The sequence below is a fragment of the Acromyrmex echinatior genome, chromosome 14 (genome assembly GCF_024713525.1).
Source record: "Acromyrmex echinatior isolate Ae372 chromosome 14, ASM2471352v2, whole genome shotgun sequence".
Taxonomy (NCBI): domain Eukaryota; kingdom Metazoa; phylum Arthropoda; class Insecta; order Hymenoptera; family Formicidae; genus Acromyrmex; species Acromyrmex echinatior.
Window position 1 is genome coordinate 3,660,365 of NC_141865.1, and position 262,115 is coordinate 3,922,479.

A 262,115-nucleotide genomic window follows, 5' to 3' on the forward strand; every position below is an offset into this window, starting at 1 on the left:
GAAAAGATGAGCATGAAAAACCACAGCACAAGTTATAGTTTGTAATATTTAATTATCATTACATTAATGAAAACATTATTTTTTTTTGGACATCGCTGATGACTTGAATGGAGCCGAAATGTTCGATTTATATATAATTTATGTAAGATTTTGTTAATTATTACACACGAATTGCTGCGTTTGTTGTTTCTCTCAATCGCCCGTTAATTAATAAATTTTTGTTAATTGTATTATCTATTTAAAATAATTTTCTATTATTACATTTATCTTTACATCTCTCTCTCTATATATATATATTCTCTCTTTTTTTCGCTTAATAAAAAGTTATCTCGCTTTAGATTCGAAAATATGTGCAATTGTCACATTAAGTATAAATCACCCTCAATTTATTATTACATTTTCTTGAAAAAGAATATTAAATATGAAAGGAAATAACTAATCAAATATTAAGACTGTTACAAAAACAAATATTATTTTTCAATAAAACTCTTTTATTTTAGTTTTTATTAAATGTAGAACATTTCAATTTATAGGAGGTGTTTGTACTTATGGCCACAAAACTACATACATATAGATATGTATTCCTTAACAGAGAGAGAGAGAGAGAGAGAGAGAGAGAGAGAGAGAGAGAGAGAGAGAGAGAGAGAGAGAGAGAGAGAGATTACTGTTATACGTATTAAGTTATACGTATTAAAATATCCATGCGTCATTAAATATACATTACGAAATATGTTTATAAAGAAAATAAATACTATATGTCATAAAAATGTCAAGGATGCTTTATTCAAATCTCATTTCAAAACATTTGTCGACGTTGACGTGTCGTGGATCTTCGAAATTGACAATGACAGTTTTGCATTTTTCAACCAGTCGCAAGGAAGGAACACCTCGCTCTCTCTTCGTTGACATAAAACTGGAAATACGATGGACAAGGAAAAATGAATGGGCGAAGTCAGCGGGATGCTCCGAGTAACGGCGATCGGCGCATTAGGAGGTAAAACGGAAAGTAAAGATACCTACTGATATCCAACGGAAAAGTTGAAGAAGGAAAAACTTGACGTGTAGGAAGATCCATAGAAGGGGGGAAGGGTGGGAAAGGAGGAGATCGGAAATTCCTCGGGAACGCGACGATGAGATACGCCATCGTCGGGCAAACTCATAGGCGATGCGCGACGAGATGAGGCGAGGTGTAGCGAAGCGAACGGGGAAGGTAAGGTAACTCCGCGTAATCGAAGGTACGGCTACACGGCAAAACCCAGGGGAAAATGTAAAGGAGGATGACGGGGAAAGGGAGGGAGGAGACTGACTACATGGAGTCAACGTTCCGACCGGGTCAGCGACCACTCATTGCTCTCGCTCGCTCTCTCTCGATCGTCCCTTCTTTCTCGCCTCTTCGGCGCGAGAGCGGCTTCCTCGGCATCCGACGATCCGACGCCGCGCGCTTCCCGGGAAGAGGCCTTGCTTCCTCGTGGAATCTACGGCCTCCTTGCGAAAGCCCGCGATCCCTTCCTCTCTCTCTGTTTACGAGAACGTCCTTGCGGGAAGCCGGATCAAGTCGTCGCACTTGTCGTATAATACCTAAAATTGATTTGATTCGTTAACGCGTGTACGTACGCGTTATATTTTTACTTTCGTTTACTTTAATCGAGAACCTCACTTAAGGTACACATTTAATGGTAGTAGTAAACATGACAATAGGGAATCGATTCTGTATCTTGAGGTGAAAATTACAAAAGTGAGCGAATTGATAAGTAATTTAATAATTTTTGATGCTAATAAGCATCTTTATAAGAATATTAATAATCAAATGTTAACGAGAATCTTAAATTTGCAAATTTATTACGAAAAATAGAATTTGTTTGTCCTTACCGACTAAATAAATGATCGTACAAGAAAGATATCTGAGATCTATTAACAGAAGGAGGAGACAAATAAACATATATATCTAAATATTACATGAATTTGGAATATTTTTCTTGCTTTAATGCTTATTTCTTACTCTGAAAGTGAAAGTGCCTCACGAAAAGATCGGTTTTGCTGAATATCATAGAAAATTTATAGAGACAGATTTGAAAATAATTCTATATTGGATCGAGTATTAGACCATTAAAGTAATAGGACGTCCAAACAGCTAGTTGCTAGATTGTCAAACCTTCTTGCAGCATTATTATCATGCTGTATAATTATTTTCAGATCTGTATCTAGCTAAACAATAATATAAGTGAAAAAATAGACTGATAAATAAGTGACATAAATTATTTAAATATATTTTTCAATTTTATAAATTATATATATATATATATAATAGTTACATTTTTTACTTTAGCAAAACCGTTCTTCCGTGTGATAAAGGTATAACGCTGCGCATATTCTATAACGAGATATCGTCTCTACGCAACTTCCTCGTAATTTTAACGGGATGCGCGGATGTACTTTTACGGATTACATGCAAGAGTCCTCGAGATCGCGGCGCAAGGATCAATCCCATGTGCATCGTTGAAAGGAATGCACTGGCAATCTGCGAGAGACCTGTCCTGTCGTTTCGAAAGTTACGTGGCCAGACACAAGAGTCACGTATACGAGTGTTGGAGCGCCCGTCCGGGAGAAAGTTCTCCGCAACGATGAATCCATTCTCCGTCCTCTTATGTCGCATGTAAGAGGATCGCAAAGTGGATCGACCTCGTCGTCCCTTTAAAACCCGTATCAGACTATGTATTGGAGATTGAGAATTGTGAAATCTCAATCGGAACGAAACGGATTAAAAATTAAAATTATCTGATTATTCAAATTTTCATATTCAATTCGCAATCCTCAATCTCCTATGTTTCTAATCTGATAGAGACTTCACTTGCGACCCGTCCTTCTGTTTATCTTCTGTTTCTCTTCGTGCGAATCCTGGGAAGGCTAATGCCCGTTTCTATATTGTAATATAATGTAATTTAATTTTAATCTCGATTCAACTTACTCTTCATCTTTTCCTCTCTCTAGAATTTGAGAGAGAGAGAGAGAGAGAGAGAGAGAGAGAGAGAGAGAGAGAGAGAGAGAGCTGATATTACAGTTAATCTACATTGGTAGAAACGAGAAAAATAATTGAATCTCAGTTATTAATTGTAATCAGCACCAAATAAAAGAGAGGGAGAGAGAAAAAAAGAGAGAAATAACCGTTAAATTTTTATGAATTTTTATGCAGATGATATTGATATTCGCTTTTGCGATTGTGATAGATGGAACCGATATAACTGAGAAAATTACTTAACTTCACGATTATAGATTCTTGATAAAAAATATATTATAGCAATCGATCAACTGTATCTGAGCGCCTCGAGAGTCTAGATTTCTAGATCCTGAAATGTTATAAAAGTTGCACGATTTTTCAACGCAAGACATCACTTTCTCATTCACGTTCTTTCTCACTATGCGTGCGCTATTTGTGTGCTCCCAAGTTTTGCACACAATTTAAAGTTCACGACAAATGAGAATAAACAAAAAAACATCACATCGCTGTTAATAATTAAATACTCTACTGATTATTAAACAAAGATTCGAAAGTACGAGCGCCAATTATATGTATTATATTTTATATCCATTTCTACCAATATAGATTAATTAATTTAATCTCGATTTAATATATTCTTTATCTTTTTCTAATTTTTAGAAAATAAAAGAAAATAAAAAATTAAAGATTTAAAGAGATTAAAGCTAATCTACATTGATAAAAAAGAATAAACAATAATAAATTAATTATTTGAATCCCAAACAGTACAGAATATTTATGATAAATATTTATTACTATTTATTTTTTAAAATGTTATATAAATATTTTATACGTATTTTATAAAGCTTTATTTGAAATATTATTAAAATATAGAGTAAATATTTGATGTAATATTTATGATGAATATAAATAAATATGTCTAGTACGTACTTTTTACTTGGATTGTAATGTCTTATTAAATATTAATATATATCTCATACCATTTATAATAAATATTTTATAATATTTATAATGAATATTTATGATATGTGCAATCTAAGCCACAAAAATATATATTTACAATAAATATTTAAAATAAATATTTAAAATAAATCTTATAAGTACAAATATTTTATAAATATTTTATAAATATTTCTGTTTGAGAAGTTTTTTTATTAAAAATGAAATTTTGGCGAGTTTTGGCGAGAGTTTTGAAAGTTTTCGGAAACTACGTAACACTCAAAAACGAACGGGACTATCTCTGTCATTCCAATTATTTCGTTATATGTATATATTCCGCATCCGACTCACTATTAATTACCGGTGAAATCTCATTTTTTTGCCGTGTGAATCAAACTGTTATGTGCAGAAAACGGCGCCGATGATAAATGAATAATCCAACAATAAGAAATAGAAGTAATGGCTATAACGGTCAAAGCTAGATCTTTAATGCTTAAATAATTCAATCTGAATTACTATATACATACTGGATATATATATATATATATATATATATATACATATATATGTACATGCATATATACTATATTTATAGTCAATCAAACTGCGCGCCGAATTAGTTTTTCGGACTTATAAACGCAATTAAACTATTGTAATAATATTACGAATTAAATAGGCAAGCAATTTTAATAATTTGATGCTTAATCAGGCATCCTATTAGAAAGATATTAATATGCTGAAAAGCTGTAAATAAATTTATTACGAAAAATATTACCTCGGCCGAGAGTCGAACTCGGATCTTTTGTATTTCCATACGAGCATCCTAAGCCTTCAGACTACCGAGATTTTATAGTAATATCCTTCGCAATAATCAGTGTATGTATGAATAATGTATATATAAATGAATATGGATGAGAAAAAGAAGTGAGATCCACGGAAATACCTAATATATGTATATATATATATTTTTTTTTAAGTTGTATTAATAATTATAAAACAATATTATATTCATATTGATAATAATATATTCATATTGGTGACGAGTTTCGATAGAACAAAGTCCAAGAGTGTAAACCGGATCTCTTTGAGTCGGAATCCAGACAGACTTTGCTCGCTGGGACTTCAACATCGCTTTAATTATCATCTCTCAGGAACGCATTATCCGGGATTAAGATACGATTGCGTCTGCGGTCCCTAAATTAAAGCCCGGCTTTAGCTTCTCAGATTACAATCCCGAACGAAGCTAATCCACCGAGATTAACAATAAGCGGTTCTTACTACTGTTCTTAAACAATTGCGAGGAACTTAAACATACATTTTTTTGCTCATAACGCACGAATAAAGCTTTTTCTCTATCAAATAATGAGTTAAAGAGATGTCTTTTTTCAAAAATAGATTAGAATTTGCATTTGCACGTAAAATCAGTAGGTATACAGTAAAAAATACATTTTGTATTTGTGTTAAAATTGATCTTTAAAATTTTGGTGTTGAATTTTTAATATATCCAAGTCTTAATTTAACACATGTGATTATATTATTATCACAATGTGTTATATTATTTGAATATTTCATACTAAATTGATTTTCAACATTTCTTAATGTTAAAATAACATAATTTATAAATAAATGAACGAATAACATAAAAATTATGTATTTTAGATCGTAAATTCTAAAATAAATGAATAAAATGTATTAATTTAACATATTAACATTAATTAAATGTTAGTTATACATGTTAATTGTACTGAAGAAAAATGCTTTCATAATTTGCTTATATATTTATCTTGTGAATTAACATAAAAATTTGAATAGTTGACTATTTCAGTGGATATAAAATGTATTTTTAATATAAATTTTCGAACTGTGTGTATTTTTCATTCGAGCAAATCGAGTGAATTATGAATTCGTAAATTTTTGGTTTTCGGTATACAAGATAAGAAACGACAAAGTAATGCACGAAACGATTCCTTCTGTCGATTCCTTTATTATTGTCTAAAAAGAGAATACTTTTGACAGCGATTTGAAGAAACAACCTCGCTCGCGAACGCGATCTCAAATCGAACTGTTTCCCTTTCCAAATTGATTTGACGACGAGCGATCTCCGATGAGAACCCGATTCTTCGCTACGGCCGAGATGTGTGTGAAAAACATTTCTCGTTCACCTTTCATGTACAAACTGGGCGATTGTGGTCAGGGCCGGCAAAGTAAATTTTTCACATGTGTGGAGTGGTCAACAGGCAGAAGGATCTGGTTAAAATTAAATTTCAATAATAATAAATTTATATATTTTATACAGAGTGTCTGATAAGTTTTAACAAAGCGCTCGTGTGTAGATAGTGCAGATTAAATTGTCGAAAAGTCCTCTACCATTTTGCAATTTTCGCAGTAGAGATGAGATATATATTTCTAAACATTGTCAAATAAGCAAATAAAATCGACGCTTAAAACAATTTTAAGATTTCTTTCAGAGTTCTTTATGAAATATCTTTATTTCTAAAAGGGCTCTAAAAGGTATTTTAGTTGTTTTATACGTCAATTTTAGACATTCTGCTCATTCTGGGTAACTAAAAAAAGTTGCGAAAATTGCAAAATGATAGAGAACTTTTCAACTTTAAATTTAGCTCTATCTATATATACAAGCGCTTTGTCAAAACTTATTGGACACCCTGTATATGTAATATTATATGCGCGCACGCGCGCGTGTTATATACGTGTAATATATTATATATTATACACGTCATAATAAATAAATAAATAAAAAAGAATTATGATAACCAGAAAAGAAAAGATTTCGTTAAGAACCAATCAGAGCGTGTAGCATTGTTTCATTGAGATATCGCCAATAAAAAATCTAATAACTCGTTAAAAATTTAGGTTATGTAGTTCGACGTGTATAGAAATTCCACATATGCCAAATTCACATGTGTGAAATACTCCATCACTCCACATATACAGGGTGTCCCAAAATAATCACCAAATATATATCATGAGCAAGTAGAACGGACTAAACTGTGTTAAAAAGTTTTCTACCATTTTGCAATTTTCGCAACAGTTAACAAGATATTAATTATTAAAAATTGTCAAAACTTAGTCTTCAATAATTTTTTACTCGAATACTATCAACTTTACAGAAAAACTACAAGAAACAGAAATTGTTTATTTTCTTCTCATAGAACTCCAAGAATTTTTTCAGAATTTTTTCAGAATTTTTTCAGAATTTTTAATTCCGTATATTTTCATGTGATAAAAATAGGAAAATGCAGTATTAAAAAGTTGATAAAAAATTTTGAAAAAATTCTTAGAGCTCTATGAAAAGAAAATAAACAATTTTTATTTGCTGTAGTTTTTCTGTAAAGTTGATAGTATTTAAGTAAAAAATTATTGAAGACCAATGTTCGACAATTTTTAATACTTAATATCTTATTAACTGTTGTAAAAATTGCAAAATGGTAGATGACTTTATGACTCAGTTTAGTCCGCTCTACCTGTCCATCAAATATTTGGCAATTATTTTGGAACATTCTGTCGATCGCTGGCTGTGATTGTGTCGACTGGTGCATCTGTTCTTTCCTTAGTGGTTACTTAGTACTCTTGGTACGAGCCAATCGTGGTCAGCGGGCAACAGGTGGCCGACCAATCAGGACTGATTGGCAACAGGTGACCAACCAATCTTGCGCTGCAGACATGACATTCGTTCTCTTTCGTCAAGAAATTGACCGGTCCGAGCATTTTACTCCTTCATATTCCTAAATCACTAAATCCACCGATAGCTATAACATTTCTCTTTTTTTCTTTCTTTCTCAATCTCTTATGTTCATATAATTTATTCTTATTATTTTTCTTTTCGTATAATGAAAAGGTAAAAAAAGGTTTATAAATGAGAGAGAGATAGAGAGAGAGAGAGAGAAAGAGAGAGGTGTCAAATTCTGATTTTAATGAAACTTTGTGTACTTATATAGCTTACATAAAGAGATGAATTTAAAAAATATCAGTTGCGGCCAAAAATGGTTTGAAAAATCATCTTTTATGTGTAAAGTAGTTTTCCGTTATATCAAAAACTATTAGAGATATCAAAAAATATTTTACAACAAAATTAGCTGTATTCATTCACGTTAGTAATACTAAAAAAATTAATTTTTCTAAATTTTCAAAAAAAAATTTTTAATATTTGAAAAAAATATTACTGCCGTGAATAAATAGAGATAATTTTATTGTAAAACTTTTGTATGAAACATTTTTTTATATTTTGAATAGTTTTTAAGATATATTTTATCATTTTTTTGTGATAAAAATCCACTTACAAATAGTTTTATAATAAAATTATCAATCATCTATCATCAACAATATTTAAAAAAACAATAATTTTTTGTAAAAGTTCTAAAAGTTGTTATCAATAAACGGTTTAAAGAGTGAAATCAGCCCTCGTGTGTAAAGCGATGTTTAGCTTTCTCTGCTATATCTCAAAAACTATTTATGATATAAAAAAATATTTTATATAATAGTTTTACAATAAAATTGCCTCTATTTATTCACGTTAGTGATATTTTTTAAGAATATTTATTTAAAAATTTTTTTGGAAAATTTTGAAAAGTAATTATTTTTAAAAAATATTATTAACGCGAATGAGTACAGCTAATTTCGTTGTAAAACTTTGGTTTAAAATATATTTTTATATCTTGAACAGTTTTCGAGATATAATTAAAAAAACTGAAAACCGCTTTACACATAAGGGGTGGTTTCACCCCTTTAAACTGTTTTTTAATCGCAACTAATATTTTCTAAATTCATCTCTTTATGTAAGCTATAAATACACAAAGTTTCATTAAAATCAGAATTTGGTTAAGAGGTATCTCTTTTAGCCACCTTCAACCATCATAAAGAATTAATTCATAAAAATGCAAATCTCAAATAACCTTAAATGATATTAAACATAAATCACATGAGGTACATTGCAATTTTATAAACAATAATTTTCTCCTTATGTTTGTTACAACGATCTGAGTATACAGTCAACAATTAAAAGGTAAGTCACCGTATTTTCTTCAATGAGTGTCGGAATGCAACCTATTCACTGAGATTAGTTATTACTTATGGATCCATAAGTAAGAACCAATCGCTTGATAAATAAATTGCATTCCGAAATTCATTTAAAAAAATGTGTTGCAACCTTTAGTTGCTGACTATATATGTGAGTCCATGATTCGTTGCCATGTTTTACATATTAAATATGGGCTAAATCGAATATTAAAATACAGAGTAGATCGCAAAGCCAAGAGAGTAATTGCGTATGGATATCCAATATTATAATAAATTATATCATTATGAGAAAGAAGTTAATTACAGTTGTTAATTTTGAGAAAATTAAAGTTAAGAAAGTAGGTTTTTAGTATGGTTTTAAATATTTGATTCTCTCATGAATATCCCTCATATTTGCATTTTTAGATGTACCATAAGAATATTTCAGGTGATATGGTTGCATCTACGATAAACATTAAGGAAGAATACCATGGGTTATAGAAGCCTTGATAAATTAAATATGTACATAAAGATACAAAAAGACTACCTGCATAGCATTTTAGATTTCAGATACATAGCAGATACATAAAATTAAAAATGTTATTATATAGCAGATACATAGCAATACGTATGAATCATATGCCAAATATATGTTTAATACCGATTAATGTCCGTTCTATTAGAGATATAAAAAAAGCGGTATTTTTTATTTTAAAGAAAAAGATCAAGTAAAAAACTAGTTTTTTATTGTAAATAATGGTATTTTTGACTAAATTATATAAAATTCATGAAAAAATATATAGTTATTTCAATATATAATAATTATTTGAACGATAGATATTTTATATTTAAAAGGTAAATAAGTGATGTTATTAATATAGATAATATTTTATTAAGCATAATAGACACTGTTTTGTTGCATATTGCTTATACTTGCATTCTATATTTTAATTATTCCGCCTTCTATATTTTAATTATTTTAAGATAATATCCCAATATAATATTGATTCAAGAGTAATTAAAGATTTGAAGAATTTGAAGTTCTCACTAAATTAAATTTAGAATATATATAATTACAATTGTATACGACAAAAACAGTGTCAATTAGTCTAGTAAAATATTAATAATAGTATGGAATATTTACTTAACTTTTAAAATTAAAATATAATATAAAATATCATTCAAATAATATATTGAAAGGTAAGGTATATTTATAACTACCGGTATTATACTATATTAATTATTATACTATATTTTACTTTTGTAACTTTTTTTTACAGAGAAATCTTACGGATAAGTGCAACAACTAAATTCTGGAACAATAGTACAGCGTCGAAATCGTGAAATATTAAAAAAAATGGGTGTAGTTCCGAATGATCCCCGCTCGCGATTGATTTGAAATTTTACATATAAGTTGTTTTGATGTAAGAAAAAAAAATCTATAGTCTCAATTTCGGAAATAAAAAAAATTTTTTTAATATGGTAATATTTATCAATTAAAATCCAGATTGAGAAAATACGACTTTTTACGCGAAGCGATTCTCACCCCACCTCCTCTCATGCTTAGGGACACATAACTCCCACGCGGAAGCGACTCTTACCCCTCCTGCTTAGGGGCGCACGACTTCTACGAGAAGTGACTGTCACCTCAGCAAACGAGTATAGATTGAAATGGATTAAAATAGATTCAGATTTTTAGAAATACGGATTCATAAATGTTAAAATGAATCCTTTTCAATCCTGAATGCATTTTTATTCATTTATAGAAATTGCATAGAGCATATCTCTATGCCTTTCAATTAAAAATACATAGACATTGGCCAAACGAGATTAGATTATTCGACACTTACCCAATGTTGTCTCATAGTAATGTAAATTATGTATTTATATTTTATTATATCTGTTAAATTATGATATTTTTATTATATCTATATAATTTTGTACACTGATTTATCTGATTGTAATTGAAGTAGAGAATAAATAACACATTAAATAACCAATTGAAGAAGTAGTGTAGCAGATAACGTAGAAGACTCACACAATCCAGAGGTCACAGGTTCGAATCCTATTAAAGTGCATTTTTTAATACCAATTTGAAATAGTTAATTTCAGATATAATTATTATAAATGTCTTAGGAATAAAATTTGTAATTAAATATGAATATTTTTTTTTTCGAATATTAAACTAGTGTTAGCTCGGATGCAATCCATTTCAATCCAATAAATCCATTTTCATGGATTTAAAGTACGCATTAAAAAAATTTTAATCTATTCTCGTTTGCTGGGATTCCAACTCCTCTCCCCCCCCCCCTCCCTCTATCCTAATCTACTCAAATAAAAAGTCGTAAAATAAACAATTTTTTTTATTTCCCGAAGTTAAGACTGTGTTTTTTATTTCTCACATTGTAGAATTTATGTGCAAAATTTCAAGTTAATCGCGAGCGGGGATCATTTGGAACTATATCTAAAAAAATATATAATAAGTAGACTAAAAAATTGTCAAAGCCGAAGGAAAAAATTATTATTTCCTGAGTTTTTTATTCTAAAAGTCTAGATTTTTTTCCGTCGTTTACATCTTTACTATTATTTATTATATTATTACTATTAGAGATACATAATTTACATTATATACCAATTACATTATATACCATTATATACCAATTATATATGATACATATGACATTATATATTCGATATATATTAAATATGTAAATTATGTATTTGATATGTATCTCTAATAATGCAAATACGCTTTCAAAATGTATTAAGTACGTTATATAACTTATAAAAAAAAATTATATAACTTATAAAAAAAATCAGATATTCATTAATTGTACAGCAATTATATTTAATTGTACAGATATTCAAATATTTTCAAAATAAAAACTTATCTTTGACTTACTATTTAATTTAAATTAATTTTTTACTATTTAACTTAAATTTGTTTCACACGCGATTATTTCAATTAGCACTAAACATTCAAGCTTAACCGAAATAAGCTTTTATTTCTTGATTTGTTCACATCGTGGTTTAATAGTAGTATTTATTTGCCTTCACACAAAGTATTTACAAAGACTTCCAAAATTGCATCACACTTTAATTTTACTTCTTAATTTCTATTACATTCCTTTCCCTATCCCATTCCTCTCTCTCGTTTTACATTTTACTTCACATTTTGCATTTCCTCCGCTTTCTCTCTTACTTGACGTTTTCTTTTCATTCATACTCTCTTACACCTTCTCTCTCTCTCTCTCTCTCTCTCTCTCTCTCTCTCTTTTCATACACATCCGTATTCTCCCCCCCGCACTCACCCACTCACACACCCACCTCCTTCCATCTCCTATTCATTCATAAATTTCATACACTCATACCCTCGACACACTCAATATGTCCACAACATTTTCCATTTTCTCTTTTCTATCTGTCTTTCTATTTTTCTCTTCTCTTAATCGTTCTATTCTCATCATCCATTCATACCCCCTTCCATCCTCATTTAAAACCCTCAGATTGCTTCCCCCTTTTTCCTTTACGTATTCACAGTTTTTCTTCAGATGCTCTACATTTTCTCTTTCTTTTCCACACAGTCTGCATTTTCTATCCTCTTCTTTCATCCAGTACTTGTTTCCTCTCTCTTCATTCCCACACCTCCATCTTGCTATTTTTACCATCTTTTTCCCCTCTTTCCTCCCGCACTTTCGAATATACTCAGGTATACCATGGACTCTTTCATAGTTCTTACACGATCTTGATCTCCTTATCTTTTCCCTTCTCTCTTGCTCATCCACCTCAATATCTCTCTCTCTCACTCTCTCCCATTTATTCTCCCTCCATCCATTTAAACTTTTCTCACTGACACCTCCTCTCCATAGATAGTCTCTTCTCTCTAGACTCTCTCTCGTCCATACATCGTGGTCTAATATGATACTTTAATATTGTTAAATTTGTTTATTCTTATATAAATTCAGATAATAAACCGCGCATACAGTAACTTGCTCAAAACTGTCCATTACTGATTTTTTAAATGTTAGGTAATGCTATAACTACACTATAAGTACGCCATCATCTTGTGACGTATTATTATATTCTGTTAAATACGTATCAACTACATGTTATATATCCATGCATTTAAATATGCACAATATACCTGCTATATATTACACACATATTTCGATTTGGATATGCACAATATATCTGATACATATCACATACGTATTTCGACTTGGATATTTCATATCCATTGCTTTTATTACATATTTAATACATTATATTTGATATGAAATGAAATGCAATGTAAATACAACATAGATACGTTTTTAATGTATATTTTTAATGAAAAGTGCTGTGTGGATGTTTTATCGATAAACAAAAACAATGTTATATGTATAAATTGTATTGTGGTGACTATAATGCTTTCTACATGGAATAAACAAAGAGAAAATTAAGAACGTGATTAAATGAGATAAAAATGGACTCGTCCAAACATTCTTCCTGATGAAAATGTAAAATTTGTTGAAGCGTCAAAGAAGTGTGAACAAAGAATTTTAATGCTTCTTAAACACTTCATTGATTTTCCATTGACTCTTAGTGGTTTTGAATATTCATACACGCTCCACGAACTCTTTCCAAACGCTCCGTAAAATGTGCTTAAAACACATCTGTCACATTTCTCACACGTTTTAAATTTTTTTTTATTAACGTTTCTCATACGCTCCTCAACATTACGCAAAGAATGCATGAAGCGTACTGATACACTTCCTAAATACTTCGTTAGTACTTCGTTTACACTTCCTAAATGTTCGGCAAAAAGTACGGAGCATTCAAATTCGCTTTGTGTACGCTTCCAGGATATAGAGATAAAAACATTTATTTTAAAACGAAGCGTCATTAAGCTGTACAGCGAATGTAAACGAAGCGTCGTTGAGTAATACGTGGCACCGCCACCAGAGGGAATTAGCGAGAAACTAACTTCTCGAATTTCAAAAACCGCACAGACTAGGATAAAAGACGTAAGCATTGAAAGATTTGTTTAGTTGTGTTCTAATGAAATAATTTTTTGAAGTGAGCTCCTAGGATTCCAAGAAGAAAGCGTAGCACTTTTTTTAGATATTTACCGAATAAATGAAATATATTTTAAAATATCATTCGCTTACCAAGGACCTCGATTACATTTCATTCACGTTCGTCTAAGAACTCGACGATGCTCTGTTTACGTTCTCTAGACTGCCTAATCACGCTCCGTTTACATTCAATGAACATTCTGCTCGTGCTTGCCGAAGAACTTATCTATACTTTTATTTATCTTTACTTTTCTTTAACGTTTAATTGACGCTTCTTTTATATTCCATGTTTCAATTTTTGCTTCTTATGAATTTATATTTCATTTATATTTCTGTTACTACCTCCTTATACTTCCTTTACATTCCAATTAACGTTTTATTGACACTCACTTTACATTTTATTTTCATTAAGGCTGTCATCTTTGAGGACATTTTGGAATTTAACTATAGATTGGGATAACATTAAAAATTTGGATTTTGAACCAAAATATTACAAAAGATTAATCGGAAGTATTATACATTAAAGAACAAACAAACGGACTTAATTTAAGAAAAGATACGGAGTTGTGAACTTGGATGAATCCTTTTTTTTAATATTATTGATATATTAAGAAAAAAGATCACATAATCATCTTCGCCGGTTCGTTATGTTATAATAAATTATTTTTCATGTATACTTACTACTGTATTATATGTATTATATGTACTACTGTATTATTTTTCATGTATATTTTTCATATCGATCATATTTCATTTTCATATCTGAAGCATAAATATGACAGATGTTTACAAGAGAATCGGATACTTATAATTAAATATAATTACATAAGTTCATTTTCTTAATTTTCTCAAAATTGACAGTGTACAACAATTGTAATTAACTTGTTTCTCATAATAATCATCTCATTTAATGTTGAGTATCCATACGTAATTGATTTCTTGGCTTTTTGCGACCTAGGTACTCTGTATTTTAACATTCGACTCAATCCATGTTTACATGTTAATAATGAATCATAGACTCATATATATGTACATTCAGGCCGTTGTAACAAACGTTGTGATGTGTCTCGTATGATTCAATATCATTTAATATTGTTTGGGATTTGCGATGATTTTTTATGGATTATAATTCTTTATAATGACTAAAAATGGCTAAGTAAGCCAAAACAAGTCCATTTATTTATAACGTTAAAGGTTATTATTAAATATATATCTTATATGTATCTCGTTTATAGATCTTTTCATATCTTTTTATTGTTGAATACATATTAGCGCTCCATTTCTTGTTTGCGTATTTTTGTTTTATTTTGTATTATCTATTACTGTTGTTATTTTTTTGTTTTTTTCCTATTTTATTCGTTATTTTTTTATATTCTTAGAAAACTTGGCTGCGTTTAGCAAAAAAGCAGCTTTGCAACTGTTGTAAAATTCATGAATATGATTGGTTTATACATTTAGATTCAGTGAGAAACCAAGAGCAAGATCCATCATATTAAAGAATTTTACAACAGTTGTAAAGCTGTTTTTTCTGCTGAACGCAGCCCTTGTCCTAGAATATTAATTATCTTATACACTAATAAGCGCTTTTATCTCTTTCCCTCTTGCTCTTTAACAAGTGAAAAAGTCTGGCTTTTTCTAATAATAGTGGTAATAAAGAGAAACGTTATACCAACCTGTTGATCGTGTCTCTCTCTCTCTCTCTCTCTCTCTCTCTCTCTCTCTCTCTCTCTCTCTCTCTCTCTCTCCTATACAAAATGCGACGCGTGCGCAACCGTTTTACATGCTACCTCGGCGTTCTATTTAGATTTGTACTTGCGAATCCAGATAAGGATGAACGAGGAATAAGTGTCTCGAGAATGTTTTGCAATTTAATACCTATTATACTTTTGCATCAATCCTTTTAATCAAACTTGACCGCACACGCATATATGTACGCATTCGAACCAGCGATCGTTGCAATGCAAGAAGGGGACGAATATTTTTATGCAAGCGCGCTTAAATATGCATGAATACGTATCTACAATCTGACTGGGTCATCGTCGACTATGCGTGTCGATATGTATAAAAAGTGCAAATTTATTGCAACCACATAATGACATTCTCGCTTTAAGCGCCTTGCGAAAAAGGTTGAGAAACGCAGGAAACGACGAGTGTTGTGGCGTTATGACTCGGCGGAATCGGACGTTGTGGTATTTCCGATGAAGCGTTACATTTATGATCTTTCGATCATTGTTCATCGAAGACGGTAACGACCGTTGTCAACGCAAAGAGTCGATGATCAATAATTGAGGACGAGCAGGCAAACAATCCAACAAGCGCCGAAAATTAAAAAAAAAACGAAACAATTGACGAGGAAAAGATGAACGTATGCAGATTTATATGCGAATTCGGTTATTTGCATTATATTAGATGAGAGTTTTTCAATCAGTATGTCATAGCACATTAGCATATTGTAAAAGGTACCCAAATAGTCATGACCATTTCAGAGGAGATAAAAATAAGAAGCCAAAATATTTAGAAATAAATGAAAGAGAAACCAATCAGATCACAGAACATCGACTTTGTTGTAACCATGATTTCGATTGGGAGAATGTCCAGATTCTTGACAAAGATTTCTCAATAAACGATTAAATTCTGAAATGTCTCACATTTATATGCAGAAGAATTAATTAAAAAACGGACACAGTGTTTGCACCTCTCTTATACCTTCTTATTGGACACGTTTAAACAAAAATGATAATCATACTTTGTTATATTGACTGACACTCTTAATTGTATTTATTTTCATTGCTTGTTATCCCCTTTGTCACTCTGTAACGTTTCAATTTTAAATGACACATCATGTCGTACATACACAAATTCTTAGTCAGAAGAACGATAAATCTATTATATAGTGTAACTTTTTTATTCAATGTTATAAATGTGAATCGTTATTTCTGAACTTCGTTTTTTTATCGTTTCCCATTGAGGTGAATCATTTTAATATTTTTGATAGTTTTCCTTACTTTGGAATAATAATTTGATTTAGTGTAATATATGTTGCATTTCTGCAAGTGACTTACTCTCAATGGACTTGTTGATTTTATATTTGCTGAGGATGATTCCAAAAGGGGCAGAAACGTTCGAAATAAATTGAAGATAACCAGCAATACCTGAGGATTATCTGCTTCTCTTATCTCTCCACTCTTACAATAGCGCATGACTCTCATTAGTCCTATCTGAACTCTTATTTATATTTTATTAAATAAAAAAGAGTAAGGTGCAAAGTAATAAATGTTTTAAAAATTGTGAAAATTACATATCTAAATTGTGTTTCTCATTTTAATCAAAGTGATATCATCATTACAATAAAATCATTTTTAAAATGATAAAATAAACATTTTAGGATTTAGCTTCTTATTTCTGAATGCTGTATTAGCAGTATCTGATAAAAGATCTGTTGAATGTTATGCATCTGCACTTAGTAATGTATCTCAAGAAATTTGACTCGTCATTTACTAATGTGTTATGAAAAAGGTTGCTAAATGTTAAGATATTGCACTAGATTAATACATATTAAAAACTGCTATATATGAAATTAGCAAAATTAATTGTAAAAATATATAAATATTTTAATAATAAATGATTTATTAAGGCCGTACATATATGTGGATTAGGCACTAGTTCCGGATCACTTTTTATATTTAAATAATTATAGCATTTTTCCATTAAATGATATATATCACAAGATTCTTTAGCATTCGATTTATCTCTTTCAACTTTCAAGTGTCAATTGATTTTAATTTATTAGGAATCAGCACTGTGCATTTTATTAACTAATTAAATGTGCAAGGTTAACTAACGTGTGTATCTTTAAAAATTCATTCAAAATGTAATACCATAAGAATATACCTTATGGCTTTTATACTAGGTACGTACTAAATAGTATTAAATTTTATGGAAAAAATCATATGTTCAGTTAAGAAAAATCATATGTTGAGTTAAATGTGTCCGCAGATGTTTGTTTAATCATTACATTATAATGATACTTTTATTGTAAAAAATTTATTATAAAAATGTTTAAAAACTTGTCAAAATTTTACAAACAATGCTATCCTGAAAAGATTTTAGAATATAAAATAGTATACGTGTCTATACGCAAAAAGTGTTACTATTCATAATTTAATATTTTTTATTGCTAAACATTTAATTTTCATTAATTTTTATTGTAATTTTAATTATCATTGATTTTTAATTGTCACTAATTTTAAATAAATTTGAATGTGTTAAAATTGCATTATGATCCACAATTAGATTCTAGAACTAAATATGGATCAATCACAATTTCGTTATATACAAGGTGTCCCAAAACTACCGCATTTCCTCTTAAGGACGTATTCTTGAGGTAATTTTGAGACGAAAATCCTAATACGAAAATGTCGAAACTACAATAATTTTTTGAATTATAAACTGACTTTAAATGCTTATAAAAAACCATTTTACTTTTGTAGTCTCTATTATTATTTCTGGATATTTTGAATATTCTAAGACGAAAATCCTAATACGAAAATATCGAGGCTATAACAGTTTTTGAATTACAAACTGTCTTTAATCAATTATAATTCAAAAACTATTGTAGCCTTGTCATTTTTATATTAGAATTTTCGTCTCAAAATTATCTCAAGAATATATTCTTAATATGAAATGCGGTGGTTTTGAGACACTTTTATTACGATATGCATGTGTGAATTATTTTTATTTTCTGTGATAACATCTCTAGAAAAAATAAAGCATTTGGTGAATTGATTTGCAATTAATACATAAGATCTAATTGTGGATAATTGTCATTACTTTATTTAATTTAAATTAAAATATATAAAATGGTAATGAAATGAAATAAAATCATCCATATGTAATTTTTACAATTAATCATAACTATCAAATATTTTATTAATTATTCAATATTGTTCTGGATAAAAATATGAATTTTTTTTATGATTTACAATTAGTGGTTTTACCCTACTAAATATGTAGGCTTTAACTTTTACTTGTTGTGTATTTACATATACGATCTTAATAAATCGTTTATTATTGTTTACACATTGCCTGAAAAATGCGTTATTATTCCTACATTGATTGTTGCGAAGAATATTACTAAGGCCTCGATAGTCTAAAGGTAGTCTAAAAGATAATCTTAGGATGCTCAGGAATGTCAGAGATCCAGGTTTGACTCCCAGCCGAGGTTATATTTTTCGCAATGAATTTATTTTCAATTTTTCAGTACATTAACATCATTCAGTACATTAACTTTTTGATAGGATGTCTGATTGAGCATTAAAATTATTAAATTGCTTTGTGATATTATTGTAATAGTTTAAGAAGATTGCATTTGATGAAATATAAAATAAGTCTATGTAATAATACCAATAATATCTAGAAAAAATTTCATTGACTTCTTCCATACCATTTTGAAGATATTTAATTTTAAATTTATGGAATTTTATATTACAAGTTGAAGGTATAATCTTATTCTGTAGTATTCTCTTTATTCTGTATTTATTCTCTTTTAAATTGAGACATATATAAGACAGCAATTGAAAAATTGTTAAATTAAATAATAAAGTATACACTGAAGTTTGTTCTCGTAAAGTTTCATTAAAATTGATAGTTTACAAAACTACAATTTACAAAAAATTTATATTCTTTAATGAAAAAAGCTAAAATATTGTATATGTCAAATGTAAAATGGACAATACATCAAATGAGGATCTTCTTACAACTTTTATTTTGTCATTTTGAAAATATTTAGTAACATATAAAATTAACAATAATTATGTATAATGGCATAAGATATTGTTAATAATCTTTTTATTCCATTATTTTAATTGTTTTACGTATTATTATGAATAAAGTGTCTATTGACTAGAAAGTAGCGCGAGAACCTCCTTAATTGCGTTTATAAATCCGAAAGATTAATTCGGCGCGCAGTTCAAATGATTACATAGTATATAAAGTCACATAGAAATTATTTAAGTTGATTCTTTAGCAAATCGAGTTACCATAGAAATATCTAATTTTTTTATATAATGAAGTTGAAGTACCGAAATTGACGTGTGCAAAATTCTGCGGTAGGTTATAATAAATGATGAAATAAAAAAGAAAAAAATGTAACTTTTTACATATACCTTATACTTTTTACGTTTACCAGTGCGCACTGAGTATTTTGGTTGAAATAGACATTTCGAAAGACGATTCGATTTTTTATTTTCACACCTTTAGTTAAAAAGTTATTAACAAATGAGTGTTGGGGGGGGGGGGAAGGGGTCAATTTCACACCACATAAATTACGTTTTCAGCTCAAATTCAACAGAAACGGGTTTGAAATATTAGATGCGCAACTAAGTTCCCGCTGTTTGTCAACAGATGGCTTAGACATATGGTAAACAAACCGCTTTGAAACATTAGTGATTTTGTTTTTACGTCATATTCTTTTGGTTGTGTGAAAATGTCTGATTTTGTGTCAAATAATCGTCATATGCGGGAAGTATTGATTTTCTTCTTTTCCTTCGAAGAAAACGGCGGCTGAAGCGCATAGAGAGCTCCAAAAAGTTTACGGAGATGCTCTAAGTGAAACAATCTGCCGAGATTGGTTCCGTCGCTTCAAACGGTGATTTCGATGTTGACGACCGTCCGCGTGAAGGAAGGCCAAAAACCTTCGAAGACGCTGAATTGGAGGCATTGCTCGATGAGGAAGTTGCATTTTTATCAAAATAACAGCGAGAACTTAGTTGCGCACCTAATAGTACCAATCGATACTTCCTAGATTGTTTAAAATATAAACAGTTTTGATATATAGAAAAAATGCAATATCTCTTCAATTAATTAACTCTATTTTTTTAATATACATAATGTCTGCGCACAGACAGTTTTTTAACATAATGTTTGAGCTTAAAAACATTACGTCGCTTGTTTCGAAAACTTTAATTGTTAATGACTTTTTAATTAAAAGTGTGCAAACAAAAAATCGAATTGCTTCGAAATGTACAAAAATGAAAACCTATCGATTAAGACCTTTTGATTCAATTTTTTCGAAGTTGGAGGGCTAGTGTGAAGCCTCCAAAATAGATTTTTTTAATATTATAACTTTCTTCCTAGAAATGAAAATTCAAAATATATAAATGTGCAAATGAACAATGAAAATCGAATGAGTTATATAAAATTAATTTTCTCAAAAGTTGAGAGACCAACTTCACACAGATATCACGCAGTTCTTGTGTACAGGTAGAGCGGCCTAAACTAAATCGAAAAGTCCTTAATAATTATGAATACTTAAATTTGCTAAACATTGAAAATGTATAACCTAATAAAGGGAAAACGTTTATTATTATATTTAGACAAGTTTTATCAGTTTAATAATTTAATACTACAAAACATCTAAGTTCTGACTCATAACTCCTTATTTTAATAATTTGTAATTGTTATTTTAATTATTAAACCTTGTACTGTAACTTTAATTTTAAATACATTTTTCCTGTGCTATTAGAAGATTTTGTTTAGTTAAGAAAGACGAAGGACAATCATGTATAGTTCAGAACGGCAATTCAGCATCACGCGCCGCTCGCGTTGGTGCGTAGCCATTGCTGCTTGTAGTAAACAACTCGCGCTTAGCAACCATGATTGGATAGCTGGGTGGCCATTTCTCGCCATGCGCTTAGATTTGGCAGTAGGCCGGACTTATTTAGCAATTTTTAGTAATTAATTTCTCGTTAACTATTGCGAAAATTACAAAATGGTACATGAAAATTATTATTGAATAATGAAAATACAATTTTTTATTATTTAACTATGTATAAAATTTTTTTATGTGCAAGTTATGTTGATGTAACACTATATATAATATTATTTCAAGATTTATATTTTGAAAAAAAAAAAAAAAGATAATCTCAAAATAAGAATTTTTGTTTTCTGTATACTAATCTAGTGTAGTACGAGTGTACCAACTCACTATTAATCTATATAATGTTAACGCGATACTCACTATTAATCTATATAGCGTTGACCGATCCTGTGTCGCTTTCCTTGACTATTTTCCGTACTTTCACTCATAATTGCAGCGATGCTTAATAACAAATTAGCTTCCTCATGTTTTCTTCCGAGTGTGTGGCTATGATTCGACCGCGAAGGAAAGCGGGCGCACGATCGGAAACTTCGGATTTCCGACAACGATTCTACCATATTTTGCAACGTGATTGCAACGTTAATGGTGATATTCATCATTGAAATTAAGGTCGGGGGTCTCTCTCTCCGGGACACTCTGTATTACGCAGCAGGAAGCCGCATAAATAAATATATCATCGTAGCTGCATAATCGCAGCTTATTACGAAATGGTATCAAGTTCTGTCGAGTGTCGAAGGAATATGAAATAGCTGTGTTGACTATACTTAAGCAGTAAATAAGAAACATTATCAACATTTCGAAGTGTTTATTTTATATGAATTTTATCAATATTTTAATGTAATATTTTATAAATGTTTTAATAATATTATCTAATATTCTCTCTCTCTCTCTCTCTCTCTCTCTTACTTTTATTCTTATATTTCTTTTAGCGTTACATCTTTACTCGAATGACGAAAAGGGTGTCACTACGTTGTATGTCATCACCTAATGCACACTAATGCTCAGTCTATTCATGTAAAGATGCGTTCAGGAAGACGCTATTAACGCTACTTCTGTCATTCTATCTTCGTTGTTTATTAGGATAGAGCAACAAGGATAGAATGACACAAATGTAACTTTGAATGTAAGATCAATGGACACAGAAAAATATATGAATTTTCTATTTGCTGTTATAAGTTATAAGACGCCGATATATCGCTATACGTTCCTGCGATCACTAATTAGAATAATCGCGCGCGTACGCACTCGCGCCATTTTCCTTTGATAACTCACGCGTGCTCTTTTGACCAGTACACTGGTCACATTTAACGTCACGTAAAATGGAATTGCGGAATATCGGAGTACTTAATGAGTATTGGTGGATAACGCGGACAACAGCGCGAGAGAACGTCGCGCGAGTGAAAAAGAAAACACAGCCCGTCTCGTTCCACGTGCGCGCCACATGGATCCGCCATGAGTGGTAACTGCGAGGTAGCACAGCGAGGGAAGGCGAGGTGAAACGTTTCGGATGGATGTGGCCGAAGAGAACGAGGTGACACTCGGCGAGTGGAGCGTCTGCGCACCTGGTGGCCCTGGCGCGGCCGCTTCGAGATTTTGTGCCTTTCCTTTCCTTCGCCGCGCGTCGTCGATTTTCCTCGGCGCGGCGGCTACGTTTTGTCGTCGATGGGAGAGCGAAGCGGCAATCGATGAAAATTCGCGTGCTAAAAATCTCTCTCACTTTGCCGCGCTTTCCCATCCTTAAGTAACTTTCAACTTCCATGTTTTTCTTCTCGTTCCCGAACGTAGACTTGTTCTTTAGTTGAACTTTTTGCATCTTTTCTCCTTTCATATTGGAGAGAAAAAGAGAAAAGATGAATTGTACGTATGCCAGAAGTGCAGCTAAAAAAGAGACAGATTTTCATTAGATATTTTCCATTTCTCCCTTTCGCCATCTCTCTTTTTTGCGCTTAATTTCCTTATCTCTCTCTCTCTCTCTCTCTTTCTCTCTCTCTCTCCCTCTCCCCTTCTTTTTCTATATCTTCCATAACAAGCAGATACTCGACATTGCCTCTTTTTTCCCCTTATTGCCGCTTTCTTCAGGTGGCTCAGTTTCAAATGCAGCAATATTTTTTCGAGCGATATCTATAGCGTAGTATTTCGGAAGTTCATGCTAGCTGGAAAGAATAAATAATCTACTAGCAACAAACGATGCTCAGGTTATACGGTACGTAGTGATACGGGTACCTCTCTCTCTCTCTCTCTCTCTCTCTCTCTCTCTCTCTCTCTCTGTTCCTTATTCGCGGTAAATCCGATTTTCGAATACTCATTATTTTCACTTGTGCATCCGTTCTAATTCGGCGTATTACTTAGCGCAAAAAAATTCTGCTGAACGTTGATGTGTTAATTTTCACTGTTCTTGTCAGTGAATATTCTTTCGCGGTGCGCAACAGGTTCCTCTCTTTCTCCGTTTTCCCTGCTGTTCTCGTTTGATTCCCGTACACGACTCGACATCAGCGTACCCGTACACCTGTTCAACTTGTTATTAACCCACACAGATCTCGAAATTCTGCTAGATATTTGTTTCATTATTTGCTTTACGAAGGAGCGAGAGGAAAAGAGAAATTGTTTCAGGGCATACAAGTGTTTGTCTCTTTTCCTTCTCCCTTCTCTCTCTCTCTCTCTCTCTCTCTCTCTCTTTCTTTTTTTCTCTTAATGTCTGAATACTCGATATCTTCTCGCACACCGACGTAACTCGTCATTAACGTCGGTTGAAATTCCGCGTGATATTAATTCGTTTTTGCTGTTTGCTCGACAAGAACGCCTTCCGTACGGCGTGCAATATCTAAACATTTCCTTCTCTTTCTCTCTCTCTCTCTCTCTCTCTCTCTCTCTCTCTCTCTCTTTCCCCTCTTCTTTCACTGTAAACTGTAAGACACCTGAGCGAGCCAGGCGCTCCAGCCAACGAGAGAGAGGGGCCGCGTCGACGCGCAGTCGCCAGGTGAGGCAACTACGACGACGTGTTCGCCTCGTTACGCTCGGTCGGGGAACGCACGGTCAGTGCTGCACAGAACCTTGCGACTTTCGACGGCGCTCCGTCCGCGAGCGACCGAGGGGAAAGAACGAGAAAAAGAGAGACGGGGAGCATCGAAGTAGCGTCCGCTGCCGCCGTCGAGATCGATTCTGCTCCGCGCGCTCCGTGAGCTCCGGTTTGCTTCTTTTTTTTTTTTTTATTCTTTTTGGTTACTCCAGGTGTGCCGCCGTCAGATCCATAACCTCAAATCGTCGCGAGAAAGAGAGAGAGAAAGAGAGAGAGAGAGAGAGAAAGAGAGAGAGAGAGAAAGAGAGAGAGAGAGAGAGAAAGAGAGAGAGAGAGAGAAAGAAAGAGGGAGAGTATGTCGTGCGTGGCGAATAATCAGTGAGCGATCAGTGATAGGGACGCTCCGGCGTCGGGACGTCGCGCGAGTGCGTCAAAGAGCAGCGACAACGGAAGAGGGAGGAAGAGAGAGAAATCAGACTTGGAATAGGAATCCATTTTGGAGCCGCCAGGTGCGCTCCTACGGGAATGATGACGGGAACGAGGATGGGAGGAACTGGGGGAGGAGGAGGAAATAATTCGCAAAATATCCTGGTCACCCTGTACGTGGCAACCGCCGGCCTCCAAGGAAACGCGCTCGGCTCCGACGAAGAGGAGATCACGCTGCTCGTTTACGTGCTCATCGATGAACTGCAGAATAAGGTAAGGTAATGGCGAAGAAAGATAGACGGTGAAAAAGAGGAGAGAGGGGGGGGAGAGAGAGAGAGAGAGAGAGAGAGAGATCGCGTTCGAGGCGGAAGTGGTTCGCCACGGACGAGTTGATTCTGGGCTCGAGATTCACATCCCTGGAATTATCGTCGGCTGAGAATCATCAGGCTAATGTCCGTTTCTACTGATGTAGATTAACTTTATTCTCGATTTAACTTATTTCTTTACCTTCTTCCAGCTCTAAGAATTAGAGAAAAAGATAAAGAGTAAATTAAATTGAAATTATAAAGTTAATTCAGTTTAAATTATGAACACTATAATTAATTTATATTGTTGTTTCAGTTCTATCAATATGTTTATTAGCTTTAATCTCAGTAACTTTTTTCTCTAAATTTCTTGGAGTGAAATCTCACTCCAAAAGAATGGAAGTGCTGCCATTATTGAAAAAAGTGAAAATATTTGCTTGAATAAGAATGGTAAATTTTCACTCTTTTTTTCTGGAGTGGGATTTTTACTCTTTTGATATGCGATTTACTCCAAAGCGCAAAGGAAAGAAATCTCACTCTTCTTTTAGAAAGAAATGTTACTCCAAAAGAGTGAAAATTCAAGAGAGAAAATGTTTTCACTCTTTTTCAATAATGACAGCAGTTTAATTCTTTTAGAGTGAGATTTCACTTCAAATTTAGAGAAATTTAAAGAGTTCTTCTTATCTTCTTCTAATTCTAAAGAAATTAGAAAAAGATAAAAAAATAAAACGAAATTAAAGTTAATATTTGTAAAAATGAACTTGAATCGCAGAAGGAATTAAATCATCCGAGCCTCGATCGGACTCTGATTACTTTAATCAATGTGCGTTAACACGGACAGAATCGTTCGTTGTTCGACGGGAAACGGAGAGATTTAATCAGGGACAATGAGATTGTATTAAGTCGGGTATACACACCAACGAATGAACGTTGAATGAAGACCGAAAATTTGTTGTTATTTGTTGTATAAATATCGCACAAGTTTCATTGCTATACGTAAGACGTAACAACACCGAAACTGATCGAATGCTAATATTCGATGCAATTAAGAAAAGGAATAAACTGTTTATAAATACAAATATGAATTCGAATATTCGCGTTTGTTGTTCGTTCAGTGTTCGTTTGCCAAGTGTATACCGAGCTTTAGTTCCGCGAGCAGCTCCATCCGTCGGTTGATTGTCATCAAAATAGCTCCAAAAATAATAAAATATAAGCTCCAAAATGAGTATTAAAAGTTACTTTTCGCGCGATTAGTCATTATTCATTTTAATGTCATTTTTGACGTTAGCATAACCTGTTGTTCTGCTTACAACGTTTTCTCTTTTTATTTTAATCTTGCAACACAAAATCCAGACAGCACACAATATTTACAAAATATTTAGAAAATATTTATAAATATTAATAAGACTTATTTTAAATATTTTTTGTGGTCTTAGATAGATAGATCATAAATATTTATTATAAATATTATGAAATATTTATTGTAAATCTTGTAGTAAATGTTATTATATGTAGGAAATACTTAATAAGATAATTATAATTCAAATAAGAAATACTTAACAGAAATATTTATTTATTACCATAAATACAATATTATATTAAATACAATATTTAATCTATCTTTTAATAACATTTCAAATAAAGCTTTATATAAAATATGTATAAAATATTTTTAAAAAATGAATAATAATAAATATTTATCATAAAAAAATTCTGTGCTGTTGGGAAAGACATACTGAGAAAAAGTTGTTGATTTTAAAAAGCATTAATTGATTCAACTATAAATGCGGCGGTCAGAGACTGTGAAGAAAATATTTATTAATTCAAACAAATAATGTGTTTTAAATATAATAATTACAAGATTTTTTTATATTACTTGACTTACGTATATTTAATCTTAAAATTTAACCTTTAAATTTAATTTTTAAATACATAAATACTTAAATCAAAAAATCACTACGAACTAAAGGCATTTAGTCAAGTTAGTTTTTTTTTCAGTGCGCCGCCAATCATCGGCATAAATCGCTAAATCATTCTGGAAATTGACATAAAACATAATAACTTTCGTCGATACAAAAAACGCATTCGTTTGGACGTGCCTTCTTGCATTTTCTCCGCTAGGAGGTACAGATCGTGACATGTCCTGCGCGCTAAGTATCATCACATTTTGAACGGTGAGGCAAATCATCTTCAAAACGAAAGAGAATAACACCCATGTTTATATTATAATTTCGTTTCTGCTAAGAGATTCCTTTGAAACTGATCTCGAAATAATTCGATAGATGTATCTTGAATCAACATTCGTAACATTATGTTTGCGATTCAAGTGAGAAACTCAGATAAAGTTTATCCTGAGACACTTGAATCCACTTCCCGCGATTCCCCAAAAAGTGATGAGAAATGAATAGAAGGTATCATTAAGACGGACAGAAATCATAACGCGTCACATAATTTGAGTAAAAAAAAACAATTTTTGTTTATTTTCAGAGAAACGTTCTTCTTGTTAAAATAGGTATATATAATATATGTATGTGAGTGTATATATATTAATGTATATATATATATATATATATTAGTATATATGTATATATGTACATTAGGGTGGTCATTTTTTCGACATTCGAATTTTTTCAATGGCACCCCTCAAAATGGTTCCACACAATTCACAAAAAAATAATTCCTGTAAAATTTCAGTTCGATCGGATAACAGAAACCCTTGTCGACAGTTCATTAAACATTGAACATTTGAGTTCCTTTATATTACATTCTCAACATTCGTTTTTAAGTATTTTCTACAAAAATCATTCTAGTCTTATATTGTTAAGAATTTAAAAATTATTAATGACACAGGAAAATGGGGAATAAAGCTAATTACCGATTATAACAATATTATAACAAAGAATGAGGAACAAATACAATTTTTATTAAAAGTTGTTGCAACTATCGCAAACAGTTTCCAGAAGCTAAGAAAGAAACTCTTTTGAAACTATTGCAGTTGTTAGAAAATTAATTTTACAGCTAAATTAACGTAATTTTTTATATTATCGTTGTATTTTATAAATTATAAAAAATCAATAAAGGAATTTTAAAAAAGTACATTTTTCAGACAGACTTTCATTTGTTAATCAGCACAATTTCTATTCTTGAAATCTAAAATTTTACATGTATTATTTATTTCGTATATTTGGCTCGTAACCCCTTCATTTATAATTCGTTTATTCACATTTATTGAGCCTCTTCTTTATATTATTTTATTATTTATTTATATATGTACATTGGAACACAATTTTAGGTGATGCCCTAAGAAAAATAATCAAATATCAAAAAAGAAAGACCCATTGGCGTATATATCGGAGTTATACTAATTATTTATTTTTATTTTTTAATAATTAACAATACACGTAATTGTTTAAATGAGACATATAATCTCAAACGATGTAGAAAAGCAAAACACTTATATATTAAAAAAAAAAAAGGAAAGTCCTTTAGGCTAATTTTTGTGGAAAATACGCTTGAAACCCAATGTTGAGAGTGTAATATGAGGGAACTCTCTCTCAAATGTTCAACGAGTTGTCGATACGGATTCCCGTTGTTCGATCAAACCGAAATTTGACAGGAATTATTTTTTTGTGAATTGGAACCATTATGACGGGTGCCACGGAAAGAATTAAAAAAAAAATTTTTTCTTCAAGAGTAAAGATAGATCACCCTAATATGTATATGTATGTGTATAGATATATGTATAAGGTAAATTTGAGTAAGATGGCCATCTTTAAAATGCAAAAAAAGCACACTTTAATCTTTGTTATCTTTAATAGTGTTATATTGGTATATCTTTTTCGCCATATCTTTTACGGAAAAAGAGAATGACTATCTTATTCTCAAACCTTATTATATATATATATGTGTGTGTGTGTGTGTGTGTGTGTGTGTGTGTGTGTATTACATATATATATGTATATGTATATATGAATACACATATATACAGGGTCTTCAAAAAGTCTGGAAACGCTAAAATATTTTGAAAACGATCAACTTTAGCGAAAAATATATAAGAGCAAAGTTGTAGGACTTAAAAAAATTTATATAAATGATGATAAAACCTGACCTTGAATGGAGTTTGCAAGGTCATATGAAGGTCAAGTTGAATTTTTTAAATGGAACCCTCTATTTTTCATTGCATATTCTTGTAGCACACCTCGAGTGCTTTTCAAAACACTATAATAAAATAATTTTATAAATTTATTTTAAAATTTATAAAATAATTTTATAAATTTTATAAATTTTATAAAGTACTCTTCGAATTATAAGTCTTGAAAGTTACAGTAACGTCGGCATTAGCATTACGTAAGGTGTTCGACCGACGACTAAAACTTTTTGAATGTCATACAGGATCATATTCTGGATAACATTTGTCAAAATCAAGGTCAATGAAGTTATATCTCTTATTTTCATTTTTACATAAAAATCAACTTTTAATGCAAAAATGAAAATAAGAGGAATAATCTCCAATGGCCTTAATCTTAACAAATGTCATTCAGGACATGATTCTGAATAATATTCAAAAGCCGTCGGTCGGACACCTTGCGTAATGCTAATATCGGCGATACTGTAACTTTCAATTATAACTCGAAAAATACTTAATGAAAAAATATTTTATTGGTTTGGAAAGCTGTTGAAATAAGCTATAAGATTATGTAATAAAAAGAGAGGGATCCTGAAAAAATTCAACTTTTATATAACTTTATAGACTCCATCCAAAGTCAACCTTTTATCATCAGGTAGGTAGATTTTTTGAAGTTCTACAACTTTGCTTGTATATATTTTTCACTAAAGTCGTTTTCGAGATATTTTAGTGTTTCCAGACTTTTTGAAAACCTGTGTGTGTGTGTATGTGTGTGTGTGTGTGTGTGTGTGTGTGTGTGTGCACGCGCAGGCACGCGCGCGCGCGCGCACACACACACACACACACACACACACACATATACATAAAAAATATCGCATATGGAAATACTGTAGTACATATTACATATATTATAGATTTTTGTATGAGAGATATAAATTCAAGAATGAATCTCTTGATAGTTGACATTTTAGAGATGTATATATGATTTACAAATGTATGCATCGCAATTGTAATCTTTCTTAGGAATTACAGTGAATGTGACATATCGCATTATAATTTTTATTGTAATGCAATATATTTTTTAGTGTATCAAAATATATTATTTTAATACACAACGTGTGATTAACAAAATAACCATATTTAATCAACTCATTTCTGTGTTGAATTGCTTAGTTTCAAAATAAATAATGTTTTTATTAACGTATATACCTACTTTGTAAACTAAATTGAATCAAATTTAACATATTTCTTGAGTTAAATTGTTTTACTTCATTGTTTTTTATGATATTCAGCAGGAGCTGTAGCAACCTATAGGAATGATTCAAATTGGATATAATTTGACATAATTTACGAATTGTGTATAAATTGATATTTATGAATTAAAAATAACTTAAATTGTGGATATATATATATTGATGCGAGTGAAGATGCTTAACACGGAATATGAAAGACCCAATCCAAACAACTATTTGACATTTTTGAATGGATCCAAAATATATTTAGAAAAGTCTCGTTTCTATCGTTATATGTCTAAAATTTATCCCAAAGACGTTATTTGGCCTTTTTATACTACATCTAGATATTTTACATCTAGATATGTACATCTTCAATTTTCAAGCAGTTTCCAAGCACGACATCACCCCTGGAAGGAAACACAGTAAAATTTAATTACTCATATTTATGAACCATATCGAATAGGATAAAAGGCATAATATGATGAGATTTCTCAGTGAACAAATTTTTTCTCTTTTTTTTGATAAAATAATTATGAGATGATGCACAGTGGGATAGATTGTCGAAAAAGTGGCCAAAATTCATGAAGTTTGATTATATTTATCAAAAGCTATATTTATAAGTTTTTTATATCGTTGAATCCGAATCAGATTTATATAATAAATATTCATAATATGGCGGATTTCATATAACGGACAAAATTATATAAAAAAGTAATCATACTTTAATATTGGCTTGTATTTATATTAGATCGCTGAATATGAAGCCGAGATCAAAATAACAAAATTCAAAATGGCGGATGCATGGTGGAATACAATTTTCAAAATTGATCAAAATTGCGTACAATTTTATTTTTAACGGGATTTCAAATTAAATTGATCATTAGGCGAGTCAAGTTTACACGATTTTTTGCATTATTCATTTTTTTCTACATTTTTATTAGAATTCATGAGATTAAATTAATTAAAAAAAAAGTCAATTTTGAAAATCATTATTCAATTTAAATTAGAATATTGTAATTTTTTGAAATTAGTATTCTAACAAAATAGTTGTAATGTGGATATCATAAATTTTATATTTTATTTGTAGATTAAGTTTATATATAGAATAAAAAATATTTATATATAGAATAAAAAATATAAGTTTTCGCTGTTTTTTATTTTTTTATTTTATTTTATACATTGAACGTTATACACTTATAATGTGATATTAATTTTTGCATCGCTTTTGACATCGAAATTTGACGTTTTTTTATAAGACTAACATGGTTTTTTTCAATTATCGGACTATGAGGTGAATTTTTACCTGAGACACGTATTATGCTTATGCTAAATTAAAAAATTTAATGTGATAACTTATAATGTTTCTATATTTTTTTATGTTCTCTTTATAACGAGAAATTTTCGCAATCGGTCAATCAATCGCTTGACGAGCAATTTTCTCTGTTTTAACTTTCATCTAATTGTAACGAAACAGTCGCTTTTTCAATTTTTGAATAATGTGTTATACTGCGCCATGAAATAAAAAATTTTTTGGACATTTGAAGAGAGCCTAAATATAAGGTCGAAACATGTATGTAATTGTTATTGTATTCTAGCGTTTTAACTTTTGTATTTTCCATAGTTTGATTTATTATTTCTATCTTTAATTATACTTATGTTAAATAATGGAGTTTTATTATTATAAGTTTTTTTTGAAAGAGGCTCTTGTTAGCCTTTTATATCACGTTGTTGAATGAAAAAATATTGTTTTCATATAGACATCTATCTTTCTTTTTTACAATTTACATCTTATAATGTACTCTTATAAATACAAATCAATATTAAAATATGACTATTATTTGCATTTTTGTCATATTGGATGCGCCATTTTGAATTTTGCAATACTGACCTTGGATTTGGGATTTGCGACATAAAAAATTTATAAATATAGTTTTTAGTAAATGTAATCAAATTTTTTGAATTTCAGTCATTTTTTCGGCAATCTATCCCACTGTATATAGGGTACTTCCGGTTTGTACGCCGCGCCTATCAAAAACTTAATTTATTAAGTATTATTTATTATATTTAATATGAGCGAACTATATCAAAAAGTAGTCATAAAAAGTTTGTACCGTCTATTATTATGAAAAAAATATTAGAAATCTGAAATATTTATATTTCGCGTTTTAAAAAATGAACTTTTTTAAACCTTTGTATTTTTGCCATAAAGGTGGGATATATAGCTACTCATAGAGGGAGGGGGAGGGTATGTACGGCTCATGAAAAATTTACAAATAATGCATATAAATAAGACGTAAAATGACACAATAACTTATAAAATGCATTTAAAATTTTATTAAGGAATAAGAATGATAAGTATGTATATGAGGTAATAAATAATAATTATAATCTTCCCACATGTATTACAAGTGTCATGACATGGGTCATATTTCATGTAATGTTTATTGCATTTAGTGCACTGAATTCAATCTGTGCACTTTGTATGCTTTGGGCATAAATCCCGCTAAAAATGTCATATTTACCAAACAGATGGAACAAGACAACAAACTATACAAAAAATACATAAGAGCAAAGTATTTGTATTTTGTTATACAATATGCTTTACTATTCCTCTACACTCATGTATCACGAAATAACCACTAAGTCTTTTGCATGTCCTACAGTAATCATTTTATGTAGATTATAATTTATAATAGTGCTACTTAACACAGTGACAAATCGATTCAATTCACAATAATTTCATTAATATTAATAGTAAAAAACTGAAATTGTAACACTATACTAACGTAACATAAAGGGATATAACAGAGTAGTTGCGGGAAAATTACTTCATTCCTTCTATTTTTTCTGACTTCTGCGACGTAAATCCCAACGCGGCGTATTTGTCGGAATTATCCTAATAGTTAACTTAATTTGTTTATTTCTTCAAACCAAAATCCTTAAAACCTTAAAACCAAAATCCTTAAAAACAAAAATCATCAAAAATTAAAAGTGACAAAAAGTGGCAAATAATCTTATTTTAGTTCACGTCAAAAGAACATAATGACAACTTATAACTTTAATTATGAGGTGGAACTTTGGGAAACTTTTGATTCAAAATGTGTTTATTGTCATAATTTTTTTAAACGCCCGTACAAGAAAAAAGTGATAGGTTTTAAAATCAGGCGAAATTTATACTTATTACATAATATCAATTTTATACTAATTTCCGATAAGAAAAAAGCACTATAACATTTAAATTATAACATTAGGACAAATTTCCTAAGATTCTTATTTAAAAAGATTCTTATTAAATAATAACATACTTTTTTTCATTTGAAATTGTCTAGAATTGAGGACAATCATTAAAACATTACACAATTTTGTGACTCACTTCTCCAAATAATCTTATTTCTGAAAAAAAAATGTAGTGTTTAAACTGTGCCGTTTATTTTTGGTCACTTTATCCATCTTTCAGCCCACTGTGCATCATATTAAATTTTCACCATTTTTAATTTTCAAATTCTGACCTTGGATTTGTATTCAGTGACTCAAAAAACTTAAATATAACTTTAGTTAATATAATTTGACTTTGAATTTTGGTCATTTCTTCGGCAATCTATCCCACTATCGAGCAGATGTACACAAAGCACGCTCTATTTTTTCTAAGAACAACGATTATATCGAAATTTTTCAAAAGGCGCAAAAAGGCACATATATAGATGATTGTACATATCGGCAACAATGCATTGACATTTCATTTTTATGATTTGGAGATGGGACGTAGGGGGATATTGAATTGAAAGTTGGCGTAACGTAATTTTATCGACATAATCTGCAAAATTATGTGTAAATATAGATTTTGAAATCAGATATTTCAATTTGTAATTACAATATCAACATAAATTGTTTTTAACTGGAGAATGTTTCTCTAAATATTAAAAAAAATAAAAAAATTTTCAAAAATTAGAAGTTGAAAATGAAATTAAAAAAAATTTTTTTTTAATTTAAAATCTATTTAAATAAAATTTAAAATCAAAAGATTTAGAGAGTGAGAGTGCGGCGCGCGGTAGTTGAAGCGCAAATAGTGTGTAAAACACATTTTGATTCAACATAATTAAATCCATTGGTTTAATTCTTCGAACCATTTTTAGCGTTAAAAAAAATAATAACTTTACGCTTTTTAAATAAGTTATGTAAACATACATACTTTATGGTTTCCCGCTGCAATGCATTTATGAGACTTTCGCCAACAATCGAAATCCACTTAATAGTACGGTATTTACACTATCTGCAATTAAATATAATGATGATTCTATTACTGGTAGAACTGCTATGTCACCTCTTTTGGACCTAAGCTTATGTAAATGTCCTCTCTATGTGTACCGTAAGAAAGATTGTAAATAGATAAAAAAAAGAGCAGCTAGTCAGCGAGATCCACTTGATTCAGATTGTCGCGTCGGTCTAAAAGTTCTCAAGTTCATTGCGTAAATAATTATAGATGCGAGACATTTTTCTCTACTAAATCATAATAGATCCTAAAAATACTTTTAATGACACGTGGCTTTTTATAACACAGAATCGTGAATTACGATTTGCCTAATTCAAATCCGATTCTCTGATAAGAAGTATTCTATTTCTAAAACTCTTCTAACAGATTATTTGATTAATTCTTTACGTGATGTTTTTTTATTAAACAACTTGTGTTTTTTTTTATTTCTAGCGAGTATGCAATTTATTTCTAACTAGTATGCAAGTTGTTTAATAAAAAAATGCAACTGCTAAAATATATTTCTATAAATTCTTTTTGAGAAAACTAGAGACAAAAAATATTAAAAATATTAAACACATTTTAATAAGTACAAGTTTAGTTGTGTTAGTTTTTTGGAGAGAATTTTCTCTTAGAATTTACCACGAAAAATCATAATTTTAAAAAATATAATAAAATTTCAGTAATTTTAAAATATGTTAAATAGCTTATAAATTTTTATTGTTTCAAATAGAATATATGCCAAGTAGTGCAATAAGCATAAAATATCTTTTATAAATTTTACAATATAGCATGATATTATTATTTTTCACTTGATGTTAATTACTTAAGATAATTTTATCATACAGTATGATAATTGATCGGCTATGTCCACGATACTTATCTTATTTTTACTGAATTTATGATATAATACTTTCTTATTTTTATTAAAATATTATAAAAGAGTTGTTTATTCGCGAACAGTACGTGCTGCTGACAGATGGACATGGTGGAGTTTAATTTTTCGTAAGTAAAAAATTACATAGAATAAGAAGCACAGCATTATAAGATTGTTCATTGAATTGGGTTTGAAAATAAAAGTATATATAAATAAAAGATGTATCTTTGATAGTTTTTAGTTTTATACAAAAATTAATTCAGCAATCCTGATAATTTCTGCAAATTATATACGTGCCAAAATAACAATTTTTATTATGTAATATAAATAGAAGGACTATGAGCCAGTTAAAAATAAATTAAGAACATTTAATATTCCGAAATAAATATAAAGAAATACAATAACGAAAGTTTCGACGCCGATTGGATCATTCTTAATGTTAAAACGAATTCAAAAAATTGTAATATTACATAAGTATTATTATTTCATAGCCCTTCTCTATTTAATTATATTGATTTATTCTAAGTGAGCTATATTATTAATTTATATTTTATTATGTAGTTTGATTTGTATCCTTTTTTCGTATATTTTAAAAATTCCTATGTGATTATAGAAAAAATATTAATTTAATAAGTTCCAAATTGATCTACATTTATCACTAAACATGGTAAAATTTGTAACAAATTTGATAATAAAATGTAACGAAAAATTTCTTTCGTGTAATTTGCTAGGTTAGAATTTAATTGTTATAGATATACATATAGTAAAACGCATTTGTAAATCAAATCTTGTGCTACAAATCGAATTATCTATTTCTCTATTTATTTCTATTCTACATCGAGAAGCGGTTCAAAATCGTGATAGAGATCGATCAACTTTACACTACAATGATTTTAAATCGCGGGAAGATCGAGACATTTTCGTTCAACGAGCTCATGTTAATTAAGTATCGTGATTAGCAAGTTTTTCGAAATGTAAAAATGTTGGCCTCGAGATGTAAACAAAAAAGCTGCGATCTCGGCGAACACATTTTGCATCGATCGCGACAATCATCACGTATTCACGTATTGAGTAAAATTACAACTTCTAAGAGCTGTTTTTTTTTATTTAAGAGTATAATTAATACTTTGACTGTCAAGTTGATTTCGGAATTGAATTTAATAAATTTAATATATGTGTGTATATTATTTTAATATTTTATTGTTTCTTAAAATATTATTTCTTTAATATTTTAAATATTTAGTAAAATTATTCACTTAAGAAACTATTCTCGAATAAAAAGAATCCCACAAATCAACAGGATACTTATTATGCATTATTTTATGAATTATTTTGCATTTCTTCAAATACAGGGGTATTCTGAAATTCGCGAATCAAAATACTACAGAAAAAAAACTTTTTAAAAAATTAAGTAAAAAGATTATTTGTAAATTCTTATTTTAAGCAATAGTTTGTCAAATAATAAGTTAAATAATAAGTGAAATAATAAATTTAAACAATAATTTAGGCTAAGTATGGATTACATTTAAATATTGACGTGTACGCTTACTAATACTATCATAAGCACGATTCATGGTTAGATTATTCAAACATAATCTAATCTGCTATATATTTAATCCCTTATATCTGAAAAACTATTGATTGAAATACAAACGTATACATAACATATCTTTATAAAATATCTTAAAGATGATTTCTTCTAGACATTCTGTTTATTAGAACTAAAAAAAAATTTGTGAAAATTTTATGAGAAAGATAAAGGATTATTTATATTGATTGAGAATGGTAAAAGACTAATTTTGTATGATTCCATAGACTTAGAAACTCTATTAAGAATAGAAAAGATATAAAAATCTAAGAGATCAGAGCTAAATCATGGTTTTAAATGATTTTTAGCAACACAATGATATTAAAAAAATATTTAATATTTGTCAAATATATGAGAAGTATTTAAATTGTCTACGTTCTAAGTCTATTGGAACAATTTGAAAGTCATCAATTATTTGATCTACTCGGAAATTTTATCTTTGACTTTTTTATCTTTTTATTTACTTATTTATAAATTTCAATATTGTCAATATTTTTAGTAATATTTTGTCGTTGTATCGGATTATCTACGCAAGCTGATTTTCTTCTTAGAATTTAACGTCATCGTAAAATGGAACACAGATAGCTTTTAATAAATCTTAACGTCAAATTTGAATATTCTTAAAATAAATTATGTAAAAAATTATATATCTTTCTTTTATCATAAATTTATCGTATTTTTTGTCATTGGTTTATTGAATTATGTTGTATTCGTCCTCTGAAAAGTGACGTAACACTACTGTATAGAAAATATTTAGAACAAATGAATATTAATATTTTGATCATATTTATCTATTAAAGAAATATTTATTCTTCAAGAACTGACTACAATAATTAATATATTTTTCCGCAGCTGTTTTATTTTAAATGCTATATGTCTTGCTAAATTGCTAAGATAATTTGAGACTGATTAAATTTTTATCGAAAAAATTGCATTTGTAGATAATAAAGATTCCATTGTATACGTTACATTATATTTTCCGGTATATTTTTAGCTTACTGAGCAATTTCTTTAAAACCAGATATACTGATATTCTAATGTCAGTTTTTATTTTTCTATGTTATTTCTTTCATTCATTTGCAGTTTTTTGCGCGATATACTATTGAGAGATTTTTTCGTCGATAAATTATTTGTATGCAATTCAATATGGTTTTATATAACTTTTCATTTTCGATTTATTTTTCAGAAAGATATATATTTCGATAATGTTTTATTGTGAAAGATTTTTGTAAAATCTAAAGTCATCTAAAATCATTTTTTTTATATTTATTCTCCTTATAAATTACATAGATTTATAAGAAGAGAAGAACATTTGAATCAGGAAATATTTTTCAATTAAGTTAAAATAAAATCAAGTGTGAAATTGTAGTACATCGAAACAAAGAGAAAGCTGCGATGAGGATTTCAATGATTTATGAAGCGTTTCTTAATTCTGAAAATTAGGAACTTGTTTCGTTTTGCGAAATAGACTTGTATGTGACTTCAAGCGTTTACGATTCCTCCCTGCATAGAAGAGTTCGAGATTATACATATGCAATAATTACAGGATTGATATACCGCCTTGTACTTAACTGTGTAATAAAATGTATTGCGTTGCGACGTACCGCATGCGATGCAATACATAGACACGATATGTTTTCTTGTACCACCCCGGGTCGATGCTAGAGAATTTGTAAGTCCCGCGTTACGCAAAACGGTGATTTCGTTTCCCGCGGAAGCCGGTCTCTTTCTCTCTCTCTCTCTCTTTCTTCCTCTTTCGGTGCGAGACGCTTGCGCGGTCATGCCGGTGCGTGTCGTCGGCTGCCATTGTTTTTCGAATTATCCGGTGGGGGCGGAGCATCGCGCCCTCGAAAGGTCGTCCATTACCTCCAGCCTTGTAACCATACCGGCATGATCACCCGGTTATGTGCTTGGCGCCGTTCGCGCACGCTCTGTCATTTTCTTCTCTCCCGACTATAAACTGCGATCTCCCTCTCTCACCCTCTCGATTAATCCTCCGATTCTGATTTCATTTAAACGGTACCTTCCTAACCTAATTGCTTACTTGATCGACTCTCTTTCAAATTTTAATATTATTCTGACTGTATCATTATTTTCCTCAGGTTGAGCGAATCTGTGATTCGATTTAAATGTTTGTACATCGATTTAATTTTCCTTCGCTCATGTCCATACAAAATTTGAAAGGTAGATGTTTTAGTTCGGTTTATTTGCGCAAGGACGTATGATTGCGATATTCTCCTCTTTCGCAATTGAAACATTTTTCATGCAATTTCGTCTCGATGCTGGAAAAAAGAACATTACAACAAAAGGCGAAGGAATTTATCACCGTGCCTTGCCCTTGTATTAATGTTTACATGCTGGATGAAGGATTTTACTTGTTTAAGCAAACGAATTAATTTTAACGAATTAAATTTACAGAGTTGCAGTCCTTCAACTTATGCAGATTTAATGGACTATAACAGAATACATGTCTTTAAATTTTTATTTTTTTGAATATAATAACAAAATTTGGTTGCACAAATTGAAAATCTAGTAAAATCAATCAAAAAGATACAAATTATGGATATACTTATACAATAGTTAAATCTATCAAACATTCTAATCGACATAACCAAAAATTCAATTACGATAATCAGAATGCATTTTGTTCGTATTTTCTTGTTTGGTATAAATAATTAAATTTTGTAGTGCAGCTACAGTGCAGAGTACAAAAAGTATTCGTACAGAGAAAATATTTTTTTAAAAAATTTTATTTAAAAAAATTAAATATTATCCAGCGAGAAATGAGTCATCGAATTGATGTCGAATCAATATCGATACGATGATTTTAACATCAATTTGACGTCGATTCGATGTTTAATTGATGATCATTTCTTGCTGGATATTAACAAAATTTATTCATAAAGTATAAAATTGATATTTCTTAAATCATATATATCAAAAAGATGTGTATTAATTATAGAAAATATATCATCTGAAAAATAAGCGAAAATTAAAAGTTCGACTGTTTGAATGCTCAAAAAGTATTCGTACAGTTGAGAGGTTTAGCTTATAATATCAGATACATGTGAAGTTTATTTGTATATGTTAGAACAGAATATAGTCATTGAACAATATAAAATTGCCAATTAATTTATTTTCTACAAATAAGACTTTTTTTTATAAAAAATTTCCTTGTACGAATACTTTTTGCTCTCACTGTATATATTTACATCGAATCTGATTGCATAAATTAGAAATCTGGTAGATTTTTTGTTACAAATTTTGTCATATTTAATGATAAAAGTGGAACAATTTGGCAATCTATTAAATATTATCGGTAATGATAGAAATTTTTGAAATATACAAAAGACATTTTATAAGCTATATCTATATAATAAAAATTATCAATAAAATTATAAATTGTTTTAAGGCAAAATATTTACAAAGTACTTTGTAAAATTTACACATTATATTTTAATACAGATTAATTGCCATTATCCTGAATTAATTTTTGTATGGAACTAAAGACTGTACTGTTAAAGTGCATCTTTCGCCTTTGTCTTTTCTCCTAATTTTGGGATCAGTGAACACTTTTATAATGCTGCACCTTTCAATCTATTTTATTTTTTAATTATGAAAAATTTTGAACTCTGTCGCATTCACCTGTTAGCGGTGCCGCATACTGTTCGCTAATGAACGACTTTAATTTGTTTTAGTAAAAATTAAAACGTTATTGGACATAGCCGATCATGATAATCATAAATTTTGTTTGGTCCTATCAAAATGCATTCTACCATATGTAGATATCTTATTGATATAAAACATCTTTCTTATTTAATTAAGAGGAGACCGGGGACAAAAGTAACATTTTGACTTTGAAGTGTTATAACAGTTAAAATAAAATATTTACATTAAAAAAATATATATCTTTAGATGTAGAATGTATTTAGCTACAAAATTTTCTTTGATTTAATTTTTTTATGTAACTAGAAAAAAGTTATGTTTGTTTAAAGACTATGAGGAATTTTGTTACAATCGTTCCAACCCCGTGAACGATTGTAATAGTAGAAAGAGGTAATTGTACCACATTTGTCAGAGGTACATAACACAATTACATAAATTATACTCTTTCTTGCAGCTGCACAAATGGAACTGATTCTTTATAATCTTTTTAAATGTCTGTATAAAGACATTTCTTTTATATAATTTTTATCTTATCTTGCGTTTTCTTGTTAGTAGCATTCTATGAAGAAAAATACAAATAACATTGTACAAAATAATACTAAAATAATATGAAGTAAGTTCGGGGACAATTGTAACTTACAACTGATCCCAAACATCGATGTTACTATTGTTCCCTAATGATATTTTATAATTTATAATACATTTTTTAAATAAAAACCTAAATAAAAATCAACTCAAATATGCAAACCGTCAACGCAGATAATCATTAAACATATTAAGGTAATACATCATACCTTCGTTATAAAGGAAAAAAATATTTTAGATTTTGTGCACGCAATAAAATTTACTTGATGTATAAAAAAAGTAATTTCTGTTCTGCCCTGATAGCAAGCTGACGTCAAAATGATGACGAAATGACGTAGCTTGCTATCTGAGTGCACTCGTGTACGTTCCGTGAGAACCAATATCTACGAACGATTCAAGATCTGTCAACAGAATTTTGTCATGCAGTCGCATATACATATCTATTATAGTTTAAGAAATATTAACGATGTTACTATTGTCCCCTCGTTACTTTTGTTTTCGGTCTCCTCTACGAGAATCACATAATAATTACGATACAAATCGATACAATTAAGATTCTAATGATGTTCGTTGATGTTTTCGTATTCTTCGCTATATTTTTGGATTAATCGCTGTACGACGCTGTTATTACGTGTCTGGTCTCCGTTTCTTCGAAATCTAGCGCGTGTGTCCGTGTTGCGGCAACAGGTGCTCCCGACTCCCGATTTCTTTTATTCTTCGTTGCGAATCGTGTCTTGCACGAGTGCGCCCGGGTCCCATCTGGTCGGCCCTTCTCCCCTCTCCCCCAAGTCGCATACCTGCCTGCTTATAATCTCGAATGCCCCGATCGGGGACAACGGCCGCAAGCAAGCAAGCGAGCGAGCGATGCTCCTTTCAGGTCCCTCAGTTGTGGAGAAGAAATCGAACGATAAGAGCTACGTCGCTGCTGCCGCCGGTTATGATGTCGCCTTAAATAGTAGTCTCTGATATATAATGCCTCACCTTGAAAATCGCCACCAGATTTTCTAGGGCAATGTCTGCCTATTCGTAGTAGCTTTTACAAATTCCGTAGAAACGTCAGGAGTGCGATTATTTTTAATTATAATCGAATAAAGATACAATTGGAGTATTTAAGGGGATCCTAAAGACGATTAGTCAAAGTAGGATTTACAAATAGACAATTTATTATATAATTTATGTGTATATGTGCATGAGATATTGCTGAGTAGTACACTGAGAGAAAGGATTTTGTTAATTTAACAAGCCAGCAGTACCTTTAATCGGCGATTGATAAATATGTGACAACAAATTTTGTTGGTGTGATTGACTGCTAGTCTGCTATATCAATTATTAGTAACACAAGCAAACTATTAGGTGCGCAACTAAGTTCTCGCTGTTATTTTGATGAAAATGCAACTTTATTGTGAAAAAATGGCTTGGAAATGGCTTGGCGGGTAACTCCTAATACTGAAGCAAGCTCTTCTTGCGTTTGGCACGGATCCTCATCGAGCAATGCCTCCAATTCAGCGTCTTCGAAGGTTTTTGGCCTTCCTTCACGCGGACGGTCGTCAACATCGAAATCACCGTTTGAAGCGACGGAACCAATCTCGACACGTTGTTTCACTTAGAGCAGCATCTCCGTAAACTTTTTGGAGCTCTCTATGCGCTTCAGCCGCCGTTTTCTTCGAATGAAAGAAGAAAATCAATACTTCCCGTATATGACGATTATTTGGCACAAAATCAGACATTTTCACACAATCAAAAGAATATGACGTAAAAACAAAATCACTAATGTTTCAAAGCGGTTTGTTTACCATATGTCTAAGCTTGGTTCATGACGTTTAGGTTATGTCAGAATCGACCAGCACTTACTGCTGGAGCCATCTGTTGACAAACAGCGAACTTAGTTGCGCACCTAATATATAGAATTTAACCTATCCTTTGGATAGACTTTAGGCTCGTAGATGATCGTAGAATCTTAAGTCATAGGAAACTGACCAAGCACAGTCAAATATAGGGAGAATACTTAACTAGAATTGGTCAATTTCTTACCATTTGAGATCCTGCAACCGATCTACGATTTTTATGTATATATGTGAGCCTTTTATTTGCTAGCAAAATTATTGATTGTTTGTTACATTAATGAATTAATTTGCAATCGTAACAAATCGATCATTTTTTAAACAAATATTACATTTGTTTTCCCTTGATTTCCTATAACAAAATCATTTCTCTCAGTGTAATGATGTTAATAATACTCGTCAATATTTCACGCACATATACATATAAATTTTTGTAAGAATTAATGATAAAAATCTCAATTTTTTAATTTATTGTTGTTGCCGGCATAAATTCTACTTCACAGACATGTATTAATATACTTTAATTCTGGAAAAGAATTTTCGAATCTGTAAAAAAAAAAAATAATTATTATTATACAAAAATTATATGGTTTAGTGTGTAAGATTTTCTTACGGGAATCCTAAAATTTATTTTATCAACTAAACACAATAATTTTTGTAAAGGATTTTCGCATGTATTACTTTTACAAATTTACTATACTGTTGTATATATGATTTGTTAGGATAAGTTTGATAAAATTGGAGTTTATGTCGAGAAAAAAATTTTTAAAATTGAGATTTTCCCATTAGGTTTCTAATCCAAAAGTCTAATTGTCAAATCATGACAATATTTGCTTGATATGAACTCTGTAATCTGTACTTAATGTAATCTATATCTAATCTAAAATTGGAGGTTCCAGTAGACTCCAGTAGATTACATGAAGAAACGTCGAATTCTCAGAATTAGACTTATCTAATTTGATACAAAAATCCTTTATGAAAATTTATGCATACGTACAATATTACACATGCGATATTAATTGAATACTGATGTGTCAATGACGTAAACTGTATGTATGTAAATCTCATTAAATCAGTAAAACAGTGATTTCATCGGAGTTCGGTTTATTTTAGGATTCTTTTAATATTCATTTTATAATGTTTTAGTGTTCGGCAAAAATTATTCTATGAGAATGAAATCATTTCCAAAAAAGATATTTGAATCTATCTTTCTGTTCGTATCTACATATTTATTTGCACGCTCTAAAAAATAGCGATGTCTATGTAACTCTTACTGTGTTGGTGTTAAATTAACACCAGAGGTTTTAAATTCGCATCATGTTGGTGTTAAATTAACATGGTGTTCAATCAACACCAATGTTGGTGTTAGTTTAACGCCAACATGGTGAGAATTATATAGACATCGCTATTTTTACCGTATGTGTGTTAAATCTACACTGACATTTTTTTAGATTTGTAATTCGTGATTCAAATTGACGCTTTTTATAGCTAGATTTAAGATTGCAATTTTTTTAGACCCGATTGCGTCAACGTTACTTTTATTTTAAGCGAGGCTTAAAACTTTCTCATTCGTTTTAAAACCGAGAGAGAGGGACAGAGAAGAAGAAAGTTTTAAACCTCATTTAAAGTTAAAGTAACGTTGATGCAATCGAGCCTAAAAAAATTGCAATCTTAAATCTAGCTATAAAAAGCGTCAATTTGAATTTTTGGCCTTATTACTAGAAGAATCTTTGATAATTATTGCAAAAAGGTTAAATTTCATCAGAAATGATTTTGATTTTTACATATAAAAGTCGATATCCTGAATTGCGCATACTTTGAATTACATGGATTCTTTAGATTCTATAGAAGAGTCCGTCGCTCAGGATAGTTAGAATTATATTTTTAATTATATGTAAGAATCAAAATCATTCGTGAGGTTTCACCTTTTCGCAATAATTACTGAATCTTCTAGCTAGAAGAATCTTTTATAGTGATGTATACATCACCCCGGTAAAATGTTTTTCATATATAATTATATATAAATGGTGAATCTAGTTTTAGTGTTAAAATAATAAAATATTATTAATTATTGACTCGTGTAGTCTAAAGGCTTAGGACACTCGCATGGAGTGCAAGAAATCCGGGTTCGATTCCTGGTTGAGGTAATATTTTTCGCAATAAGAATTAATTATTTACAGATTTTAATATGTTATTCAACATTATTAAGATCGTTTCGAAAATGCGAATAAGCATCAAATATTTAAATTGCTAGTCAATTTAACTCGTAATATTACTGCGATAATTTAGTAGAGTTTAACGTTTTCGAAAATCATTTCGACGCGCGTTTCTGGGGAGTACATTCGTAGTATATAAATTCACATAAGAATCATACAAGCATTTAAGATCCAGCTAAACCATTTCTAGGCTTCGATTTCTATAGTGTTATCATATGTATGGTCCTATAATATGTTATATTGATTGTTAATTAGCATCCCATTCCAAAATAAGCAAAATATTCGAAATGTACTCCGAAATAACTTTAGAATCTCTAGGAGATTCTCAAATTCAATTTGAATACGTCTTCTTATAGAATTTTTGAATGTTTTCTTCTTACGAGAAGCGCGTCCATCTCGTGGCGAGACCATGTACTTACCTCTTACAAATGAATAATGAGCATGTCGCGAGTAACTTGCATACTCTCTTATTTTAAAAAGCTATTCAAGAATTTGTGGTGGAATTTCTTATAAAGGAATTTACTCTTAATTAAGGAATTAATAGCCCATGTGTCCACTTTTTTAATAGATAAATACCTATTATTACAAAAATATATTTCATGTAAGATTTTTTGCTTAGAAGAAATGCTAACAGAAATTTTCCGCTTATAAGTAGAACATTTTTTTTTTGTGTATTTGAAATTACAAGTAGTTTATGTTCACAACTACATCAATAAATAACTATCAATTGAATACGCATACAAATTTTTTGGTTTTGAATCCTAATCTGTATTTATCTGATATATGTCTATGCAATCTATAGTTACCAAACAAAGATAGACTATCTTAACTTTTATCATACTCTTTAAATTTTTTGGAGTGAAATCTCATTCTGAAGAGTGAAAATTGAGCCAATCTTGAAAAAGAATGGCTCAGTTTTTAATGTTTAAGAGTAAGATTTCACTCTTCAGAGTGACAATTCATTCTAAATGTTTTAGAAGGTACATGAATTAACTAAATCAGAATATCGTAAAGTTATTATAGATGAAGCTACAACATTCCTAGATTTTTACATAATACATTCATCTTATGTATTTGTTACATCGCCTGTCTTTTCAAATCGAATTACAATTTCTTTCAATTAACAGAATTTTGGAGGATTGAAACGATGATACAGATAAATAAATAAGTGTCACAACGAAGAGTTTCAGCTCAATTTATAAAAAGAATTCAACGAGAACTTCATCGAGAATAATGTTTTAATTACACCAGCAAGAAGTACAAAACAAAATTCTCGTATCACTCAGAATCTGATTGTGATTGATTGGAATTTCTGATTATCTCGAATGTTTGATAGATAACTGTAAGTATATTTGATTTATACCTTTTTGAATTTATCAGATTTCTAATTTACGTAATTGTATGTTTTTTTCCGTGTTCCTTGTACGGTCGATTCTTTCTGTGAATGGAATTAATTATAAAAAGCAATCGCATATTTACAAATATATAAGTATCGTTATTCATAAAATACGATCGTCTCGCAACATGGTTCAATTACTCTTCAAGCGTCAGTAAACCACGGTTTACTCTAAGACCAATTTCATAACTCTTGCGGTAAGCCTGGTTGATGCTCGGCCAGGTATATTGCGTTGGTATATCTCGTCGTAGATTTGCTGGAGCATTCTCTCGTGAGAAGCGAGAGAGGCCATTGACTTATGCTGACAGCAAGGCTGCGGCTATCTTGAAACACGCGCCGCCGACATCAGGGACGCAAAACGAGGGATAGGTATACGTTCACTCGCAGACTGAAATCTCGCGAATTTCGAAGTGTGACCTAAGCCTTGTGATTTTATTCGAAAAAGATGCAATATACACACATACATACATACATACACACACCTATGAATTTTTGCTCAAGCGAGACTCGCAATTGTCTAATATTTGAGCGACCCAAAGATCCGCTGTTTACCGAACTCATGTTTTCCTCCGCTGAACAAGACGCGTTAGAAATCGCATTCGGTATTTATGTCATCTCCTGGGAAATTAACATTGGCTTAATTATACATGCGCGCACCTTTGCGTATGTACACGGTGAATAGTAGAGGAGAGAACTATGTTTTTTTTGAGGAACAGTACTGGCGAGTATGTGTGATTTTTAGATGATGATTATTCAACTATTAAGCAGAGAGATGTGCACATTTTTCATGAGCTATTTCCATACGAATCTCTGCATGTCGCAAATCTCCGTAGACTCGTCTCTAACTTTCTGTAACCAACATTCCGTTCGTGTAGATACGCGAACTGTACATTCTCGCGCGACCGATCGCTCCATTCCGGTCCACCATCTTAACTCTTTTCCTCTCTTCCCACCTTCCTTCGCTTACGATGGTCTCTCCCACCAGATCAAGCTTCCACTATGGTCGGTCGCTGCGAATCAGGATTGCGTCTCAACTCGGCAAGCACCGAGACACGCAATCACATCAAGAACGAGATATACCGAGTATACCGCGGAATAGATTAGGCCTTCCATTATGAAGTCTCGTTAATCCCACGTTAAAAAGAGAGAGAGAATTGCTATTTATTAGGCGTTCTGGGAGTTGTGGCATTCAGTCCTTTCAAGAGACAAGAGAATTCTCGCGAAACTTCTTTTTTAAGACTGGCTCAATGGATTGTACTGACGGTCTTCTCGATCGATTAATCTGGAGATGGACACGTGACAGCAATGACAACTTGTATTATGTCATTTTGCAGGACGCGCTCGTCAAGCATAACCCGGTCGACGGTACAGATTATGTAACGCGTCACATTTGCATTTCCACTTCTCTTTTTGTGCCCCGCCGCCTCTCGAAGAGACGTAAGCAGTTCTTGCCATCTTCTGAAGCGCGGGACTTTTGACCCTCCGGTGCCCCACCACAACCTCGCGGCGTCGCAGTTCGACCGACGCATTTATAATTTATAAGAACATCGCGTGTACGTTTGATTCGACCTTGTGCACAACCGCGCGATGGTTTTATACGGTTGCAACATCCCGTTCGACAAACGACGAAAAACAACGAAGGAGCATACTTATATCGCCTCCATTCTCCTTTGTCACGATTTCTCTTCTGCTCTCCTTTTCCTTTTTTTTTTATTTTCTACTTTGGTTTCTCCACACGGCGCGTGCCACGGATTCGAACGTTATTTCGAATGGCAAGTGGTGGTGCGGATAATAGTATCAGTGAAATATTCTTTCATTGAATCTTCGTTCTTCGGAAAACTTAATCTTTTTGTGCATCGAATTCGAAAGACGTCCGATGTCGAGTATGAAATTGAATTCGTTGTTGACATATTTATGTATTGTTACTTATATAATAAAAATTAACGTCGTTCTTCCATAGATTAATTTTTCATTTCAACAAGAGAGTTGTGAAACAAACAGTATTTCATGTTAAGAATTAAAAATTATCTTACAATTAGTTAGAGAGAAAAGGTATAGTTGTGACACAAGATTGACACTTTTTTGTTTTGATTTTTTAGAATTTTTTACCATTTTTATTTCAAATATTATTTAAATAATAGATATTTATATAATTTAAATAAAAATGTATAACTTTATACATTCTAAATACATTCTTTATACATTCTCCGTCGTATTTCTAACAATTGTTTTTCGTTCATAAACCGTCCCTACAAAAGATAGTTGTACCTCAGAATAGTTGGTGCGTCTATAAGGACACATAAAATAAAATGCAAATTTAAATAAAAGAACGACTTTAATAATAAATCTCAAATTGATGATTTATCTAAAAGATTCATATATTTTTCGACTCGCGCTGGACATGGGTTTCTACGAATTCCGAATTTCGATATTTCGAAGATCCTCTTTTTTCTGCTAGTTTGAAATAAATGCTTATGAACTTCCGAGAAAGCGATTAATTCTGTTTTCTGGTAAGTTATTTCTGTCGCGCATACAAAAAGGATCGCCTCTGCGACGAAGGCTGGTCGAAAGAGCGACTTATTTACGTAATGCCCGGTGGAGATCCTTCTCTTTCGTGCGTTGCGCCATGATTTTTCATCGACACGTAGCGGCATCATTCGAAGACGCTTGATCCGTGCTCATAATACGATGATGAATCGTGTCTCTGGCAGAAGCACCTTGATCTGTTAACCCCACTCGTCAAAGAACCTGCTTATTATATTTCTTACATAGACAGACGTCACCGTGGACGTAGCACAAATAGAGCTATAAATATTTTAATATTTGTATTTCTTTAAATAAAATTAGGATTAGATTAGATTACTCGATTTAAAGCGTTTGAATAGTCAAATTATACTCGGCTATTTGCCCATAGATTTTTATGCTATTAATATACAAGGAAACATAAAGAATAAATAGGAAGTTACATTAAATAGTTTAAATTAGTCCATAACTAAGCAGATAAAATAATTAGAATTTTTTTTAAATTACTTAAATTACTTAACGCTCTTTCTGAAATTTTCCGTGTCTTTTATTGTAATATATGGTATAAGTATATATAATTGATTGCTCAATTGATTGCTACACTTTTTCTCCTCTCTTCTTTTTGAAATATGTTTATATAACCTCGACTGTAAGTATAAAGCACTCCCACAAATGGATGTAAACGTTCTATATCTAACAAAAAATAAATAAAAAATTATTTTATTTGAAAAGTACCTAATTATTTTTATAATAATTTTAATATTTTGTTAGTTTTTCTTTGGTTTTTATTACTGCCTTTTCCAAGAAAATGCAATAAATTGAGGACGCTTTATATTTATAGTCAAGTCTATAATATGTATAATAGTATATGTATATGTATACATATATGTACATTAGACTGACAAGGAAAAAAAATTTTTTTTTTAATCGGCTTCTCTCTCAGTTCAAAAGTTTCCATTTTATGTCAAAAGAACACCTCTAAATTTTTATTAAAAAATATCTTAAGATTTAGAGGTCGCTAGTGAATGATTTTTAAATCAAAGTTTCGATTTTTCTTAATATATGTTTGATTTGATGCAAAAGTAACTTAATCCGGGTTTAAAATGTGGCACTGTATATTTTTTGATCACTAAACATGATGCAATAATTCATTTAACACTATATACGATATACGCCTAAGAAATATAGCCCAATTAATGTGAAAAAATGATTAAATTTTGAATTTAAGATCAACTTTAACAAGGTTCAAATGGGTCGCTACTTCCTTCACATTGTAGATTCATTCATATAGATTCATATAGAACAAGATCCAGTGAGAATTTTCCCAGGACTTCTTTTAAAAGTTCCATTTACTGGATTATAAAACGTTTTTAAGGATAGAAAAAATTTTTTTTTCTATCTTTTGAGAGACCGATTAAAAAAAGAATGTTCTTTTTTCCTTGTCAGTCTAATATACATATACATGTGTATACTTTCCAATATACTTTCTATTTAAATAGTAGAAATTAATCATAAAATCGCGAATTGCAAGGATATTCAAATATACAAACGTTCGTAGATATTTTCAATTCGAAAACATTTTTTCGCAATATGATATTCAAGAATATAATCGACACGAGGTTGAGGTACGATCGTGCGACGTAAAAGGCGAATGATATAAATAAATACATAAAAAGGAACTTAAACACGAAAGTCTGCGGTAAGATTGTGCGTTTCTATGAGTTGTTGTGAAAATAGATTTCGCGTTTTGAAAAATTTCTTCGTAATTGCTTTTGAGACATTAGCGTCATTATTATTTAGTATTAATGGCGATAATTCTAAGACATTCCGTATTGGCGCATTCAATTATCAAAGACGCAGTCGAAGACATACGTATTATCGTTCATGCTGATTTAGTATTTACGTGTATCTGCAGGGCATAGCAAGGTCGAGGGCAAAGGACTTTCATATTTTGCTCCATTAATTGCTTTTACATAAAGTCTATTTTAGACTGTGTTAAAATCAAAAGTGTAGTTATTAAACTAATTATAAAATATTAAATTATTCAATACTCTATATATATATATATTAGTTCTATAGTACTAATACTTACATAGTTGTCACCTATACATTTATTACAGTTGCTATGCCATATTTTTTCTGAGTATAATATTGCGAGATGAGTCGAAGGATTCAATGTAATAATGAGAAATTTCTCCTTCGAAAGTTAGAGAACATTTATATGTTAAACTGAAATTAGGAGAATTACATAAAATTTGTGAAAAGTAAAATCAGTTTGAGAGAAAGAAAATTGATGATGGATGCCCTAGACTATTACATTTGAGAATAATAAAATCGGATATAAATTTTCTTAAATTTATCTACAATATAATAATGTAGAATAGAATAGAATTTATTACACTTTAGCATTTACATAGCCAAGAAGGGAATTTGATTTACATAAATTTCTTATCCACTCATCCTTTCCACTGCTAGTACCTAATTCTAAAAACAAAAAAAAAATTTTCTTAATGTTCTCATTTCTTTGAATATTACAGTATATGTTCCTCTATCTTATAATATTTACTTATATATCACAGCTCGACCCCATTGCATATACTATACTACATAATACAATACAATACAATAGTACGATTTATAGCTACAACTATACATAGATATGTCGCAGTACAATACAATATAATAATGTAGAAGATATATATTGATCAATGTTTGAGAAAAGAAATTAATTTAAGAATGATTTATTGATAATCGTTGCGATGAAGCCTTCAATTTGTTTGAAAGTATCAAAATCAGATATAAATTTTTTTATTTTTATCATAGATTGCGAAATTTCGCAATGTAATTAGCAAACTTTGAGAATCGCTATAATCTTAAGCCTCGATGATCACACTTCGTGAAAATTACGTAACGATCACACGGGGTCAACATGACTCCAGTTACATTGAAATGCCACAGCTTTATTTTTATAGGCATAGAGTCAAAAAAAATTAGGGACATTCTTTGAACTTTAAAATATGTATTCGCATATGTTTTTGCTGAATTAATAATTTTAAAATAGTCAAAAAATTCATGAATGAAAAGTGACTTTTTTTATTTAAAAAATCAACCTTTTTATTTTTTAATTGCGTAAAATTTTAGGGATAAAATCTTTAGATGCTGCACTTCGATAAAAAAAAAATTATAGCGGACGCTTCAAAAAAGATATTTATTTTGAAGATTGATTGGGGTCACCCTAGCAATGTGATACGTCCACTTCATTCGATTGTCGAAAACACACTAACGCGTTTTACGCCATGCCAATCGCATGGTAATGTAATTAGAGACTCAAACTACTAGATGGAGCGTTAGGCGTTATTTCGAAATTTAAGTTGGTAAAAATTTAGTCCAAACTTTTGGTGGGGTCAATTAGGGTTAAGATATTGTTTCGCAATATTTCCTCGCTTGTGATCTCTCTCATTCAGCTTCGCGATTTTTTTTCTCATTATCAATTGGAGAAAAAGAAGTCTGAATAAGCTAAGCGATTTACGATTCTCTATCGTTTCGTTTTTTTTTCATGCGAGATTTTGATAGATCCCGAACTGACAGCCAGGTGTAGAACTCTGTCTACGATTATTATGGTATGCCAGGTTGTCGGATGCACTCCTAGCTGCCCCTTCCGATATGCAATCATTGCACAGCTGGCGGAAGCACACTGGTCTCGTCGCAGGCGCTCCTCGGCGTTAATGCCGCTAATCGCAATACATTATCGATGTAGGAGGAAACACATGGGTCAAGTTCGAGGTGCAAGGTGTTCGTGATCTTGACCGCGCGTTGTCGATCGCCCCGGTTTTGCATGTCTCGATCGAAAAGAATCGATTAAGCTCGTATCACACTATACACTAGTATACACATTGAAGATTGCGAATTGGAGATTAGATTCGACCAGTTATATAATTTTGTCTATAATACCGTTTCGTTCTGGTAAGCTGAATTAATTTTAATTTTAATTTATTTCATTCTCACTGACTGAATTTTAATCTCCAATTCGCAATCTTTAATCTCTAAATGCATAGTGTGACATGGGCTTTAGTCCGTCCCCCCGAATGTTTTAACAACAATGTATTTCAATAAACAGCGGAAAAGCGATGAACATGTGGCGATAATAAGACAAACGTGTCTCATTATGTAATCGCCAGGATTTTTATTTAAACCGAATCGTATATGTTTAACCTTCGATGATAATTGGATCAGACTGATGAATATCTGTCAGTTTTTGAATATTACTCGAGTATATCTGTTTTACGTTATAAAAATGTAAAAAATCAAATTTGAAAACTACTTTTTATTATTGTCTTATATACTAGATTTATTATTATTTAGGGAATGATTTTTTAATTAATTAATAGAGCACGAATCAAGAATGACCCAACTACAATCCTCTCCAAAAGGTTTATCATTCATTTTATTTTCTTTCAAAAATTTGTGTATTAGAGATTATAGTACTAAGAGTATATTGTATTTTAAGACACATTAATTATTTTTTTAATAATAACGAAATTTTTTATGTTGCTCAATTATTTCAATTGAAAAGTAATGTAATTGAGCAGCCATTAAGAATATCGTGAAAAAAATAAATGTGTTCCAAAGCGCAATATATATGTCTCTTATATAGTATTCCACAGTCTCCTCCACTAATATTTTTTATTTCTGAGTCTTAATTTTGTACTATATGTTTTAGTGCTTAAAAGAGATGCCAGAGTAATGAAATTATTAATACATTACAACTGTATAAAAATCTCCGAATTGACTGAAAGGAATAAAAAATCCTTTTGCAAGATTGAAATAGATGTAAAATTAAAAAGTGTGCAGCAATGGATTTTATACTAAAGTTCTCGTCTGACGTAGACGTTTCTTTAATACAAAAATTTCATGCTCGCATTGACAAAATGATACAATAGCACCACTCGTCAAATTACGTGAATTATGAACAATATTGAGTTTATAAAACTAAGGTTGAAAACTTAAAAAAAGATTTATATTGATTTGCAAATTACGTGTATACCGGTGTATATACGTATGCTTAACGGAGGCTCAAATTAATAAGCAGAATAGTAATTGTGTGTAGCAGTAAGTGCCGGATTTTGCAAGAGAGTGTTGCAATATGTTAGATAAGGACAAATATATGCATATATAATATATAAATGAGACAGAACAATAAAATGTAAGAAATGAATTAAATGAAAGATGTCTATTATCGACATTTTTAATATGGAATTAAAAAAGTCTGTACTATTGACATCGAGTTTGGCCATTGTTTTAGCATCCCCTTATAAGAGAATTGATCCCAGAACTGTCAAAGCGCTAATAAATGACGTTTTCTCTCTCTTTCTCCCTTTTCTCCCATTCTCTCAGCTTGATTAAAATCGGTGCAGAAAAGTAATAAACACGTGATGATAACAGGTACATGTCGTATGTGATCGTCAAGATTTTTATCGAATTATGCAGATGGAAGTAAAAACAGACAAGTCGGAGCTGCGCTTTGAAATAAGAACGCGAAGCAGGTACATGTACAAGATGCCATTTCATAAGATGTGGTGGTCTTCTTTGTTTTTATTACGGTTCTTATCTCGCTCACGAATGTTAGGACAGATGAGACTAAACCGCGTAAAGATTGTACGTGCAAGATTGTGTGTACAATTCACGCGTTTCGTTTGCTTTTTTTTTACAATATACATATTTTTCATAACATTTACTTTCGCAAGACGAATGTTTCGACTTTGAACGCGAATAAACATCCAGAAAAACGTGCCGTTTGTACCTGTATCCGTATTTTTTTTGTTCTGCTTCGTATTTTACAGTTCACTTTGAAGTACGGAAGCGAAACGCACTTTTCTCGCTTTTATTCGCGCTTGTTCCGATATTATAGATAAAATTAAGTTACATCTTCCTTCGCGTACAGCTAAAAATAAAAATGAATACAGACTTATGTATCGTGTTGTCATTATGTATCAATTTAATTTAATGATATAGTGCGTTTTTTTTTGTACACCTGAGCAGAATAATAGATTAAAGTACAAAAATTCAAGGAAGTAGGATTCAACGCGGTAATTAGTGCGCTAATATAATATTGAATTTTTGTATTTTAATTTGTTAAATTGTTGAGGAGTCTGATTCCAGAAAAATAGAGTCAGGATAACGTCACTTTGATGTTAAAATAAATTATGATATTCATGACGATCAGGACTGATCGAAAAATGACTTTGAATAATTATTTTGATGCCATTTTGTGGCACACCTTTTGACGTCGTCAAAATGGATGCCAAGTGTCTTTACGTTCCGACTGAGTATCGTTATGTCATAATTTTGATATGTAACGGTGTAACATTCTCTGCGTCTATACTGATACGCAACGATGATATGCGCGGATATACGCAATAAGTTTGTATTCGCCTTAATTGATATGTTGTTATGCCTTGCATAGCAACAGCTCGCCAAGTTTTTGCGGACTTCGCTCTTCACGGCTCGGGTACGCTTTTCTTACAGGTGCTGGGCAGGCAGCAATACATCGTGCGACCGATGGTAATGGAAGAGAATTGCACGCCCGGGACTGGCAGCGACAACCCAGCGATTGCCGGAAGTAGCGGGATCATTAGCGAGGCCGCGCTGGCACACGCACCAGCCTTGACCGAACGAAACCTCCGGGAGTACGGAATTCCTCTACAGCAAGCTATCGAAAAGGTGTGTCCCACATCGACCACACGATGTGGTGGAAGAAGGCTTTGGATTTCAAATACTTATTGAGATATTTTATTTAAAAATTATATTTGTAATATTGTCTATTAAAAATACTCCATAAATAGACATCGATCGATTTGTTAACATTGGGAGAAAGTCAATTTTCAGGAGACACATTTTTGGAATAAAAGCCTTTAAATCAAGTTGAATCTTAAGTACTTATGATTCGATGTATATTTATATACTATCTACACTGTAGTTATTTAATTTACGCGCCGAATTGATTTTTCATTCATGAAACGCCAACCTGACTAAACTACAGTAATATTACAAATTAAATTGACTATAGCAATTTAATAATTTGATATTTATCATAAGCATCTTGGAAAGATCTTAATGATGCCAAATAACATATAAAAATCTGTAAATAATTTTAATGCGAAATTGCGAAAAATATAATAACCCCGGCCGGGGAAAAAAAAATCGAACCTGGATCTCTTGCACTGTGTGCGAACATCCTCACCTCATTATTTACAGATTTTAATATGTTTTTCAACTTCATATATTATTAAGATCTTTCTAACAATAAAATGTGAGCATCATGAGCATCAAATTATTGAATTGCTAATCAATTTAATTTAATGATATTACTATTGCAGTTCAGTTAGGTTTACGTTTAAAAAACACAAAATCAATTCGGCGCGGAATTTAAATGACTACGTAGGTAGTATATAAATTCCCATCGAATCGTTTAAGGCAATTTAAGCATTTAAGATCCAGCTTTCCGTCCAGCAGACCGTTAAAGGCCTTACCCACATAACCTTAACCACACATTCTCTTTTCGAGAACATAATCGGGACATGAAATGGGCATAACATGGACTTTTTCGAATACCAATGTGTTGTGTGGGATATTCTTAAAATATTTACATTAACGATCCTAAGAAATGCTTTGTTTAATAGGAGAGAAATTTATCTTTTACTCTTTTATCTATTGAGAGATAAAGATATCCATGCATTTTTTTATTCTTCAGTTAAAAGATAGATAATCTCTTGAGAGTTAGGAATGTAGTATGTGTATATGTATAAGGTACCTGAGCCCCGAATGTGCAATAAAAAATAGGAGGTTCCATTTAAGAAATTGAAGGTAACCTTCATGTGACCTTCAAGCAACTATTCAAGGTCAAACTAAAGATATCATCTTATGTCCTCCCTCAAAGCCATAATATAAAAAAGTGATGAATTTGAGATGGGACATTAAAATGGGACACCCTTATAAATAATATATTTTATTTTTAGAAGTGAATGTGAAATGAAGATTTGATTCTTACTTAGTTTAATTATTAATACTCCCATAAATAGAATTTTTAAAAAGTAAAATAAATTAGGTGGGCCTTATTCGGTTTAGGTACCTTATAGTGCCTTATACGTACATACATCTGCATGCGTGCGTGCGTGCGTACATGTATTTATGTATGTATATGTAGACATATATACAATATTTGGTTAGTATTAAAACGTCACCTTTGTGAACCTGGTCCCACTTTTTCAATATTTGAAAAAGATAAGTAGAGTTCTGGTTTTCTATCAATCCTCGAAGAGTTCTAGAGTTCTCTATCAATTTTAGAAAAAATTCCGTTGATTAAAGCGGTGAAAACACCATTTAAAGTATCGAGAGGGAAGGAGAGGGGCAACTTCACGATTCTGAAACTTTAAACGGCTGTAACTTCTTTACGGTTCATTTTATCACCTTCATTCATATAGGACAATCGATAGAACTCTTTAGGGGAGGAAGGGGGAGGCACTAGAAATTCTTAAGAAAACATTGGATTTCTGAAAAAAATGTTTTCAAAAAAAAATTTCTAGAAAAAAATTTTTTTAAGATTTCCAGCATTTTGTCATGAGTTCTGATAGTCCCTCGAAGAATTCTGACGATTATCTTTAGTAATCAAATAGCTGAGACTGCAAACAAAAAAATTTTAGCGCCTCGAAGTAGAAAAATTCGAAAACTGAAACTTCAAAACTTCTAAACTTCTAAAACTTTTTAGACAGTGGTTTCAGCGATTATTAAGGATAAAGAATCGTTAGAACTCTCCAGGGGGCTACTGGAACTCTCAAGAATGTACTTGATTTCCGAAAAAAATTTTTCAAAAAAAATAAAAATTTTCTTTTAAATCCGTAATTCTGTTAAGAGTTATGTTAGCTCTCCGAAGAGTTCTGACTATTATCTTTAATAATCGATGTGCTAGAATTAATATCTAAAAAGATATATTGATTCTAGAAGTTTGAAGTTTCAGATTCCGAATTTCTCTATTTCAAGGTGGTAGAACTTTCTTGTTTGCAGTCTCAGCTATTTGATTATTAAAAGTAATCGTTAGAACTCTTTGGGAGGTTATTAAAACTCATGACAAAATGCTGGAAATCTAAAAAAAATGTTTTTTCCAGAAATTTAGTTTTGAAAAATTTTTTTCGGAAATCCGATGTTTTCTTGAGAGTTTTAGTGGCCTCTCAAAAAGTTCTATCGATTATTCTATATAGATCAAGCTAAAATGAATCGTAAAGAAGTTATAGTCGTTCAAAATTTCAGAATCGTGAAGTCGATCTCTTTAAATGGTGTTTTCACTGCTTTAATCAACGGAACTTTTTCTAAAATTGATAGAGAACTCTAGAACTCTTCGGGGGGGGGGGGGGGCAACTAGAACTTTATTTATTTTTTCTAAATGTTGAAAAAGTAGGGCCAGAGGTTGAAATGCTTTTCATGCAAGGCATCATCAAAAATATATAAAAAATCACTAAAAATCTAAAAAAATTGATTTGAAAGCTTCAGTACTTTTAAATTACAAATATTATCTTTCTTTTTTAAAGATATTTATTAGTATCGCACCTTAGCTCACAAGAAAAAAAGAGTACAAGTAAAAAACATAGTAAAATTGTTCAAAAGAGAGGAAAGAAAATTACGCATTTTAAAATTAATTATTTACAATTTTATTTTAGTATTAAACATAAGTCAACTTTGAATACTTACGAATTATTTGTTTCAAAATTCTGTGGAAATAATATTAATTTAATATGTTATATTTGTTAAACCCTTAAAAACTACCCTTATTTTATTTTGTTTTTCTCTGGTGTCATTTTTTTGGAAGTAAAGTATCTGAATTGAACTTGTGTCTTTTCTTGCGGGAATGCGATATATCAATAATACAGTTGCTAATTTTTCACATGTATCCTTTTCGATAATATCATCAAAAAGAATTAATATAATAATGATAGAGAAAATAATGTAACGCATGCATAAATGTCTTATTTTTGTTTCAAGTTTGAGACTTGGTGGAGCTCAATGGCTGGCGTAACTTCCGGTCTTAAGCCACGGTTTGTTGTGGACGGTCAGGCATCTATGAGACAATGCCTGCATCCGGAGGCTTGCAATAAGGATATCGAGCTACCGGAACATTACAACTATTTTCATGATCTTCGAAAGGACTTTGTAGAATGTTATTCGTCTCATGGGGAGCTGTCGACCCTCGGAGTACAAGAAATGTTGCAATGTATCCTTTCACGCTTAAAACTGTCGTAAAAACTGTCATCAGTCGCCAAGCTGACCTTGCGTACCTTTCTCTTATTTCGTATCTTTTTACCATAGACATAAGATAGACCCAGCATCTATACACTTTTCTATAGTATGCTGGGTTTGGCTAATGCTGAGACTATCTTATATGTTTATGCTTTTTACACGCACACACACATAAACATTTACAAAATATTTTTAGTCTCTCTTTCTTTCCGTCTTCGATGTGACGGTGTGTTATCTTTGACATTAGTGCCACTGCATACGACCAGTTAACTCAAATTTTCTCTTCGATCCCAAGTGTAGAAATTTTGGGATATAATTTATTGACAGTTTTAGTTGCTATAATTTTTTTTATAGAAATGTAATACTGGATAATAATTAACTACTTATTTTGAATGTCGAATGCTAGTGTTTTTAATATTCAAAATAAGTAATTAATTACTATCTTTTAATATTAATATGACTAATCTAAAAAAATATGGCTAATCTCAAATTGGCCAATATTGGATTTCTTTAAGGGTTCTTTAATTCTCGATTAAATTAATAGCTGTGTTCAGTGCGGACTCAACAGTTGAGTGAGCGCTCGTTGTTATTTGTGTATTCTTCTAGATCTAAAATTCTGATTGGATGAGCTAAAAGAATATAACAATAACAATAAGCGCTCACTCAACTGTTGAGTCCGTTAAATGCGGCCTATGTTTTCATTTCGGGCTATAAAATGGCCGAATAAAATCCTGGGAAGGATTTTAAGGACTATTTTTAAGTGTGCTACACTAGTTAAGGAATCTCGCACGGTATTGTATGCTAATGCCGGTGCACACACGTCCTCACCGATGGTGTATCGGTAACGGTGCTTGCCGCGGAATGGTATTGCAGTAATGCAGTTTCGTGTTCGAACTTCGAACTTGAGCCGCGCAACACCGACATGGTCACGTCCCGACGAAGAAATTCACCCACGTGTTTATGTCGCTTGCGGGTCTCCACGTTGAGGACCTACTCGACGCGTGGCCGTCAGACGGCGCGATGGAAGTCAATATATCGTTAGTCAACCCGAGACACTTGATGCGTTTGGCGCTCCCCGACGACGACCGGACGACTCACGACACCGGTCGTATCTCAACCTCAACCTCAACCGACGAACCGACGTCAGCAGACGTCAGTATGCGTCAGTAGCGACAGTAGCAAGTACTGCAAGCGGTAACGAGTAGCCTCTACGATCCGCTCACGTACCCAGTACGAGCGCATGTGTCGCGTCGTAGTCGCTGCCATTCGCGTGAATCTCGAGCGTGATTGTGACGAATTCTCTGGCTGGCTTCGTTCGATCTCCAACGAATTGTTTGAATTGTCATAAATTAGACTAAAAAATTAGAAAAAAATCAAGCGAAGGTAGAGAAAAAAATTGATCGCAGCATCGTCTTTCACAGTTACGAGACTCTTCTTGGGCTCAACCTATACGCATAAACTGCTCGGAATTAAAGTAGAGGACAGGTACGTTTTTGTTCTGTATTTGGACTGATGTGGAGGACGGTTGAGACATCTGGACGTTAATTGCAGTCGGAATCGTTTGAAAAATAAGATTCCATTATTTATTGACTGCACTTTAAATTTATTACGATGAACTTTCTTAATCCTATAAATATCTACGTAAAATGTAATTAAATTAATCCATCATTTTTATTTATTTTTAAAAGTAACGAGTGTGATAAGGTGTTGTTCCCTCGCATTTTATTAGTGGATTTGAAATTTATTTCAAAACTTGCAATCTAATAGAGTAATGCGATTTTCTTCTCCATTCATCTCGCTTTTAAGATAACTTTAATATTGCGTGGCTGAAGAATATTACGCAAGATTGAAATGTCTCGTGTGAAATTTTTATTAAATTTTTTTATACCTGTTGAGAATATATCACTCATTTATTATGACAAGGACGTAATTCAACATTTGTCATTTTTTAGTTGCTTGCAAGAAAAGAACGGAAATATAAAAAAAAATATATACTTTTTATTCCTCTACAATCAATTATTACACTAAAGTTACATTTCAAAAAATTAATATTACAAAATTTAACGATTCAAAACAATTAAATTCTGGAAAACTTTATTTTTTAAGTCATGTAGCAAATGAGCGATATTAGTAGACAGTAAATGTTATCATTGTTAATTTACTCATTTATTTAACTACTTTATATACGAATTCTTTGTTATATGATAACTTTAATGGAAATTCGAATCTCGAAGTTGATATTTCCTACATTAAGAAGTCAGAATTAACAGATTCGCGAAACAAATCAAAGTGTTCGTCTCAAATCCAATTTCGATTCGGATTCACATCAGCTATATATATAAATTCTCCTTTTATATCCAGCATGTCGCGCCATATCTACCTGGCACTAATAAAACAAGACCACCTGCGCCGTCTGAGACATATGTGTACGAATATGCACGTATGAATATCGATCGATTCACCGTTCACCTGTTCAATGCGAGCCGCGTTCGAGATTAGCCGGACTTTGGTTTTCTACATTCCGTTCACACACGCACTTCGAACGCATGCACGTATGTGCAGCTACATCGCAGATACAACGTTTCTACATTCAGGGAATTTTGTCTTGGAGTCTCTTTCGTCAATGTTATATCAATGTAAACATCAATATAAATATTATTTAAACATTAATTTAAAATTCTTCTAAAAATATCTCCTTGAGAATTATGAATTTGTAATATTATTTAATTATTAGCTTGATTATCAGGTACATTGATTTTGTTGTCTCTCTCTGTCAAACTGATGTTATAATTGATGTTTCATTTAACAAAATTGTTGATGTTCCTACTACTTCTATCTCTCAGTTAGAATTTCGAAAGTGTCACTTAGCATGTTTCCGAGTGACGCTAATAAGGAATTGTATCATTAAGTGGACATGTAATGTGCATTGATATTTTTCTTGTGTTCATAGTTAAGGCCCCTATTCACTCACCACTATTATCTCAGATTGTGACATCAGAAGACGTTCAAAGTCAGTAAACACAGTAAACATTCTTTGAATAGAAATATTTTTCGATAAATATTTACAATATTTACAATCAATAGAATAGATGAATGAAATACCGAAATACTATCTTTTTGTTTTGAGAAAAAATTTTATTTTCCTCTATATTATTAATTTTGTCATAATTGTAAACATTGCTTATTTAATTGTTTTTGGTTATTCATTTTCAATATATTTGGTTATTTATGAATTAATGAAACAAAACAAGAGTTAATACATTTTGCAAGAATATTTGTTGTATATTTTCTCGATTTTAACGTCATAATCTGAGATAATAATATGAGATGAGAGTCTTATTTTTAAAAGAGTCAGAAATATAAAAGATTACACAATTTTTGAGAGCTATTACGTCTCACTTGATCTTATTTTTCAATATGGAGTTAGAAGGCTAATCCAATATCTTATCGTCATTTCTAGGCAAAAGTGCGTAGCAGAATTAACATCTTCGAAATGGAAGAATCAACGATTCATTCAGAAATCTGCATACGCGAAATATCCTCTTTGCTAAAATTGTCAGAATGTGACCTTAATTCCTATGTTTCTTCTTTTGTTACTCATCTCGATGACAAGACACATTTTGGGATCGTTCATATCGCGGTCGAGGAAAAGATTGTGTGCGAGGAAAAAGGAACGTCGCACTTTACGATCAGTAACGACCAGATGACTTGAGAAAGCCTTCACGAGGCGATGTCGTCTTATCGGTACGCGGTTTAAAGGTCAGTCCTCCGATGAAGATATGGCTAACTGGCCAGTAACGAATGAACGTCACGTGTGTATATGTGTATACACACACACACATGTATATATATATATATACATAATGTGTGTGTGTATATATATATATATATATATATATATATATATATTTATACATATTATGTTTCTTTCCTCGACGATTTTAGTTTTCAAGTTTAGATACTCGACTGTATCTTTATATTAACCTCTGCGTGATCCGTATGTATGGATATCGCACTGAGAGAAAAGATATTTTTGATATTTGTGATTATATAATTGCACAGTAAAATAATTATAGTTACTTATGTTTCATTTTTATAACTGTTACTATTGTAATGTTAATAATCATATTTATACAAAAAAATATGTATAGTTGGCACCGAAAATGTAATTAACTATAATATTTCATATAATAACTAAAATATTTAACTATAAATTATAAGTAAATTTTAGTAACTGCAATCATTTTTTCTCTGAGTGCACCTAGTCATTATGAAAGTGTTCGTTTATTTGTAGTTTCTAATGTTCGTTTGTGCTCCATCGTTTATCAAACCATATTGTTTACCAATCCTGTTGTTCTTCTATTCATTCAAGCCTGACATGCTCAGAGTCTGTAATTCGAGTTGTATTCGTGAGAAAATGCATCCTAGTCGAATACGTAAATCTCTATTATATATATGTGTGTGTGTGTGTGTGTGTGTGTGTATTTATATTATTATTATGTACTTTTTCTCTTTCATTATCGTTATGTAAGGTCTGTATAATCGCTAAGGTCATATGCAAAGTGGCACCAATGTCATTTATAATCGAGGAGTTTGCATGAAAATGGAAACCGTATAAAAGATACGAATTATATTTATATTTAATGTAATTAAATATTGTTTCTTATATTCTCAAATAGTTTTAAAGCTCTTATCTTTCCAGATTGTGTCTTCGTTACGCTCTTTAATGTGTTCTTTAAAGGTGTTCGTGAGCTCGTTCAAAAACTATTCGATATTATTCTATTTTTTTCAACTGAACTTCTTGTAATGTTCATCTCTTTCCTCCTTTACTCTCCAACGTAGAGAGCACAATAGGAAAGATAACATTGCAAAAAGTTCAATTGAAAAAAAAACAGGCCAATACTTTCTTTTTTTCACCGTAAATTTTGCAATTATCAAAATAATGCTCATGTAGGTCGACGACCAAAAAAAAAAAAGACGCGTGAGATACGCCTAAAAGTAAAAGTTTCGTAGGATTATTGGTAAATTTGAGTCAACGTACTGCGCAAAGATCGCACCAGTTCTGATTTAAAGTCAATCTTTAGGCTTCGTTTTTCTTACGAGACTTGTCGAAAGCGCGGACGAGTCGTTTTACCTATCAGTTACGATACCAGAGTCGATTTTATCGAACAGATTTCTCCTTAACAGTTAATAATCAGATTTCGGAATGCCATCAGATACTGACAATGATTTTCACGTCAAAGAAATACAGGATATGGTCAACGTGATACAGAGGATGATCAAGGACGGTAAGCGAATAAATATCAAGAGTATGTCTACCGACGTCGCGTGTAAAAATGTACAAAAAAATTATATCTGCGTTTCGAAATTTTTTAGAAAAAAGAAAGATGATAACTTCAGTCGATATAATTCGATACGTGTAATTCTGAAGATTGCTCGTCAATGTAGCATTAACTTTAATCTCGATTTAATTTATTTTTTATCTTGTTCTAATTCTTAGAACCAGAACAAGATGAAGATAAGTTGAAACTAAGATTAAAGTTAATCTATTGATAAAAATGGGCATTAGAATCTTATCAATGTTCTGAAACGAATGAGGGGGAAAGGATCCTCATACTTGGTCCTTATAATGTTTGGACTCGGCAGTTTCGAATTATCTTTTCTTTTCATTTTCTCTCTCTCTCTCTCTCTCTCTCTCTCTCGTGAGAGATAAGAACTGTGCACGAGTTCTCCTACGTGCGTGTGTACATATACGCATGGTGTAACGTTTCTGTACGCTCATTTCTCCAAATAATATGCAGTGTGTTTATGCCCGACGTGCACGTGATGGCCTTGGAGGTCACGATTGCGACGCTGATTAAGTCACTCTCATCGAAGAGTTATTCTCCTTTCAAGAGTGGTACTTTGGAGATGTGTTCTGCGATTTCGCGGACGGTATCGCGCATTTTCTCGATATTTCACACTCTCAGCACATGGAATAGAGTTCCATCGTTTCGAATTTCGGGATTTCATCGTTTTTGATTGATCATTCATTCTTCTAGAGACATACCATACATACTCTCTTTCTCAGTCGCAAGACTGAGTGCAGATCAAGCCACGCAATGTTCTAAGCAGCGTGATGGCTCTTATCACAGTGACACTCAACTTGCAAAAAGCTACGTTGCTAACACATACGTTAATGCGTACTATCGCGATGATACGTACGTGAGAAAAAAGAAAAAGACAAGTTGCGCTTCTGACACTGTGCTCGATCTTTCAATCTGCCCTATTGGCGTTTAATAGTAAGTAAAATAATTGGAGCTACTTTGAATTCAATAGCTTCTACATAATCGAATTTTCAGTTTTTGTTATAATAAATTTATTTATAATAAATTCAAAACTTGCTTCAATTTTGTTAAATAATCATCGTGATTTCCCCCTGTAGAAATTTAATACTAATACTGGCCAATTAATCACTTATTTTCAGTAAAATATATAAAATATATAAAAAATACTTAATATACTTTTAATACTCAAAATAAATGATTAATTGTTCAGCACTAACATTAAATTTCTATAAAGGTATCAGATTAGAGATTAAGATTAAGATTGGATTGGAATTTAACCAATCAAAAAGCAAATTTCACTAAACTTGAGATTAAACTTCTTTCTTCTAATTGGTTAAATACCAATCTAATCTCAATTTCAATCTAGCCTTAAGGATTGTTGACAATTTAAAATAATAGCTGCAAAATGTGATTCTTAGTTCTGGGGAATTTACAAAAAGAAAAATATTCACTTAGAAATTTTTTTTGAATACGTACTTAGATAAATTTCATTTTAGAAGAATATCTTAGAAAGTTTTGGCAAGCGACATTCATGTCCATTTTTCTACTACCAATGTAAATTAACTTTAAATCTCCGTTTAATTTATCTTTATCTTTTTCTAATTCTTGGATAAAAGATAAAAAAAGATAAAAAAGTTAAACTGAGAGATTAAAGTTAATTTCTACTAGTACAAAAAGAATATTAGTCTTTCTCGCCGTAATCTTTCGCTATTCTCGTCCGACACTTCCGAAAATTTCAGAAAATACGAAGCCATTATCGAGGTAAACGAGGAAACGGCGATCGATTCCACATGCATTTCGCAAAGACGGATTTTTACTTGTCGACGGTGCACATTTCGCCGAGGCCACGAATCAAATGATCACTTCGTGCAGGTATGAGAAATCGGAGACTAACTAGCGGATATAAGATTACGAAAAGGAAATGCATAAGCGCAAGTTTAGAAGACATTACGCATTGTCGCCGGACTGAGACAGTCTTGATCATTTTTTTTCCTCGTCATAATGCCTCATATATAATTTTGATCTTTCTTAAGTGATGTTCTATTATGAGATTTTAAGGCGTAAAACTTAAGGCAAGATTCTAAAGACAAGAGAAGTCACGCATAGTAAATAGGATTTAAAGCTCTACATAAATGTCGTGGAATCGTAAGAAAATCGTAAGAAACTAACCAATTATAGTCAAACACAAGGAGAATATTCGATTGGGATTGGTCAATTTCCTACAATTTGAGATCGTACGACCGTTTATGATTTATACATATATAGACGAGTCTTACATGTATAGATTTAAGCTGGTTTTACATTAGTTGCAAGCTGATCGTAAGTTTGTTGATCGACAGCCAAGCTAAAGCTTGTTTTTTGAAATTAACGCTTCATATTGGCTGTTGCAACTAATGCAGAACAGGCTTTACATGTCATTGACACATCACTATATACTACTATATCAATATCTCACTCACGCATGCCACATATACACATACATTTTCGTGTAACAATAATGTTTCAATTAGATGGTCCAAATCCAATTCTAAGAACTCCACGTTGTTTCTTCGTGTAAATTATACTCTTTCTCCAGTCTGGACTACTATTTCGCAAGTATAGATTGCACAGCTTTTATCGGATTAAGAAATGGTAAAGATTTCAAATTTGAAATTTTTTGACATTCTTTAAACTCTATCTCACAGACGCATGTTAATGCGTATATTTTAACCTTTAGACTGTCAGCATTTTTTCATTAAAAGTGATTCTTTTCTCGCAAAAATTTTATCGAGGCATATATTTTAATCTTTAGACTGTCAGCATTTTGTCATTAAAAGTGATTCTTTTCTCGCAAAAATTTTTCTATATAAGTAACATGGCACAAAATTTCGAAATTTGTACAGAACCACAAAAAAATGGCTTTTCCGGCAAGGAACATATGAAAATATAAAAAATATTTATTTTCTCAAAAATAGTGTATTTTGGGTTATTTGGTGTTTTTGGTATCGCTGATTTTAATTCTGAGCATAGATTTATAAAATTTCGAGCTCTAAGAACAATATTGACAACATAAATGAATATAAATGTATAGCTTCGGAACTTTCCTTTAGCATTATCCAGAGCCAACGACGTGGACGGTAGAAAGTTTCTAACTCTTTTTCTTTTTTATTTGGTTTTTTAATTTTATTTTTTTTTATTTTTTTCTTGTTTTATAATTTTTTATTTTTTTATATTCTTTGATCTTTGTACATTTCTCAATATATATTTTTTATAAGTTTTATAATTTTTATTTAATACATATACATATGTGTTTAATACATTTAATATTTAAAATACCACTAAAAATAGTTTACCTACTCCATCAGCATCTCTCTCTGAATCTCCGTCGCAAATAATGTTTTAAGATGCTAATAGTTCTCGGATTGACTTATGATATCTTAAGACTACTTAAGTCTTAAATGCAAGAATCGACTATGAATACCGGCTTGTTTCATGTCGTAAAATTGAATCTTTCTTTGTTTAACATACTTTATGTTTCTTTTTCTGTAGAAAGAGAAACATAAAGTGTGTTTTCTTTCTATGAAAGATTTGCAAAGCAGTCGATTCTTACATTTAAAACTGTCTTAAGTACAGTCTTAAGATGTTAATCCGAGAACTGTATTAGCATTTTAAAACATTATTTAAGACGGTTTTAAAATAAAAACTATTAGCGTTTTCGGCCCGACCGGGTTTGTACTAACTTGGGTTAGAAAATGCTTTGCTATTGGTTGACGTTACATGCTCTACCAATAGGAGAGCACGAAACATCATTACTTCAACCCAGGTTAGTGCAAACTCGGTCAGGTCGAAAATGCTATATGAATATCGCTCCATGTTTAACGTTTCACAGTCGGCAGCCTTAGTCTCTTATCGACATTCATAGACAGAGATGACAGAGATTCAGAGAGAGATGCTTGCAAACTGCACACTCCATGTTATTCCTTCCACCATGATTGCGCCTGCACTGAATCCAGATTATCGGATCTCAGTAACAGTATAATATACTCCATCCATAGGGCAAATTGAACATTTTCGAAACGATAAGTTGAGCCGAAGCTACGAAGTTTAATAAGGTTATATTATTAAAAACATGAATGATATTATGTGTATATTAATTAAATTTTTATTAGTTTCGTTTTAACTGTAATAATTTATAATACATATATTTTTTTTAAATGTTTTAATTTATAAAATTAGAAAATTAAAAATTTTATTGTTTGTAATAATTAAACATAAAATATATGTTTCATCGTTAACATAGAATAAAAAATATTGACAAACATAGATTTCATTTAAGTTTGACAATTTATAAGGTTAATCGTGAGATATTTGGTCTAACAAGCTTCATATTATCGGTATTGACTGAAATAATCTTTTATAACTAAAAAATTATACATAAAATAGCAACTTGAACATTAAAATACTCTAATAACTATTTAAAAAACACTGGTTTTTATTAATCGCTTCAATTATCACTTGGATCAAAAAGAATACTAATCACCTAATAATTTTATTCTTGATGCACAAACGAAAATATGTGTTTGACAGTTGACAAACCGGACACAGATTGTTGCATTGAGCGCAGTATGTCTGTGTCTTTGTCCTTAAGCATGCATATAGACATATTCATATATACATTTTAGTAATTTAGATATTTGCATTTGCTCAACTTGTCCCGCTCTATACTTTATACGCGAAATTTCCTGACGAAAATAAGAAGTTTCATGAATATTTTTTTGAACGCTTAAATGAACCGAACGTTTGGAGAAGTTCGTTGAGAGTAGAAGTGTTCATAAAGTCGAAATCCAAAATTGCAATGTTTTAGCGTTTTTAGAAAACGGAGTTGAGAAAAGCGCTTTTTGGGCATCTCCAAGTTCGACAGTAAACTCTTTGCACGAAGCTGCATCAACGTTTACTGCCAATATAACATGGCTTCCTGGAAGCTTCCTGGAAGTAAAATTTATGTAACTTTATTTAAGCTTCAAAAAGAACTCCCCTTCGCTTTTGAGAATTCCTGGGAGCTTTATTTTGGTTCGCAGAGAACTCTTTTTAAATTCCTCGAGAACTCATCAAAATGAACTCTCTTTCAGTCGACACAAACTGAAAGTAACATAATCTAAATATTATCATTTCGTACTTTACAGTATAAATGTAATATAACACATGGTGACGTTATGTTACTTTCAATTGGTATCAACTGGGCTGAGAGCTTATTTAGTCGAATTTTGTAAGCTCCCCGGAAGTTCAATAATATGAACTCCCTGGGAACTTAATTGGAGCTTTGTATTGTGTAGGTGAGCATTACAGAACTTTCATGAAACGACATATACTATATTTTGTAAGCGTTCTAAAAGTGTTTAAAACCCATTGGTGTTGTGTAAGCGTTTTTATAAAGTTCAAAAGCCTATAAACTCTCGAAAAATCATCATTGAACGGTTGTCAACGCTTTATAAAGCTTTCTTATTTTCGTCAGAGTTGTGACCCACAAATTATTAACAATAAACTGTGTAATTATATTAACAATTGTGATTGACGATTACTTTTTAACCAGTTAAAGCAAAGCAATCGATTGATTTGCTGTGATTGGTCGAAAAGTAATCGCTAATCGCTAATCATAATCGCTAGTATACGATTACGACTTTACGGTGTGAGATACAGAGCGTAATATTTTGAAGCATTAAGAAAAATGGAACACTGTCTTCTTGTGATCAAGAGCTTTATTTAGGCATTACAGCAATGCGCTGAATCGAAGATTTATTCATTATGAGTCTGACAAGAACTGAGCTTGCACTGATTGAGAAAAGTGTTTGGTATTTGTAATTTCATAATTGCATAATGAAATAATTATAATTAGGGGGGAACGTTATGTTTTAATAGATAAACATTTTTAAAAATAATTGTTAACGAAACACATAAACAATATCATATATACATATATTATTATACACATATTGCATTAAAAAATTTGGAACGCGTTGTAAAGAGTTGTTAAAATATGGAGTCGTCCCTCACAATTTGGGTTGATCACTAATAATAAGTATGAGAATTTTTTTTATCAGGGAAGTTATTGCAGATTATCCAGGAAGTGTTACGAGAAATACACGAATCCTCGAGAACGTGTATAATCTGGAGATTTCATAACATTCCACGTCGATGAGGCGTGTTGTGTTAGTCATATTTTCTTTCCATATTTTTTGTGTATCACACTCGACAATTTTGTGGAAAACGCGGCGTAGCGTAGAACGAGAAGAGAAGGATGAAAAGAAAGGAAAAGAGAGTGCACAGAAAGTGCAGGTATAAGCTAGAGACCCTCTAATAGAGGCGAGCACGCGTGCTTACGATGTGAACAGCTGTGAGTGCTGTTGTTGAGTATAAGTGTAGCTGTAGCCGGTAGTTTAATCAATGATATACACACACTTACAAATATGGTATGCAGTATGGACGCCTTGTCGACTTCGTGATGTTTACACGTGACGTATTGTACATATCCTACATGCATTTCCATAGTAAATGTGCCTCGCTGTACACAAGTACGTTCCTAATTTTGACGATTCGACGAATATTCGTACTGTTCATCGAAGTACTGCCCGAAAGATCGCCTCTTCGCGAATGGGCGACTCGATTTTAAATCGATCGACGAGGAATGCTTTATCGATTTCCAAGGTTAATCATGGGACTTCTGTGCGCGCGTGTGTGCACTTCTTACGTCTGGTTTGTCGCGTTTGTTCTACTTTTTTCCTTTTCTCTTCCAGTTCTCGAGTTTACATTCAGGCACGTGGGTGAAAGAGATATTTCACTCATCTGCCACATTAATTTAGCGTGCCTAGTTAATGAATATTTCATTTTTAATTAATACTCTCTAAACACACATTGTTGAGTAGGAAATTATAACATTGATATATAATAGTATTACTATTTATATACTACTAGTAGTATTACTATTTGTGTTCACTGCAATATATATTAAATTATTGTAATATGACTAATGTGTAATTATACTTGTTGATTTTCAGGTCACATCTTCAAAAATCCAGAAGTAATTAACATTATTCTAGAACCTGGTATATGGTAAGTTTATAAGTTCTACATACAGTTTGTATGTTTATTTGTTCGAATAATGAGACAGAAACTTCTCTTCAGCTCCAAGGATGAGGAGGTGGACAATGATTGCGTAGTGAGAGCGCGCGGTCTCCCTTGGCAATCTTCAGATCAAGACATTGCCAAGTTTTTTCGTGGGCTAAATGTCGCAAAGTAAGTGATCTCTTTGAGATACATAAAGTAAGACCAATTATAGGACTAACAGGAGTTTTGAGTAAAATAAGTTAATTTGTCCTCTAACTATCTTTTGATATTTATGCACAAGCCACGTGGATCTGTGTGAAGCAGGTAACTGAAATAGCCGTATATTTCTATAATGCACTTAGATGCACAGGATCTGTCATTCTAGTTTCTCCTCTATGACATAACACATAAGTGCAAGATATATAATATATATATATATTTTTCTTCAATATATATATATGTGTGTATATCTCCGAGGAAACTTTTCTGCTCGCTTATTAGTTGTTGAATAGTGACGAAGCATTATATTTGGAATTGTGGATCTTGTACGCTATATGAATTTAATTCTGAACATTATATTTCTTGTAGAGTGTCCTTAACTTTCCATTGGCTAAGTTGAACTTTAAAGGCAGAGTCAATTTTTTGATTGTGAATGTTAATAAATTTATTATAAATCTGTAAAAAATAAGTAAAATGCAATCTGATGATAGTAAAAATTTGTTTAAACTTTTACAAGTATGCAACAATTTTTTCTGATTTTTATATAGTCCAAAATAGTATAAAAATCTGCAGCTTAAAAACACAAATTGCTGCAAGACTTGAAGAATGTGCAAAATTCCACACTGCCGATGAAGAGTTAATAATCATTATATCTGAATTCTTTAATTACAAATAGAAGAGCCGGTCACTGTTTGATGATATGCGCTAACAATGATGTAATAACTTTTTTAGGGGTGGTGTAGCTCTTTGTTTAAGTCCTATGGGAAGGCGTAACGGCGAGGCATTGGTACGGTTTATTAATAAAGAACACAGAGATATGGCGCTGAAGAGGCATAAACATCACATGGGTGCACGATACATAGAGGTTTACAAGGCCTCCGGAGAGGATTTTATTGGCGTTGCTGGTGGTACAAGCGGGGAGGCACACGCTTTTCTGTCACGCGGGGCTCAAGTCATCGTTAGAATGAGGGGCTTGCCCTACGATTGTGTTGCTAAACAAGTGGTACATAATCATTTAATGATCTAAAATCCTACTTGTGTATACGATAACCAGACAGCTTTTCGATTACATATCGTCCATCGTTTTATCCATTGTATACACTGTCAGTAATGTTCTCTTAGCTGGAATTTTTTCAATCTGGACAAAAACCATGCCAAGTATTGGATGGTGAGGATGGCGTGCTATTTGTAAAGAAGCCAGACGGTAGAGCCACAGGTGACGCCTTCGTATTATTTGCGAAGGAAGAGGATGCGGTGAAAGCCTTGAGCAAGCACAGAGACTGTATTGGCAGCCGTTACATAGAACTTTTTCGAAGTACAACCGCGGAAGTGCAACAGGTAAATTTGAGCGTGAAGCTTATGACAATGAAGAAACATACGTTTTTATTCAAATTTTGATGTTATTATATATAGGTCCTAAATAGGGCGACAGATCCGAAACAAGTAATACTACCACCACCGCCTATCGCGCAACTTCCACCCTTACTTCCTCAACATATCATAACGTCTGGTACGCGCAAAGATTGTGTGAGACTTCGTGGTTTGCCGTACGAAGCACTCGTCGAACACATTTTGGAATTTATGGGAGAACATTCTAAAAATATCGTCTATCAGGGTGTTCATATGGTATACAATGCTCAGGTAAATCCATCGGTTAAATATACAGGAAGCGCAAGAAATGTTATACCAATTAATTAATTATTTAATTTTTAGATGTTGATAGTCAATTCTAGGATCAATTCTGTTAAAAATAAATGTGTTATAAAACTAGATGGTATATCGTTTCGTGTACCATTTTATTTCTACGTAGATAATTATTTTTTTTTTTTCAAAATAAATAAAAAATGTAAATTGATACTGGATGATAGTGTATAAAATTTGTGTATTAAGAATAGTTTATGTTATAATATTAACAATAATTGTCAATTACAGACAATAGTTTCAATCACAATTTCGTCTTTTTTTTCTAATTTTTAATTGTGAAATCACTAGGGTCAACCGTCTGGCGAGGCATTTATTCAAATGGACAGCGAGGCATCGGCATACGCGTGCGCGACACAGCGACATCATCGGTACATGATCTATGGCAAGAAGCAGCGATACATCGAAGTGTTTCAGTGCAGCGGCGACGACATGAATCTGGTATTGACAGGTGCGGTAACACCGCCGTCGACCAAGGCACTACTATCACCCGGTACGTTGACCACACAGTCCCCCGCGACCTTGACACATCCGCCTGCGCCAACACCGGTGCCGGTACCGGTACCGGCCGCGCAGCCGCCGCCGCCTCCATCACCCTTGTGGGACATTCACGCTCTGGTACAGGCTCAAGCCGCTCAGGCCGTTCAGGCGCAGGCTCAGGTGGCACAAGCGCAGGCCGCCCAGGCGCAAGCTATCAGGAATCAAGATCTATGGTTGATGGCTCTGGCATCGAATCCGTCTCCTACCTCGACTACCCATTCACCCACTTCGGCAGTCGCCGCTGCCGCCGCTGCCGCCGCCGCCACGAGCAAATCCTTAGCTTTACCGGGCCCGAATTCAGTAGTTCAGACAGCTCAACTCCCCTATGCGGTAGCACCCCCGGCGGCCGCAGCAGCTGCTGTCGCGGCCGCTGCGGCTCTTCATGCACCACCGACAAGTCAGGCAGCAGCGGCGGCGGCCGCGGCGGCTGCGGCGGCTACGCCATTTTTGCTCTTTAACGTTCCCCATCATTCCCGTATTCCTATTCTGCGGGCACCAGCGCCGCATGGGCTGTTAACGCCTATCATGCCCACCGCGCCAACCTTGAATCCGGCCGCGATAATGGGTCTGAAGCGAACGTGGGACGCTGCTTTCCCCGCTGACGCGACAGCGGGTACCGTTGCTGCAAAACGTACTTGGCATACACCGGCAGCGGCGTTTCACGCGCCAGCTCCGACCGCGGCTCCGGGCTTGCCTTACCCAGCTCAGTTTTATCCCCAGATCTGATGCGTTGCTGCATCAATCTCTAGCTTCGTTTTATAGACTCTTCCTTGAGTTTCACGCGATAAAAACGAAAACATTTTCCTCGATTTCTTCACTAAAGTAAGAATTTGTTATTCGCGTGGAAATACGTATGCTATGCGGGAATCGCCGTGTTACCGACAATACGACTTACTTTTAACGGATTTATGTACATTCTTAGCGAGTAAGCGTTGTAATTATTCGCGATAGCTACGACATTCCGTTTCATATTCCAAGTCTGGCAGAACGTCATTTACAACGTTTGCCCAATTGATAAAATGTACCTAACGTTTAGGTATGCTTGGTACAAATTCGGGCGTTACTTACACGACGGTACTTAACTCACAAGACGGTTTATTTTTTTTATCATAATGCATTTAAGCAGCAAGTTTAATCTTGGTAAGCATGTTAATTGTACTGATAGTGGTATATAAAATTCCATTTAGCGTGCGTATATGTTCTTTTGTAATCGCGTGTTTATGAAGTACCTGTGGAAGATCGCGCAGAAAACAGAAAACGCTCTTCCACGTGAGCGTAACGAAGTGCCTTATTTAATGCAATGTGAACACGAAATACTTTATCTAGCTCTCGGAATTCTATGATTCACGCGTACGCGCTCCCTTTTATATATCCTTACAAACACACACACGCACATATGCGCGCGCGCGCGCGCGCGCACACGCACACACACACACACACACACACACACACACACACACACACACACACACACACACACAGAATCTGGTAAGTTTTGATAAAACGCTTATATGCAGATAAGCGGACTAAACTGAGTCGAAAAGTCCTCTATCATTTTGCAATTTTCGCAAAAATGAACGTGATATTAATTTCTAAAGATAGTTGAATAAGAGGATGAAATTGACGCAATAAAACAACTTTAAGATTTCTTTCAGAGTTCTTTATAAAATATCTTAAAGATGTTTTTTTAAAGAACTCAAAGGTAAAATTTTTAAAATTTTTTTGTTAATTTTAAACATTTTGCTCATTGGATAATTAAAAAAAAATTACGAAAATTGCAAACACATTGCAATTGGTACAGGACTTTTCGACAGTTTAGTCCGCTCTATCTATACATGAGCATTTTGTCAAAACTTACTGGACACCCTATATATGTACTATGCATACATATATATATTTATGGAGCGTTTCAGAATTATCATAGTGTATATGCAGATTAATTCTGGATTTTACCGAATGCTAGAAATTATTCGGGACATTAATATTCTTCATGCATTTTTTGCTGCAGGTATTTTCTTATCTTTGTATCACAAACATGTTAAAATCGGTTTTTATTTTTATGGAAATAATCATTGTAAAATTTTGTTAATGTAATATATGATTTCTTTCTAGTGACACATTTTTATTTTGTATTACAATGATGATGATATTCAAGCAATTTTGGATGATCATGTATTTTTTAATGTGATGTTTTATTAATACCTGTGAAAAAATGTCCGATGAAAAATTTCTGTTTCGAAAGAAGTCTACAAGTCGGTATTATCAGAAATATTCGTTTATATATATATATATATATATATATATATATATATATATAAATGGTTTATATATTTTGCTAGAAATATTTTATTAAGCTAAGTGTAAAATGGACATTCCATCCAATGTTATATATTCTAAAGTTCTAATAAGAACATATAGTAGATTCTTTTATACGTGGCATCTATTACACGCATGTATGTTACAATCTATGTGTAAATAAAATTTCGTCATTAATTATTTGTGAACAAATTTGTTCATTCTTAATTGGCTTTATCGCTGATCTATCTTTCTCTCTTTTCTGTCAATCTTTCTCAAGGATTGTAACATACAAGCTTTGATTTAAACTAGAATGTTAATATATGTGAATCACAAATTTCTATAACAAAGCACATACAAAATTCGTTTTGCTTTGTTACTCGGGGAAAATCGTACATACACACTTTTGTATCGCATAGCGTTCACTGCATTTAGTACAGTATCGTTAATAATCATGCCCACCTTACACGGATGTGATCCAACACTAATTCTATCGTGTGTGACGGATAATATCTTATACCGAATATGTGCATTAATAATTAGACTTTTGGTTTTGGAGAGTATTCGATAACGTGGGGAAACGAAGAGAAAAAGCGGAATTAAAAACGCTACCGTCTCTATATACGCTCTCGCGGCTTGTGATTTAACTGTGGTGTCGGCGTATTTACTCTTTCAAAGCTGGCTTACGGCCTAATATCTTTTGTGATAGTGTAGTTGGTGAAATCATACACTGAGACGAACACATAGATTGGATAGATAGATTAGTGTACCAGGGAATCGAGCATCGGCTTTATCGAAAGGATGCGGCTCGCCGATCTTATTCTTGTAAAGGCAGCCAAATATCTCATACACTGCCATGCCAATTAAACGGGCTTCCACTGTTTGCAATGAACCGCGAGGACAAGAGAGCCGGTCCTCTCTCTCACGAAGCCGATCTTGATTCTGACGCGCGGATCGCGAAGTGTTGTTTATGGTAATTTCATTTCTTCCTCTTGCCACAGTTTTTTTTAAATATACATATACACACACACACACGCGCGCGCGCGCGCGCGTGTGTGTGTGTTTTGTTAGAATACTGGAAAACATTTATAGTTAGACACGAGACTGTCATGATTAGTGCTTCGCGGTTCAACGGGTATGTGAAACGACTTTGGTTTGCATGTCGTGTGATTTCATGGAAGGATACGTAACTTTCCTCCGGTCGCCTATGTTCCGCGAACGATCGTATAACAGACCCGATCTTTTTTCTTTCTCTTTTTTTTCTTTTTAATCCCTCGTACATATATTATAGCCAATAGGTCAATTGTCTTTCCGGGCATTGTGTTTCATTCGATAAAAAAAAGAGATCTCTCATGCTCCTATTTCACCTTGCAATAAGTTTTCCGTTAATCTTCCTTTTTTCAACGCGTGATCCTATTATAATTATCTTATGCAGCGTAACTTTCTTTTATGCTATATAAGGACTACCGTAGACAAAATTCTGTAACAATAACCGTAAGACTTAAACCAATGAGCTAATCAGGATATTGTTTTAGATCTACGTAATCTGATGTCCAACATATTATATATATAGATATTACATATATAGATATATATATATATATATATATATATATATAAATTATCCGCATGTAACATTTCGTAGAAATTTCCACCAGTTAAAATTCGTCTTCTTATGGATAAGTTTATTATTTCTATTTTCGTTAGATTATGTAGATCTAAAGTAATATCCTTTATTAGTCAATTGGCCCATTGACTAATAATTTACGTCTTACGGATATTGTTACGGAATTTTATCTGTTGTAGCCCTAACAACAGCATTACCGTACAGAACCAATAGTGAATGTCTTAATATAATCTCACATGGAAATGCAATCACGTGTTCCTTTTTTTATTTTAATAAGTTTCGAATATATTAAATTATTAAAATATAGAAAAAATAAGAGACGTACTTTTTTTATAATCGTTTTTCTGTTAAGGGAATCCTGCTTTTAAAAAATAGGTTTTTTCTTTTTCAGTGAATATCGTTTAAACTAAAGGTCCTATATTAGAATTTGGTCACGGATGCTTTCATCAAAATTCTATGAGAGAGAAAAATACATGTATACATTTTTTTCCTGTATTATCTCACTTTAACATATATACTGTGTCACCCTATAACTTTAATTGTAGCTTATTGAAATTGGAGAAGAACACTTGATTATGCTCCCTTGTCAGCTGTCGTAGTAACTCTCTATCCATCCTGTCATAATAACTGCAAAGTACTTATTATTACATATTCTCTATCCGATTTTTATTATTTATAACATAACTGTTCGAGAAGATAATTTGTTTGAAGATAATTGAGAGCCGTTTGAAAAAAAAGGAAAAAGAAAGAAGGAACGAATATCGGGTACATTTACACGGTAAATGATCGTTTGTTTAATCTCGGGATGCTTGGTGAGACAATGGCGATATGCACGTTAACTATGATTTTGCTAAGAAATGAAAAACGTTATTAGTCATCAGAAAATATAAAAGTCTTTGACAATAAAAACGCAACGCGATTATCTGCCGATCCGAATCAACGTCCTGGGATTAAGGAACCTGGGGGACATGTATCTCTCTGACATCTTTAAACCATCGAGACTATATCTCCTGATTCGGTTGTAGCATTAATTGATATCATAGACATAATGAAACATGGCGAGACGACGTGAAATGGACAGACGTTGATCACCGTTTATCACGCGAATGTATCACGTGAAATGATATAAGAATACTAGGTATACATTTTCATGGATGACCAATTGGATGACTAAGGATATCAGAAATTTACTACCAATTAGAATTAGCTTCAAATTATATTGCGCATGTTACATCTGGCATTCTTATATTATGACGGGGATCATTATACGGTGGATGACGAGGAGTGCGATAAGGACATAGTGCGCCAACCGGTCGCCTTTTGCGTCGTTTCCATAGGGGTGCATCTCGGAATGTTCTAGCACAAATGTACTGCTGGTCATTAAAATTGCAATATCAAGAAAAATGTGAGAAATGATATATATTTATATGACAGATTATTTATGATACATGTTTGAGTTTCAAATTACAGCTTGGTATTTTTATTAGAAGTATAGCATATTTTCATACTCTACCATATGATCTGTCCATTCTGTAAATTTCAATATGATACATTTTTTTCTATTGTATTTCAATGACCAACAGTGTACGCCGAGAGCGTGAAGATGTCCTAGCGAGACGATACACGAGCTTAAAGAAAGCTCATCATCTCCATGTCTTCATCTCCGCCGACATTTTCCTCCTTAAGAGCTCTTTCTTTTTTCTCCCTCCATCCCATCCTCTTCTCCCAAGAAGCATAGGACACGCACGCGGTATATACGTTTATCCATGCATACGCACACTCTCATACATACACACGCGATATAATCTCTTTCTTTTTTTTTTTATCTCCTTATTATACACTCTCTGTATCGACGATTTTTATATCGACGAAAACGATCATGTTTAATAAATGTGCCTTGTGGATATATATATCTTTTTGCTTGCCGGGTTGGTGGACTCTTACCCTGATTATATTACGTTGCCCGGTGGTTGCACTCTTCGCGTCCGGTCCCGTTGCGCCATCTCGCTCTCCGCACCTCTCTGGAGCGAGACGAAGCTCTACTCGTAAGTGACAGAGTATTTGAGGAGGATATGTCTTCTCTTTAAAACGCGAAACTTCCGCAAGATCTTGTTGGAGGAGAAACTGAAGATTGCAACCACCGCGTATCTTGTTACGTTCTATACATTTTTTTTTCATTGGGCTCACAGGTATCTTTGGTATATCTACAGATCAAGTTGGAGATTTCTGTGTCGTAACTCTTAGCTCTCTTTCTCTCATTCGTTCTCCTTGTTTTTTGTTCTGTCTTTCTTCCTTTTGCGTAAAATTCTCTCTCTCTCTCTCTCTCTCTCTCTCTCTCTCTCTCTCTTTCCCCCCTTTCTATCCATTTTTTTTTATTGACATTTTATCCGTGAATTTTCTCTTCTTTCTATCTCCAATTGAAAGACTGATCTCTAAGGCCGGTTCATAATTGGTTCTTATATTTAAGACCGTCTTAAGATGTTATAAGTCAATCACAGAACCGTATTAGCATCTTATTTTTTATTACTTAAAACGACATTACTTAAGACGATTTTAAAATAAGATCATCCGATTATAAATATCGACCTATATGTGTCTCCTCTCTCATTTCGTGATTACTCACTCTTTCGAGATGTTGAGAGATTCGATTTATTCAAGTTGAATGCTATCAAAAAGTTATTCTTCAATGTGGCCAATACTTACAAGCCGTTGCTTTTGCTATGCCGATCATTCCAGCGGCCTATTAGAGACTAGTTTAGTAAATCTACTTATTCCTCCCATTGTGTTACACGTTTCCGCCTGCAAATGGCCTGATGCGATACGAATCCACATTTTTTTTTCTTCAAATTGTACGAAATGACAGCCTGCCATCCGTATTATGTTTTTGCTCAAACCATAAAATATGGAATAACTTTAAAATAATTGTTTGTGATTTATTTATTTTTCAAACTTTTAAATATCTAAGGCAGATAAATGATACGCATGTAGGCTGTACTTTTGTTACAAAAAGGCGCACGCAAAAAGGCTTTTTCGCTAGGCAAAAAAGAGAAGAGCACGAGAGAGAGAGAGAGAGAGAGAGAGAGAGAGAGAGAGAGACAGGGGAGTGAAAGAGAGAAAGGAAGGAAAGGTAGAAGGGGAGAGAAAAAGAGAGTGAGAATCTGCGTGTATCTGGTGATTTGGCAGAGGGGCGAAATCGCAAGTTGGTGCTGCATTACATATTATATATATATATATAAAAAGATATACATTATACATCGTGTTACAATGGTGCAGTGTCGATTGCTGTTATGGTAGCGGGACCTACAAATACTAACTTCTGTGCTTCCAGGTAGGCCAAGTCCAAATCATTATTCCTTTGGATAACTGCATTCTTTGTACGTTTTGGGCACGCACGAGCTTGTTTTTCGCAAAGTTTTATAATACTTTTAAAACAGTGAAAAGGATTATATTTGACTGTTATCAGGTATGTGTCTAGGATTGGACCGCCGCGTCGCAGCGCCGATCAAATACTTAATATATGTGCATAAAATACGTGTCTAACAGAATGTTTGCTCAAACCGTACCAAGATCAGTCTAATTGAAAGTGAAATCGTGCAGCGTACAAAGATCTTAGTGGTTGTTTAATTAAAAAAAAAGAAAAAAAACAGGTATCTCACTAATTCACTTTCATAGTGCGAAACACGCTGTTGAATATGGTCGATTGTATACTGGCGCATTACTAAATGAGAAACGCTTTGTGTGCTTCTAGAAACATCTCTGCGGATCTGCACGATGTCACTCGTCGTAATTGTGGAGTGGTTACATAGTGGGCGCTCTTCTTTACGTTTGTACATACATAACGGACGATCGTGGGTACTGCGAGTCCCTTTTTTTTTCTATCAACGATATGTTAAGCTCGAGTCCGCGATATTACAAATCATAAGAGATAACTGACTTCACAAATCGGGTGATTATAAAGGTCAAAAAAAGGAATCCGTGAATTGCAGTGGATTCTACAAGCACGATTGCTTCTTTTTTCATCTGCGTTGATCTAATTAAGCTGCCCGGATCATTTCGATCGAACGTTGATTGTCATTCTTTTTCTTTCTTTCTTAGGGGGCACGATGTTGCCACCACCACCCGTGGCGATATTTCCGCCTGCGGCCGCGATGCTGCCCCGTGGCCCGCCGCAATTTGCAACGCCATATCCGCCACCTATCTTTTACTGGCCTTACCCTTCACCGCCGGTTAGCCCGACTAATTATTACACCCCCGCAAACGTCGGTGGTATCGCGCCCATTCCTCAGCAAGCTGCTTTGGTGAGTAAAGCCTCGTGTCTTTTTGAAATCATTTCTTGCTCTCTCTTGTGCAGCCCTATCGTTTATCTGATTCTTTTTTTATAAATAATTCCAATGGAAATGTGTGAATTGTGTGTATGTTTAGAACCAGTGTTTAGAAACTAAAATTAAAAAATTTTTTTTATTATATTTATGTATATATTGTGTGATGGACCAATAAAGAATCGAATTTGTAACACTTTTATCATTTAATATAATTCTTTTGTAAGTTAGTGTTTATTATTTAACTAACTTAATAAGAATTTTTAGGCTCAGAATTCTTTAGTTCTATAATTGTTTGAATTTTAATTGATTCTATATGACTTTAATTAAAATTTAGATTTAAATTAAAATTAATTATTAAAAACTTCCAAAATGGAGATTCGAACAGTCAATGTTATGTTTTTCAGGATAAGACACGTCCAGCTCGTATTAACTTATTGTTAATTCTATATTATTCGCAGAGTATTTGAGATATTCTAAAATTATTTCAATTTTCATTATATTCTTTTTGATGTTTACAATTAAATAAATTTGATAATATTCTATATATATTCTTAACTATTTTGAGTATATATGCACGTTTCTCGCTCTTAGCGATTATACTAGATAAATTGTATAAATGCAGTTATTGCATATATTATATCACATATTGTGTGAATGCAGTTAGCGCCAGCAGAATGTCTGCAATTAGCACCCGGGACAACGACATTGCCGGCAACCACGACCACGGGACCTGACGCGCGTATCGAGGCGTATCTACCACGAGTGGAGTTGGATAAACGCATGGCGGCGTTGCCTCCACCGCAGACCGACTGCAATTCTTTCGTTGAGGTTTTCATGGTTTGACCACCTCAGCGGGATTCTCTTGCCTGGCCCAGTTCCTTGCCTCCTAGACGTGCGATCCCAAGTTGACGAGATGAGCGGTCGATACTTAAGACCAGCTAAAACGTGAAATTACGTGGAAAAAGGCGATTCAAGGGTAATCCTTGAAAGAATGATCCTCGTTGTTGTCTTTATCAACGTCAACGAGGCTTAACGATATTTTTATTCTTTGAACGCATCGTACGTAGATGTAGACGTACAAGGCAAAGTGCAAATGTAAAGGTGTAATTTTTCCTCTATGCGTTTTTCCAAAGGAAACCATTCTCTTTCGTAAATTTCCGACGCGCCGCCATAGCGGCGCGTTTCTTTCTAGTCTAGAGATAGATAGAAGCCGTTGTGTGTGACGCGATACACAGCGGTGTCGTTTCTTTCTCGTCGTTTGTTCCGAATTTTTCCTCTCCTGGAATGAGACGAACCGTGTATCACATTCTCCTCCTTTTTAGAGTCATGGCACAGAAAAACGTAAGGCAATATGACATAAGCAATAAGTAAATCAGCCAATCTGAATAGACATCTTACTCTTATGGCAATAAGCAATAATAAAGCCAAAATGTCGATTTGCTTGCTGTTTATGTCTAATTGCTTAAGTTTTTTGTTCGTCATAGTCTTAATTTTCTTTTTTTTTTGTGTATTTTATTCCTTTACTATGTTACATTCTCATCATTTCCCATTGCAATGACGGCAATTGAACTTCGCGTACTTTTGCCCGCGTCGAGTTGAAAGAGCTTGCGGGAATAGATATATACAAGCAATCGAGTCGTACACGTCTTGGATTATATACCAGATAAACAAATTACCCATAGATTACAAATAGATTGTAAATAATACTTATATTTACCGATCGTTGTAAGTGATTGTATCGGACAATGTTTAAAGATGTAGTCCGTGCCGCGCATTCACTTTTGCAATTAAACGCGTCTTGATTTGTATCAGATATGCCGTGGTTGATATTTAGAACAATATTACATCGCGGGCTATGTCTTGTTAGTTTTTTCTCTTTCAAATTTTACATACGATGTTTTATGAATATTACTTAATTTAATTTTTAACGTTTTAAAATGAAAATTAATATATACATATGTATGCATACACAAACATATATATGTATGTGTGTGTATGTATATGTGTGTGTGTATGTATATATATATATATATATATATATATATATATATATATATATATATATATATATATATATATTGTACGTAGACTATTGGACTATGTCCCAAAATTAATTGATTACCTATACTGAAAATCTATAGTGCACGTAACATAAATTGTAGCATTTTCAGCATTGGCAGTAAATTTGGAACACAGCCATAGATGTATGTATATTTGTCAGTCGTTTGTCATTCGGTCATAAATTGTTAGATCCGTGTCGCGCTTTCTTCTAGTTTTTTTTTTCTTTTCAAGTGCGCGTTCTCAATGTTTTTCAGTAGACGCACGCTATTAAATGATGACGGCGTTTATTTCCTACGTTAAAACAGCAAATATTACAAAAGTCTTCCGTTAGTCTCTCGCTTCCTCTCCCGAGAGCGAATTTCGCTATTCCATTCTGCCTGTTCATTAATCTGCGTTTATTCTATTCATCTAGAAATATATCGACACATATAAATCAATGATCAGCACATATTATGTTACGCTAGCGTTACAGTTTGATACTGTTTGATATGATATGTGTAGGAGTATGTAGATATAAGTAAATATCTTTCGAACTTATAACTCGTTAAGTTAAAGATCCAATCGCGACAGATTTAGTCGTCTGTATAGCTCAATTACATGATTTCGGATTTGCGGATACAAGTCCGATTAAATTGACACTTCGCCGGGGCCGGTGGAATTTTGTTGTTTTTCTTTCCTGCCTTTCGGAAAGTGACAATTGCAATATTAATTGTCAAGGTTCAATTAATACATCGACTTACTTGTTAAAGTTATTAGCAAAACAGTCCGCATCCAAATAGTCAGACTCATTGGATCGTACGAATAAAGACGAAGGTTCTTAGCAGACGGTAATAAAAAGAAAAATATTTATTTTTTTAGAAGGGCCAAAGAAAATGAATTCTCACTGTGTAAAGTATTATTTGCTTCAGTGAAGTCTGCAATACTTGCTGGGGAAGCATTTCAAGATGGATAAAATTGTAACATACAATTTATTTCATGATGAAAGTGATGATGAAGAAAAGAAATATCTTCTCATATCATTTTCTATAATCTATACTTATAGCTTTTTCAACTCTCTCCCATCTCTCCCTCCCCTCCTCCTTCCCCCCTCCTTCCTCTCCCCCTCCTCCGTCCCTCACATACACACACACACACGCGCGCGCGCGCGGGTGAATGCGCATAAATGATGAATGCTTTAATTAGAAACCAGAAAACTAGCAACTAAAAAATATATATAATTTTATAAACGATATTTCTTTAGCTTATGGCGCAGAGCGCAGCATGACTGCCCTCTATGTCAAAGATCCAGGATTTAAATCCATCCAAAACATCAAATTTTATTTGATTGCCACCTCTCGAAAGGCAATGGCAAACCTCCGAAAGTATTTTTTCGAGAGTATCTTGGCCATCGCCGTTCGGATTTGACATTAAAAACTGTAGATTTTATATGTACAGTGTATACTCGCCAATATGCATAGCAAATGATAAGTGTGACGTTTTGATGCCAAACTCCTTCCTTCCAAAGACCATAAATGCAAAAAGTTAGAAGAGGCCAATATCCAGCAGTGGATGAAATCAGGCTGATAGATAGATTTCTTCAACTGCTAGCTTTAAAAAAAAAGTTATAGAATTATTGTTATGTATTTTTTAGCTGCTATTTTTTTTAGTTTACTGGTTATTAGTAAAAAGCATTGTGCAATCAGACCTAATCGTTAATATATGCTTTATGTATGTGCCTTCGCTTCTGTTCTCTTGCCTTGGCGTTTTTATCCGTGCGGTCCATTCTGTTTCGCTCAAACGTAACGACAGTGAACGAGATTGCGCGCGATTGGTTCGTCTGGGGCGCGATTCCGTAATTGTCTTTACACGCCTATCGACAGTTGTCGGTGTCGTTGCGCAGATATTTTATATGATGAGAAAGCTGCGCAACGATACCAATGTCGGTAAACGTGTAAAACAGTTACGGAATTGCGCCCCTGGTGCGTGTGATTCCTCCTCGCTTCTTTTCCTTAGTCCATTACGACAATTTTGCGACTTTAGTGTGCGCTTCGACGATCCAATTCGAGCGTAACTTGTAGCATTTTTCATTGACAGAACTGTGCGCATTCAGTGCACTTTAAAGTCGCTATACACAAATCGACGTAAAGAATGGATATTTAATAAAAATATTAAAACAAATTAAATCGCAAAATCTTCAATACATTTTATTGTGTTATTTAATCAAATATACAGTACACATTTTATGAATTGAGATGTGTCACTGTTCCATTCAGATTAAATTAATATACAACGGCTTTAATGTACATTGAGTGCGCACCAGTTATATCAATGAAAAACACTATTAAGAATTAGGTACAACTGCCGCGACTCCGCAATTCGAATACAGCCTCCGCATCTCACTCGGAGAGCTCATTCGTCATACTGTCGTTACTGTACGTGTGATCATGCACGACTGGTGCAATAGTTGATAATTGTGGACTAATTCGTGCAATAGAGATCAAGCAGGTGCGCCTCCGGTGCTGAGGAACGCTAAAATGGCTCGAATCGACGTTTGGTTTGACTAATGTAGACTTTGCCAAGCGAATACTTATAATTTTCCTTTGTATAACGTTATATTATTATATATTTACTATACATAATTAATACGATATATATATATATATATATATATATATATACACATATATATACACACACACATATATATATATATATGTATATATATATACACACAGGGTATGTCTTAAAAACACCCACGAATCATATAGCGCTATTCCTGAGTAAAAACTTAATGTAAAAAATTGCAAAATGGCTCACTCAGTTTTTAATCAAGAATAGCGCTATATGGTGCTTTTTAAAATACATCTTGTATATGTATTAATGTATACAATAGATAAAAGAAAAAGATAGTTTGTAGATAGTTTGCGAATAATTTGTCTATCATTAATAAAATCAGGTGCAATACCTGATTTATTTGAGCTTGCACTGCGCGTCGATGCTGATAATTACGATCAAGTTATTTTTACTCGTTGCGTATATGCGTAGACTGCGATAACGCGTACCACTATCCAAATGCATCCATAAGCAACGGAGGTACCTGACTGTGCGATCTCGAGATGAGTCTTCTCTTATACATATAATATAGATATAGATATAATAGAAAAAAATTTATATATATATATATATATATATATATACACACACATATTATATATATACATATATATGTTCACAAATGCACAATTATAAATTACATATCTTTTAATGTTGTAAGATTATTATACATATCTACCAGAGCCGAAGAAATGTGCGCCCGCGTTCTCCAAAGGCGCAGAAGTCGGAGTAGAAGCCGTTTCGCTGATACGTAAACCGACGTAAACCGCGTTGCAGCCACATCGAGTGTGGCACCGTGGAACTTCTTCGTCCATTATTGTTAGACGTAGAAAGAATCTCCCTATGCCAATGTTTGTTTCAGCGGTCCAAGAAAAAAAACGGCTGCGACGAATAGTAACCTGATATTTAATTATGTTATCTTTTGACGATATTAATATTAATATATTCGATATTGTTTTGAAGTGTTCGTTGTTCTTTTTTATCCTACATATTCCTACATATTCTTGGAAAATTGATTAGGAGTCTTATTCTAAGTTTTGAGTTGTGATGTTATTGTAATATAAGTTCTAATTTTAACTAATACTTATTAGTTATTAAATCAATTCGTTTGAAGCTTAGAATTTCCGACTTGCCAGAAATTGCGATGTGAGAAACGTTTTTTTTCGGAAAAATCACAGTGTTTATCTTGATCGATAATAGATGTAATAAGTCTTTTGCTTTAAGGTCTGAGTTAATTTGTTCTAAGCTCTAAATTTTATTATAATTTATCTTAATTTACAATAAGTGTAGCAAGCTTTTTGTTCTGAGTTGTTAATTTGCTCCAAGTTCTAAATTTTAAAAATATGAAAAGAAAGAGCATAAAGAACCACAGCACAAGATGTAGTTAGTGATATTTAATTATTCTTGCATTACGAATTACAATAAAAACATTAAACGTTTCGGCCACAATCTGGCCATCTTCAGTAAAATTAATAATATTCTTAAGACGCAGAGTACATCAATTGGAATCAAATTCAACCCTCGTGTGTTATAATTGTAAAGATTGTGTTTGCATCAAAGCGACGCTGCTTCATATAATAATGTTAGAATGTTAGAAGTCATGTAGTAAAAAGTGTAGAACGAGAATTTCCAGATTCTAATTTACAATAATTTATTTTTTTATTAATATCTTTTAAAACGGAGTATAAAACAAAGGAAACGTTAGCTGTTTTACAGCAAAATAATTGATGAATTACAAGTATACTCATTTCACAGATAGAAATTTGTCGTGACACTATGTGTTGTTATTGGTCGTATCACATATTTTTCCGCTATTTATATCCATGAGTCAAATAGTTTAGAAAGTTCTAGAATTATTTATTAAGTGTTTGTGAATTATTTATTAAGCGAGAGAGATCTTTCTTTAGAAGAAGAAGATAAACATCAGGCAAACCTTCAGTATCACTTTGTTTATTGATCCCACTTATTTGGTTTTTAATGTGTATCATTTCTGAAATTCTTCGTTTCATCAATGATTGTTCTGTATCTAAAATTTTAATGTTATCCCAAAATCATGCATTTCATTCACACGGTGACGTGAAACAACTGATATCTCAGAAGTAGATTTCTTAATATCAGTCTTGTGTTCTTTAATACGAGTTTTTAATTTTCTCTTAGTTTGGCCAATATATGACAGTAGATATACTAGGCGGGTCCTAAGCCACGGGGCTAGAGGGGAATGCGGGGTGCGGGGAAGTACTTGTAGGCGCGGGGAATACCTAACGCGGGGGAAAGAGGGTGAAAGGTCTAATCTCCTACACAATAGGGCTCCTACACAATAGGGCTCCTTTTTTTGTTATTAAAATTAGACCATGTTTTTCTTTAAAAATGCATTGATAATAAAGGTTTGAATTTGACCATGACATATTTTTCTTTTCTTTAAAAATGTATCGATAATAAAGGCTTGCATGTTAGAGAAAGATAGAGCGCGCGTGCTACGAGTGAAGAAAGGATGGAAGAATTAATAGAGTACGAGTTTCTTTTGTATGATACAGTTTTTCAATTTTTATGGTTTTTCCTGGCGCGTCGAGGCAAAGGATGGGAAGTAAAAGACAATACACATGAAATAAGGTGAACAAAAAAATGTTTTATTTACATCTTATTACATCGGTTTTCGTACTTATTAAAAACTAAAGCTAACAGTTCCCAATCAATGAGCTGCTGTCCATTGAAAATGTCGCTATCACATATAATGTTCTCAGATGCGATGTTGGAGAATCGCGTATACTTGGTATCTACCGTATCGATGAGTCGAGCTAATCGTTCGAATGTTACATCGACACACCCGTTAAAGTCAAACATAGGCGTAGCGTCGTTTCGGTCATCACAATGCGTATCGTTGAAGAATCGAGACGTACGACCGTAGCATAGTTCAGCATGAAAACACTGATGATTAGCGGTCCAACGCTTATAAAATTATCCTTGTATTCATTTCGAAACAGCTTATAAATATTTCCTCGCTGCTCGTAGAGGCTCTTCCATGTTTCGAGAGATAGCGATAATTCGTGTCCGCGATAATCTCCAAGGACGATCTCCACGTAACTCGGTGGGCCAACGTTGATTCCAATTTCCAAAAATTTGTAGCCCGTGTTCGTCAGATCGTAACGTCTGCTCAGTAAACGCACTGCACGATGCTCCATACTGTGTACATACATAATGTTAAAAAACGTTTCTTTTATGTATAGAACGTTGGAACTTACATGTTATATTCCTTCTTCACATCACACGATGCACTGTTCTCTTTAGCGTACATTTTTTCAGTCGTTCGTACAAGCGGGTATCGTAAAACTGATTGCATCCGTGTAAATGGTAATACTTCTGGAATCGATGAGAGAAGACAGGTCCTCCCCCCTCTTTCCAAGAATTTCGAACATGTTGCGACACTTTTTATCAAGTCTTTCTACGTATTTTCTTTGTCACGAATTTATACATACGTTTATACATACGTTTATACACACGTACATACGTACATACGTTTATACATACGTTTATAAGTACGTACATATATTTATACATATGTTTATACACGCATACATACGTTTATAGATACGTTTATACATACATTTATACATACGTTTATACATACGTTTATACATACGTTTATACATACGTTTATACATACGTACATACGTTTATACATACGTACATACGTTTATACATACGTTTATACATACGTTTATACATACGTTTATACATACGTTTATACACACATACGTACGTTTATACATACGTTTATACATTACAAAGGAAGGGAAAAGAAATATATAATAAATACGTTAACGTATTTTTATTTAAAAAATTCTTTTGCAACCACCAGTTATATATTTTCAATACATTTTGTAACGCGCAATTCTTAACATGTTGTCCACATCGTATAATATTAGTAACATCTAGATTAGATAAAGATTCCATGTGTTCTGTCGTAAACTGCATCCAGGGTCTCAATGTACATGCGTTCTCGCTCATCATCCAGAAGCAAGTTCCGCAGCCACGTTCGTTTCTCGCGTCCCTTGACATACACGACAGCATCAATAAATTTTAATTTCATCAATTAAGTAAAAAAAATCCTATATTCGATCAAAGCTGATCTTATTCCCTAAATATTTCGGTTTGAATTTATATACGTACGTACATAGACAATTCTATAAGCCACGCAATAAAGTCCTTTTCAATCTTGAAACGCAATCATGGATGGAACTACAGTGGTATTATAAAATTATGTATTACAATTTTCTGTTCATACATGTTCCCTTAAAAACGATATTCATTAGTTGTTGATCACGATTCATTAGTTGTTGATCAAACGGATGTTCACTTATTTATAATCATTGGCGACAAGTATTGCTGAAGTCGGCACGCTTGATAACTGCAAAATTGTGTTTCTACGTATCCAACAGAGTAATCTTACCGCAAAACATGTTGAGATTCGTTGATTTTCCGTAGAAAACAATTTTTATATTACACTTATGCAAACTCGTATCTAACGTGGTCACAACTGCCGTACATCGACTTTTCACCGAGAAGAACTTATGCACTTTCATCTGTTAAATTAACTTAAATTATCAACCGAAAAATGCTTTACTATTATATCGTGTACCCACTAACACATGTTGATAGTATTAGTGAACTACAATCAAAACATTTATGACAATTATCAAACAAATATTAAACCATCGTCGAACGTCTATCGAATCACTGTCAGAAACATCTTTCGAATTAATGTCAAACATCTATCGAACTGTTATCGAATGTCTATCGCACCACTTTTAATCCTAACTATACACACTGAGTTCCCAAAAACCTCAACTTCAATTTCTAAATCGAGATCTTTTCGTATTTCTTTTCTTTTTCTTTGAACCAACAGTCGTCGAACGGTACCGCCATGTATCGTGTTCAACGAATAGAACCATATCAACGTCGACAAGATGTCCGAAATTGACCCGAGTATGATTAAACATCGCGTCACGCGTATGTAAAACGTATGCACGTACGTACATACTACACATAGCGTACATTCTTCATTTTAAGGACTTACAAAATTAGCAGAAATATGACAGTGGTCTGTCAGACTGACGAAAGTAAACAACAATCCACTGTTGGGGTATTTCAAAATGAATCGAAACCAACCAAAGTTGTTTGTTCACGCAGTGCTGCCAAGCAAATGGTTGCTTGTTTTTTCAGTTATACCGGACATGTGGCAATCGTGATTTTAGAGGATCGAAGGACTGTAAATACAGATTAGTATACAACAATTTGTTTGCCAGAAATCATAAATGAATTGCGTAGAACAAACCGAAATCATCACATCATCTTTCATCATGACAATGCCAGCTGTCACACAGCACGTCAAACTGTTGATTTTTTATCCAATAAAAATGTCGCATTGATGACTTATTGTCCGTATTCACCTTATTTATCACCTATGATTTCTTTTTGTTCCCAAACATTAAAAAGAAGATGCGTGGTGAGCGATTTGAGTCACCAGTGCCTGAAGCAGCTGTTGAAACTGTTTTGTACACTGATTTCTGAGGTTACAGTCTCAGAATGGAAAAAATGCTTTGAAAATTGGTTCGAGCGTATGCAAAAATGTCGATCTTAAAGGCGAATACTTCTAAAAACAATACTACTAAAAACCATTTATCGAATTTTACATGTTTTTTTTCATATTGTTTGCAGAAACTTTGCCAGCAGCCTACGTACTACAGCAAGAAAGTTCTCGAAAGATTAAGTGAAGAAGTTACTTGTAATTATTTATTTTTAACAGTAATTTTTGTAATAAAGGTTTAAATATGGTTAATTACAGACTATGCTTAGAGGGCTACCTGCCGATGAGTTGCATATACGGTAATATGTATTATAGAGTAAGTAAGCGTATATTTCAGCGCACTCACTAATTCAAGTGATCATCTAAATATAGGCTGTAACTCATTATATTTGAATCCTCATATTTCAAAAATTTCTACTTAAAATAAAAATTTACAAATAATTTTTTAACTTAATTTTTCGAGATCTTTCTTGCTATATAATACTTTGATTCGAATTTCAGAACACCCTATATATGTGTATATGTATGTATATGTACATATACAGGTTATAAAACTGAAATAACGCCCTATTAATCATATAGTGTTATTTCTATAAAAAACTGAGTCCTCTACCATTTTGCAATTTTTTTCAATATCTTTTTTAGTTACCCAATGAGCAAATGTCTAAAATCGTACAAAACAGTTAAAATATTAATAATATAAAATATACATAAAGCAGCATTTATATACAATAATAAATCTAATATGATACATCTAATATATTTTAAGATGACACTGTATGATTTAACAAAAATATTCAGAACTGCACAGATTTGGAAATAATAAACGTTATTAAAGCATAGCTTGTTAGAAGTGAGGATTTAATAATAATAATAAAAATACTAAAATATAGCTGAGAAAATATAAATACCTAATAATAAAGAAAATCTGTACAAGGCCCGCAGCGTGAAAATTAATTCACAAATCTTTGTGAAAGGAAATTTGTATTGAAAGTGACTCGATTAAAATCCAGACGTTTGTAATAAATTGCTCCATTGATATTAGTGTGTCAGTTATTTAACTTTGAACTGTAATGTTAAAAAATACATCAAAGGTTACGTCAGTCTGACAGACCACTGTCATATTTCTGCTAATTTTGTAAGTCCTTAAAATGAAGAATGTACGCTATGTGTAGTATGTACGTACGTGCATACGTTTTACATACGCGTGACGCGATGTTTAATCATACTCGGGTCAATTTCGGACATCTTGTCGACGTTGATATGGTTCTATTCGTTGAACACGATACATGGCGGTACCGTTCGACGACTGTTGGTTCAAAGAAAAAGAAAAGAAATACGAAAAGATCTCGATTTAGAAATTGAAGTTGAGGTTTTTGGGAACTCAGTGTGTATAGTTAGGATTAAAAGTGGTGCGATAGACATTCGATAACAGTTCGATAGATGTTTGACATTAATTCGAAAGATGTTTCTGACAGTGATTCGATAGACGTTCGACGATGGTTTAATATTTGTTTGATAATTGTCATAAATGTTTTGATTGTAGTTCACTAATACTATCAACATGTGTTAGTGGGTACACGATATAATAGTAAAGCATTTTTCGGTTGATAATTTAAGTTAATTTAACAGATGAAAGTGCATAAGTTCTTCTCGGTGAAAAGTCGATGTACGGCAGTTGTGACCACGTTAGATACGAGTTTGCATAAGTGTAATATAAAAATTGTTTTCTACGGAAAATCAACGAATCTCAACATGTTTTGCGGTAAGATTACTCTGTTGGATACGTAGAAACACAATTTTGCAGTTATCAAGCGTGCCGACTTCAGCAATACTTGTCGCCAATGATTATAAATAAGTGAACATCCGTTTGATCAACAACTAATGAATCGTGATCAACAACTAATGAATATCGTTTTTAAGGGAACATGTATGAACAGAAAATTGTAATACATAATTTTATAATACCACTGTAGTTCCATCCATGATTGCGTTTCAAGATTGAAAAGGACTTTATTGCGTGGCTTATAGAATTGTCTATGTACGTACGTATATAAATTCAAACCGAAATATTTAGGGAATAAGATCAGCTTTGATCGAATATAGGATTTTTTTTACTTAATTGATGAAATTAAAATTTATTGATGCTGTCGTGTATGTCAAGGGACGCGAGAAACGAACGTGGCTGCGGAACTTGCTTCTGGATGATGAGCGAGAACGCATGTACATTGAGACCCTGGATGCAGTTTACGACAGAACACATGGAATCTTTATCTAATCTAGATGTTACTAATATTATACGATGTGGACAACATGTTAAGAATTGCGCGTTACAAAATGTATTGAAAATATATAACTGGTGGTTGCAAAAGAATTTTTTAAATAAAAATACGTTAACGTATTTATTATATATTTCTTTTCCCTTCCTTTGTAATGTATAAACGTATGTATAAACGTACGTATGTGTGTATAAACGTATGTATAAACGTATGTATAAACGTATGTATAAACGTATGTATAAACGTATGTATAAACGTATGTATAAACGTATGTACGTATGTATAAACGTATGTACGTATGTATAAACGTATGTATAAACGTATGTATAAACGTATGTATAAACGTATGTATAAATGTATGTATAAACGTATCTATAAACGTATGTATGCGTGTATAAACATATGTATAAATATATGTACGTACTTATAAACGTATGTATAAACGTATGTACGTATGTACGTGTGTATAAACGTATGTATAAACGTATGTATAAATTCGTGACAAAGAAAATACGTAGAAAGACTTGATAAAAAGTGTCGCAACATGTTCGAAATTCTTGGAAAGAGGGGGGAGGACCTGTCTTCTCTCATCGATTCCAGAAGTATTACCATTTACACGGATGCAATCAGTTTTACGATACCCGCTTGTACGAACGACTGAAAAAATGTACGCTAAAGAGAACAGTGCATCGTGTGATGTGAAGAAGGAATATAACATGTAAGTTCCAACGTTCTATACATAAAAGAAACGTTTTTTAACATTATGTATGTACACAGTATGGAGCATCGTGCAGTGCGTTTACTGAGCAGACGTTACGATCTGACGAACACGGGCTACAAATTTTTGGAAATTGGAATCAACGTTGGCCCACCGAGTTACGTGGAGATCGTCCTTGGAGATTATTGCGGACACGAATTATCGCTATCTCTCGAAACATGGAAGAGCCTCTACGAGCAGCGAGGAAATATTTATAAGCTGTTTCGAAATGAATACAAGGATAATTTTATAAGCGTTGGACCGCTAATCATCAGTGTTTTCATGCTGAACTATGCTACGGTCGTACGTCTCGATTCTTCAACGATACGCATTGTGATGACCGAAACGACGCTACGCCTATGTTTGACTTTAACGGGTGTGTCGATGTAACATTCGAACGATTAGCTCGACTCATCGATACGGTAGATACCAAGTATACGCGATTCTCCAACATCGCATCTGAGAACATTATATGTGATAGCGACATTTTCAATGGACAGCAGCTCATTGATTGGGAACTGTTAGCTTTAGTTTTTAATAAGTACGAAAACCGATGTAATAAGATGTAAATAAAACATTTTTTTGTTCACCTTATTTCATGTGTATTGTCTTTTACTTCCCATCCTTTGCCTCGACGCGCCAGGAAAAACCATAAAAATTGAAAAACTGTATCATACAAAAGAAACTCGTACTCTATTAATTCTTCCATCCTTTCTTCACTCGTAGCACGCGCGCTCTATCTTTCTCTAACATGCAAGCCTTTATTATCGATACATTTTTAAAGAAAAGAAAAATATGTCATGGTCAAATTCAAACCTTTATTATCAATGCATTTTTAAAGAAAAACATGGTCTAATTTTAATAACAAAAAAAGGAGCCCTATTGTGTAGGAGCCCTATTGTGTAGGAGATTAGACCTTTCACCCTCTTTCCCCCGCGTTAGGTATTCCCCGCGCCTACAAGTACTTCCCCGCACCCCGCATTCCCCTCTAGCCCCGTGGCTTAGAACCCGCCTAGTATATCTACTGTCATATATTGGCCAAACTAAGAGAAAATTAAAAACTCGTATTAAAGAACACAAGACTGATATTAAGAAATCTACTTCTGAGATATCAGTTGTTTCACGTCACCGTGTGAATGAAATGCATGATTTTGGGATAACATTAAAATTTTAGATACAGAACAATCATTGATGAAACGAAGAATTTCAGAAATGATACACATTAAAAACCAAATAAGTGGGATCAATAAACAAAGTGATACTGAAGGTTTGCCTGATGTTTATCTTCTTCTTCTAAAGAAAGATCTCTCTCGCTTAATAAATAATTCACAAACACTTAATAAATAATTCTAGAACTTTCTAAACTATTTGACTCATGGATATAAATAGCGGAAAAATATGTGATACGACCAATAACAACACATAGTGTCACGACAAATTTCTATCTGTGAAATAAGTATACTTGTAATTCATCAATTATTTTGCTGTAAAACAGCTAACGTTTCCTTTGTTTTATACTCCGTTTTAAAAGATATTAATAAAAAAATAAATTATTGTAAATTAGAATCTGGAAATTCTCGTTCTACACTTTTTACTACATGACTTCTAACATTCTAACATTATTATATGAAGCAGCGTCGCTTTGATGCAAACACAATCTTTACAATTATAACACACGAGGGTTGAATTTGATTCCAATTGATGTACTCTGCGTCTTAAGAATATTATTAATTTTACTGAAGATGGCCAGATTGTGGCCGAAACGTTTAATGTTTTTATTGTAATTCGTAATGCAAGAATAATTAAATATCACTAATTACATCTTGTGCTGTGGTTCTTTATGTTCTTTCTTTTCATATTTTTGAAATTATAACCACATTCATTTTTTACATTTCTAAATTTTATTATAGTTGAGGTCTGGCCAGCTTGTTTTAAATTTGGGAGATTACATGTTTATATAAGATAGCATAGAAAACGTTTTTTGTCGAAAAGAATGTTATAGTTTAGAATTGGAACAAAAAATCACAATATTACATCTACGTTGAGAGAAAAGTGTTTAATATTTGTGATTATAATTTGTATGGTAAAATAATTATGGTCAAGAACTTCATTATTATAATTAATACTATTATAATGTTAATAATAATTATATTTATATTTTTATTCAGAAACACTACATAGTTTTCGAAAAGGATTAGAAATCATTAAAAATTATTCACCATAATTATTATACCATACGTTTTTCTTTCATAATCAATGTAGAACAGTTTTCTAAAAAACGAATAGCAATGGGAATGCAGTGAGATTATTGTTGTAATTTTTGATTATTTGAATTTGCTCAATTTATTTATCTCATTTCTGCAACATGTACAAGTAAGGCAGCCTTGTGACATCAAGTTCCATAGATACATTCGATAGATTGGCAGATACCTATGAGAGAACTCGTGGCACGACAATTAACTTCTGATTAAAATCTTAATAAAATGTTGCAAATATTTAGAAATATACATTGCGGACGTTGTGCAAATAGTGCCTTTGCGTTCTGCTAATAGATACATATCACATGCATACATATACATATATTCCTTTTCTTTCAAGAATCCTGCGGATTCGCTAGGTGATCTTTACATAGCGAAGTTTTGCTTAGGTACCTATTTATCGTTCACTTCGTAAAAAAGCGATTGATCACGATCACGCTAAATCTACGTGTATGGACGGATACTTTACTAAAGGCAGGTATATAAAAATGCTTTCGGTAAGAACAAGATCGGTGAGATCTCGCTTACTTAATGAAAACGGTATAAGTCTATCAAATAGTGCGTAAAGTTATCTCTGAGAAAGAATGTATGGTGAATACAAATGTTTTATTGCAAAAAAATTTGTATTCACCATACAAATTTTTTTAAACGCTCGAAAATTCCTATCTCTGCGCGAGTATTCGATAAATAGAATGTATTTACTTACAGCTAAGCTTTGTAACGTAGATACCCTTAAAGCAATTAATCTATAATATTATTCTATTAATACTCGTAAGAGTTACGTACGAACGTTGGATATGCTTGGCAGTGTAACACCGTGCATCCGCAACAGATTTGGTAACCCCTACTTCTTATTAACACAAGATGTCGGATTAAAAGAAAACTTATTTTTTTTCTCTGTATACTTTTAACATAAGGAGAAACTTTGATTGCTCTGATATACACCTCATTTGTCAAACAAAGAGCAATGAGATTGTACAATTACGAATATGAGGTCTGCTTTTATTTTCACAGCTTAGTTGCAACAAGGTCAACAATGAATTAATTTTCTTTACTTATATCTTTACGTTAAAATATTAATATGTATCTCTCCGCTCCGCTTCTGACAATATTTATTATCAGACAATACGCATAACGTTATATATGTTTATTGTATCGCAAAAGGTTCTTAACAATTGATTTTTCTTAAAAATTATCAACAAGCTTTGTCTCCTGACTGGAGATTCACTTGGGTCATTTAATGATTAACGATGATCTTGTTATTAACAGTATACTAAATTAGTGTTTTATTAGATATCGTTTGTGGATGTAATTGGGATTAAGTAACACGCGTCATTGTAATAAACAGTCATCCTCTTTAGAATACCTACATAAGACACGCAATAAGTGCGTGAATGAATCAACTTCCGAAAGTCATTAACGATTGACTGAATTGAATGTTGAGATCTTTACCACATTGTGTGAAGAAAGAATGCAGTCCATTTCAACTATACATATTTATAATTCTATTAATATAAAGATTTAAAGCAAAAATGTTAAATTTTTAATATATGTATATTGTACGTATATGAACACTATCTGTTAAGCCCAAGTCTTGATGGGTGATTTCCATGAAAATCTTACGCAGTATTGTATCTGTAAAACTCGAAGAGTGAAATATCATTCAAAGTGAGTAAAATGCAATGTGTAATGAAGTGAAAATTGAGCCCATGCACTTCGTTTGTTACTCTAATTAATAGATAAATTGCATTCTATAAATTGGAGTGAATTCCTATGTAAAAGAATGACGTATATAGATCAGTATGTATACATTTTTTGAAATGTTCAACAGATATTATTCTTACGTTTGTCATTTTTAGTTCGCCTACCTTCTTTATATTCTCACAAGGTAGATCGATTGATTTAGTAGTCGTCTGAAAAAAAATTATCGCCATAATGTGCAGAATTGCAAATGCACGGAATTGGTCTAATCATTTTCGCTTTCTATACGGATTGAATCTTTCTTAGGAGAAGACATCCACATCTGTTGAGAGCTTCGCGAAACGCTCTTTGCTCTAATTAAAGTGAAATAAATTATTGCATAGGCAGCGCCACGTATAGCCATTCTAAACATTTGAGCCATTCTAAAAATTTACTCCTAGCTTATGAATGCCTTTCTTATAGTAACTATTGCAATTACTTTAATATTAATGATATATAAGTCCACTCTGCGAGATTTAGAGAGTATGCATTCATCCCAAGCGCGAATTCGGTGGATTCATGTAAAACTCGCATACTTACTGATTATGTTTTCCAGCAAAAGATAGTGTAACACAGTGAATCATTTCATCTTTGTTTAATATTGGCAAAGATGCAACGATTCATTGTGTTATAATGTCAACTGTATCTCTTGCTAGAGAACGTTCTATGTCAATTCAGCATACGTGTTACAAATAATTATCGTAATGTTCTTTAACATATCAAATTATAATTTTAAAACCCGCAGGGTTTTTCATAATATAATAAAACTCTTAATCAGTTTCTACAGCTAATAATGAGTCCGCTAATAATGAGTCCGCTAATAATGAGTCAGTTTCTGTATCTAACAATGAATATCCGCTTCACTTCCCGGTCATTTCAACGGGGATTTACTGTGCGTGTATATTCCAATATTCAGTTCACGACCATTGGAAATGGCACGAGTTGGAAGTCGGCAGCGTATTGTTATAAACGGACTGAAAATCTCTTATTGTGCAATAGCTGGCAGTGCTTGTCGCTAGAAGACAAGATTTGGCATACACTTCGGATGTGCCCGAATTGTGGACTGCTGGTCTAAGAGTCGCCGACGTCCGGAAAGCTACATTGCCGTTTCTAATGGTTGACTCTTGCTTCGCGTGGCCGCCGATAGCTGCGTGAGTTCCGTGGGCTCATTGACTAGGAACGCGTCCAGATTAGTCTCGAGTAAGACTTCGCTCTTCGAGCGTAGCGGCTTCTCTTCACCCGTGTCGAAGTTGGTCTCCAACAGCGCCTCGCTCCTAGGTCTGCTCTCGGCTTCGTAATGATAGGGATGTGGTGGTACTGGTGGCTGAAAGTCCGACGCGTATTCCGGAACGGGCTCGGACGCCTGACTCGGAGTTAACATAGTCGAGTCGTAAGGAGGCTTTAAGTAATCCATAGGATCATAAACGCCTGATGATGCCTCGATATCGCGTTTCAATTCGATCATGGAATCGGTAAGCGCGATACTGGAATGCAACGGCAGCGTAGACGTATTGTTGAGATACGATGAGCTCTCATTGTTGGCATACACTGTAGGACTTTCATCAACTGATGTCGACTGTATGTTTGGCGATGACCAGTTAGAAGCGGCGGCGGCGACGGCGCCGTCGGCAGTACCGTTCCTTGCTGCAAAAGTAGAATGATTGCGGAAGCCCTCATTACGGTATGCCAGGTCAAACACCGGATTATCGACACTCTGCGCTGCACTGTACTTCTGCACCGTATTCTTGAAGTCGCTCGTGCTCGGCGAATATCGTGGATTATGAGCCTCATACACATCGTAACTCTGATTATCCTCTATTGAAGAGTTCAGTTGTGATTTGTCCATTGAGTCTAGACTGCCACCGTTCAACATGCGTTTATAATTTGAGTTCAGCGTATCTGTGGAATGTTTGGTCTGAAATATGTAAAAAAAGATTATTTAGATATTATTTAGAGATGTCCCGTTTAAAAAATTTTCCTAGAATTCTTCTATATAATTTTTCAGAACTTTTATGTGAATTTTAAAGAACTTTTATGTAATTTCAGAATTTCTGTACAATTGTTTTAAAAATTTTTTAGATTTCTTCATATGTATAAATTTTGAAATATTCTAAGATTTCTCACTTTATAATTTCTAAAGAAATCTTATAAATCTAAAAAAGTTTAAAGTATTTTTTTCAGAAAATGCATTAATTAAAATGTGACAAGCAAGTTCTTAAAAATATTATAAAATTTCTTTTAAACTAGGAGTACTAATTTTCTTAACTTCTTTAAAGTTAGATTAGACCATTTACACATTTAAAATCTTCAATTAACATAATTTATACAGTTTTAATCTCTATTATGCACGTTAATTCTAGAAACCATTTGCATTTATTTGTGCTCGGTTGTCACACTGATCACAATTCATATTTACCGCGATAGGCTTTCGGCGATAAGCGAGTTCCGTGAACCCGGATGTGGAGCCAACCGATCGCAGAGAATGTAGGGATTGCCTGATGGAGTTACGTCGCTCTAGTCTCTCAAGCTTACGCTTCTTCGACTTGGACGCCCACAATACGATCGCCGCAGTTAGCAATGCGAGTGCAACGCCAACAGCTCCCAAAACACCCACCGCAACGATATCTTTCCTCCAAGACAGAGGATCGATGTTGACTCTGGGATCTGTCAAGATGAAATGATTTTTTATGATTTTTTTGCTTATATATTTCTTTTTATTTTATTACCGCTCAGCTATGTAAACACTAAATATATTCATAAAATGTTCGACTTGTATTCCAAATGTTCTGTATATGCATATAAGGTTTTTGGAATAGTAGAAGAATGTTCACAGAATGCTCAAATGATAATGAATGTTCAGAATATTATAAGAACATTTTTTGCATGTACTATTAAACTCGCTCAAAATATTACGTCGTATATTTTAACCCAGATGGTTTTTTTTACTTACGTAAGGATACTCACTCGTGAGTAATACGTATCCCTGCCAACAGATGGGCACGATGAAGTTGTATTTCTTGTGAGTAAAAAAAAACCATCTACGATAAAATATACGACGTAAAAGTCTTAAAAATTGGATTCCTAAGTGAAAGTAAATGAAATGTTTTTTCAAAAGTATAATTCTATTTAAAAATCAATTCGGAAATCTAATATTCTTAGGAGAATTAATTTTTCGGAATATGCATGTATGTTGGTATATATGTATGTGTATATATATATATATATAATATATTGAGTCATCTAAAAAGTATCCGCGGTTTTTTGTCACTAGATGGTGTTGATGACCCAATATATATTATATATTAGGTGTACAACTTTGCTTCCGCCGTTTTCCTATAGATGGCTTTAGCGATAAGTGGTGGTCGAAATAAATAGATTATAGACGTCATACAATAAACTTGGGCATCTGTCAACATAACCCCATAGAAACATTAGTCGATTTGTGTCTGCATCATAAAGTTATTCTCGATTGAAAATGTCAGTTTACAAACTAAATCTCGCTAATTCTCGTCATTTGCAGGAGGAAGTGCTTCATAAGACTTCCGATACTTCATAAGACTTCCAGTCTTATGAAGAAGTAAAAAATTGGATCGATTCGTGGATCGCCTCAAAAGATGACCAGTTTTTTCGACGCGGGAGTCGTACGCTGCCCGAAAGATGGGAGAAAGTAGTGGCCAGCGATGGACAATACTTTGAATCATAAATGTATAACCAGTTTTTTACAATAAAGCCTCGAATTTCGGAAAAAAAACGGCGGAAGCAAAGTTGTACACCTAATATACATATATATATATATATATCATTATACGTTTTATTTATATGCATTATTTGTAAATTTTTCATGAGCTGTACATACCTCCCTCCCCTCCCTCTGTGAATAGCCATATATCCCATCCCTATGGGATATATGGCAAAAATGCAAGGGTTTAAAAAAGTTTATTTTTTAATACGCGCGCGGGAAATATAAATATTTCGAATTTGTAATATTTTTTTCATAGTAGACAGTACAAAGTTTTTACTGATATAGTTCGTTATACTATAAACATAGTAAACAATATTTAATAAATTAAATTTTAAATAGATGCAGCGTATATACCGGAGTTATCCTATAGATACTGAAATATTTTTTAAATGTTGCTTTGAGACTTTAGAAACATTTTATAAATATTTCAGAAATAATTATTAAAATATTAGTTGGATCGTTATGATATTCTGCATACCGATTTCACAAATAAACAAATTAGGTTGCGCGCAATGATCAATCTCAATGGTCTGATACGTAAACATCGTGCATTGATCCACGCGTTCCAATTGTTGCACCCATACACGTTCTGAATAATCGAATCTCTCCTGTTGCTTACGCGCGAACTTCCAGAGTTCCAGATAATCTCCCATGATGAATGGCATCGACGCATTTGCCGACTGCGTAAAAGAAAGACAATTTAACAATATGAAATAATATGAAATAAAGAAGCATGAGAGATTAAGTATATGATATTAAGAGACACAGATTAAATATCATACACTTAATTAAAATAACTCACCCTGCAAAAATCTCGCGCACTATAAAAGTCCATCGGTGCGCCGATCAATATGTAACACGTGTCACCAACAAGATCCCAGGCGGGTGGACACTTGCCATTTAATACCGATTTATTATTCATATGGAAAGGCTGATAATCCACCTGTAACAGCTCAAATGAATCTTCACGGTCTCTGATGCGTCCAGCCACCGCTAAGGTTTCATTGTAACCCCACCAATTGTGCCGCGCGTCTATGTGAGATCTCCAAATTTCCAGTTGTCTAAATAAGTGATTTGTTTAATGAATGTTAAAATTTTTAATTAATTATCTTGCGATTAAATTCGTTTTATCTTACTGAGATTTGTTCGTCGTTTGCATTTCATAATCATTGTCGGGATTAAAAAACACATTATCAACATATTGCTGACCGGGTGTACCAGCAATAATAGTGCTACGGCCTTCACGATCGACTGCGTAGTTTCTACAAAGTTATAAATATTCATTTCTTCCGATTGCACCTGAATAATTTTATAATATTCTATAACGTAAATAGCTTTCGCACGTGATGAAACATAAAGGAACATAAAGGAAGACATAAAAAAATTAATGAGTAGCTCACTTGTAGAAGCCGTTGTGAGATGTGCTTTGATAGAATTGTGAACGGACCTTCTCGAATCCCGAAATCTCCAATAAATGCATACCAAGGTTTCCATGCAAGTAATTGAATGTCATGTTGCTGACCACTTGCTTCAAAATGATGTTATTGTCATACGGAGCGTTATTCTTGGTGAAATAATTTCTGAATATAGTCATCTGTTGATAAGGACTGCTCTGACGACCCTCAACGAACCTGAAGATCCACAGTGTCACTACTGATTTTTATAAACATTATAACACTGTACTTACAATGCAGGCTTATTGAAGTTTTCTGTGAAGAGATTATTATGAATCCATCCCTTGAGAGACGTTGCCGTACCGCTCGAATCGGCACGAATTGTAAGACCGCCTTGATTTCGTTGTACTAAATTGTTCTAGAACACAGTTTTAAATGATTAGAAATCTCACCATGTTTTGAGAACGTTATAACTTAATCATACCTATTTTTACTCACATTATCTATACGCACATACACACACACACACACACACACACACACATACACTCGTCAACAAAATTATCGCAAGATTTTTCATAGAGTTATGCTTATTTGAAATTATGCAAAATTTTGGTATAAATTTATGTGTGATAATTTTGTTAATGAGTGTGTGTGTGTGTGTGTGTGTGTGTGTGTGTGTGTGTGTGTGTGAGTGAGTGAGTGAATGTGTATATATAATGTGTATATATAATATGTTTATCTATATACCAAGTGTCAGATGATTCATTTTAATCTTAACAGAGGCAAATATCTCGAAAAATATGGAAAAATATGGAAAAATATTTCAGACAAAAGCTATATGGTTCGGAGGGGGATATAAAATAGCATTAATTTGACCTTGGGTGTCGTTAAGATCAGGCCAAAGATCATTTAAAATTTTTTAAATATAACCTTCCATTTTCCATTACAAATTCTCGCGTATACCTCAAGAGTTTTTAAAACGCTTTGATAAAATTGTTTTTTATTAAAAACTTTTCGAGTTAAGACTTAAAAGTTACGGTATCACCGGCATTAGCATTACTCAAGGTGTCCAATCGATGGCTAAATCTCTTGAATGTTGTTCAGAATCATGATCTGGATAACATTTGTCAAGATCAAGGCTATTTGAGATTGTTCCTCTTATTTTCATTTTTGCACTAAAAATTCATTTTTATGTAAAAATGAAAACGGCCTTGATCTTGACAAATATTATCCAGGTCATCATTCTGAATAATGTTCAAAAGGTTTCAGACGTCATTCGGACACCTCGGGTAAAGGCAGTATTGTAACTTTCAATAATAAACACGAAATTTTTTACACCCATGCCATGTTAAATGTTGTCTGTAATATAATATTATATATTGGGTGTATGTTATTTTTTTGTAATGTGTTATAAAGAACATTTTACTAATAAATTATACCTAAGTTTTTTTAACACGAGCAATAATAAAATGTATTATTTAAAACGTAAATGCAATATATTTTCAATTTATAATCATTCATGCATATTAAAAAAATATTCATTTTTAGTTATTAAATAACTAAATTTTTTAGACAACTAACATTTGAATTTATTCCTTTCTTTTGTAGTTTGAAATGTCAATTTTTTTTAAGATATTGAAATATATTTTTCTTTTAAACACTTTTTCTTCAGAGTTTTATATTTTTGTATGAAAAAGTGCATTTTCCTCACTTTGTTAACTATATTAAGGATCGATTGTTCCATCTTCAGATAAACTATGTGGTAATTTACCTATTGGATAAACAAAAGAGTAAAAGAGTAAGAAATTGAGTGTAGCAAGGAAGTCTCACATTGCTTACACCTTCCTGCACTCGATTTCTTTGACATTATGAATATCGGATTGGTATTAAGTATTGCCAGGAAATGGAAGTAACTCGTTACTTATAATGAAGTTACAGTTATAAGTTACTTTTTTGGTAACTTTACTAGTAACTGCATACTTTTTTCTTTAATAACTATAACGGTAACGAAGTTACATTTTTTTGGTAACAGTAACGAATTTTACAGTTACTTTTATCGTTACTTTGCACATGATTGGACACAAGCCACTTAACTGTAAAAAAATTTCTTAAATTTATACATATAATAGATGAAAATTAATAGATTACATGATTAATCCTGTAAATATAAAAAATCCTGCAATTTTACAGAAATTATGTAATTCCACAAAAATTATGTAAATTTGCTTTTATTGTGTAAATATATCTTATTTTATATTAAAAATTATGTAAATAGTAGGATATTTTGAATATTTTCTGTAATTATCCAAATTTTAGTAATATTACGTAATATAACAAATATTTTGCGTATTGTTGTTAAATGTATAATAATATACATATAATGTGAAATGTATTGTCATATTGCATTGTCATATCGTTCCTGTAACTACATATACACATTGTAATTGTATTTCCACAATCTGCTTAGTTACAAATTAAGAAATAATTTTTATTTGCAATTTACAAACATGTGGACGTTTACAACTATTATAGTGGGTCTCAAAATTATCCAATATAACAGTTGTAATTTTACACAATTTTTTATAGTGCACAGCGCTTGAGACTAGAGAGGCCCTAGGCCTTCCCGTGATTGGCAGTCGTCGATTTAAAAAATAGTGACGGAAAAGTAACAAAAAGTTACTTTCTCAAGTAACGAGTTACTTTTAAAAATCGGCAACTAGTAACGGTAACTTGTTACTTTTCCAACTTGTTACTTGGCAACGAATAACTGCAATTTGTTACTTTTAAAAAGTAATTTTCCATTCCCTGAGTATTGCTATGATTGCTGAGGATGGTTTGAATATAGTCGAAACGTTTATTTTTGTATAATTATGTAATAGATCCCTGATGAAAATAAAAATCCGAGCGTAAATCGGATGTAATGGGAGAGTAACAGAAGCGTAAACGAAACTTCTAGAAGGCGAAAATTGGAACATCAAAATGTAAACAAAGCGTAAATGCTTCTTTTATTTCATTGTTCAATTTTCGCCTTCTAGAAGTTTCATTTACGCTTCTGTTATTCCCCAGCAAACGAGAATGGATTGAAATGAATTGAAATAGATTCAGATTTTCAGAAATATTGATTCACGAATGTTAAAATGAATGCATTTTTACTCATTTATAGGAATTGCATGGAACATATCTCTATGCCTTTCAATCTAAAAATAATTTTTTGTGCAATTGTGAATACTGTTCAATTCAAAATTTGGAATAAGAAATGTAGTTTTTCAATCCAATTACATCCAATTGAATCTAATTGAATCCAATTGAATTAAAATCCAATTCAATTAAAAAAAAGTATTCGCTATTTAAAATATGCATTTGAATAGAAAAAAATTTCAATCCATTTTAATCCATTCTCGTTTACTGGGTCTTCCATTACATCCGATTTACGCTCTGATTTTTATTTTCATAAGGGATACAATCAAAATGTGTATGATAATCACATCAATTATCGCGTGTTAAAGGTTTTTAATTGCCTGTTTTTACTCTATTTATTTACTTTTTTTAATATTTTAAGAGCTCAATTTGAAAATTATTTGCTTTTTTGACAATAAATTCCAATAGAATTGAGTGCTAAAACTAGAGCCTACTGTGTCCGCAATAGGACATGCAATGTAAACCATATCTGAAGAACATGTTCTGAAATCAAATTGAAGCCAATATCAGAGCAAATTTGGTAATAGTAATATCATCATAGATCTACATCAAATACAGACCAGATTTATAGTTAAATATGCTGACAGAATGGCACTAAATACAGCCGAGATCTGTAGCCAGATATCCCAACAGAATGATGCCAAATATAAACAATTCAGTTTTATTTTTGAAATATTGTCGTGTGTATTTTAGAATGTGATGTTAATAAATAATTATTGATTAACATCACATTCTAAAATAAATACGAAAAGTTATAAAATAATTAAATATAAAATAATTTAAAAAAAACATATAATAAAAAATAATAAAAAAAAACATTCGGATTCTCATTAGAGAGAGTTTAAGAATCTCCAGGGGATTCGCCAACTTGATTTGCATATGTTTTCTTAGGACTCTTAAGCGTTTTCTTTTTACGAGAAGCGAGTCCATCTGGTGGCGGGACCGCGTATGACAATGATAGATCTTAATCAATTTTCGTTGATAATTTGTTCTAAAGTTAGATCAGCAAGATTTGCTCAGCTTTTCTCATCAACTTGCTGTTAAATTATTTGTAAGTCTTGCTTGACTTTTGTCAACAATTTGATGTTCCTTATTTGTCATCAATTTGCTGACAGCTTTGAATACAACAAAATTTGCATCAAGTTTGGTGCCTTTTGTCTTCAAAATTTGTAGCAAGATTTTAGAAGATTTGTTTTCGATAGGAAATTGGCTGTCTGTGAGCGTATTTGAGGGAAGTTTGCTAACAATATTAGCAATAACAAAGTATGTTCCCTATTTGCAACAAATCGATAAACATAATCTGTTATCAACATTTGCGATTGCAGAAAAGGTTTTAGGGAAGATAACACTACTACCTAATGTGGCCCTTAAAACTGCAAGAAGAAGCAAAGTTGCAAAGAGCTACATAAAATATATTTAATGATGATAAGAGTTTGACTTTCGGTAGGTCTACAATGTTATTAAAGTCAAGAATTGAATTTTTTAACCTCCCAGTTCTATTATACACTACTCAACAAAAAATGGAACAAAAAAAGGAAACTTACAATTAGAATAGGAACTTTAGAACACGCTCAAAAGTGCACAATATTCAAAACACCGTAACTCGGTAAAAAATTATCGCAGGCAAAAATTCAAAAAAGCATTTGAAAACTTGAAATCTCTAATTCTTCTGTCGAAATCAGTAATTGATATTTCAATTTTCCTCACAGAATAGCAATAATAAAATAATTGTTGATCATTCATGCATATTAAGAAAATATCATTTTCAGGTTACTAAATAACTTTTTTGAACAATTGTTTTGGATAACGACACTTGAACTATTTTTTTCTTTTGTAGTTTGAAATATCAACTTTAGGATATTGAAATATATTAATATTTTTCCTTTAAACATTTGTGTTTCAGAGTTTTATATTTTTACATGAAAAAGTGCATTTTTCTCATTTTGTTGACTAGATATATTTAGTTATAACAATTTATATTTAATTTGTTATAAATATACGACTTTACCAATGCTTTTTAAAAATGTTAAAATATACGTAAAAATCGCTTAATAATTTTTATATATTTGTAAAAATGATGAAATTAAGCCAGGACACAATAAACTCATCATGTACTAAGGATGTCAAAAACCACGATGTATATTAATGATTATTTGTCTGGGGCAATTAAGATGGGGTATTCTGCGCGCGCACGCGCGCGTGTGTGAAAATTATGTTTGTAATATTCTATATATTTTTATTAAACTATACATTTTTACAATCTATTTATTTTATTTGCTATTATTTTTTGTAATAATATTAATACTGAAATTTAAAAAAATGATAAGAAATTTAATTTTTTTAAGTATTTTAACCATTCAAAATGATTTATGTAAAATTTCATTGCGATGCAGAGATTAGTTGTTCTGTAAATAAGTAAATTTTATTTATAGAAAAACGAATCTCTACAGTACAATAAAACTTAATACATTATTTTAAATACTTAAGTACTTATATAAAAAATATGAGTTTTTGTGTTATTTTCTAAATTTTATATTACTACAACAAAAAATAATAACAAATGATGTAAATAAATAAAAAAAGTTTTTTTCCAATACTTAAAGTACTTATATATACATATATAAAAAAAATTTAAATTTTTATGATTATTTTATAATACATTTCTATTATAGAATTGATTAGAGAGCACAGATAAAAAAAACTACTACTTCTTATTAAAATAATTTTTGATCCAAGTTGTACAAACCTATCACTAAATTACTAAATTTTTTTATATTATTTTTAAATGCGATCTAAAATGATCTATAATTTTTTTATTTTGAAAATATATAAGACACTCTTAAGCGTACATGGTACTTACTCTGAAATGCAGCAATTGCGTATTTTGGACGTCGAGCCACAGTGCGGATTTACACGTGGTGAAGTTACCGTATAGTTTCTCGCAATTATTCACAAACTGATTACGCTCGAGCGTTATTATGGCATTCACTTCGCCGGCGCTTGCATATTTTACGGCCCCTTCGCGACAGTTCGATATCAAAGAGTAAGAAACGTTGTGCTGTACATCGCGATCTGCCAATCACAAAAGTAAAAGAATTACAGAAGAGTAATCCGAAATAGGCATACAAGGAGTTTGTTATTCTTTGTTGCTAATAAAATGTTATACATTGAGATTACTTACTAAAACCAATAGCAGATATCGGAAGAGTTACAATTTCCGCGATAAATCCATGCGTATTACTAGCGCCGTTAGCAAATAATCTAATGCTAATACTAGGATTCTGTGTTCTGAACAATTTTTTCTCATCAGGAGTATTAACTTCCAAATGACCAATCACTTTGGTGCTGATATTGTAAATGTCTCCGTCGTATATTGTTATACTATCATGCCGGCCTGGCTTGCCAGTGGAGTTATAAAGATTAAATTGCAAAAGCCTGGAAATTAAAGATATTAGCTTCAAATCATTTTCGTGGACACGAAAAAGAATTCTGCATGTACCTGAATCCAAACGGTTTGACTCTGTAAGCACTGCGGAAGATCTTCACGCAATTTACAGGATAATTATCGTATTTGTAGTATACGATTACGCGCTCCTCGATTGTAATTTCTTTTGCAGTATCGCATATATCGACCATACTAAATAAATGATAAGGAACATTAAGATCCTTAATAGGCGTGAACGTGCTCTCATCTGACTCGCGGCCTTCTCCCGTCAAGGATAATATATTCACGCCGTTGCCGAGGACATTGTTAATTGTGTTGAATAATAACTCCACCTGTAATATACATAAATATATGTGATTTTATTTACACAAATATGAATTAGTATAAAACTCCGCTTTGCGTTTCTTTGCATACCATGTGCGTTGGAGATACGACATTTATGCCGTGATAAGCGCTGTGATCTATGTTTACGTGCACTATTGCCGGAGACTTCATAATCGACTGTATAGCGGCCGATTTCTCATAATGTAAAATCCCAGCACCGGTTATATTGATGAATTTGAGAACCGATTCGACGCGCCTAATTGTTTCATGAGTCACGATGTCGTGGATGTGATGTTCGTAGAGATGAGCTTCGAATTCACTGTTCGCGATGCGTATTCCGCCCCAGTAATCGTACGCATCGTCTAAATTTCGCTTTCCGCAATGCAGGAAAACGAAGTTTCCGTTCCACGGGCACTCATGACGATGACCGAACAACTGACCGTTCAATCTGATCTGACAGTCCTCGAGACTTTGCTCTTTCCCGGAACACTATAAAACGTTCAATGTTTAATGATCTCTTGAAATAAATAAGAAACAAAATCAATCATACCTGCAGTGGTTCAGGCCAAGACCAGACACGCGTCAACGATCCGGGATGAAGCTCATATCTACGATCGTACGATACGTAAACGTTGAGAGTGTCGTAACCGAGTTGTCGGCATGCTACTTGAGCGTTGCGTTCGGTAAACCGATCATCGCACAATGGGATCCACTGGAGAGTCGTTCTGTTGAAGTACTCTAGGAATCCTGTTACAAGAGAAAAAAATGCAGTTAAATATATGCAAATGATAATATACATATTTATAATATATACAATATATGTATATATATAATATAATATAAAAAATAAGAGAAACTGAGTGAAACGAGAAGGTAGAAAATATATTATATAAGAAAGGTAGAAAGTGTACTACCTAATAAAGCTAATAAAGCTGAATAACCTATTGGCAAAAGTAGACAGTCGTTATTTTCACTCGAATTTTTTTCTGGCAAGAGCAAAACTTGTATAATTTTTCGCATTCAATTTTATCATTAAGGTCTTTCTTTAAATTAAGAAAAATTTATTATTTTAATTAACAAAACTAAAAGCGTATAATATCCCAGCAAACGAGAATAGATTGAAATGAATTGAAATGGATTCAGATTTTCAATTCTGAATGCATTTTTATTCATTTATAAGAATTGCATGAAGCATATTTCTATGTCTTTCAATCTAAAAATAATATTAGCTTTTTCTATGCACACAAACACAATTGTGAATACTGTTCAATTCAAAATTTTGAATAGGAAATGCAGTTTTTCAATCCAATTGCATCCAACTGAATCTAATTGAATCCAATTGAATCCAATTAAATTAAAAAAAAAGTATTCGCTATTTAAAATTCGGATAGAAAAAAATTTCAATCCATTTTAATCCATTCTCGTTTGCTGGGATAATATGAGAAATAACAATACAATTTCCATTTATTAAAGTAGAATGACTGCTTTTGTACAGCAATTCTGATGGAAGAATTTTAATTGATTTTGGAACATAATGTCTATTGCAAGTGCAGTTACTTATTAGCAGTTATTTATTAGTCATTTTTATTAAATATGACTAATAAATAACTGCTAATAAGTAACTGCACTTGCAATAGAGTAGGGATTTAGGGATTTAACTTCTTTTGCGATTAGACTCGTTTTTGCTTCTTTAATTTTATAGAGTTTGTAATTGTTTCAACATTTTTAAAACGTTCAATTCGTAACCAAGGAGCTGAAAGATCCAGGATTCCAATATTAATTTAATTTTTTTATGTTGTTGGATAGTTATTTTTGCATACAGACTATTCAAATAATAAGACTATTTCAATAAATAAATTCTTTTATAATAGCTTTTAGTTTTTCTACCTTCATAGTGCAATACGGAACAATGTCCATCCTTGCATAAACGAATCATCTCGTCCGGCATTGACATGATATTAGTGGAACTTTTCATCGGCGTCAGTTTGGAAAACGTAGAATTTGCGCTCGCGTCAATTCGTTTTATCGGTCTCATTATGATCTCGTGACCGGGTACGCCAATGGCTTTCAGCGTTCCCAGGACTAGGATGCCAACGTTAGGAGCGAATTCCATTACGACGTCGGGGTAGATATGGAGAGTAGCTTCCGGCATAACCGTGATATCAGAATGTATGACGTAGGGCTCGGGTTTCGCATACAGCGACAGATTGTCCACTATGCGACCGCCCAAATTGTTCAGGTCAATCTCGCGATTTATATGCCGCCACGCGGAAGTAGACGCTTCAAACGAATCGCTCGTCAAGTACGGCCGATAGTTGGCCACAGCGTGATCGTTCCAATCGTCGAAGTCGAAAATCCTCTGTCTGCGGAAGAACATAAAAGTAAACTAATTAATGAGCTCTGAATCGAATGCAAATGTAAAAGATATAAATCGTATGTTTATAAGAAATTACCTGATAGAGGTGTCGTTAGCAGTACCCCACCAATTCTCCCTGACATCTACTTCGTTGTTGATCTTGGCTGTCCTGATACCTGCCAATAACTCATAATCCAGCGAATTCTCGCCGAAGAGATTTTTATGTACTTGTACTTTCTGTATGCCGTGGAAGCCGACGACATAGCTGGGATCGTCAAACGTTCGACGTGATCCCAAATTGCTGAGGTCGTACATATTTCGCTTAATCTCGTTGCGATAGAAACGAGCGTAAATGTCACCGAGGATTTCGGACTGGCTGTTCGCTCGGAATTCAACCATGTACATACCATTATTATCCTCGATATAATTATTATCGATTCTGATCTTCTTTTCCATTCCACGCATGGATATTAAACCGGTCTTACAGCGATTGCTGTCGAAACGATTATAGGATATATTAAGGTGTGCGAAATGTCCGTCCACTACAAAGCCAAATTGTTCGTTGTTACGCCAGGTGTTGTTCCCAAAGTATAGAGAGTGTGTGAAGTTCTCGTTGTACTGCCAGACATCTGGTAACAACACCTCGAATCCACCGCCATGATTTCTTTCAATTGTGCTATCCTGCATTATCCAGTGGAAGAGATTGTTGGAGTGTCTTGCATCGCGGCTGAACTGATGTATCCCTTTACCGTTGTCTGTGATCAAGCTGTTATTTATATGTATCGAAATCTCGGACAGGTTCGATTGGAAGATATTCCAATAAGGCGAATGCACGTAAACGGCTTCTTCATGATTGTGTGATATCTCGCATTCGACTAGTTGAATAGTCTCATTGGCTTTCCGTAGAAAATGATATCCGATCTCATTCAGGTATCGATTGTAGTAGGACGCGAGCACACCTTTCTTATTGTTCTTGATCTTTGTCTTTGTGACAGATAGCAAAGGAATAGGACCGTTGACTATTTTATTGTGAATATTCTGTAAATTACAATCCACAACATTAACATAAAATCAATGTTACATCGTTAAATTCATAATGTAAAATTATATCAATATATAACTTGAGTTATTTTTAATCATTCCTAAACGTCACAATATGTCATTAATTTACCTAAAAACAGTAAGTTCAGGTTCAGATTTTTTAAATGCTAGTAGCAGCATTATCAAATCAATTAATTGTGATATTATTATTTTAGCTTCAATTTATATGATCGTGTTTCAATTGTCCAACATTACGAATTCAGAATTTACATGAAAAAATATATATTATTAGGCATTATCTAGCCTCGACTGCATTGACTTTTTTCAAAGTACTTATTTGATTTATCCATGTAGCAGTTTATCTTATTATTTAGACAATTGATTCAAACATTTTGATTCAAATTTAATGTATTATATACTAAGTGCGTAAGTTAATATAAACGCTTTACTTTGAAACTAAGCAATTTAATCACAGAAATGGATTGATTAGTTGTGGTTGTTTTTTAATCACATGTTTTGTCAAAATAATACAATTCGGCATTGGAAGTTTAAAATAACAAGATGTTATTTAACTTAAGAAAAATTGGTTTAAATTATTAGGTGTTGGAATTAAGTCGTAGGTTTACAAGTGATGGGAAGTACTTTCATAATGTATTTTTAATGCTCATGTGAATAAATAACATTTTTCATTAAAAAACGCTACGAATTAATTCAAACACCCAATAATTTGATTGAGAACATTTAATTTAACAACATCTCTATTAATGTAATATTTATACTTAAAATATATACCTGTCTTGGAGCCGAGAGCGACGTGACAACTATGACAGTTCCACCGAGAGCATTCTCACCGCTATCATACTCCAAAAGTACTACAAAGGAACTAGACGAGACGGGGAAAACACTCAGATCCCGTTTTACGTGCCAAACAGTCTGATTTATGTCGAAATGCTGCGAGTCGTGCAGTATAATTTGTTCCGTACTTCGATTTTCAATCGGATTCAATAATTGGATACCGATGACATAGCTTGGTTTGCACTATAATTTGGATAAAATTTAGTTCAACTATGACAACAAGATACTTCTTGCGAGAAGAAAAAGAATTTATACTTCAATGTTGATGATACGACGGACAGAGTCACTGGTTACTTTAGTCGTGATAATGTATTTGGTCTCTCCATTAGCAAGTTCGATGTTCTCAGTCGTTTCAGGCAAGATTATCGGATTGTACGGTGAGTCGACTGTGGTGTCCGATTTCCGCAGGAACCATCCCGCGAATTCTCTTTGCTGAACAGCCGAGAGAGCGGGATTGTGTCTTATTCCCGCGATCTTGTTGTTTTCGATTCGTGAATTAACAATCCGCATACCTAATTGCTTGAAACTGATGCCGCTCCCGCCGTTTTGAGAGAAGTCGCTATTCGTCACAGTGTTTATCGCGTCCGCCGAATATATGTCTGAATACAGAACTCCTAAGCCGTCTTGCAGATTGTTCAAGACCTTGATACCGTTCAGTGAATGCCGAGCAAAATCAATTTGCAAAGCTATTATACAAATAAACAACGTAAAGTAATAATTCGCGCGACTGATTATTAAGAAAACCTTTAAAGAATCTAAAAAATTACCTGGTTTAAATGAATTAGTTTTGTAATCCAGCAAGCCTGCCTTTTCAATCGTCACGTACTGCAAGTCGCTTCTTTGAGCCAGTGGTCCTAATCTGAGACCAGCCCATGCCGCCTCCAGACACCTGACACCAACGTCATTCTCATGAGTACACGAGTTTTCAAAATCTTGTTCCCTTTCCGCTCGACATTTAGTTATATCATTGTCGTACTCGGTACAGCGCACATTGCTGAGGAGTATCTTCTCATTGATCCCTGCATTCGGAATTTGCGATCGTTCCATAAGCCAATTCTCGAAGTCGAGGATAAAGCCTAACTGATGGCAAACGAGTGCTGCATCCTGAATTGTCCATCCATAATTACACACAGTGCCCCATTCATTTCCAATTTTTACCTTTCAGAATAAAAGAACAATTAAAGATCATGTAGATTGTAATTTTTTTCTCTATTTCATCATTTGAACAGCACTATTCATTAATATTTATTGTAAAATTTATACAATTCGATAAATTAACTCCTTAAATACAAATTACGTTTAAAAAAATAAAGATAATACAGTGAATTACCTGCAATCTCCCTTCAAGATTCGTTTTTCCACCAAGAAGCCTCACTGGCATAGATTCTGTCTCATGGACTTGAATATTCTCATCTGTAAAAGTATCGTTATTTGATAACATAACGAGCTCCTCCTTGAGAGTGAATAAGATATCACTGGGTTTCTTGCCGCGCGCGTCAAATTTGCCGGCGATCATCATTCCTACGGCCGGTGGGAAGCGTAACGTAACGCCCGGTTGCAATATTAGTTTGCCGCCTGGTCTTACATTGATATCACGCTTGACAATGTACTCTCCGGCTTTTAATTCCTCCTGGCCATCAACCTCACCTCCGACTTCGTTCGAGTCAGACCTGATAAATTGCGGCACGAATGTCGGATTCGGAATGATGGTATTCGCACCGGGATTACTGTTGTGCAACAAGTAAGGCAAATACTCGATCTTGGCGAGATTATATCTGTCCTTCCTAAATAACATGATTATATTTTTATTATTATTTACTCTATTGCAAGAATTAAAAAATGTTAATCAGACATACCTATGAAATAATCGATCGAATATTATCTTTTCTTCCGCAGATCCTAGCCAGTTATACGTGCAATTGATAACTTTACTCTGATCTTCCAGATGAGAGCCAATCTCGTAACGCGAATCGAGATTGTTTAAGATGTTACGGAAAACGTGAACATTGCTCGAAGATACGACAACGACAGCAGCTACTCTGGAGCGCGGTATCAGTTTGACATTCCGCATATCGCCGTTGTCGAACAATTCCCGAACACGATTATGTTTCAGGAAGTTTCTTGTGAACAGTAACTTTTGCGCGTCGTTGTAAGGCGATAAGCCGATGCTGACTATAAAGGTACCTTGGTTGTTATAGAATTCATTATATCGGATCACGATCTCCGCGGGTAAAATGTTAAATTCTTCGTAGAGTGGATTTTTTATTAGAATTGCGCCGGTTGCTTGATCTACAAAATGATTGTACTCTATAATAGCGTCGAGATTGAGCGCTGGGCTCAGTTTGATTCCTAACTTCTCATTCCTTATGAATGAGTTGTGCCCGATCTGCACTCTCATTAATCCATTGTCTTTTCTCCAACTGGATTCCACTTGCAGCGCCGTTTCAAAGCTGGTGTTAAACCAATTGCCAGTTACATTTACGTACGAGTTGCCGGTTGAATTACCGATCTATTGACCGAAGGAATATCGAGATTAATTCATGTATATAGCAATATTGTAATAATAATCAGTTATTCAATTATAATTACAGGGCAATAATTAAAATCTATACACACCGTAAAACTTTGAATTTTAGTAAAACTTAGTATTCGTATGTAAAATCTTAAGACTCAAGTTCCTCTGGTAATTAAGAGTTAAAAAACCAGTTGTTATAGATATTTTATAATATTGATATATAAATATTAGAGCTTCCTAAAACTGTTTTGAAAACTTTAAGATGCATAGCTTTATTACACAAGAAATAAGAATAAAAAATAAAAAAGATGTGAAGCTAAATGCGCTTATATGTTTCTTATTATTTTAGACAAAATTAAATGAATTGAATGATACTGAAGAAAAAGCAGATATTAATTAAGTTATGAAAGCTTTTTGCATAGAAATAAAACGCATCTTCCACGACAAACTCATCCGTAAGACATTGGATTTTTACGCAGATATTTATTATTAAAAAAACAATTAATAATTAAGAATTAGATTGTTTACAATATCTATAATATATTTATACTGCAACGTATACAATATGCATTTTTTATATAAAATTTATATAAAATAATATGCATTACATGTGCAAGAAACATATTAAAATATGTTTCTTTATATTAATTATTTTATTTATATTATAATAATATTAATGTAATAACATTAATAATGTTATTATATTAATGTTATTCATCTCTGAAATTAAATAAATAATTTTCATATTTTTTATTTTTATTATTTTACTTATATATTGATACAATTAATATATTTAACAAAATTACTTTGAAAATTTATACTTTGTATTTATAATATTGCAAATTATAATACAAAATAAAGTTTAAAATTTAAATTATAATTTGTAAAATAAAATACAATATAATATTTTAAGAAGTATAATTAATAATTTAAATTATACAATAAACAATAATAAACAATTATAATAAACAAATGATGTAAATATGTATAAAATATGCAAATATGCACAAATAAATATGCATTTTTAGAACGTTTTTAATTTTCAATAAGATCTATTCTGACTGTTCAATCTGCTTTCTAAAAAAATTTCCGTTCAATTAATTTAACAAAAATATTAATATATTGATAAGTAAACATTGAATTCTTATGCAATCACAATGTTTAATTATTTTGATTCGAATATGTTTATATGGCTAATCTTCTAGCTATTTTGACTTTTCCTATATAACTTTAGTAAATCCTAACACATATCAATAGATGAAATTTTAATTATAACAATTTTTATATTTTTTTATTAAAAAAACATGATAAACTTTATTTACATACAAATTTTAAGTTTTACTAAAATTTGGGATTTAATTTATACAGTGATAGCATGAAGTAATAAGGGAGGAAACTCAACTCCGTGAAGAAAAATGAGACTGTTTCGTATTGGGAGAGAATCCACTGAAAAGAATAACTTACTAATTTAGACATTTGTAATATCAACCTTACTTCACTTTATTTTCCGGATTGATTGGTATTTCCTGATATTTTATATCCTTGTGCGAATATATACAATCTTTGAAATTGCAAAGGTCTCATGTTGGATTCGTGGATGTAAAGGGGAAAAAATACATCGGAAAAGAGAAGTAGAACCGAGGCCTCCTCATATTAGTAGATTTCCATCCTGCCACTGAACCACACAGCCCTGACGCTGATAATTTCTCTATTGTGCCTATTTCATCTAAATTTTTTACACTAGAGAAACGAGCGATAAGAGAAAGTCAATGAGCGCGTTCAAATCGATAAAGCGACTAGGTCTGCTCGCCGAGCAATTAAACATGATTGATTGGATCCATAGGTAAGAATTAGTCACGCTCATTCGCTCGGCAAGCGAATGCCTTTGCCGGTTTGAACTCGACCAAAATGACATCATACTCTTCCCTTTCTTCGTCGTCCCTAATCATAAACGTACATATCTTATTTGTTAAAAAGCTTCCGTAAAAAATTAGGTAATTTCAAAAATGTTTGCATATATACGTACAAAAATCTGCAGTGTAATGTCTGTCAATGTATCCCAAAATAAATGTTTCATATGGAATATTGTAAAATTGATGTTTCAGTATTATCGTAAATATAGCATTGCTGTAATGTCATCAAACGTTATAAGCCAAACATCCTAAATGAAACGTTTATGGAACATCTTAAAATACATGTTTTATAAATGTGACATTGTTGTAATGTCTTCCCAGCAAACGAGAATGAATTGAAATGGATTAAAATGGATTCAGATTTTCAGAAATACGGATTCATGAATGTTAAAATGAATGCATTTCAATCCTGAATGCATTTTTATTCATTTATAGGAATTGAATAAAGTAAATCTCTATGCCTTTTCAATTCTGAATGCATTTTTATTTATTTATAGAAATTGCATAGAGCATACCTCTATGTCTTTCAATTTAAAAATAATATTAGCATTTTTCTGTGCATCGTGAATACTACTCAATTCAGAATTGTGAATAGAAAGTACAGTTTTTTTAATTCAGTTAAATTCAAAAATAATATCAGCAATTTTTGTGCAACGTGAATACTACTCAATATTCTCAATATACAATTCAATATTTTGAATATGAAATGCTTTTCAAATAATAGTTTTTCAATCTAATAAAAAAAAACTTTTAAATTTTTGTTTAAAAATGAACTATAAATGCTACTTAAATTATTCAAAATTATAAGTTGAAAATTTTTCGTTTTAATCCAACTAACAATAAGTTCATAAAAGTTGTAATGTAAAAATAATTGAGCTATGTTCTTTTGTTCTCTTTGATTAGAAGTAAAATGAATGATCGATGTGAACACAAACATGTGATCGCAAACTAAGTCGGACACAGCCCGAATATTAGACTAATCATGGCGCGCGATATCGGTCAAGCGAGATTAAATTATCCGACACTTACCCAATGTTGTCTCATAGTGTAAATTATGTATATTTTATTATATCTGTTAAATTATGATATTTTTATTATAGCTGTTAAAATTATGATATTTTTATTATATTTATATAATTTTGTGCACTAGTTTAGCTGATTGTAATTGAAGTAGAGAATAAATAACATATTTACCAAGATGATTGAAAAAGTAATATAGTGGGTAACGTAGAAGACTCACACACACTTAATCCAGAGATCTCAGGTCTCTCGAATCCCACTAAGGTGCGTTTTTTTAATATCAATTTGAAGTAGTTAATTTCCAGTAATTATTTTAAATATCTTAGGAATAAAATTTGTAACTCTTAAATATTTTTTTTTTGAATATTAAACTAGTATCAGCTTGAATCCAATCCATTTCCATCCATTCAATCCATTTTCATGGATTTAAAGTACGAATTAAAAAAATTTTAATCCATTTTAATCCATTCTCATTTGCTGGGTTTGAACGTTATAAACAAAACCCAAATGAAACGTTCCTTGCTAAACATTTCTTTTTTAATATCTCAAATTATTGAAATACAGGGTGGGCCATCTATTGGTACGTTTTTAAAAATGCGATCAAATGAGCATACATTGATATTTTTTATTAATTTTTTTTTTGTTGTGAAGCTAAAAGTATCCGCGTCAAGAATGAAAAACGATTTCGTTCATGTGGCTCCCTCTACTGGCCTTACAGTATGCCATTCGGTCACCCCAATTATTAATGACATTTTGGACTACCTCGGCGCCAATTTCACTCAAAACAGTCGTAATATAATGTCATCCACTAACATCCCTTTCTCACGAACTTTCCTCACCAATTTGCGTATAGCTCCTTCGGTGGGTGCTCTATCACGACCCATATTTCTTTTCAAAATTCGTACAGTTTCGGCGACACAGCACTGACTTTGAAAATAAGTTTTTAAAATTTCAAAACGCTCTTCAAGAGAAAACATGTTGTTTCGTGCCGCGGACGGTATGACTAATAAACTGTCAAAATTTCGGGTCTGTAGCTCGTTCAGTGTTGCCATACGACGAAATTCAAAAACGTACCAATAGATGGCCCACCCTGTAATAGCCAAGATGTAACATTATTGGAACGCCACGTGAATGTTACAATTAAAATATTATTTTGAAACATTCATGTTATGAATCCTTTTCAATCTCGAATGCATTTTTATTCATTTATAAGAATGGCATGGAGTATATTTCTATGCTTTTCAATATAAAAATAATATTGGCCATTTCTGTGTGCATTATGAATATTGCTTAATTTAAAATTCTGAATAGAGGAAATGCAGTTTTTCAGTCTAGTTGAATCTAAAAATAATATTAGCCATTTCTATGCATTGTGAATACTGCTAAATTCAAAATTCTGAATAGGAAGTGCAGTTTAATTCAATTGAATAAAAAAGTTTTTTTTTAATGATCCATTTTCTTAAAATGGATTATGAATACTATTCAAAATTGTAAGTAGAAAATCCATTATTTCATTTAAAAATGTATCACGAGTGCTATTTTATTTAGAATTATGAATAAGAAATTTTTCGTTTTAATTCAACTGAGTTAAAAAAAAGTTGTACCGTAAAAATATATTAGGTGTACAAATAAGTTTCCGCCGTTTTTAATAAAAAATTAAGCATTTATTGTGAAAGAACGATACATAATGTTTTATTGTCCATCGCTAGCCACTACTTTTTGCGTTTGGCACGAATCTTCATTCAATAATGCTTCCAATTCCGCGTCTTCGTACACTTTCGGCCTTCCGCTACGTTCTTTGTCTTCGACGTCAAATTCACCGTTCTTAAATTTTTGAAACCATTCACGACAACTTCTCTCACTTAAGGCAGCCTCACCATATGCTTCTACAAGCAATCGATGAACCTCAGCTGCAGATTTCTTCAAATTAAAGAAGTAAATCAAAAGTGTCCGCAAATGACGTTTATTCGACTCAAAACTTGGCATTTTCGCACAAAAAAAATATATGATGCTGATACAAAATCGTTAGTATTTCAAGATTATGTTGTTGACAGATGTCCAATCTTATGATATAATGTTTTACATTAGACAATTTTAATCATAACTTGCTAGTGGCGCCGTCTTTTGTTAAACGGTGGAAACTTATTTATACACCTAATATCATGAATTTTACTTCATTTAATAGAAATTTAAAAGAAACATTTAAAAGAAATATAAAGAACGTAAATATGTACAATAAATGTTACATATGTAAATTCCTTATTTTTAATTACTAAATTAATTGCTTTTATGTATATTTTATATTAATACGTTTCCTTTATTATACAACTAGCATATATTTTTTATATAAAAGTTTTAAAATAATAACTATATAATTTCATGTAATTACTACTTTAATTTATTTAAACTTTTACATGTAAAAATTTTTTATATGGAATTCAATTCATTTTTGGATTTAAAATATGGATTCGCGGATGGCAAATTTCCAATCCATTTCAATTCATTCTCGTTTGCTGAGTCGACACAAGTCGACACAAGTGTCGTTCTATCCTTCTTGACATTCCGAGTTACGCATGAAGCGCATGATGTATCGTTTTTTTATCTTTCTTTATTATTTGGTGAACAACAAAGATAAATGATGTATCATGTGCTTCATGCGTAACTTGGAATGTCAAGAAGGATAGAACGCTTGTGTCGACTTGTGTTGACCCAGCAAACGAGAATGAATTAAACCCTCAGAGAACGTCCCAGCAAATGAGAATGGATTGTATTGGATAAACCTATATAAATCAAATTTTCGAATCTGCGTTATTCGCGAAAAAAGTATTGAATTTCGTAGAGACTGAATACACTGAATCCGTTTCTATACCTTTAGATAAGTATAATAATGTGAACTCTGTTCAATATAGATTCAGATATGAAATGGTAATCTGCGATCCCAGAAAGTATTTTATCATTAGAAAGTATGCACCAAAATAATCATACAAGGTGCGTCCCAAAATTTTCCGAACTTTTTCAATAGGGATAGGTCGGGTGGCGCCATCCGTGTGTTCGATTGCGTGTTTGAAAGGTACATCCCTAGCTGACTTCCAGTAAAAATTTCATGACATTTGGTTCAGTGGAAACGAAGTTATGGCGTCTTAAGTGTCAGTATGTTGTATACATCGGTACGAGAATGAACTTCGAACAAAGAGCCAATATTAAGTTTTGTTTTAAACTTGGTAAAACATTTACCGAAACCCATAATTTGATGAAACAAGTTTATGGTGATAATTGTGTAGCCCGTGCCAGTGTTTATGAGTGGTATACGCGATTCAAGAACGGTCGTGAGGACATAAATGACGACGCACATACAGGTCGCCCAAAATCGACAATTAACGAAAATTCCATCGAAGTTGTGCGTAATTTCATCAAGCATGAGCCAAAATCTTCAGTGAGATACATGGAAATGGAATTGAACATCCCCAAATCAACGATTTATCGCATTTTGACCGAACATTTGGGCCTACAAAAAGTCTGTGCACGATTTGTTCCACACAAGTTGACTGACGACCAAAAAATGCATCGAATTCAACATTCAAAGGACATTATTAAGGAAGCAAAAAAGGACCAAAACTTCCTTTATAGCATTGTTACTGGTGACGAGACGTGGTGTTTTCAATACGATCCAGAAACCAAGCGTCAAAGCGCGGAATGGAAGGCGCGAAACGACCCAAAACCCAAAAAATCGCGTTTAGAGAAGTCAAAAGTGAAGACAATGCTCATTTGTTTTTATGATTCCAAGGGTATTGTGCACAAAGAATTCGTTCCAGCAGGCCAAACAGTTAATGCTGTATTCTATGTAAGCGTTTTGAAGCGTTTGGTGCACCGCATTCGTCGTATTCGGCCAGAATATCGCGAAGGAGGAAGTTGGCGCTTGTTACACGATAATGCGCCATCTCACCGTTCGACACTTGTCACTGATTTTTGACTAAAAATCACATTTTAACAATCAACCATTCCCCGTATTCGCCTGATATGGCACCTTGTGACTTCTACCTATTCGGCAAAATGCATTTGTCCATGAAAGGAAAGCGGTATGTGGACGTAGAAGACATCCAAAGGGCTTGTACCACTATTCTGAAGGACGTGCCTTTGAACGACATAAAACACTCATTTGAAATGCTTTTAGATCGTGCCAAACGTTGTATTGAGTCCGACGGGGACTACTTTGAATAAACAATTTGAATTTGAAAAAAAAAGTAAACCGTTGTTGTTTTATTTCAAAAGTTCGGAAAATTTTGGGACGTACCTTGTAGATATATGAATTTCTTCCCGAATGAGTTTTACTTCCAGCAAACGAGAATGGATTAAAATGGATTGAAATTTTTTTCTATCCGAATGCGTATTTTATATAAATAGCGAATACTTTTTTTTGGATTTAATTGGATTCAATTGGATTCAATTATATTCAATTGGATGAAATTTTATTATGTCTTAGGAATAAAATTTGTAACCTTTAAAAATAAATGTTTTTTTTTTCGAATATTAAACTACTATTAGCTCGGATCCAATTCATTTCAATCCATTTAATCTATTTTCATGGATTTAAAGTACGCATTAAAAAAATTTTAATCTATTCTCGTTTGCTGGGTATACAACATTACGGATTCACGGCAACAGGGTGACTTCCAGATATAATCTGCACTGTCGTGGCCTTATGTCTAGAAATTATCTTGTCGCCGTAGATCCGCAATGTTACACACTCTGTATATCACGTCCGCAATGTTACACTCTTTGTATATCACGTCGGAATTTTTGTTTGGGAGAGGTAACGACTTATGTATATCATCTCGATGCATGCTTTTCAACGATATCACTTGCCGAGATCGGATCATTTTACGGATTAGCAGTTGGTATTTCCTATCCCAGCAAATGAAAATGGATTGAAATGGATTGGAAATTTTCAATCCACTCGAATTCATATTTTAAATCCACAAAAATGGATTGGATTTCATATAACAAATTTTTATATGTGTAAAAGTTTAAATAAATTAAAGTAATTACATCTATAATTCTATAATTATATATATATCTAACTTCTATAATTATTATTTTAAAACTTTTATACAAAAAATATACACTAGCTGTATATTGAAGGAAATGTATCAATATGAGATATACATAAAAACAATTAATTTATTAATTGAAATTAAGTAATTTATATATGTAACATTTATTGTACATATTTATGTAGTTTTTTTTATGTTTCTTTTAACTATTAAATGAAGTAGAATTCATGATATATTTTTATGGTACAACTTTTTTTTAGTTCAGTTGAATTAAAACGACAAATTTCTTATTCATAATTCTAAATAAAGTAATATTCGATCATGATGCATTTTTAAATAAAGCAATGGATTTTCCACTCACAATTTTGAATTGAATAGCATTCATGATCCATTTTAAAACAAAAATTTTTTTTCTTTTAAAATTTTTTAATTGAATTGAATTTAAAAACTGCATTTCTTATTCAAAATTTTGAATTGAATAATATTCATGATGCATACAAAATACTATAATATTATTTTTAGATAATTTTAAGATTTCGAAAAACATAGAAATATACTCCATGCCATTCCTATAAATAAATAAAAATGCATTCAAGATTGAAAAGGAATAGACATTTGTTTCATACAATTTCTGTAAATGAATGAAAATGCATTCAAGATTGAAAAGGATTTATCTTAACATTCATAAATCCGTATTTCTGAAAATCTGAATACATTTTAATTCATTTCAATCCATTCAACCGGATCGGTATGTTTCATTTCTATGCACATTGGATGAGATACAGAAAGTAAATAATCAATCCATAATTATTGATTCAAGCGAATTACCGGTTGAAAAGAATTTAAAAAATTCAAGAACTTGATTCGACATCACTTCAATGAATAATTTTCAACATTTTTAAATAATTTCTCAACGTGACAAAGATAGGGTGACACTTGTGTTGACTTGTGTCATCAAATGGAAAGCACTCAAATTGTGTCTAGGACTTGTTTTCGCATCGGATTCTCTTCCAATTTGGCGGACAAACTAGTCCCACTTTTTCTGCTCGCACGGTATCAAGTTGAGTCTTCTCCTCTCTTACTTCGTGGATAACAGATAAATTTGTACTTACCAGAACGCCGATGTCCTTATTGCTAAATATCTGCGAGTACTCGATCACGGTTGATTGATTAAAATGTACGTATTCGGTGGCGGAGCTATCGTTGAGCCACACCGCAAAACCATAACCGCTGTTGGATGATATACTGCTGCGCGATACGTTACGATTGCCGCCCGTAACAGTGATGTTAACACCGTCCCCTTGATTGTACGCGATACGACTATCGGTGATGTTAACGTCCATCGCGCCACCTAACACGTGTACGCCTGCCACATGATTGTTATCTGATACCGAGGTCTCGTGAATGTGCAAGGCGGATCTTAACTTTTCCACGATGATACCACGACCGTTATTACTCGTTATTGTACTACCGGTTACATTGAGATCATACGTTTTCTCTGTAGAAAAAGAAGAATGTTAAACATCTTTCATTAAAATAAAAATAAACAAATTAGGCTCACAGATAATAAATTAAATAACAATTAAATGCCTAAGGCATTTTATTTCTTATTTTTATCTTTTATAAACTTGTTAACTTAAAAATAGGAGATCAATATAATCCGGAATAATGTGTAAATTCTTGTTAAACTTACTGTAGCCTGATGACACTCGTACAAACACAAGTGCGTTAGTTCGAGGTTCAGCTATGAACTTTATAAAAAGATTATGACCGGTTGAGGTCACGCTCTGCGGTAAAGTCCCGTTTCTGACTTTGACAGTAGCTAGAAGCCTCACCGTTCCATCATACACCTCTATGATGGCGCTATCGTTCCTATCGGTTTTCATTTGCAAAAAATGCACTGTCAGGACATAGCCTAGCGTTGTGAAGATTTGCTGAATAATATTATTATTATTTGTTAATATAGTTATACAAAAATAGACTTTTTTTAAGGACCTAAATAAACGAAGCGTTTTCTAATGTATTTTTCTTCGCCGAAAACGAATCTGGCCGTGGAATTGGCCTAATTGTTAGGTTTTTGAAAAAATTGAAGTTAAATATGTCAAAATTGACGTTTTTGGCCATATTATCATTTTTGTAACTAAAAAAATAAATTTTTTTTTCATTTTCATTTATGCCACTTTCAAGTGCTATCTTTTACCTATAAAATAAATTTATATTTATTACGGAATGATTTTTTGTCATATATATAATAGAGAGTTTGCATAATTTTTGAAAAATATTACATTTTGTAATTTTTATATATATGTATATATATATATATATCTTTAACTACAATTTTTTAATAACAGTTTTTAACGCAAATTATTTAAGAAAATAAATAATAAAGTATTATATTATTTGAAATGCTGAAGACAGTCCGGACCGAGCCTTCCCGAACGTGCTGTGACGTCACACTTCACGACAAAACCACAATTATTCAGTAAGAAATTAATTTATTTTAAAAATGAGTAAAGGAAACACATACAAAATGTGTTTTGTATCTGTATATAAAAGCACAATAATTAAAACATCGGAAAAATTGTTCTTTTATGTGCCTCAAGCTGAAAATGTAAGAAAAAAGTAGTTTAAAAGTTTACATCGTGTTGATGAACTAGGGAAATGGAATCATTTTTGTTGTGAAGATCATTTCATATTAATAAAATATGTGTACATGTACGTATTATATAAAATATGTTTTTTAATTATAACAAATATGCTGTTTAATTATAACAATTATATTAATCATGTTCATGTAAAAATATCCAATATAACCTAAAACGTAAACTAAAACATTGAATATCAAATATAAAGATATTTTGGGAATTTGTAAAATTATTCTATATCTACAATTATTTTAAAATTAGAATTCATTAATATAAAAAAACATATTTTTAATGTGTGAATGCCATTTTTTAAATGTTTATAATCTTAAATTAATAAATTTATCAGAATAACTTGCTTTTTTAATTTTCAAACATTTCTTCTTTTGTCAGTTGATAATTATGAAATTATCAACTGATAATGAATTTTTTTAGTACAAAAGTAGTTAAACATTAGCTAATGAATTGATAATGTATAAATTGTTTTTTCCTATTGATAATATATAAATTGTTCTTTCCTCTTTAATAATATGTGTATATGTCTTAACAACTGATTATCAAATTTTTTTGCTTTATTCGATTACTTTAGCTTGTTCGATTACTTTATAAAATTAGAGTTGTCACCTAAATTTTCAGTCGTAGATTTAAAATTCATTGTCATCTCATTAGTTGTAATAAATTTTTTTTAAATTGCAATATTAGACAAGGCAAAAGCTGATTTTCTCCAATAATTTGTTATTCAATTTCAGTTGGAGATGCAGACTCGTATGGTCTATTAATCGCCATTAAGGAAGTTATACCATGCTTACATTCTTTCATAATTAAATTCAATATATTTATAGAAATTTATATAAAGTTTGAAAGTTACTGTACAGCCGACATTAGTACTACGCAAGGTGTCTGATCGATGGTTAAAATCTTTTAAATTCAGGATCATGATCTGGATAACATTTGTCAAGGTCATTAAAGTTGTTCCGCTTACTTTCATTTTTGTACTAAAAATTCGATTTCTACGTAAAAATGAAAATAAGAGAAACAGTCTCCAGTAACTTTGATCTTAATGAATGTTATTCAGGACATGATCCTGATCAACATTCAATGTAGGCGATATTGTAACTTTCAAGTCTTATAATTCGAAAAGTACTTCATGAAAAAATATTTTACTATAGTATTTTGGAAAGCTCTCGAAGTGTGCAACAAGAATATGCAATGAAAAATATGAGATTCCATTTAAAAAATTCAAAGTGATATTGCTCTGACCTTGATGACGCCAAAGGTCAAACTAATGATATCATCTTATGTCCTCCTCAAAGTCAAACAAAACTTTTGTTTGAAACATTTTTTTCTAAAATGCACTATTCAAAAGAAAAGAGGGTACAAATTTTCGAAAATTTTCTGATCACTCGGAGATTGTTTTTGTTATTTGTATGTTTTCTTATGTATTTTTCTTTGTAGAAAGCAAAAATATTCATTATAATAACGCCACTTAAGGAAAAATTGAAATAAAATGAATAAAATCCTTTGCATCGTTATGAAATCACTGTCAGTTATGCTTCAATGATTTAGAAATTAATTCCAAATTGGATCAAATGCGAGTAATATTGCACCACAAAACGTTAATTAGATTATATTTTTCATTATATTATTTGTCATCTCAATACCGTTTCCCCCATTCCAAGCATCTCGCCATAAGCTGTACGCGTTAGAGCTCGAATAGACGAATGACTTTGTGGCGCGAAAAACAAGCAACATATTCATAGACTTCATGCTTGTGTGTGAATAGATTTGATGTTTGTTTATGCGCTACAAAGTTGTTCGTCTGTCTCAGTCCATAGTCATTTGACAGCTTTTGAGTATCTCGGATATCTATTTTTAACTTTTCATCTTATTTGGCGATAAGATTATTAATTTTTTTATAATAAATGTCCTAATGAGAAATATAATCTAATTAACGTTTTGTGATGCAATATTACTCGCATTTGATCCAATTTGGAATTAATTTTTAAATCATTGAGGCATAATTGATAGTGATTTTATAATTACGAATAAGGATTTTATTCATTTTATTTCAATATATCAATTTTTCCTTAAATCTGAGGTTACTATAATGATTATTGTACTATAATTTATTATTATTATATAAGGATTATTTTCGGTTTCTACGAAGAAAAATACATAAGAAAACATACAAATAAAACGATCCCCAAGTGGTCGAGAAACCCTCGAAAATTTGTTTTAACTCTCTTTTAAGATCGTCATTTAAAATGGGATACTCTGTATATATATATATATAATATATATATATATGTGTATAAACTTTTATCTTGGATTTATTTTTACTTTGTATTTTTAAAGTTGCAAATGACTGTTCTATAAAGATATTTAAACGATTGTTTATTAAATTATTACTTTTATGAAATAAAGTTAAGTTGTTTTTAAACTACATATTGCTCTCAAGTACCTTCTGATGCTGCACATTCAAAGCATTGAATTAATTATTTCATTTTCTTCGTAGGTAATACAAACCCAGCAAACGAGAATGGATTGAAATGAATTGAAATGGATTCAGATTTTTAGAAATATTGATTCACAAATGTTAAAATAAATATTTTTTCAATCCTGAATGCATTTTTATTCACTTATTGGAATGGTATGGAGTATATTTCTACACTTTTTAAAAATAATATAGTATTTTGTGTGTGTGAATATTGCTTAATTTAAAATTCTGGAAATGCAGTTTTTCAATCCAATTAAATTAAAAAAAGTTTTTCTTTTAAAATGAGCCATGAATACTATGCAATTCAAAATTGTAAAAAATCCATTGTTAAAAAATGCATCATGAATGCTATTTTATTCAGAATTATGAATAAGAAATTTTTCGATAATATTCTTGAGACTTCCACGGGTGCTTTCTATATAAAAATTATGCGTTTCGCGGATTTCCTCCGTGTCCAGATGGAATGCCAACGTTCCGTGAACCTTGCAGTCCACTTCATCAGGGCGAGGAGCAGCCTAATACTGAGCTGTTCCTCCGAATCGTTCCTTTTTATATTACGCTACTTGTTGGAGTGGTAAGGGGAAAAGAAAAGAATTGTGGGGGAATCGGTCAGTCTTCAATAACCGGGAGAAGGATTTCCCATATTTTATTTATAATATGTTATGCCATTATCTGTATTTAGATTGTTAGATTGTTTTTGTATCTCTATCGCTTCTCTATACTTTTTTAGAAAGTATGATGTAATGCTGGCTATTGTGGTCATTTTGTCAAACAGTATTTGATGTCCTGTTTCGATATTGTGTTCTGATAATGCTGATTGCGTGACGTGTTTTAGCCTGACATCACGTTCGTGTTCCTTTATCCTTGACCATTCTCCCAGTTTCTTCAATGTATACTTGCCCACAGGAACGAGATATTTTGTATATTCCTACGGAGCTGAGTGGAAGTCTTTGATTTTTAGGATTTCTTAGGATTTGTCCTATCTTTTTGGGTTTGAAGATAGTTCGGATATTGTGTTTGTTTAATATCCTGCCAATCCGATCTGTTGTTCCTTTGACATATGGGAGAAATGAATAGGATCCTATTTCTCCTGTAATCGTGATATGGAGACACGGCAGAGTCGAACTTCGAATAAATTCCTTATTTTCCTCAACAATCAACATTCAAACATCCACTTCACTAGACATAGAGAAAAACGGAAAACTCTCCTTCCTAGATGTTCTTGTCTCTAAGAAACGTTATCTTAGGCTATCAAGTGTATAGAAAACCAACACACACAGATAGATACTTACATCGAGTCGCACCACCAGCCAGCACAAAAACAGTCTGCAATCAATTCACTTGTACATAGAGCTTTCACCATCTCTGACAAAGAACATCTACAGACAGAACTCAAATTAGTCTTACAGAAAAACGGACATGACGAAAAAGATATAATCAAAACAATAAACATACAAACAAGACAATGGTCTCTGACACACAATCAGACGAAAGGATCCTATCCATTCTCCCATATGTCAAAGGAACAATAGATCGGATTGGCAGGATATTAAACAAACATAATATCCGAACTATCTTCAAACCCAAAAAGATAGGACAAATCCTAAGAAATCCTAAAAATCAAAGACTTCCACTCAGCTCCGCAGGAATATACAAAATATCTCGTTCCTGTGGGCAAGTATACATTGGAGAAACTGGGAGAATGGTCAAGGATAAAGGAACACGAACGTGATGTCAGGCTAAAACACGTCACGCAATCAGCATTATCAGAACACAATATCGAAACAGGACATCAAATACTGTTTGACAAAACGACCACAATAGCCAGCATTACATCATACTTTCTAAGAAAGTATAGAGAAGCGATAGAGATACAAAAACAATCTAACAATCTAAATACAGATAATGGCATAACATATTATAAATAAAATATGGGAAACCCTTCTCCCGGTTATTGAAGACTGACCGATTCCCCCACAATTTTTTTCTTTTCCCCTTATCACTCCAACAAGTAGCGTAATATAAAAAGGAACGATTCGGAGGAACAGCTCAGTATTAGGCTGCTCCTCGCCCTGATGAAGTGGACTGCAAGGTTCATGGAATTGGCATTCTAAGAATGGATCTGGACACGGAGGAAACCCGCGAAACGCATAATCTTTATAAAGAAATTTTTCTTTTGATTGAGTTAAAAAGAAATTGTACCGTAAAAATATATTATGATTTCTACTTCATTTAATAGTTAAAAGAAACATAAAAAGAACTATGTAAATATGTATAATAAATATGTACAATAAATGTTACATACAGGGTGGGGCATTTTTAATCACCCCAGGCGAATATCTGAAACTAAGAAAAAGTTTTATATAAAAGTTATAGGTTTTTTTAGGGGAAAGAAAGTGGAAATAACGGATTTTAGATAGGGGCACTACTAAGGTCAGATTAATATGAATTTTTTAAATGAAATCTCCATTTTTTATTACATATTCTTGTAGCACACCTTGAGAACTTTTCAAAATACTAAAATATTTTCGAGTTATAGGGCTCGAAGGTCACAATATCTCCGATATTAGCATTACCCAAGATGTCCGACCGATGGCTAAAAACCTCTTGAATACTGTTTAGGATCATAACCTGGATAACATTTGTCAAGATCAAGGCTATTTGAGGTTGTTTCTCTCCATTTTTGCACTAAAAATTCATTTTTACGTAAAAATGATAATAACAAATGTAATCAGTGGTCTTGAAATGTTATCCAGTTCATGATCCTAAATAACATTCAAGAGGTTTTTAGCTGTGGTCGGACCTTGAGTAATATTATAATACCTAGGTACTGCAACTTTCGAGTCTTATAACTCGAAAAGCACTTAACAAAAAAATATTTTATTATAGTGCCTCCTATTCATTATTTTCACTCCTAAAATCCGTTATTTACCTTCTTTACCCAAAAAAAATTTACAACTTTTATATAAAATTTTTTCTTGTATCTCTCTTAGTTTCTGAAATATTCGCCTGGGACGATTAAAATGCCGTATCCTGTATATAAATTCCTTATTTTTAATTAATAAATTAATCGCTTTTATATATATTTTTTATTAATACGTTTCCTTTGAAGCTAGCGTATATATTTTTTGTATAAAAGTTTTAAAATAATAACTATAGAATTTCATGTAATTACTACTATTGTATAATTTATTTAAACTTTATATGTATACAAATTTGTTGTATGGAATCCAATCCATTTTTATGGATTTAAAATACGGATTCGGATGGATTGAAAATTTCCAATCCATTTCAATTTATTTTCGTTTGCTGGGTATAGCGGAGTCAGTATAATTTTTTCTTGATGATCTATGATATTGTAGATACATTAATTATAATATTTATTCGCGCTATTTAGAATAAAATCGAAAAAAACTGTATTATAATAATATAAATGTATTTACAAAGTTGCTTTTATTGCTCAAACTTTTGGAGCATTATATTATATCACTTATCACTAATAATATACTCCCAAACCATAAATATAATTATTTGTGATAAATTCATTGAATCGACTTTAATGATTCCTGGATCCAATTGATTTGACATTTTATTTTAATATTCTTAATTTATAAAGAGATTTTTAAAAAGAAAATTTTAAGATTTCGCTTTAATTTTTCAAGCTTTAGTTTAGTTGCAGACTTACTACAGTGTGACGTCATGCACTTGGTGGCCAATCAAAATTGTTTTCTTAAATTTCAAATATCATTAAACTTTGTTTTAGTTTGTTAATACCTATTTATTGCTAAAAATTACAAATTTTATTATACATAAATTTATAATAATGTATATTTCCTTAATAAACAAAAAAAATATATTATTTTTTTCATGCAAACTTCCTAATAAGATTACGGCATTGCACGTCATGCACGAAAGTTGCTTAAACCCCCTCCAATCTCCTACTACTCGTAATATTCATGCTTGTCTGAAAACTGCCCAGTATCCGGAAAAGAATTATTATAAAATATATTCATTTGGTCATTGTTGAATCCGAATTCTTGATTTTTTGAATTCATTTTAATCTAATTCAAATATAAACAATGTTTGAATCCATTTTAATCTATGACGTGGGATTGAAACTACGGGATTCCTATTCCTTTCAATCGAAAAAAAGTTTTATGGAAAAAATAAATCATGCCATTCATTTTAATCTATTACAATACATAGGATTGAAATGTAATTCTTATTCTTCAAATCTATGTAGATTTAAGAGTTTCAAATCCATTTTTGTCCATAATACGAAATTGAAAGAAAGTAAGTCTTATTCTTTTCAAACAAAATTTTTTAAATCATGAACCTATTTTAATTTATGACACAGGATTGAAACAAAATTTTTCTTATTTCTACAAAGATAATTTCATGTTTTTGAGCTGAAGATTTCAAACATTTGAACTGAAAACCTTGGTGATGGGTTCTCAGATCAAATATTGATAAAATTATGCTTATTAGATGCATTTAGGAAACGAAAGAATCTGGCAGAAAAAAAAGCGTCGCTTTATCGCGAAGCGAAATATATATTAATCTTGGATTGAAGTTTAGGTTAGAAAATCTGTCATGTCAGGGCATTCATAAAAAAAAACCGATTTAAGGAGTTATTCTAGTCTAGCGGGTAAAAAAATCGATTTTTTTTACATATTTTGCAAGTATTTGATATAGAAAATATGTCTGTAAAAGGAATTAGTTCGATTTGCAAAATTAACAAAGTTATTGCACTTGATAGGGAGCGATCTTCATATTTATTTTCGCAAAAAAACTGCGACGTTCGAAAGATATCGACTTTCTTATTTCAAAAGAATTGATGATAAGAAAAAGAAGAATGAAGAAGTTAGAAATGTTGCAACATCTAACGGTTTCCGGCGACAGAAAATGGAAAAAAGAGGATTCTAGTTGATTGATTGTAAGTAAAATTATCTCTATATAAACAATATAAAAAACTTTAAATACATTGTTCTAGAAACCATGTTTTTCAAAACTGGCTCCCATAATATCTTGAAAATCAGTTGACTAATCGAGTCGTGTATGTGTGCACATCTTCAGCTCATGTATAGCCCGTATTAGGATCAAGTCGAAATATATATTTTTATAATTTTTATAACCATTTTGGTGGAAAAAAAGCAAAACTTAAAATCGAACTTAATTTTCGACATTTTTTAAATTATCAGTATTTTTCTTCGTTCTAGTATCTGCTATAGTCAAATATCATAGTAATTGAAAATTTCTTTGGTTTTTTTGTTTCAGATGAGCAAAAGAGCTGGAATCGGGAGCTATAGGCTTAGTTTTATTTTTCGCGACGTTACTTAATATTTTATACAGTGCATATTAACAATTATTTTTTAATAAAAAAATTTTGAAACGTTCTTTAAATATGTACAAATATGTAAAAAACCCTGTTCCAAAAAACTTTTATTTTTTAAAAAAATTTACAAAAAGAGCATAAAAATTCGGCTTCTAGATTAGAATACCCCCTTAACTATACTTTTTAATAATATCTATTGAGCAGATATGTTACAATGGTACATCCGTTATTCAAGATTTATGAATCATCGAAATATATAACAGTTCCTGTGATTGTAGAGGTCAAGCAAGACGTGATGCAACTTCAAGATGACTGTTTGAGAGCATCATAAAAATTAATTCTCCTATTCTACGAGAGAACATTTTTAGGTGTAAATAATCGATCTTGATGAAACTTGTTAGGTGTGTAGAGTGGTTCAGTTTAAGTTCAACATATATTTTCTTTTATGCTTAAATTGTCTTTCTTGGCACTGAACTTTTAATAGTTATTAATCAATATTGCACAAAATGATTGCTAAGAAAAATTAAAAACCTTAAAATTAAAAAATTAAAAAATATACGTTGAACTTAGTATTGACTCATCTATACATTCACCCAGTTTTATCAAGATCGATTATTTTACTTAAGAACGTTCCTTTGTTAGATGAAAACATATTTTTTATTATAATTTTGTCGTATATGCATTTTAGAATATGATGTGCCAGTTTATAATGCTTATTTTAGCAATAAAACTGGATTAATTAATATTATAGCTGATTGACAATTTGAATCTATTAGAATCCATTTAAATCTATAAAAAATAAATATTTGAATTCATTTGAATCCATAAAAAAGAATTATGTTCTATTTCCATGTATGAATAGAAAATGATTCAATTTTACCACGTTCAATTTTTTTCTATCCATATACATGGATTAAGAATTCAGATTAAAATCAATTAAAATGTATTAAAAATTTTCAATTTATTTTAATACTTTTTCGGATACTGGATGGGACTCTTGTCAACGGCGTATTCAAGTATAATTATTATTTTTCATCTACTCATGAAAGTTTTAACCCTTTAGCAGTATAGCTAAAATGAGTTTTCTGACTTATTTTTATGTAAAATGAATTTCTTAGGTATCATAATTTTATTGTTAAGATGATTGCTGAAAAAAATTCAAATTATATTAAAATTTTAAAATTAAAAATAGCGGATCCGTTATGGCAAAAAATCGGAAAGTAGACAGAATTTTAAGAAAATGTGTATCTTAATGTTTAGACAATTTGTATGCGCGATGGCAATACCGCGATTCTTCATATGCTAGTTATGCATATGACAAAAAGTCATATCATAATAAATATAAATTTATTTTATAGATAAAAGATAGCCACTTTAAAGTGGCATAAATGAAATTGAAAAAAAATTTATTTTAACCACAAAAAATAATAAATATGGTCAAAAACGCAAATTTTGGCAAATTTAATTTCAATTTTTTTTCGAAAACCTGTGTTAAGCCAATTCTACGGTCAGATTCGTTTTCAGCAAACAAAAATACAGCGCTTTGTTTATTCAGGTACAATTTAACTTTTACTTTTTTGTGACTGCGTTTTTGTGGCGGCGTTCGGGGATCATTTTATTTGGACATTTTCTTATGCTTTTTTTGCATAGAAATAAAAAATCATCACAATGTATAACGCTACACTCAGGAAAAATTGGTACAAGATTAATTGAAATAATAAAGAATAAAATCTTTAATTATTCACATCAATTATTATGAAATCGCTGTTAGTTATGTTTTACTTACTTAAAAATTAAGAGAGTTGTTGATTCAATTCTGAACGAGTTTGTAAAGGACTAAAGTATAGCCCATACAACACACAATATTTACAAATATTTATAAATATTTATAAGGCTTATTTTAAATATCTTGTAAATATTTTTGTGGTTTCAGATTGCGTAAATTAAAGACATTTATTATAAATATTATAAAATATTTATTGTAAATCTTGTAATAAATGCTGTGGAAATACTTAATAATTCAAATAAAAAATATCAAAAATACACTGCGTGCGGAAATTAAAGCATTACAAAGCTCTCACTCTTTCAAAAAATAGATAAATTTTAAATAAGTGTAACTTTTATAAAAATGATTATAATGAGACGTTCAAAAAAGCATTTTGTCGCTTGAAAAAGCTTGAAATCTTTATTCTTCAGATTTATTCTTTAAATAACGATTTGGCTGATTTTTACGGAGCTACATGATTACAAACGATGATCTGTTAAATTTCAAAATTTTTTGTAAACTTTGCAAAATTTCATGCCGTAAATGAGAATTCGAGCACAAATACTGTTTATAGCTTTCGAAAGTATGAGCCTTTATCTTTAATTTACTTTTTTGGTGAACGTTGTATGATTTTTTTTCATCGAGTTATTCAACATTGAAGTGAAAATGATTCTTTTGACTTTGACTGCTCATAAAAGACGAACGAAGTAACGTATAGTACCCATTAAAAAAGAAAAAAATTTGAAGTTTTTACTTTAAGACGCTCTTATCATTTTTTAGACAAATAAGCTATTCGTGTAAAAATTTAAGGGGATCCTAAAGCCTCCTATTTTATCGATTAAATTATGTAATTTTTGTAAACAAATACTTTTTTTTTCTTTCACCGATTCGAAAATCTTTTTCCAGGATTAAAGTATACGCATTAATACGTGAAGTATTAGGAAGTGGAGTCTATGTCGAGAACGATCAAAAATTTCAAAATTGATATATTTTTTACCACTTCTTACTATAACATGGCGTCTCAGCTGTCAAGTTGTGACAATATTTGCTATGAAAGCTTTGCAACCTGTATGTATGAAATAGTGGTTCCCAGACACGTAGTTTACACGAACAAACAAGGTCGAGTTCTTAGAATTAGAATTATCACACCGAATTTGTTATACGAAAATTAACACGAATGTGCCACTGCGAGTATCATAGCGTGAGATATTGATGTGGTAATATATAAAGACATGTCGGCGAGAGAGAGAGAGAGAGAGAGAGAGAGAGAGAGAGAGAGAGAGAAAGAAAGGCGCGACTTCTGATGACTTCATCGGAGTTCGAGCTTCGCTTTAGGATCCTCTTAAGGAAATGCTGGAGCTGTTTGTATTATCGATAGAACTATTCCAAATTCGGTAGTAGTTATCTTTCATTCATTTCTCATACTTATTATATCGTTGTGTCTCGCTCAAACGCATTCGTCTGTCCTTATTTAGGTCTTGTTCCATTGCAGGCGCAATGCGCACGAGATATCCTTATTGTTTGCAGAATGTTAAACAAAGATAAAATGATACATCATGCGCATTATGCGTGAAATGGAATGCAATCCTAATATTGGGTCATCTAAAAAGTATACCGCGGTACTTTGTCACTAGATATATAACCATCAACACACATCTAGTGATAAAAAACCGCGGATACTTTTTAGATGACCCAATATATTGCACGATTTACTCGATTTTTGCATCTACTTTAATCCTATAAAAGGATTTTTGATTTAGATAAATTCAGAGATTTATATCGACCTGCTAAATACAATTTGGCCACTCCAGCATCCCCTTAAGTGAAAGGTGAAGTTGAAAACTGAGACAATTTTTATTGTAATGAGTCTGTCATTCTAATATCACTGGTTAGGTACCAGCTGTAGCTTCGCCTTTTGCTTGCACTCGGCACTTATCTTGGTTTTTTGTATTACTCACTTTATCTAATTTGTAAATGTATGCAATGCAATAAAGCTATTATTATTATTATTATTATTATTATTATTATTAATTACCTGTTTCTATGCAACTCGGTCTATTTCGATCAAAAAGGGAGAGAAATCCTATGATGTTAACGTAATTTTAAACTTTAAAGTCTATCGATTTCAACGAGATTAAAAAAAAAGCAGTTGCGACATTTTTAAAGTAAAATCTTTCATATACGAAGTTACGATTTAGACCAAAACGGCAGGCGCTGTATTGCTTTTAGTCGTTAACTTATATCGCAGCAGGCATTACCCGAAGCGTATCACGTGGATGTGCACAGTTAGATTTATGCTCCTTTTATGTGTGTGTGTGTGTGTGTGTGTGTGTGTGTGTGTGTGTGAGCGCGCGCGCGCGCGTGCGCGGGGAGGTAAGCACATAAAAAAATTAAATTTCGAATAGGTATTGTTGCCTCTATTTTAAAACACCTTACATTACGAACATTCTATGTATTTAACGCACCCACGCACGCACGCACGCACACGATGTACTAACTTTTCCTTGAATGTAGCGTTATTATTGTATGATAATTCTCGATTTTTATATAGAAATTAAAATACGTAAGAAAATGTAGAAATAAGACGATTCCCAAACATGAAAAAAATTGTACTCTCCTTTTATGCGAACAGTATTTTATTTGATAGTGATTAACATGGTGATTACTCACTTGTGGACATTCTTTTACGTTGGGAGCGTATTTATTTTGTTGCATTGATATAGTGATGGGAAAAGTCTGACTGACCGTTGAAGGAAAGGTGCATAGATCGTACACGTCATTACGCTCCAGCTTGTCGTCTGGCCGCTCATCCGCGTGCACATACTTTATTCCGTCCGCTCCGTTTTCGGATACTGTGCAGTTATTAATATGCGCCATGCCGGATGAGCTATTTACATAAATCCCGTATCCTAAAAATCGAAAATATAAAATAATTCAATATATTGTTCAATATGATTATGGTAGAACATTTCATTTATCCAACATGTTGGAAGACGAAACAGTTCCGATAATCGAATGATGAATAACAGAGATTCACTAGTTTTTCCCTTTAGCAGTACTATGTTAGTTCTGATAATATTAACTAACGTTCAGAAAATTGATATTGAGCACATCAAGCTCTTATTCAGCGCTTTAGTTCGAATATCAAAAGTTTAGCTATGAGTTCGTATATTTAAAACTGAGTACGAATTTGTTCATATAAATGGAGTAAAGATGGATAGCGTTATACTGTATTTATAAATAAAATATTAAAATATAGTAGATGAGAAGAAGAAAAAGATGAAATTGTATTATTACATATATCTTACCTCTGTTATATTGCATAGTACAATTATTTATCACAACTGATGCGTCCGATGTAGTGACGTTGATACCCGTGAAGGCAGAATGCAAAACAGAAATTGATTCCATTATCGGTGGAACGCCTTCGACATGAATTGCCGAAGTTATATTGTACTCTCTCCCGGTTCCAGCATATCTATTTGAAGAATTAAAATAGGTTTATACATATATATAATATATTAGGAATCCTGATGGAAAAATATTTTACTGAAATTTCTTTGAAAATGATATTTTAACAAAATTTTCAAGAAAATTTTTTTAAATTTTGCTACAATTTCACAGAAAATGATTTTTTTCAATCAAAATTGTGAAAAGCATTGAAATTTAATTGAAATTTTTTTGCTTCTTTTTTAAAAATTTCTCTAAAAGTTTATCGGAATTTCTCTGAAAATGTTGATATTTCGTTAGAAAATAATTTTCTAAACTGATGAAAATTGGATAGAAATTCATTACAATTCCTTCAAAAAGTTTTTTTTGAAAAATTCTTTGAAAATTTGCTGAAATTTCTGTAATATGTTGCAATTTATCGGCAGTATGTACGTGGCATTGCCGCCAGATGGACGGAGGAGAGTCTGTTTCTCGTAATTAAAATATTACACACAATAGGAATATTATGAAAATTTTCACCCATGTTTTAATGAAATGATTTCTTAAAAGTATCAGTTTCAAAAATTGGGCTCAAAAATAAAAGTAAATCGAATATATATTTTGATAACATAATTTTGTTTAAAAAAATAACAAAATTTAATTTAAACATCCTTGTTTGCTATACATAAAAAACATGTAATTTTGCTTTCAAATTCAATTAAATTTCGCTGAAGTGTTCCAAATTGTAAAATAATTTTAGTAAAATATTTAGCGAATTTTACGGTAAAATTTTTTTATTACGGAACAAAAATATTAGGAACAACTCGATATCTTCTTAAAGATACTCACTTTATCACCGTGTTCTGTAGAATGGACAGAGATTGACGCACGTAAAGTGTGTTTTGTTGAATGAGTTTCTGTTTATCGTATACCGCATCCTCGAATCGTATCCCCCGCCAATGTTTGATCGCCTTGCTCGCCCCATCGTGGCGGGGCAGGCAAGAAATGCCCAGATCAGGATGATAATCTATATGTTAAAATATATATTAATTATCATAATTTTTACATATAAAATTCGAACTTCGAAATACAAGAGAGATAGAGACGGAGGAGGGGAGGGGAGAAAAGGAGAGAGAGAGGAAGAGAGGGAGTGAGGAAGAGAGGGAGAGGAAGAGAGGGAGGAATATAAAGGGGGGATAAGAGAGAGAGAGAGATCTTCAAACACTTACCGCAAACACCGGCACCCAATTCTCTCTCCGACCAATGTTCGCAAGTCGTTAGCGAGGGTTCAGTGCCACGACAGCCTGGTTCCTCGTAAAGAAGACGCGGCTTGGAGGGCCATTGTCTGTCGATCCATGACCACCATTGTCCGCCCTGATAACCGAGCTGCCGACATGCTGTCTCTAGATTTGCGCGAGTCCAACTGCAACGAGATTCACATATAAGATATCTGCACCAGTATCTTCATTATAGTCGGTTATATTAGCTGCATACGTACTTTCGCGAGTTTGTGCAGATGGAACGCCAGTCACCTTTGTGAAAGAGCTGCAGTCTTCCCGCTAGCGGACTCGGTCCGTCAACAAGGCGTATCGTGGGTGATGTTCGAAGAGATGGAACCTGCGTTTCCGCTGCGGTCAGCAAGATTGGCATATGTGTTTCGCCCTTTTAACAGAATTAAATATCGTTAGGAAATATTAAATGCAATTTTATAATACAAACAGTGATCAAAGGAGCATATAACAATAACTCGTCTTAATTAGCATAAAATCATAATATATTTAAATTCTTTAATAATATAAATTTAAACCATAAACGTTTTGGCCAAGATTAAGTCATCTTCAATATGTTGTATAACTAAAATTTGATATATAAATTAATAAAAAATTACATAATTGTTAAAATATTAACATAGTCATAAACGAAAAAGCGTATCCGTTAGATGTTAGCGTTATGCCGTGATTAATCATAAACGTTTTCATCTGAATTCGCAACATACGCAACATACATTGTCAGTCTATTTAAACCTAAAGATTTTTTAAAATATGGTTGTTACGTAGAGTGTTCCTTAAACATTTTAATTTTTTGTTAATGGTAACCATGGCAGTGTCTCGCGCCATGTCTTAACGTCGAGACACTATCGTGTCGTGATTGTTGTGAAGACATAAGAGTTTCAATTTCTATGTTGTACACAACGATCCTTACAAAATTGTTTTGACTTCCAAGATTTGGCAATACTGAACGAGTTTTTTTAATTTATCGATTGATCAATCGTATTATGCACAAATCGTATTATGCAGCTTTTATGAAAGAAAATTACATTTGTGCACAATGCGATTGATCAATTGATGAATTAAAAAACTAGCTCACTTTACATGGACGATGGAAACAATAGTTTGAAAGTGTGTATCACTGTCTCGCAACAATCTTGATATTTCTAAATTAAAGATATGTTATTATAAAACGAAATATTTTTGTAAGAAGGATTATTGATTGAAATGAAAAATAAAACAAAATAATATGTTTCTTTGCTTTCAATCCCAAATTTAGTTTTCAGTATTACGTTGCTATATATAATATTAAGTACACCGGGAAAAAAATGGGAGGAAAGAATCCTATAATTCAATAATATATAGAGATTACAAATGCTCAATGTAGACTGTGAATTACTTTTGTCCAATTTAACTTCTATATATTTCTTTATAGCATAGGAGACTCTCACGTTAACACTTTGATTGTCACATTTGTAAATTTTTGTCAAGGCTCTGTCATCTGTTTGTGAGTTTTATTTACTCGATTAAAAATAATTTTACTATACTTTAAACATTAGAGAAATAATATACTTGTTTCAAGACAGAGAAAGCAATAAAGTATTAAAATAATATACTAGATATATCAAGTTGAATGCTGAAATCAGTTTGGCAGTCCAAATATTAAAGACTGAAAAATTTCAGCGGCTACGCTTGATCCGTGCCAAGAGCGGTGCCCGAAGGTCTTGACACTACGTCGAGTCTATAAGAGGATTACCGAGGTCGTGGGTCAATCGCGCGGGGGCAAGAACCGCCAGTTAACGCGTGACCTGAAACGCATCGCTTAGAGCATTAGAGGCGGTGCCGCTGCTGAATCACTCGGCCATACGAAGCATGCGTTGTTCGCATCCCGTTCTTAATTATCCGATTAGCACTTTCTGCAGATCCCTCGACAACTGACATCGGCCGGCGGAAATAGTGCAGACAAGAAGTGTCCGTTTACAGAGATTATTAGAACAACTGTTCTCTCGCCTTTAAGTGTATTAAATGTTTTTTCTATTAGTGATAGCGTTCAGCAATCTTCAATAGTTTCCTAAGTATATAAGTGATAGATTATCAGTGGAAACGCTCATTAGAATTAATTACTGATACTCTCTTATCTCTCTGCAAGTATATTAACTCACAAATTGAATTGGTATACAATTTATAGAACTGATGATTGCAGTTGCTTATTCACACAGAGTAAAGTTGCCGAAATCGTACTACTTTTTAAGGTTCATTCACTTAGAAATTATGAAGAATATTCTTAAGCTTTTTACAGCGCAATAAACTGCACTTTTTTCTCTTTCTTATATAATTTTCACAATTTTTTTGCGCTATTATAATGTTTAAAATAAAGATTTTTTCAGTATGGAGCGATTTTCGTTGCTTAAAAAAAATCGCAACATATTCTTCATTTAAAACATTAAGCTAATGCACAAAATTTAAAAATAAAAAAAAAAGAAAAAATTGTATTTTATTATGCTGTTAAAAACTTAAGAATATATGTTGAAGAATATATGTCATAATTTCTGAAACATATGATAATTTCAAGAAGTAATTCAAGGAGTTTCTACGTGAAACGAAATAAACACTTCGTAGATTTACAATATACATTTTTACATAATAATGAATGAAATAAAGTACAAGAAATGGAAAAATATTAGATAATGTATGATTTAAGAAGGTAAATTGAAGAAGAAGATTGTGATGCGATTTAGGAAATTACATTATAGTGCGATTTAGGAAAATAGAGCATTTTTTAATTTTTTATTTATTTTATCTATAAAAAAACATAAAGCAAACTTTATTCCTATTAATTTAATTTTAATAATATTCTAATCACGACAAATAGTCAAGACTTAGTCTATTTAACTTATATTTTTTGTAATTCTACTATGAAATACGTTGAAAAATAGCAACGTTATCACGATTTTTTTATTTATATAAATAACAAAACTTCTGTTGCACTTCATATCACGAATATAACACAATAGCATTGTATGCTATAGTACCATGTAGTTCTTAAATAAGAAAGTATATAAATACAATAATTGAATTTTTAAGCGAGGTAGTACGATGTGTAAGAGCCGGATATCAGCAATTTTACGTTATAGATATTACTAAACACTTCATTTGACAGTATTTTTCTGCTATTTCTGTTTATAAATATTTCTTGGTGAAATTTTATTTAATATTGTTTATATTAAGCAAATTTTTTTAAAGTTAAGAACAGTAGAGATAAAAAAATTATATAATAACTTTAAGTAAAAAAAAAAGTAAAAATCAATTTTTTACTCCAAAATCTTGAAATCTTCAAAACTTTTTACTCGTATACATAATATATTTTCTTTAGACATCTGACGTCATATTATTATTTTAGAATTCAGTTTTTGTATTTATCTAAAAGATTTCTGTATAAAGATAGATATAAAGAATTAAAATACAATGACGAAGTAGTGGCTGTGGATATACTTAGATCCAATTTCGAAAAGACGTTATCAATTACCCTAACAGCATAAGACACCCTCAGGATGATTTGGAATAGGTCTTGAATATTCTGGGACATATACATATATTTATGATATTATATATATAATATATAGATATATATTTCGCTTTTATAAAAGAGAGATGTTTTTATGAACATAGTGGATAGAACTTTTTTTCCATCTCATCCAAAATACCATAATTTTAATTTTATTATTAAGACATTTTTGGACAACGATTAATTTTATTTTTGACACGATCAATTTACGATTAAAGTCTCTTTTGAAACGCTAAAACAAACAGACAAACCTACAATGTAATGATAATAAAATAACTTTTGGTTTACTATCCCATTTTTGCCTTGCATTTATGACAAAAAGAGCATCATTAAAAATCTGAATGTTAAATTGTCCTTCTTCGGTTTAAATAAACTGGACGGAAACATCAAAGCACAAAAAGACGTTCTTTTTCACGAGTCGAAAAAAAATGTTGTGTAGAAGTTAATTGTAAAAATTATAATGCTTTTTACAAACGAGTGAGATAGAAGAGTCGTAAGTTAAAGACTAGAATTAACAAACATAAAAATGACATTAATAAAAAAAGTGATAACTTACCTGTCATTTCTGAATATAGATTACAATTTGACCATGAATGTGATTGGATGAACATCAAAATTTTAGATTTTAATGAGAGATAAAAGGTTAGTGTCCGAAATGCTCAATATCAAAATGCAAGACAATGGTTTAAATTTGGTTGAAATTAGACACGGAGTTTTTGCACCATGCTTATACGAACATAATAAATAAATTTTAATTCTTCTGATTGTTATAACTCTATACTCAAGCGTCTATCTATATATATTGTTTTTCAATTCGATAATTTCTATTTCTCTGCCATTGTTGTTTCCATTCTTATAATATTTATTTCTTAACGTTCATTTATATATGTGACTCTGCATTGACACTGCGAATGTTATGTCTTACAGGAAATTCTGATTTTATCCGTTTTGTCAATTTTAATTTATTTTATTGTAATTATTGTGTAGTAGGTAAATCTCCAGAATCAGAAGAATTTGTTATCCTTTCTTTTTAGCAACTGTCCTTCTGAATGATATTTTGATTTAGCTCGCACTTATAGTTAAACAGCTAACTGGCGATTACACACTCCAGATTTGATAATCTATGAGACTTTCTTGCTGCACTCGATTTCTTTGATGTACGACTATTGGATGGTTATCAAGAATTTTTATTATGCAAGACTGCTGAGAATGGCTCGAATTGAGTCGAAACTTTCAGTTTTATATTTATGTAAGAAATATATGTTTATAAGATAATCGCACCAATTATTAAGGTTCTTAATTGCCCATTTTTTCTTTATTTATTATTTGAAAATTTGTCCTGAGGTCTAGCAAATTAAACACCTAAAAATATTATATCTTATATATCTAAACAATGTTATAACATTCTAATTCAGAGTTTCTAAGAATATCCGTCCATAATATTGAGAATCTCTATTTGAATTTTTCTGATATTCTGGAACTGCTAAATGATGATGTCGTTTCTCGCGTGTAAAATTTAATCAAGTTCTCTATATAACTAAGTCTACATAACCGAAGCACAGACATATCATAATTTCTTTGTACATGATTTTCACATGCACTTAGTGTGAGACACGATTATATTTTTGTACCATCGAAGTTAATGAATATAATATTTTATGAAATATTTTAATCTTGCAATTTCGGCACACTTTATCCAAAAAACATTCTGAGGAACGTTTAAAAGACATAGGAACATCCTCTGGAGCTTAAGGTTCTTTTAAGATGTCCCTTGGAGACATGTGCTGTATAGAAAATAATGAAATTGTCCCAAAGATTACGGATAGATGTCTTTAGAACATCTTTGGATTATCAATTTCCATGTCCTGTGAAATGTGGGACATAAAGTAAGGTGCTCATTTGATAGTTCATAGGATACCTTCATAGGATTCCTCAGAACGTCTTTGTGCTATAAGAGTAAGGATCACAATAATGCAATCACGTTTCCATATTGATATTTAAAGGCAAATAAAAGATACATAAAGATAAAAGATATCAAATAACTCTAAAATAATATAATTATCAAACATTTTAATGATAAATATTGAGTTGGAAAGAAAATAATTGCATTTTTTTTAGCTCAAAGTTGTATATACAATATCTTCGTCAATAATGAATGAAATTTAAATTTTAAAAAAAGTTTTAAAGCTTGAAATCTCTATTTTTAAAAGCTTACCACATTTTTTAAGTTTATATGAGTTTAATAATTTTTACATACCAAAAACTACGAACTGAAAAAGACCCACCAGAAAATTTTCTTCTCACTTTGTAGGTTTGTAACATGTCCAAAACAAATTTGAGAAAATTTTTTACCTATCGTGAAAGTTTGATACTTTCCCTACAAAATATTCGTACGATTTTTGGTTACTGAGTTATCACGGATTAAATAAAAAGATCATTTTGACTTTAATTGTACATAACTCCGTTAAAAATTGTATCGCAATTAAAAAAAAAGAGATTAAGCTTCTTAAAGCTGAAACTTTACTCTATTAAGATATATTTATATTGGTTTGTAAAAAAGTAATTGCGATTTTTACTATTAGATGCCTTTTACTAATAGATGCCCCAAAAAAACAATTATTTTCTTGCTAACCCAATATAAAAAATATAATTTCTATATCCTTTTTGATGAAAAGGAATTTTTTATCGTAAAACCCTTTTTTGCTCTTATTTTTATTCTGTGAAATAAAAAAAAATCTGTTCTTTTCATCTCAGAAAACGCACACAGCATCTCATTTTCTAATTAAGGAGATTATTTATTTCGCATTATGGAAACTCTGATTCACCCGTTCAACATTTTTCTCCCTTACTAATCAATTAAATATCGTGTTTCTGTCTTAGAAATTTAGTCTTTTAATGATTTGGAATATATGTTCACGGTGCGGTATGTTGTATCTGTAAAATGATTGAGTGCGCATGCCCCCTTTGCTATGTACGTACGCAACCCATAATTAAAATAGCAACTAGATAACACCTAATAATACATATTAGAAGTATTAACGCGTAGATATGAGTGTTATTTTGCCGATACCGTCCGCACCAATAACGCAACAATAAAAGCATCGATGTTTGCGTGTTCATGATATTTCCGGTTAAACGGTGTCCTCCGTTCCGCGCGCGAAAGGATCCCTTTCCTGTCATACATTCCATCCGTCACTTTGCATTTTTTTGCGATTACGTTTACTGGATTGAAGTAAAGCACAATGCTCTTTATTTCATTAACGAAAAATAAATAAAAGATAACTTTATTTTTAAAAAATAATATTTATTTTTGTAACGATTTTAATTTAATATTTTATCAGTTTTTCTTTGCCTTTTATTATCCCTTTTTCCAAGAAAATATAATAAACGGGTGCTTTATATTTTTATATAGCCGAAGCTGTAATAAATAACTTTCTCTAGAATGTCGACAGATTTTATAAAATATAAATTATAACGATTTCAAAATAATGGATAATTTAAAAGTGACATTTAATACAGAAACCCTCGCACGTTTTGCAAATTGTGTCAATTATCATGTCAATAAATTTCGTTATTCGACAACATCTAGTGAAACTCGATATTAGCATCTCTTAACGACGTTTATTTTTTATTTTAATCGCCACTCGTAAAAGTCTATTTACCGGAAACTCTATGCGGATGACTTGACTTTCTGTTAAAAGAGCGATAAATTAACAAACATCGACATATAGTTTATAATGTACATTCAATCAAAGTAGAGACATTCGATAATTATGACGATTATAATCATACCGGAAGAATTAATTAAAATCGGACGAGCGAGAGTGTAAGGTTACCACGCGAGAAGATTCGTTTTACATAGATGAAATTTTGAGAGATTTAAAAGAACACACGAGATTATTATATTTTTTGCCTTATCCTTTAATTATCCTTTAATTAATGTACCCTATTTAATTAATCCTATTAATATTTACATCATATTTATAATGTAATTAATTTGATCTATAATATATAGTACAAAAAGAATCATTGACCGGAATAAAAAAAAACCAAATTATTAATTAATGATAATTAATAATTTTAACTAATAAAAGAAATTAAAATTAAAAAAATCAAGCATGTTATATTTCGTGTTTAATTTTATGATTTTCGATGATGGTGGGTCCAGGTTAATAGCACACAGCACTTACAAAGCGTTAACAAAGCGCTAAAAAAAGCGCACTAATCACTTTTTTAGCGCTTTGCAAACGCTGCTATTTGGGAAGGATTTAATTAAACATTTTGTGAAAATGTTATGACGCGCATGGGAGGTATAATTGTGAATCACTTCTGCCATGTACTTCGTACTATTTTTTCCTAAATGATTATGAAACCTCACTGATAAAGAAGTTGGTGATGACTCCAATCCCATTATCAGTTAATGATATCAGCAGCGCTATCGATTCTCAATGTGAACGATATAAGGCTTTAGCAGACTCAGGTAACGTTTTTCAACTGATAATAACACCGTGAGATTTCAACTTGGAAGTTCGCATGATATCGAAATTTTACTAGAAACACAATCTACGAAGTTTTTCGAGAATGCAATTTATCATTAAGACAATCTTTTTCTCTCACATGCCCGTAGTAACAGTTGCACACTGCGATGAATCATAGGCCTGTTCTTTTTGACTGAACTTATGTTACTAGTACATCTTTCTTCTTTTTCTCTCCAGGAGGAAACAAGAGAAAGAAAGATGAACTGCAAAAGTTCAGCCAAAAGAACAATTCTCTTATGTCCATTCAAATGTCCAGACATAGGTACATAGTACATATATACATGCATGCCAATGGATATTGTTTTCACAACTAAAGATGCTATTCATAATTATCCACGTTTGCGTTGGTATATCCAATATACTTGTGTATATCCAATAAATCGTAAAATATTTGTAGCGATTTTATCTTATATACTTTGGAATATTTTGGATCGTTTCTCATTGAATAGTTAATACGGATGTAAATATGCGAATAAAAATCATAAAAAATTAATATAAATGTACCTACATATACAATAAAAAACATTTTTTATTCTATCTTTATTAAATCTTTGTATTGAATATTTTTAACATATTCGAGTGTTAATTTCATATAATGTGATTATGTTGAATTTGATATTCTTGATTCTTATTAATTGAATTTTATATTAAATTAATATTCAACATTTTTTTAGTGTTAAAATAATACAATTTTTGAGTAAATAAACAAATAACATAAAAATAATGTATTTTATGTGTTTTAAATGCGTAAATTATTAAGATAAATGAATATATTAATAAAATGTTGAATGTTCATCACATTTAATCATATTTAATTCTGTGAAAATATTATGACTTACGAGAGATATAATTATAAATATTGTGTATTGTACTGTCAATAACATAAGAATGTTAATTTTACTGAAGAAATATTTCATAATTTGTTTCCAAATTACGTCAATATTATATATTAGGTGTAGTAAAAAGAAATCTATTATTTTTATTACACCTAATATTTCTTATGGTATTAATTTTTTATATAATATAAGTATTTGTGTCACTTTCTAATATTCATTATGTATATAAAATTAACATAAAAATTTGAATGGACCATTTAGGACATGTGAAATGTGAAAATTTATGTAAATTTGATACAAATTTTCTAACTGTATACTGTATATAGAAGGTGAAGACCAGAGTTCATCTGTGACCCGATTCTACCAATATTACTTTGACTTTAAGGGAAGCTTAAAATTTTTACTTTTTTTTTAAGAGAGAGAGAGAGAGAGAGAGAGAGAGAGAGAGAGAGAGAGAGAGTTTTATAAGTCTCGTTTAGAGTTAAAGTAACGTTATCGTACAATCGAGTCTGAAAGAATCATGTATAATTTAATAAAACTCTTTAGAGACATAATAAGATGTACGCTCGAGAATGACCCGTTGTGCGAAAACGTACTCCTTCCGAGAGCACTCTACACAACTTCAACAGAGCACCATTAGCAAACAAAAGTAACGGTTGGAAAATCTAGTACTCGCGGACCGCAACGTTATATGACTATGACGATACTGAACTTTACAGGGAACGAAACTATTTACATAATGGCACGAGAAGCTGCCTTGGGTGGTCTTCTTCTTTTTCTTCTTCTTAAAGCCCTTTTTTTATTTCCGACTCAATACAAAGAATAACAGTATCATGCAATAAAAAATGGATCAAAGATCCACTTATAATCTTTTTGGGGAGCAAAGGCTTCGCTTGTTCTAAACTTATATAATTACATTATAGTGTCGTATATCAATTCAAAATAAATACTCAAATAGACTCCTTTTGTATAATTCGCAATGACCTTAAGCCTTCTAATTTATCACACAGATAGAACAGCAAGTTTTTTAACTTTTAGACCGCCGGAAAACCGATATATCGGCTTGTCTTAATTTCATTATATAGTTAGCTTAAAACGCTATATTTGAGTTCAATTATACCATTCTGAATGTATTATACATGTAGACAAATCGCACTTCATCATAAAAAAAAATTATTTTATATACAAGCTATATAAAATTTCACAACAATAATGAGTGAAGAACCATAATATAAGTTTGTCATGGCTCATTCTGGAGAAAATTGATACATAAATTATAAATATAGTTTTTTGTATAACATATAATTGAAAAAAAATCAGTAAAACTAAAAAATAAAAAAAAATTAAAATAAAAAAAAAATAAATAAAATTTTTAATAAAAAAATATCAAAAAACAGAAAAAATAAAAAAGAAAAAAGAGCTACTCAAACTTTTTACGTCCACATCATTAACTCTGGGTAAAGCCGAAGGAGAGTTCTATTCAAGATTTATTTTGTTTTACATGTAATAATGGCTTCGCATTCAAAATTATCATTTTCTGGTTTCACCATAGTATTTAGCGACCTCAAAAATCATTACATATGTATTATTTACAAATTTAAAAATTTTTAATTTTTTCCATAATCTTCCCCGCCAGAAAGCCGATATATCGGCTCGAGTGATGGAAACATTATTATATATAGGATATATCCTTGATACAAACACATATTTTTATTATTTTTCAATGAGATTTTAATAACCTTTAATGCCGACGATCTAAAGGTTAAGCATGACACAAATAGAATAGTCAACCACGTAGAAAACCGTATGTGAGGCGCGGATAGAATCGAACCCATAGATTATGAGTCCGTGGACCGAGGAACCACTCAATGCCTTGCCCAAATGGTCGACTCGCGATCTAAGGATCCGAGTTTGATTCCTCCTGCGATTCATATATCCTGCGGTTTTTCCACATTAAATATGGAGAACATCACTCTATCTGTGAAACTACAAGATAAATATTAGCGAATCTGCTTAAGGGACAATATTGCATTAGTTTATATTACTGATTAAGTCAAATGTGATTAAAAATATATAAAGACTTAAGACTTGGCCAGAAAAGACGAACTTCATATAAAAGGGATACTATTGATTGATACTAGTGATTTTTATATAAAGCGTGTCCTCTTCGAGGAGGATATACGCAAATTTATCGCATGGTATACACATGATGACTCTTCGTAGTGGGTCGGAAAACCAAACAAGGGATTTATTAAGAAGAACAAGAAGACTATTCACATGATATTTATCAGAATTCATCTGGAGCAAGCATGACAATGTATAGGATAAAGCATTAGGGAAATACGAGTTTATTCATTAGCAGTGAATTTTTCAAGGAATTGCAACTTTTTCGAGTAAAAAAGATGTATTTTCTGAAAAATACGCTATTGTATTCCAAGCAGAACAAAATATTATAATGACATCAAAATGATGTCAAAATGAATCTAAAATTATTAAGTCACTTTTTGATTAGTCACAATTCATTTTAATGGTTAATTGCGTTTAGAAAAAATAGCTTTACAACTGCAAGATTTTTTATTGATTAGTTCTTGCTCTTAGTTCCTTACTGATTCTAAAAAATTTATAAAACAATTTTCTGGTAAGAAAAAGTTAATAGAGAACGATTGAGAATGATAGGATTTTTATCAGTTTTTATCATTTTCCATTGTTGATCTCGCGAGCATCACGATTGATCGAATATGAATCCTATCATATTTCATCAGATTCTGTAAGATTTGTATACAAGATTCCTATAAAATCTGAATCAAATTAGTGAATTCACGTATCAGACTTCATATTCAAAAGGATTTTTCTATCGTTTTCTATCAACTTTTTTTACCAGGGAATTTAAATGTATATATTAAAAAATCTTACAACACACAGTTGTAAAACTTTTTCTTCTATTGAATACAATCAATATCATTTTGACATTCCCGGTTCTGCTTGGAATCTTCTTCACATTTTCTATCTCGAAAATTTATTTAAATGTAGGGCATTTCCATAAGTGTTATCTTAATGACGAAATCTCTAACACTAGACAATGAGACTCTAAATATTATATATAGTACGCTCAAGAAAAACATGTTTGACATCAGCAATGTGATTTAAAGATCTTAGCGGATGATCGTCTTTGTTCTCGTCTTAAGAACAAAGCCGGACTTTCTCTAGGAAGGCGTTCAACCTTTTAGAAATCTTTATTGCAATTTTTATGGATTATTACCTTGGCGATTATGATACCGCGGACAGTGATGCCGATCATCGGACTGAAACGAATCTCCACGCCGGATTCTATAATAAGTTTGGCGTCCTTTTCAATAAACAAATCCTCTCGCAGCAAGTAAGGACTCTTCGATCTCTCAAATACTTTTTGATTTCGAATAATGCGACCACCATGTTCCTCGAAAAGACCGCCATTATTCCAGCTGCTGTTTGCCTCGCTCTCGTTTACCGGTACTGTATAATAAATTGATGTTTGGTCGAATCTGTCATCTGGAAGAACTCCAGCCAGAACGGCCAGGATCGACAGCGAAATCCACAACCGTTGCATTCTTCGGTATATGCTTTCTATATCAGATAATTTAAATCGTCTTCTTTTTCTTCTTTCTCTCTGATTAGAGTAAAAAAATTTGGTTTCCCAGTTTAACGGAAATCCAGCTAGAATTCGATGAGACACTGAACTCTCTTACTGAACTCAGAGTTAGAATCCATCCACTGAATATATATATATATAGTCCTCAATTTATTATATATATATTAAATCTAAAATGGGAACATCACTTTTGAGAGATGGAACGTTCAAAAAGAATTGACGATTAGCGTAATTGACATTTTCGTAAGGAACTCAACGAGTAATTTTCACGCGATTTCTTGATACATTGGTTTACGACTTTCAAGGTAAGTGCGTATACTAGTTAAGTATTACGCAAACACACAAACCGAGATGCATTCGCGTTGACGAAGCTTCGCGAGAATCATCCGCTTATCGCCGAGCGATTCACGGACGCGTCATTCGTCGATCGGATTCATATATGAGTCAGAAGACGCCTTTCCTCTTCATGTCGCGCAACATCTGATACTTTCACTGGTCAAAGCGAGCTTTGGATGACAATTATCCGTTTCGAGAGACGCTTATTGCTCTTCCCGGTGCATTATCGTGACCGGCAGATCGTTTCTGGAGAACAATTGGAGAACTTTAACGAAACTATAAATGCTTCTCGAAACTTGCGATGTCTGACAGTAAATATTGCATGATATATAATAAGTTCTTAGAAGGAAGATTATTTATATTACACTATCTTTTGGATTTATTTCATCTTTTTCTTTTTATTCCTTTTACATCAGCAGTATTGTACAATAGCGATAAAGATTATTATTATTACTATTATTATTATTGTTATTATTATCATCAAATGAAAGAACAGAAAAGACAGTGAATCGAAAATTAATAAGCATTGTCGCTTTATTGTGATAAAGAAAAAAAGAGATTTAAAATGTTCTAAAAATATTACAAAATAATACTAAATCAAGTTTTTAAATTTGGCAGACGTAATTCGATAAATTTCGAGTCGATTTCTCCTTCGTAAAATTCTAATACGATCTCACTTTCCAATAATTTTTTTTTATTTTTGATAGTGTATTTTGTTAATCTTTCTCGCAAATGTTGTGATAATTAAAATAAATCATAAGATTTTATCATTTATGATTATCTTTAAAGTTTAATATTTTTCCTCTTTAATCGCTTGTAACATAAGGATTATAAATTCTTTTGATCAAAACTTGTGTGAATTCTTCATCGGAAGAAAATTTGAATAATAATAGTAAATCTCTCGTATACTTCTAACTCAAAAGACATTAAAGTCGAATTCCTCGCAGGGGCTTTGTGTTCTTTGTAACGATCCTCGATCGCATCGATCCGGCAACGTTGGCTGCTCGTTCAAATTCTCGTCGCAGTCTGATCATTCACCACTGGCTCGCCGCATACAACCTTTCATCAACATCTCGCCCTTCACGCACGTGTGTATGTCGCGTTAATCGAAGCGAAGCGAAGCAATGCGACGCGACGCGTAACGATGGACACAATGTGAAAACCGCTTCGTACTTAACGATGCTACCCAAGAAACGTCGCGAGATACGCACCGTTCGAATTCGAGCGATTTAAAATTCGAGCGTTAACCTCTGCTCGTTCAAATGCGAGGGAGCACGGCATCGACAGCAACGGCAACGGATTGTGCGCGTAACGCAGCCGTTACTCCGCTTGACGATTCCTCTCGTTTTCAGGTAAATCGCGCGAGCGCGGCCGTTCCTTTGCGTTTATATCTTGCATACGCGCCCGTTCGACTTCTCTGTCGTTCCTTTTCCAATTCTTTTTTTTTTTCAATTCCGTCAAGATCAAATTGATCGTACTCGATCTTGATGTGGATCCACGTTGATCTCCTTGAGTCATTGATGACGCTGATCGATCAATTATTCATTTAGTCTCGCGGATTCTCAAAAGCCTCTCGATCGCGGCGATCTAATGCCTTTGTCGATCGTCGATCACAGATACTCCAAATCTCTCTTCCATCTGGAGCTTCCTCGAATCGTGGGCGCGGTTTTGATCACTGTTTTATGCTTGCATATACGCGCACTTTTCATCGCGGTCACTCCCTTGTGCAACTCTCGTCACCGTCCCCTCACAGAGGCACTACGGCTACTACCGCGGTCGCCATGGTGCACTCACTGGTAGCGCGTTGACGCTACGCTACACCTACTACAGCCGAGACATAGAGCAGGTCACGTGACGTACCCGAGCGTATACGTCACGCAGGTTGTGAAACAGGTGAGTCCCTCCCAGCGTGATTGTACTGGCTCTCCTTGTTGTAGAGATTACTTCTCAACCGACTTTGGACTCTGATCGATTCCTTAATCCTGACATTTATGGTTTTCAAACAATTAATTTTTAAAGATTAAAGAGACTCCAACGAACTGAGCTTGCAGATGAATACCTAGTAAACATTAATTAAAAGTAACATAAATATTCATGTTAGTAATTCATATTCAATAATATAAATATAATATAGCACGTACAGGTTGTACATAGCAATGTTGTATGTTGCAATTAAAGTGTGAAATTATGACACTGATATTATGTTAAATTACTATATAGTATGTAGTTGGTGTTTACTGGGAAGGTGGGAGCCCAGATAACCAAGCGTGATTTAGCATATTGAGCAAACTGATATATTGTACGAATTGTCTTATATTAATTGACATACATTTACTGACATCAAAATAGAACACATTAAAAATGCAGCAATATAATTGCTTATGCATGTAATCAATTGACGAAAGTTCAAAAACAAACGATCGGTAATAGCGGTACGTTATGCTGTCGGCAAGATGACAGCAACATAACAAGAAATGATTAATCATTCCACCTTAAGCATTATAACAAAAATATGACGGCAACAAAGCATATATATATATATATATATATATATATATATATATATATATATATCACGATATCCATTTACTGTTGCGTATGTCTTCAAACTATGAAGTTTTTTAAGGAGGTTCTTTAGTAAAGTATCTAAAATTTGGGATGCTTCAACCAAGGCACCACCCAAAATTACAAATATTTGCATAATTTGAATAAAATATTAAAACTACGTGTATGTCTTATTGAAAAAGTATGGAACATACGATAGTAAATCAAGAGCTACATCTCCAACGAGAAAAAGATGAGATTTTGTTTACTTTTCGAGTTTAAATTTATATGCAAGTTTATTCATATAAATATCTTTTTAGAATGATCGTTGACCCATTACTTTTTTGTGAAAATTTGTTAAAATTCATTAAAATCGTAATTTTTTAAACTCTTATAATCTCGTTTTTGAGAACAGTCTATGCCCGTATATCACATAATATCAGTAATATCGCAGCAATATTGTAATATATTAGAAATATTACATATTACAGTGTAATATCATAGAAATATTACTATTATATTATATGTTGATAAATAATATTGAAATATCACAGTAATATTTTGTGATATGTCACAATAGTATTACTGAAATTTATCACAATAATATTGTGGCAATAAAATGTATTAAGGAGCAGAGTGATATATTATAGATTATAATAACGTTAAGAACTAATAGATAATTAATAACGTTTCTATGATGTCTACTTAACATTAAAGATGTCATTAAGACGTTAATTATTAAGTTATTACAAAATTATACGTATGCACACATGTAGACTAAAGACAGCTATAAAACTAACATTACTCTGATATTAAAACTTTAATTAATATATATACATTTATCATATCTATATATATGATTATATATTACTTTCAGTTAACTATCTGTATTGAAAATTTGATTCCCGTTACGTATACTACAGATTTTCAGTACTGATAGTCAACTGACAGTACTGAATATATGAACGTGGTCTGATAATACTATGGTGGCGGTTGATTATTCTATCATAAATATATACTTACATTGCTGGTTACAAATAAAAATAAAAATAAATATAAATAAAATGTGCTTATTGCTTCATTTATAATTACAGATGACTAGTTACTATCGAAAAGGAAAAAATGTTGACAAAGTTGTAAACAAAATAACGAGCCTAATTTTTACTAATTCTTTAGCATACAGCTATTGCAGTAACATATAAAATATTATAGCTTTATAAGCATGCATATTTATTTATGGAGCAATATAATAAAAAATTATAAATTTAATAATGTATTAGCCAAATACTTATGTTAATAATAAATTTATAGTAAATTTATTATTAATTAGTTAATAGTAAATTTATATCAATTGTCGATAATGTCAGCGTTCTTCAATTACCTCCGAGTCCTTTTTATACCATCGAAAATTTGCTCAAGGTTGACGGTCTTTAATAGTATCTCATCGGTGCCAATGAACATGTAGGAACTGTAAACTTATTGGTTACTGCTACTCATATTTTGCAGCGCGGCAAGTGCTTCCGCGTTCAGTGTGCGGAAGCCAATAGAAATTATAGTGTTTGTTGAAACATTTGTTGCCGCACGACAAGATTTTTCAAACTTTATAATCAACTCTCATAATTTTTTTTTAAATATATGAATTTAAAAAATTCTTTGAATATATGGCAAAGAAAAAATTAAATTCTTTAAAATATAATATGTTCTTGCGTGAGACATAGAAATTTACATGTATACACATACACACATGTTACTTTTAAAAATGCTATATTAATCTAAAATTATAAAAAAGCAATCGGGAGATGCCATATTAGATGTTTAATATAGTCAAATGTGAAACTACACAGTTAAATATGTAAGAAATTCACTAGATATATATTGTACAACAGAGATACCAACAGGGTCAGGGTTGTGTGATTCAGTGGCAGAGCGAAAGTCTACCAACTCGGAGGAGAGAATAGGCCTGGGATCGAGACGAGCTCTGATATTTTTCTCTGTTGTCGTCAGTTGTTAACAAATATATTAAATACAGAAAATTTTATAACAAAAAATATGTTTACGTTTATGAAAGTAGTACGTTTGATATGGCGTCTCCCGACTGCTTTTTTATAATTTTAGATTAATATAGTATAAATAGAAAAATATTTTACATCTTTATCTTTTGTTGCATGCGCACGCTCTCTATATCTTCCTTTTCTCTATTACATATGCGTCCATAAGGTTTATTATATTAATTCTTTATAATTAATATTATTTAAATTTTCTTTAAGCTTTCAATTTAAAAAACTCTTTTTTGTCTTTAAAATGATTTTATTTAATATTTAATTTTTAATTTTTGTTTCTGCTTGTTTTATTTCATACTTTTAAAAGCAACGTATGTGTATGTGAATTTCTATATCTCATTCAAAAACATTTTATATTTTAAAGAGTTTAATTTTTTATCTTTATTTTATCTTTATTTTTTAAAAAATTGGTTATTTTTTAAGTTTCTTGTCTTCATTAGTTTCTGAGTTTCATTTCGTTTCTTTTTAAAATTGTATTTCTTTATTTTATTTTTAATTATATATATTTTTAATTAAAAAATTTTTTAAATTATATTAAAAATTTTTTTTTTAAATTTTAATTTTTAAATTTCTTTTTGTTTAATTTAAATTTTTTTAAAATTCTTTAAATTTATTTTTTTAAGATTTCCATTTATATTGTAACTAACTTCTGGCAGCAGTCGGGATATTAAAAAAAAAGGGATTTTTAAGCTTTTTAAAATTTTTTTTAAGTTTTTTTAAATTTCTTTTTTAAATTAATTTTGATTCTTTTTATTTAAACTTTTAATTAAAAAAATTTTTTTTGCCTTTTAAATGTTTTTCTTTAATATTTTTTATTCTCTATTTTATATTTTTAATTCTAATTTTTTAAAACTTTTTTTTGTTTAATTTTAATTTAAAAAAATTTTTTTTAAATTTGTTTTTTTAAGATTTCCGTCTATATTGTAATTAATTTTTAACAATAGTCAGGAGGATACTTAAAAAAAGATTTTTAAGCTTTTTTTAAATTTCTTATTTATAATAAGTTGTTTAAAAATTCTTTTTTAATTTTAATTTTTTAAAATTTTATTAATTTAAATTTAAAAAAATTTTTTTAGATTTGTTTTTTTAATTCTAATTAATAAATTTTGTTGTTTAATTTTAATTTTTATATTATTTATTTTTATATATATTATATATATATTTTTTTAATTAAAAAAAATTTTAATTTTTTAATTTTTCAATTTAAAAATTAAAAAAATTTTTTTATTTCATACTTTTAAAAGCAACATATGTGTACGCATATGTGAATTTCTATCTCACGCAAAAACGTTTTTGCTTTTATGTTTTAAAGAATAATTTTTTATCTTTAATCTTTATTTTAAAAAATTTTTTTTACTTTCTAAGTTGCTTGTCTTTATTAGTTTTCATTTTTGAGTTTTAAAATTATATATTTTTTTATTTTACTTTTAATTATATGTATTTTTAATTAAAAAATTTTTTCATTTAAATTTGTTTTTTAAAATTTCCATCTATGTTGTAATTAACTTCTGGCAGCATTCGAGAGCAAAAAATTTTTTTTAAATTTTAATTTTTTTAAATTCTGAATTCAATTTATGATCAGAGAAACTTGAGACAGGACGGCCCAAAACCTGTAACCACAAAATGCTGCCGCACTTTGAAAAAGAACTAACTCGAGCGCCGCAATTAATGCTTGCAACACCACATGCTTCCGCCCTCTGAAGAAGTGGATATTAACTACACAACAATAACCACCTTTTTGCGGTGCTCCTAATGAAAATAGATAGTTGAAATCGCTAAAATAACTAAAATCTATTAAATTAATAAAGATTTCAACAATTTCAACGATTTATTGTCGGGAGCATTACAAAAAATTATTTATTTGCAAACTTAACGGTTTCCCGCCAATTGTCCTTCGCTATTAGTTAGTCATCGCCGGCGCCCAGACACGCTCGGCGCCACATTGGGCAGCCATAACGTAGCTTCAAGCATATGGCGTTGCAAGCCTAGTTGCGGCGCTCGAGTTCTTTTTTCCGGTTTTCCTTTCTCTCTCTCTCTCTTTCTCTCTCTCTCTCTCTCCCCCTCCCTCCCCCCCTCATTCTCTCTCTCTCTAGTGTCATGGTGTTCTGCGTGCGGACTTTTTGTAAGCCTCAGCGATAGATTTTAAATTAATGCTCAGTAAGATTAATCACCTCTTTATGTTTATTGCGAGATCAGTTACTGCTCATGTCATTAAGTAATTGCTAGAGCGTCAGATAAATGCTTATATGTAGATTTTCTTAATTTCTCGTAACCTAGCAATGCGATATCCGAGCCGTCATACGGACGCAATCACGTATTTACTTTTGTAATCTACGTTCTAAACATTTAAGTTTGTATTAAACCGCCTTCTGGCATATGAGTCAGAATCAATGAGTAACATTTATTTGCAAACTTAATGATTTCCCGCCAATTGTCCTTCGCCGTTAGTTAGTCATCACCGATACCCAGACACGCTCGGCGCCACATTGGATACAGCAGCCACAACATAGCCACAAGCATTTTACGAGTACAGATTTTGGGCCGTTCTGTCCATTATGTCCTTTCTCAGGTTTCTCTCTGCTTATGACATTTGCTAACTATAACTAAGAATTACTAAAGTTCTCTATTGACAATACATCTCATTGATTAATTGATTTAGTTCCTACATCCAGATTTAGCCGACATCCAATCAAAGAACGTGCGTACAACAAGAACTCATTTCTAACCAATAGAAAGCTCATGTAAACAAAACTTTTATTTATTAACAATACAATTATTGATAATTATGTGCTATAAACCAAGCTTGGTCAATAACAAGTCTGTACCCAAAAGTTGATAAGAATATACATTGCAGTTATGGAGATATGCAATAACAACCGATCGGCCTCGGTGAAATGCATACTCCCCTGACTTTTCGTCAATCTTTAGTTGATAGTAGTCGGTCGTAAAAATGAAATAGAATGCGTGAAGTTTGTTATTATTTCCATTTCATTAGTTAAGAATACGTACAAAATAAACGTATCTGTATAAAGTGTAAAATATATATAATATTTGCTAAAAAATGGAAAATATATGTCTACATACGTAAAATTAAAAAAATTAATATATATTGGGTCATCTAAAAAGTATCCACGGTTTTTTGTCACTAGATGGTGTTGATGGTCGTCATTTTATATACCTGCATATAAAATTTGTAATTAAGTATAAAATATAATAATTATAATATAAAATATATACTGATTAGTTCTTTTTCTGTATTTTCTTATTTATATTACAAATTGTATTTCAAATTATTGGGTCATCTAAAAAGTATCCGTGGTTTTTTGTCACTAGATGTTGACCATCAACACCATCTAGTGACAAAAAACCGCGGATACGTTTTAGATGTCCCAATATATTCAATAATAATAAAAGAACTATTTTTAATAATGTTGGTTGGATGTGAAATTGGAATTAAGTATGCCTGATGAGGAATAATTACAAACGATAACTACAATATTATGTTCAATGTACGTTTTAATATCAAAAAAAGACAACAAGTAATAATACAATATCGAGTTCGGTGTACAGAGTAATGGCGCAAGAGAAAATAAGAAGTTGAGCGGTATCTCGAAGAACTCAAGATAGCGATCATCTCGACTGTCGCTGAAACGTACAATCGAGATGGCGTCACGATAAATAGTCGTGCGAGGTGACTGGGAAATTTAATTCCTTGTTCTAATAAATAATAGTTGCAAATACATTGTGCTGTAACATTGCAACATTACTTGCTGAAGGCGACCATTTTTATGATCCCTGATAGCAAAATCTACGGAGACAGATTTTGAGCAGACCTATGTGGAGGATTCTTAATATCTCATTAGCGCAACGAGTGTAGAAAGCTTAAGGATTTTGTAGGTAGCGAGTTGCCTAGCAGCGTCTAAAAAAATGAAAATTAATAACAACAGATCGATTAAGGCGTTCATCCTGTACGGTCATATTAATTTGTGCTCGTGTAATAAAAATTATTAATTATCAGTTACAAGAGAAGTCTCGATCATTATTTCTTATATCATATCACACGACAAGCGTGGGCTTGCTAGAGAATCTGACTTATCAATTGAGTCACATATTCCCACACCTGGTATCAATTTTTGATTGCAGAAAGGCAACAAATTGTACGAAGAGTTCCTATTATCAGACAGTGTCAGTAAACTGCTGTCAAAAATATGACAAAGCATGCTGACATGTTATTCCAGCAAATTGGTGACAGAAATCGATCAGAGTTTGTTGCATAACCTGATAGCAGATTGCAAGCAGAAACAGAGCAGAGTCTGCTGATATAACTTAACAGCAGATTGGCAGCAGAAATCGAGCAAGATCTATTATTTTTATGTACGGTCCCTCTATAGGCAAATCTTCTAGAAATTCTCAAGCTTTTTCAGAGTATGTTTTCTGAACCTCCGAATTTTTTGGACTATTTTATAACTTTTTGTGTATTTTAAAATGTGAAGCTAATCAATAATTTTTTAGCAATAAAACTGTATTGAATGTTTTCAGTTTTTACATTAGTAGATATATATAAATATATAACATAATAATTATTATATATAATTATAAAATTTACATTTTTAAAAGATAAAAAAGCTAAAAAAATTTCAGAATACATGCTCCTCTAACCCTGCTTAAAACTTTCGATTAAAACCAATTGGGAAAATTGAAATCGGATTAATGCATCGAAAATTCTGATATTTTCCTATTCATTTTTCAAATCCGAATGAATCGGAGCAGACACAATGGGACTGTATTGGCATATACTTATGATGCCGGATAGACATAGTGCGTTCTTGCGCATATTTATCTGCTGCAGCCAATTAGAACTTGATCTTTTTTTGGCATTTTTCGGCGGATTTTGTTTCAATATGCCTGCTACGACAGTAAAAGTCAGTTTCACACATAGTAAATAATCACTTATTTACAGTAAATAATTACTTAGTTATTATTTTTTTTGTTATTATTTATTATTTTTCACTTAATATTTCGCTTAATATATTTTGTAATCATTCCAAATCATATGACAACTAAGCACTCAATAAGCTCTTATTTTATTATTTGTTTATTTGTTTAGTCTATATTTTTAGATTTAATCGAATATGCCAATTACACAGGTGCAAGAGCTCATTGAGCGCTTAGTGAGCGGTCATGCTTCTGGATGCATTTATTGAGTCTGCTCCGGTTCATTCCTTGCTTCTGAGGGTCGATTGTGGATTTTGAAAGGAGATGAAAATTACAAAAGTGAGCAAAGTTTACTAGGTATTGACTAATTAAATTATGAATACTTTAGTGAATTTGTTCACTTTTGTAATATTCACCTTATTTGAAGATACAATCGACCCCTTGGATGCATTCAGTACAATTATCACTTACTAAGAGCTCTTGCATCTAATTGGCATATTCCGATAGATCTAAAAACATGGTAGAATTAGACAAGATATTGTATTCCCGAAAATACGCAGTAGCAAAATAATGGCACCCACTATAGGCGGCGACTCCAATTATTAAAAGAATGCTAATAAATTTTATGCATTCTGGTATAAGATCTCTGATCTCATGATTATGTAAAAATTGCACTACATTCTTCAAGCAATACAGTGGCATTTTTCGTATTATACAATTTCTAAATTTCTCTCCGATCAAATATCATACAGATATGAAATTCAGTATATGGAATTCTATATATTGAATCATTCAGTGTATAGAGTATTCCATATTAACCATACACTGAATGATTCAATATATAGAATTCCACTGTTACATCCCAATAAAATCCTCTTATTCTTTATAAATATTCTTCATAGATATACGATTTATACTTTACTTTTTATCTTATCGCTAGGTTAATATTTCCCTATTTTATCTTTATTTCGAAACCGAAAATTCCTTTTCTCTTTTATATATAGAGGATATATTCAGTTTCTTTATTTAAACATTCAAACTAACAGATAGATCACGTTATATACTTTTATGCGTCATACAAATTATCTGCATTATATACTTTTATGCGTCATACAAATTATTCTAAAGAATGTCTAAGAATATCACATGATCTTTCTCAAAGAAGCCCTCCTATAAAATAACAAATATAAAAGTGTACATTAACATTAATAATAATGTATATTATATTAGCGTTTAACGATTAAGTAATTAGCAGTAAAATAGAAATCTTCCTGAATGCGAGAACGAATATCTTTTTTCCCTTTTTCTTTTTCTAATAAAGTTAAATTAATTTTAAACATATGAATGTAGTAAATTCGCCTGGCATAAAGGATATTAAGGAAAATTAGTAATCAATTGTAACAGAACAGTTCTGGTGACCTAGATTATGCTCATTTTTCTTCTCGAAGAAATATTATTTCTTTGAAACCTGTTAGGAATTCTTTTTTATATTACTAGGAAGGCTTGTACAGAGCTGGATTTTGCAAATTGATTCTTAAAAATTTTTTTAAATAAAATTATGTACACCTTAATTGCATTATAGTACACATCGGGTGAGATATCAGAACAAATTTTTATTATGCTTTTTTTACAAAAAAAAAAAAATAGTTCTGTACGAGCCTTCAGGAGCCTTTTCTGATTACGAATATCACAATTAAAACGCGATTCGTGTTATATTTTAACCATAATTTCAGCATAAAAGTTTGCATTTTATAAGTGCAGATCTAGGTCAGTTATGTTCATTTTTTTTCTTGAAATAATATTTCCTTATGAAATTTATTGGGATTTCTTTGTTATATTGCAGAGAAGGTTCGTACAGAACCAGATTTTGCAAAGTGATTCTTGAAAATTTTTATTAATAAAATCATATATCAATTGCACTATAGTACACATCGAGTGAGATATTAGAACAAATTTTTATTTTTCTCTTTTTACAAAAAAATCGCTCTGTACGAACCTTCAGGAGCCTTTCTAGATACTACTTTTTTGTAACGTTAATTATGACCTTATACAGGTCGAAATGTTTGTTCAATTATATGAAATTCAGTTTTATATTATCTCTCTCTCTCTCTCTCTCTCTCTCTCCCTCTCTCTCTCTCTCTGTCTCTGGTTTAGCATTAAAATAATTTGGCTCATAGCCCCTTTTTTAATTGATTTGTAAACATTTAACGACTGTATGTAATTAAAAATAATTTTCGATTTATGTTAAAAAAAGTAATGGGTATATATATTTATTATTTCTTTTAATATAAAAGAAAATTATTTTTAATTACACACAACTGAATTAACTTTGCCTCACACAAAATCCTATTTTTATGCACTGGAAATACAAATAATATCATATATCAATTTTCAAATAGAGTGCTAAAATGTCGCCAGACAAGATGGCTAACCCGCCGCGCGGATTTCAGTCCCCTCGCACGCAAGTTAACTTTACGCCCGTATAGATATTCATACGTCCATTAACACAGACTTCTATATATACTATCAGAGAGAAATCTGAGAGAGGACATGACGGCCCAAAATATGTAACCGCAAAATACTGCCGCGTACTACTACCTTCTGATAAAGTGGATGTAACCATCAACACCATCTAGTGACAAAAAACCGCGGATACTTTTTAGATGACCCAATAACAACGTCCACTTTTCTCAGGGTACATAGTCCCATTTTTTAAGACTAGAGATAATAAATCGATATTTGGTTCGTATAATCGTGCTATATATGTGCACTCACTGGTGTGTCACTAATACACACCAGCCGTTTGGAAATACTCATGTGTACTCGGCGTGCACTAGTGTGAAATCATTCGGAAATGTTGAGAAAGTCACACCGAGTGTTACTAAACCATTCGTGAGAAAAACAAGGGGAGTCAGTGTGTGCTATAGCCGCAGCACAGACTTGCATAACGTATAATGCATAGTGCATAAGGGAATCGACCAATCGAAATTATATAAGCAGTATTAATTATTATTATTTTATTATTTCGACAAATTGAAATAATATAAGCAGCGTTAGTCTAAACAAATATAAGATTTATATATATTTACATTTGTTTTTTGAGATTGTAGAGCTAGAATTTTAATCTAACTTCTATACATGAAACTTTATCATTTCATTCTTCGATCTTTGCCATTATAATTCAAAGCTATTTTTGTAACTTCTGTATTTACAATAATTACATCGCATTCTTGGATAAAAAAATTTTGAGCAGTTATATTAATCTAAAAATTTGTCTAAGTTTTACTATTTTTTTATTTATTTATATTTATTATTCTTATCTAACTTTCTTTTTAACTGTTCTAAGACAGTAAGCCTCTCAGAAATTAATATCAGATATCGATCTTTGGATGATGAACCAACATCCAGGATCTAAAGTTTTATATCACTTATGTTAATTTTCTTTAAGGATTTACAATAATAAGACCTGTTACAATCAGAATATGGTTGTCAAACCTGTTATGCTGAATCTACAATGAGTCGATAGTCGGAAGTCTTAGTCGGTAAAGTTAACTAATAGCCAACTTGTATTGGGTCATCTAAAAAGTATCTGCGGTACTTTGTCTGTACTAGATATATGACCATCAACACACATCTAGTGACAAAAAACCGCGGATACTTTTTAGATGACCCAATAAGACTAACGCTGATTGATCAAATTCATCGATTAAGATTAATAGGTCTTCTATAATGAGCCATAAGTCATAAATCAGAAATCAGAAACTAAAAATAGTTTTTAACACTAATTTCTATCAAAAATTGACTACTGTGATTGGTTTATTTCTAACTTATGACTTATAATTTATGACCTATGGCTTATTGTAGAAGGCCCATAAGACTACCGACTTATTGTAGAATCAGTATTATATTAATTTGAATTTTCACGATGAAAAATTTTATCACTGTCTAAAGTCGATACAGCAACATATTATGTGCTTTCCAATAAGCGACATGATGCAATGATCATGTAATCTTTGTTTAACATTGGCAAACAACAAGAATGTAATGATCCATTGTGTCATTTGTGTCGCTTGTTGGAAGGCACACATAATTACTCAGTATGATAGTGAAATGTTTAATAGGAGCCGGTAATAGGAGAAGGAATGACTTATATTTCTTTCTTTTTACAATTATATATCGCCAATGTTCTTTTTTAAACTGGAAACACAATGAAAAGCACAGGCAATAGGAACAGGGAATAAAAGATTTCAACCAGAACCCAGAAAGTGTTCATTCTATTATTCATGGTTTCTGATAAGTTGAAATTTCTGCCCGTGCTTTTTATTGTGTTTCCAGCTTTACAATCATTCCACCGCCTTTCTTCAACGGTGAATTATTCCAAGGTTAGGATTAAACGTAAGCGGTGAGGTAGCATTGAGATGACACACACGCCACACGGAAGCCGTTCGGAACACTCTCTACCCAAAGGCACACGATATCCCCATTACTTCTCCATTAAAGTCACTGAAACACACCAACGAATGATGTTTCCGAACGCAGCGTAAGGAATCAGGAATAAAGAATAAACGATTTCAACCTATTAGAAACCATGTATTCCGATGTATCTGATTTCTGATAGGTTAAAATCATTTATTCTTTATTCCTAATTTCCTATTCCTTCTATTGTGCGCAGGGTTTAACTCCTTAGGACTAGAGAATCCTATAATCAGAGTGGCGCCATACGGGTATCATTTGTGATTGATCTGCCATGTTTTAGTCATTTCCTTCAATTTTTTAAACGCAAATTTTGAATTCATGCTAAAAAATTGTGACAAATTAAAAAATGATAATAAATAAATATTGTATATAATATACATAATATTGTATATAAAATAATAAAACTTTTACAAATATTATTTATTATAAAATTTCATTTATTTTGTACTATTGCAATATTGTACATTTTGTAATATTGCACATTACTTTATACAAAACGTTATTTATTGCACATTATTTGCGTTATTAAATGCGCTAGTTTTTCATTCTCTGTTCCCACATTTTAGGAGCAAAATGCATCTGTAATAATATAAAAGAAATAAAAAATTCAGAAAAATATTATATATGTATATACCATTTCATAAAATATTATATATTAAATATTGTAATTATTATTTGATTTAGACTCACAATGCAATGATATATAATATAATTGAAAAGATTACGACAAAAAGAGAAAGAATTAAATTCGTAATCAATGTGACTACACATATACTTAGTGCTAAGACACTACCGTGTCTTCAAATATTATAATTAATCTGTGTATATTTTATGTTACATTTTTATTTTAATATTTTAAATACATTATTTATAAAGAATAAATTACTTTATCTCACATACGGATGAATTTTTTGACGGTGTCCAATTTTTATATTTGCCATTTATACTCTTTAATCAATTCATTCGGCGTTTTGTGTCTTTCGAAATTATTTTCATAACATATTCTTTTTTTAATGAATTGTTACAAAGCGGTATTATACATCCAACCATATTTCTAAAATAATTTCGATAACCTTTTTTTATCAATGTATCTTTACGTATCTATGTCGTTCAATACTATTGTACCTAACCCTAAAACTGACAGTCTGTTGGACTGAGACTGTATATCTCTTTCTCTCTCGCAGAATTTCGCTAAAACATGGCGTCATTTCTCGTATATACTCGTTACGAATATACCCAAAGGAATGTAGTATGGCTGTTTTGCATCAATTGTTCACATGCTAAATGTATTGTATAACCTTATGAAAATGGTGTGATCTCATATCGAAAAATTTTGTTTTTTTTTTTTGGAAGAGAAAGATTTTAAGTAAAAAGGTAAAGATATTGGAAAGACAATTGAATATTAATAAACGTGTATAAAAGATGCGATCTTATTCAATTTCTTATAAATTAGAATAATTTACAATAGGATTATGAAAATAAATATTTGGTGATTTTAATACTGTTAAATAGGTTAACCTGTCAAAATAGTACGCTGATATATGTATATGTACAGATATATTGGGTCATCTAAAAAGTATCCACGGTTTTTTGTCACTAGATGTGTGTTGATGGTCATATATCTAGTGACAAAGTACCGCGGATACTTTTTAGATGACCCAATATGTTACGCAGTCACGCGCAGAGGTTCTCGACGCATGCGTATAATGTTACATCAAAATTGAGGATCACTTTTTCAAACAAGTTAACAGTCTAGTAGTATATATAGAAGTCTGTGGTCTTAATTCTTATTAGAGGAACTCTAGGGTCTCTAGACGCAGGTGCCAATGACGCCAATTTTCTCGCGACGTAATCCCTGAATGGAGCAATCGAGTTGATGGCGAGGTTAATCACCTACAAGAGAACTTTAAGAATGACAATAAAGTGAATAGTTGTGTGTGGAAAAGACATATAGGTACGTTTTTTAATATTATCGATAATTATTGATATAAATAATTAAGTTGATAAATAGTTGAACAGTATTTGAAAGGCTCAACCTTGGTAAATGTTTTTTTAGAATTTTTCATATAATGTTTTAGATTTTCTCTATAAGTTCAGAATTTTTCATAATTCCATCAATTCGAAAGCAAGAGTGTATCTTTTAATTATATATCCTGATTTTATATGGTGTAACACTATTAGCTGAAAATAAATTAAATATATCTCTTTTCTTTTGACAGGTTCTGATCACTATAGCACAAAATGTGACACTTAAGTTGTTAATTGAAAGCATTAGAGTGTACAAAATGGAGAAAGTTATACCAATGAGTTGGCTGAATCAAATACTATTAATTTGTAGTATAGCAGCTGCAATATTATCCTTGATTGTACAAGGGTGGATAGATCTCACACCTCTGCCAATATACATTTCTGTCTCTTGGGCAGTATTTATTACAATTATATCTATATGGCTGAGTTGTTATTTGCTACGTCTCACGCTAAAAGCCAACAGTCCGATTCCTTTAAGATTTATAAACAAGTGGATATACAAAAGACTAGTGAATCAGTTAAGTTCAGAATTTTCTGTAAACAAAGATGAAAGTATAGAGGTCATTTACAAGAGTCAAAGTGAGAACCAAAAGAACTTGAATTCTGCACAAGAAGATAATGTTACATGCAATAATGATGCAACGTTTGATAAAGAAAGCCCTTTAACAAGAAAAAAAAAGCTGAATGTAACAGAAATAACACGAGAGATTAATACAAAGTATGTAGAAATGTGGTATAAAAATATAAGTAATGATAGATCATTTCCTGATGAAGCACAGGATTTATTGAGCAAGTTCTTGACCAGGCTTGTTTGGAAAACCAGTCTCATAGATAAGATAAAAGTTATTAATAAATTGGCAAATGTGTTATTGTTGCACTTAAAGGAATATCATAGGTACGAATATATTCATCTCAAGAATTATCTTTACAAATCCAGCAAAGTTAATTATTTATTCATATCAGTATATATCCACATTTCCACAGAGCATTACGTAGAGTTGAAAAGGGTACTGCAGCTAGCATGGAGGAAGCTTATAAATATTTACACCCTGGATCTCGCAGTACGTCGACGTTGGAGCACATGTTATATCGTTTAGTTACTGTTCTGGCACAAGAGTTTTTACAATGGGAATTAACTAGTTCATTACCATGCAAACTTTTGTTATCTATTTTAGCAAAGAGACTTTTAATAACAATAGATACAATAAGCTGCCCAGATTGGTTGATTGAGAATATGTTAATATTATTGGAAGCTCCGTCAAACGAAGTTAATAGTGTCATTGCTCCAGTTAAACAAAATATCAATGTAAATTCTAATAGTACTATTATTATATAGTAATGTGTATGTGTGTGTGTGTGTGTGTGTGTGTGTGTGTGTGTGTGTGTGTGTGTATAAAACACAATAATGATTACATACAATAATTTAATTTTTTAGGGTACCATAAGTGTTGCTTTGAGTGATGGTATTACATCCGTGACAGCGGCTGTGATCCCACAGCAATTGCCAAAATCTGTATCTAAGTCTAGTCCAACTGCAACTACTAGTGAAAACAAGAATGCAGTTTTAATGGTAACTCCAGAAAGACCAACTCTATGTTTGGAAGGTCTCTCTATAGAACATAGAGGTCTGTGGGGAGGAAGCATAACTGACACAGATCTGGAATTAGATGAAGATAAGATATCACCGGTGTACGAAGAGCCGACGGATTTCGCTACGACTATCGCTAGGCTTAGAAATCTGTTGCAACAGAAATCTACAGCAACCACACCATTGTTAGTAATGATGTTTAATCTCAATTACATTGCTACATAGATCTGTAAATTTCAGACACGTTGAAGAAAAATCCTATGTGATATATGAAGGAAGCCAATTTATGAATTTATCAATTCCTTGGACTGAGTTCCATACTGCAACAGACGGCTCGCAGCAATTATACTATTGTATACAGTTTGATGATGTTGAACAACGTGGAGTAGATTTATTTGAAACAACCACTGCTACAGTCAAAAGGCAATACGCTGATTTTGTTCAATTGCACATCAGTTTAGAAGAAGTAAGGTTTTTGCAACTAAAAAATATTTTAAAGTTATATAAAAATAAATTAATACAAATAAATTCAAAGCTACAATTTAAATTTAATAACTATATTTTGTTCGCAAAATTCCAGATTCCATCATTAGTAAATATCATGTCGGAATTGGTATTGCCTGAGGGTGGCCGGATCGAACTGGAGATATATTTGAAAACGTTATGTACGCGATTGGCGAACGAATGTCCGCCACAACTGCGTCACTTTCTTCGACCTAGTAGTAGCGCGGGCAAGAAAGCCGATGCGGTAGCGCCTCGTTTGGATCGATTTCTAGCCAAGACCGTGACTGGCGTTTTTAATACGTTGAAAACTGTTGTGCCAGGATTCGAACTAGATCAAGAAGAAGAGGCTTCCCCTCTACCTACTTTGATGCCCTTATCTGATATACCCTGGAGATTTGTCGAAGATATAAAATCGGTAATGTAGAACTTATATGTATAAATTATATATGTATATATTTTTTAGAAAAACAGGTATAGTTGGAATTAAATATAATTAGCAGTTGGGTAATGCTAAGTTAAAAAGATAAAAGTTAAATTAAAAAGTTAAAAAGTTAATTAATTTTAACTTAATTTAGTTACATTATAGATTCTTAACTTTTTAATTTAGTTACATTTTATCAGTAACTATTAATTCGAATTTTTTGAAGTCAATCCTTAGATATATATAATGCTAATGAGTATATAATTTAGTAATTTTATATTATATAATCGTTACTTATGAACAAAAAATAACCAGATGTTTTAAATAAATAAGCTGTAAGAAAGGGAAAATACGAAAAATCATGTAAAATAATAAAAAATAATCATCTTTTTCTTTTTTTTTGGTTATTCGAACCAAATTTAATTCTTAACTTTTTAATTACTTTTTTTATTAACTTAACTTTTCAATTAATTCAATTAATTTTATTATGAATTAACTTATATTTTAATTAAGTTAAATTTTCAAGGCTGTTAACTTCAACTTAACTTAGCTAAAAAAAGTTAACTTAATAATATTGGGTCATCTAAAAAGTATCCGCGGTTTTTTGTCACTAGATGTGTGTTGATAGTCATATATCTAGTGACAAAGTACCGCGGATACTTTTTAGATGACCCAATAACTTAATAATTTAACTTAATAACCCTGATAATTAGGAACTTTAATGTTTTACAATGTCTTCAAAAATCAATAAAATTCTTATATTAGAATATAAAATATTTTGATAAGAAGTAACACATGCGTTAAATCTAATTCAAATTTTTATTTTAAATCTAATCGAAATTTTGTTTTTTAATTTTTGATTGTTTTATCTTTTATATATTATGTTATCCTAAAGATCGTTAGATATACATACGAAATACGTATGTATATACATACACTACATTAGCACACACACACACACACACACACACACACCACGCGCGCGCGCGCGCATATGACACGCGTAATTATCCATAATGTAGACCAATACGAATATAAAGTTAATATATTTTGGCCACGTTGCACAGTGAGATAAAATATGAATCTAGCAGGACAAAACTTAAAAAAACTTAATATTTTTTTAATGAATCAATCAGTGTAGCAAAATATAGTTTATACTTGTATAACAAATTGCATTATAATATAGCCAATAAAATATTTCTGATTGTCATAATAATGCTCGTAGAACAGTTTTTCAGAGTAACTTTTACTGAAAAATATATTTTACATCTTTACAAAATAAAGAATTTTCTGTGCATCCGAACAGCTGATGACGGTTTTGATGGGTTTTTTTACATCTTTCACTGATAGATTCTTTCGAGCCTCATCTTATATATGTGTCTATTTTTATCCTTGAAAACTAAATTTGCAATTTATTACTTCAGTTCGATTTACGTCTTCTAAATTATAACTCTTATATATGTATAACATATAAAATTAATATTTCAAAATATCTATTCTTCATAGAAAAGTCTAGCTTGTGAACTACAGCAACTGATCACGGAAAGGACAGAGTATTTTACAGTAGACACAGCTTATGAAGCAGTTGACTCGATAGAAGCCAGTGGAGATTCAGAGTTACTGGATTGCTGGTGGGAGACGATTAATACTTCATATGATGGTAGCTATGATAATATTGCTAATAATATTATTTTTTTGTTGTATGAAATAAAATAATATAAAATTGTATTTTGTAATTACAATAATAAAAGATTAATATTATATTTTTTAGATGAAGTAGATGAATTAGATTCGAATTTAACACTGACATGTACGATGATAGATTTAGTTTGTGAACTTCTAACAGGCATTGCTAGTAATAACACTCTGCAGCAAGAAGCAGTCGTTAGATGGACTAAGTTGCTATTTGGGAACATTTCAGAGCCAATCCTACAGGTTTATATTCAAAAGAATATTACATTTCTTTATAATTATTATATTTGTTAATTTTATGGTTATTTACAGAAAATAATTCTTTGGTTATTTGATTCTCTGAGCGGCTCTTCCTTAATTTGGGATGCATCACATAACAACACAAGTCAGAACGATATACAGTTGAAAGACAAGTTGTTACATATACTAGAGGAAAAGATATCGTACAATATAAAATTGACATTCGGCGAGGACGATATACACAACGCTCTGAACTATTTGTTAAGTTCATATAAAATCAAAAAGATCAACGTAGATTTAAATATGCAAATGTTGGATGCACTAGTATCGGAATTATTGATTTCCTGTAAAACAAATCACGACGCCACAAGGAATTAATTTCGATGTTTATTAAGTTCTTTAAATAGAAGATTGTGATAATTAGTGAGATTCGCACACTTTTATTCTCTCGATAATGCGTCTGTGGGGGAGTCATTAAGATACTTGTATCAAAATAATTATATAAAAAAATGTATGTGCCATATGTAAAACATATCGCTCCCATGCTTCAAAGATGACAAAACTTAAAAAAGATAATTTCCGAATATAAATGAATTAAATAAACATTATCCTATCATTATCTAATCATCAAAAATACACGACCTAACTGTTGTATGTTCACATCGCGGTCTAATATGATATTATAATATTGAACTTTTTTTTTAATTTCATTAAAAATTATTACCAAGGATAGTATTTTAAAAAATGTGAAATGAAAATGACAAAAATGACATTTCATCATATTAAAAATATATTCTTTCTGCCGATATTATTTGATTCAATAATTTTCTATCAAGTTGAAAAATAGTTTCTTTTCTTTTCTTAATTTTTTTTAATCATGTGACTTTTAAAATAAGAGCGATATGTTGACCGTTTATGTTTTGTGAAAAACCCGACAGATTTTTTAAAAACGAAGACTGTACCTGATCATATATTTACAATAAGATATGCCAAGATATTTTTTCCAGAGAATAATGGCTTCTTTCAATTGAATGGTGATGAGTCATTCTTGGGAAGGCACTATATGCATTTCTGGACTTACTAAGGCCTTTATTCTGTAACTCTTAATGACAATAACAATATCGTTGCATTATTGGTGCGCAGCTTTTTTACCATGTACTACACAAAAACAATGTAATGATATTGTTACTGTCATTAAGAGTTACAGAATAGAGTCTCAAGTATAGCATTTATATTTAATAACTAAGTTTTGTACAAAGGAATTGTGTGCTCCCGTAAAACATATGGTGCATGTTATACAACCTTTCTAAACTATTATATTCGCAACCCTATTATATTCAAAAGATTGTGAAGAGTTTTATGTGTACACATACATACACACATACAAAATATAGATATACACATGAGCTTAATATTTAATAATTTATTTTATAAAATAATAAGATTAACATTACAAATGAATTAATTTTTCTTGGGTACATCATTTGTAGCCTTCTGCTTCTCTAGTTGTGCTCTGAAATTTAATTACAACACTGTAAATTTTGTGTACACTTTGCAGTTTTGTACAGATTTTAAGTAGATGATCTAAAGATATATACAAATTGCTAAGAGGAATGCTCAAAATCAGTGTTGGGAAAGTTACTTTTTAAAAGTAACATGTTACTATTATTTAATTAACGACAAAGGATCATTACTTTTCATTACTTTTTTTGTAATTTTTTTGTAATTTAACAGTAGACCTACCTAGAAGGCCTTACTCATCGATTTTGATGAATTAGGTGTTATTCGACATGTTTTTGCACGAAATGAATGAATCTGGCAGAAAAATAAGTGTCGCTCGGTGAACCGAGATATTAATGATTAAAGTTGATGATTATTGAGATAAGGAAATCTGTCAGATTCATTCATTTCGTGCAAAAATACATCGAATGGCCTCAATTTCATCAAAATCAATGACTAAGCCTGTTTTTTGCATAATTACACTTTTTAAATGTCAAAACAGGCTTCTAAGACAAAATGCTAAAACAGAATATAAATTAAATATAAGATATTTAGAAAGATATTTATCTTTGAACATTTTCATCTTTTATTAATATTGCACATACTTATGTTTAATTCTACGGTATTTTATTATATAATAGATATTTTAGTTTTTAGTAGTCTTATGTTAAAGCGAGAATAGTAATGAAAAATTGACAAAAAGTTTTATGTTATTTAGTACCTATAATCTTATTGTCCGTGATGGCTATGACCTATAAAAAATTAATGATACAAGTTATAACGATATAAGTAACGAAACTTTTTCATTACTAATAAAAAAATGGCGTTATCAAATCGTTACCAAAAAAAAAAGTAACGAAAATGTAACGTCATTATAACACGTTACTTCCCAATCCTGCTCAAACACTCTAAAAATTTTTATTTTTACAGTTATATTTTTTATTAGTATAGTATAGTGTATATTATTAGGTATACAAATGAATAGTCAAAATTTTTCAGCTAAATTCGAGATTTATTTTAAAAGAAAGTAAAACAAATTTTTAAATTAAAATATTTGCTGTTGCTTTCTATAACTTTAAGCCATCTTTCAGGCAGCTGATGAATTCCATCTCGGAAAAATGCTTTTTCAAGCGGATTAATTGGCGTTGGTAGCAGCCCGTCGTAACTGTTAAAACTGGGTAAAACAAATCGCTTGAATCAAGAATTAGAACAGAAATGCCTGTATGCTGGCAAAGGAGAATGTTCTGCAAAATTACATGACAACGCCAGGGCCACACTGCTTTCAAGACACTATAAAAGACTCTATAATGAATCTTGGCTGGGACATCTTGCAGTACCCAGCGTATTCACCAAACTAATTGTTCCAATCGATTATCATTTGTTCCGGTCAATACAATATGCTGATACTCACTTCCAATCAATGGATGAGATCTGAAAATAGCTTCACGACTTTATCGAGTCCAAAGACATTGCATTTTTCCGAGATGGAATTTAACAGCCTGAAAAATGATTTAAAGTTATAGAAAGCAACGGCGAATACTTTGATTGAAAATTTGTTTTACTTTTTTTTAAAATAAATCTCGAATTTAGCTAAAAAGTTTAGAGTATTTGTACACCTAATATATGCTGGTATTCATAAGCTGTTCTTATTTCCAGATTGTCTTAAGTAATATCTTAAGATAATCTTACAATTAGTTTATGATGTCTTAGGGCTTCTTTTTTTTCTCTTTTACTAACACTAATTAACGCTAATTGATGGTAAATTCACTACGATTGCCAACATGAGAACTGAACACAGAAGAAGAGGAAGGAAATGTTCTGATATATTAAACTGTTGTTGGTACTTCTGGCGAGTTGATCGTCGATTAATTTAGCCAGAAGTTGGTGAAAGAGGCCCATAGACTTAAGATAATTTTAAATATAAAAACTGGATATTATGAATATTGGCCATAGAATTTTACATTATTACGAGACAGAAGAATGTAAAAATAAGGAACTTTAATGCTGATTCTATAATGATTCGGTAGTCTTAAGTCTTAACCAGTTTTAATCTAAATAGGTGACTATGATTTTTTGCATCTACTTAATTATTGATTATACAACAAATCATTTAGCTTGACTAATGAGAAGGAATAAAGTCGAATTTGGTCAGTCTTAAGAAAATTTGTCTTAGTACAAGTTGGCTGTTGGTCAACTTCATTGATTCATCAATAATGTTAATTCTACAATGAGTCGATAGTCCGAAGTCTTAGTCTTAATCGGTCTTAGGCTTAAGTTGGCCAACTTCATTGATCAATTTCACTAATAAAACTTAGCATGACCAATTACCAACTTATTGTAGAATCAGCATAAGACTTAAGATTCAACTTAATACTTTTAGGCAATATTTCATATTTTCCATTACAAAACAGATTTAAAAAAACCATATTGTAACAGGATTCTCTAAACGTTTTATCGATGATTGTCGCTATTATTACCCTGGTGAAAATTTTTCTTAGAATTTCTCATATAATTTTTCAGAATTTCTCTATAATTTTTAATTTTCTCACATTTTTTATACGAATTGGAACATTTCTCAGAAAATCTATATTTTTTTCTCAAAATTTTTCATATATATTAATTATGAAATATCGTAAGATTTTTAAGATATGTAAGTATAATATTTTGATGAAATGTTATAAAATCTAAAAAATTTAAAATGCTTTTTAAAAATTATAGGATGAGAAATTTTAGAATATTTCAGAATTCACTTGTATGAAAAAAAAGATGTAAATTTTCTGAGTATTTCTGAAAAATGTTCCAATTCGTATAAAAATTGAGAAAAATTTTCACCATAATTAGCGACAGCCAATGACAGGATACTGAAAGAAAACGCGGTTGTCATTAGCTGTTTCTAGTTAACGATAGCGACAATTGTAGATAAAATATTTAGAAAAAAAGTCTTGCAATTAGATCACTTCATCCATCTGTTTAAAGGTCAAAAGAGCATATCTTGATAATATATTATTAGGTGTTGGAATTAATTCGTAGCGTTTTACAAGTGATGGGAAGTACTTTCATTAATGTATTTTTTAATGCTCATGTGAAATAAATAACATTCTTTCATTAAAAAACGCTACGAATTAATTCCAACACCTAATACATTTAACATTTTTTATTTATCAAGCATTATGTTGTCCCTCTTTGTCTTATATATATGTGGAATTTGTTCAATAAACGAATTTATGGCAAAACAATACCTCAGCTGTTGATTGAAGTCATCTTCAACATCATCATCGTCCCAATTGTCCTCCCAGACACTAATATCATCGCTGTCTTCATCCTTTGCGGTCCAATCTAGTAAATAAATATATTTTTCAAATCTGATTTGTTAATGTGTTTGATGAATCAGTGATTTCGATGTTATGTTACATAAATATATATCAATTCAAAAAACTACCTTCCGCGGGAAATTCTTCAAACTCATCATCTTCTTCGAGCAATCCGAGATCGACTTTCGTCTTATCATTTTTGTTGTCGGTCATGCTTACAAATTTCTTGAACTTTAAAATTATGTCCGTTACGCCTTAGGCTTGACTGTTTATAGCTTCTTCTTTGTGTTTAATGACCCTGGTTCTCGTTGACGAGACTGTTTATAACATGGCATGATGCAAGTAAACATGATGTGCTCACAATAGAGATAGAAAACTATCGACAGCGACTATCGATAATCTCGATAACTAAATGGCTTCTGTACACTGGACGCGGAAACGTTTGTCGCGCGACAAAATGTGATGCAGTAGCCAATAAGCTTACAGCTCCTAATGTATTCATTGGCTACCGTTTCATTTTACAGCGCGGCAAGCATTTCCAGTGTGCATTTGTTGAGCCATCTTAATGTGACATGTCGATAATTTTCTTTTGCTATAGAGAGTCATACGATAGTCGCGTAAAATATAGCATGAACTAGAGAGTAGAGTAGAGACTTTAGGATCACACTAGCATAAATATTGAGTCATCTAAAAAGTATCCGCAGTTTTTTGTCACTAAATGTGTCACTTGATGGTCATATATCTAGTGACAAAGTACCGCGGATACTTTTTAGATGATCCAATATCTAGCATAAATATCTAGGGCAGGGTTGCGTTCAGGAATTGTTCCCAAATAACTCTAAACCGGAAAGCATAGACTCTTAGAGTGAAATCAGACGGTGCGGAATACGACTGCGGAATAAAGAATGCGTCATAGACGCAATCAATCAGCGTTATTCGGAATAACGCAAAATAATGTTGATTGGTTACTTTTATGACGCATTCTCTATTCCACAGTCGTTTTCCGCACTATGTGATTCACCCTTAGGGACTCCGCACAATGAAAGGAACAGAGAACAGAGAATAAAAATTTCAACCTATCAGAAACTGTATATTCCACAATACATGATTTTTAATAAGTTGAAATTCTTATTTTTTGTTCTCTGTTCCCTGTTCGTTTTATTGTGCGGAGCCCCTACATAACGGATAACACATAAGGCATAAGAAATCCAACCAATTCTTTATTTTATGGAAAGGAAGGAGACGAAGAATTTTGATTAGTATGGCCATTCTCTAATAAGTTATTAGTCATAAATCAGAAGTTAGAAATTGGAAATTAACGACTGTGATTGGTCAATTTCCAGCTTCTAACTTCTTATTTATGATTAATGGTTTATTGTAGAACGCATTTTTCTTATTTATGATTAATGGTTTATTGTAGAACGCATTGTATGCGTGGTACATTTTCTTATGCATAATGTATTATGCATTATGCAAAAGTCTGTGTTTTCCGCTTAAGCTATAGATTACGTTACATTATACGTTATATTATAGCAAAAATGCATCCTAGAGTTATCTAAGCGTAATTCCTGAATGTAGTCCTACGTTTCAAAACGTAACTATAATTAGAATGCTATTTTATTTGTGCGTTTTTGTCGTACGACAAATGTGTATAGAACAGAAAGGTTTTCAGATCTTATAGCCTAATAACAGGTTTGAAAAATTTGTCGTACGACAAAAACGCACAAATGAAATATCACCCTCAGGGTGCCATCCCATGGAGCGAAAATTGGCAATAGAATAAACTCGCGGAATCAACACGACGAATCACAACCATTTCGTTTTCTATTTTATGCTTTTCCTAAATCCTTTATGTCTCATTGAGTGGAATAAACAGAACATGCGGAATAATATAAAATCGTACTTTTTATATTATTTACAATACTTGTAATAATAAAAATAATATTTTAATGTAATATAATAATGTATATATAACAAATTAAAAATTAAAACTTCTTTAGCATTAAAATATTTTTAACATAATCGTAAAATCTCATGATTGGCTGAAACTTGATTCCGCTTCCGCGTTTTCCGCCCAATGGGACATAAGGAAAAGAACATAAACGGAATCGCAGGCTGCTGATTAATATCTACATTCATATTTACTGTAATCATCGAATTAACATTTTGCTATTGTGTCCAATATTAGTATTAATGAAGAAGACAAAAAAGAAATATCCAATATTAGTATTAATGAAAAAGACAAAAAAGAGTATGTAACCAATCGCATTATATGGACAATGTACATATAATATACATTTACAGCATATAATATTGAAATTATGTGCAACTTTTATTCATTCTGCAAATTGTAACAGTGGCCTAGTTTAAACCTGTTACAATCGAATGACAGGGGAATGCTCGACTGTAATTGGTTCTTACATTCTGATCCGGTTTAAACCCTCGATGGAAACTAGGCCAGTGAAATTATAGCGAAAATAGCGAAACGACTGCGATTCGTGTTGATTCCGCGAGTTCCGTTTCGTTGCCAATTTCTACTTTATGGGACAACTTCATGGCTTCTGCACACTGGACGCGGAAACGCTTGCCGCGCGGCAAAATGTGATAAGGTAGCCAATAAGAGTGAAATCACACGATCCGGAAACTGCGGAATACAGAACGCGTCATTAAAGCAACCAATCAGCGCTATTCCACACTTTTCCATCACGCAAGTTTTGTGTATTATGTTCACATGATGCGTCAAAGATGTATTCAGGGTAAATATAATTTAAAAACTACTAACTTCATGTTAATAATTTGCTTATTAAAATGAAATATAATTTTTCAAATTGTAAAAATAATTATTACTGTTTTAGTATTTAATGTTTTACAATTAATATTTACAATTTTACAATTAATCTCATAACAATTTTTTGAACTACTTTAACGTATTTACTATCATTTTTCTGCATCGTATGAACATAGCACACAGAACTTGCGTGATGGAAAAGTGCGGAAAAGGGCACATTGAAATCGCACGTAATGCATCATTATTTTTTTTATCTTGATATTTATATTTATGCACTCAGATTTTGTCATTTTGCTTCATTCATCTCGATATTGCAATTCCATCACATCAATCAGCATCAAATTATTTTAACCTCTCAAAATACGACGAAATTTATTACAAGAACAATGATGCATTCTCTGTTCCGCAGTTCTATTCCGCACTGTGTGATTTCACCCTAAGCTTATAGCTCCTAATGTGTTCATTAGTTACCGCGTCTTATTTTGCCGCGCGGCAAGCGTTTCCGTGTCCAGTGTGCAAGAGCATAATGGCTCCTGCACACAGAACGCGGCAATGCTTGCCGCGCGATGGAAGTTGACGCGATAGCCAAATAACATCTTGCTTGTCTAAAAGTAATATATATACAGGGTTGGCCATATTCGACGGAAAGATGTTTTTTTTTCAATCATGGGAAAAAAACACATTTTTTGCTGTTCATTTTAAAAATCATTTAATAGGGTTCAAGGAGATTTGCCAGATCTTTCCGTCGAATATGGCCAACCCTGTATAATTTCTACCGCGCGACAAAAGTTTAACTCAATGCAACTTTTGTCGCGCGGCGGAAATAATATTACATCATTTCTAGAAGTTTTGCAAGGTGAGGCCAACTTGAGAACATAGATTTAATGCGATAACTTCCGCTGTGCGGCAAGTGTTGTCGCGTTCTGTGTGCAGGAGCCATTATTGGTTAGTGCGACAACTTCCACCGCGTTGCGAGGATTGCCACGTTTTGTGTGTAGGAGTCATTAGGCTGGCCTATGAGCGGAAATTTACAGCGGAACGGAATAGTGCGACCAATCACAATCGTAGAAAAGAAAACAGAGTAATGACTGCAGAGTTGTGATTGGTTGCACTGTTCCGTTCTGCTGTAAATTTCTGCTCCATGGGACGCCTAATTCTAGATATATTGGGTCATCTAAAAAGTATCCGTGGTTTTTTGTCACTAGATGTGTGTTGATGGTCATATATCTAGTGACAAAGTACCGCGGATACTTTTTAGATGACCCATATAAAAAAAGTATAACCGATTTAGGTTAGTAGCAAAATTAGATAACGTATTAAAAATCATCAGATAGATTATGGAATTCGCCAATTATCTATTCGTTAGCCATTTTTAATAATAATGAATGAATTTTACCAAGCTTCGGTTAACTTAACCCTTTTATAACTTTGTTGGATTTCAACTAAAGCTGATGTCGGAGAACATAATATATAAAATCTGATAGAATTGAAGTTTTTGGCGGTTTTAGCCTATAATGTAATATTAATAATAATTTAAAAATTTCCGTACTATCGATATATCGATATTTTATTAAAAAAAACTACCGCATAGTCGATAATAACCACTATCGGTAATTTTTCATCTTTCGATTGCGTTCGAAAACATCACACAAGTCTCCCCGCATCGTTTTATCCTTGTTGTTCACTCAATGTAAGGCTGGTGTTCGAGAGCGAGGCAAAACGAGAGCGATAGAAAGAGAATTTGAGGTGTTTTTAGCTAAAGTTCGACTTACGTGAATCTTCGATTACAAGTCGAATGCGGCGGTTTTCTAGCGGAGCGTCTCACAGGCGATTGCACTTATTGCGAAGGATTAACTCTGACTGAAAAAAGGCGAAGAAGGAGGATCACAGCTCGATTCGGTCTTTTATCTCTTTTGTAAAATAAAGGCTTTCTTTTTCAATCGCCTATGAAATTCTTGAAAAATTATAAAAATTGAGGTGACCCCATGATTCGGGTTGCGATTGACAATTCTCGATCGCGACGGCCAAGCGGTACGCTACTGCCATGCGCGTCCACCAAATCAGGAATTCTGATTGGGGTATCGTATGTATTGGGTCATCTAAAAAGTATCCGCGGTTTTTAGATGATCCAATATGTTACGCGTTTCGCGTCACGCGAGCGCGTGTGCGCTGAGACCGATCTGAATTTGATTGCCGTTTTAGCGGTTGGTTTTTTGTACGATATGCGGCCTTGATTATATTTTTTGACTTTACCAACTAAGCGATTGTCAAGTTTGTTTTTTGGAAACTTCTAGAAACGTTTGAAATTGTTCCAAAAGCTTCCAATCCACATGTCGCACGTACACCAAATCTGCGGAAACTGATTTTTCGGATGCATCTCGAACAGATGGGTTTTCACTTGACGCTACGACGTTTTGAAAATGTTGCCGACTTTGACTGAGCATTGAACCTCTCGCAGCTGTCCCGTGATTTTGGACGACTCGTTCGTCCCTTTTAGCGTCAAAAGAGGACGTGATCAAAATTGACGCTTGATATTTGTCAATTTTGATTACGTGACCTGTTTTAATGTTAAAAATGAGCGTCGTCAAGTGAAAACCCAAGGCTTCTGCACACTGGACGCAAAAACGCTTGTCGCGCAGCAAAATACGACGCGGTAACTAATGAATATGTAGGAGCTGTAAGCTTATTGGCCACTTCATTTTGCCGCGCGGTAAAGCATTCAAGGTGCAGAAGCCATTAAACAAGAATAACCTGCTGCAAATTCTTATGGGAAATTTTCTTATGGATTTGTCTAATCATGGGTATCCGTGGCAAATTCGATTGGTTCCCATGGGAAGAGGCTTCTATCTTGCTGTAAACTCCCATAAGTTTTTTCACAGGTTCCTATAGAGGACTATAAGATTCTGGCTGTGTTCTATAGAAGTTCTGACTGAAAATATCTATAGTTTTCGTTATGTGTACTATAGATTTTTAATACTGACAGTAAGTTTTGGAACACAGCCTCTGTAAGAACTGTAAACAATTAATGACAACAAAGAAAAATGTCAGGGCGTTTCTCGTCTCGTACCCAGGCCTGATCTCTCCTTCGAATTGGTAGATTTCCGAGTAGGATAATAGTGGGAATTCTAACTCAGTATGTGTTAGTGCGGAGTTCCGAAAAACCACCGGGGCGAACGCGTTTCGGGTGTTACAAGTTTACATATTTTTGAAAGTGTTGCCGACTTTGACTGAGCATTGAACCTCTCGCAGCTGTCCCGTGATTTTGGACGACTCGTCCTCACGCGCGTTCGTGCGGTGTGAGGACGCCGTAGACGCAGGCGCCCGACGTTCGTACGGGTTTCACCATTTTCGCAGCCATTGCATCATTTTTTGCATCATTTTTTTTCTCGCTTTTGTATATCCCATTAAGAAGAAGAAAAAGACTGGTGAAGTTTATCTCGTCAACGAGGACCAGGGCCATTAATTACTAAAGAAGAAGAATGTGTTAGTGCGTATATGTATACGATGTGTATGTGTGCGCGCGCGCGCGCGCGTGTGTGTGCATGTGAAGGAGTTAGGGAGGGGGAAGTGCCTCACAGAGGCGTGCAGGGTCCGAGGGAGGAGGGAAGCGCCAGGGGTCCGTGTTAGAGGGGAAGGGAGTTTCGATCCTTCTCTTTCTCTCTCTCTCTCTCTCTCTCTCTCTAACCTATTGTCCTCTCACTCCTATCCATTGTAGGATGCAATTCTATCTCTTCCACCCGTTGCAATCCTACACTAATTATTTGCGATCTCTCTTGTTCTCAAACGATGTTTGAGAAAATGCGCTTTGAAAAAAAAAGAAAACATGTAAATAGATCTTATCCTGTTTAATTAGAACGTAATAGTTCATGGCTTGAGATATTTTATTTTCTCTCTAACTTATAATTAGCTATCTGAACTCTGTTGAAGCTCTCTGAACGACTGATGCGATAAAGTTGCTTGGAGCTCTTCTTTTAAATAGTGTTCCCTTCCATATTTTTTTACACATCCTAAAATAGAAGAGATTTTTTTTATATACATTATATTTTGAAGAACAATTGCGACGTGATCCAAGGATATCAAAGTGACACATATCATAAGAATGCACTCTAACGATATCGAAATCTCTTTTATCTAAGGGATCGGTGCCAATGACGATAAAGTCTGTCTGCTCCTATTCTCTTTTAAAAAATGAATTTTGGGAAAAGAAATCAAAACATATTTAAAAAGAAATCTTATTTTTAAACATATTTAAAAAGAAATTTTATTTTAAACATATTTAAAAAGAATACTTCATTTTTTAAACTTGATACATTTTTTTTAGCCATTGCGACCACCAGTTGTATATCTTAAATACATTTTGTAACGCACAATTCTTAACATGTTTTCCGCATCGTACAATATTAGTAATATCCAGATTACGTAGAGAATCTATATCTTCGTAACCAGCATCCAGGATCTCAATGGTCAAGTCGTCGCTATTGGGTATATCAGCCAGCTATTCGCATTTTTAAATCTTTTAACGTATACGAGGGCCTTATCATCATTCTCTGCCACACTAATTACAGTCATTGTAATCAGTCGTTTCACCATGCTGTACGGAATCATCCTGTCATTCCTGAAGGGATACGGGGAGGGAGGGAGAGGGAGAGAGAGAGGGAGAGGGGAGTGAAAGAGAGAGAGAGGGGGGTCAACAGACAGAGAGAAAGAGGAAATACGACGGAAGAGGAAGGCGTTCCTGAGGAGGAGGAAGGCGCTCCTGAGGAAGAGGAAGAAGGCAGAAAAATCAGGGAAATGAGGTCAGGGATTTTAATTATTTTAGTTTCGAAATTTTTAGCTGTTATACAGGGTCCATTATAAAAGTAATGCGCATTTTCTGGGAAAAATAGATTTATTGATCGTAGCGGTACAAATGCTCAAAATTCTTCAAAATATTCTCCCCCTGAATCAATACACTTGCGGAGACGTGTCTGTCACGCCTGGAAGGCACGCTGAAATTCCTCGATGGGAATGTCTCTTAGGAACGTTGTAACATGCTTTTGGATGTTTTCCACGGACTCCCAATGCTTTCCTTTCAGTTCTCTCTTCAGACGGGGAAACAAAAAAAAGATTCGTCTCCGGTTACGACAGAGTTAAGAAAGTCCGGTTCATTTTGAATCAAATCCAATAATTCTTGACAGCGCGAAACTCGAAATTCTTTCTGGTCTGCCGTCAACACTTTCGGCACAAGCTTCGCGCAGACCTTGCGCATTTGCAGATTCTCCGTCACTATCCCATGTACCGCAAATGTGGACATGTTTAGGGTGTCAGCGATGTACTGGATGCTCAATCGACGGTCGGAACGCAAAACTTCGCACACACGATTTACGTTTTCGTCGGTTCTGGCCGTTGTTGGGCGTCCAGAACGGGGTTCGTCGGCGACCTCCTCCCGGCCCTCCTTGAACGCCTTGTGCCACCTCCCGGACTGTGACCTTGAAATGCAGTCGTCCTTGAAGGCCTCTTGAAGCATCTGGAATGTTTCGATTGCATTCTTTCCAAGTCGCACGCAAAACTTGATGGCGTATGTTCAAGCGAACGCTCCATCGCGCCGTGTTACAAAGTCGAAAAACACACTTCACGCGGAGGCATGTCTTTCCACTCAGACTGCTCGGAGCAAACTGGCGACCGGCTGCCTTGGAAGGGCAGACCCCCCACCACATTTCCCGACCCATTTTACCCCGCTGTGATGGATATTCGCGTCATAATAAAATCATGCGCATTATTTTCATAATGGACCCTGTATATAGGGAAAGAGGCGACGTTTATCACAGGGTATTGAACTTCACGATTGGCTTGAAAACGCGAAATTTATGCTTACGCGTTACATCTCCGAATCAGACGATTGCATAAGATTTCCGCTTGATTCGGCGGATTTAACGCATTCAGCGGGATTATTATTTTGTCCGACACGTGACAACTCACGAAGACATTTGGCGTCTTGTGAGTTAAGTATCACAAAGTGCCAGTGGTCTCGATATTTCCTCAGGCGCAGAATTTCAACGTACGCGTTTTCAATGTCACGGCATCGAGAGGTCATGGACATGCTGCTGGTGAATAAACTTACGCGGAAAGTTAGGAAATGTCCGATTATAACAATCTTCAATTCTAATAATTTATGCTTCCCTTTCTTTTTGTATGCGCTCAAATTTACGTGAGCGCGGAACTTTACGAGTGGGGGAACTTCATCGTCGGTAAGAAGCGATAAGACACAAAAATTCGGTCTTGCAACGTAACTTTGCGCAAGATTTGATACGAAAGGCTGATGTCATCATATTAGACGGTTGTGGGATTCGGGAAATCGAAGCTTTCTCACCACATCTAATGTCATGATTATTGTTTATAATTTTAATACGAGGGGTATCCAGAAAATAAGTTCCGTTTGTATTATACGTTTAGTAAGGTCGATGTATGAGCGAGCTGGCAACACAGCATTGAAGAGGGGAAGCTACCGAATAGAATGAGCGGTGTTCGGCGTCAGTAGCTCGTGAAACACGGTCAGGAGAGGTTATCAAAATGGAGTCCTCCACTTCGCGTCCCGCCACCTCCATTCCGATTCCTTCTCGAGTTGTTTTGCGCGGCATCATTCAGTTTCTTTTTGCTCAAGATTTTAAATCGGTTGATATTCACAAACAGCTTGTTTCTGTACATGGAGAGAGTGTGATGAGTGAATCTATGGTGCGGAGATGGGTCCGAGAATTTAAGGCAGGAAGACATTCGCTTGAAGACGAAAGTGGGAGAGGCAGACCCTCCCTTATCACGGATGAGTTGACGACAAAAATTGAAAATGCGATTCGCAATGATCGTCGTTTAACTTTAGATGAACTCCACAACCTTTTTCCAGAGATATCCCGAAGTCTTATCCATGAGATCGTTTCAGAAAAACTCGAATTTCGCAAGGTTTGCGCCCGTTGGGTTCCCAGAGAACTGACTCCTCTACACAAGGCCACACGAGTGACTGCAGGTAAAGAATTTTTGGACCGTTACATCTTTTTACGAAACTGAAGGAGTCCTTGGCCGGAAAACGCTTCCAAAGCGACGAGGAAGTTCAGACAGCTGTAACTAACTGGACTAAAGAACTGGCGGGAAGTTTCTATGCAGAAGGGATTTCGAAGCTTGTTTCCAGATATACAAAATGTATTGAGTTTGACGGGAATTATGTAGAAAAAGACTAGAAGTTGTCAAGTATTATCCATGTAAATTTTAGATTTTTTCAATAAAAACTTTATTTGTAAAAAAAAACGGAACTTATTTTCTGGATACCCCTCGTAATTTCGGACGTGGCAAAGAATATAGGCCTTTATTCAATAGAGTTGATGTGCTTACCGTGCTAGGACGTGAGCCCTTGTAACGTCATATACGAGGCAAATCAATAAATATCCGTGTTTCAAGATAGGCAACGTTGCTGATGCAAGTTGGTTGATTACCATCGTGTATTACCAAACGACGCCATACAAAATTTCAGAATGATTCATGTAATAGTCTTGATTTGACAGCAATTCGTAGTGAGCGTGTTTGATGTTTTCCGATACAATGGAAAAAGAGCAATATCAATCCGTGATTTGTTTCTTATTTTTGGATGGAAAAATGTGCGAAGAAATAAAAACGAAGTTGGATGCCATCTATGGAAACTCTTCACCATCTATGACAATCGTCAGATATTGGTTCAACGAATATTCAAACGTGGTCGTTCTGTTTTTGATGAAGAGCGTCCAGGCCGCCCGGTAGACGTGGTTACTGAGGAAATAATTGAAAAAGTCCACGACATGATTCTCGCTGATCGCCGAAAGTGCATGAAGTAGCAGAGGCCGTAGGCGTGTCGTACGGAACGGCATTCAATATTTTGCATGATAGCTTGGGAATGAAAAATCGGGCTGTCGGCCCGATGGGTGCCGCGATCAGGACAATGCACCGGCTCACTCCTCCGCAGTCGCCACAGCCAAATGGTCGAATTGCGCTACGAATTGCTGCCACATCCACCGTACTCTCCGGATTTAGCCTCCTGTGACTTCTTCTTTCCAAACTTGAAAAAATGGCTCGGTGGAAAGAAATTCACGTCGAATGTGGAGGTTATCGCTGAAATAGAGGCCTATTTTGCAGAGTTCGATAAATCGTATTTTTCTGAAGGGTTAAAAAAATGGCAGAAGCGTTGGAAAAAGTATATTCTCCTAAAAAGAAATTATGTTGAAAAATAAAAAAAATTTTTGAAAAGCTTGCGTCTTTATTACTAACACAGGTACTTATTGATTTGCCCTCGTATATATCGATTTTAAATTTAAAAGCAGCTACGGGAAGTAGGAGATATTAGGGAGATATTACGTTCTGTGTAATATCGGTTACTGCGTAGAGAGGGGAATGTCGTTATTCGAGTAAGTGTCCGCGTTACAACAACATGCGAACAGCAGGATATAATAAATACCGTTAGGAGCGAAATATGTAAATGTTCGTTCTTCGGGAATGCGTGTTTTGAACATTATTGCGCGATAAAATCGACAAGAAAACGGCACAGAGTATTTGCAGCGTGAAGTAAGGTAATAAGAGGGATTCTAACACGAGTCCTCTGAGGGGTGAGGGGCAGGGAAGTATCCCTGTGGCACGGGAAGGGGAGGAGGTGATGTCACAGGGGGAGGGGAGGATGCGGATGACGTCTCTAGATGAGGGGGAGGTAGATGATGTCACAGGGAAGGAGGAGAAAAATGATGTTACAGTGGGTGACGTTGCGGGGATGACGTTGCGATGCGGGGGACGAGAATGTTCCGGGTGCAGGAAATTACGTAGCGAAGGTGTGCGGAAACTTGCGTTCGCATCGCGATGATGATGTCACGCGGGGTCAATGGCCACCGAGCGCGATTCGCCACCGCTGGGTGGGGTCTGCCGCCACCAGTCCCCGCCACTGGGCGTGGTCCTGTGGCGTTGCGAGCGTTAGTTGCGGCGCTGCGAACGTTAGCTGCGGCGCTGCGCGCGTCCGTCGCGACGCTGATACGGTCGTTCTTTCCATGACTCTCCCCATTCTCTCTCCGGCGTTATGGCGTGCCGCGTGCAGACCTCGTGTAAGTCTCTGCTATAGTCAGTAAGTTAGAACTCGGACGCTAAAGCTCCGAATTACTTTGTGTATTCCGCGAGGCCGATACCGATCATTATTCATGTCCGCGATAATTATTAGCGTCGTCAGATAAATTCTTAGAGTGTATTTTCATAGTTCTAGTATTGTAACTCCGCGACACGATGCCGGTATCCGAGCCGACTTACACGCGCAATCACGTCTCTACTTTCTAATCAACATTTGTATTCAGTATTTAGTTAATTAGGCATTAAGTGTGTATTAAAACGCCTCATGGCATAAAATCAGAAGCAGTGCGTAGCGCTCATTCTCAACCTAACTTTTTCCCGCCATACGTCCTTCGCCGTGGTTGGTAACCACCGGCGCCATATTGCGTAGCACGCGATCCAATAGCCACAAACTAGTGACCCCGACGTGATTGCGCGGTGTTTTTGCTGTTGTTTGCGCGTGTGTGACTTCGTGTGTTCGACCTTACGCGCGCATCTAAATAAACCGCCGACATGCTTGGTGGCTCTAGCGATTCCCCGACGTGCAATCCGGATGGCGGCGCACTATCGCGTATTATCGAGATACCCGCGCTTTCGCGAGGTATTAGGTCCATACCGTTCTGGAAAAAAAAACCAGATCTTTGGTTCGTGCAAATGGAAGCTCAATTCCTCACCGCAGGCATAACGGTAGACAACACGCGGTATAATTACATAATACAATGTCTCGACGACGATTCCTTGACCGAAGCTAGTGATATCATACTTAATCCGCCCGCGATGGACAGATACGCCGTGCTAAAAGACAGGTTATTGAGAAGCTTCGCGGACAGCGTCGATAAAAAATTGCGCAAATTGTTAAACGAAGTCGACCTAGGTGACCGTCGCCCGTCTCAATTGCTCCGCCGCATGCGGGATCTCGCGCAAAATGGCGCATCGGAAGAAGTATTGAAATCGTTGTGGCTGCAGCGCTTGCCGCAACAGGTACAGGCGATATTAGCGTCCAGCAAGCACGAGCTGGAGGAACTAGCGCAATTAGCGGACCGAATCACGGACGTGCTTAGCCCCAGCGCCATGGCCGTCGCAACGGTTGCGCCGACGAACAGTAACACTAAAGACGCACAAATATCCGCGCTTACTGAACAAGTAACTAAATTAGTAGCTCATTTATCGCGCGACAGGTCGCGGCCCTCGCATAATTCGCGTCGTAGAAGCCGCTCCAAGTCCCAGCCCACGAGCAAGCCGTGCTGGTATCACCAACGCTTCGGCGGCAGAGCGCTCAAATGTACGCAACCGTGCAGCTGGAAGCCGACGGCGTCAACGGAGAAGGAAAACTAACAGCCGAACTATCCCCGACGGCAGGAAGTTCGGCGGCGGTGAATCGCCGTTTAATGGTGCGTGACCGTGTCACCGGCACCAATTTCCTGGTGGACACGGGCGCCGACGTCTCGACCGTACCCGCCTCAAGGCGCGACCTTGCGCACTTAGATAAGCAGGTACTCTACGCTGCGAATGGTACGATCATCTCGACGTACGGGCAGAAGCTACTCCGGCTCGACCTCGGATTCCGCCGAGTGTTCCAGTGGCCCTTCATCATCGCAGAAGTGGACACCTGCATAATCGGCTCGGACTTCCTGGCGCGCTACAATTTGCTGCCTGACATCCGGCATAAGAGGCTTATCGATGGCGACACGCTCTTCAAGATTAACGCACAGCTCGTCTATAAGACAGTACCAAAGCTGACAGCCTTCGCCGACGACTGCCCTTTTAAAGAATTACTAAGAGAGTTTCCAGAGATCACTCGAACATCGGGTACGCACAAGCCAGCCGCACATGCGGTAGAACACGTCATCGAAACAAAAGGGCCCCCGGTGTCAAGCAAAGCCAGACGACTCTGTCCGGAGAAATTTAAGGCAGCCAAGCAAGAGTTCGAATATATGATTCAACAGGGCTTATGCAGGCCTTCCAAGAGCCCTTGGGCCAGCCCACTGCACCTGGTCAAGAAGAAGAATAGCGATTGGCGTCCGTGCGGGGATTACCGCAAGCTCAACGAGGTAACCGTCCCGGACCGTTACTCAATTCCGTTTCTTCAAGACAGCACACACTTTCTTCATGGTAAAACAGTTTTTTCCACGATCGATCTAGTACGCGCATATCAGCAGATTCCAGTTCGCGAATCGGATATTCCGAAAACTGCCATCATCACACCATTCGGGCTTTTCGAATTTCCGTATATGACTTTCGGACTTCGTAACGCAGCTCAAACCTTTCAACGATTCATGGATCGAGTAACCATAGGACTCGATTTTTGCTTTACTTATATTGACGATATTCTAATCGCTTCGCAAAACGAAACTCAGCACAAAGAGCACCTAAGGATTCTGTTCGGTAGACTGCAACAGCATGGAATAGCGATCAACCCGAATAAATGCGTGTTCAGGCAGAAGAGTGTCAACTTCCTTGGACATATGATCAGCGCCGAAGGCATCAAGCCCTTGCCCGAAAAGGTTCAAGCAATTGTTGATTTCCAGGAACCAGCCACTGAAAAAGGACTTCGACGATTCCTGGGAATGCTCAATTTTTACAACCGGTTTTTAAAGGATATCGCAAGTATACAGGCGCCATTGTTAAAAGTAATTTCTGGGCGTAAACGCAACAACAATGCGAAAATCGAGTGGACTCCTGAGCTCAAGCAATCCTTTCGACGAGTTAAGGAACATCTTGCTCAAGCCACCTCGCTCGCATTTCCGGACAGCAATGCAACACTCTCGTTGCAAACAGACGCCTCAGATAAAGCAATCGGCGCAGTATTGCAACAGCACAGCAACGGATTTCTCCAACCACTCAGCTTCTTTTCAAGGAAACTCACGCCTACACAAACTAAGTATAGTGCGTACGATAGAGAACTATTAGCTATCTATGCGGCTATCAAACATTTTCGATATATGTTAGAGGGACGAAATTTTCACGTTATCACGGATCATAAACCTCTCATTTACGCATTCAAGAAGAAGTCAGATCAAATGTCGCCAAGACAAACTCGTCATCTACTCTTCATTTCAGAATTCACAACTGATGTACGTCACGTTTCAGGCGCCGATAACATCGTAGCAGATGCATTATCTCGCGCCGACACTATCGTGATGCCAACTAGTCTCGATATGCAGGAGATTGCAGAAGCTCAAGCCTCGGATGATGAATTGCAGCAATTGAAGCAGTCCACATCAACGTCTTTGAAGCTCAAAAAGTTTATCTTATCGGAAACAGCATCCAGCATTTACTGCGACACTTCAGAACAAGAGATCAGACCTTACATTCCTGGACCACTACGAAGGCGAGTTTTCGACATGGTGCATCAAATGTCGCATCCAAGCGGCAGAGCAACTCACCGGCAAATTGCACAAAAATTTGTGTGGCCTTGTCTAAGGACATTAAAGAGTGGGCTCGCACTTGTCTAGCATGCCAACAATCCAAAATTCATCGTCATAACCACACCACACCCTCCAAAATACCAATACCAGATTCTCGTTTCGAGCATGTACATATCGACATCGTCGGTCCCCTACCTCCATCCAAAAGTTTCAGGTATTTATTAACAATGATTGACCGATTTACTCGTTGGCCGGAAGCTATTCCATTACAGGATTGTACAGCAAACACGGTAGCAAAGATGTTTTTCACTCACTGGGTAGCCAGATTCGGAGCTCCACGCTTGATCACGACCGATCAAGGCTCGCAATTTGAAGCGCAGCTGTTCGACACATTAACTAAGCTCATTGGCTCTAAACGTTGTCGGACAACTGCATACCACCCGGAGTCTAATGGCATCATCGAGCGATGGCATCGCTCTCTAAAAACAGCATTAATGTGTCACGGCGAAACTCAATGGACTGACACACTGCCAATAGTATTACTAGGATTGAGAACTTGTCTCAAAGAAGATCTAGGCGCTTCGGTAGCGGAATTAGTGTACGGCACTACGCTCAAGGTACCAGGCGAATTTTTCTCCTCTGAAGAGATGCCGAGCGACCCACGAATCTTCGTCGAAGATTTCCGCGTAATTATGCAAAAGTTGCGGCCTAGACCAACTTCTCATCACATTAGACCTAAGCTATTTTTCCACAAGGAATTATATAATTGCTCGCACGTTTTCTGCAGAGTTGAAGGCAACAGACGTCCTCTGGATCAACCATATACCGGACCGCATAAAGTACTAGAGCGCATCTCGGACCAAGTCTTCGCCATTGACATCGACGGCAAACCCATCAATGTCACGGTCGACAGACTTAAGCCCGCGTACGTACTAATCCAAGACTCGGAAACTCTTTCCGTCCACTGCATCTTCGTCTTCAACTGACATTACAGTGCAAGGTGAACCAAAGACATATCCTAGTCCAGCAGCAAAGCGAAAGACTGTTAGATTTAAGATGTAATTCGCGCAACATTACGCTAAGCAAACCAATATGTACAACTTTTGTTTGTTTCATCTATTCTTATGTTTGTTATTCTCATTCTAGCGATATCTTAGCCAGTATTTCTTTCTTTAACGTTTACACTAGGAGGGGAGTACTGTGGCGTTGCGAGCGTTAGTTGCGGCGCTGCGAACGTTAGCTGCGGCGCTGCGCGCGTCCGTCGCGACGCTGATACGGTCGTTCTTTCCATGACTCTCCCCATTCTCTCTCCGGCGTTATGGCGTGCCGCGTGCAGACCTCGTGCAGTCTCTGCGATAGTCAGTAAGTTAGAACTCGGACGCTAAAGCTCCGAATTACTTTGTGTATTCCGCGAGGCCGATACCGATCATTATTCATGTCCGCGATAATTATTAGCGTCGTCAGATAAATTCTTAGAGTGTATTTTCATAGTTCTAGTATTGTAACTCCGCGACACGATGCCGGTATCCGAGCCGACTTACACGCGCAATCACGTCTCTACTTTCTAATCAACATTTGTATTCAGTATTTAGTTAATTAGGCATTAAGTGTGTATTAAAACGCCTCATGGCATAAAATCAGAAGCAGTGCGTAGCGCTCATTCTCAACCTAACTTTTTCCCGCCATACGTCCTTCGCCGTGGTTGGTAACCACCGGCGCCATATTGCATAGCACGCGATCCAATAGCCACAGTCCATTGCCGGTCCTCGTCGCCACCTCCGAATGTGATCCCCACCGTGCGCTATACTTACCATGTATACTTACCATCTCTTATGCGTTGCTATTTTCTTCTTACGTAATCTTTCCTGCAGCGTCTAGTCAATGCGATTATTCATGAAATATTTTTTATATTCTATCAAATTATAACTATTATTATTTTAGAATACTCGATGATGTGATCGCGCGTAATCATGTCGCGTGATGACGCGCGCGTAATACGATGCCGCAAAGAAGGAACAATTAATTGCAGACACGGAGATATTTTTATTTTAGACATTTATTTGTCATGTAATGCATTATATATAATATTATCTACAGCATATACTATCATTTCGTATTCAATATATGAATTTTTATCTTACCCAAAATATCTATAGTATCACTTTTGTTATTTATTTGATGCAAATGAGTCGCAAAATATTTAAATTTATCGCTTACAATATTGGCATAAATCGAAATATATTTGACATATTGTTCGAATTCAAACATAAAAAAGTATAGTCGATTTCATATATAAACACTTGTCATATAATTTCACATTGTCAACATCACGTATTTTAACAACTTCAATGACAAGGTTTAGTATCATTTCACTTTCGATGATATAGATGACTGTATCAATCGCTAGATATCTGCCCGTTTCTCGATGAACGTAGCATGCGGCAAGATGATGCGATTACCTCGGGTATTGCCAATTGCAATTTCTATGTAAGATATTGATCTCACATCCTGATCTCCAGAAATTTGTAAGCTGTCAGTGTCAACGTTAATAGTCTTGTCAAAATGGTATGAAAAGACGCGCTGTAATGAAAAAAAAACAAATGAATAAGCAATATATAGAGAAAAAAATCTTCACAAACAAATATAATTGAAATACTTACTTGCTCGACTTACGTTGAACGTATGAATTCACTCCAGCTCTGGAGATCACTGCAAAACGAATCTGTCTAAGCGACTGATGTAGTATCGTTGCTCCAATCTTTATTTAAATCTTATCCCCTCCAACAATTTTTTGTAACAAAAGATTTTTAGAGACATCTGGTAATGACATTAATGTAATCTGACACTGCAAATTGCAGTGTCAGCAAATTTACAAGTTTTAATAGAGCTTTGTCAGCGTAATATAGGATTTCTTTCAAGGACATTTAACATGTATCGCAATAACAATGACAATGTAATATGATATAAATGCGACATTGCCAAATAATATATATGTGTGCGAGAGCGAATCAGAGCGAGAGAGATGACGTGAAATTTTAGAGTGATGCGGCGTTTGTCTAACAATGTTTCTCGCTAGTTCAAATCCGGCTCGAAGGATCAGAAAATGTGCGAGAATGCACGGCGCGGAAAGGTTCGAGTGAGAGAACGGCACACGGTTGATATGATACACGACAGTAAAGAGAACTTCGTTTCTTTTTAATTTAACAAAAGAATTTTCTTTAATATAATCAGTTACAGAGTCAAAAAATATAATTAATTAAATATTAGATTAACAAAATATCAAATGCGGTCACCTTTTCCAAAATTGTATTTGGAATCGCGGTGAAGGAAAATCTCGGCGATTTTCTCGGCACTTTTGAAAAGATTCGCTTTATAGCGGTTTTCACTAAGCGGTTGGCACGGCGGTTTTACGAAGCGGTATAGTAGCGAGACTATGATTCTGAGAACTCGAAGAACTTTTAGAAGTAAGAACTCTAAGAAGTCTAAGAACTCTAAGCGGTGTAAACGGTATAAGCGGTGTAAACTACTTAAGCAATCTGCCCTGAGAACCGGCGAGATCGAAGCATTTATTGCTTTCGTTTTGTCTGGGCTTTCTTCTTGAGAGAAATCCAATTAAATTTTGCCACAATCGTAATTATCACGTGACATTGGTTGTACAAAATTGATTGGCGCTTTCGATTCTTTTCCAGCGACGTTCAACGTAACAGTCATGCGCGACAGAAAATCCGTACGCGGGATTGGTGACAGCGCGTGACGTATTCGTCGGAGCGCGGCGCTCGCGTGCGCGAATTGAATTGTTCTAGAACTTTCGATGGTCCGTTGCCGGTGCCTGTTTGCGTGTACCGAATTGTTTTGAAAAGATTAAAGAACAATGAATCTCTGACTTTGACGAGGCTTAATGTCAAGCTCGAGATGAAATCACGAGCTCGCCTTGTGCGTGCGTTCAATAACAATTACTGTTGGTCGACCGAAAGAATTCTTACCTTTTTTTTCGAATTACCGATCTCAAACAATATGTATAATATGATATAATTGAGATGCGACGTTATGCAACGACCAAATAGTGCAATATCAGCTAATATACAGTTGCTTTGTTAGCGTAATTTAAGATTTCTCAAAAATGATAATCATTAATATAATTTGATATAAATGCGACGTTGCCAAATATGCAATATCAGCTAATATATAACTGCTTTATTAGCATAATATAACAAATTTTTTCAAGGACATTAACATGTTTTGGCGATGATATCATCAATATAATTTGATACAACACCTGCAAAAATGCAACATTTGCAATTTCAAATTATAGCTATTTTGTTAGTAATTTAAGATTTTTTCAGGGCATGAGATGTCTAGGCGATGACATCATTAATAAAAGTAGCGCACATAATGATATAAAAATGACAAGATTTAGATACATCGCGTCATTAGTCAATTTGACAGCGCAAGTGACAACATGGAGCGTGATTTGATTGAGCAAGCTACCCTAGCTAATACAAGAGAAGAGTACGTCGCGTGGAAACAACGATGCGACAAGTTTATCGAATCTGTGGAGAAGCAGAACCGTATCAAACGCCTGCGATTATCAATTGATAATAGACAATCACGTATCGCTTGGCTCGAGAGTCTGAAGGAATCTGCGTATGAAAGATTCATACATGTGAGCGCCAGATACGGACTCCGTTGGAGCGAAATCGAAACGGCGTTCGAAAGCCATATTCTGACGGGCGCGGTGATAAATTTTATTAACATATTAGGTGTTGGAATTAATTCGTAGCGTTTTTAATGAAAGAATGTTATTTATTTCACATGAGCATTAAAAAATACATTAATGAAAGTACTTCCCATCACTTGTAAAACGCTACGAATTAATTCCAACACCTAATAATATTCTTGAAGCTTCTACGGGCTTACTATAGAAAGATTATGCGTTTCCTCCATGATTCATTCTTGAAATGCTAACGTTTCGTGAACCTTGTAGTCCATTTCATCAGAGCAGCAGCCTGATACTGAGTATTCCTCGAAGACACGAGTGAAATTGTGTTCGAGTATGTGTAATGCAACGATATAACTCTATAAAAATAAACACTGTTTTTAATGGTGAGTGCGGGCGATAAACGCGGGAACAAGAATATCGCCAATCGGAACTATAAACTATATCGATAAACTAATCGATGCATCGATTTGCGCTACTGGTATGTATCGCGCGTCTATCCTAACATCACTGGAAGAGTTTCATGAATACGATAGGGGATGAACATTGTCACATGAACATTGTATATTGAATTTAACGGTGACCGCGAACAAGCATCCCCCTTCTGCGCGTGGGATGTCATATCAAACTCTCGCGAGAAATTATACTAAAGAGAGCAGAAATCAACGTGTAAACACCGCGGACAATGCGTGTTTACGTGTGGTGGTTCGCATGGTGTGTTGTTGTCGCTCTACACCTGTGTCTAACCTGCTCTACACCTAACTCTAACCAGAGAGCCTTAGGTTGTTCGCTGGGCCAGATGGAGTTGTCCTTGTGCCAAGAGAGGCCTGATCACCAGAGTGGATGGTTAATGAACTCCTGATGTTATCCCCCGAGAGGCACAATCGGGTTGTCCTTTCCGGGAACATAATACCATTGCTCTTCCGGAAGCGCCTCCTGTATCATGTACACGCAGTTGGCTGCATACGTTTTCCATCGAGAGACGTAGCCCTGAATTCAGTATAGAGTGATTCTGGAGTCGGACCAAAGAGTGACTGGAGCTGTGGACAGGTTCAGAGCAGTGCGCGTGTGTGCGACTAATTTTGTTAGCATGGCGGCGACGCACAGTTCCAATCACTGCAAGGACACTGGCTTAATCGGAGCGATCTTGCTTTTTGCCGCTAGCAAGAGAACATTGATACTGTTAGCGCGAGTGACACGAAGATACATCACGGCTGCGTACTCTTGTTTGGACGCATCGGCGAATCCGTACTCTACTCTCGCGTTCTCGGCACCTGTGTTTAACCAGCGGTTGATTCGAAGATGTTCAAGCTTTGGGAGTTCCTCTAGGAAGCGACTCCACTGGCGTCTACTTGAAAGAGCGGAGCGTCCCAGTCCAGCCTTTGCAACCACGCTGACTAAAGCAGAATTTTGGCGCCCCTGTGAAGCTAGCTCCCCATTATCAAAAAAAATAATTTTTTTGAGAATTCTGAATAGATTTCCAATAATTCCAGAGTTTCTGATAGATTTAAGAAATAGTTTTGGCCATTAAAGCCATAAAAACACGATTTAAAAAATGGGGGGCTAATTTCATGCAGCCCCTCATTTCCAAAAAAAAATCATTTTTTTAAAGAGTTCTGAATAGATTTGAATAGTTCCAGAGTTCCTGATAGGTTTAAGAAATAGTTCATTCGAAAAAGTAAAAAAAAATGTCATTGAAAAACTCGAAATTGACACCTAAAAAACAGTTATATCTATGAAAGTATAATTTTTACACAATTTCCTCATTAAGATATTTTATAAAACTCTGCGGGGGCTACTTTTTCAAATTGTACGGATTTTTGCCATTAGGATTTTCGACAGAACTCTCGACAGAACTATCAGAACTCTTAAAAAAACTTTTTACTCTTCTAAATTAGAAAATGGATACCTATAATCGCTCGTAACTTTTTCAGTTCAAATTTTACGGATTTTTGCCATTAGGATTTTCAATATTTTTGCCTGTTTACTCTTTATGGAGTAACACCCTTTCGAAGTAAATCGGTTTTTCTCTTTCGAAGCAGATACTTCCAAAATTGTAAGAAATAGTAAAAAAATGTTTGAAATGATAATTACATAATTTCAGAAATAATTTACAATAAAAGAAAAAAATTTTTTAAAATTTGTTTATTTGTTTATTTCCATTACTTGACTTCTTTTTTAATTAATTTTAATTTTTCTTATGATAATGAAAAGTATTTTAAGGTGAATTCAATCGTGTGTGATAAAGTTACTTTCCAATGTATCATTTTTAAGATAAGAGAGAAATAATTAAAAACATCTCATTCACACACGATTTAATTCATCTTATAATAATATTTCTTTTTATCATAAAGAAAATCAAAATTAAAAAAGAAGAGTCAAGTGATGAGAATAAATTTAAAAATGTTTAGTAATGGTTACGTATAACAAAAAGATTTATTAACAACCATCCCAATATACTTATCACAAACGCCGATAAGGGTAGTGTTACTTTGGACAAATAGTGTTACTTTGGATAGAAGCGTGATCAGTTTATTGACAAACATATCGTAGAACAAACATATCGTAGATTGCTTACAACTGATGGTGTTATACCTAGAACTTACGGTTTGACTAAAATACATAAGGATGGTAACCCATTAAGAGTGATTGTGTCATCTGTTAACAGTCCATTATATTATCTTTCTTTTTTTTTGCATAATTTAATTAGTGATAGTATACCAAAAGCTCCTAGTTACATTAAGGACAAGTCTCCATTTGGTTGAGCATTTAAATGGTGCTGTTTTTGATCCTGAATATGTTTTGGCTTCGTTGGATGTAATATCCTTTTCACTAATATTCCTGTTGAGCTAGCATTAAATAGCGTCGATAGGAAATGGGTTTACATCTCGGCGAGGATAAACATCTCAAAAAACGAGTTTATTATTGCTGTTAAATTTATTTTAGATTCCTTTTTTGCCTTTAATAATAGAACTTACAGACAGGTGTTCGGCACTCCGATGGGTTCACCGTAATCTCCAATAATCTCCGACATTGTAATGCAAGATCTAGAAGAAACAGCACAAAAAATTGTCAGTACAATCTTTGTTTTATTTTAGATATGTAGACGATGTTCTTCTCACGGTTCCATTTGATACTGACACTTTAAATATTTATAACTCTTTACATACGAGATTGCAGTTTACTTTGGAGGTTGGTACAAGTGGCAGATTAAGTTTTCTTGATATAATGCTTGTTATAGATAATCAGAAAATTATATTTGACATTTATCATAAAAAGACGTTTTCCAGAAGGTTCCTTAATTTCTATTCAAATCATCTTCTTTGCCATAAAAAAGGTACTGTCATCAGTTTCATTGACAAAATTATTCTATTATCACATCCACGATTCCAACAAAAAAATTTGACAGATGTTATTCATACTTTTTTAAATAACTGTTATCCTTTTCCCTTTATTTTTTCTACAATTGAACATAGATTAAAGTTTTATAATAATAAATACATAATAAATATATTACACATAATTCACGTGAGAAAGACAAATATTTTACGATTCCTTATGTCAAATTTATTTCTGAAAGTTTCCTTCCTATCTCTAGTATGTTTCATTGTAAATTAGCCTTTTGTATTCCCAACACATTAAAAAGTTTTGTAAAAAGAGGAAAAGATAAGCTTGATTTCCTATCCAATCAGAATGTTGTTTATAAGATTTCCTGTGATGATTGTGAGGCGAGTTATGTTGGTCAGACAAAAAGAAAATTGAGTACGAGATTACGCGAACATATCTCTGACATTAGGAAGAATACGGGTTTTCCTACTGTCATAACTGATCATCGAATTAATTTCGATCATAATTTTAAATGGAACGTGAAAATTTTAGACTGTGAATCTTCTTATAATAAGAGATTGTCTGAAATGATTCATATTAAAAGACAGAAACAGGGTCTTAATAATAGACAAAATGATACCGAATCTTTACCTGAATCCTACTCACAGATCATTCAATCTCTTTCTCTTTCTTAACTGCATTCTTTTCCTAACCATTTCTTCTTTCCCCTTACTTTCTCTCCCCTCTATTTTATTTTTTCCTTCTTATGTTCCCCTTCCTTTTTAGTTTACCATTTCAACCTTCCTGTCTTTATATGTGTACTTTACTTTATCTCTTAACTTCCTAGAGAGATGATCAATTTTTAATTCTTATCGCATTGTCTAATCGATAACACATTATTTTGACATACGTAATAAGATATTTATTTTCAACTTATCTGTACTAAACTCAATATATTGTATATATTATATAATGAATGACGGCATTTTACACTTTCTCTATTACATTAATAAATCAACATTAATAACTTTTATGTACATGTTTTATAATATCAAAAATAATTTTTTGCCTCTTTTTTTTAATTTAAATTTATTACTTGCTTTATACTTTTCTTTTTATTATTTGCGACTCGATTTGTACTCTTATTATTTTTATTTTTATTCCTCGTAATTTATTATTACATTTTGTACTTGCTAACAGAAACATGTTCGTCTTTATTTTACATACACAATCCGGAGGCACACATTGTTGTCAATTATTGTTACAACTTTTGTATAATTTTCTTTTTATTTTGGAGCGAGATTTATAGTTGATACTGCGTCTGAGAGCGAATTTTTAATTAATTTTTATATACAGGGTGGACCATCTATTGGTACGTTTTTAAAAATGCGATCAAATGAGCATACATTGATATTTTTTATTAATTTTTTTTTTGTTGTGAAGCTAAAAGTATCCGCGTCAAGAATGAAAAACGATTTCGTTCATGTGGCTCCCTCTACTGGCCTTACAGTATGCCATTCGGTCACCCCAATTATTAATGACATTTTGGACTACCTCGGCGCCAATTTCACTCAAAACAGTCGTAATATTGTTTTTCAAAGCTGGAATTGTCTCACACTTTGGGCCACAGCCTCAATATTCTCGGGTGTGCGCACTGTCCGAGCTCTGGGACCACTTCTGTCATCCACTAACATCCCTTTCTCACGAACTTTCCTCACCAATTTGCGTATAGCTCCTTCGGTGGGTGCTCTATCACGACCCATATTTCTTTTCAAAATTCGTACAGTTTCGGCGACACAGCACTGACTTTGAAAATAAGTTTTTAAAATTTCAAAACGCTCTTCAAGAGAAAACATGTTGTTTCGTGCCGCGGACGGTATGACTAATAAACTGTCAAAATTTCGGGTCTGTAGCTCGTTCGGTGTTGCCATACGACGAAATTCAAAAACGTACCAATAGATGGCCCACCCTGTATTTTATCTATGTAACATTTCCATTGTTATCTTTGCGTCATATTGAAAATAATCCAACAGGGATTGAAAAATTGTTTGTGTTTGTTTACTTGCTGACGGTCAAATTAAATTTCATATTTTTTAATTTCATGACATGTTTTATTTTATTTTTTAACTATACTTTATTCAATACAAATTTGTTATTTTATGATGATTGTTTTAGGCTCGTAACCCTTTGTCTTTTTATTTATTTAAAAATGTTTTTAAATTTCTTTTCTTTTTTTAGTGTAAAGTACTTTTGAAACTATGCAACCATGCAACTTTCATTTCAAAAATTTTTTGCTCTTACAGTTTCGGAGATTTTCAAAAGAGAAAAACTGATTTAATTCGAAGAAGTGTTTCACTTTTTAAAAGTGTAAACGGGCACGTATAAAAAAATTGTGTATTTTTATCTGTGAGACAACTTATCGAAATCAACAGTTGGATTCCTTTCCTTGTACGTATATTTGTATACATATAATAGTATTTATACAATACATAAAGTACTTATAAAGTATTTATATACATATAATCTTTCGTTTTAAATGTGCATCATTTATTGTATTTTATAGCATTTGAAATGCTGTAATTCATGTTTTAACATCAAATTAACATTATTTGTTTGTTGGACATTTTAGATAAAAAGCGTTCAATTATTCTGAGTGTGTGGTTGTCATACAAACAGAATATGTAGGTTTGAAATTTTTATTTGATTAGTATTGTATCGCATTACTATTTATAATACATTTTGTGATTATTTTTGTCGGGTGTATGAATGAAAAGTTAGAGTGTTTCCATAAAATTAGAGTGCTTTCCATAAAAAAAAAGACATAGGTAACACAATGTAATATAGTGAATCATTATCTTGTTGTTTGAAAATGTTAAACAAAGATGACAATCACTGTCGTTTGCTGGAAAGCATTATTATTGTGTGCCTCTGATTTAAGAAATTTTTTCCAGTCGATCAGTCATTCGCGTACTACAAAGCTACCGACACCGCGACGCCGCGCCGCCGCCGTTGCGCCGCTCGTCAACTTAGATTCGACGCGGACGCAGCGACACGATGATTGAAACAGTAACGCGTGATTGAGTAGAAACAACATAAAACTTTAGTCGTGTTTAGTAGCATTACGATACACGGAACAATTGTATTGCCATTGTTTGATCAAATATTTATAGTCAATGTTAAGTTTATTAAGTATTCTATAACTATTGATAAATTTTAAATCTGTTTTTCATTTGCTGTATAAACTGCTTTTTATGCACACATTATAAGTTAATATATCTTGAATAACTAAACAATTCCTTGGGTGAGTTTAGTTTAATTACAGTCTTAAATGTTTTTATAGGAACTTTTATTGATATCCTGTTTCATAACAGTTTTTTTATTTAGGTTCAATATATAGTACAATATACGACGCAGAAAACTCTTGTCTTTGTTAATTTCTGATGAATATCGAGCAATTGATGATAATGGAAATATATATCGTCCTTCCCATGAGATATATAAAAAAATTAAAAAAAAATGTTTGAACATATCCACAAAACATATATACCAAATCCTTCGAACTTGCAAAAAAATGTATACTACTGTTTTGAATGCATTTGACGTTAAAAATAAGACAAAAAATTCCACGGATATATCGAACTATTCCCTTATAGAAAATGTAACAGATGCATCTAAAGATACTGAAAAATCTTTTCAATTGGTTATTTCAAGAGATAAATGGAATAAAATAAAGAAAAAAATACAGTTACTTATAATAATCGTAAGTATATGGTTCTTAAACCTGGAAAATGAAGCGATTTATTTGCGGAAAAAATTTATTAACAGGCTAGAATTGAATGTACAATATCTTTCAAACATGAAGATTTATGTACGTAGCAACGCTAAGCACTACGCTGTATTTAATGGAAAATGCAAAGAATGCAGTGCAGTTATATATGGATTTTTGTTAAAAAAAAACCACAAAAATCTAATGACGCGATGTTTGAATGTAAAGTCACAAATTTTCAGTCAAATTTTATACATTCAAAAAAACGTCAATTAAAAGGTTACCTTAGAGAAAAAGTTGCTATCGAATTAGTAGATGGATGAAAATGTGCCTCTGAATGGAGGAACGAAGAAGCGACTCGTTTAATGGAAATTGGAGATTCTGTTCCGCCTATAATCTACTATTCTGCCTTTTAAGAAAAGCTAAACAAGAGTTGTTAGATAAACATCTCTAAATACAAACTACGATCCTATAAAGAACTTGCAAAATACGAAACATTCAATACTTCGAGGCACTATCCGAAACATCGATTATGATCTATTTTATTATTTCTATTGGACTGAAAAACAACGCGTATTATTAAAAATGCCTATAAGATAAAAATTGTTTTCTTGCAATCGATGCAACTGGGGGAATAGTCAATAAACTATTTCTTCCAAATGGAAAGAAATCCTCATATTTATTCCTTTATTAATATATGTGCGTCACAAGCAAAGGTTATAGTTTTCCCGCATTTTAAATGATTTCTTCAAAACAACACGCATCACAAATTTCATTTTTCTTGCTTGAGATATTAAGAAGCGGCGCGTCGATATCGCCACTTGTAGAAAGCGACTTCGGAAAAGCAATTTTATTGGCTGTTGCCCGAATTTTTGGAAATTGTCGAGATTTGCAAAACTGTTTAGAAATTTGCTTTAATATAATGTTTCCCAAATGTACGTCGACATTGCCCGATTGTTATATCTGATTAGATGTTAGTCACGTTGTATTGGTAGGCTCACTGGCCATGTTTGAAAAAAAAAGCGTTAAAAATACGTCAGTTCTTTTTAAGATGTATTTGTCTATCAATCCGATAAATTAGCTGAAATCGAATCGCTGTTGAAATCAATGCTAGTAGTTGCGTTAAGCGAGGAAATTGGTGAAAACAAAAAAAATAAATTTTTAGATCTGAAGTTTATCTCTGATTCGCGAATAATCACATTAAAGGTTTAACAGTTGATAATAATATACCAGATAACGAATGTTTCTTGCACAACGCTGATGATAACGAAACATCAGAAAGTTGGTCAGAATGAGCAACAATTGTTTACAATCGGAAAAAATTGCATCGCGATCAATAGAAGGGACGATTGTAAATGCTTTTTATGATGTAGAAGTAGCACAAAAAATTAAATCATTGATGGGTTCCTTATCACTTTGGATGGATATAATGATGAGATATTTTAAGATCGGAGACAAAACAGCTACGTCTTCTTTCGTAGAAGCTGAATTTTCTACATTGAAATGTATTATAAAATTTTTAAAAATCGGTTACCAATGCGCGTAGACAAATTTATATTACAACATATAAAGTACGTTGATGGATAAACTCCTTTTAGCAAATGCTGAACGTCGTATTATGGATAAGAAAAATATTCGAACAGATTTAAATAAAACAACAAATGAATTTCTAAAGCTAAGAACTACCCCTTCTAATGAAAATGAAAAAAATAGGAAATACACTTCATATGAGTTGCGATGAAGTACATACAGAAGCATATAATATCTCCGTCATTTGACATTACGCCACAGTCACCACATTTTGCAGATTTTATAAATTCTAGAGATCAACTATCACTCTCTTTAGAAATATTATCTAAATTATCACTTGCAAATGACAATGAAGAAGTTAATGTAAATTCTTTAAATCAAGTCGAAATTTGGAGAGGAAAAGCGACACAGGATACTCTCAAACTGTATCGATGAAACATCACAAGCCAAATTATTTGGATTCCGATTAGAGTACTGATATAAAAAGAGCAGTAGGATTGTCATTAATTCGCAATGGCAATGTGTGTAATCCAGTAATTATAGATAAATAAACTATAGTTGTCCATGAAACGTGTGCTTTCGATTCTACATTGCAGATTGTAATGGTTGGACTCGCATTATATGAATCATATAATACTAAAACAATTAACAATGTAAATCATATTTCAATTTAATCATATTTCAATCATGATTTAATTAGCACGAAAAATTTAAAAAAAAAACAAAATTCAAGCAAGCGAAAGTATGTAGAAAGAGCTCAAATATTGAAATTTAGGACTTTTTGAAAAAAGAAACACGTACCGACAAATACAATCGTTAAACGTAAACAGTAACGCGGCATATCTTATCGAATACCTATTTCGAGACAGTTCTAGTTATACAGCAACTACAATATGTTCAGAATGTTCCCATGTTTTTTGACTAAAAAATCCAATACTGATAATGTTAATTTTATTATTTATTAAAACATGGATTTCAGATGTTACAAGATGCAATTAATGACATATGGAAAAAAAACGAAAGCTTATGTGTAAAAAATGCAAATGCACTCAATCCGAAACCGATGTTGTATGGATATCAAATAATTATTGATACTAGTGTTATCACCGATAAAAATTATTAAAAAATTTAAAATTCGGAAATTATAATGTATTATAACTTAAAATTATTACCCAAAGTCGTAATTGATCAACAAAAATATGGTTTTGCAAGACTTGTGTCCTACAAATCATATAATCCGGAAACGAACGACGGTCATTATACGGCTTTTATTCATGATTGATTAAAGTGGCAAAAATATGACGATATTGATACCAAGAAAACATATGTATCTGAAAACGAAATTGTAATCTCATGTATTGTTCTCATGTATTGTTGATGTATATTCTCAGAATAAAATATATATAAGTATTAAACTCCCTCAGATTAAAGCTTCTATTTACAGTAAGCTTCTATTTGCAATAATTATTTATCACTTTCTACTGTTTAGATATAAAGCAGCTGAATCGAAGGTCCCTAATTTATTTTAACTTTTAAAAATTTTACTTATATATATGGAGATATATTGAAATAAACTAAATCAAAAGATTATTTCATTCACTTATAAAAATAAAATATTGTTTATATAAAATATTTATGAATAAACGAAAAAAATTTTTTAAACTTTGCCATTGAGGCTTATTACATGCACATGAATATAATAAAATACTAATAAAAAATAAATGGAAAGGAACAAAAAAAATAAACATCTTTTTAAATCAGTTTTAATTATTAATTATAATTATTAATTATAAAAAGAAAATTACTTAGGACTTTCCTTAAGACTAGAGCAAAAAATTTTTTGGAGAGTTTCGACAGTTCTGTCGAGAGTTCTGAATAGCCCCCCCTCAGAGTTCTGTCAAAAATCCTGATGATAAAAATCCGTAGAATTTAAACTGAAAAAGTTACGAGCGATTATAGGTGTCCATTTTTTAATTTAGAAGAGCAAAAAATTTTTCGAAGAGTTCTGACAGTTCTGTCAAGAGTTCTGGATAGCCCCCCCCCCTCCCCCAGAGTTCTATCGAAAATCCTTATGACAAAAATCCGTAAAATTTGAACTTGAGCGAAAAATTTTTTGAAGAGTTTTAATAGTTCTGTCGAGAGTTCTGGGTAGCCCTTGCAGAGTTCTATAAAATATCTTAATGAGAAAATTGTGTAAAAATTATACTTTCAAAGTTATATGACTGTTTGTTAGATGTCAATTTCGAGTTTTTCAATGACGTTTTTTTTTTACTTTTTCGAATGGAACTATTTCTTAAATCTATCAGGAACTCTGGAACTATTCAAAATCTATTCGGAACTCTAACAAAAAATGATTTTTTTCGAAAATTAGGGGTTGCGAAATTAGCCCCCCATTTTTTATATCACGTTTTTATGGCTTTAATGACCAGAACTATTTCTTAAACCTATTAGGAACTTTGAAACTATTGGAAATCTATTCAGAACTCTCAAAAAAATTATTTTTTTTAATAATGGGGGGCTAGCTTCACAGGGGTCGGATCACCACCGGTGTCATCCGAGCGGATCAAACAAATGTACGGTCTTCGAGAGAACCTTCCTTTGAATTTTTCAACAGTGCCTTTGAATTGAGAATGTGAAAGTGTCGTCGACCGGGTATCACTGCAAGCTTAGTATTACGTGACTCTCGTGTTCCCACGAATCCGTGAGACAGTGATCCGGAGGAATACCGAAGAGAATTTCAGGATGGTTGGCGACCCATTTTTTCAGCGGGAACCCGCCCGCCATTCACAGCTGATGGAGCTCGGTTTGTGTCGCGAGTGCCTTGTCTTTAGTGTACGCTCCGGTCACAATGTCGTCGACGTAGCAGTCATGTCTCAATACGGAGGAGCCTCGCGGAAATCTTACGTTTTCATCGTCGGCGAGCTGACGAAGTGTGCAGATGGTGAGAAATGGCGCACACCACCGTATATCAGTATTTAACTGATACTCGCGAACCAGATCGCTGACTGAGTGACGCCAGAGAATTTGGTAATTTCTATCCTCAGGCGCCACAAAAATTTTACGGTACATTTTTTCAATGTCCGTCACGAACGCGTATCGATGCCATCTCCAGCGTATCGACACATCGGCAAACGACGGCAACAAGTTAGCGTCGACTAACAGCTAGTGTTCAGTGACTTACCGGATCTTGTACTCTGAGACCCGTTGAATACCACCCTGAGTTTGGTCGACGCGCTCGATTCTCGGAACACTCCGTGGTGAGGTAAGTAGCATTTTGGTTGTAATTCCGATGACCTTGGCACTAATTCCATGTGATTCAATTCTTCGTACTCTTTTAGGAAGGCGTGGTACAAATGTCCGAACCGAACGTCACGTTCGCACCATCGCTCCATGACGATGACCGTTGCTCGATTGATTGGCGGATGTCACCGAGTGCTGTTGGCGATGGCAAATGGTAGTTTTTGGGTTTTGTGTATGTACAATATGCGATTTTGATTACACTCTTGATTTTAACAAAGAAAGGTCAAGTTCATTTGAAAACTCCTAGAATTTTAAATGATATAGCTTTTAAATGATATAGATTTCTAAACGTTTCTAAACTACATGCCATACATACATTACTTCCGAAACATCGACTTTACGGATGCTAATCTCGAACGCTGAGCCTACCTATAAATCAGGGTAATACAGTCATTAATACTTATAAGATATATTGGACAATCTTTCGGAAACATTTCTTGCCAGCGTAAATTAAATCGCAATTATTAATTCCATGTCATTTTAACCGGTACAACAGTAGATTTACTGGAGAGACTCTGCTATGAGCGAGCTCTACCAGATGAATGGACAGAAGTATCAGGTAATATAATACTTAATCTATGATTATTTTCCTTTTCAAACTGCCTCAAAAAGTAGAAGAAGTCTAGATGAATAAAATAAAGAATTAAAAGACTTCTACCCTCACGACCCTGATACTCCCGATATTCCCTGGCGATTAAGATAATTTATGTATGAGACGACTTTTAGTAAATTTTACATTTTATAAAGTTTAATCAATTGATTTATTTCCCGCTATCCACATTTTGTTGGCCTTGGACACCTCAGCTACCGATAATTGACTTTCGCTCTCATCTTGAGATATTGTCGGCCCGGTAGGTAGTCTCGAAAAGAGAACAACCGACTTGTCTTGCGGCCGAGGAACGTAGGGAAGATTGGGACTCAGAGTATCGCGCATACAAAACGCAAACAGCGATCCGTGATTAATTCTTGTTATTGTTTCGGCAATCGTCGCGATTTCATTTGTTCGTGGTTTGTGAGACGTAACAGCGTTCATGTTTGACGAAATTCGATATGAACTCAATGGTGCAGAGATTGAAATATTGTAATAGAAATATTGGAATAAGCAGTACTCTAAAGAGCTATGCATCGTTTTCAAGTGACAATACAATGATTAATACTGGACTTATTCCGTCTAACTATAATGCAAAAAGTTTAATGACATCTAATGGGTATTTTAACTTTTGCGTGTCGCTCAGCATATTGGGCTTTTACGAGGATTACAAACATGTGGTAATCGTCACGAATTAATTTTGTGCGCAATAGTAATTACATTGTAGAAGATCCAGCGACTGAACTGACGCTTGAATTCAAAATACAATGTCGAATGTTATGTTGAATGAAGTCAATCAATTATCAGGGCAAGTCAATAAATTTTTAGAAAAACATAGTAAAACACATTTTTTTTAATCGATTCGTTTTTATTTCTCAACATAGTCTCTTTTCAGCTCGATACACTCGATCCAACGATTCTCCAACTTTTTCAAGCTGCCCGAATAATGTGATTTGTCCAACCCTTCAAAATAAGCGTCTGTTTCGGCGATGAGCTGCTCTCTGGTGATGAATCTCTTTCCTCCGAATCATTTCTTCAGGTTTGGAAACAAGAAATAGTCGCAGGGAGCTAAATCTGGCGAATATGCTGGATGAGGAAGCAATTCGTAGCGGAATTCATTGAATTTAGTCATCGGTACTGGGCACGTATAAATCTGTGCATTGTCTTGATGGAAGAGCACTTTCTTTTTCGCCAAATGGAGACGTTTTTTCTTTAAAATGTTGTTGAAACGGTCCAATAAGGCAGCGTAGTAATCGCCATTGATCGTTTGCTTCGACGGAAGGTAATTGATATGAATTATACTGCGTGCATCCCAAAAAACTGTGGCCATCATTTTTTCGGCCGATTTCACGGTCTTCGCCTTCTTCGGAGCTAGTTTACTCGGTGAAGTCCATTGTTTTGACTGTTCCTTCGTCTCGGGTGTGAAGTAATGGATCCATGTTTCGTCCACAATAATGAATCGACACAGAAATTCATCTGGATTACGTTGAAACATCTCCAAACATTGTTTTGAAATCGTCACACGATCGCGCTTATGGTCCACAGTGAGCAAACGCGACACCCATCTTGCCGATAGTTTTTTCATACTCCATTGTTCGTGAAAAATTGAAATCACTGTGCCATGCGATGTGCCTGTGGCCTCAATAAGCTCGCGCACTTTCACTCGTCAAAACAATATCGTGGACTTTATCGATGATTTTTGGCAGCCTCAATTGGACATCCCGAACAAGGTGCATCACATGTGGATGTACGATCACGTTTAAATTCATTCACCCAATTGTATACAGTCGCAAACACTGGTGCAGATGTGATAAACATTATCCAATTCGGCTTTGATTTCTTTCGGTGTTAAGCCTTTCATGTAGATGATCACAAAACTCGTTTTTTTCATTTTGCAAAAAATACAAAGGTTGTTCGCTTTAATCGTCTACAGAAATGAAACCATGCGATGAATTCTGCTCAAAATTTGACAGTAATCAGCTGAAAGATGCTACTTGTCAAAAAGTAATGTGACATGACACTGCCCTCTGATAGATTTTCTAAGAACTTATTGACTTGCCCTCGTATTCATGCTGCGTATCTTGAAAAGCGGATGATATCTAAGTATGAGTTTCCGTTCGTGAGATTTGTATGAGTATCCCTTATTGCAAAGCACGTGGGATATCAAGACTGCGACTTACCTAGAAAAACCTAAATATGTCTTGGCTCTGCAAAATGCTAAAAAAAACATCATGAAAGCAAAAACTTACTTCGATCATTATAAATTACCAACCAACGTGAAATTTTATCTAAACTCTGAATTTTATTCGTACGATGATCTGAATTTAGATTTTGACAAATACAAAACGGTCTGTCGTATATGATATGTATGTCTTATTACCAAATGTTTCCATACGTCTTATTATCAAATTCCTCGGGAAAATCACGAAACATTATTTAACATGAAAAACTTTCTTCATGATTATACTCACGTTATCATTGACTGCTCCCGACAAAACGAATCCATCAAAAGCGGTACCGTGGATGTGCGATTAGAATTTGAATTCAAGGAGAATGTACCGCGAATACTATTGGGAATACAAATAAATTTCCGCCGTTTTTTATCAAAAATTAAGCATTTATTGTGAAAGAACGGTACATAATATTTTATTGAAAGTATTGTCCATCGCTAGCCACTACTTTTTCCCATCTTTCTGGTAGCATGCGGATACCGTGTTGATAGAATGCTTCATCTTTTAAGGCTATCCAATTATCGATCCCATTTTTGATATCTTTATATGATGTGAAGTGTCATGCGTCATCGAAATAGATGGTAATCGGAAGGGGCAATGTCTGGTGAATACGGCGGGTGGGGTAGAACTTCCCAATTGAGTGTTTCTATGTAGGTTTTGACCGGCGCCGCAACATGTGGTCGAGCATTATCATGCAGGAGAATAATTTTGTCATGCCTGGAGTAGTAGTGGGTGCGTTTTTTCTTGAGTGCTCGGCTCAATCTCATCAATTGTGTTCGGTAGAGAGCCCCAGTAACGGTTTCGTTCGGAGCAATACTCATAATACATGATACCAAGCTGATCCCACCAAATACACAACATGAGTTTTTTTCCATGAATATTTGGCTGTCGATGTTGAAGCATGGCCAAGTGATCCCTATGATTTCCTCTTCTTTGGGTTAGTAGTGGATTCATTTTTCATCACCAGTGACTATACGATGCAAAAAACCCTTTCGTTTATGCTTGACAAGTAGCATTTCACATATGAAAAATCGGCGTTCAACGTTTCTCGGCTTCAGTTCATATAGAATCCAATTCCCTTGCTTTTGAATCATTCCCAATGATTTCAAACGATGTGAAATTGCTTGTTGAGTCGCTCCTAATGTAAGTGTAAGTTCTTTTTGCGTTTGGCACGAATCTTCATCCAATAATGCTTCCAATTCCAGTGTCTTCGTACACTTTCGACCTTCCGCTACGTTCTTTGTCTTCGACGTCAAATTCACCGTTCTTAAACTTTTGAAACCACTCACGACAACTTCTCTCACTTAAGGCAGTCTCACCATATGTTTCTACAAGCAATCGATGAGCCTCAGTTGCAGATTTCTTCAAATTAAAGAAGTAAATCAAAAGTTCCCGCAAATGACACTTATTCGGCTCAAAACTCAACATTTTCGCACAAAAAAAATATATGATGCTGATACAAAATATCGCTAGTATTTCAAGGTTATGTTGTTGACAGATGTCCAACCTTACGATATAACGTTTTACATCAGACAATTTTAACCATAGCTTGCTAGTGGCGCAGTCTTTTGTCAAACGGCGGAAACTTATTTGTACTCCCAATACAAGGTCCATTATGAAAGTAATGCGCATGATTTTATTATGACGCGAATATCCATCGCAGCGGGGTAAAATGGGTCGGGAAATGTGGTGGGGGGTCTGCCCTTCCAAGGCAGCCAGTCGCCAGTTTGCTCCGAGCAGTCTGAGTGGAAAGACGTGCCTCCGCGTGAAGTGTGTTTTTCGACTTTGTAACACGGCGCGATGGAGCGTTCGCTTGAACAGCGATACGCCATCAAGTTTTGCGTGCGACTTGGAAAGAATGCAATCGAAACATTCCAGATGCTTCAAGAGGCCTTCAAGGACGACTGCATTTCAAGGTCACAGTCCGGGAGGTGGCACAAGGCGTTCAAGGAGGGCCGGGAGGAGGTCGCCGACGAACCCCGTTCTGGACGCCCAACAACGGCCAGAACCGACGAAAACGTAAATCGTGTGTGCGAAGTTTTGCGTTCCGACCGTCGATTGAGCATCCAGTACATCGCTGACACCCTAAACATGTCCACATTTGCGGTACATGGGATAGTGACGGAGAATCTGCAAATGCGCAAGGTCTGCGCGAAGCTTGTGCCGAAAGTGTTGACGGCAGACCAGAAAGAACTTCGAGTTTCGCGCTGTCAAGAATTATTGGATTTGATTCAAAATGAGCCGGACTTTCTTAACTCTGTCGTAACCGGAGACGAATCTTGGATGTTCGAGTACGACCCAGAATCGAAAAGGCAGAGCAGCGAGTGGCACTCAAAATCATCCCCCCGCCCCAAGAAAGCGCGAATGAGCAAGTCTCGCATCAAAACGACGCTCATTGTCTTTTTTGACGTCCGAGGAATCGTCCATTTTGAGTTTGTATCGCAGGGAGAAACTGTCAACTCAGCCTTCTACCTGGAGGTGCTCAAGAGATTGAAACGCCGGTTCGCGCGCGTGAGGGCTGACATCAAAGACGCGATCAAGCTCCACCATGACAATGCCCCCAGCCACACGACCTTCATTGTTGCCAACCGGGCTACCTGGCCCGGAGCAACACCCCAGTGGTCCCCCAGCCCTCTTACAGTCCCGACTTGGCTCTGTGCGACTTTTTTTTGTTTCCCCGTCTGAAGAGAGAGCTGAAAGAAAAGCATTGGGAGTCCGTGGAAAATATCCAAAAGCATGTTACAACGTTCCTAAGAGACATTCCCGTCGAGGAGTTTCAGCGTGTCTTTCAGGCGTGGCAGAGACGTCTCCGCAAGTGTATTGATTCAGGGGGAGAGTATTTTGAAGAATTTTGAGCATTTGTACCGCTACTATCAATAAATCTATTTTTCCCAGAAAATGCGCATTACTTTTATAATGGACCCTGTACATCCTATTGTCTCAGCGTACACGATCGCGTGATCGAAAATAGCCCAATGTCCAACGTAGTACGCAAGAATACGTAACTTATCATTGCTGAAAAAAAAATACTCTCTCCCTTTTTTTAGTACAACAGATAAAAACCAAGTTCTTTGTGATTGAGCAATCTTGAAAAATCGTTTATCATAATTATATCAACGTTTGTGGATCTGCAAGGAATTATTGTTGGAAAAAACTTTATTGTGAAGGAAGTGGCGGTTGAGAAAAGGAGTCATTCTTTCTCAATACATTTTTACGTCCTATGCTACGGAATTTCTTGACAAAGCCAGAAAAGTATTGCGCTCCCTGGCTGAGTGCTTATCATCATGGATTGCAATGGAAAGACGAGATGATCCCGTACAGTATGACGAAACGCCTAATTAAAATGGTTGTAATTGGTGCGGAAGAGAGTTAACAATAAGGCTCTCGCATACGTTAAAGAATGTAAAAAACGCGAATGATTGGGTGATACATTCGATAGCGACAACTTGACTGTTGAGATCTCGTTAATTACGAAGATATAGATTCTTTACATAATTTAGATGTTACTAATAGTATGCAATATGTAAAACATGTTAAGAATTATGTGTTACAGAATGTATTTAAGATATTTGGTCGCAACAATTGGTCGCAACGTCAAAAGAAATATATCAAATTTAAAATAAAATACGAGATTTTTTAAAAAATATGTTTTAAATTTTTTTCCCCTTTCCTTTCCTTGTACTTAAGAATTAGTTAATAATAACTCTTCAGTAGTACGATTCAATAAGTATAATTGAATTAATCGATAAGAAAGCGCGCTTAGCCATTTGTATTACATTGATAAAAAAAGATATTATCATAATTACTAGGTTATATTATTAAAAATTCATAAAAATATTATAATTAGTTTCTAAGTTGTATCATTAAAAATCGTAAATACTATATCTATTTAATTAAATCACATGCAAGAAGAAAAGAACGTGGGAGAGAGCGCAATAGGAGGAAGAGAGCGCGAATAATAAGTCTAGAACTGCAACGGATGAAAGAGAGAAAGGACAATAGGTTAAAAAGAGAACGCAATGGATGAGAGAGAAGAAACGAACCCTTCCTCTCTCTACCCTTCCCAACGTATGTGAGACACTTCCCTTCCCTTCCCTCTACACGCGCGCGCACACACACACACACACACACACACACACACACACACACACACACACACACACACACACACACACACATCGTATACGCACTAACACATAGTGGATTAAAATCGGCCTATTCTACTTACTAATAGCGTTATGTCACAGTATACAATAGCGCAACTCTATTCATTATGTGAAGCCAAAATCATAGCGCGCATGCGCAAGTTGAGACATTACATATGGTAATGCCATCTGAACTTTTCTCTCACTTATATTCTTTGTGTTTTCGATCTTTTTCTTAACCGTTGAAGTGTTTGTGTAGCAATTGGCAGTAACGGTAGTAGTTCATATGCTTTTATGTCGGTGATGTCTTGCAAATTGTTTTAGATATTGATAGTGAAGTGAAAAAAAAGTAAAGTGAAGTGGATTATTGTGAAGTGAAGTGCAATGAAGTGAAATAAAGTGAAGTCAAGTGAAAAGAATAAAGAAAGTGATAATTATTCTTAAAGAGAATTGTAGATCTATATATATGTATAGTACAGATTTTCAATTCTCTTGCAGAAAACACTTTGATCTTAGCTCTGTTTCAGATATAAAAAGAAAATAGATTGAATATCATGAAAATGAGTGGAAAAAAAATTAAATATTGTTCAATAAATGGATGTCCTGGAAATCTTGAATTAGAAGGAAGACATGTATTTAAATTTCCTAAAGAATATGATATACCATATATTATATAAATATTTTCAATTTTTCAATATTATTTGTATAAATGCGCGTTTAATATTTGTTTACATTATAAATAAATTATTTTAACAGATAGTTGCAATGGATACGAGGAAGTTGGAGACTGGATTTAGAAGAAAAGGTCCTGAATATTCTTTTAGAAATTGTTAATTATGCTCTCTAAAAATATTTTCTCATTTTGAAGAGAAATTAATAAAAGAAAAGTTCTTCATCCAGATACCATAACCATAAAATTTGGAAAAGAAATTTGACATTATCTAAAATAAGGTAATTTTATAATTATATTTTTATGACTATCAATTTCAGTTTACTTTAGATTACTTTTAGTTTCATTTTTTATTGTTTTTGAATGTCATAATTAGTTAGGACAATTATATATAAAATGATTTATCCAAATTTTTTCAAAGTTTTCTGATCATGTTGAAATTTGTCCTATCAAAATTAAAATCGTTACTAAAATTTTTTTTATTCAAGATACACGGGTTATCTCTTTGTAGGAGATTGAATTTTAGTCTTTAGGACATTGCGCCCATTTTCAAATACTGGTGAATTCCATTATAGACTAATCCGATTTGAAAAAATCAAGTGCAAAAGACAAAAAATTCAAGCCCTTGTAAATAAACATCATTTTGCAAGTTGATCAAATCATAATGTAAAGTAATCAGTTAATATAAAAATCAAATTGACATTATTTTGGCTTTTTGTTTTCCTTGAATAAAACATTCTTCAAAAATATTATTTAAGCATCTTTTAGACATAATGTATGTGTACTTCTGATTAGTATTAATGTAATGAATCACATAATTTGAAATTTTTTTGCAATGAAATAGAAACAGATACAGAAGCTGAAAAGGAGAGAGAAATTCAAATGGATGTTGAAATTGTGAAACCGTAAGTTTTACTGTCTATTACTTTAAACATAATATTAAATATTATAGGGAGTAATTTTCACCATACAATTGCTCACTGAGACAATCACAGTAATTTTCACCTAGAAAGTTTAAAAAATTTTTTTTAATGCTGTGATTGGCTGGTGTAATTAATCTAATTGTAATTTATACAACTGATCTACACTTAATATATTGGACATTGAAAATACAGGATTATAAATTAATAAAAGTAGGAGAAACTGTACAGTTAGTTTAATAATTATTATTAAATTATTATTATTAAAAAATAGAATTTATTATTAAAAAATAAAGATTTTATTTAATAAAGTTTATTATTAAACAATAAATGCATATTATTTATATTTTTATACATTTATTATTCTTGATTTTATAACTATAATTAGTACTTATCTGGTTTTTGTTGTATTTTTGTTTTCTTCATTTTTAATGGATTTTGTATTTATTTAGAAATGTTACGTCCAAACCTTTGAAAATTTGGTCAAGAAGACAATGAGGGAGAATGGAGAGGGTATGGAAGGATGGCTAGACTCAATCTCAGAGGTATACGTGCAAAGGCGAACACCTGTGAGTCGTACGCATCTTTTCGGTCCCGGAATACGGGTCAACGTCTCGAAGAGACGCTATGACACCTGTTCCGATGGACAGCGAACGGTTCTATTTTCAAGGAATTTAATTCTTTTGACCCGGGACCTCGTGAAATTTCAGGTGTTTAAAGGGAAAAGAATGCGAGAGGTGATTCAAATAAATGGCAGCTAGGAAAATATAAATGATTTACATTTATTAAAAAAAAAGAAAATTAGATTTATATAGGATATTTATACGCATTTTTATATAAAATGAAAAAACTTATTATTATACGTGTAATTACAATCGATTTGTTTAATATGATTGAATAAGAATTTAGTTATGGAGTGCGTGCGTGCGTGCGTGCGCGCGCGCGCGCGCGCGCGTGTGTGTGTGTGTGTGTGTGGGGTGTGTGTGTATGTGTGTATGTGAGAAGAGGAAACAAGATTATTGGGTATTGGAGGAAAGTGGTGCAGGAGCATATTTCGGGATGAGGTGCTTGTATAGGATACGTTGTAAGGGGTGGGGTTTCCAGGGATGTAGACTGCAACTATTCTGTTCCTTTCATTGGAGGAGAAAGAATACAGAGTCTAAAGAGTCGATCGGTACGGGATCCGGCTGATAAGAAAGAGTTGGGAATTGGTTTAAGAGAGGAGGGAGAGGAAATCCTTCTTCTAGAGGAGGAAAGGGAGGGAATCGTTCCTCGAGAGGAGGAGAGGAATAATTCAGGATTTCTTGGATGGCGGGATCGATGACAGGGAGAGAGGTGAGGTCTAATAGTTATGTCTGATCCGAGACTGGCGAGTATGAGACCTCAAGATAGCAGTCGTCAGTCGGTTATGGCGGGACGGTGGCTTGACTATGCGGACGACCTATTCCGCCTACTCCTTCTGACGTAAGGGGTTCATCCCCGTTTTTTAATTGACGTATTAGCGCGCACTATAACCGAAGGATAAAAAAAAATATATATTTTCGTTAGAAGCGCGTATAAGTGTGTATATATATGTTTGTTTTTATGCGGGGAAACGTGTAGATGAATCGGAAGGAATGGCAGGGCGACTTACTGATTAGCTGGCGAGTCCATGAGATCTCGAGTAGCTATCGGTTGAAATGAACGAGGAGGCTCGCTATCCACGGAAGAGCGCCAGGAGGGCAGTCGCAGTGGCGAATGATTGGGTGATCCCAATGATGATTACTGTCCACAATTTATCTTTTTTTTTTCTTTGCACTTGCGTAAAAAAATTGAACTGGCGTGATCTAACGCGTGAACTTTTCACTGATTGTAATTGTGAATTGAGGTAGTCCGATTTCTATGCTGACCGACATGAACTGAGCTAATCTGATTTTTATACTGACGCTGTGCGCTTCCGCGGGACCTCTATTTATACCCCGAAAAAAGGGCGTTGTGCCCTTTGTCTAGGATGCAATAGTTAGTTGCAATGTCACGCGAAATTTATGATTTTTATAGCGTCCTATTGTTGTTAATCTAAATCGTTAGAGGAGTTTCGAGAAGAAAAGAAGTGATTTACGTTTTTTTTTAAAGAGGCAAGATTGCTCCAGACGGATGACGAATTCTGTTATCCTCGCGGAAAATATGGCTAGGTAAACAGACGGTTACAATTAGTGCACAATTAGTTTTGCGTGCAGGGCAACTATTGTCAGTTGCGAGTCCGATCTTAGATAACGCTACCGTGGGAAGTTATCCCATGCGTTTTATGATTTTTTAAGCGCGACATGGCGCTTGTTTTCTTACGGTAAAATTGTTGATCAGTCTGGGACGACAAAGCTTGGATTTTTAGTATTGCTTGACTTCGGTGCATTTATAATGTCTTTTGCAATCTTGTCACTTTTCGGGCCTGCATTAAAGTTGTTATTCCTTCTGGATTGATTGGCGTTTACGAGTTTTCGCGGAACTTGTCCGATCTCTCTTTTTAGTTCTGTCAAACCGTTGTCAGAAGATCGCTCGAGTCTCACAGACGCTAACCATAGTCGCGACGTGGAGCCGATTCTTTCGAAAGAAAAGAATCGTGGTGTCTATAGGACGTAACAGAAGTACATCTTATAAAACAACAAGTAATGAAGAAAAAGTCATTGAAGAAAAAGGGCAGTCCTACAAAAGAACAATTATTTAAAACTATAAAGAAATTAAAATAAAAAAATAAAGTTTTTCAAAAATTATGACGTCTTCAAGAGAGAAAGAAAAAAAGAACTATCGCCAAAGGACCATCACACGGAAAACATGAGGTACAAGCCATGGAAACTTTAAAAACTTTAGGAAATAAGTTATTACCAGACAAATTTAATATGTTGTTACCAGTACAAATAGACGCGCATAAAGCAAACGTAGCATACGATACAGTAACGAATTTAAAAAATTTGCTACATCGATGTACTTTTTAAGTCCGCGAACCTATAAAAAATTTAAAAAATCATTTACATTACCTTCTGTGTGCATTTTACAATCTTTTACATATAATTGGAATATTGTGCCTCGTATTAATACAAAAATCTTTGAAACATTGAAAATAAAATTACATTCATTATCGCTTATAGAACAACATTGTATACTTTGCGCGGACGAAATGAGTTTAAAGTGTTTTATTTTACAATATTTCACAAGATTAAATTATAGGTTTTCAAGATGATGATAATAATAAGTTACCAATACCTGCAAAAAATGCATTTGTTCTAATGGCACGTAATATTGCAGGTAATTGAAAAGTTCCACTTTGTTATTGTTTTGCAGGGATTACTGTACAAGCGATACATTAAAAAATATTATTTTTGATGCATAATTAAGTTAAGAAAAAGTGGTGCTACTGTGCATGCATTAGTTACGGATATGGGTATATTTTTGATACTCCTCATTTATCAAAGCAACACGTAATAATTTGTTAAAATATAATTTAGAATTTTATGATAAGTTCGCTTCATGGAGATACAATTACATTGTCCAATTTTATTTCAAAGATACTCAACAATGGATTAAAACAGCTCCTAAATTATTTTCGATTCATATCGAACCCAACAATTTTTCGAAAATAAAAATTAAATGCGGTACAAGTTTTAAGTAATCATGCAGCTGCAGGTATGTGCACGTTATTGTCTGTCGTTTGTCTTCCTTCTGAAGCAATTGGAACAATAGAATTTATTGACCATTTATGATAAATTATTTGACATTTTAAATTCCTCTTTTCCAGTTCGTTCGAAAGAATATCGAAAAGTTTTTATCAGAAGTATGAAACAAGTAGAATTTTTACAAGAAACATTGATTTTTTTGAAAGATATCACAGCTGTTAACACTAAGGGTAAAATTGTAAAAATTACATATTTTGAATGCTGGCAAATCACTATTAATAGTATTATATAATTGTGGGAAATATTAAAGACTTTTAATTTTCCATATTTACAAATTTATAGAATAAACCAAGATTGCCTTGAAAACTTTTTTGATTCTATTTGGCAACAAGGCGGTAACTGTGTAAATCCGATCTCTATATAGTTTGTTCGCGCTTTAAAAAAATTGTTTAGTTATTACAATCTTGTGATACAAAAAATTGTGCTCCAGATTCCGATGAAATATTAAATTTTATGGAAACATCCAATCTTCGATCTATAATTTCTGACTTTAATGAATCATTTACGCAAAAAATTTTAGATGTTCCTACACATGATTATCATTCTGAATCTGCCAAAACAAAATGCATTTAAATACGTTTGCGGCTATTTAATAGAAAGATATTTACCGATACATTCGTGCGAAGCGTATACAGATTATATGAACAAAAATATTTATATTTTAAATGAGACTATTCTATATTGTTCATTTCGCGACTATGGATCTAATTTTTGTTTATATATACATAAATTACACGAAATATTCATTAAAAATTTTGAAACTAATTGTTATAAAAAAAATATTGATATTTATTTGCTTTCTTAAGTACAAGACATTAACTTTCAATCACTATGTCCTATAGACTTTCCTATAGACTTTCTATGAAAATTATTTCTTCGCATGAGCATTTATTTCGCACTATTGCAATATAATAAAGCATGTAAAGGAGTTGGTCAGTTAATAGAAAAAAGTAGAATATTTTATCTTTAATTTTTTTAAACATTTTTTATTGTTTGTACAATTTTTATAATATTTAAATAATTTGTAATATTCATATATAGATAAGATAAACTAAAGTTAAAAATATTTTTAAGATATATAAAGGTAAGAAATAAGAAACACTTATTATGAGAGTAGTTCGAAAAATTTTCGGCTTGATACAGAGAAATAACGCTATAAATATCAAATTGCTACAATTTTAGACAAGTTTAGCTTTCAAAAGACTACTGGTCTTCTGAATCTAAAATTTCAGCAGATACATTTACTAGTTTTTTTATTTTAGTCGTAAACAACCAACTTTTGATTCTATCATGATAATGCATCCATTCACACTATTTTAATTGTAATCGCAAAATTGCATAATTTGCACTTCAAATTGTTTCCGCACGCACAGTGAATACCATGAACATAGTGAACACAAAAATAAACTTAATATTTGTGTAGCGTCATTTCTCTGTATCGGGCCAAAAATTTTTCTACCCTCATATAAGATATAGCAGTAAGATAAAAATAAGAATATTTTTAATAAGTTATTATATTAAAGAGATTTTTATTTATTTATTCAGATTCTTTCTCATATCATTGGTAGGGCAATAAGGAAACAAAATAAAATATAAAAAGCTGAATAGTCATGAATAGTCATTCTATATGCCTTCTCTTTCTTCTCTCTTTCTGGATTACTAAGATGATCCGAATAATTAAAGTAACATCTGATAAGAGAGAGATAAAAAATAAAAAATGTAAGTATAATTGTAAGTAGATATATATGTGAGCGTATATAGATAAGCGTATATAGATACATATTATATAGTATATATAAGTATATACATAAGTACATATTAAGCATTGATATTTATCTGTTTTACATGATCTGTTTATATTGTAACATATATATATTGTATATAATTATAATTAAATTTTTATGTTATGCGTTGTAAACCAAATATGATATTTATCTATACATTAGCATGTTTAAAATCGTATATTATCGATTTTGTATGTAAACTGCGTATAGATTTTATGTTTTATAATATTTATAATAAGCAATTTCTTAATGTTTACATATGTTTTCTTTTTTTCTTTCTAGACCATTGATTGACTATAGTTACAGTATGAGTTCTAGTAAAAGAAACTTAAAAAATAAAAAAACATGCGTAGATACGTTATAAACTTTTTATGGTATTAAAATAAAGTTCATCATTTCCTGATTATAATTATAAATTTGTTTTTGATTAGAATTATAAATTTGTATTCCCCCTTTATATGAAAATATACACATATGACATACACATACACACATACACACATATATACATATAAATGTATATACATATATAAATTACATATATATAATTTTATACTTTTTTATAATCAAATTTCTTTAATATTTCAATAGATTAACCAGCGATTTCATTTACGATGAAATTTTAAGGCGTAAGAATCGTCAGGACAACAATCCACTACGATTTGTTAATTTCTTATGGCTTAATTTTTAATGTCTTCAAATCTCATTGTAACATCGCTTTAGAAAGATACAAAATTATTTGGACTATAGACAAGGTCTACGGTTCGAATAGAGTAGAAGAGTAAGGGTGCCGCACACACCTTCCATAACAGTAACATAAGACATAACGCAAGGATCAGTCAATCAGAATTAAGAGTTTAAAAGAATTCTCGACTGTGATTGGCATAAGATACATCTTATGGTTATTGTTACAGCCTAAGAGAGTAAGTGAGAGAGAAGTCTAGATGGCATTACCATATATAATGTTGTGGCGTTGCGAGTGTTAGTCATGGCGCTCGAGTTAGTTCTTCTTCTCGGCTTTCCTTTCTTTCCTTCTCTCTGGTGTCATGGCGTTCTGCGTGCCGATCTCGTGTAAGCCTCTAGATAGATAATAAGTTAAGGTTCGGTAAGATTAAGAATCACCTTTTGTTCATTGCGAGATCGATTACTGTTTCATGTTATTCAGTAATTGTTAGCATCATTAGATAAATACTCATAGTGTAGATTTTTTTAGTCTCCCGTATTCTAATCTAGCACTGCGATATCGATATCCAAGCCGTTTTTACGCACGCAATCACGTGTCTACTTTTGTAATCTATACTTTCTATACTATCTATATTTTCTAAACAATCATTCAAGTTTGTATCAAACTGCCTTATGGCATATGAGTCAGAATCAACGAGTAACATTCATTCGTAAACTTAATGATTTCCTGCCAATTGTCCTTCGCCGTTAATTAGTCATCGCTGGCGCCACATTGGGCACAGCAGCCACAACGTAGCCACAAATTGATGACTCTGACATGATTGCGTAGCGTTCCATTTAACCTAATGCGTGCGTTCTAACAAGCCACAGACATGGCTAGTGGCTCAGGCGATCCTTCCTCGGGTAATCAGGATAGCGGTGCATCGTATAGTTGAAAGTGTCGCGTATAGTTGAAGCACTTACGCGAGTCGGAATCAGATCCATGCCGTTCTGGAAATCCAGAACCAGACCTATGGTTCGTACAAATGGAAACTCAATTCCTCACCGCGGGTATAACTGTAGAGATGAGATGAAATACAATTATGTGATACAATGCCTTGACGACAATTCTTTGACCGAAGTTAGCAATATTGTACTTAATCCGTCCGCGATGGATAGATACGCCGCGCTCAAAGATAGGTTAATTAAAAGCTTCGCGGATAGCGTAAAAAAAACTGCGTAGGTTGTTAAATGAGGTTGATTTAGATGACCGTCGTTCGTCGCAATTGCTCCGTCGGAGACCTTGCGCAAAATGGCGTGTCAAAAGAAATGTTTAAATCTTTATGGCTGCAACGCCTACCACTATAAATGCAAGCTACATTAACAGTTAGTAAGCACGAAGAGCTATCGCAACTAACAGACTGAATAACGGACGTGCTATCCACTGGCGTTAACGCTGTCGCAGCAGTCATATCGACAAAAGTCAATTCAGCAGATTCGCAAATGTTCGCGCTTCTAGATCGAATGGAGAGATTGGAAACTCGTTTATCGCGTGACAAGTCACGAGCCTCGCGGAATTCTCGTCGTAGAAGCCGTTCAAGGTCACAATCGGAGAGCAAGCCATGCTGGTATCATCGACGTTTTGATGGAAAAGCTATCAAGTATACGCAATCCTGCAACTGGAAGCCAGCGAAACAGAAAAACTAGAGACTGAACTATCCCCGGCGGCAGATAACTTGACCGTCTCTGCTCAGCTCGTCAACAAAACTATTCCTCGGTTAACAGCGTTTGCCGATGACTGCCTATACAAAGAGATTCTAAGCAAGTTTCCTGAAATAACTAGAATGTCGATCATGCATAAACAAATCTCACACGGAGTGGAACATGTAATCGAAAATAACGAATCCTCCTGTATCAAACAAAGTCAGACGACTCTGTCCAGAAAAACTCAAAGCAGCTAAACAAGAGTTTGAGTATATGATGCAACAAAGCTTATGCAGAGCCTCCAGGGCTTCCAAGAGCTTGGGCTAGTCCTCTTGTGCAGAAGAAAAATAGCGATTGACGTCCGTGTGGAGAATACCGCAAACTCAATGAGGTAATTTTGCCAGATCGTTACTCAATTCCATTCTTGCAAGATACACATTTCCTGCATGACAAAACCGTGTTCTCTACGATAGATCTAGTGCGTGCATACCAACAGATTCCAGTCCGCGAATCGGATATTTCGAAAACCGCAATCATTACACCGTTCGGACTTTTTCCTTATATGACATTCGAACTTCGTAACGCAGCACAAACTTTTCAAAGATTTATGGATTGGGTAACAGTAGGACTTGACTTTTGTTTTATTTATATCGATGACATTTTAATCGCTTCGCATGACGAAACGCTGCATAAGGAACATCTAAAAATATTGTTCGACAGACTTCAACAGCATGCAATCAATCCGAATAAATGCGTGTTCGGACAGAAAAGCGTCAGCTTCCTGGGACATACAATCAATGCTGAAGGCATCAAACCTTTACCCGAAAAAGTCCAAGCTATCGTTGAATTTCAGGAACCAGCTACAGTCAGACTTCGACATTTTTCTTAGGAATGCTCAATTTCTATAATTGGTTTCTCAAAAATCTCGCAAGCATGCAAGCACCATTGCTAAATGCAATCTCGGGATTGCGAATGTAAACGCAACAATGCGAAAATAGAATGGACTCCTAAGCTCAGACAATCCTTTCAACGAGTTAAGGAAAATCTCGCTCAAACTACCTCGCTCGCATTTCCAAACAGCAAGGCAACACTTTCGTTGCAAATAGATGCCTCAGACAAAGTAATCGGTGCAGTATTGCAACAGTACAGTGGATTTTTACAACCACTTCTTTTCAAGGAAGCTCACGCCTACACAAACAAAGTATATGATAGAGAATTATTAGCTATCTATATGGCTATCAAACATTTTCGATATATGTTAGAGAGACGAAACTTTCACGTTATCACGGATCATAAACCCCTCGTGTACGCATTCAAGAGGAAATCTGATCAAATGTCGTCAAGACAAACCCGTCAACTACTCTTCATTTCGGAGTTTCACAACCGATGTACGTCACATTTCAGGCGCCGAAAACATTGTAGCAGATGCATTATCTCACGTCGACACTGTCATGATATCAACTAGTCTCGATATGCAAGAGATTGCAGGAACTCAAGCCTCGGACGACGAATTGCAACAACTGAAGCAATCTACAACGTCTTTGAAGCTCAAAAAGTTTATCTTATCAGAAACAGCATCTAATATTTACTGACACTTCAGAAGAAGAGATCAGACCTTACATTCTTGGACCATTACGAAGATGAGTTTTTGACATGGTGTATCAAATGTCTCATCCAAGCGGCAGAGCAACTCATCGGCAAATTGCGCAAACATTTATGTGGCCCTCCATGACTAAAGACATTAAAAAGTGGGCCCGCACTTGTCTAGCATGCCAGCAATCTAAAATTCATCGTCATAACCATACCTCTCCTACCAAAATACTAATACCAGATACTCATTTCGAGCACGTACATATCGATATCGTCGATTCTCTATCTTCATCCAAAGGTTTCAGGTATTTATTAACAATGATTGACCGATTTACTCATTGGCTATTCCATTACAAGATTTTACAGCAAACACGATGGCGAAGATGTTTTTCATTCACTGGGTAGGTACAAATTTGGAGCTCTATGCCTGATCACTGATTAGGGCTCGCAATTCGAAGCGCAGCTGTTCGACACATTAACCAAACTCGTCGGTTCTAAACGTTGTTGGACAACTGCATACCATTCAGAATTTAATGGCGTCATCGAACGATGGCATCGCTCTTTAAAAACTGCATTAATGTGCCATGGTGAAACTCAATGGACGGATACACTGCCAGTAGTATTACTCGAACTGAGAACTTGTTTGAAAGAGGATCTAGGCACTTCTGTAGAAGTGGAATTAGTTTACGACACTACGTTCAAAGTACCGGGTGAGTTTTTCTCTTCTGAAGAAATGCCGAGCGACCCACGAATTTTCGTCGAGGATTTCCGCATAATTATGCAAAAGTTACGGCCTAGACCAATCTCTCATCACATTAGACCTAAGTTATTTTTCCAAAGATTTGTATAACTGCTCTCATGTCTTCTTCAAAGTAGAAGGCAACATACGTTCTCTCGGACCAACCTGGAACACCGGACCGTATAAAGTATTAGAGCGCATTTCGGACAAAGTCTTTGCTATAGAAGTCGATGGCAAATGTATCAACGCCACTCGATAGACTTAAGCCCGCTTATTTAATAATTCAAGACTCAGAAACTACTGCGTCCCCGTTTTCAATTAACATTCCAGTGCAATGTGAACCAAGACATATCTTGGTCCAACAACCAAGCGAAAGACTGTTAGATTCAAGGATTAATTCATGCAATATTATTATACATTAAGCGATCAACAAGCATAAGTTTCTGTTTGTTTCGTTTAATTTTATTTTCTGTTATTTTCGTTCTAGCGATAATTTAATCAGTATTTCTTTCCTTAACATTTATACTGAGAGAGGGAGAGGAATACTGTTGCGTTGCGAGCATTAGTCGCGAGGCTCGAGTTGATTCTTCTTCCCGGTTTTTCTTTCTTTCCCTCTCTCTAGTGTCATGGCGTTCTGCGTGCGGTCCTCGTGTAAGAGTCCTCTGCGATAGATAATAAGTTAGGGCTCGGTAAGATTAAGAATTACCTTTTGTTCACTGCGAGATCGACATCGATTATTGCTCATGTCATTTAATTAGCATTGTCAGATAAATACTCATAGTGTAGATTTTCTTAGTCTCGTATTCTAACCTAGCAATGCGATACCGATATCCGAGCCATTTTTACGCAATCACGTCTCTACTTTTGTAATTTATACTTTCTATACTATCTATACTTTCTAAACAATCATTCAAGTTTGTATTAAACCGCTTTATGGCATATGAGTCAGAATCAACGAGTAACATTTATTCGTAAACTTAATTATTTCCCGCCAATTGTCCTTCACCATTAATTAGTCATCGCCGGCGTCCAGACACGCTCGGCGCCACATTGGGCAGCCACGACGTAGTCACAATGTCTCAATTTGCGCATGCGCGCTACGATTTTGACACTAACATCAAAAATACCGGTAGAGAGTTGCGCTACTGTATACTGTGATTACGTCATACATTACCACAACCTGCAGCAGTACTCGTCACAGTCTTCGTATCACAAAGATTCATCGAAACTGCAATTCGTGCAATCTCCATGGCTTCGCGATTATGTAGAACTAAACACAAAATTTAGAACTTTGTCAAAAATGATTTTGAAAAAGTTTATACAAACTGATGAATAACGTGGTATTTGGCAAAGTCATGGAGAATGTGCGCGATCGAGTCGACGTAAAGTTATTAACAAAATGGGAAAGCAGATTCGGTGCTGAGGCAATGATCGTGAAACCAAACTTCCACAGCCGTAGCGTCTTTTCAAAGAATCTGATCGCGATAGAACTTGAAGTGAAGTTCGAATACACAAACCGATATACGTGGCTATGTGCATATCCAAGACGTGTTTATATGAATTTCACCACGAGTACATGGCACCGCTATTTCGTGAAAAATGAAAAATTATGAATACCGACACTGATAGCATTGATACTCATATATCACGTAAAATGTAATGATGTTTACGATCATGAAACGTGATATAAGTAGATTTGATACGAGCGATTACTCGAGCGACAACGCGTATTCCGCTCGCAAATAAAAAAGTTCCTGGCTTTATGAAAGACGAAAACAACGGTACCATCATGACCGAATTCGTAGGGCTTAAAGCGAAAATGTATGTCTTGCGTGTAGAAGGAAAAAAGGATTCAAAGGATGTCAAGAGCAACGTTATAGTGAAGTTTATAACGTTCGAAGATTACACGCGGTGCTTGAATGACACAATCGAAATAACGCGCAGGTAATCGTGCATTACATCCAAATTGCATAATGTGTACGATATCAGAAACAAAAATCGCTCTAAGTTCGTATGGCGATAAGTGATATATTGTGCCACCGACACGCTGCCATGGAGGCATTACCGATTTAAATAAAACACATTTGTATTGTATAATATGTTTAATATTTATATAATTATGTATAATTATGTATAATATGTATAATATGTATAATATGTATAATACGAGGGCAAGTCAATAAATTCTTAGAAAATCTGTCAGAGGGCACTCGCAGTGTCATGTCACATTATTTTTTGACAAGTAGCATCTTTCAGCTGATTACTGGCAAATTTTAAGCGGAATTCATCGCATGGTTTCATTTCTGTAGACGATTAAAGCGAACAACCTTTGTATTTTTTGCAAAATGAAAAAAAACGAGTTTTGTGCAACATCTACATGAAAGGCTTAACGCCGAAAGAAATCAAAGCCGAATTGGATAATGTTCACATTTGCACCAGTGTTTGCGATTGTATACAATTGAGTAAATGAATTTAAACGTACATCCACATGTGATGCACCTTGTTCGGGACGTTCAATTGAGGCTGTTACGCCAGAAATCATAATCGATAAAGTCCACGATTGTTTTGACTGATCGACGAGCGCGCGAGCTTGTTGAGGCCACAGACATATTACATGGCACAGTGATTTCAATTTTTCACGAACATTAGGTTATGAAAATTAGGTATGAAAAAGCTATCAGCAAGATGGGGTGTTGCATTTGCTCACTGTGGCCCGTGTGACAATTTTAAAACAATGTTTGGAGCTGTTTCAACGTAATCCAGATGAATTTCTGCGTCGATTCATTACTGTGGACGAAACATAGATCCATTACCTCACACTCGAGACGAAGGAACAGTCAAAACAATGGACTTCACCGAGTGAACCAGCTCCGAAGAAGACGAAGACTATGAAGTCGGCCGGAAAGGTGATGGCCACAGTTTTTTGGGATGCACGCGGTATAATTCATATCGATTACCTACCGTCGAAGCAATGGCGATTACTATGCAGCCTTATTGGACTATTTCAACAACATTTTAAAGAAAAAACGTCCCCATTTGGCGAAAAAGAAAGTGTTTTTCCATCAAAACAAACACGGGTTCACACATGTCTAGCACCGATGGCTAAATTCAATGAATTCCGCCATGAATTGCTTCCTTATCCAACATATTCGCCAGATTTAGCTTCCTGCATCTATTTCCTATTTCCAAACCTGAAGAAATGGTTTGGAGGAAAGAGATTTACCATTAGAGAGCAGTTCATCGCTGAAACAGAGGTTTATTTTGAAGGATTGGACAAATCATATTATTCGGACGGCTTGAAAAAGTTGGAGAATCAAAAAAGTTGGATCAAGTATATCGAAATGAAAGGAGACTATATTGAGAAATAAAAATGAATCGATCAAAAAAATATGTTTTATTATGTTTTTTTAAAAACTTATTGACTTATCTTCGTAGATCTATAAGATACCGATCGCGGAAATAGATCACAAAAAAAACTATCAAACGTTCACCGCTGGACGGAAGATTAAAGTAACACGATTCGAACTTCCTGCTGTAGTGTAACTTCATTTGTTTTATGTATGTCTTACTCTGTTCTCTTTCCTGACAGATTTTTCTTATTCTGATCAGTCAGTACTGAATCGCAAGCGTAAGAGTACTTATCGTAATATTTGCTGTTTATATTATTGTGGATAACGTAATAATTATTCAATAATTATGCCTATTCGCGGGAGACCTAATAAAATAGATAAAAGCAAAGTAATCAAGCTTTTAATAAATTATAATAAAAGTGAAATTATTTTAAATAATGAGAAAGTAATATTAAAATGTGATGAAATATGGTTATCGAAAAAAATTAATGATCTTATGTCACCGATGACTATTTATGCATTTGTTGTACGAGTATGTAACAAATATAATATTCGAGATCAATTAATGAATTGTTCTTCTTCTGATGAGCGGAATGGTAGTAATTCCATAAGAAGCGAACAAAACATCTCGAAAAATAATTCCAAAACACCTCGAAAAATGATTCAAACAAATGATTCAACGCATCTATGAGTATGTCGTCACAAGATGAATCGAATCAATACATGGTACAGACAAGTAAATCAGAAATCATTTTTACTATAAATATACCAAAAAGTGATTTTTGAGATGATAATTTAGAAATACCGTAAAATGGATAAACGTAAAGTAAGAGAATTATAAGACAACATACAGTTTTGTAACTTGGGATGTGGCAGCATATGTTGTGCCAGAAGATTTGGAAAGCCATTAAATTTTCATGTGGTTTTAACTTTAAAAATCACAAGTTAACTCATGATAGGCAATTAGGATACGCTAACAGAAGTTGTCAACGTGGTTCAGTCATTAAATGCAAAATCAATAATTTGGATGAAAATGATACAAGCACAAAAATATTTTGCACGTTTACGGAAGGTAATGAATGCTGCGATAAATTATTTCTTCGTAAACCAATACGAAAAACAATCATGGAAAATTTGCGCGAAAAATCTGCAACAGCATATAGAATGGAAATGGCAGAAAAATACATGCATCATAATGATGTTATATAGAATCTTCACATTTATATAGTGCTGAAGTATTATGCACAGCAAAACATGAAATATTAAAGAAAAAATATATTCACGAAGATCCTATAAAAGCTTTACATAAAGTTTAATAAATTAGCAGGAATTATACATAGTATTGGATTAGACCTGTTTTATATACATTACTGAAGAAATTATCAACTGAATGTTTATCGATGTTACGCAGCTTTAGAACCAGTAGTTTGTGTAGACATTGATGCATAGTAAAAAAAATTCGGAAACCAGATAATTCAAATTCTAAGCATATATTTTTTTATAATTGTGTGATAAATTGCGATCAAAGTGGACTTTTCCCAGTAGCCCAAATGATTACAGAAAGCCATAATACAAATTCCATACAATTTTGATTGACTGAGTCGGTGAGGTGCACCCTCGAGAAGTTGTTTGCGACTTTTCTAAAACTCTTTTTATAGCAGCAGTCTATAATTTTTCTGGACATTTGATAATTGATAATTATATTGATGCCTGTAAAGATAATTATGTACCAGACTGCTATGTCCGTATCATATTTTATTAAAAAATATGCAACCTTTTTCAAAGATGTGGATTCGTATTAAACAATTTTATTTATTATTGGGGCAACTAATTTTATGTCGTAATGAGGAGATGGCAAAAGTTATATTAAAATCGATTTTGATAATTGCACATTGTGAAACTGAAAGAATAATACAAGACGACACTTTGGCAATTTGTGAAGAACAGAAAATAAAAACTAAATCTTTCATGTCTACAGCATTGGAAGAAAGTTTATTCGAAAATGCGGAAACTGAAGAAGATATGAATGATGAAGAGCATGAAGATAATGATGCAAACAAGTGGACAGAATGGGCTAAAACAATTGAAAAGAATATTATGAAAGTAATTAATATTGTTGAAGGAGATCGTGAAAACGCACATTGTTTGCCGAAATTTGCTGATAGAATAATGAAAGACATTAAATATTTACCTATGTGGTCATGTATATGTCGTGACAAATTCGGATATGGACGAGTGTCAGCAAATAATAGAATCTGTAGAAGTAAATTTTAATATAATAAAAAATGTTCTTCTTAAAAATGAAGAAACTTCAGTGAGAGCTGATGAATTTATTTTAAAACATGTAAATTTTTTGAGCGGACGTATTAAAAAAATTTGCACAATCCAAGCATTCATCACAAAAAGATAAAATGAAAGAAAAAGAAGAGGATAAAGCGGAAGAACCAAATCTCGAAATAAGTAATGATACAATCAAATCATCAAATGATAATACATCATACATCAAGCCAGGATTGGATAAATTAATGTTTTTTTAAAACTAAATTAAATTAAAATTAATTGCTTATAAAATTAATAAAATTAAGTTAAAAGTTGAAGGAATAAAAAAATAATTTAATAAAAGTTAAGGTTGAATTTAATTTAAGTTTAAAAAAAAAGTTAATTTAAAAAAATATTATTTTTGAGATCAAAATGTCTTAATTTGTTTTAAAATGACATTACTTTAAATAACCATTACAATATAGATTATTAGATATATAGATTAGATAGATTAGATAGATTATTAGATATATAGATAGATTAGATATATAGATTATATATAGATTATATATAGATTATTAGATAAATTCAATTTTTTTATTTATATGTAAGTTATAAAAAAAATATATGTAAAAATTTAGAAAATGAGTATGTAACACTGTTTTAAAATAATTCTTCATCTTAGGTTTATTTCATATTTATATTGCTAAAATATATTATTTATGACACTTAAACTTAGTGTGATTCAAATATAAGAGGGAATTGACAAAATGTAACGAGTCAATCAAAACTAGTTATTATAATGTGACTTATTATACATATAGAGTCTTTAATCCCTAAATCATTGAGTTTTCTATAATAAATTAATTCTGTAATGTTTAATATTTTATAGAAAAAAATATTGGCATTATCATAAAAAAATGTAATTAAAAAAACTTAATAAGTTAAAGTTTAAAAGTAAACTAAATTAATTAAGTTAAAAATTAATAAAGTTAAAATTAACTAAGTTAAGTTAAAAGTTTTTGATTAATTTTTTTTTAATTTTTAAATAGTTACAATCCAGGCCTTCATCAAATATAACAAATCAGTGTCCAGTTTGCATAAACGGAGATAAACCTATTGGAGCTTATTTGTATGTTTGTGACGCTGGTATTACCTTGTATGGAAGGCTCGCTCGCCAAGGTGGCATGTAATAATGACGACTTTCTTTGTTGTAACAATTCAGAATTTATTGTGGAGTTGAATTAGGATTGGTTCGAAGCGAGCGATAAGCGATGTTCGTAATCCGTAATGCGTTCGATTAGATGCGTGCACAGGTAATTCGCACTTGGTACGATGTCGAGTAATTTCTCACAGCCGTTCGAAAGAAAGTGTATTGCGAGCAGCAACGAGACCGACAAATTTCGCCAGAAATTCAAGTATTTAACGTGTACGCGTATACCGAGAACGTTAAATGACAAAAGTATAGCGGTGATGGAGCTTCGATGTGATTCGTTCTTCAGGTTCGGATTAAGAAGCGTTACGAATGAATATCGATAGATGATCCGGAATCGGGAAGGGAACTGAACGTTCTCACGCGGAACGTGTGCGCGATCGTCAACTTTTCGGGTGTCGCGCAAGGGGGGTCGCGTGCCATCTGAAATAGATAGCATGATTAGAGCAGGAATAAGATATCCGCATGTTTTGAACGGTGACGGCTCGGTGTTTATAAACTGTTTGCTTACTATCGCCGAGAAGATATTCAAATTAACGATCATTCCGGAACATACCGCCCGCCTCGAATGCAGGTATTCGAAATTCACATCAAAGCACGTAAGATACAATAATGAAAACGATTTGAAACAGAATATAAAGATCGGAACGCAATACAATCGTAGCTTATGGTTCACGATATCATCGGTAACATCAGGTACGTTCAACGAAAATTCCGCCCGCCGGAACTTTATTCTTTGGTATTAATCATGACGGGTAGAAAACAAAGTTTTACAATTGGTCACCTGTACTCGGAACGACCTGTTTTGATAGTTACGACGAGAGTTAAATCGTTATCACCGGGATGACACGCTGTAATCTGATCAAGTTCCCATTGGTTTGGTGGAGCCAGAGGGTTACGCACAAGAATGGTTTGGACGACTTTGGTCAGTCGCTGGACAACACCTCATTTTGAGCGTTGTTGAAGAGTATGCAAGTAATCATCAGACCTCCAAAAAAAAAAACAAACCTTCGTTATTTATTGAACTATTTGCCAATGCGAAAATCTATTTTCATTTAAATCAAGCATGCTTGGTTCGGCGGGAACGATAAGAGAGGTTTCGACTAAAAAATGATCGGGGGTTAGAGCGTGATAATGGTCAAGATTATCGGAAACGGAAGCGATCGAGAAGAAGCTGTCGAATTAAGGCACGCCTCAATTCGACAGAGAAGCGTGGACATCTTTTCAAAAGTTAACATGTGGAGGCCGATGCATTGTTTTAAATGCTTGACACTTTTAACGCCTCCTATAGGTCGTTGAAGTGCGGCGCAGGAGAAGTGCCACGCAGTTTCGTCTGCGAGTCGGTTTCGGAAGTTAGGATCGCGAATTTCCTTTGCATTGGACAATTCGCAATCGGCGCCGTGAAACGTGGTTCCGTTATCGGAATATATGGACGTCGGTAGTCTTCGATGAGAAACAAATCGTTGATATGCTGCGATAAAGGTAAAAGAGGTATAATCGCTGACGAGTTCTAAGTGTAGAGCTTTGGTCCTGAGACATATGAATAAAGCAATAGGTCTTTTGTGATTTATGCCCTCGACCGAGAGTCGTTCGGACAGCGATCGGATCTATGTAATCAATGCCGGTATGGACAAAGACGCGAACGGTTTGATTGACTCTCGCAGCCGGGAGGTCGCCCATGAGTTCGACGGGTACAGCGGCAAGTTTATGCATGACCAACAGCGGGTGCGCGCGTAAAACAATAGGATTCCTCGCTCTTGAGAGGCAAGCTCGCCGGAGTCTTCAGCGAATACGAATAAGTCCATCCTTGTCCATGTAAGGATTGAGAATAAAGAGCGGACTGTTCTTCAATACCAGGCGCTTATGTTTTAGAGCCGCGATCTCATTAGGAACCATAGTTTTGAGCCAGTAGCGTTTGGCGTTCTGAATTTCTTCGGGGAGCAAAGTCGTAGTATTCGCTTGCGGATTTTTAAAGTGTCGATTTAGAAAATAGTACAGATAAACAGTAGTTCGTAGCAGTTTTCGCCACGAAGAATAACGCCACGCAAGATCTCACGTTGAGGTAGCGTGCATATACCAGAGGCTCTAAGCGTTCGAGAGGAATATCGGAGGGTATGGAAGGACACGAGTTCGGCCAGGACTCGGGAAGATGATGCAATCATGGAAAGCCTGACCATAAAGCATGGATCTCGAAAAGATCGGGAGCGAAATCGCGAGACGCGCAGTCCGCGGGATTAGTGTGCACTGGAACATGACGCCAAGAAACTCCAAGGAGTGATTGCACAGCCGAAACGCGATTGGCAACAAAAGTTTTTCCATCGGGAAGGTGACTGACTCAGCCAGGCAAGTGTAATGATGGAGTCCGTTCAGCATTCGGAAGTTGGAGCGCTGAGCGTTCGAAATGCATCAAGTGAGCGAGAAGCACTGCAGCGGATAATTCCAGTCGTGGGACGCTGATTGCTTTAAAAAGGGAGTAGGTATACTAGGCAGGATCAATTCGTGTTAGTGCATATATTTATACGCGGTGTGTGTGTGTGTGTGCGTGCGTGCGTGCGTGCGTGCGTGCGTGCGTGCGTGCGTGCGTGCGTGCGTGCGTGCGTGCGTGCGTGCGTGCGCGTGTGTGTGTGTGTGTGCGCGTGTGTGTGCGCGCGCGCGTGCGCGTGTGTGAGGGTCTGAGGGGGAGAAGTACGTTGCTAGATGTGGTGTTCGAGAAAGGAGGTCTGACGTCACTAGTCGAAGGGACCAAGGACGAGAGGGTCGACGTCACTGGGCGAGGGGATCGCGGAAGGGAGATAGAGCCCACTATGTTATCCTCTCTCTTCCACTCAGGAGTGGAAGTTCTCTATAAGGTGCAATTCTTTTCTTCCAACTTATTGCGGCCCTATATTTATTCATGCTCTCACACTTCCTCTCGTTCGCATCGTTGTAAAACGTGGTAATTGGAAGGATAAAAGAAAGTTGTTGGTGTAGCCAGGCGGATTTTTACCTTATATTATTGGACCTATATTATCAATCTTATTATCATTAATTATCTAAGGAACAAAATAGTAGGAATAAAACATTATGGAAAGGGCCAAAAAAATAATTTTAATTTCGACGGAAAATCTCGAGAGAATGCAATTTGAGCTACATCAAAATCCGACATTATTAGCTGACGAAGAGTCAAAAGAAATCGCAGTACCGCAAAATTCAAATAACACAGCGAGCACTAATAATACAACGCAAATTCCCGGAACTCATCTAACTCGACTCAATGCGAAGATGAGTCGTATTCTGACCGCGCGACGAAAGTGAGAAAATGTACAGAGAGGTATTATGGCGTTACTTGTGATTTATCCAAGAAAGGCGAAGGCAGAAAGATGCACGCAATGAAAATGAGAATGCAAAAGACAATGCCACAAGAGATACTTTCACTGATAACGAGACGATGACGAACGATGACGTTTTTCACGATCTCACGCAAAGATATACCGCTACCACATTCCATCAATAATGCCAATATTATTATGAAAAATTTCGAAATTTCGAGCGAGATCATGCGATGAAAAGCATTGAAGAAATAGTGGAAAGCGTACCGAAATCTTATCATAGGCATGCACACTTACGGATGAAACATTTGTTTCGAAAAGCAGTGCCTGATAGAATTGGTTGGAACGAATATGGAATCGTGATTGTAGATAATAACGTCATGAAAGATTCAAATAAGGGAGACTGGAACTATGTCTCTACAGTTAATAAAACAAAGAAAGAGGGCTACGAGCCAAAAATTATTATATTGTATAAAATAAAACATGATAATATAGAATGTAAAAAAAAAACAATAAAAAAAACAGAAATATTTTAAGTTAAAAATTTAATATAGAAAGCTAGCAGACGTTTCGATCGCGATCGGATCATTTTCAATGTTAAAAACATACATAATCGTTACAGTCGAAAAAAACAAAAACATAATAAATTATCTATTTCGCTCTCTAAAACAGATGCTGATAACATGAAAACGAATATCATAATGTTAACAATTATAATATATAATGGAAAAAGAACGTACACATAATAATAGCTACTTGCAGTCAGTCATTGATTGAAAGTTATTGATTTGATTAAAAGTGAATGGAGAACGCAAATATGAGTCTGATCCTGTAAAAGAAAAATTATAATATAAATGAAATTATAACGCAAAATTGAAATAATATGATTGAATATAAATTATAATATAACTAAATTATAACGCTAGATAACAATAGAAAAAAAACCAGATAAACCATTGAAGACTAACATACAAACCAATGTAATATATGAGATGATATATAACAAAATTAATGAAGATTAAGATTGCCAAAAATATATCTATATATTAATTGAACTTTATAATATAGTAACAGTTAAAAATAATATGCATAATATCTTTAATATAACATACCTTAAGTCAAAAATTAAAAAGAGTTTCGGGTACAAATAGTATTTATACACGTACGTTAAAAATAGAGACAATGTGAAAAGAAATAAAATAATATCATGTCTTCTCGGTGTTCTGAGACATAATGGAATTACAAAATTGACATTCAGAGAAGGAAGGAAAAGATAGTTGGAAGTGATGGGAGGAGGAAAATAAGAGGGGAATGTAAATGAAAATGTAGAAAGAATAATAAAAACAAGAAGGAATTAAGAAGGAGAGAGAGAGATTGAATAATAATAGGTAGATAGGATTCAGGCAAAGATTCTGTATCGTTTTGTCTATTTAAGCCTTGTTTTTGTATTTTTATGTCTACAGTTAATACTTTTTTCAAATTTGCTAAAAAACTAATACATATATTTGGAAAAACTAATACATATTTTACTAATACATATATTACATATACTAAATATTAAAATTTTTGCAAAAACTTTGAAACTTTTCACAAAAAGGAAACTTGATTAGAATTGTTTATTTTTTAACATTATTAAGAGGAGAATTTTTTAAATGGGCGAATCAAGCGTAGACAGATAGCCTCGTATGCGGGGTTATCTGACTACATGAAAGGACTATCTATCCACATAATGATAAACGCATCATTTACATTAATTTTTATATTTGAAATGTTTATTATTAACGTATAATATTAAAAAATTTTCCTAGTTGGAATTAAAGGATTAATAAATGTTTTGTGTAACTTTTTTGACAAGCTTTCTACATAGAGCTAATTCTTCTTTATAGGCGCGATGGTGCCTAACTGATTTTGAGCTTGTTGCAAAATCAATTTATTGAGTTTTTTTATTTCCTCAATTTTTCAATCCATTTTTTAAATGTAAAGCCTTTGTTTTATTCCTCAACAGCGTTTTTGAAGGGTGATGATGTTAATACAGCGCTCATTATTACGAAAGATATTTTTAAAATATTTTTGCTTGGCGGTGCTTTTGGAAGAGAGCTAGATCAACAGGTTCTTTACTATTGGAAGATTACAAACTTAGTTATTAACGTAATTATTGGTAGTGCTGATCCGATTTGCCACTGATCAGAAAGAGATGTCAATTCTGCATGTGATTCGATTAGATATGTCTACCTTAGGCTCTTTCCGTTTATAATTACGCACCATTTATAAAAAACAATCTTGTTGACAAAAACAATGATAAATAGTCATTAAAGTGTGCAGATATATTATCTTATCAAAATAGGATATAGATAACTTCCCAAAAAATTGAACCGATAACCCACATTTCTCAATATTTAACATGTTGGCAATTTTAGATTATGCAAAAATAAGATTCGATGTTTCTCACATATCTCATAACTGTACACTAATTAGTAATATTATAAATTATTTAATTTGAATTAAATTATTGTTGCATAAATACATTTTTTGGTAGTCGAAAAATTTCAATAATAGTTATCGCTTTTCCATTAACATGTATGATGTCTGTAAAATATATTGCAAGAAAACAAAAGCTTCGGGAATCCCCTACATTCAAGCTTCTTCATGTGGGAATATGTGACTCAATGGATAAGTCAGAGTTCTTTTGACAAGCCCACGCTTGTCGTGTGATGTGATAAAGAAAATTATAATCGAGACTTAATTTGTAACTGTAAATATAATATTTATTTCACGAGCACAATTTTATATGACCGTACAGGACGAACACCTCTATTGATCTGTTAATATAATATTTCTTTTTTTATTATTTTTTTACGCTGCTAGGCAACTCGTTATCAACACAATCTTTAAGCTTACTACGCTCGCTGCGCTAGTGAGGCATTAAGAATTCCCCACATATTCCCCCCCGAGTGACAACGAATCCGGCACTTAGGTCTACCTTATAAAATATATACAATGTGTCATATAGAATATCTTAAAAGTATTTGACAAAAATTAATTACATTTTTGGAAGATCTATTACAATTATAAGGCGAAAGTCACCTTCCTCTTCGGGCGCGCATACGTTCTCAAAGTTGGTCGCTCGTTGCTAGACGAATTAGCTGTTTGCCCTGTTTCTAGAATCGCACTACACAAATCATCGCGTATGCCATACGCTGGCTTCAAATTCTCGACTGATACACTGCGCTGTGCACCATTAACTTCAATATCGAAAACTCTATCCGAAACACGATTTATAATCTTGTGAGGGCCGGTGTAAGGACGCTCTAATGCTCTCTTGATACCGCCCACCCGTAGAAAAACATGGGAACAAGAATATAAATTTTTAAATACGAATGCGCGTTTCTTGTGCTTATGCTCTATTGAGATTGGCTTAACTTTGCGCATATGCTCGCGGAATTCCTCTATGAAAATTTGTGGACTAGGAGTGAAGTCCGACAGTATAAATTCTCCGGGGACGCGTAGTGTCGTTCCATAGACAAATTCCGCAGGCGATGCGCCGGTGTCAAGGCGGACATGAGTACGCAGACCTAATAATACGGTCAAAAGTACTTGTGACTAACCTTCATTGGCATGACACATAATAGCAGCTTTTAAGCTTCTATGCCACCGCTCAATCATACCATTCGAAGCGGGATGATACGCCGTGGTACGAATTCGTTGACAGCCGATCAGCTGAAGAAGTGCCGTAAACAGTTGCGCTTCAAACTGAGTACCTTGATCAGTAGTTATTGTTTTGGGTGCTCCAAAATTTACTACCCAGTTGTCATAAAACGCGCGTGCCACTGTAATGGCTTCAATATCTTTCACAGGTATTGCTACTGGCCAACGCGAAAATCTATCAATCATCGTCACACAATATCTGTACCCGTCCGACTTAGGCAAGGGACCTATTAAATCCATATGAACGTGCTCGAAACGCCCGTCGGGTGCGACAAATTTTTCAGGATGTAATCGAACGTGTCTGGATATTTTTGACTGCTGACAGTCAAGACAATTCTTACACCATTTTGTAATATCGCGATGCATGTTGGGCCACACATATCGTTGACGAATTACCCGATCCGTGACTTTAGGGCCCGGATGAGCCGCGTCATGGAATAAATGAAAAACGCGATCTCGTAAAGATGCCGGTATATAGGGACGGATTGCCTCGCTAGTCATTTCGCAGTACAGTGTAGTATGCGTCGGCCCCCATTGAATTCGCTTCATAGAAAGCGGAAAATCAGGAGATTCGCGAATAGATCGTAGTTCCTCGTCTTGTTCTTGTTTCTGTGCAAGCTCATTAAGTTCGATCTCGACAGATAAACGAATGGCTTCGATGCGGGAAAGGGAATCCGCCACAATATTATCTTTACCCGATAGGTATTCGATACGCGTAGTGAACTGCGAGATGAACGAAAGTTGCCTCTGTTGCCGAGGTGATGCTTTTTCGGAACGTTGCATAAACGCGTAGATGAGAGGCTTGTGATCGGTCACAATTTTGAAATTTCGCCCCTCGAGGAAATATCGAAAATATTTGATTGCCTTGACAATCGCCGTAAGCTCCCGATCGTACGCGCTGTAGTTCTGTTGTGCCGAATTTAATTTGCGCGAAAAGAATGCGAGCGGTTTCCACAAATCGTCTAAACGTTGTTCGAGGGCGGCCCCGATGGAGAAATCTGACCCGTCACAAACGAGGCGCGTCTCGGCTGCGTCGGAGGGGTGAGAGAGTATAGTCGCGTTGGCCAGACTCTCCTTGCACTCATTGAACGCTTCTTCAGCCACCGGCGTCCATATGATTGGCCGTTTGTTATTTTTGCGTGAATCGCGAAGGTACTCATTCAATGGTGTCTGAACGATAGCTGCATTATGTAGTAATTTACGATAGAAATTGACAAGTCCAAGAAAACGACGCAATTCGACTATAGTGTTAGGCCTTGGAAATTCGCGAATAACCTGAATTTTATCGACCTGAATTTTTATATGTTGGTTTACACCCTTCGCTGTTAATCGTAAATCCGAGGAATTTTAATTCCTGCTTGCCGAACTCGCATTTATTTACATTGAGTCGTAAATAAAATTTTTTTAATCGCTGTAACACTATGCGTAAATGAGCTTCGTGCTCTTCAAGAGACGTCGACGCTATGAGTATGTCGTCGATGAATGCAAACACAAATTCCAGAGCGCCTAGAGCGCGGAAGATTTGACGCTGAAATGTTTGACTCGCGTTTCTAAGACCGAATGTCATGAATTTATATTCGAACAACCCGAAAGGCGTAATGACAGCCGTTTTCGGAATATCTTCCGGCGCCACTGGAATTTGATTGTATGCCTGATACAGATCTAGCTTAGAAAAAATAACTTTCCCACGCAAATTGGAGGAGCAATCGTGCAAATGCGGTACGGGAAATTTATCCGGCACGGTAATTGCGTTAAGACGACGGTAATCGCCGCAGATCCTCCATGATCCGTCTTTTTTCGGTACCATGTGAATGGGACTTGCCCATGGACTACTGGACGGACGGCAAATACCGGCTTTGACTAGCCGTTGAAATTCAGCCTTTGCCGCCTTTAATTTTTCCGGACTTAACCGCCTGGGGCGCTCAGCAACCGGCGGGCCCGTGGTAATGATATGATGACGAACATCGCTACTGCAATTCGGAGTTACCTGTTCTAAACCGGTGACCTCCGGAAATTCAGATAAGATACTCGCGAATTTCGTACTGGGTTTGACTGTGCTAATGGCAAGCTGTGGTACCGATTTAACAATGCCCGACACGTACACATTATTTTGTGAATCGATGAGTCTACGACCTTTAAGGTCCGGAAGGAGACCATAATGTGCAATCAGGTCCCAATAATCGGGTACGGAACTGATGCTACGTAGAAATTCCATGTGATCGGGCGTATCCCTAAATGTAGCGTTCGGAACGACTCCCCATATGTATCTATACACGTATTGTTTGCCGCGTAAAGTTTGAAATTGGTCGGAGTTTTGTTCTTCGCGTAAGTGCTGGGAAGCAGCGAAATTTCCGCCCCCGTATCTACAAGGAATAACTCTCCGGTGACTCGATCGCGGATGTGGAGACGGACAGAAGAATCGACGCCATACCTGTCTGCTCGGTGGCAGACGATTCTATTCCCCCGCCTTTTCGTCCGTTAAAATCTTGGGCTTTGGCCAAGGGCACGGGAATTTTTCAGTTCCCTTACAGACTCGCGCTTGTTTCCCAAAAGTACGATGCGGCCAGCAGACACGAGAGTTTCTGCTTTTGGAACGCTTACGATTTTTATGCCTTATCTCTCGTCTGAGATCTGCTGTATCGCTTGACCTCAGCAGCGAGGGTAGCAATATCAGCGGCCAGACCGTCGATCCTAGCTTCTAAGTCGGACGGTTTAGACTCTGACGACGATACGGCGGCACACTGCGCAGAATCACCCACGGTCTCAACTATTTTATCCGTCATTTTGGCTAATTTATCCAGATCCGTACTTTCGGTAGTCGCAAGAATGCTTCTAATGTGCGGTGATAAATGTTCAAAGAACACAGTTTTTATTACGGCGTCGTCACATCATTTGTCAGAGTTTAAGTTACGAAGTCGACTGAGAATCTGCGACGGTTTCCCTGACGTAAGCACTTGGCCTTTTATTAATTGTCGCAGTTGACTTTCTGCTGACGCTGAAAAATTTTCAATGATACGCTGTTTTAATTTGGTGTATGGTTCATTAATATCGGGTTCCGCGATGAGATCTCTGCAGCACGCGATAGCTTCTGCGTCCAGAGACATAATCACGTGATGCGCCTTAGTCTTTTGCTCTGTGATTCGAGCGGCCTCGAAAGTGGCCTCGACTTGAATGAACCATATCACCGGATCTTTAATTAAGAACGGCGGAATTTTCGGAACCCTATATGAATCCACGCGCGCGACCCCTGCTTGCCACCTTGCCCTGCACCTGCTGAAGCATCGCTTGCAGTTGCATCACTTGCTCCTGCAATTCCTCATTGGTGGGAGGAGCCATGACTATACGTGACGAAGCTCGCGAACAATCAGTACTTCCTAACGACCTTAAATATTAATCGCTTACGCGCGCGCTATAAAAATTTCGATCGCTCAATGCTAATTTGTCAATAATAGAGAAATTGTTAATTGACGTTCGTATAATTGACTTCGTGAAGAAAAGCGCGGAGGATCTACTTTCCTGTTTACCGGATTACGCACGCTTAAAAACTAACGCGCTGCATACACAACTTGCCCAACTGCTATGCGGCGAAGTCGTCCTTCACAGGTCACAATGGCGGCGAGGTCGTCCTTCACAGGTCACAATGGCGGCGAGGTCGTCCTTGACAGATCACAATGGCGGCGACGGCGATGACGTCCTGAACGCCGGCTCCTGGGCTGATTCGTGCAGTTCCCACGTCGGCGGAACGCTGAGCGCCTGTCGTTGGATATGTCTCTGTGGTGCTTCCAACGGCGAGAATTTTCCACTGGCCCCGGCCTTAACGATGGGGCCTTGCGACAGGTCACAATATCGACGATGAGCCTGCTGCTGCTTACGACGTCGGCGATGGGCCTCCTTGTCGGCTACTCCGTCGGCGACGAGCTTCCTTATCGGCTACGATGTCAATGTGCACTTCTGCTCGGTTCGAAACCAAGTTCGTCTCGATGTTGCTCGAATGACAGTTACCAGTTAATCGCTTCTTCCTCTCGATCACATCGGCCTTTAGATCTCGTCGGCCTTTTGTATCACGATGGCCTTTCGTATCACAATCACGTCGGGGTCACCAATGTGGAAATATGTAACTCAATGGATAAGTCAGAGTTCTTTTGACAAGCCCACGCTTGTCGTGTGATGTGATAAAGAAAATTATAATCGAGACTTAATTTGTAACTGTAAATATAATATTTATTTCACGAGCACAATTTTATATGACCGTACAGGATGAATACCTCTATTGATCTGTTAATATAATATTTATTTTTTTATTATTTTTTTACGCTGCTAGGCAACTCGTTACCAACACACATCTTTACACACAATCTTTAAGCTTACTACGCTCGCTGCGCTAGTGAGGCATTAAGAATTCCCCACATTCAACTATTCGGTAGAGACATCTGTCTCTTAATATCAAAGATTACAATATTGTACACGTAACCCCCGTAGACAGACAGCCCCGGTCTCCTCTATCACTGATTTGATAAAAACACTTGATGAAAAACTGAAAACAATTGGGTAGAAATCAGTTTGCGCGATTACTCCATGCATTGAACATACCTTCTGCACTGATGAGAAATAAAAGACTATTGTTCACAAACAAGTGTTACTGTAAACAGCATAAAACTTCTCGTGTGACACTCCGTGCTGTCAACATCTCTGCTCGCTGCTCCGCTCTGATTTCGCCTTCTTGTTCAATTTTTGCGTTCTCCCTTGTGAAAAGTGTTGCCTTTACTTATTAGCTCGCTGCACATTTTTTATTTTATTATAGTCATTGGTGCTTATTGCAACACCTCAGTTTTTCATCTTTTAATTTTTTACTTTTAACATTTTCGCGAATGCTGGCCGACGAGCAGAATGCATTTCTGTGAGTGAATGACGCGATCTTTCTGCGTTTTCGTTATTTTGTTAGTGCGTTTGTACTGCGTTAGTTGTGTGTTTTTCATTACATTCTTGTAATATTTTACCACTGCGTAATAATTTCTATAGTCACGTCATAATTTTATGTTCAAATCTAGTTAAATTATTGTTTGTTATTTGTTATTCACTTCTGTCTTTGTTTAAAGGCAGACACAGATATAAATAATTATTTTGTTAAATTACTGCATGCTTTGTTGTGCGATCTTACGAGAGCAAATCAATAGTACCCGTATTAGTAATGAAGACGCAAGCTTTTCACAAAAATTTTTTTTATTTTTCAACGTAATCCCCTTTTAAGAGGATACACTTTTCCCAACACTTCTGCCATTTTTTTAACTCCTCAGAAAAATACGATTTGTCGAACTCAAAAGGTCTCTCTTTCGGCGATGACCTCCTCATTCGACGTGAATTTCTTTCCACCGAGCCATTTTTTCAAGTTTGGAAACAAGAAGAAATCACAGGAGGTTAAATCCGAAGAATACGGTGGATGAGACAGCAATTCGTAGCGCAATTCGACCAATTTGGCTGTGGCGATTGCGGAGGAGTGAACCGTGCATTGTTGCAATCGCGGCACCCATTGGGCCGACAGCTTTTTCATTCCCAAGTTATCATACAAAATATTGAATGACATTCCGTACGACATACCTACGGCCTTTGCTACTTCATGCACTTTCGTTCGGCGATCAGCGAAAATCATGTCGTGGACTTTTTCACGATTTCTTCAGTTACCACGTCTGCCGGGCGGCCTGGACACTCCTCATCAAAAACAGACAACGTTTGAATTCGTTGAACCAATATCTGACGGTCAAAGATGGTAAAGAGTTCCCATAGACGGCAACTTCGTTTTTATTTCTTCGCATTTCTTTCCATCTAAAAATAAGAAACGAATCACGGATTAATATTGCTCTTTTTCCATTGTATCGGAAAGCATCAAACACACTCACTATGAATTGCTATCAAATCAAGACTATTGCATGAATCACTCTGAAATTTTGTATGGCGTCATTTGAAAGATGGTAGTACACGATTGCCAACTTGCATCAGTAACGTTGCTTGTCTTGAACAGGGTACTTATTGATTTGCCCTCGTACGTATAAATACATTTTCTTATACTGCATTTAATTTCGTGTACTTTAACATGAGTCAGTCGACGTGTACCAAATGGAAATGCTTTATTTCGCGTAAGCGCTCTTGCGCTTTTTATGGCGCTGACAATGGTTTGTGTCCCTTCGATGATTGCGATTCTGTTGTTGCAGCTGGGAGTGGCCGTCGTTGCCTCTGCTTGGAGCTGATGCTGATTCCTTGGTTGATTGCGTCTCGCCACCTTTTCTTTCATCTCTACCTGACGAAAATGACGTGGTGTCATTCTTCCCAGATGTCTTCTGATGTCTCATCGGCTCTTTCTGCAATTAAGTCCTCCTTGTTTAATTAAATTCATCTCCTCTTTGAAACAGAATTGCTTGTATTGAGTCAGGACTTAGTCTTCTAGATCGTCTCGAGTCCATTCTGGAGACATTTAACACTAGGTGAAATTCGATGGGGTGCTACAACGTCTGGGGGATATTGAGGGTGCGACGAATCAACTGGCGGCGATGGATGGCCTATCCGTCGATCTAGTTGCTATGGGTGCAAGGCAGGTCATCCTTGAGGAGCGCTTTGCTAGGGCTGGAGGGGTGCGTGCTGGCTCTGCAACTTCTGCTGATGATTCTCATGCCTTGCTGGATGAACTGTCTGTTAGTTTTAAACATAATCAATGAGCAGAATGACTATGAGCTCATCGTATTCGGTCTACCAAAGGACTGCAGAGAACTGCATTGAGTCTATGACAAGAGTTTCATCCTCCCTTGATATTTCGGTGTCTTCATCGAAGATTGCTCGTGCCTTCAGGATTTTTGATAGGAATTATTCCACTTATTGTCAAATTTACAACAATAGCAAGGCGCAATGAATCAATCGCCAGGACTCATTGGAGAGATGGACTGAATGCATTTGATGTCTGCGACTCCTGGCCGACCGGGGATCTCTATTTGCGAGCGGACTACAGCGTCTAAGCGGCGCACTTTTACTGAGGCTCGTCGACTGGTGGCAGCGCATGGTGTTGGGCGTGTTTGGATACGTAGGGAGATCACTTATTTTCGCAAGGATTATACGCCCTCGTATCGTTACACCTCTTCGGATTCACTTCTCTCCATTTTTCAAGTCCGTTTCACCCGCGTCCTCTCATCCCGCTCCCCTGTCCCCGCCGCTTGCGTCTGGTGGAGGTGGCCCTGCGTAACTCTTTGTAAATCTCAATTTTAGGAAACGGGTGTCTCGCAATGGCAGATTACATTTTGCACACAATGTTAGGTCGCTCATTCTGCATGTTGCGTTGGTCAGAGACGTTATGGCCTTCCATCGTTTGGATATTCTGGCCATCGGGGAGACTTGATTGCGGAATTCGACCGACTCTGGATCCGACATAGATAACTACGTTTGCTCGAACAGATCTACGGGCCGCCGCTGGGGGTGGTGTCGCGCTATATATTGATGAGTCTCTCCAATTCTCCCAGATCGGCTTGGGCGTCCCGCCGGTTGGTATTCTCACTGACATTGTTACTGTATCTCTCCATCTTGCTCGCAGTCGGCGGTTGTCTGCATATATTGCCTTCTAGGTGCACTTTTTGACTTGTATTTTATAGAGTCATGGCTATCCTGTGTGGCATGTATAATCGATGCGATCGTGTACTTGGGCGATTTCAATGTACTTGGTCAAATTGACCATAACGCCGAACTGTTACTCGATATTGCGTCGCTTTTCTCTTAGGCAATTAATGCTCCAACTCGCTTAACATGTAATTCAGCAACCATCTTGGATCTTATTTTTGTCTCATCGAGCATTAATGTGGTTGAGTGCGGAGTCAGCGATGCGATCAGTGTGAGTGACCATCTTACCATCCATGCGACGCTGATTATTTTACGGCCACATTGCCCTGGTCGTGTGTCTGTTTCGCGTAACATTCATGCAATCAGGCTTGAGGACATCGAGTAGGAGCTGGGGTTGATAGATTAATCCCCTTTATATACGGCGTCGCATGTTGGTGAGATGGTCTCTCACTTTACTGCTTCTTTTATTGCAATTTTTGACCGACTCGCCCTGATTACTTGTAGGCGTGTTTCTCGTCCCCCCTCCGCGCCGTGGCTGAATGGTGCAGTTCGATGGCTCATTGAGCTGAAGAGACGTGCCCTTCTTAGATTCAAGCGATCTCAGTCTCTTGCAGACTAGTAGTGCTACAAGAGTTTGCGGAACTACGTGAATATTGCTATTCGTCGTGAGAAGAAGTTCTTCCTCTCTACCTCCTTTACAATTAATTTCTCGCTTCAATTCTAGAGAAATTTCCGTGTCCTTGGTGGTGCACAATCCTCTTCTGCTTTTATACTTCTGCACCTCAGAAACCCTTTCCTTCTGAATAATTATTTTCTTGATACTCTATCTTCTTCGTCTTATTCCTCTAACTCTTTTATTCATCTTTTTTTCTCTTCTCCTCACGTTTCCTCGACCTTCAATTTTGCTCCACTGCCAGTGATCTCTACAATATTTTTAAGCGCATTCATCTGACTTCCGTTAAGTCTTGATCTGTTCGGTCGCATACTCCTACTATGCCTTCCTCAATGTCTCTCCTTCTCTATATGTTAAATTTTCCCTTTCTCACAGTACCTTTCCCTCCTCCTGGAAACGCTCAATTGTTCTTTCCATTCCTAAAACTAATAACTTCTCTTCTCCTTCATCTTTTTGCCCTATCTCGTTCCCCCTTTCCTCTCAAAGCTGCTTGTGTATCTGCTTCTTACAACTTCTAATGCCTTTGTCTCAAATTTTAATATTCTTCCCTCCTATCAGTCTGATTTTCGTCGATCTCACAGCACGACGGAATTGTTTCACATTTCTGACATCGTGTTTCGTAATTTTGATAATTGTCGCCTTACTTTCATCGTTACGCTGGACTTTACAAAGGCTTTCGATACCGTCAATCATGACCTACTTTTAGTCAAACTGAAGTTATGTGATCTTTCTTATCCTATTCTTTCGTTAATCTGTTCATTCCTTACAAACCGCACGCAGCAAGTCCTTAATATAATCCTTTTCTCTACTTGTACCGTTCCCTCTGGTGTTCCCCAGGGTTCTATTCTTGGATTTTTACTCTTTAATATTTTTGTCTCTATTTGTTTAATGTTTTTCTGTCCTCCAAGCTCTTCATGTATGCAGATGACGTAATTCTTCTCAAATCTTTTCATCCCTTTGATGTTTTAACAATCTCTTCTGTTTTGAATACAGACTTAAAATTAAATCGCCGAATGGTCTATTAATAATGTCCTGCATCTAAATCCTTCTAAATCATCCTTGTTAATTGTCAGTTTCTTAACATTATTATTCCGTATTCAGTCCTTCGACATTTCTCTTAATTCTCGCTCCTCCTCTAAGATTTTTGGTATGCATGTTGATTTTTCATGGTCATTCGAGATCACACATGGCCGTCAAGTGTCGGGCTGCTTGTGCTCGTTTACGTCTTTTTTATCCCTTTCGCCACATCCTTTTCTGTTCTCCTCCAAAAACTTCTCACTTCTCAATTACTTGTTATTTCTCTATTTGATTGCTAATGTCGTCTACGTTCCTGCTCTAACCAGCATCTGCTAAATCGTGTACAGCGTATTCAAAATTCTTGTCTCCGTTTCTCCTATTGTGTTTATAAATACGACCATATATCTCCGTATTACCAAAGATCTGGCTGGCTTAAGATTTGGCAACGTTTTATCCCACCTGTGCTGTCTTATATTTTCTCTCCTTCGCTCCGATATTCCTCTATATTTGCGATGTCTCCTTCAATTGAACTCTGAACATCATTCCTCTTTTAATCCTTTTGTCACCAGATACCAAGATTACTTATCCTTCCTCATATATCAGTCTACTAAGTTCCGTGTCGCTTTCTCCTACACCTCTATCAAAAATATTTTAATTCCCTTCTTAATTCAATAAAAATCTCTTCCTCTCTATCCTCCTTTCGTTCCGCTGCTCTTACGTTTCATTGCGTCACTCATAGTATTTAAATGAGACTGATGTAATTGGTGTGTTTGCGAGTGTATGCGCGTGTGTGTATATGAGTGAGTGTATGTGTGTGTGTGTGTGTGTGTTTTATGTATGTGTGAATGTATGTGTATGTGTATAATTTTAGCTATTAGTTTACCTCTTATTACATTGTCTTATTTCGGTTGTTACTGGTAAGCTGTTACTTTGTAACAGCAATTTTGCTGATGCTTAACCATTTGCAAGCTACTATTGTCTATTGTATTTATGTTAATTATGGTCTATTGTATCATACTTTATGTTTATTATTCTGTAGTGTCTTTTTCATATAGCTTTGCAATAAACTAAATTAAATTAAATTAAATTGAATTAAACTTCGACTTCGTGCGAATTCCACGTTTTTTATATCGAAAGCGCGAGTACTACGCCGATTGTATCGAGAGCGCGAGGAGAAAAACGTAAAAATTAAAATAAGAAATAGGCGAGAAAAATTCAATGATTCTTTCATATATATGAAAAACTGATACCCCCGCATCTTTACAAATGGAAAAAATCGGTTATTTGGTTGGAAAAAACTAAGATAACGATGATATTTGAAAAATTATACTACGATTCATCGCATTATGCGGATTATTCGGCGGTGGATAATCTAACTCATGCTGCTAAACCGAATTTCTCACGGGGAGAAGTCGTGCGCTGGCTCGAATCGTAAGACGCGTATACGTTACACCGACTATTGCGTAGAAAATTTCCACAACGTAGCAAACATTGACGATGTGTGGGAGGCAGATTTAATTGAATTCCGAAATCTAAAAAGTTACAATGATGGTTATTCCTATCTGTTAGTGATTATCGATTTACTAAGTAAATATGTCTAGGTAGAATCGTTACGTGACAAAACGAGTAATTGCATGATAAAAGCTTTCCAATATGTACTAGCGAAAAGTGAAGGAAGAGTACCCGTATATTTATAAACGGACAAGGATAAAGAATTTGTCGCAATCAATGTAAAAATTTTTTACAGCGTTTTCTCTTGGGGTACTGGATGCAATCTTGCATTGCACCAGTTGCGTATATGTACTATACTCAGCTACACTATACTAGAGTGGTGCACATCATGGTGTACATTACATCATTATTATGCTAAAACCTCGTCTCCGTTTGACTTCCATTTTCAAATTTTAAATGTTACACTATACTGGCTTTACACCTTTTGAGACGGTGCAGCAAAATTCCATTTCGTGCATAAAATTTGCATTACACCATAGCCACGAAAACACGGTACACTGAATAAGTTCGCTTACCATCAGCCATGGAAATATGGTACACTGTTTGAGTGTTGCATTAGTGGGCAATAGTGCAACCAAGAGAAAACGACATTCGCTTTCGGGTAACGCGCAAAGATGTCCAGATGTCAAAGCAGTCATCGAATGCTTCAACAGAACACTGAAGGCAAATGTAACGTTATTTCACGCATAAAAATACGCGACGCTCTGCAGGAGTATCGATGTTATGCAGGATATTATACGCGTTTACAATCACACGCATCACTCGTCTACGAGAATGCAAACTGTGGTAGTAACGAGAGAAAACGCACATATCGCTAATAAAAATTTAGTTTGGAAAAACGAAAATGTTAAAAAAAAACGATCGCGAAAGGTTAAATATCGTGTTGGAGATCTCGTTCACATCAGAAGTGAAGTGAGAAGATATTTCGAATTTGCCGCGTTCTCGATTAGCATACACTCACGTGTACGAACTGCGAGATTTAGCGGGTAAAGTTATAGATCGTAATTTTTATGAGCAGGAATTAGCTCGAGAAAAACTTACAGGAAGAACAGTTTATCGTCGATGTGTGATAGAGTAAGGGACGAGAAACTAATAAGCAACTGCTTAGTTGGCACGGTTATCCTAATAGTTTGATACTTGGATTCCGGCTTCGAGTTTAATTTCTCTTCGCGATGAAGGAGGAACAATTTCTTGTGGAATTCCCGAGTAACAGTTTTATGTGCCATTTTCTGGATAATACAATGTCGACCTTCATCACGAAATTATCTCACTCTATAGTGTTGCACGGACAATGGGAGGTTGCGATAAGTGAGATTCAATTTTTCTTTTTACACGTACGTCATAATGAAAATGTGATCAGATTCGTCGATGTTAAACCCGATGACGGGACGAATGGCCCGTTTACGATAAAAGAAGTTGCAATTATATAAATATATAAATATATAAATAAGGACTCTCAATCTTAAAAACAATAATTAGAAATTCAGAATGAGAGTCTAACGCTGATATAAACGTCAAGATGAATTGACACGATATTAATCCGAGGAATGATTTGTATCAAAAGACATGGTAACGTCTCCATGTAAAAAAAAAAGACATAAAGACACTACAAGTCTCTTGTCCTGAGCCATCACAGTCTATTTTTTGGGGGTACAGAACTACTGAAATATAAAAAATTTTGAATCGCACATAACATCCTGAAAGGTGGCATCGCCACAAGTAATTTGAGTCAAAAGAAATAAAAATTGGTCAAGCCAATCTGGACATACAAGCAATCGAAAAGTGATGATGATTTTCGTGAAAAATGAAGTAAAGTCTTCTTCTTCTCCTTCTCTGTTCGCAGTCACATGCATCTCTCTTTTCTCTCACCTTTCATTCACACCTCTCCCAATTTCGACAAATTCCATCCCCTCTCCTTCTCCTCCCCTATCACCCACCTCCCCATCATGCCTCTCTTTTTCGCCTTATCTCACTCTCTCATCCTCGTCTGCTGAAAGTCCGATGGCTACTCAAAATCGTGACCTTGACAATGAGTTAAGGTCGTATTAATTTTTTTGTATAACTTCGTACATAACGCGTGATGGATGACTGCTACAACCTTCCGAAGGTTGTTCGGTGTGCTGACTTTTATAAGGAAGAGTCAGGGTCATCGGAGGTGAATGGTCCATTTCTAATTTTAATAGCTTCACAATGAGCAACGGTCGCCTGTTGATAGTGTCCGATGGTCATTTAGGGTCGTGACTTCAACAATATGAGTCAAAATTATTTTAGTTTTTTTGGATAGCTTTATAATGCGTGATGAGTGACTGCTACAATTTTCCGAAGATTGTTCGGTGTGATGATCTTCATAATGTGTGGGAGGGTCAAGATCATTGGTAAATTCTCTATTTCATTTTTCAATAACTTCTTAACGTGAGATAGGTGACTGCTTAATCTTCCGAAGGTTGCAGGAAATGTGAGAACATTGTATATTGCAGGTCTATATTAATAAGTAATAATTCCAGATCGAAAAAAGGAATAAAATTAAGTAAAAGTTACCGAAATATGATGAAAAAGTTATCCAAAGTTTGCATATAATTATAAAAAACTAAGACAAATTAATAATAACAAATGTTTCGAGTCTGATTGAGTCATTCTCAATGTTATAATTACAAAGTGACAAGTGTGTGTGTGTGTATATATATATATATATATATATTTAAAATAGAACGGTTTCAAACTGGTCAATAAAGAGATAAAAAAATATATGTACAGACTTCTAGTGGATGTGTACTGATGGTCATTATCGCAACCTGTCGTTATAAAGCTGACATTACGTTCCAGGATAGCGCGTGTCATCATTATGAATACACTTGAAATAAAGAATGGATCTTTTCATCGCTCATTCTCGTGAGAACGCAACCATATTTTCTTTGTCTCTTTGATTTTAATATGATCTTTAATATTTATTTCGATCTTTAATATTTATTGCAACAGAATTAATTTTTAATATTGTATGAATATATTTTTTTTTGTTTGCGAGGAGGAGAAAAATCTTTACATAGCTCCTTATCCGGGATGCTCCCGAAGAACCTAACTGGATGAAGGGAAGACACCCAGGAGCCGGTTTCCTGATTGTGTAGGATTCGATGAGTCTGTATCCCTCCTATAAGGAAGGATCGCCTACCTGCTAAAAAACTCTCTTTATTCAGCACCTCCGCAAGATACACTTTGGAATCGTCTACCCGGTGACATTTCATTAGGGTGCACCCAAGTCGTGGAGCTCCCATCTCCATGGTCCGGTATACTACTGTACTTAAAGCTATTAATCCTATCCTATATTATATTAAATACTAAATATGTACATTATATATACATTTTTACACATGGTTGTCGTCAGACTTCAGAGCCCGAGCTAAAAGAGCCCTTTGCCTCTTCAGGGCCTGACGCTCCCATTCGGCCCGCTCCTTCTTGCGCATGACGGCTTCGCAAAAATCCGCAAGAGCCGTCCAACACGCAGCGGAGCACATAGCTGCCTTAACAATGGAGCTGTATGTTAAGGACATTGAACCCCAACTGCTCAAAAAGTGATGTCCTCTCCGCGGCCCAAGATGGACAAAACAATAGCGTGTGCCTCGTCGCATCCGCATTCGCACGACAATGCGCAGGAATCGGCGACGCGTTACGCTGTATCTCAAAAAGCACTTATGATCCGTTAATCTGCGGATTGTATGAATATATTAAAAATAAAGAATGGGCCTCTATCACTCATTTTCGTGAGAACGCAATTATATTTTCTTCGTCTCTTCGATTTTAACATGATGACGTAGAGATTTGTGACATAGAGATGGAAGTTTTTTTGATTGATTTCTTAAATCATCGTATTCCAATCATTATTTTGGAAGCTGCCGTAAAGTGTCTAACTCTTCCGCTCCAAGAGGGAAGTGCCTTAAGATTTGTAGCGCAACCTTACATAAAATCTCTCTTTGATTTTAACACGACCTTTAATATTTATTTCGATTACAACAGAATTAATTTTTAATATTGTATGGATATATTTTTTTTGTTTGCGAGGAGGAGAAAAAAAACCTAAACATAAAACATGCTTGGAAATAATAGTGCATAAAGCAGAGAATTATTTTACATAGTCACAATATTTAATTTTGCAATCTTAAACGATTTATCCCCGATTTCATCATTAGTAACATTAATCTAGGTTTACTTAAACTTCGGTTAAAATGAACGTTGGTTTGAACTTGGTTCAAATGTAATCTTATTCCATCAATTCTTGAAAAACGTCGTTTAAATAAACCTATACTCTCTGCTTTTTGAACAATCAGTGATCGGTTATGACCGTGAAATGATGCATAAGTTATTCGTCTGCAGTAGAGTATGCCAGTATGGCAGAGTCTGAAGTATAATATTGACATAGGCCCGTTTCTACCAACTTTGGTTTTAACTACGGTTTAGTAAAACTTCGGTTAAGATTAACTGTTAGTTTAATATTGAT

At 33.7% G+C, this 262,115-nt stretch overlaps 8 protein-coding genes, 5 long non-coding RNA genes and 1 pseudogene across 23 annotated transcripts; 7 read left to right on the forward strand and 7 right to left on the reverse strand.

Moving 5' to 3' along the window:
* Positions 1 to 296: 296 nt before the first annotated feature.
* Positions 297 to 24,509, reverse strand: LOC105146718 (uncharacterized). Of its 2 annotated transcripts, none has more exons than XR_015547436.1 (2): positions 22,025 to 24,509; positions 297 to 1,578 (listed from the first exon to the last, which is right to left on the reverse strand). It is a non-coding gene; the product is annotated as an uncharacterized LOC105146718 (long non-coding RNA). The 2 variants fall into 2 exon arrangements; XR_015547435.1 differs by lacking the exon at positions 22,025 to 24,509 and adding an exon at positions 1,870 to 3,969.
* Positions 24,510 to 24,636: 127 nt separating this feature from the next.
* LOC105154763 (RNA-binding protein fusilli) lies at positions 24,637 to 88,726 on the forward strand. 3 transcript variants are annotated; one of them, XM_087413478.1, is made up of 12 exons: positions 24,640 to 25,379; positions 56,239 to 56,433; positions 59,746 to 59,974; positions 65,199 to 65,288; positions 72,359 to 72,413; positions 72,486 to 72,596; positions 73,359 to 73,629; positions 73,749 to 73,964; positions 74,040 to 74,267; positions 74,619 to 74,820; positions 82,885 to 83,087; positions 83,772 to 88,726. In XM_087413478.1, exons 1-12 carry the CDS (start codon positions 25,206 to 25,208, stop codon positions 83,952 to 83,954), a joined length of 2,157 nt encoding a protein of 718 aa, XP_087269604.1. In that variant the 5' UTR covers positions 24,640 to 25,205; the 3' UTR covers positions 83,955 to 88,726. The 3 variants fall into 3 exon arrangements, with proteins under 3 accessions (XP_011068781.2, XP_087269604.1, XP_087269605.1); XM_087413479.1 differs by lacking the exon at positions 83,772 to 88,726 and having other exon boundaries at positions 82,885 to 83,481; XM_011070479.2 differs by lacking the exons at positions 82,885 to 83,087; positions 83,772 to 88,726 and having other exon boundaries at positions 24,637 to 25,379; positions 74,619 to 80,695.
* LOC147907354 (uncharacterized) lies at positions 32,454 to 56,231 on the reverse strand. The gene is made up of 2 exons (XR_015547433.1): positions 43,531 to 56,231; positions 32,454 to 43,398 (listed from the first exon to the last, which is right to left on the reverse strand). It is a non-coding gene; the product is annotated as an uncharacterized LOC147907354 (long non-coding RNA).
* A 1,647-nt stretch (positions 88,727 to 90,373) lies between the features above and the next one.
* LOC147907355 (uncharacterized) lies at positions 90,374 to 92,453 on the reverse strand. Its single transcript, XM_087413480.1, has 2 exons — positions 91,004 to 92,453; positions 90,374 to 90,944 (listed from the first exon to the last, which is right to left on the reverse strand). Exons 1-2 carry the CDS (start codon positions 91,099 to 91,101, stop codon positions 90,575 to 90,577), a joined length of 468 nt encoding a protein of 155 aa, XP_087269606.1. The 5' UTR covers positions 91,102 to 92,453; the 3' UTR covers positions 90,374 to 90,574.
* Positions 92,454 to 94,869: 2,416 nt separating this feature from the next.
* Positions 94,870 to 97,934, forward strand: LOC147907356 (uncharacterized). The gene is made up of 2 exons (XM_087413483.1): positions 94,870 to 96,345; positions 96,405 to 97,934. Exons 1-2 carry the CDS (start codon positions 96,248 to 96,250, stop codon positions 96,772 to 96,774), a joined length of 468 nt encoding a protein of 155 aa, XP_087269609.1. The 5' UTR covers positions 94,870 to 96,247; the 3' UTR covers positions 96,775 to 97,934.
* Positions 97,935 to 98,701: 767 nt separating this feature from the next.
* On the reverse strand, positions 98,702 to 159,082 carry bark (C-type lectin domain-containing protein bark beetle). The gene is made up of 28 exons (XM_087413482.1): positions 157,090 to 159,082; positions 156,374 to 156,912; positions 144,406 to 144,569; positions 144,137 to 144,330; positions 143,757 to 143,934; positions 142,787 to 142,956; positions 142,149 to 142,387; positions 128,933 to 129,173; positions 128,352 to 128,737; positions 118,597 to 119,249; positions 118,071 to 118,524; positions 117,508 to 117,898; positions 116,996 to 117,426; positions 116,678 to 116,923; positions 114,942 to 115,882; positions 114,376 to 114,851; positions 113,039 to 113,235; positions 112,579 to 112,977; positions 112,219 to 112,496; positions 111,901 to 112,154; positions 111,580 to 111,791; positions 105,812 to 105,936; positions 105,525 to 105,755; positions 105,261 to 105,386; positions 104,927 to 105,185; positions 104,603 to 104,804; positions 102,799 to 103,046; positions 98,702 to 102,297 (listed from the first exon to the last, which is right to left on the reverse strand). The coding sequence occupies exons 2-28, from the start codon at positions 156,698 to 156,700 to the stop codon at positions 101,479 to 101,481; spliced, it is 8,841 nt and encodes a 2,946-aa protein (XP_087269608.1). The 5' UTR covers positions 156,701 to 156,912; positions 157,090 to 159,082; the 3' UTR covers positions 98,702 to 101,478.
* On the forward strand, positions 101,770 to 104,133 carry LOC147907357 (uncharacterized). Of its 2 annotated transcripts, XR_015547437.1 has the most exons (4): positions 101,770 to 101,854; positions 101,937 to 102,063; positions 102,807 to 103,401; positions 103,903 to 104,133. It is a non-coding gene; the product is annotated as an uncharacterized LOC147907357 (long non-coding RNA). The 2 variants fall into 2 exon arrangements; XR_015547438.1 differs by lacking the exons at positions 101,770 to 101,854; positions 101,937 to 102,063; positions 102,807 to 103,401 and adding an exon at positions 103,408 to 103,826.
* A 12,442-nt stretch (positions 159,083 to 171,524) lies between the features above and the next one.
* On the reverse strand, positions 171,525 to 172,251 carry LOC147907358 (uncharacterized). The gene is made up of 2 exons (XR_015547317.1): positions 171,994 to 172,251; positions 171,525 to 171,672 (listed from the first exon to the last, which is right to left on the reverse strand). It is a non-coding gene; the product is annotated as an uncharacterized LOC147907358 (long non-coding RNA).
* Positions 172,252 to 172,341: 90 nt separating this feature from the next.
* Positions 172,342 to 179,027, forward strand: LOC105154765 (hypothetical protein). Of its 4 annotated transcripts, none has more exons than XM_087413114.1 (10): positions 172,342 to 172,467; positions 172,888 to 173,047; positions 173,313 to 174,016; positions 174,106 to 174,427; positions 174,557 to 174,894; positions 174,950 to 175,175; positions 175,290 to 175,628; positions 177,141 to 177,294; positions 177,406 to 177,569; positions 177,639 to 179,027. In XM_087413114.1, the coding sequence occupies exons 3-10, from the start codon at positions 173,379 to 173,381 to the stop codon at positions 177,942 to 177,944; spliced, it is 2,487 nt and encodes an 828-aa protein (XP_087269240.1). In that variant the 5' UTR covers positions 172,342 to 172,467; positions 172,888 to 173,047; positions 173,313 to 173,378; the 3' UTR covers positions 177,945 to 179,027. The 4 variants fall into 4 exon arrangements, with proteins under 4 accessions (XP_087269240.1, XP_087269241.1, XP_011068783.1 ...); XM_087413115.1 differs by having other exon boundaries at positions 172,899 to 173,047; XM_087413116.1 differs by lacking the exon at positions 172,342 to 172,467 and having other exon boundaries at positions 172,532 to 173,047; positions 174,106 to 174,182; positions 174,297 to 174,427.
* Positions 178,975 to 182,767, reverse strand: Sem1 (Suppressor of exocyst mutations 1). Of its 4 annotated transcripts, XM_087413117.1 has the most exons (5): positions 182,506 to 182,767; positions 182,306 to 182,402; positions 180,478 to 180,565; positions 179,788 to 179,818; positions 178,975 to 179,079 (listed from the first exon to the last, which is right to left on the reverse strand). In XM_087413117.1, the coding sequence occupies exons 1-3, from the start codon at positions 182,588 to 182,590 to the stop codon at positions 180,484 to 180,486; spliced, it is 264 nt and encodes an 87-aa protein (XP_087269243.1). In that variant the 5' UTR covers positions 182,591 to 182,767; the 3' UTR covers positions 178,975 to 179,079; positions 179,788 to 179,818; positions 180,478 to 180,483. The 4 variants fall into 4 exon arrangements, with proteins under 4 accessions (XP_087269243.1, XP_011068785.1, XP_011068787.1 ...); XM_011070483.2 differs by lacking the exon at positions 179,788 to 179,818; XM_011070485.2 differs by lacking the exon at positions 180,478 to 180,565 and having other exon boundaries at positions 182,506 to 182,766.
* An 11,992-nt stretch (positions 182,768 to 194,759) lies between these two features.
* LOC147907359 (uncharacterized) lies at positions 194,760 to 195,581 on the forward strand. The gene has a single exon (XM_087413187.1). It carries the CDS (start codon positions 194,760 to 194,762, stop codon positions 195,579 to 195,581), a length of 822 nt encoding a protein of 273 aa, XP_087269313.1.
* Positions 195,582 to 199,654: 4,073 nt separating this feature from the next.
* LOC147907360 (uncharacterized) lies at positions 199,655 to 201,428 on the reverse strand. The gene is made up of 2 exons (XR_015547368.1): positions 200,275 to 201,428; positions 199,655 to 200,194 (listed from the first exon to the last, which is right to left on the reverse strand). It is a non-coding gene; the product is annotated as an uncharacterized LOC147907360 (long non-coding RNA).
* A 17,446-nt stretch (positions 201,429 to 218,874) lies between these two features.
* On the forward strand, positions 218,875 to 219,759 carry LOC105154778 (protein GVQW3). Its single transcript, XM_011070497.1, has one exon. The coding sequence runs from the start codon at positions 218,875 to 218,877 to the stop codon at positions 219,757 to 219,759; it is 885 nt and encodes a 294-aa protein (XP_011068799.1).
* Positions 219,760 to 221,779: 2,020 nt separating this feature from the next.
* Positions 221,780 to 226,038, forward strand: LOC147907361 (uncharacterized; annotated as a pseudogene).
* Positions 226,039 to 262,115: the final 36,077 nt, after the last annotated feature.

What these genes read in the sequence shown, in the direction of transcription:
- LOC105154763 (XM_011070479.2), top strand. Translation starts at nt 25,206, where the DNA reads ATGATGACGGGAACGAGGATGGGAGGAACTGGGGGAGGAGGAGGAAAT. An exon ending in TCGATGAACTGCAGAATAAG is followed by an intron (nt 25,380 to 56,238) that starts GTAAGGTAATGG and finishes CTTTTCTTACAG; the next exon opens with GTGCTGGGCAGGCAGCAATA. An exon ending in AGTACAAGAAATGTTGCAAT is followed by an intron (nt 59,975 to 65,198) that starts GTATCCTTTCAC and finishes GTTAATAATCAG; the next exon opens with ATTTCGGAATGCCATCAGAT.
- LOC147907355 (XM_087413480.1), bottom strand. Translation starts at nt 91,101, where the DNA reads ATGCAATCAGTTTTACGATACCCGCTTGTACGAACGACTGAAAAAATG. An exon ending in GTGAAGAAGGAATATAACAT is followed by an intron (nt 90,945 to 91,003) that starts GTAAGTTCCAAC and finishes GTATGTACACAG; the next exon opens with TATGGAGCATCGTGCAGTGC.
- LOC147907356 (XM_087413483.1), top strand. Translation starts at nt 96,248, where the DNA reads ATGCAATCAGTTTTACGATACCCGCTTGTACGAACGACTGAAAAAATG. An exon ending in GTGAAGAAGGAATATAACAT is followed by an intron (nt 96,346 to 96,404) that starts GTAAGTTCCAAC and finishes GTATGTACACAG; the next exon opens with TATGGAGCATCGTGCAGTGC.
- bark (XM_087413482.1), bottom strand. Translation starts at nt 156,700, where the DNA reads ATGCAACGGTTGTGGATTTCGCTGTCGATCCTGGCCGTTCTGGCTGGA. An exon ending in ATCTTGAAGGGAGATTGCAG is followed by an intron (nt 117,899 to 118,070) that starts GTAATTCACTGT and finishes TTATTCTGAAAG; the next exon opens with GTAAAAATTGGAAATGAATG. An exon ending in GATATCTGCTATTGGTTTTA is followed by an intron (nt 111,792 to 111,900) that starts GTAAGTAATCTC and finishes TGTGATTGGCAG; the next exon opens with ATCGCGATGTACAGCACAAC.
- LOC105154765 (XM_087413114.1), top strand. Translation starts at nt 173,379, where the DNA reads ATGGAGAAAGTTATACCAATGAGTTGGCTGAATCAAATACTATTAATT. An exon ending in TCTACAGCAACCACACCATT is followed by an intron (nt 174,895 to 174,949) that starts GTTAGTAATGAT and finishes TGTAAATTTCAG; the next exon opens with ACACGTTGAAGAAAAATCCT. An exon ending in GATTAATACTTCATATGATG is followed by an intron (nt 177,295 to 177,405) that starts GTAGCTATGATA and finishes TATATTTTTTAG; the next exon opens with ATGAAGTAGATGAATTAGAT.
- Sem1 (XM_011070483.2), bottom strand. Translation starts at nt 182,590, where the DNA reads ATGACCGACAACAAAAATGATAAGACGAAAGTCGATCTCGGATTGCTC. An exon ending in TGAAGAATTTCCCGCGGAAG is followed by an intron (nt 182,403 to 182,505) that starts GTAGTTTTTTGA and finishes TTTATTTACTAG; the next exon opens with ATTGGACCGCAAAGGATGAA. An exon ending in GACTTCAATCAACAGCTGAG is followed by an intron (nt 180,566 to 182,305) that starts GTATTGTTTTGC and finishes ATCATTTTTCAG; the next exon opens with GCTGTTAAATTCCATCTCGG.
- LOC147907359 (XM_087413187.1), top strand. Translation starts at nt 194,760, where the DNA reads ATGCTTGGTGGCTCTAGCGATTCCCCGACGTGCAATCCGGATGGCGGC.
- LOC105154778 (XM_011070497.1), top strand. Translation starts at nt 218,875, where the DNA reads ATGGAGCGTTCGCTTGAACAGCGATACGCCATCAAGTTTTGCGTGCGA.